The sequence below is a fragment of the Ovis aries genome, chromosome 9 (assembly GCF_016772045.2).
Source record: "Ovis aries strain OAR_USU_Benz2616 breed Rambouillet chromosome 9, ARS-UI_Ramb_v3.0, whole genome shotgun sequence".
Classification (NCBI taxonomy): Eukaryota; Metazoa; Chordata; class Mammalia; order Artiodactyla; family Bovidae; genus Ovis; species Ovis aries.
The window spans coordinates 29,550,032-29,769,707 of record NC_056062.1 but is presented as its reverse complement, the minus strand read 5'-3'; the positions used below and the strand labels follow the sequence as shown (position 1 = coordinate 29,769,707).

General features: G+C 43.0%; 5 protein-coding genes and 1 non-coding gene across 19 annotated transcripts; 2 read left to right on the top strand and 4 right to left on the bottom strand.

The window, feature by feature from the left end:
* Positions 1-459: 459 nt before the first annotated feature.
* DERL1 (derlin 1) lies at positions 460-25,970 on the bottom strand. Of its 2 annotated transcripts, none has more exons than XM_004011662.5 (8): positions 25,598-25,970; positions 15,957-16,068; positions 11,754-11,818; positions 10,708-10,734; positions 10,080-10,175; positions 8,290-8,342; positions 6,743-6,853; positions 460-2,763 (listed from the first exon to the last, which is right to left on the bottom strand). In XM_004011662.5, exons 1-8 carry the CDS (start codon positions 25,748-25,750, stop codon positions 2,625-2,627), a joined length of 756 nt encoding a protein of 251 aa, XP_004011711.1. In that variant the 5' UTR covers positions 25,751-25,970; the 3' UTR covers positions 460-2,624. The 2 variants fall into 2 exon arrangements, with proteins under 2 accessions (XP_004011711.1, XP_027828731.1); XM_027972930.3 differs by lacking the exon at positions 25,598-25,970 and adding an exon at positions 25,278-25,453.
* TBC1D31 (TBC1 domain family member 31) lies at positions 25,554-106,181 on the top strand. 10 transcript variants are annotated; one of them, XM_060393687.1, is made up of 24 exons: positions 25,554-26,181; positions 27,080-39,230; positions 48,300-48,446; positions 51,900-51,973; positions 52,154-52,269; positions 55,713-55,891; positions 64,346-64,497; positions 67,022-67,181; positions 69,593-69,793; positions 73,667-73,843; positions 78,729-78,808; positions 78,887-79,033; positions 79,380-79,513; positions 83,681-83,814; positions 84,130-84,309; positions 85,312-85,544; positions 85,798-85,950; positions 87,151-87,286; positions 91,498-91,590; positions 94,111-94,251; positions 95,318-95,512; positions 96,468-96,594; positions 103,811-103,903; positions 105,828-106,181. In XM_060393687.1, the coding sequence occupies exons 4-24, from the start codon at positions 51,957-51,959 to the stop codon at positions 105,959-105,961; spliced, it is 2,982 nt and encodes a 993-aa protein (XP_060249670.1). In that variant the 5' UTR covers positions 25,554-26,181; positions 27,080-39,230; positions 48,300-48,446; positions 51,900-51,956; the 3' UTR covers positions 105,962-106,181. The 10 variants fall into 10 exon arrangements, with proteins under 10 accessions (XP_060249670.1, XP_060249672.1, XP_060249674.1 ...); XM_042254166.1 differs by lacking the exons at positions 25,554-26,181; positions 27,080-39,230 and adding exons at positions 43,218-43,524; positions 46,291-46,374; XM_060393689.1 differs by lacking the exon at positions 103,811-103,903.
* An 8,440-nt stretch (positions 106,182-114,621) lies between these two features.
* On the bottom strand, positions 114,622-114,694 carry TRNAM-CAU (transfer RNA methionine (anticodon CAU)). Its single transcript has one exon. It is a non-coding gene; the product is annotated as a tRNA-Met (tRNA).
* Positions 114,695-126,454: 11,760 nt separating this feature from the next.
* Positions 126,455-147,309, top strand: FAM83A (family with sequence similarity 83 member A). Its single transcript, XM_004011661.5, has 4 exons — positions 126,455-127,150; positions 136,808-136,975; positions 137,782-137,906; positions 144,339-147,309. Exons 1-4 carry the CDS (start codon positions 126,671-126,673, stop codon positions 144,871-144,873), a joined length of 1,308 nt encoding a protein of 435 aa, XP_004011710.3. The 5' UTR covers positions 126,455-126,670; the 3' UTR covers positions 144,874-147,309.
* Positions 147,310-153,809: 6,500 nt separating this feature from the next.
* On the bottom strand, positions 153,810-168,916 carry C9H8orf76 (chromosome 9 C8orf76 homolog). Of its 3 annotated transcripts, XM_004011660.5 has the most exons (6): positions 168,777-168,916; positions 165,610-165,705; positions 164,741-164,884; positions 160,293-160,741; positions 158,187-158,319; positions 153,810-154,414 (listed from the first exon to the last, which is right to left on the bottom strand). In XM_004011660.5, exons 1-6 carry the CDS (start codon positions 168,891-168,893, stop codon positions 154,217-154,219), a joined length of 1,137 nt encoding a protein of 378 aa, XP_004011709.1. In that variant the 5' UTR covers positions 168,894-168,916; the 3' UTR covers positions 153,810-154,216. The 3 variants fall into 3 exon arrangements, with proteins under 3 accessions (XP_004011709.1, XP_027828726.1, XP_012039001.1); XM_027972925.2 differs by lacking the exon at positions 164,741-164,884; XM_012183611.4 differs by lacking the exons at positions 165,610-165,705; positions 168,777-168,916 and adding an exon at positions 162,075-162,132 and having other exon boundaries at positions 164,741-164,853.
* Positions 168,917-181,612: 12,696 nt separating this feature from the next.
* ZHX1 (zinc fingers and homeoboxes 1) lies at positions 181,613-204,673 on the bottom strand. Of its 2 annotated transcripts, none has more exons than XM_015097744.4 (4): positions 204,320-204,673; positions 197,520-197,636; positions 185,729-188,580; positions 181,613-183,216 (listed from the first exon to the last, which is right to left on the bottom strand). In XM_015097744.4, the coding sequence occupies exon 3, from the start codon at positions 188,351-188,353 to the stop codon at positions 185,732-185,734; it is 2,622 nt and encodes an 873-aa protein (XP_014953230.2). In that variant the 5' UTR covers positions 188,354-188,580; positions 197,520-197,636; positions 204,320-204,673; the 3' UTR covers positions 181,613-183,216; positions 185,729-185,731. The 2 variants fall into 2 exon arrangements, with proteins under 2 accessions (XP_014953230.2, XP_042110099.1); XM_042254165.2 differs by having other exon boundaries at positions 204,407-204,673.
* Between the last annotated feature and the right edge of the window lie 15,003 nt (positions 204,674-219,676).

Here is a 219,676-nt window from a genome sequence, read left to right as displayed (position 1 = left end):
ATCATGGTGGCTGCGCTTACTGTGGAGTACAGGCTCTAGAACACGCAGCTTTCCGTAGCTGCAGCACGTAGGTTCCATAGTTGTGGTTCCTGGGCTCTATGCAGCACTACAGAGCACAGGCTCAGCAATCGTGGTGGATGGGTTTAGCTGCTCTGTGGCATGTGGGATCTTCCCTGATCAGGGATGGAACCCGTCTTCTACACTGGCAGGCAGACTCTTTACCATGAGCCACCAGGGAAGCCCCATCCTGCTTCATTATAATGAAAACCTATAAACCCTGCTTCCAAGAATGAATCCTACAGGTATTTTCCAGCATGTGAACGAAAACAGCTACCAAAACGTTTGCTGTGTGGCTATCACAGCAACACACACTGGACACCGAGAGATGACTGGCTACATAAACAACATCCCATCTAAAGAGACAGCAGAGCAGCGATACAGAAACTTAAGACACGACCATCAAGTTGTATGTTTTAATTTATAGTTTTTACCAATAAAAAGATTAGTTACAAAAAAAGAATCTCTATACAAAATCAGGATTTCTTTTCCCTTTCACAGAGAGAATCCACTATCATGTCTTGCCTTGCCAAAGCAAATCTCAAATAGCTTGCATAGCAAAAATTATTCTGAGACAAAAATTCATAAGATTATCAGCTTCTTAAATTTGCTTGAAAGGAAAAATGTAGTGAACACTTGGCCTTGAAGAATTCTAAACAATACTTGGAACCTTCAGAAAGACTCTTGCTCTTGGGCATTTGAGCTGCTGAGAGGGCGTGCAGGAAACTAGCTCACTTACCATGAGATTCTTCTTACACAGAGACACACACACACACACACACACACACACACACACACACACACGAGTCTCCACTCCTGCTTGGTGGGTGCTAGGGCGACATAATAGGAAGAAGGGCTTTTAAAATTTCACAAGTAAATTTTATTGTGGCCACAGGTCAACAGCAGAACACGTGACAGCTGGGGTTCATATTCTCCCCGTCTCCTGGGTTATCATATAAATTAAATATGGAGAGGTACACGCAAACAAACCTCATGAAAACCGAGGAGCTGTTTTCAAATCGCCATTTCCTAGAATAACACACATCACTGCTTCAGAGTGGGGCAAAAAGCCAGCCTACTAGTGCACAGTGCTTCCTGTACAGAACCACAGGGCCAATGTTCAGAGCCTTTTTAGTTGGCTGGGAGTATGGCAGCCACTCAGCACTGCTCCTAGCAGTTCACTTTCAGAATAAAAATATAAAACAAGAAAACTGTGGGAAACATCATAGCCTTCAAAATAAAAAACTATTTGGTGACAAGCCTAGCTCTGATGGAAAAAGCCCACCTTGGCAGGGGGGCGGGAGGGAAGACTTGTGGGTATTGAAGTTGGTCTGATGTACCTTCATGACTCAAAATAAAAAAGCCCTTCAAATACAGATGAGTCTAAAGCCATTACAACCCAGAATTATGGGATTCACTTAGATGTGCTTATAACACCTCCTGAAATAAGATCTACATACAAGGAGCTGCACCCTCCTCACAACTAACTGAAGCATATGGCCATGGGGGTGTAGATGGGGGGCTGGTTTACACCCCCCCCGGGAAAAAAAGACAACTTAAATAGAGTTTAAAGTTCTCCCCTCCACTCTACTCAATAAACACATACCCAGAATGAGAACAAAGTAGGATCAATGACCAGGTGCCTTTCCACGAGGCCTCCCTGTGGCCAATATGAGCTGGAATTTTCTAGCACAATGCAAATTCACTACTCTGGGTACACACAGCGCCCTACACAGTTGCCTGCCCTGGGTTAAACCCAGACTCTATGAAAGGTGCAACTCCACTAGAGTTTTGATCACTTAACTTAGGATAAGTTAAGCAATGACTCTCATGCCTCATTAATACCGATCTGGAGTCCTCACTGACTCAGCAGTGCTTTTTTTTTTTTTAACCAAAATAGCTGGTGAGGTGGCAAACGGTGACAACTGACAGCAGGTCATGGCAATTCCAAAGGCCAAGGAAGCTCTTCGTCCACTGCTCTGGCTTCTGCCCTAGGGTTACAGTTCTGCCACTGTGAAACGTTGTCAACAGGTCTCTGTGGCCAAGCCGTGGCAAAGGTCAATAAATAAAGAGCTGGTCAGAGGCAGAACCATTTTCCGGGCAGACTCCTCTAGCTGGGAATAGGGGGTGACGGGGGGGAGGAAGGAGACATGTGTGCGAGGAAGAGGTAAGAGCCCCGTGGACGGGGTCTGGTGACCCAATGCCAGACACCCAGCTTGCTGCCGGCAGAGCCGGACCTGCCAAAACCCATCACTCAGATGGAAAAGGAAAAAAAGACATCAAAAAATAATACTACTAATAATGGTAATACGGCCAGTTCTGAAATTTGCACAGTTGATAATTTGTTCTTCTTAGCAGTAAGGACTTGAATGAGAATCATGAAACTCGAGGAACACTCTTTTTTTTTTTCCAGGATTTAAAAAACTGTTGTCTTGTTCTGAAAGACTACATTCAGTGTGGGTCAGATCCAACAGCATCAGCTAGAACTCAGTGGTGAAGGTCACCCCGAGCTGGGAGGAAACGTCATCTGAGTGGAAAGGCTGGTGGGCAGGCCAGAGGCCGCTCCTTCACTGATCCCCGAGCCGAAAGCCCTGGCCCCAGTTGTGCCGACCGCCTCCGCCGTTCTGATCGGCTGCTCGCCTCATGCTAGCTGGGGGCACACCAAACCCCGACACCCCTCCTCTTCTGCTGGGTAGCCAACGGTACCTGGAGCACAGTGGACGAGACACAAAATGAGAGAAAACCACAAAGTCATTTCCACGGAGTTGTCCATCCTTATCTCCCTGCCCGGGGCTCCCGTGGCATCTGTCTCATCGAATTACGTTTATCTGTGGCCACGGAGAGGCTGAGGACAATGTCTCATTTAACTCTGTCTGATGGCTCAGCAGGTAAGGAATTCACCTGCAATGCAGGAGCCACAGATTCGATCCCTGGGTTGGGAAGATCCCCTGGAGGAGGAAATGGCAACCCCCTCCAGTATTCTTGCCTGGAAAATCCCATGGACAGAGGTGGGCTACAATCCAAAGTCCTGGTGGACTCCATGCCCTGACCACAGAAGGCACTCGCTATTTATGATTTTTTTAACTAAGGTTTCACACTAACATCACACTCTAATTTTTTTTTCCTGATTACAAAAGCAATTTATGTGGGAACAGTTAAGTATGGAAACAAAAACATTAACACCCATAAGCCCAGCAACCAGAACCATCTATATAGCATTTTGGTTTATATAAACATGTAGCTAGCTTGCTCAAAGGACCCTAAGTAAATTCAGTTCCAAGGACAAATCCGCAACCACGGCATCTCCATGATGCAACTGGATTCTTCGCGTCCATCGAGGGACAGTGGAGAAGGCGGCTTTCTGTCTTGGAGTTTGGGCGTGTTTTCAAGTTCATTCACTGTGTGTCCTCCAACTGCATTCTTTCCATCTCATTGATGGTGGGAAAGCTGAGGCCCAAAAAGGTTAGCTGATTTCCCAACTTACAAATTAATAATTCAGAGTCACAGAACAGCTAAGAAAATGTAAACCCAGGACTCTATGTTCTCAGTAGTTTTTCCAACTGTTTCCCTTCCTTGATTATTAGTCAGCTGAGCATCTATTTTCACCTGCTCCACTTATCAGACCTGATGGCTTGATCTCTGCCTTGACGCACAGAGACTGTGACCTGATGTCCCGTTTTAAACCCCTCATGGCACCAAGGGCTTCCCTGGTGGCTCAGATGGCAAAGCGTCTGCCTGCAATGTGGGACCCAGGTTTAATCCCTGGGTGGGGAAGCTCCCCTGGAGAAGGGAATGGCAACCCACTCCAGTACTCTTGCCTGGAAAATTCCATGGACTGAGGAGACTGGTAGGCTACAATCCATGGGGTTGCAAAGAGTTGGACACAACTGAGTGACTTCACTTTCACTTGGCACCAAAAACAAACCACGAGGGGTGACTTGCCCACAGCAGGAAGCCTGAGGAGCTCAACTTTATCATAAGGCATTTCCCTCACACTGGGTACTGCTTGTTTAAAAATGCATCTCATCTTCACAACTGCCACAACAGGTACTATTATTACCCCATTTTATAGATGGGAAAACGGAGGCAGAATTGAGTCGAGCTCTTCTGAAGTGACAGGCAAGGATTCAAACCCAGGCAGCCTGACTCTGGAGCTCACACCCCACCCCACAGCATACAGAGTGCTTGATTCAGATGACAGCAGTTAGTGACCAAAGTCCTCATATCTTTACACATCAACCCTGTTAGCTGCATGCTCCCTCTCCAGAAAGACAATTAAACCCCTTGTAAAAACAAAAACAACAGAAGAGGCTCTACCTTTTTTTTTGGCCACATCTCTCAGCATGTGGGGTCTTAGTTCCCCAACCAGGGACCAAAGCTCTGCCGCCTGCAGCACCAGTGCGTTTTCTTAACCACTGGGCTGCTAGGGAGGCCCCGGTCTACTTTTCTAAGCAGAAGGCAAAAGACTGACACATCTTGCTGCTGCTGCTGCTGCTGCTGCTAAGTCGCTTCAGTCGTGTCCAACTCTGTGTGACCCCATAGACGGCAGCCCACCAGGCTCCACCGTCCCTGGGATTCTCCCGGCAAGAATTCTGGAGTGGGTTGCCATTTCCTTCTCCAATGCATGCAAATGGAAAGTGAAAGTGAAGTCACCGAGTCGTGTCCAACTCTCAGCGACCCCATGGACTGCCTTAGAATTCTGTAATTCACATCTTCCCTTTTCAGCAAATTCAGTTTGATCATTAAATCAACATGTATTTCCAAGCACTGGTTTCCCAACATTCATAATGTTCTGGCACAAATAACATTCCTCCAAAGTATATAATAAATTGGAAGACTTAAAAAAGGCAACACCAGGGCTGTCTTGCTTTGCTTCTGACTCTGAGACAATATGGAAGCCATCGCCACTGCTTAAACAGATAGTGAAATTAAATGCAAGTAATTAGTATAAAAAGATACCCAATTATACATAATCAACAAAGATTTATGATAATTTCAAAGCAGTTACTGCTTCTGTAAGGAGCTACATTTTGTCATCTGATCTTTATGCAAAATTTCACAGAAGGGCTTCCACCAACAGGGAAAGCTCATGAGGAAGGCAGGCTCCAGTGGGCTGTTGGTTTTGCCACTAGAATCTCATACATGTTGTTGCCCACAACTGAGAAATGTCTCCAAGCCATTAAATCAGAATATGGCCGTTTAAAGTAAAATAACTCTTGGCTGCCCCCTAAAGCAACAAGTTTTGTTTTGTTTTTTTAAAATGATGCATCTGCCATCAGACTTGATAAACCTAGATTAAAAATCCAAGCCTGCTGTAATTGTGTCCTTTGATAATTAGAAAACAGATTGGTCATCAGTTTTTTTTTTTAGCCTGAAGGCAACTCAAGACTCAGACGGTAAACAAGTTTCTTTTCATGCTCTTAATGAAGGGGGGAAGAAAAAAAACGAAGAAAAAGACACACATACACAACAATAGTGTACTTCTCTGTATATTTCACAATGAAGGACTTTCAAATACCTTCCTCTAGCCTATGAAAGTGAGGACAGGGGGAGGCACTCAAGTTTTACTGGCCTCATTGGCCCCTTGGAAGAATGGCAAACTGCAGAACATTAAAATGAGCAAGATGTGAAAAGGGGTTTTTTTGCTTTTTTTTTTTTAAGCTTTTAAGTGCAAGCTATCACCACATATGCTCAACCAGAGATCAGGAGTGACTGTCAGGCCGGCTGCGACACCAGATGGTGATTTTACTGGTCCCTTCTCCAACAGCCATTTGCTTCCCTGACAAGATGGTCACGCTGCTTACACACTTAAGTGTGTCAGCATCTCTGAGTGGGTGGGAGTGTGCATCAGAATCCCGCCCCCGCCTCCCCGCCCCAACTTCAGGCTGAGAGAGCTTATATTTACTGAGTACCTACTACTGTGCTGGTGAGGGTGAACCCCACTTCGGCCATCCTGTGAGACGGGGCCACCCCTCAACTCACAGACTCAAAAGAAAGTTGGGGGGAATTTACTCAGGCACTTTCCCAGTATCCAAACTGGTCGATGAGGGGAATGGGACTCCAACCCAAGTCTGCCTCCAAACCAAAGCTGGGCCCTCAGCCTTCTCCCTAAGCACACCCTGCAAACACAACAGGAAGCAAGACACAACCCTCCAGTCTTGTCGTTTTAACGCTGCAAAATCCTTTAAACATTCTAGTCTATGATACTAAATATAAAAGTGCTTTAAACTGCTAACCGATGAACCTACTTACCCTCTGACGCCTTCCTCAGCTGAAATCTTGGGTAAAACTGGCACCTCTGCCCCCCTGGCCCCCCGATGCTCACACTGGAGCCACTCAGGAGCGCCCCGCCCGCTCGACAGAGCCCACAGCTCCCTGTTCTTCTCCTGGAGCCTGGATTCAGGCTCTTGTGTCCTTGACTGTAAGACACCACAGAGGTTACTCTGGAAAGCTGACCTTCACCTTGCAATCCTAAAATAAACACAGCCCTTCTCGAGTTTTCCCATGGCTGACATACAGGCCATTTCGGGGTTTTATAGATAGAAGCCTCCAGGAGAAGAGCGGACCTCAGCTTAGAGTGACCAAGTCCATCAGACAAAGAGGGAACTCCTACCCCTCATGGAGTCTTTATTGGGAGGCAGACGACCATAGGGACTGTCAAACGAGAGGGGGTAGAAGCACTTACAAAAACTGAGGCGTGGATAGAAAATTCCTCCCTCCCAAGTCCATGGGGTATCTGAACATGAGGAAGAAATAAAGATGTCCGACAAGATTTCCAATTAGCTCGTTGATGACCCTGCAAACAGAGAGCCAGGTGAGTTTTAAGACATTCAAGCAGTAAAGTGAGCCGCAGCAAGTTTTAGCTAATAGCAGAGGGAAGAGATCCCTCGAGGCAGCTATTTCTGGTCCCTGGGAGTCTGCGACAGCTCAACAGTGAGCCCTTGTACAGTCTGAGGGGCGCGCACATTCTGAATGAGAAGAAAATCCAGTCCTCTTGAACCAATGGTGTCTGGGCTCTTCAAGGCCAGCTGCCTCTCTGACATCTCTTTCAAGCCCCAGCCCATTCTCAAAACATTGTTTTTGCTACTTTCCTGCGTCAGGAAGCGGTGGGGGTTAGTTGTAAGCTTCTGAACGCTTTCAGTCACAAACACCATATTTGCAAAACAGGGCTATATTTGAAGGCTGGCAAGAGAGAGTCACAGGAGCAAGGAAGAATGAAAAATGTCTGCTCCTCCTGTTCCTGGAGCCACAGATCACACCTCCCTCGCCTCTTGTGTCCTCAACTGCAGGACACCAGAGAGATCACTCTGGAAAGCTGACCTTCACCTTGTAAACCTAAAATAAACATGGCCCTTCTTCAGTTTTCCCATGGCTGACATACCGGCCACTTCAAGGTTTTACAGACCCACTCCCACGGTTACATATCCTTCTCTGTCTCCACCTGCAACATCATTCCTGTTAGGGACCGATCATGTCTACAGCTGCTCCCAGACCAAAGCCCAGGACTTGCTCTGCTCTAAACAGAGTCTGTTTACCCAACTCATTCCCTTCTGCCTAGGGCTACACAGCAGAAGTCAGAACCCCATAGGGCAAAGACATCATCAGGTTAAGAAGTAGTACTATCAAAATCTGTTTTAAAACATTAAAAATATTTTGAAGTGTAAGAAATAGGAGTTCTTAGAAGAGCTGCATCTTGAAATCCTCCTTCCGAAATTATGAATGGATCCTTTCAAGGTTTTCCTAAGCCTCGGGTCTAATTCCAGACTAGAAATTTGACCCCGTTTGGCCCAAACTTTCGTACTATCAAATCACTGACAAAACTTCCCATCTGAGAATCTGTGCATTCTTATCACTGGTGAACAGTTTCCAAGGCATTTTGGAAATGCCTTAAAAATAAAAACATGAATTTTATGCACAGAGGAGACAGCTCAGATAAAATTAGGTCTATACTTGCTCAATCTGGACAGTGAATCCAGAAATAAATATTTATTCGAAAACACATATATGGAAGCTATCCTATGACAACAAACTAACAGCAACAAAAAACCATTCAGTGTTAACTGTGCTTAAAGCCCTGCAATTTTAATCAATCACATCCAAATGAGATTATTTCAAAAGCGTCATCAATGCTGAGAATCTTCGAAGTATTATAAAGATTAGGGAAAGAACATAAAGAATAATGGAAGTCTTCCAAGGGTTAATTTGAAATTAAATAAATCTACTATCACTTACGAGCCTCCAATGATATAGTTGAATCCAAGGATAACCCAGGGTAAATAACAAGCCTAGGAGAGAATATACAGAAACATGAATAACTATACCTGCAGAGCATACAGTTGCCAGGGGGCTAAACTGGGGAAGGTTGTCCTGACAAGGGTTTTTATACATCCTTTGGAAAGTCACTGCAAAAATTCCTTAGCTCAATCTAGCATCACTCCTAGTATACTTGAAACTTTCCATCTAAAATTATACTTATTCATATGTTAGCAACTGGAGGGACAGTACTTTGCTCATGGTTTTCAGATGTAATACAGGACCTGTTGAATTATAACAAACAGCTTTAGAAAGTAGACAAATGGCCTGTGGATGCTAATAAAAAAAATGGTCCATAATAAGAAGGAAGGCTCCAGCCAGCAAATTGTCACCAATCAACTATAAAACAGCTCATTGTTTTGGGTTCTCCTTTTACATATTTCACGGTTACTTTGAATTCTTATCAAATTATACATCAGTATCTTGAACTAATACTCTCCCAAATAAGACAGCTCTCTAGATGCATTCAACATTTGAGCCCCTGTGAAAATTTTATAAACAGCAAACCTCAATGAAGTAGGGTTGGGAGACCAGAAGGGGGAGCTCTCACATCCTGTTTCATCAGCTGAGCCCAACAGGAAGAAAACAGACTTCTTTCCTTATAAGGATTCAGCCAATGAAAAGCTTTGTTTATCACAGCCCTGCTGACTTCCTTTTCCTCTCTATAGAAGCACTCTCCTACCACCGGGTGCAGGGACCAGGATGTGGCTTGCCATGGCTATAGAAGCTCTCTACCGGTCGCCAGTAAACTCGTCTGGGCTGGAGATATATCTGGCAGCCTATTTACTTGAGGTTAACACCCCTTAACAGAGTCAAGACATTATGCTGCTGCTGCTGCTGCTAAGTCACTTCAGTTGTGTCCAACTCTGTGCGACCCCATAGACGGTGGCCCACCAGGCTCCCCCATCCCTGGGATTCTCTAGGCAAGAATACTGGAGTGGGTTGCCATTTCCTTCTCCAATGCATGAAACTGAAAAGTGAAAGTGAAGTAGCTCAGTCGTGTCCGACTCTTAGCGACCCCATGGACTGCAGCCCACCAGGCTCCTCTGTCCATGGGATTTTCCAGGCAAGAGTACTGGAGTGGGGTGCCGTTAAGAGCTAAAGGAGTTACAAAAATATCACAAACTGGGAAAAAAAGGGTTACATATCAATAACTTGAAGGCAGAATGTGGTCAGGACTGTAAGAAGAACACAAAATATTTCAGAAGCCCAAAGGCAAGACCAATTCCAGGCAGGAGAGGAAGAAATATGTTCAGTCCCAACTCAGATTAAGAATGGGCAGGATTTACACAAGGAAGAAAATCAAAACGATGTTACAGGTGGAAAATTGTGAGGGGAGGCACAAAGGGAAGTGTTGGAGGGTGGGGGGCAAAAAACCAATCTGTTTCAGCTTAAGTGTAAAATACCTAACAGGGGAATGATAAGAAGAGATTTTTAAAGGGAGGGCTCCATCTGAGTATCCTTCCTTCCCTCCCTCTACCACACTCACATCCATGAGATCACTCAGGACACACGCCTGAGGGGCCTGAGGTCCAGCGGGAGTGAGGTCAGCAAAGGAGGTGGGATTGACTAAAGAAACCCAGGGGAGCTGAGGAGGGGAGAAGGGGCCTGCCAATGGTTTACTGCTCTGCAGCGACCTCTGCCGGACATGTCAGAAAGTACACCTCTGGGCGGAAGAGCAAGATTTTTTTCCAACTAGGTTAGAGTACCTTAAATCGTGTTCCAAACCAAAATGACACAATCATGTCTCGATTCAGCTGGGCCCAGACATAAAGCACTGACATGATCAGAGGAATCATCAGCAACTGCAACAAAAGAAGCAAACATGAAAAGATAAGGCTAAAAACAGAGGCTTAGCGTGAATCTATCTTTTTTTTGTTTTTAACTTCTCTCCTCCAAATAAATTCTCACATGGCTATTCAAAATGCAGAAAAGAAATTCAACTCACCACAATTATAAATTGGCCCTTTTACTTAAACATGCAATGCATGCTTTAAAATCCTCTAATAAAATACAATTACATTATTTGGGATAGATTCAGAAATACCAGGGTCAAGTTCTGTTAACTTGAAAAAAGTATGCAAAAAGCTTTACTTTTGGTGTATTCTCAATTTTAAAAAAATACACATCCATGTATATGCACATTTCTGGAAAGAAACCAGAAATGAGCAAGGAAAGTAATGATTTAAGTGACTCACGTTAGAATCTTCAAAATACCGTGTAATTAATGTAATGTAATGCAATTGAAACTTCTTTCAAAGTTTAAACTTCTGTCGAAGGCCATTAACAGTAAATCTGAAACATATGAAAGGGCAAACAGTTTCAAGGGACACTTACCTGCATATCCATTGCTAAGCCAGTAATCTTGGTTCGTCAAGTTAAAGATCAGACACAAATACATCATTCCACACCTAATAAAAGTTCATTTCATTCCAGTTTCCGGAAGAAAAAACACTTCTCTATAGTTCAGGTTGCTTAAAACACCCGAGAACACAAAGGTATCTAATCACCGTCACTGTGAGCACGTTATTAGACTTTCCAATGATGAAGAAACTAGAAATTAACTGCTTTGGCCCATGATTCAGTTTGGTCGCCTGTGTCCTCTGCGCTTTGCCACTGCAATTAGCAGATGGAGGGGCCTGTGCCCCCTGAAAGAGCTAATGCTTCTACAGTCATTCAGCGCTCCCCAGCACAGGTGAAGTCCAAAACAAGCTTTTTCTCTTCCCTTAAAGGAGGGGAAAGGGCGTGCAAAATGCCACACTTTTCGGGCTCTTGGTCAGGTTTCAGTGGACGCTGAGCCCCAGAGCCATTCTGAGCTCACCAACTCTGCACCGGGCTGGAGCTGACAAGCCCCTTCTGCCGCACTCACCACCTGGGAAGGTCCGCAAGCCGCAAGGCTGCTGACAACCGCGGCTGACACACAGAGAGCAGAGAGGCCCGCAGGGCCCTCACAGAGGGACTGAATTACCAGACGGCACTGAAGTCAGGAAAGGATGCTGGCTGCAAATTAGGTTTCTGATAAGGACCGCAGCTTTCAAAAGCTGTCTCACGGCACGGAATCTCTTTGTGCTGCAGTCAGCAAGCTGGCACACCCAAGAACACAGAGAACTGGGGACAAGAAGAGGGGACGGTAATAAAACTCAACCAAATGTGGAAAAGCCCCACAAAGACAACAGCGAGAGAAGGCATCGCTCTGGGGCTATGTGACTTACAACCGCTACTGGAAAGAACTTTAACGATTCTTAATTATTAACTACAGTAAATACAGATGCAAATGACTACCACTGGAAACGTTCTACAGATTACTGCCTGTTTCCCCAAACCTGAAAAAAAAGAAAACAAAACTGGTTATTTCTGGCCCCAAATAACAGATGAAAGGATACCACAATGCAAATCCAGTTGAAGAGGAGCATGAATAAATAGTCTGCTGGCCTCCCATCAAAAGCTCCTGGAAACAAAAATAAAGTCAAATGTCATGGTTCGGAATTTCAGAACAAAGAAACTTCAATGTTGAGAAATACTTCAAAAAACTATGGAGGAAGCAAAAACATGAGAATATTTTTAAATCACTCCTCGGAAGCAAAAGAACATTTTTTTAAAACCTAAAACCACGTCTGCAGTAAAGCCCTGAAGTAAAGTCACCGGGGTATTAAGGCTAATCTGTGCCCTCTTGACTGAATTCCAGTCCGTTACATGCTCTGCTTGACTGGCAGGGGCCAGGAGAGATCCAAAGGGAGGACAGTCAGGTCACGGCTACTGCGAAGCCCCTCACAGTCTGCTTGCTGGACTTTCCTTCTCAGCTCTCATCACGAGATGGAGGCGCATTTGTGATTGCCTGGTTCATCCCTTCTTCACGCATTTGCCCATAAGCTCTGTCAGGAGGAATCACGTCCATACTGCCTACAGCTGTGACTCCTCCCCACGAGGCTGTACTTACACACACACACGCTACCTCTCGGTCCGGCACTGGGCTTACTGAGACGACTCAGTCTCCATCTTCCAGGAGCTCACACTCTAGCAAAGGACAACGATGCTGGGGAGTGGGGAGTAGCGGAAAGTCACGCCTTTCCGCAGCCTTGATTCTTCCTCCTCCTCCCCCAAGTGAGGGAGGAGGAGAAGACCTATACCCCTTTTTATAGACGAGGAAGTACAGCTACCTGACCAAAGCCGCCTGGCTTTTAGAAGCAGAGTGAAGTCTAACCACTAGTTAAGGGTTCTTTCCACTACACCACGTCCTAGGCTCTGTCTTATTACTGGGCTGAAAAATGGACATTAGCCCGCTTTCCCTTCTGAGGATGGTCCTCGCACCTCCCGCTGGCAGACTAGGAGAGGGGCAGAGGAAAGAATCGAAAGAGGCCAAGGTCCCTCTATCTCGGCCACTTCCCCTCCCCTCCACACCCCATCACAATGACATGATACAGAGTCCATTTTTTAAAAATAACCCTAACAAGCTAAAAAAAATACAAGAAACTAGTGAACACAACAGAAGAGAAGCAGACTCGCCGAGGCAGAGGACAAACTGGCGGCCACTAGTTGTGGGGGCAACACGGAGCTGAGGGGCAGGAGGCACACACTTCTAGGTGCAAAACAGGCTCGAGGGGGCACTGCGCAACATGGGAAATGCAGCCAATACTTTCTAATAACTGTAAATGGAAACCAGCCGTTAAAACCTACAATTTTTTAATTAAACAATAAATTCGAGCTTCCCTTGTGATCCAACAGTAAGGAATCTGGCCTGCCACCGCAGGGGACACTGGTTAGATCCCTGGTCTGGGAAGATCCCACGTGCCGTGGGGCAACTAAGCCTGTGCCACAACCACTGAGCCCACATGCTCTAGGCCCGTGGACCGCCACAAGAGAAGCCACCGCAATGAGAAGTCCCTGCGCCACAACGATGTTGCCCCTGCTCGCCGCAACTAGAGGAAGCCCAAACGCAGTTACGAGTACTCACCGCAGCCAATAAACAGACAAAAATAAAGTAACAATAACAACCTAACAAGTATCAGAAAGGCAGAAAGAAAATCTACCTAAAAGAAACTTGATTTCAGGCAAAAGTCGCTTCTCTTTTCCTTATCCACCTCCCACCCCACCTCAAAGGCACACTCTAGCCACGGTTTGAAGGATGCTTAATGGGAGGGAATCAGGATGATGTATCAGAGCTGAAACTCTTCACAAAATCTCTAAATTCTAGAAACAGCTGTGCTTCTTTTGCTGTGGTTTTGGCTTTGTGATTTCTAAGGATTCTTTAGATTGAATATTTAAAATACTGTAATTACATAAACTACAGTACTGTATTATTTGGCAAGCTTGCAACTGGAAATTTACAAATTAACTGGTCCTCAAATTGCAGTCTTCTAGTTTCACATCAGAATCCTTATAAACCAGCCAACAACTGCTAGATACTTAAAATAGCCAAGCAGGAAAAGATGCAGGTGGCAAGCATTTTGTCACACTGTTATCCTGAAACCGTATGGTGGAAGGCAGACGGGGGTCAGTAAACTGGGTTCCAGTCCTAGCTGTGCTTCTCAAACGGCTCTGTACCACCTCTCCAGACCACTGTTTCCTTGTCTGTGAATCGAAAGGGTTAAATCGAAAGCTCTCAAAAGTTCCTCTCTACATGAATGCTTGTACAGCATTATTCATAACTGCAAAGAAGAGAAAACAAGTCAAATGTCCATCAACTTATGAATGGAACAACAAAATGCGGTAAATCCATACAACAGCATCGTAACTTGACAATAAGAAGAAATGAAGAGGGACTTCCCCTCGTGGTCTAGAGAAGACTGAACTCCCAATTAAGACTCTGCACTCCCAATGCAGGGAGCTCCAGTTCCATCCCTGGTTGGAGAACCAGATCCCACATGGCACAACTAAAGATCTCGAATGCTGCAACTAAGACCCAGTATAGCCAGGTAAATATTTTTTCTTAATAATTTTTTAAAATTAAAAAGAAGGAATGAAGTGCTAATCATAAATACTACATGGAAGAACCTTGAAAACACCATGTTAAGTGAAAGAAGCCAGTCGTACAAGAGACTGCAGATTATATGATTCCATTTACCAGAAAAGAGGCAGAACACAGGTGAGTGGTTGCCTGAGGGCTGCACCAAGGTCAGGGGAAATGAGACTGAATAGAAACGGGGACAGCTACAGTGATGAAATGTTCTAAAATGGATTACAGCAATGACTGCACAGCTCTGTGAATATCCACTGAGTTATACACCTTAAATGGGTGGAACCGTATGGTATACGAATTATAGACCCATAAAGTTGTTTTTAAAAATGCCTCTCAGGGGACCTCCCTGGTGGTCTAGTGGTTGAGAATTTGCCTTCCAATTCGAGGGACATGGGTTCGATTCCTGGTCAGGGAACTAAGATCTTACATGCTGTGGGGCAACTAAGTCCACGTTCCACAGCTCAGACCCAACACAGCCAAAATAAATAAGTATTTTTTTTTAATGCCTCTAAGGACTTCCCGGGCAATCCAGTGGTTAAGACTCCACACTTCCAATGCAGGGGACCCGGGTTCAGTCCCTGGTTGGGGGACTAAGATCCCACATGCCACGCAGTGTGGCAAAAAATAAATAAATCCTAGCTGTATATTTTTTAAAAGTTGAGTGTTTCCTCATGACTGATTTATGTCTGCTGCTACTGCTAAGTCGCTTCAGTCGTGTCCAACTCTGTACGAACCCATAGACGGCAGCCCACCAGGCTCCCCCGTCCCTGGGATTCCCCAGTCAAGAACACTGGAGTGGGTTGCCATTTCCTTCTCCAATGCGTGAAAGTGAAGTCGCTCAGTCGTGTCCGACTCTTAGCAACCCCATGGACTGCAGCCTACCAGGCTCCTCCGTCCATGGGATTTTCCAGGCAAGAGTACTGGAGTGGGTTTCCATTGCCTTCTCTGATTTATGTCAATGTATGGCAAAAATCACAATATTATAAAGTAATTAGCCTCCAATTAAAGTAAACAAATTAATTTTTTTTTTAAGTTGAGTGTTTCACTTACAGAGATGAAGTCTAGGCTTTTACTTGCAATAAAGCAGTGTTTTTCAAGACCAATTTAGGAGATGTATACACTTCAGCCCAACTGTGCCTTAAAAAACAGGGATTGCCATGTGACAGAAATGAAGGAGATGTCACGATAAGTGAGAGGTATACCACCTCACCACACAGGATATGAACAAAATGTGGAAACTTCTGCCCTCGTATCTCTGTCACCTATAAAATGGTGACGCTGCCGCTGACACCCCACGATGCTCCTGTGGGGATTAAAAATCAAACAATCTAAGTGCCTTGTAGAGTCCTGGCACAGTTAATACTTATTGAACGTTTACATCATTATGCCATTTCTTTTTTTTTTTTTTTTTGGCCATACTGTGTGGCTTGTGGGATCTTAGTTCCCTGATCAGGGATTGAACCTGGGCCCCTGGCAATGAAAGTGCTCACTCCTCACCACTGGATCACCAGGGAAGTCCTGAGTCATTTCTTTATACATGCTAACTGCCCTCAAAATTCCTCCACTACATGAATACACGGATTAGCAAAACAGACAAAAACAACACTTAAACAAACCAGGGATGACTTACCTGTTTCGAGTCGAGTAGAGTACTGATATAAGAAGTACAAATTGACCAAATAAAGAAATCCAGTGCCTGGGCCCACAGGGAAGTAAAAGGTGGCAGTGATTGGCCTCCAAATCTGTCCAGACCAAAACAAAACACAGCTGTTAGTTTCTCTATGCTGAGGTGTTTTTTTTTATCTTTTAACAAAATTAACCCTTGCAAAACATTCTCCTCAGTGATAAGAGCTATCACCAATATAATTTAAGAAAACAACTGAAGAAAAGTTTTATCAGCTACAGTCCCATCAACCTGCAAGTCCATGGAGTTAAGATGGCATCATTTAACAAACAATAAATACTTCTAGACAAACTGAAAACAGTCAATAAACACAAGTATATGGCTAATCCTTACTAGGATCAGGCTTACAGCTATGCCTATCACAAATGAATTACAGGGCACTTCCCTGGTGGTCCAGCAGTTAAGAATCTGCGCTTCCACTGAAGGGGGTGTGGATCCAATCCCTGGTTGGGGGAACTAAGATCCCAAATGTGAGCTGCATGCTAAGAGCTTCAGTCATGTCCGATAATTGTGACCCCCTGGACTGCAGCCCACCAGGCTCTTCTGTCCATGGGATTCTCCAGGCAAAAATACTGGAGTGGGGTGCCATGCCCTTCTCCAGGGGATCTACCCAACCCAGCGTCTCTCACATCTCCTGCATTAATTAGCAGGCGGGGTTCTTTACCACTCACGCCACCAGAAGCCCAAGATTCCGAATACTGGGCCAAAAATAAATAAATAAAAATTTTAAAACTGAATTACAGTGTCAGGACTTCCCTGGTGGCCCAGTGGGTAAGACCCCAAGCTCTCAATGCAGTCCAAGTACTCAACTCTGAGTGAGAGTTGCTCAGTCATGTCCAACTCTTTGCGACCCCATGGACTACACAGTCCATGGAATCCTCCAGGCCAGAATACTAGAGCAGATAGCCTTTCCCTTCTCCAGCCTTTCCCAGTTCTCCTGCATTGCAGGCAGATTCTTTACTAGCTGAGCCACAAGGAAAGCCCAAGAATACTGGAGTGGGTAGCCTACCCTTTCTCTAGCAGATCTTCCCAACCCAGGAATCAAACCAGGGTCTCTTGCATTGCAGGCAGATTCATTACCAACTGAGCTATCAGGGAAGCCTGTAAATAACATTTTGTATCTTATTCTTGTCTAATTTACTGGCTAACACCTCCAGAACATCAAACAGTAGTGGTTGAAGATGGCAGCCTTCCCAGATTTTTGGAAAAGCCATCATAACGCTGGCTTTTGGCCTGACAGCTGCGTGTCTTACTGCATGTGTATGAAAGCTGGGGTCCCTACATCAAGGAGGTCTCAATAATGGGGAACCTGTTCAAAGAAGCAAGAGTGGGCACAAGGAAGGGAACTTTGGTCTCAGAAAAATGAGTACAAACTCTCAAAGAACTGCGAGAGTACAATAAATGTATGGGTACGGCTAATAATCTGGGTGTGGCTAGAACAGAGGGCATTTGTCATGGGGCCTGCCCAGGCATGGCTGTCAGGTCACATTCTCCAAGTACAGGACTGTAACCCTCTGAGCTTCATTCCCAGTGGGGGAAAATGCACTTTTCATACCGTGAAAAGTCACTTTCCAGCAACCCTGTGCTTAAACCAGTAAAACAACACAGGTTAAAATTCATTTGGGTTTGTTCACAATTTTATCACAGAAACAGAACAGTCAGACGGAAAGAGCCCTGGAAATTATTTGAAAAGACAAGAGCTCTCAGCCACGGCTTACATGTTATCACTCTTCTGCCGCAGTTTCCATAAAGGAGGAATGACATCCTCACTGGTTTTATCCATTTTGGTGAATGGTTTAAAAAAAATAATAATGTGCTATTATGTTCATGCGCACTCAAGAGGTGGATTTTATAGATGAGGCAACAGGATGAAAAAAGGTTAAGCAATAGCTAATAATTGGTAGAGCTTAGAAAAGTTTGTCCCAGACAGCCAGACTCTGGAGTTTATGACACTAAGCCCCTATTTTTACAACGCCTCTCACAAGTGACATCATTATTATAAGGTCTAATTAAAACTGGTAAAAATTTTCAGTACTACTATACTGCTTGTAGAATCCTCAAATGAACTGAGAGCAAGCCCACAAATTCACACTCTCTGCTTCAGAAAAACACTGGGGGTAAAAGGCCAAAAGCAAGTGAGCTGTGGCCTTGGCTCTTAGGAACCCGTGGGGCCTTGGAAATGTCTCGACCTTTGAGTCTGCATCTTCATCTACCCTGTGACATTTGTCTTTGACTCTCTTCTTCCTTGACTCAGATTTTGTCAAAGCTTGCAATTAAGAAAGTAGATGAAAAAAGTGCTTTACCAACAACAAAAAAAAAGTGTGGGTGTACTATCATTACAATATCTTTTAAAAGACACGTGCTGACCTGGTTTTTACAAATTCCCATTTTAATCTACCCCCACATTCTTCTACGTTACTCGAGGCCTGATTTTGGAAAAGACACCTCCAGGTTTTCTTGACTACATTTTTCATTAACACTGACGACACGACACTATTTTTAGCCACTGTATGCACCTGTGCCTTGGAAATCAGCAACTGTCAAAATACTGCACTTTTTCCCCCAGTTCATTAAGCTTACCCTTGAGTTATACTTGCTCTCACTGACCTAAGGGACTTGGAATTATCTTTGTATTATTTTAAAATTATAATATGAAAACACCAGGAGATAGTTCATCATTTCAGGACACAATGTAATATATTTTTGAAATCCCCATTGAACAACGTAGCCAACTAAACGCTCTCCTCTCCTCTAATGGGTATGGAGACAGTCAGTATAAGGAAATGGCTTTATTTTCAGGGCTAGGAGTGGTAAAGGCACTTTTTCGACCCTAGAAAGCCTGCACTGATCCCCTGATCCCTAAGACGCAGCCAGAGGCAGTGCAAAGGGCATGGGATTTACAGGCAAGCATCTTATTTTAACTCCGTGGAAACCCCAAGGCAGGAAGCATCACCACTCACCTTTTCAAGAGGAAAGCTAGACCCCTCATTAGAGTTGAGGTATCATGCCCAGAGTTCCTCACTTAATGAAGGCAAGAAACCCACGTGTTCCCTGGCACAGAGGCCTTCAAAGAAACACCAGACACTGTTCATCAGCGTAAGCTACTGGTCCAGCGACTTCTGATGAGTGTTTAGTTCAACTACCCTTGAATGAAAATCTCCCAAACAATGTGCCAACATGCTACTGAAAACATTACAAATGCCATCCAGAGCCTAGGGTAGTTTTGTTTGTTTGTTTGCTTGTTTTTACTATCAGAAACAAAAAACTGTCTGCAACAGTAAGGACTGGTTGATTTGGAGTTAAAACAAAAATTCTACTTGGGTCATCAAGTAAGCAAGAAAGAAGAGCACCAAAGGGCCAAATGCTGGTATTAGCAAACTCCAGCGTTTCCTTTTTTTGGGCAGGGGGAGGCGGGGGAAAGGGGATGGGGAAGGGAACACTAGACAGGCAAGAAAAACAAATGAAAGGCGCTCAATTTCAATTGTGGACTTTAAACTAGCTATAGGGGTCATCAATTTTACTCCTAGGTATACACGAATACTTATGTTCACCAAGAAGTGCCCACTGTTCATCCTAGCCAAAGCCAGAAATCCCCCCAAAACCCTGTTACCAGAAGAAAGGGTAAATAAACGGTGGTGTGTTCACACAAGGGAACAATACAAGAATGAGCAGTCTGTAAGCACGCACAACAATGTGGGTGACTCTCAAACTGCTGAGAAGAGGCTAGACACACAAAAATAAATATTTATGTAATTTCATTTATGGACAAGTTAAGAAAAAACCATCTACAGTATCAAAAGTCAAGACAGTAGTTACCCCTGGAGATGAGAGAGACCAGAAGGGAGCAGTAGGAAGGTTTTGGGGGATGCTGGCAATATTCCGCGTCTTAATCTGGTTTCTAGCTGCAAGGCAATTATTTTACATATATATATATGAAAGGGAAAGTCGCTCAGTTGTGTCCGACTCTTTGCGACCCCATGGACTATACAGTCCATGGAATTCTCTCGGCCAGAATACTGGAGTGGGTAGCCTTTCCCTTCTCCAGGGAATCTTCCCAACCCAGGGAATGAATCCAGGTCTCCCACATTGCAGGCAGATTTTTTTTTACCAGCTGAGCCACCAGGGAAGCCCGTATATACACGTATATCCTGCCTGTATACTGTAACCCAACAAAAAGTTTTATAATGGAGCTGTGAGCTAATGGGTAACCTTAGGTACAGACCATGGCAGAACCGTGTAATGTGGAGAGCACTGCAAAGGAAAGATTTAAAAACTGTACATACCAGAACACTTGCCACTAAAGTTCTAAATCCAAACCCTGAAGCTACTTCTATGTTCAGCCCCCAGACCAAGTTCATTCCCCTCCCAGTTGTGTGTCTATATAATGCTTCCCCAACAAACTCAGGTGTCAATCTGCTAGGCTTGCTGTCATCAGGCGAAATGCAATATTGTGAGCAAAAGCCTGGCAAATATGCCACCAGGCCCGAACACCGACTTGGCTGGTGCCAGTTCTTATTATTCCTGGAAACAAATTAAGAAAAATTGAGAGTTGGTATCTTCTCATTTCCAGTCAGGATGCTTTTAACAGGACCAAAAGAACAGGAAAATAACTCAGCATTACACAGTTACATTTCAATTACAGATTAAAATTAGAATATTACTGCTCAAGGAGAGAAGGCAGCAAAGGCAGGAATTGGCTAATAAATAAAAATAGGCACTATTTTTTAATCGATTATCCACCAGAGTATTTACTGGGCACTTCACAAACATTTTTCCATGTTTTTATATAAGAGAGGCATGAAGTAGATAACATTTTTCCTCGAATTGAAGATAATCATTTTTGTTTCCAAAATTAGGATATGCCTTATAATCAATACATTTCATTTAGTGTAATTTGTACTTTCCTACTCTTCCAAAAAATATTAGAGGAGCATGTCATAATCATTGGAGTGACCACAGAGTTAACTTATAAATTATCCCCACTTTCAGTGAAGAGAGGGCTTCCCTGGTGGCTCAGACAGTAGAGAATCTGCGTGCAATGTGGGAGACCCAGGTTCGATTCCTGGGTCGGGAAGATCCCCTGGAGAAGGAAATGGCAATCTACTCCAGAATTCTTGCCTGGGGAATCCTGGCAAGGATATCCTGGCAATTCCCTTGCCACCAGGATTCCAGGATGCTGGTGGGCTATATAATCCATGGGGGGTCACAGAGTCAGACACAACTGAGACTAACACACTTTCAGTGAAGAAACCGATACTCAGAAAGGACAAACAGCTTTCCTGGGGGCATGCCACTAGCAAGGGGGCTGAGCCAGGCCTGGGGACCATGACTCAACTGCTGGAAATCCACAGTCTTTCTACCCTCACAGAGAAGGAACAATAATTTGCTATGCTTGGTTAGAAAGAAATCACACTCAAAAATGTTTTGTTAAACACTTCACTCTGTATTTTGGTAGATATGCAAAGGAGTTAAAAGAACTATCTGAAACTCACCAAAATAGAAACTGAAACGGCAGCTGTCTATCAACTGGGATAACACTGACCTCAGGATGACTGTGGGAGTTCAACGAGGTACACTATGAAGAAGCCAACACAGATGTAAGGAGGTGATGTTATTTTGCCCAAAGAAATGAAACATCCCCGTGCAGGGAGCCCTGAGAGACATTTCAGAAACCACAAGGGCAGGAGCAAATTGCCGTCTCTCTTCCAGTTAATCAGGGACCAATGTGGAGCCGTTTCATCCCTGTGGACTAGCTGATTGCTGGGTGTGAGACGTGAAGGATGAATAACTGTGGACAACAGTACAGTGAGCCTTAACACACACCTATGCCTTTCCACCCACCCAGACTGAGAAACCAACGTCACAAGTGCCAGAGCTCCAAACCAACAAGCTTCTCACAGGAAACCCATGGATAAGGAAGAGCAGCCTTTCTCACTTCCAACATGACTTCTCAATTTTAAATCGACCATCCCCAAGTTGTTCAAAGATGCAGCTTTTAAAGAAAAAAATGAGCCTCTTGCAGAAAGCACATCACACACTGTTTGCCTCCATCCATCAGTCTCTCAGATGTGGTTTTTCCTTCAACTGCTTCAGCTGAAATGAGCTCCACCAGGCGGGTCTGAAAGCTAAACTTGTTCAGAAAGAGCAGGTGTCAGAGCAGCAGAAAGAAAGGACAGATACTGGTCTCTCCACACCTGGGCAGTCAGCACACGGTCCTGCCTCCTGCCAACAGCTTCCCCCGCTTCTCAGGATAACAAGCGCACAAGAAATAACCCGAGGAAGGTGGGAAAACTATGCAAAGTGTGACATGAATGATGACCTTTCTGATCAGTTCACCGTTTTTAACATTATACACCTGGAATCTACTAGAGGGCTTCCCAGATGGCGCTAGTGGTAAAGAACCCATCTACCAACGCAGAAGAGGAGCCTGGTGGGCTACAGTCCATGCAAAGAGTCGGACACAACTGAAGGGACTTGGCACAGTCTGTTAGAAAGACTTGCTTTTCCTAAGCTGACTACAGAAGTAACCAAGGTTTTGCAAGGAGAGCCGAAGAGCCAGTTTTGACTAGGCCCTTCTCATTTATGCCCATTTACTATTTATGATCATTTATGACCGCTGCACATTACCTAACATGCCGCTGGGCACAAAGTGCACAGCATTCACCCAGGCAACAAACATTTCACCAAAACAAATAGAAAAGAATATGCAATTCTGGCTGCACACTCAGATCATCCTCTAATACCCAACTGCCTTACTGAACTTCACCCAGATGCCTACAGGATCTTTAGACTTACTATGGCCAGAATATAACTCTTTATCATACCCTCCTCCACCCCCAAAACTCGGCCTCCCTAAACATTCCCAATCTCAGAAAAGGGCTCCACCAGCGACTCAGTTGCTCCTGTGAAAACAGTGACCTCTTCGAGACCTGCTTCTTCACCCATTCACCCTTTGCATCCATGAGGCTGCAATCTTGCCCACTCCAACTCCAAACCTATCCACTTCTATCTCTGAGACACCCTGATCCAAATCACCATCTTTCTTGCATTCTAACTTGACTTACCTCGCTGGTCCCATTACCTAGCCCTCCCTTGCCACCATTCACAACACCAAGTCCATCCCACAGAGTTGTTTAGTCGCTAAGTTGTGTCTGACTCTCTTGTGACCCCAGGGACTATAGCCTGCGAGGCTCCTTTGTCCATGGGATTTTCCTGGCAAGAATACTGGAGTGGGATGCCACTTCCTTCTCCAGGCAATTTTCCTGATGCAGGGATCGAATCCTGCATTGCAGGCAGATTCTTTACTGTTGAGCCACCAGGGCCTCCCCTCACCCCATAAAGAGTAGCCAAGAGAATATTTCAGTCAAAAGGCTCTAAAGGCTCTGCCTTTCTAGTGCCTTCAAATTAAAGTTCAACCACAAAGCCCCAGCCTACTTTTCCATCTTTGCTTTATTGTACTTACCCCCGGCTATCTCTCTGTCCTCCCTACTAATCCTCATCCCTCCCACTGACTCTGCACTAACCATTCAGTCTTCTTCCTGATTCTAATTCCTGCCTCTAAGTCTTTCACTTATTCTTTCTTCTTCTTGCAAAGATTGTCTCCAGAGCCACATCTTCCCAAAACTGGCTCATCTTTCAGATTTCAGTTCAAATATACTCTCTGACGCCTTTCTAGAATACTCTATCAAAGTCACCATCGCATGCCTCTCTTATTTTCTTCCTGTTCACTGTTGTACCCCTAGTGCCCAGCACTGGTTCCATGCATTCAACCAATAAGTAAGCACTTGCTATGTGCCAAACACGGATCCAGGTAACAGACTGGTACACAAGACAAGCGGTGCTTGTGGAGTTTTATTCTCTGAAGGGAAGCAGGCTGACGGACACCAAGGGGTGATATGCAGCAAGAAAAACTATCAGGAAGGGAGACAGACTGAAGGAGAGGCACTGTTTTAGGGCAATCATAAATGCCAATAAGGTGGCATTTGGGCAGAGTTGAAGGAGGTAAAGAGGTAAACTATGTTTACCGTACTCAAGCAGAGAAACATCATGTGCAAATGTCCTGAGGAGGGATGGCGTTAGGTGCTGAAGAAACAGGAAAGATCCCACTGTGGAACCTAATGTACAAGGTGAAGAGTAGGAGGAGATGCGCTCAGAGAGGCAGTAGGAAGCCTTGCAGGCCAAAAGACTTGAACTTTACTCAATCAGTTGAGAAGACATTAAAAGGATCTGGGCAGAAGACTGACAGGACATGGATTTATGTTTTAAAAGGATCACTCTAACTGTCTGGAGTTAAGACTGAAAGGAACCAGGCTGGTATGAAAATGGCTTGCAACAGAGAATAAAAAGGGACTGCATTCTGGATATTTGTCTAAAGTAAACAGAATTTGCTAACAGACTGGGATGTGAGAGAAGTCAAAGATGACTCCATGACTATTAGCTTGAGCTCCTATAAAAATGGAGTTGCTATTTACTCCTAGGGGAAAGGGTACAGTGCTGGACACATTAAGTGTGTGATGTCTGTTAGTCATCTAAGTAGTCATTTCAAGTATATGGTTGGGCGTACAAGTCTGGAACTGAGACAGATCTGGACTGAAAGTAGGTATATTTGTATTTGAGAAACTTCAGCTTGTAGAAATGACTTAAAGCCATGAACTAAACGCGATCACCCGCAGCTAGGGAGAATACAGAAAAGAGGGCCTGGGGTACACCACAGTATTTAAAGATCAGGAAGATGAGGAACCAGCAAAGAAAACTAAGAAATAGCCAGCGAAGAGAGAGAAGACAAGACAGCGTTACCCACAGTCCAAAAAATGTGTTGAAATTAATGTCAGATCTTAGTATCCGACCTGCACTGATTAAAGATTTAAATCACAGAATCCGGTGAATAAAGATAAACCTCCAGAAAACTAATATTCGCTTACTAGGAATATTACCCTGGACTGTTTCCTTAATGCTTAAAAAAAAAAAATCCATTTCTGGAGCAATTTACTCTTTACTCGGTCCTTCATAAATTCAACTACGACCTGCCAGATACTAAGGACTTGGGAGACACACAAACAGACTCACTCTTTGCACCTCAGACTTTCAAATCACTCCTGCTGGGAAGAAACTTCATTAACATAAAAAGAACTCGGCTGGTGGTTGAGCAAGGCGACGTCCACATGCCACCCACGTGGATGGCAGAGCGAGGTCGGAGGGCAGGTGCTCCAGGTGGCCCCAGCCTGCCATTCACTGGCGTCCCACAGATCGACAACTTATCAGTCTTACCTTCCCAGTGGCGCCTTCTCGGAGCCCAGAGGGCGGGGAGCACAATCTTAACAGGACAAAATCAGTCCCTTCCCACCGGGCCAAACCCTGGAGCCTCCGTGTCTCCAGCAATCCAGGCCCACGCTCGGACGCTTTGGCAAAGCAGTCCACCCGTCAGTCCACCCGACTCCCGGACCAAAGGACCCCGCCCTAAACCGCGGGAGCCTCTGCACTACAAATCCCATCAGGCACCGCGCGTCCGCAACCGGCCAGTCTACGCTCCGCCGCGGCGGGGCCACTTGGGGTCTGTAGGCGCCACTTGCCCCGTCGTCGGTCAGTACCTGAAAGCGATAGAGGAAGGCTTCGGGCCAGAGGAAGAAATAGGCCGGGCTGATGAGACCGAGTTTGCCGACTAAGGGCACCGCGACGGTGGCGGCGAACCAATAGCGCGTGATGGTCGGGATGCTCCTAAACCAGTCCCCGATGTCCGACATCTTCGCCTCTTTGGTGGCCGGGATGCGCGCAGCCGCCCGACTCCCCGTCCCGGCCCCCTCACGACGCGGCCTACTCTGCGAGTGGAAAATGTCCAGGCGGAAGCCGCCCCAGCCCCCGGTGCAGAAGGCGGGGACCGGCGGACGTGGCGCCACCGAATTCGGACCAGCAAGGGAGAGCTCGGCGGCGAAACTTCCCCTTCCGGCGGCCGCCGACGAAGTTGACCAGAAGCCCCGCCGCTTAAAGGGCAAGCATACTTTTTCACCACTGGGTAGAAGCTTGGCGTCTCGGAGGCGGGGCGGAGAGGGGCGGGGCCGGGCCGGGCCGACAACACGACTGGTGGGGAACAGTGGTTGCCAGCAGCAACGACAAATATTCCGGCCAATGGCGAGACTGAACGCCCTCTACCTAGTCCTGCGGATTTATAATCCAGGTGGGTCTACTTGGCTAGTATTTAAAGGAGAAGGAGGAGATTAAACTACCACGTAGCTGCTCATTGGTTCATTGTTTGGGACAAAAGTTTGTTGAGGGCTTGCTAAGTGCCAAATAGGGTTCTAAACCCTGGAGGTGATGCAATAATCAGAGCTGTTGTACCTTCTCCCCTGGAGCTTACATACTAACCAAGATAGGGAGATAATGAGCAAATAATTGAATAAGATAATTGCAAGCGAGTGATAAGAAAAATAAGGAAAATAAATTAGGATATTGGGGGCTAGAGTGGCAGGGCCGGAGTGCAGAAGTGTGGGGAGAGATGGCCACTTTTAAAATATTTTTTTTCAGATTTTATTAAGTTTTGGTCGCACTCTGCAGCATATACGATCTTAGTTTCCCAACCAAGGACTGAACCTGAACCTCCTGAAATGAAAGACTGAGTCTTAACCACTGGACAACTGGAGAAGTTCCTGAGAGATGGCCACTCTAGATGAAAATAGTCAAAGAGAACTTGCAGGAGGTGACCCTTGAGCTGAGCCCCGCCCCCCCAAGCAAAACTCTGAGGAGTTTTCCAGGCAGAGAAAATAGCCAGTTTGCACACACATAAAAATGTTCCCTGCCATGTCAGTAAACAAAGAATGTTGACTTCCATTTCAGTAAACAGTGACTATTGCCTGCCATCAAGCCATCAGCCACTGCAGCACCCAGATAGTGGGCGCCCAGGAGGAAAGCAGGATACTGGCTCTAAATAGTTAAGATGCATACCTAAGGTATAATTTCAATGAGCCAGATTCTTGCATCTTCCCGTAAATCAGAAATCACTAAACCATTAACTTGAGATGTCTGGTTTTTGTGATTAGTACTAATCTTTTCATATTTGACTATGTGCTTTGTTTCAGCAAAACCTCCTATACATCCTGACTTCTCCCTTGCCTCTTCGGAGCAGTTCTTCAGAGCTATGTTGTTGTTTAGTCACTGAGTTGTGTCCAACTCTTCTGCGACCCCCACAGACTGTAGCCCCGCCAGGCTCCTCTGTCCATGGGGTTTCCCAGGCCAGAATACTGGAGTGGGTTGCCATTTCCTTCTCCAGGAGATCTTCCTGACCCAGGGATTGAACCTGTGTCTCTTGTGTCTTCTGCAGTGGCAAGCAGGTTCTTTACCACTCGCACTACCTGGGAAGTAAATTCCTCAAATAAAACCTAACTCATGACTTTTAGGTTATGCAGTTTTTCTTCAGTCAACAGCTCCAACTGGCTCGGATTGTTGAAGGAACTGAAAGCAGAAATGATCAAGACTCAATCTAGTTTGCTGGGTAGGACTTAAATTACAAGTAGATGAAAATCCATCAGGCTTTTAAAGGAATATATCAAAGGATGCAGAGTAGATGTTTTCTGGTTGTTTTCAGATGTAGGATTGCTGGGGTGCACCCTGCAGACCCTACAAGCCCCTTACATGCCCAGCTTCAAGACCAAAGAAATGATGATCTTTTACTTTTATCAGTTCATTTCACATTTTCTATTTCATATTTAGTGCTCCCATTTCACTTAGTTTATGTTTTCCAATTTTCCATCTCTTTTTGTTGTTAATCTTTCTCAAGACTTTATCAAGCACGGTAGAAAAGCTTTTGTATACATTTATACAAATAGTATGTATAATATATCTTTTAGGAAACGTGTGAATTTTTGTCTAACTGAAAAAAAGTATGATATTTTGATTCCACTTGTTTAACTTGGTATGAATAGAATGCTAGGCTTTTAATTAAAAACAAAAAGATATGCAACAAGCATCAGAGGTTTACTGTATAGCACAGGGAACTATAGTCTATATCTTGTAGTCACCTATAATGGAAAATAATCTGAAAAATAACATATGTCTATATGTATAACTGAATCACCTTGCTGTGCACCTGAAACATTGTAACTATTCTTCAATTATATGTATGTATGTATGTGTATATATATATATATATATATATATATATATAAAGAAAAAAAATTTTTTTAAAGGCCAAAGGAAGAGCCCAGACTCAACCATGGAGACATCAATGGTTTAATGGATAAAGGTAGTTTACACTTCTGAAGCAAGGTCCTGGAGCAACACCTCACCATATGTGGCAGACGGTGGTCAAGACATGGTAGCAATTTTTGCTACTTGGGAAAGGGGGAAGTTACCAGTTATGGGGAAATTGGCATCAGGTTGGGTCATTGGTTACCAGGGAAACTAGTGGAGGAGTGTGCCCTTCACTGCTCCTTTGATAAGCTATCCTGGGGAAGATGTTCGGATCTAAAGATTAGAGCAATCACTAGCTGGGTCAGGGGTAGGACGCCAGCCATGTGAGTCAGGTATAGGTGAAGCAGGCACTGTCCAGCAGGGGATGTGCAGTGAGCAAGAGAACAGCCATGTTGGTTGGCCAGATCATATCAGGACCTGCAGTTTAAGACTGATGCAGCCAGCCAATAGAAAAACCACTAGGAACACACTTGTAGTCCAGAGGGTTAGATTTCTTAATTTGCTGGTGGGGGAGAATGCACTCCAGAGGAAGCTGGACATCTTGCTAAACAAAAGAGACTAAGGTCTTTATTGGATTCTAAAGAAGGGCAGAATTCTGGCATAATTTCAATGAAGCAGCGTTTTGATAGGCTCAGAACAGAGAGGAGCTGTGTATAAAAGTGTTAACATCAGACCTAAGCCTAAGCTGAGAAGCTGATCCCAGGTCCTCTCCTTGGAAATCTCAAAATTAAGATAAATGTAGGATGTTTGGCCTGAAAACTCCTCATCGAAAGCTTTGAGCTTGGACTTAACAGCCTGTGTCACAATGACACATATTCTTCAGGTCCTTCAGCAAGAATGGGGTGTTCCATCCACCAGGATATAACTTCAGACTACAAAGTTTCAATCAGTCTATTATTTTTTGAGAACATTCCTCAGCACCACGTCCTCGATGTTAATTAACAAAAGCATTTTTTACATAACAAAAAGGCACAAAATATTCCATAGTCTAAGAAGCATATACAATATTTGGGGGCCTAATGGATATCAAACAGTAAATATTGGGTTGGCCAAAAAGTTGTTTGGGTCTTTCTAGAACATCTTACAGAAAAACCTGAATGAACTTTTTAGCCAACCCAATATGTGAAGCAACCGCTTACCTGTACAAAGCTGTTGGGAATGTATATTGGTACAAACTTTATGAGAAGATACTTTTGATATAAAATAAGAATGCTGTATAAATAACAACATTTGGAAAATTTGCCTGTGGCTCCTTCCCAAATCTCTCCTCATTTTCTTTTAGCCACTACCCATCATAACCCAGGTGGCGCTAGTAGTAAAGAACCTGCCTGCCAACGCAGGAGACGTAAGAGCCTAGAGTTCAATCCCTGGGTCTGCGAGATCCCTGGAGAAGGGCATGACAGTCCATTCCAGTATTCCTGCTCGGAGAATCCCATGGACAAAGGAGCCTGGTGGGCTACAGTCCATAGGGTCGCAAAAGAGTTGGATATGGCTGGAGCGATTTAGCACGCATGCACACATCATATCCAAGGTACAGTGAGAGAAAGTGGGTTATCTAGCTCAAGTGCAGGGCTAAATAAGGTTTCTCTGATTAAATTGTAAGTAAGGTGCATGAGAGGAGAAAAAAAGAACAAGACAACATTCACCCAGTGTTTGTCAGGATTTATTTCTGGGTCATGTTCTAGAATTGAGAGTGTTCACTCTGAAATTCAACTTCAGACTTTAGAAACACAAATTTGTGAAGTTCCCTGGTGGCCTAGTGGTTAGGATAACCTGAACTATGTCTCTCCTGCCCTGTCCAAAATATATTTTCTAATTTTTTTCTCTTTAAACAAAGAAAAAAGAACTTTAAAAATTGGAGGCAGAGACTTCCCTGGTGGTCCAGTGGCTGAGGCTCTTCACTCCCAATGCAGGGGGCCTGGGTTCAATCCCTGATCAGGAAACTAGATCCCACGTGCCACCACTGTGCATTCTTATGCCGCAGCTGAAAGGTCTCGTGTGCCTCGGCTACGACCCAGCACAGCCAAATAAATAAATACTTTTCTTTAATTGGAGGGACACTAACAATGGAGAACACAACACTGCCTAGTGCTGAAACTCAGCAGTGCGCTTTTGAGTGGCACTGACAGGGAACTGATGACTTAAATACCTTCTGTCACAACAGCTATATAGGAACACCATCCCAGTGGAATGACTGCCATCTGAGTGCCTTCTAGATTAAAGATATCCAAAGCACACTGCAAAGATGTAATTAATCTTTATGTTAACTAGTAGGAGGGGGGTTTTGTTAGCCCTGTCTTGTAGATGAAGAAGCTATGGCAAGAATAATAATTCATCTCTGATATACCTGGCAGAACCAGTCCTGTATTTGTAGTCATGTGCCAGGGATTTTTTAAAATTTGGCACACTGGACTGGGAGACAAGGGGATTACTAAATAGCATGTAAAGCATTTCCTATTTGTTATTCTGATGTCTGTGTGTGTGTGTGTGTACTAAATAAGCAGCCTTCTACACAGTGTAGAAGAATCAACCTGGATTCCAGTCCTATCTCTATCCTCTGCTGATTGTGTGACCACAGGCAAGTCACTAACCTCTTAGTTGACTCTTTCAAATGGGGAAACAGTATTACCTGCCACCTACATCGAGGTTGTGGTTTGTTTGTTGAGAGCCTGCTGTTTACCAAGCTCTGTGGTTGTGTTTTCTGGGCATTGGCTCCATTACTGTTCACACTGTTGTTGCCAAAACTCAGGCTCTGTTCACTGGTGCTGGGTAGAAGCTCAGAGACAGAGTTTGGGGTGAAATAAAGAAGAGTAGCTTTATTGCTTTGCCAGGCAAAGGGGGCCACAGTGGGCAATTGCCCTCAGAACTGTGTGGGAGTTTTATAGTGTTCAAGGAGCAGGGCATAGTCAGCTCGTGGACATTTTTTTGACTGATTTGTGGTGAGGTAATCAGGAGTTACCATCCTCAGGCTTTTGGTTCCACAGGTCTGGGGTCTATGTGCTTGCGGGCACCATACACTTAACTTCTTCCATCTGGTGGGGGTTTCAGTGTCTGCAAAACAACTCAAAAGACGTGGCTCCAAATATTATAGCACTTCTCTGGTGATACAGTAGTTAAGAATCCACCTGCCAATGCAGAGCACATGGGTTTGATCCTGGCCCAGGAAGATCCCACATACCTCAGGGCAACTAAGCCCATGCGCCACAACTACTGAGCCGGGGTGCCCAAGAGCCAGTGTTCCACAACTAAAGAGTAGCCCCTCCTTGCCACAGCTAGGGAAAGCCCACGCACAGCAGTGAAACCAAAACCCAGCGCAGCCAGAAATAAAGATAATGTTGAAAGAAAATAGTTTCAAGGTATACCCACAGATAAAAGATTAATATCCCCAAGGAAATAAAGAACTTGTAAAAACTGAGGGAAAAAAAGACCAAAAACTCAACAGAAACGTGGGCAAAATACACAGATACTTCACCAAGAATTATATTACCCTGAAATAGATGGGGAAACAGTGGAAACAGTGTCAAACTTTATTTTTGGGGGCTCCAAAGTCACTGCAGATGGTGACTGCAGCCATGAAATTAAAAGACACTTACTCCTTGGAAGAAAAGTTATGACCAACCTAGATAGCATATTCAAAAGCAGAGACATTACTTTGCCAGCAAAGGTCCATCTAGTCAAGGCTATGGTTTTTCCCTTAGCCATGTATGGATGTGAGAGTTGGAATGTGAAGAAAGCTGAGCACCGAAGAATTGATGCTTTTGAACTGTGGTGTTGGAGAAGACTCTTGAGAGTCCCTTGGACTGCAAGGAGATCAGCCCTGGGTGTTCATTGGAAGGACTGATGCTAAAGCTGAAACTCCAGTACTTTGGCCACCTCATGCAAAGAGGTGACTCATTGGAAAAGATTCTGATGCTGGGAGGGATTAGGGGCAGGAGGAGAAGGGGATGACAGAGGATGAGATGGCTGGATGGCATCACCGACTCAGTGGACGTGAGTTTGGGTAAACTCCGGGAGTTGGTGATGGACAGGGAGGCCTGGCGTGATGCGATTCATGGGATCACAAAGAGTCGGACACAACTAAAAGACTGAACTGAACTGAACTAAACTGAAAACATTTTGAAAGATATTCAACTTTTCTCATAATAAGAGAAATGCAACTTAAAACCATACTCGGATACTATTTCTCACCTATTAAACTGGCAAAAATCAGTACCCCTAGGGAGGGAATTTATCACAATAGAAACAGCTCAGTTCAATCGCTCAGTCGTGTCTGACTCTTTGCAACCCCGTGAATTGCAGCATGCCAGGCCTCCCTGTCCATCAACAACTCCCGGAGTTCACTCAAACTTATACATTTACCCTTTAATCTAACAATGTCAATTTTGGTAATTCAACCTGAAGATAAACCTATAACAGTACAAAAAATATATATATATTTTTAAAGTTACATGCAAGGTTATTTATTGTGTTATTTGTAACTGCAACATATTGGAAAGAACTTAAATTTCTATACCTAGAAAATAGTTTGAGTAAACTATAGTACATTCACACATTAGAATAACATGCAGCTATAAACAGAATAAGGAAGATCTCTACAAATACACATGGAGTGACATCCAGGATACTTTTGATGAGAGAAAAAGAGAAAGTGCAGAATAGTATGTGTATGTATACACATATATTGGAGAAGGGGATGGCAACCCACTCCAGTATTCTTACCTGGAGAATTCCATGGACAGAGGAACCTGGCCGGCTACAGTCCATGGGGTAGCAAAGAGTTGGACACGACTGAGCAACTAACACACACACATTTTATATATATATATATAAAATGCGATTTTTCATGTAATATAGGAGCAAAAATAAGAATACACCCACACATACATTAGAAAGAACAAGTATGCACACCTTAAACTTATACGGTTTTATATGTGAAATATATTTCAATTTTAAAAAAAGGAGAAAGAAAATAAGTACAATCTTGCCTCAATCCATATGGTAGTTGCACTCTAGGAAAATTTAGTGTATGTAAAATCCCTGTAAATATCCTTTATGTTTATATGTGAAACAGAATTTGGTTCTAGTTTAACTATCCCAAATACAGTTTTCATTTACAGGAATAGCTTGTAAACGTTCCAAGGGGTGTGGGATCAGTTTATACACTGCAGGATGTCAGCCAAGCATCCTTGCCCCTGACCTAAATGCCAGTGGTGCCCCCAGTCATTGTGATAATCCCAAAACAATCATGATATGGGTTGAATTATATTCCCCCAAAAGATATAGTAATGCCCTAACCCCCAGTACCCTGTGAATGTGACCTTATTTGAAAATAGAGTCTTTGCAGATGTAATCAAGTTAAAATGAAACTAGGCTGGATTAGGGTGAGCTAAACCACTGGATTAGCAATAACTTGGTGTCCTTATAAAAAGAGAAAACAGACACAGACACACAGAGGGGAGAAGGTCATGTGACGACAAGGGCAGAGATTCGAGTGATGCATCTGCAAGACGAAGGACATCAGGGCTTGCTGGCTGCCACCTGGAGCTATAAGGGGGGCAGAGAACAGACTCTCCTTAGAGCCTCTGGAAGACCCAACCCTGCCAGTACCTCAGTTTCAGATCTCTGGCTCCTGGAGATTTGAGAAGATACATTTGGGTTGTTTTAAGATGGCTCAGCGGGTAAAGAATCAGGAGACACAGGAGATGCAGTTTCAATCCCTGGGTCAGGAAGATTCCCCTGCAGGAGGAAATGGCAAACCACTCCAGTATTCTTGCCTGGAAAATTCCATGGACAGAGAAGCCTCACGGGCTACAGTCCGTGGGGTCACAAAGAGTCAGACACGATTGAGCAACTAAGCACGCAAGCACCCAAAGTCACCAACTTTGTGATAGTTGGTGACAGCCCTGGAAACCAAATACAAAGCTCCAACATGGGACTTCCCTGGAGGCACGGTGGATAAGAATCCGCCTTCCAGTGTAGGGGACATAGGTTCGATCCCTGGTCCAGGAAGATTCCACAAACCATGGAGCAACAACGCCAAAGCCTGTGCTCCTAGAAGCCTGTGCTCAGCAACAATGAAGCCACCACAATGAGAAACCCTTGCACCCCAACTAGAGAAAGTCCTTGTGCAACAATGAAGGCCCAGCACAGCCATAAATAAATAAGTAAAAGCTCTCAGGGTGCTGAACACATTACAGGAAACCCGTCTTTGTGTCTCCCTCCTGCTTAGTGTCCAGTCCTCTGCTCAGACATCACCCCTCAGGCGGTGTCTTCCCTAAACCCCTTAATCAAAGTATCACCCCACCCCATTGCTCTCGTCCCTTTACCCTACTTAAAATTTTCTTTGCTTTTCATTACCTAACATGATATCATTTCTTTCTTTAGTTGTTGTCTGTCTCCCCAGCTAGCATGCCAGCTCCACGCAAAGGCGACTGACTTTCTCTTCTTTCCTGTTACACACCAGCACCCACGACAGCCCTGGCCAGAAGTAGGCGCTTCATTGACATTTACTGAACCAATGAGTGAGTACGCCTTTGCAGAGAGAGGGCAAATGTAACTTTAACATAGTGAGGAAAAGAACAGACTAGCTTCCCTGGAGAAGAGACTAAAGAGAGATATCAAGAGATTCTGAGAGCTGGAAAACCTGGAGGAAAAGTCATGTGAGATATTTTATTGGGAGTTGGAGGTGTGTCCTCATTTAGTCATGGAATTTTAGTTGCAGATGTGATATACAAAACATGCATATGCTTGCCTGGCAAGGCGCTGGAGCCAGAAAGGCTACATCTGTCACATTCGTTTGAAGCCAATCCAAGTAGGCTAACGTGTGTTTGGAGAGCTCTGAGAGAATGTTATATCTTGTACATGCTGTCAGCAGCAGGAGGGGAAAACGTGTTGGGAAGAGAAAACAGATACTGAACAAGCCACATTCGTGCTGTGAGATCACACACAGGTATTCTCAGCCGCAGTGCTATTGACACTTTGGTGCTGTTTACAGTTGTTGGTTGGTGAGAGCCTTCCCCGTGCAAAGGATGACTGGCAGCAAATGACAATCTCACCGGTTAAGATAACCAAGAATGTCTGTAGACACGGCCAAACATCCTCTGGGGTTCAGGGAGCAAACTCACCCCGGTTGAGAACCATTGAGTTACATGTGGTGCTGGTCCACTCTCCCTCCTTCATTTGTAACTCCACACACCCTTCAATGGACAACCCTTCAATGCCCCTCAAAGATGATTTGTTCCTGTGTGGACTCCCTCTGAATGTGCCCTGATATTTTCTGAGGTCATCTGTGGTCAACCATTTTATTAGTAGCCTCCAACAAAACACATCTCTCTGAATTCCTGCCCAAGCATAGTTCCCATCTACACTGAGTCTAGACATGATCACGTGGCCTACTTCAGCCAATGGGACATTGGCAGGCATGGTGATAGAAACAGAAGCTTGTTAAACACTGACACCTTCAAGCTTGTCCTGTTGGAACATTCCTTTGTTGGGAGCCAGAACAAAGTTCAGGCTAGATTCCTGAAGGACCAGAGGCCACATGGAGAGAAGCACTGATAGATGAGACGTCATCCTGGATGTTCCAGGATTCAACTTCAACTGAATGCAAACATGAGTGACCTTGGCTACATCATATGAAGCAGAAGAACTGTTCAGCTGAGCCCAGTCAACTCACAGGATTGTGAAAAACAGGAAATCAGTTTTGTTTTAAGCCAATAAGTTTTGAGGTAGGGTATTACACAGCAATAGTCAACTGAAAATGATGCTGGGAAAGATTGAGGGCAACAGGAAAAGGGGGCAACAGAGGATGAGATGGTTGGATGGTATCACAGGCTCAATGGACATGAGTTTGAGCAGACTCAGAGATAGTGAAGGACAGGGAAGCCTGGCTGTAGTTCATGGGGTTGCAGACTTGGACATGACTTAGTGACTAAACAACAACAACAATAACAAGTTGATGAAAGTAAGAAACACTGAAGTGTTGGAGCAGGCTCATGTTAGCTTACAAGAGTGAACTGTGGAATTTTCAGAATCAATTATTAAATGTTAAATTATACTAACTTAGGTTGAAATGAATTACATTTTTAAAAAGATAATACATAATCAAAACATATCATTTCTTTTTTTAAATTAATTTTTATTGGAATATAGTTGATTTACACTGTTGTGTTAGTTTCTGTTATACAGCAAGGTGAATCAGAATATATATATATATATACACACATATCCACTCTTTTACATTCTTTTCCCATATAGGTCATTACAGAGTATTGAGTAAGGTTCCCTGTGCTATATAGTAGGTCCTTATTAGTTATTTATTTTATCACTTCTTAGTTATTATACTCCTTTTTACTATTATATATGGTCTTTTAAAAAATTTTTTATGTATGGTCTTGAGGTTATTTTTTTACGATTTTTTTTGATGTGGACCATTTTTAAAGCCTTTATTGAATTTGTTACAATATTGCTTCTGCTTTTTATGTTTTGTTTTTTTGGCTAGGAGGCATATGGGATATTAGCTCCCTGACCAGGGATCAAGTCCATACCCTCTGCATTGGAAGGCAAAGACTTAACCACTAGACTGCCAGGGAAGCCCCCTCTTGAGATTATTTGTATCTAAGCCCATGCACCACAGCTACTAAAGCCCGGGGGGCTAGAGCTTCTCTCCTGAAACAATAGAAGCCACTACAATGAGAAACCCACAGACAGCAATTAGAGAGTAGCCCCTGCTTGGCTGCAACTAGAGAAAGCCCGAGTACGTCAACAAAGACCAACCACAACCAAACTATTAAATAAATAAATATTTTTAAAAAAAAAAAAGGTGGGAAATTTGCAACCACTGCCCATTCTGCCATAGAAATGGGAGCTTCACCCTCTGGTCCCCTCCTGCCTTTAGTCAAGAGAAGGCCTTTTAGAAACCCTCGTCTATGTGAGTAGTTTCTCACAGTATGTGGGAATGATCTTGCTGCCTGTCAAGATCAACATCACACTTTCCCCTCTGCTTTGATACTGTACCATTTCAGCTGTAGATGCCAAATCCTTTTGATTCCACATGAAATGCTACCCTGGATTGCTTTCATGTATGTTTTATGAGTACCCCTAGGCGTGAATATTTATTTAAGCAACTCAGAGCATATCCCTTTGATTTTCTTTCTCTGTCCTCACTCATATTTAAAGGGTGGGGGAGGTGCACAATGTCACAGTTCACCTGTAATGGCTTTGGCCTCCTAACCCCTTTGCTTACAGGGCCAAATAGTCATCTAGGAAATGGAAAACATGGCCTGGCTTTGTATCAGTTAGCAGCATGACACACATTTCTGTTTTACTAATGAAACAGCTCTTTCCTGTGCAATGTCAGCTTTCCTACGCAATGTGTCAACGTACCCTTGTCATCCAACTGTTGCCTGTTTGGAGCCCTTCCACAGTGACTGACCTGGTCAACCCTTCATCCACATTAATATTTTCTATTCATTCAGAGACACTGTCAAGAGAATGAAAAAGCAAGACACGGGAGAAAATATTTGCGAAACTTAAATATGATAAAAGGCCTATATCCAGAACATATACAGAATCCTCAAAACTCAATAATAAGAGAATAAACAGCCTAATTATAAATCAGGCAAAAGATCTGAGCAGATATATGCAGAAGCAAATAATCACGGGAAGATACTGAACGTCATTTGTCATTCTAGAAATGGAAATTAAAATCACCATGAGGTACCATAATACCCTAGAATGGCTATAATTACACAGACTCCTCATAGAAGCAGAGTACCTGAAAATATCTTACACTACTCAGTATCGGTGGGGATGTAAAATGACAGCTACTTTGAAAATGCTTGATGCTTTCTTAAAAAGTTAAACCTACACTTACTATATGGTCCGGCCATTCCACAGCTAGGAGTTTACTCGCCAGAGATGGAAACATACAGAGACTTGCACAGAAATGTTCATAACAGCTTTCTTGGTAATGTTCCTCAATAGGTGAATATACTCACTAATTGTGGTATATAAATACCATAGAATACTACTCAGTGATAACAAAATATGAACCACTGATATACCCAACAACATAGTTGACTCTCAAAATAATTCTGCTGAATGAAAGAAGCCAGACCACCTTCCTCAAAAAAAACACAGTACCTAATTAACACTCCTTTGTATAAATTTCTACATTAACTAATCTAAGAAACAGAAAGCAGATCAGTGGCTGTCTGTGGATAGGGTGGGGTAGGAATAAAAAGAGACTGCAAAGAGTCAGGAAGAATATTTTGGAGGTGATGGATGTATTCATTATCTTGATTATGGTGATGGTTTCACAGGAATAAATTTATGTCAAAATTTATAAAATTACACACTTTAAATATGTGCAGTTTATTCAATGTCAATTACACATCAGTAAAGCTGAAAAAATATATATGTATATATGTATAGGATGCATCAGTTATTGACTAAGTAATGATTCAAGATGGAACTAGAAGGACTTCCCTGGTGCTTCAGTGGCTTAGACTGGGGGCTCAGGTCAGGGAACTAGATCCCACATGCCACAATGAAGAACCCTTGTGCTGCAAGTAAGACCCAGTGTAGCCAAATAAATAAATATTTTTTTAAATAAACATTTTAAAAATATTTATTTTAAAATAATACTAAAATTTTAAACATATTTGTTAATAAATATTTTTATTATTTATTTTAATAACCCAAGGGACAGGCTATCCACTCCAATATTCTTGGGCTTTCCTTGTGGCTCAGCTGTTAAAGAATCAGCCTGCAATGTGGGAGACCTGGGTTTGAACCCTGGGTTGGGAAGATCCCCTGGAAAAGTGAATGGCTACCCACTCCAGTACTCTGGCCTGTAGCATTCCATGCACCATATAGTCCATGGAGTCACAAAGAGTCTGACACGCCTGAACATCTTTCAACTTTCAAGCTGGTCTACCGACTTGGGTTATTAAAATTGGGAGATTATAATGACTGGAAGCATGCACATCTCTTCAATTATCAGCCTGACCTTCAGACCAGATCCAATTAAATCCGAAGGTAAGTGCAAAGTGGGTGTCCAGAACATCTGTAATATAGAAACCTCTTATTCGTATCTGAAATTGACTTGAATGGTCACATAGGCTGTGACAACCCATACAAGCTGAGCTGCAGGCAGGTTAAAGCAGAGTCATTCCCTAATGGGAAATCATTCAGCAGATTTGTCTCTGATACTGATGAAATGTTGTATGGTTTGCTGTGTGAGACACAAATGCGGGAATAACCTGTGTTTTGACTTATGCACCAACAGGGACTTCCCTGGAAATCCAGCGGTTTGGTCTAGGAACTAAGATCCCACCTGCCCCACTCATGGTGCAGCCTAAAAAAAAAAAAAAAAAATTAAAAGAAATCAAGTTAAAGACCATAAGCTTAACATCCTAAATTTCATGAATAATAATCCAAACATTCATACACAGTTTATTGCCATCTCAAAGCTAATAAAATAAGGAATGCAGTCATCTTCTCTGTGATGGGTTATTAAGAGTTGTCTGGTCTCTCAGGGCCATCCCTTGATACAATACAAAAAGTTTCTAAATCTGCATTGCTAAATTTTTGTGAGAGTTCTGCTTTTCTGATAGAGTTTGAGCTTTTAAAATACCATGGCCATGTAATTTTGAAAAAGTGATTTTTCTCCCTGTAGTGGGTTGAATAGTGGGCTCCCAAAGTACAAACCCATGGTCTAATCCCCAGAATGTATGGATGATACCTGATTTGGAAATAAGGTCTTTGCAGGTGTAAGTAAATTAAGGGTCTTGAGATTATCCTGTATTATCCAAGTGAGCCCTAAATCCAGTGACAGGTGTTCTTATAAGGGAAAAGTAAAGGCAGATTGGAGATAGAGATCAGAGGAAAAGAGAAGGTGTGGTGAAAATGAGGCAGAGAATGAAGTGACGTCTCAAACCAAGGAAGCCAGCGGCCACCAGAAGCTGGAAGAGAAAAAAAGGGGGGGGCGGAGTCTTCCCTAGAACCTCTGGAGGGAGCAGCCAGCCGACACTTGATTCAGACTCTGGCTTACAGAACGGTAGGAGAATAAATTTCTATTGTCTTAGCCGCAGCCTCAGGAAACCAACACTACCTCACAGAGCACTAAGGATGGGGACAATGGTACTATCAATATTGTAGGTTCACTGTGAGGATTAAATGAATTAAATGAATTGATACTCCTCAAGCACTATAGAAGAGTGATACCTGCTGTGCTTAGTTGCTCAGTCTGGTCCGACTCTTTGTGACCCCGTGGACTGTAACCCGCCAGGCTCCTCTGTCCATGGGGATTCTCCAGGCAGGAATACTGGAGTGGGTTGCCATGCCCTCCTCCAGGGGATCTTCCTAAGCCAGGGGCTGAACCCAGGGCTGCCGCATTGCAGGCCAATTCTTTACCATCTGAGTCACCAGGGAAGCATGTTTGATACCTAGTTCCCAGGTGGCGCTAGTGGTAAATAACTCCCCTGCCAATGCAGGAGACACAAAAAACTCTGGTTCAATCCCTGGGTTGGGAAGATCCCCTGGAGAAGGGAATGGCAACCCACTCCAGGATTCTTGCCTGCAGAATTCCAGGGACAGAGAAGCCTGCTGGGCTACCAGCCCATAGGGTCACAAAGAGCCCGACACAACTTAGCTACAAAACACCAGCCACAAAGCACTATGAAAGTTCTAAGCAAATAGTCTTCAGAAAGAATTTCTCTGGTGTCAACACAACCTACTGTTGATCACACTGCTTTATTGATGCCTGTCTGGTGAATTGGACACTATAATAGTGAGCCTCTTTCTGGTCAAGGCTATGGTTTTTCCAGTAGTCATGTATGGATGTGAGAGTTGGACTATAAAAAAATCTGAGCACTGAAGAATTGATGCTTTTGGACGGTGGTATTGGAGAAGACTTGACAGTCCCTTGGACTGCAAGGAGATCCAACCAGTCCATCCTAAAGGAGATCAGTCCTGAGTGTTCATTGGAAGGACTGATGTTGAAGCTGAAACTCCAATACTTTGGCCACCTGATACGAAAAGCTGACTCATTTGAAAAGACCCTGATACTGGGAAAGAGTGAAGGCAGGAGGAGAAGGGGACGACAGAGGATGAGATGGTTTAATGGCATCACCGACTCAATGGAGATGAGTTTGAGTAGACTCCAGGAGTTGGTGATGGACAGGGAGGCCTGGCATGCTGTGGTCCATGGGGTCACAAAGAGTCGGACACGACTGAGCGACTGAACTGAACTAGACTTGGAACTGAAACAACACTCATGATGATGGTGAAAAGGTCAACAAGAGCAGACTATCAAGATTCTTTCTGAACCGGAATACTCTATAAAAGGAACCCTTTAACTCTCCATGCCTTTGGGTCCTTTCTTCTCTATTAGTTGTCTGTACAACTTCTTAATCCCTAAACGCAATGTGAAACACAATCCGGGGCCACCAGGTAAAATTATTTTCTTTCCTTCCCTTGGGAGTCTAAAACCCACTGAGGCACCCAGAGATCAGAATTCCCAAGGCGATACCAAGCGCCCACGTTCAGTTCAGTTCAGTCGCTCAGTCGTGTCCGACTCTTTGTGACCCCATGAATCGCAGCACACCAGGCCTCCTTGTCCATCACCAACTCCCAGAGTTCACTCAGACTCAAGTCCATTGAGTCGGTGATGCCATCCAGCCATCTCATCCTCTGTCGTCCCCTTTTCCTCCTGCCCCCAATCCTCCCAGCATCAGAGTCTTTTCCAATGAGTCAACTCTGTGCATGAGGTGGCCGAAGTACTGGAGTTTCAGCTTTAGCATCATTCCTTCCAAAGAAATCCCAGGGTTGATGTCCTTCAGAATGGACTGGTTGGATCTCCTTGCAGTCCAAGGGACTCTCAAGAGTCTTCTCCAACACCACAGTTCGAAAGCATCAGTTCTTTGGTGCTCAGCCCTCTTCACAATCCAACTCTCACATCTATACATGACTACTGGAAAACCATAGCCTTGACTAGACGGACCTTACTCGGCAAAGTAATGTCTCTGCTTTTGAATATGCTGTCTAGGTTGGTGATAACTTTTCTTCCAAGGAGTAAGCGTCTTTTAATTTCATGGCTGCAGTCACCATCTGCAGTGATTTTGGAGCCCCAAAAAATAAAGTCTGACACTGTTTCCACTGTTTCCCCATCTATTTTCCATGAAGTGATGGGACCGGATGTCATGATCTTCGTTTTCTGAATGTTGAGCTTTAAGCCAACTTTTCCACTCTCCTCTTTCACTTTCATCAAGAGGCTTTTTAGTTCCTCTTCACTTTCTGCCATAAGGGTGGTGTCATCTGCATATCTGAGGTTATTGATATTTCTCCCGGCAATCTTGATTCCAGCTTATGTTTCTTCCAGCCCGTGCTTCTTCCAGCCCAGCATTTCTCATGATGTACTCTGCATATAAGTTAAATAAGCAGGGTGACAATATACAGCCTTGACATACTCCTTTTCCTATTTGGAACCAGTCTGTTGTTCCATGTCCAGTTCTAACTGTTGCTTCCTGACCTGCATACAGGTTTCTCAAGAGGCAGGTCAGGTGATCTGGAATTCCCATCTCTCTCAGAATTTTCCACAGTTTATTGTGATCCACACAGTCAAAGGCTTTGGCATAGTCAAGAAAGCAGAAATAGATGTTTTTCTGGAACTCTCTTGCTTTTCCATGATCCAGCGGATGTTGGCGATTTGATCTCTGGTTCCTCTGCCTTTTCTATAAAACCAGCTTGAACATCAGGAAGTTCATGGTTCACGTATTGCTGAAGCCTGGCTTGGAGAATTTTGAGCATTACTTTACTAGCATGTGAGATAAGTGCAATTGTGTGACAGTCTGAGCATTCTTTTGCATTGCCTTTCTTTGGAATTGGAATGAAAACTGACCTTTTCCAGTCCTGTGGCCACTGCTGAGCTTTCCAAATTTACACCTGCAGAAAACTACGACTCCCAGAAGGCTTTGGGAGGCGGACCGCGAAAGGGGCGGAGCCTAAGGGAGACGGTCGTTGGCCGATTCCATCGTCCAGAGCGGGAAGGGTCGGCTGAGCGGAGTTTGGGAGGGAAGGCCCGACTAGTTGTAAATAGAAATATCGGCGTCCTGCGCGCGTTTGGTACAATCCACGCGGGGGCTCCCTGCTTCCTCGGCCTGCGCTTGAAGTTTCCCGGGCCGGGAGCGCGGCGCCTGCTGGGAAAGCGCCGGGACCGTTGTCCGGGCCAGCGGCGCCCGCGCGGGAGCCGCGACATGCAGAGCACAGACCTGGGCAGCAAGGAGAGCGGCAAGATATGGCACCGCAAGCCATCCCCGGCCACTCGGGACGGGTACAGGCCGCGGCGGGAGGAGGCGCGCGCTGGAGGGGGATGGAGGCTGGCGAGGGGCGGGTCCGCGGCTTCGGGGAGGCGTTTGCGGGTTTGTTTGGGGAAGGTCTCGGGAGGGGGTGCGGGGAACCGGACGGAGGTTCTGGTTTTTTCCCTGCTCGTGATCGCCCGGTTGGGTGACCTCTGATAAACGCAGGTAGCTTGAGTTTCATGATCCTTCAGTTCAGTCGCTCAGTCGTGTCCGACTCCTTGCGACCCCATGAATCGCAGCACGCCAGGCCTCCCTGTCCATCACCAACTCCCGGAGTTCACTCAGACTCACGTCCATCGAGTCAGTAATGCCATCCAGCCATCTCATCCTCTGTCGTCCCCTTCTCCTCCTGCCCCCAATCCCTCCCAGCATTAGAGACCCCCTTTCCCTGTCTTGGGGACAGGAGTCTCAATTAGGATCAGCGTGGAGGGCCTGATTTATGCTGGGGAGTTTGCACTTCTGATGGGAGCCAGGACTGCCTCCTTTAATTAGCCCGGAATCCCTGTGGTATTCCTGGCACGCGGTAGATGCTCAGTAACTTATTTGTTAATTATAACATCTGGGAAAGAACTCAGGAGGAGGAACGGATGCCAGAGAAGAATGCACTTCTCTCTTTTCCAAATGCCGTCCTTGAATCTTTTATCCATTCTTGAATCATTGTTAGCAGTCAGGCATGCAAGCATTCTAGTCATCAGTTATTTGATGAGCACCTACTTCCTTGCCAAGCCTCTAAGCGCTGGGGGACAGTTGTGGAACGGAACAAACTTCTGGTTCTCTCGGAGTTTATGCATTAATGTGTATCCAGCGTAGGTCAGCCTTCTAGTAAGCTCAGTGTTGCTGCTGCTTTTTTAAAAAATAGACTTTGTTTCTTTAGGACAGGTTTAGGTTCGCAGCAAAATTGAGAAGAAGGTACAGAGATTTCCCATGCATCTCTTGCCTCCACAGACGCCTAGCCACACCTTTATTAATGTCCCCCACCAGAGCAGTAAGCTTGTTGCAGTTGCTCAGCCTGTGTTGACGCATGGTTACCAACCGAATTCCACTGTTTACCTTAAGATTCAGTCTTCGTGTTCTACATTCTGTAGGTTTGGACAAATGTATAATGACCCTTCCACCATTATGGTCTCATACAAAATATTTTCACTGCTCTAAGAATCCTCTTGCTCTGCCCATTCATCCCTTCCTCCCCAGCTCTTCCTTTCATTCTTTTCCCTCGTCTCTGTCCTGTTGATGCTCTTGTGTGACTTTAATGGGAGCCTTTGTCCCAAAGTGGTGCCATATTGGTGCCATCTTAGTCTTACTGCTTTTAATCCCTTAGGATTCCATTGACTTTACTGCCTCACTTGTGATCATATTTCATGTGTTTCTCATTCTAGTAATTTTTCTGTTGATTCTTTGGTTGCTTCTCAAAAAATCAGTAGACTTTGAGTGCCAACTGCAAAAGCACAGTGCTGCACATGATACCATCAGCTTATTTGGTTTCTGGTTGTTCTCAGTCCTCCAGGAATGTTGCTGTCCCATCGTCTCCATTGAATTAATATTTTGTCTGGAACAAGAATTCTTCCGTATAGATTTTTCACTCCCAAATTTGGAGTTTATGTAAATATCACCTCTACTTCTTTAAAAAAAATTTTGTTTGTTTGTTTTGGCTGTGCTGGGTGCTAGTTGTGGTGCGTGGAATCATAGTTCACCCGCCAGGGGTTGAGCCCACGTCACCTGCCTTAGAAGGTGGACTGTCAGCCCCTGAACCACCACGGAAGTCCCAACACCGCCTCTACTTCTGAGATTCTAAATGTTCTAAAAATTATGCCTACCCATAATAATTGTTTTTCTTACTATCTAGGTACACATACAAGATTCAGAAAATGACTCACATTTGTGTGAAAATGTCCTTATCTGTTTCTTCCACTAAAACATAGTTTCTTTTTGTTCATTAACACCCATTGTTATGATGTTGAGAAGGGCAGCGGAGTGGGGAGCGCTGACTGTGAAGTCAGAGGGACCGCAGTTGAAGTAGATGTCCGCCCACCAGCTCTGTGGCCTTGGGCAAGTTAATCTTAGGTAGTAAGTGAAGATAATCGCACTTAACAGCAAGATTGTCTTAGGGAATTAGTGTCTCATGTTTCTGGGTATTCAGTAAATATTTGATGTTTTTATTATGTTTAAGGACTGAGGAGCACCATCAGGCAAATTATGAGCCATTGAAAAACAGTTCTAAAATAAATACTTGTATGTGTGATTTATATGAAAAGTCAGAAGGACAGAATTTTGCTATTAAATGTGATTATGTCATGATGGTACGGTTATAATAAAATTATTAGTGTCTTTCTGTATTTTCCATATTTTGAACAATGATCTTGTAATTTTGTAATACACACACACATAGTAAACATTATAGAAAAAAGACTGGAGGGGAAAGTCCTTTGCTTGGTCGAAGTTTAATTGCCAGGGAACATCTTGATGTTACTTATTGTCTCAATACATTCTCCCCACTCCCCTTCGGGAATGTCAGAGAAAAATCAGAGCTGGACAGAAGTTAAAGTGGTGAAAAGGACATTATTCAGGACTGTTATTGCAAGAGAGGAAGCAAGACCTCAATGTAGAACTGGAGTTGATGGTTCTGGGCTCGGTTTGGAATACAGCCTGAGCAAGAGGGAAGTTATAAACAGAGAGCGAGGTAGGGGTCAGAGGATGGAAAATTACCAAGAGAAAACATCTGGGGTAAATCTACCTCACAGGATTCTTGCTGAAGATCAGACAGCAGTTGGGAGATGATGGAGAATGAGGAACCCCATCAGGTGTCAAGGATGACGATATTAAAGGTAGGGAGTTCTGATTAAACTGAGCATGCTTGCTAAAGTTAGATTTTTCAAGGGAATGTACAGATGAGCCTAGGAGAAGGTTCTGAAGCCTGACTAAAGTTTGGTCAAGCCAAGAATCTTTGTCAGGAACTGGATAGAAATAATTTTACTCTTTCATCCAATGAGTCTCAAAAGCCTTATTTTTAAATAAAGTAAAGAAAATGTTTGATATACTTAATTTGGTGGTTTTTAAATGAAGTGATAATGAGGCAATTGTTTCTAATATTAAAATTAAAATTCATTTAAAGTCAATTAAGAAATTTCATGATTTGAAAACTTGTTGCAGGAGAGAGTGGGCTTCCCAGGTGGCACTACTGGTAAAGAACCCACCTGCCCATGCAGGAGACATAGAGACGCGAGTTCAATCCCTGGGTGGGGAAGATCCCCTGTCAGAGGGCACAGCAACACACTTCAGTGTTCTTGCCTGGAGAACCCCATGGACAGAGGAGCCTGGCAGGCTACAGTCCATGGCGCCTCGAAAAGTCAGACATGACTGAAGCGCCTTAACATGCATGCATGCAGGAGAGAGTGGGGTTACTCTGGTCTTCATGACCCAGGTATACACACACGTGTTATTTTAAGGAGTTAATTGGTTCTGCAGATTTATAAGTTTTCTTTTCAGCAGATATATGGTACTTGATCTTCCTCTCAAAAAATAATACTTTTAGACAGATATAATCATACGTTTAGATTGAAGCTAAAGCTCCAATACTTTGGCCACCTGATGCGAAGAGCCGACTCATTGGAAAAGACCCTGATGCTGGGAAAGATTGAGGGCAGGAGGAGAAGGGGGCGACAGAGGATGAGATGGTTGGATGACATCACTGACTCAAGGGACACGAGTTTGAGCAAATTCCCGGAGGTTGTGAAGGACAGGGAAGCCTGGAGTGCTACAGTTCTTAGGGTCGTAAAAAGTCAGACATGACTGAGCGAGTGAACAACAACAACAGATACACTTGAAAATAAAATTCACGTACCCTTGGAACACCCTGAGTCACAAAAACAAAATCTCATCAGGGTGTCTTAAAATTAGGATATTGAATTGAAATTTTTCTTACCTATGGTAGTTTGTGATTTATATAAAACTACTTTTCGTTAATTACTTCATTGTTTATGTCTGTTGCTTGGGGTAACAATCCAACTACTTGGTCAAAAATACATTTTCTTATCATATCCTGTTGTCTGTCACTTAATCACAGCTTACAAATCTGCTCGTGAGTTTTTTTAAGTAATTTATTTATTGGCTGTGCTGGGTCTTCGTTGCCACCCAGGCTCTCCTCTAGTTGTGGCGAGCAGGGGCTGCTCTCCAGACACGGTGTGCAGGTTTCTGTTGTTGCGGAGCACGGGCTCTAGGGTGCACAGCCTTCAATAGTTGCAGTTCCTGGGCTCTAGAGCACAGGCTCAATAGCTCTGGTGCACAAGCCTAGTTGTTCTCCAGCGTGTTGTTCTGTGGACTCGTTTGGGACCAGGGATGGAACCAGTGTTCCCTGCATTGGCAGATGGAATCTTTACCACCGAACCACCAGGGAAACTATTTTTTTAGTGTCTGTCTTTACTGCTGTGCTGAAAGCTTCATAAGGGCAGGGCCTCTGTCTATCAACTACCCTTATCTCCTGGCTTATGCAGTGTTTGATGCTTTGTGAGTTTTTAGGTGTTTGATGAATAAACGCACAGTAGCAACTCTGATAATAACATCCTATACAGTTTTCAGAAGTCACTGTATGGTTGCTTCTAGGAAAGGAGGAGGAGCAGTAGAAGAGGGAAGAAGGGGCAGGCAAAAAACTTCAAAATTAGTGAGGTGTGCTACGCAATGCATGGGCTTCATAATAACAAGTGATGCATGGCATAGCGTCTAATGGGTTTTTGTTTTGTTTGTTTTTTGGCAGAATTATAGTGAACATCATTCACAACACTTCGGATTACCTTCCCAAAGTTTTAAGATTCTTGAACGCAGCTTTTGATAGCTCAGGTGATTGTTTAATTGCTGGGGACCATCACGGAAATATCTATGTTTTTGACTTGTGTGGAAACAGGTGAGCAAATACTTTGGCTATTTACCAAGTGATTACTTTCTTGACTATTTTAGTACCTACTATTGATTATTTATTTAGAAAGATTTATCAAGTACTTACTATATTTCAGATACTTTGTAAAATTCTCCCATTAGTGCTGGTGGAATAAAGTGAGAAAGAATAGACAAAATGGTTGGGGTTTTTTTTTTTTTTTTTTTTTTAAGAAAATTAAAGTTCTTGTATTAACGGCATCTCTAGTAGCTTGTTTTTTCTTAAATTTCAACCTTCATTACTTCTAGTTTATCAGCTAATATCTGGAACCTGTTTAGAGAAAGCACAGTGGCCTTTATATAATGCATTACTGTCAGTGAACTAGATCTAAGAATCTTTACAGATTTGGTCATCACTCTTCCTCCTCTTCTTTCCCTTTCCCAGACAATTTAGTGAGAACGCATTAGGTGGGAATTGATCGAGGCAGTCATCGCTGCAGTGGGGGTAGGTGGAAAGGGAGGGTCAGAAAGTGTCTGTGTGGGGATGGGAGCAGTCATGGGAAAGACGCGGGCTTTGGCCGAATGAGTGTATTGAGGCTAATGGGGGCCAGGTTCCTGACTACTGGAAAGCGGAGTTGCAAATATGGAAAAGGAGAAAACTACACTAAACCCTCTGGACCTGGATTGGATTTGGTTCTGTTTGTATGAATCCTTGGTTTTGAATATATAGAGACAGAGAAATAAACAGAGGTTTGTGTATGAGAAAGTGAATGAATTATATGGACATAAATTTCCTAGCTTTGTTCACTCATAGGGCCTGGAAGCAATAATACCCCAGTAGTAATGAATATACCCAGAGCCCAGTTCTTTTCTAATTATCAGTCTGCTTCAAGGAATTGGGGATCCTTGGAAAAACAGCCAGTTTTAGGATGGAGGCAGGGAAGATACAAGATAAGCCTGCAGCCAGAAAGAAGGACTCAGTCAAAGAAGGATGGGGATGTGTCCAAAGGACAGAAATGTCACCTTGAAGGTGCTCTCTCTGGGCAGATTAGAGACAGTGAGTTTCAAAATGAATGATAGTGGTGGCTCGTAACCCACTGAATAAAATGAAAATCTATGAATTCATGCTGTAGTCAACAGTTTAATGAGAATAGATGCTTGCAGTCACAGAGTACCTCCCCCCAAAATACTTACTAAAGAGGAAAAGCAGTAATTTTACAGTGAAAAAGCCTGGCAAACACCACCTTATCAAAGGATTAAAGTTGAAATAACCAGTAGTGGGGCAAATCAAAGTTTGTGTGCCACCTGATAGGGTGCAGTGGTAAGAACATAGTGTCACTTCTGTCATATTCCTGCCAAAGACAGGTGACCCGAGTCTAATCAGGAGAACCAGCTGGCAAAGCTAAATTAAGGTCTTTGGATAGCAAGACTGGCTTGTGACCTTCACAGGGGTCAGGGGCATGAAAGATGCGGAAAGCCTGAAGACTTGCAGACGGAGGGAGCCTAGACACATGACAAGTCAAGGCTTGGGTCTGGACTGATCTCTTTGCTGTAAAGGACGTTTTTAGGACATTGGACAAAACTGAGGTCTGGGGATTAGACAGTAGTAATATATAATGTAGTTTTCGGATTTTGATGATTTTATTGTGATTATATAGGAAAATTTCCTTGTTCATAGGAAACGTGATTTCAGTAACCTATTCTCAATAGTTCAGGGAAAGAAGAGCTCATAAATGATTTATCTGTCTGTAATTTACTGGGTAGAAATGTGTTAATCATTGTTTCCACTCCTTACCTAATGGTCTTAATTCTCCCACCCATTACTCTTGCATAACCGATGCAGCCAGTTCCCAATCTTAAATCAATATACCTGTCTCTCTGCTCCCACTAAACAAAATAAAAATCCCAAACTAAACAAAAAAAAATAATAATTGTTGATTGACTCCGTTATAGAGCAGTGAACTTCAACATCAGTGATGCTAGTACTTCCATTTGCTTATATCTGTTGTCATTTACTCTTTCACTCTTCTCTGAGTTTTCCAAACCGTAACCAATTTCTGTGGTTCCTTGTGTTCAGACTCTACTCTTATTCTGACTGCCTAGCCTCCTAATTCATGGAAAAATAGCTACCCTCAAGCTTCCTTTCCTTCTTCCCACCACAACCTCAGATATATCTGTAAGTCCAACCGTTTGTAAAACTAGACGATCCTCATTCGTAACACTGCTAATCTCTGTCTTCTATGGCTGCCCGTGGGACGTTGCACCCTGAATGTTCCTCTCTTTTATTCTGTCCACTGTTCCTTTTCTCTCCGTAAATATTCACATCCGAGTAGAGGTACATGTGGCGTAGCTGTGACATGAGATCAGGCCTGTCTAATCCTAAAGGCCACTGCAGTGGGCTCACTCATAATCTTCCTAGTCGCTTAATCCAATGGTCTCGTTTCAGTTCTCATCTTACTAAATACTCTTGTCTTCCATCCTTTATGAAATTTTTCTTTTGCTTCAAGGTACGACTCTTTCCTGACTTTTCCGCCTCTGAGGTCGGTTTTCCCCTTGCTTTGCTGACTTTTTCCACTGTCTTTGCCCTTACTGTCCTGCTACTGGGGCATTTGTCCCCAGCATGCTTCTTTCTGTATTCTCGGTATTCTTTTTTAATTGGCTAATTACCACCAAGCTTCAGGCTTCAGCTGCCATGGAGCATTGTTAACTCAGACCTGCTTCTCCCGCCCACTGGGGAGCTTCTAGATAGCACTGTCTAATGTGGTAGCCACTAACTGCCCTCAGCCCTTGAGAGGTGGCTTGGCCAAGTTGAGATACATTGATGGTATAAAATACACTGGGTTTTGAAGACTCACTGTGAGAAAAAAGAATGTACAATATCTCTGATAATTTTTTATTAAATGTTGAAATGATAATATTTTAGATACACAATGAATTAAGTTTAATATGTTAAGATTAATTTTTAACTTTTAATGTGGCTTCTAGAAAATTTTTAGTAACACACATGGCCTGTATTCCATTTCTTTGGGACAGCATAGCTCTAAATGCTTTTCAAAGGCCTTAATCAGTTCAGTTCAGTTCAGTCGCTCAGTTGTGCCAACTCTTTGCGACCCGGTGGACTGCAGCACGCCAGGCCTCCCTGTCCTTAATGCTACATGTTTAAAACCAGAATTACTATTTCCTACCACCACACTTATTCTTCTTTTGCCTAAGTTTGAAAACTTCATTTTTTTGGTTAATGAAACTCTAGCTAGGTGCCAAGTACTCTGCTAAGCACTGAAACACACATTATTTCACTTAATCATCATGTAGTCATTTAACCATCACAACAACATCGACAACCTTATGAGACATCTTTTATCTCCACTTCACATTTGAGGGATTCCTGATTCCTCCCTCTTCACCCCTGTTTGATGCATCACCAGACCTTTCTCCCCTTGACTTCTGACACCTCTTCTATTCTTCCTTTCCATTTTACACCCAGAATCCTCTTCCTAAAAGGCATGCCTGGCTGTGATTCTGGTCTGCTCAAAAATTCTCGATGGCTTCCCATCCCACGTAAGTAAGATCCAAACTCCTTTCCATGGAAGGTAGCACTCTTCGTCATCTGCTTTTGTTCTGCCAAAATGGGAGTTCATTTTCCTGGGTTTCATTTTCTTCTTCTCTAGGGACTCCGCTGACATGAAGTTTTACGATATTGGAAGAAATTCTGATACTAACACAGTAATCTCTTACTAGGTTTAATCTTGTTCAGCGAACAGCACAAGCTTGCACAGCTCTGGCCTTTAATCTTCATAGGAAGTCTGAATTCCTTGTGGCATTAGCTGATTATTCTGTTAAATGTTTCGATACAGGTAAGAAGTCCTATTTACTTTTTGAAGCAGAGTGACTTGTAGGTGGAAATGCTGCAGGGAGTTGGCCAGTCTATACAGTCTGAGGGGAGGGAGCAGACCCCACAAGACAGCTCTCACTTCAGACACTGGCCACAAGTTTGGGGGTCCCAAGGCCCTCCTCACATCAGATCAACAGGCTGCAAATTCAGGGTTCCCCACAGCTACCCCCAGGTTTGAGAATTCAGTAGAATGATGCACAGATTTCACTATGCTTATGATTATAGTTTTTAAAAAATAACTTATAGCAAAAGGATACAAATTAAAACCAGCCAAAGGAAGAGACGCATAGGGTAGATTCTGGGAGGCTCCCAAAAGAGATGCTTTCATCATCCCCAAGGACACATTACCCTCCCAGCATCCACATGTGGCCATCTGCACCAAGTCCTGCCTCACCAGGAAACTGACCCAAGCTCTTGAGTTTTTACTGGGACTCATCAGCGTTTGGTTGCCAACTTGGTTGAACTCCATTTCCAGCCTCCTTCTCTCTGGAGGTTGGGCTAATAGTATGAGACCCAAAGCCTCAGCCTTCTGATCACTCACATGGTTGGTTGTTATGGTGTGGCCAGTCCCCACTCCGAGGTTCTCTCCGTAGCACAAACCATCTGTTTTGTCCAGGGACCTACCACAGATAACAGAGACACTCCCACCACTGGGGAAATTCCAAGGGTGTAGAGGTTGCTGGACAAAGGCCATGCATACCTCTCTTTGAAGGCCAAATTCCTTACTGCACATGTACAAGAAAAAATACTTTTTAAATTTTGCATGTGTAGTGATATTTTTTGCCATATTACATTTTTTAATAGAGAACTAGAGTTCTATAAACTGAACTTATTATTAAGAAAAAAAATCTCAGCTGCGTTGTTTTTTCTTGTTATTAATGTATCAGATACAACATTTAGAAAGATTGTAAAGAATAGAATAGTAATAATAGTATTGGCTAACACTTATATAGTGTTTACTCCTTGCCAGGTATTGTTCTATGATTTTATACATATTATTAATTTTAATCATCATCGTAACCCACAGAGATGGTTACTGTTGTTATGCCCAGTTTTCAGATGAGGAAACTGAGGCACAGAAATAGATTAACCAGGTTTCCACAGCTTGGTAAACAGCGGAGCCAGGCTTTCTAATCTGGGAGTCTTGCTGCAGGGCCCTGCCCCTAGGCACTGCCACCCTCTCACAGCACTTGCAGGAAGGAAAGGCAGTCATGCCCAGAGACCGTCAGTGCTTTTATATCAGGGGCCCACCTGTCTAATCTGTTTTCTTTGCATATACCTTTTTTATATTTTAACAAATATATGATCATCCTATCTGTATCATTTGGTAGAATCACTTCCTTCCCTTGTGAAAAATTTATGTGTTTAAGATCAATACTTAATAATTCTACTCTGGAAATGTTTACAATACCACAATTACTACTATTGTTTGGCCTCACGCTGCAGGCTTGTGGGCTCTTAGTTCCCCAACCAAGAAATTGAACCCGTGCCCCCTGAAGTGGAAGCACAGACTCCTAACTGCTAGGCCACCAGGGAATTCCTAATACCATGACTATTAATGTTTAACCTATTACCTTTTGGTGGATTTGAAACTGTTTTCAGTTTTTGGTATTACAAACACTGCTGATACAGAAGTTCTGATATACTGTCTTTAAACTCACCTGTGGCTGCTTTCCTTGGATTCCATCAGTCTCTTCTCTCATCTTAGTTGTATCTTTCATACCTTCTCCTGTCTTATTGAAACCCCTTGTAACAAAGCCCTTTCCTTAGGTGTTGTCTCCACCTCCCCAGCCACCCCCCTTTCTTCACTGCCAAGCCCTGCTTCTCCACCGCGCCCATGCATGGATTCTGACTCTTGCCTCTTCCCCTGCAACCCCCCACTCCAGGCTTCTGAGCCTTCTGTCTCCAAGGTTTTTAGTGACCTCTGATCATATAAATCCTCTTCATACTTTTCATTTTGTTTCTCCATAGCTTTTAGCACTTTAGCTCACTTCAGGAGCCTTGGTTTTCTACTGTTAACCTCTCTTGGGTCTACTTTTCTGACTTCTTTTCTGGGTTCGTGATTCCTAGACTTTTGGATGGGGCTTCCCTGGTGGCTCAGACAGTAAGGAATCTGCCTGGAAGGCAGAAGACTCACGTTCAATCCCTGGGTTGAGAAGTTCCCCTGGAGAAGGAAATGGCAACCCACTCCAGCTGGGTATTTGACCCAATTAAAAAGAAAAAGTAGAGGAACCCACATAGGTTGTCAACTTTTAATTTTGTTAATTGACGTTGGAAAAAACAATATAACTTCATGAAATGGAGTTTTTTTTTTAACAAACTTAGAAGTATATAATAGATTTAAAGGTAGTATTTTAAATTTCGTTTTGTGAAAAACTCATCATGTTATACTTATTTTTCTCTTCTCACTGAAGGCCAATGAAAAATTGCCCATTAAGAGACGCCAGACTTCAGACTGGTGTTTGGAAGCCAGTCCTCCCTTCCCAAGAGTTTATCTGTTCCTCTGTCTTCAGTTTGACCTACTTTGTATCTTAATGTTTCCCAGATTTACATCTGGCTTTCTGGCTCTTCTCCCCTGGTGCATCTTTCTGGAGGAACAAACCAAGTCTGACCATAAAACTGTAACATGCCTGTCATAGGAAACTTGGAAACACAGAAAAATGCAAAGAGAAAATAAAAATCACTACAATTTTACTACCCATTGATAATTATCGTGGAGAGTTTTTGATGTTTTCAGACTTTTTTCCTCTGCCTGTGTGTCACACATGCAGACACACACACACCGAGTCAGTTTTTAGAAATCAAATCTGTCATCTCTTCTGACACTGCTAAGTCTGATCCCCCTCGTGTATTTATGTCACATAGCAGAGTCACCTCCTGTTTATATAACTAAACTGGAGCCACTGAATCACTGAGTCCTTTGATTTTTTCCTTTTGTAGCTCTTGAGTTGGTTCCTTTCCCCATGCCACATGCTTAGTAGAGACCCTTCTCATCTCCTGCCTGGATTATTACAGCAACAGATTAACTAGTCATTTTGTGACCTCTTCCTCCTCTCCAGTATATTCACCATGTCTTCAAAGTACTCTTTCTGAAACAGCCCAGATACGAAATTCTTACATATAAAACTATTTCAAGAGAAAGCCCAGGCTTCTGTCATGTCACGTTCAAGACTGTTCTTAAACCCCCCTTCAGCCTCATCTCCTCCTGCCCCCCTGATAATCCACGTGACTACCATGTACCCCCCCCCCACCCCCCCTCACTTCATCAGCCAGTCAGAGGCTTCCGTTCTTTTCAGATGTTAATGGAGCTGAAGGGACCTCATGTGATCCCTGGCCATCAGTTGAATCTGTTCTTGGATGAAATACCAGGTTTGACCTGTATGACTGTTTGCCTTTTTCCCTCAGTCACCAAGGAGCTGGTTAGCTGGATGAGAGGGCATGAATCATCGGTGTTTTCAATCTCTGTGCACGGATCGGGGAGATACGCCATCACCACCTCCTCTGATACAGCACAGCTCTGGGACTTGGATACCTTCCAGAGAAAAAGAAAGCTGAATATTCTCCAGTCTGTGGGAATACAGAAGGTCAGTGGACGGAGCACGTCTTGGTCTGTGGTGCTTCCCAAGCTAGTTTCTGGATCAGCTGGATACGGATGTTAAAAGTAATGTTTCACTTTGTCTCAGTTATGTCAGCAAAAGCAAAACTGTTTTATTATTTATACTATGTAACTTCAACTTTAGTTAGGTGATAGTTTTTACTTAGCTGATTGATTTTGTTTTATTTCTTAACCCAGTTATGAAAAAGTCTAAATGTATAGAAGATTTTTAAGAATTTCACAAGGAACACATGTACATCACCGCCTAGATCCTAATGTACCATACTGTATTTTGTTGCTGTTTGGTTGCTAAGTTGTGTCCAACTCTTTGTGACCATATGGACTGTAGCCCGCCAGGCTCCTCTGTCCATGGGATTCTCCAGGCAGGAATACTGGAATGGGTTGCCATTTCCTCCTCCAGGGGATCTTCCTGTGTCTCCTGCATTGGAAGGTGAATTCTTTACTGGTAAGCCACCTGGGAAGCCCATACCATACTTACTATATTATGGATCTATGCATCTGTCTGTCCCTTCGTTTATTAACTCACTTTTTTTTTTTTTAAGTAAATTTCAGACATCAGTACACTTGCTCATCAGTGCTTCAGCCTGCATTTAAATTGGGTTTAGTATTTGTTGATGTAAACTCTTGCTTTTAATGCATGTCTTAAGCATTCATTTGTTAAATTTTGATAAATGCATATACATTTGTAATGTGCAAACCTATTGTTACCACCGGAGAAGGCAATGGCACCCCACTCCAGTACCTTTGCTTAAAAAAATCCCATGGATGGAGAAGCCTGATAGGCTGCAGTCCATGGGGTTGCTAAGAGTCGGACACAACTGAGCGACTTCACTTTCACTTTTCACTTTCATGCATTGGAGAAGGAAATGGCAACCCACTCCAGTGTTCTTGCCTAGAGAATCCCAGGGCCAGAGGAACCTGGTGGGCTGCTGCCTATGGGGTCGCACAGAGTCGGACACAACTGAAGTGACTTAGCATAGCATTGTTACTACCATCCCAGAAAGTTCCATCATATCCCTTCCCAGATAAGCACTCCTCTGATGTTTTTCTACTGTGGGTTAGTTTTATCTGTTCTAAAATTTCACAGAAGTAGAGCTTTTCAGTAATAGTGTGTGTAAAGCCTTTTTTCATTCAGCATTATGTTTTTGAGATTCATCCTTGCTGTTTTATGTATCAGTAGTTTGTACCTTTCTATTGCTTATCAGTATTCCATTGTAGACATGTATCACTTTTTAAAAATCCATTTCTTGTGTTTTTAAGGTTTGTTTTTGTTTGCTACTTGATTAGCTAAATGCTGTTTTCAGGATTGCATGTCCCATTTAATCATTTTGCTTCAGGTTATATTATACCTGCAGTATTGCTTTTAATTTCTTGGTTATTAGCATGAACAACTAGCAGTTCATGTCAACCAAAATCTTATTTTGTAGTCTCCACGAAAATCCCAGGGTTCTTAATCATTTAAAAAAAGATATAAGTTATAGCCAGCTTACTCATCAGGAATTTAGGTCAAATGCCTTAGTAGGTTTTTTCTTTGATTGCTTTAATACTTAAATTATTTTAAAGTCTAAGAAAGAGAACACTGAGAGTTGAAGCCACAATGGAAACAGTCATGAAACAATGACACAAAAACCATCTGTTATTTTCACCATGAAACTAGAATAGTGCACACTGAATAGCTGCCATATTAAGCGTGGCTTGGTTGTTCAGACATTTTAGTTTAAAAAAATAGGATTCCAAATCTTAGTGATAGAATAAGTGTATTAAAGGTAAATACAGTATTGCAATAGACAGGTAAGTATATTGTTCTAAAATAATAGAATATCATAGTCTAAGTTACCAGCAAGTTCTTCCTCAAAAGACTAGATAGTAAACATCTTTGGCTTTGCTGGCAAAGAGCAAAATTGAGGATATGTGTGTACTTTCATAACCACCTGAAATGACAGAATTTTAAAACATAAAACTCATTCTCCTGGGCCGTACAAGAACTGGAGATGAGTCAGATGGTTGTCACTCCTGGCTTATTCTGTTGAAAACAGGAAGTAATTGTAAACTAAACTTAAAGCAAAACTTTAGTTCTTATCAAGTGTTTATTAAGCTTATATTTTTACTGTGGTTTTTACTTCTAAACTTTTATTGGGATATATTGATTTACCACGTTGTGTCACTTTCAGATGTATAGTAAAATCGATTAGTTACACATATACACGTGTCCACTCTTTAGATTCTTTTTTTTTTTTTTAAGTTATTTATGTATTTGTCTGCCTCATGTCTTAGTTGAGGTACACAGAATCTTCCTTGTGGCACACAGACTCTTGTTGTGCATGGGCTCAGTAATTGTGTGTGGGCTTAGTTTCCCCGAGGCAGGTGGGGTTTTAGTTCCTTGGCTAGGGATTGAACCTTCATCCCCTGTGTTGCAAGGCAGATTCTTAACCACTGGAAGACCACAGAAATCCCTTTTTAGGTCTTTTCCCATATAAGTAAGCCATTACAGAGTATTGAGTAGAATTCCCTGTGCTATGCAGTAGATTCTTTTTAGATCTGTTTCACCTACAGTAGTGTATAGATGCCAGTCTCAGTCTCTCGTTTATCCTTCCCCCTTTTATCCCCTGGTAACCATAACCATAAAGAAAGCTGAGCGCCGAAGAATTACGCTTTTGAACTGTGGTGTTGGAGAAGACTCTGGAGAGTCCCTCGGACTGCGAGGAGATCCAGTCAGAAAGGAGGTCAGTCCTTAGTGTTCATTGGAAGGACTGATGCTGAAGCTGAAACTCCAATACTTTGGCCACCTGATGCAAAGAACTGACTCACTGGAAAAGACCCTGATGCCAAGAAAGATTGAAGGCGGGAGGAGAAGGGGACGACAGAGGATGAGATGGTTGGATGGTATCACCGACTCAACGGACATGAGTTTGAGTAAACTCTGGGAGTTGGTGATGGGCAGGGAAGCCTGGTATTCTGCAGTCCATGGGGTCGCAAAGAGTCAGACACAACTGAGCGACTGAACCAAACTGAACTGAACCATAAGTTTGTTTTCTACATCTGTGACTCTACTTCTGTTTTATAACTAAGTTCATTTGTACCGTTTTTTTTTTAGATTCCACATTTAAGTGATGATATTTGTCTTTCTGTGTCTGACTTCACTCAGTATGACAATCTTTAGGTCCATCCACTTGCTGCGGATGGCATTGTTTTGTTCTTTTTTATGGCTGAGTCTGCTTTTATATTTTAAATACTAATTTTGTGGGGGTTTTTTCCCATTGATGACACGTGGTAACACATGATGATATGAGTTTCATTTATGATGGCTCTTTTGATCTAAAATGGTCTCCCACCTTTTCTCTCTTATTCCCATAACATTAATTTTTTTTTTTTTAAACCAGGCCAGTTAGTTGTGTTGGAAAATGCCACACATTCTGGATTTGTGTTACTGTCTCCTCATTGCATCATTTAACTTGTTTTCTCACCTGATATCTTGTACGTTCAGTTCAGTCACTCAGTTGTGTTTGACCCTTTGTGACCCCACGGACTGCAGGGCGCCAGGCTTCACTGTCCATCACCAACTCCGCCTGGAGCTTGCTCAGGCTCATGTCCATCAAGTTGGTGATGCCATCCAACCGTCTCATCCTCTGTCCTCCCCGTCTTCTCCCGCCTTCAATCTTTCTCAGCATCAGGATCTTTTCCAGTGAGTCAGTTCTTCGCATCAGTGGCCAAAGTATTGGAGTTTCAGCTTCAGCATCAGTCCTTCCAATGAATATGCAGGGCTGATTTCCTTTAGGATTGACTGGTTTGATATCCTTGCAATCCGAGGGACTCTCAAGAGTCTTCTCCAACACCACAATTGAAAAGCATCAATTCTTTGGTGCTTAGATTTCTTTATGGTCCAACTCTCACATCCATAGATGACTGCTGGAAAAACCGTAGCTTTGTCTAACAAACCTTTGTTGCAAAGTAACAGCCGATGCTACTGATTTCTTGTAAACTTGAATTTAAGCCTAAAGTCTTGAGTAGATTCACATGAATCATTTTTGACAAGCTATTCACCTTGTGTGTAAGATGGAAATAATAATAGTGCTCACCTCAGGGCTGGTTTCGGGACTGAGTATGATAATCTATGCAAAGCCCTTAGCACGAAGCTTGTGCATAGTAAGTGCTTAGTACAAGTTAGCTGCAGCTGCTGTTCTTTCTATATTGCTGTTATTTTTGTTATCTATTATCCAGCTTTATAGGATTATTTCAGTGTAATTAGATATCTTCTAAAAAGCTATAAGGTAACTGTATTAAATAGATGCATAATCCCTTATTAGCAACTCAAAAACTCAGATGTTTTTTAATAACTCATTTGGTGGCAGAATCTGATTGGAATTCATCTGGCAGCAAAATCTGAATTAAGTTGACATGACGCTGAAATATGAATATATTTGAGTATGGGGTGCTGCTCCAAGTCACTGAGAGTTCTACATAATATTATAGATTATGCATTGTATTGGGCTTCCCTGGTGGCTCAGATGGTAAAGAATCTGCTTGCAATGCGGGAGACCCAGGTTTGATCCCTTTCTCAGATCAGTTCTGAATTCTGGAACACATCTTCCCTAAAGGTTTCGGATTAGAAACTATCAGTCAGTAGTTTGACTTTGACTTCAAAATGTTTTTAAAGAATTTACTGCTCCATCTGCTTTCCACTGATTTTTCTACCTAGCAGTAGTGGTAATTGATAGTACTAGATAGCAATACCACAGGTGGCTCGGTGTTAAAGAATCAACCTGCAGTGCAGGAGACGCAAGGAGACTTGGGTTCAATCCCTGGATCAGGAAGATCCCCTGGAGGAGGAAATGGCAATCCACTCCAGTATTCTTGCCTGGAAAATTCCTTGGACAGAGGAGCCTGGCAGGCTACGGTCCATAGCATCACAAAGAGTCCAACACAACTAAACAGCAGCAGTAATAGATACCAATTGTTGAGTCCTTATTATATACTTGGGCTTCCCTGGTGGCTCAGAGGTTAAAGCATCTGCCTGCAATGCAGGAGACCTGGGTTCGATCCCTGGGTCGGGAAGATCCCCTGGAGAAGGAAATGGCAACCCACTCCAGTACTCTCGCCTGGAGAATCCCATGGACAGAGGAGCTTGGTGGGCTACAGTCCACGGGGTCGCAAAGAGTCGGACACGACTGAGCAACTTCACTTTACTGTTATATACTTAATACTTTGTTTTGTTATTTTTAAGCTTAAATAAAGGTGGATACAATTATCCCCATTTTACAGTTGGGGAAACTGCACTTCAGAAATATTGAGTAACTTGCCCAGTGTCATGTAGCTTATGAAAAAGGTACAGTTCTGAGCTGAAGCTTGGTTTACTCTGAGATGGCTCCATTATGCTCTCAGGTGAACCAATTACATTTCTTCGAATTAGAAAATTTTGATTCTTTTGTTGATACTAGGAGGTAGGACACTTAGCTCTGTTAGCTAGAGATTTTGGAATAAATCCTGAGATTTCTGTTTACTGTGGTTCAGTATGAATCAGACAAGGTTTTGTGATGATGGCATCAGAGAACACTTAATAAGTGTCATAAGCTTAGCCTGTATACGAATGGGCACTCACTAAATTTTTGCCAAATTGTACATTTCACTGTTAACTTTCTCTAACTACTATCCTGAACTCTTTCAACTTTGAAAAGAATTCATGTACCTCTCAAAAGTGAATTGGGAAGCCTAGGATTTTCATGTTTTGTAAGGAAAAGGTGCAGCCAACCTTCAAAAAGTATATTTTGTTAGTACTCTTGAAGTTTTTTCTAAGCATTTTGTGTTTGTCAGGAGATGACACTATCTAAGTAATGACATGATTCATTAGGAACAATTTTATAATCATTAAAATCTGGCAATTAAAATTACAAATCTAGTAATGAATAATCATGTAGGCAATAATCTATCACAGCTATTCCTCAAAATAGCAGCTGATGCTCATTAACTTTTAAGCTTTTGCTTCTCCCAGTAGGAATAAACTTTATTACTTTTCTAGAAAAATACTGCTAATTATAATAAAAATTTCAAGACACTTTCTCTGACATCGGATTGGAAACCGTTTTCATGCATCCATTATAGATTGTAATGTATTCACTGACAGTTCTTTCTGTACGACCTTCATATTACAAATCTTCTTAATATAATGGAACTGTTGGCAAAAGACCTACCAGATTGTCTTTGATAAAGTGAGCCTAGGACAAAAGTGAGGAGGAGCTGGATCAGGCAAGGGGCTCAGCATCTGATGTAGTTGAGCTAGCATCTTTTAGAGTCTTACAGCTGTAGTCCTTAGTAGATTGTTCTAACTAACCGGTATGTTCCATAGTACATTTTGTGTGCACATATGTATGTTTTCTAGCATTATTATCAAAAAAGAGATAATGTATTATATATAATATATATGTAAATGTGTATGTTTACAATGCTCTAAAATTTTTATAGTAATGTTTTTAACTATTGGAATCATTGCCTAACTGTATGTATACAATAGCTGCATGACAATAATACAGATTAGTTGCAAGGCTGCCATATTTCATGTGGATGCTTTACTGACCCATTGTTTTTGTAACACTGGGGAAAGCCATGGTAGATGCAGTGTTGATCCTGCTTTTTCTCTGGACATCTCTCTCACTACTGTGATGATGGTTACATCTAGATTCTGAATACTCAGAGACACTCTAGTCCAGTGTTAGAGATGCTGAACACTTCATCCCCAAAGAATGTATGGATAGCACTCCCTCTGACACCAGTAAAATTGTGAAGATGTCAGAATAAAAGGAAACAAATCCTTAAAGGTGCTCTGCCTCCTCTACGAGTCCCTGCCCCTCTCTTTCCAACACAAAAACAGTCATATGTTTTAAAAATAATAAAGCTTGTAAAGACACAGTAGTAGACACAAGAAGATGTGTTCAAATATAAAGTGTTATAGTCAGTTCTGATGTGTTTAAGAAGGCCGATCTGGATGGAACCGAAGAACAAATACCTAGAACTCGACATAAACTGTTAAAGGTGAAGATGCATATACTATACAACTTAGTAAGAAAAAGGTTTATTCATTCATTTATTCAACAAAAAACTGTTGCGCACCTTTACTAAGTTCTAGTCATTGCGCTGCCACTGACCACACAAGAATAAGCAGGATAGACAAGACTCGGTTCTGCCCGCTCAGAACCACCCAAGTATCTTCAGCTGTGAAGGATGTTGCGTCTCTTGCTCAGTTTTGTCCACAGTGTTTGGGGTTCTATGCATAGGGCGTCAGGGTAGATTTCCTGTGGGCAGACGACTGTATAAAGAAATTATAATTCTTCTGTGGTTCAGAGGAACAAAATAGAAGATCAAAGCTGTATTGAGGGAAGAATAAATAGCTAGAGCTGTAACTATTAGCTGTTTGCAGGAATTTATTTTGAGGAGATAGCTACGAATGCTTGTTCTTAGGGTATTGAATTTTTTTCATGTTCTTTGTTTCCTTTCCTACCTCCCTCTGCGTGTTTTACACAGATGGCACACAAAGTTCTGTTTGAGGCCATTGAAACTTATGAGAAAATATTGGTCAGTTTTAATAAAAATGTTATATTATTGAAGTAAGCATTGCTTACTGCTTATGTAAAAGAGAAATAGAAATTATGAGAATAAAATGATATTTTCAGCTTTTCCACCAATTTCAATCTCAATTGTGCATTAAATAAATTGAATCTCTAATAAAATATGAGAATCTCTAATAAAATATAAAATCTCTAACATGTATTTTCAAGTTTTTATTTTGCAAATAATGCTTAGCAAACATTTATAGACATTTATCTTAAAGCATTTTGCTGGTTTTTTTCTCAAAGAATTAACCCTTAGAAGCAGATTGGTTATTCAGAAGAAATTTAAGACTGTTGAGATAAATACAGTATCTTTAGTCAGCTTTTACTACCAGCAGGAGTGTATCACAGTTCCTTTTCTATAGTTTCACCAACATTTAATATTTTTAACACTTGATTGTTAGTATTTAATACTGTATATTAGTATATAACTTATAAATATACTATGTATATTTTGTGTGTATGTATGGTTTGTGTTTTGTATAGTTCGTGCATTATTTTAAAGTAAATTTGATACACATAAAATGGTGTCTTATTTTCATCTGAATCTTTTATAAGGTTAAATATTTTAAGAATTGTTATTATTTTATGGATAAACTTGTCATTATAGTCACCTATTTTTTGTTTAAAGGAGTTTACCTTTTCTTTTGATTTATAATAGTATATAAAATATCAGTTTTATCCCCTGGCACGTATTGTAAATGTATTTTCTCCAGTTTAAGAAAAAATAATTTTAAGAAAGAATTAACTACTTGTAAATTTTAAACTTAAAGAGGGTTAAATGATCCTTATATAAACAATAACTTTTTTTCCTCCCTTTTTAGGTTTTCTTTCTACCATTAAGTAATACTATCCTCAGCTGTTTTAAAGATAATTCCATCTTCGCCTGGGAATGTGATACTCTTGTTTGCAAATATCAATTGCCAGCTCCACCTGAAAGCTCTAATATATTATACAAAGTGTTCGCTGTGACCAGGTAATGTTCACTTTGAGACACTGAGGATTTTTATGAAATTTAATTTCCAGTGAAATTTTATAGATTTTCATTCAGTATTTTATTGTCATACGAGCAAAAGTTTCCTTTAAACTAAGATATGATCTGAGATATGGTATTAAATTATTTACTTGTTGTACACAAAAATATAAAAAGTATATGAAATCCTAAGGCTGGTATTCTCATTAGCTATAAAAAGCATCAACTAATAGCCACTCCTATCTTGTCTATAATTCTGCCTGTATTTAGTCACATACAATTCTTTGCGATCCCATAAACTGTCCTCCAGTCTCCTTTGTCCATGGGGTTTTCCTTGCAGGAACACTGGAGTAGATTGCCATTTCCCCCTCCAGGGGATCGTCCCAACCCAGGGATCAAGCCTGTGTCTCCTGCACTGGCAGGCAGATTCTTTACCACTGGTAACTGTCTACTACTTCCGTACTGTGTCGTTGTAAAGCAAAGCCCAAGCATATCATTTCATGCATAAATATTTCAGCGTGTATCCCTAAAGGATAGGAGCCTTTTTGAAACACAGCTGTGGTACTATCATTACACCTTTACACATTCATAATAATATATCTAATTATTATTCATAGTTCACAATTGGTCTAATAATCATTTTTGTGGTTGGTTCAAGTTAGGAACAAAATACGGTTCACACATGGCCTTGGTTGATACATCTCTATTTTCTTTGCAGTTAACTTGTTAAAGAACTGGTCATTTGTCCTGAAGTATTCTAGATTCTGCTTTTTGCATCCCTGTGATGCTATTTAATGTGATCTTCTCTCATCTGTGTTTACTATAAACTGGTTATGTCATTTCCTGTAAGTTGGAGGCTTGATCTGATCTGGTTTGATCTGAGAGCAAGAAGACATTGTAGGTGGTTGGTGTACTTTCATCTGCAGGAACACAGAACTCTTTCTTATGATGTTAATGGTCACTGGTGGTCATCACCTAGATATCCTGTGTTGCATTGGAGGTTAGCAAAATGGAACTAACTATTCTGTCTTTCCTTCTCCTTTATTAACCAGAACCTTCTAGAGAAAGAAACTTCGTCTCATCAACTCTTTGGTTACTTTGCTGTACAGTTAGTAAAGGAAAAGCAGGATAAAATGCTTGACTTCTTCATCTTAAAAACAGAAAACCTTTTTCCCCAAAATAATGGATTGTTTATTGGCACATTCAGAGGTGACCATTGAAGGTCTTTTGTCTTTAGTCTTTGTAAACTCATGGATTTAAGCATAGTTGACATAGTTTGACTCATTAAAATTATTATTCTTAGTGATGCTCTGGTTCTCTCATCTTTGACCAGTGAGATTATCTTCAGGTCGACTCTGAACCCTCTTGATACAACCCCTTGTCTATGATGTGTGTGTGTTGTCGCTCAGTCATGTCTGACTCTTTGCAATGCTGTGGACTGGAGCCCGCCAGGCTCCTCTACCCATGGAATTCTCCAGGCGAGAATATTGTAGTGGGTTGCCATTCCCTTCTCCAGGGGATCTTCCTGACCCAGGGATTGAACCCATGTCTCCTGTGTCTTTGCAGGCAGATTCTTGATCACTGAGCTACCAGGGAAGCCCTTTTTCAGGCTACTGCAATATAATAGCTTTCTTACTTTGTGTATTTTTAATCTCATTTCCTAAAGTCAGTCTCTGCAAAGCAGCTAGAGTGGTCTTCTTGAATCATTAAATCATTTCCCTATCCAACTCCCTTGAAAGGCTTTACATTGCTCTTAGGAAAATCCAGCTCCCTGCCATATCCCCTGAGGCCTTTTGTCCTCTGTTCTAGGCTTCCCTCCCTTTTGTCATCTTATTGCCTTCCCCATCTAATTTAAGTGTTCAGCCACACTTGAATATTGCTTCTCATTCTTCCTTATATATTGACCTTATTCCTGTCTCAACATTTTTGTATTGGCCAGTCAGCAATACTGACAAGCATGGAACTCTTCCTCCAGGTCACCCTGTGACTGGCCCATTCACATCATTCTTGCAGTAGATCTCCGTCCTTTCCCAGCTCTGTAACATCACCTGTTTAAATTGATAAACATTAAGAATTAATTTCCTCAGAGGTGCTAGCCACATTTTAGTTCTCAGCAACCACACGTGGCTAATAGTGACTCTCTTGGTTCTTGCTGTTTGGGTTTTTGTTTGTTTATTTTTGGCTGCATCTGGTCTTTTCTCTAGTTGTGGCGAGTGGGGGCTGCTCCTCTTGCAGTGCGCAAGCTTCTCATTCTGGTGGGTTCTCTTGTTGTGGCGTGTGCGCCAGCAGTTGTGGCTCTCAGGCTCTAGAGCGAGGGCTTAGTGGCCCACAGCATGTGGAATCTTCCCCAGTCAGGGATGGAACCTGTGGCCTTTGCATCAGATTCTTATCCACTGTACCACCAGGGAAGTCCAGTAGTGACTTTTGGACAGTGTAGGAGAGAACATTTCCATCATGATACTGAATCAAGTTGGACAGTGCTGCTATAAATAATTAATCCAGTCTTTTTTACCTGTCTGTTTTGCAGGGATGGCCGGATCCTGGCTGCAGGGGGCAAATCAAATCACATTCATTTGTGGTGCTTGGAAGCTAAACAGCTGTTTAGAATTATCCAGATGCCCACCAAAGTTCGTGCCATTCGCCATCTGGAATTTCTTCCTGATAGTTTTGATGCTGGTTCTAATCAGGTTAGTAACATAAAGGTTAGTAATGTGGTACTTTTTTGGGAAAAATTGTATCAATTTCTGCACTATATTCTCTCATTTAACTTATGGCAGCCTGATTGTTTCAAGGATTTGAAATTGCCAAAAACTTGTTAAGAGTCTAAAACTGAAAAAATGGAAACATCTTAGGTTCTATATATTCATGATAATTTACCCTTTTTCCTAAAATCGGTATACTTTCTGTCATACTCTGGCTTACAGGGTGATGAAGTGTGCTATTTTTTTATTTGACCCTTAAAGAATTCTTTGAGCATAGGCAGGGAATGTTTCGCAGACTGTGACATGAAACTAGGTGACTTGTCAGCACTGCTGTTGTAAGGATTAAAAGTAGGACTGGGTGGAAATTTTCTTGCTTTTTTGTTGTGCTGTGTTTTATCTACCGTTAGCAGGTTGCCTCAAGCCTATGAAACGTGTTTTCTTTCTATTTAGCCTTAGTTTACAAAGTGCTTCCCTTCCACATACCCTTTTTCTTTTTCATAGTTGGGCAATTGAACCTTAACTTCTTTATTTTAAATTATCTTGGGTCTTGCCATTAACAAATTTTATATGTGTGTGTGTTTTATGTATACATATATTTGTGTATTTATGTATATATGTATGATGTGTGTGTATCATATCTATTTTAAGTTTTCTGAGTAGATAATGCTTTCACATGGTTGAAAGCATTTTAAAAAAATAGGCATAAAGTGAACTCTTACTTTCTGTCTCATTTGCCCAGTTACTCACTCTCCAAAACCACTGCTGTTATGTAATCTTATGTTTTTCCCATTTTGTACTTTTTTCTTTACTTAGTTTACCTTGAAGATTATCCTATATCAGTACAAAACTTCATTCTTTTTTACAGCTGTATAAATTTTTTAACCAGTCCTTTATTATTGGGCACTCAACCTGTTTTTGGTTCTCTTCTAGCACAGATAATACTGCACTGCATCACTTTTGCACATGTCACTTCACACATCCTGTCTGCAGGGAAAGATAAAATCCCAGAGTTAAATAGTGGTACCAGCATTATGTGCATCTGTAGTTTTGATAGGTCTTGCCTTCCAGAGAAGTTGCATCAACTGAATGAGGGGGTTCCTACCATCTGGCCAACAGAAAAGCATGCTTTTTAGATTGTCACCTTCAAATTGCCTCCAGCTACCTCCAAACTGTAGGCTTTCACATAACAAGGGATGTCAGGGTTTCACAGAATCGCCTGGCGACACAGCCTGCCAGCCCCTGGCCCGGGAAAGAGCCTGTAGACGAAGCAGCAGAGGGCTTTATTGTTTTATGCATTTAAGCTTTTTTAGTACGTGTTTTTAATTTTTCAAGTTGTATGAGTTACAGCTGTTTTTTTCCCCCTTAAAAGACTAGCTTCCTTCAGACTTCCCCCCACCCCAACACTGTCCTTTGCAGCTCACAGACTTTCTCCCTCCACAACCCAAATGCTGGTTACAACAGCGAGGTCACAGGTTTGTGTGGGGCACCAGGACAGCTGTCAGCTCTGCTCAAGCTGAGGATGGAGAAGGGAAACAAGCCCTCCAGCCTCCCCGCTTCTGCCAGCCAGTATGGAGTCAAAGTGGAGAACTGTACGCCTCTCTCCTTCCCCTGGAGGGGTTGGTGGAGATAGGCCTGCCTGTGGGAAGGGAAGAGGCTGAGGTGACCTTTCTGTAGTCTCCCAGGATAGGCTCCTTACTGGTTCTGGTTAGGGCCAGGCTTATCTGGACCTGAACTGGGCAAATCTGCATGAGCTGTGAATAGGGATTTTAAAGAAACATCGTGGCTCTCTGCGAGTATGGTCTCCTCTGATTGTCCTCTACCCCACCACTGCACGCCCCCCAAGAGAGAACATAGGTAAATACACATGTGTGTACGTGTGTAGTTTAACTTTTTAAAATTGAGGTGTAATTGACAGAGAACATGTTAGTTTCAGGGCTTCCTTCATAGCTCAGTTGGTAAAGAATCTGCCTGCAATGCAGGAGGACCCTGGTTCAATTCCTGGGTTGGGAAGATCCACTGGAGAAGGGATAGGCTACCCACTCCAGTATTCTTGGACTTCCCTTGTGGCTCAGCTGGTGAAGAATCCGCCTGCAATGCAGGAGACTGGGTTTGATCCCTGGGTTGGGAAGATCCCCTGGAGAAGGGAAAGGCTACCCACTCCAGTATTCTGGCCTGGAGAATTCCATGGGCTATATAGTCCATGGGGTCACAAAGAGTCAGACAGGACCAACGATCTTCACTTTCACTTTCATGTTAGTTTCAGGTGTATAACAGGATGACTTAGTATTTGTATGTATATATTGTAAAATAGTCACCATAATAGGTCAAGTTAACATCTGAGACTTGAATTTTAAATGTGTTTTAGGAACTCACATGTTGTTTCTCTCTACTCTTAGGTTCTTGGAGTGCTAAGTCAGGATGGTATTATGAGATTTATTAATATACAGACTTGTAAACTTCTCTTTGAAATTGGGAGTCTTGATGATGGAATTAGCTCATCAGTAATTAGCCCACATGGACGGTACATTGCATCTATTATGGAAAATGGCAGTCTGAACATATACTCAGTTCAGACTTTAACGAAAGAAATAAATAAGGTATGTTATCAAGTAAACTTCCCTTTTTTCTTTTAAGATTTAAATGTTGTATCATCAAAAATAAAAGCTCTGTTACAATTTTTTAACTTTCTTGCACCATTATCCCTTTTTCTGGATATGTTTTCTCGCTCTTACTCCCAAAGCCACATCTCCAGACTTTGCTCACCTATGCTCCATTCTTAAACTGCTGCCTTTGTCAAAGGCCTCTGTTTGTTGTCCCTGTCCCATTCAAGGTACCCCCTGATCTGCTTCCTGAAAAAGGTCCGCAGTCCCAGTCTGTTCATTTTTTTCTCTTTCTTCCCCTCTTGCAGGCTAGACACCTTGGAGCACCTATGACTGTATCTATTCCTCTCTTTCCCGAATTGAGTCAATACTAAGTTATGTACTCCTTGAATCTGAAATGTCTGTACGTGGGCCACCTGTTCGCCATCTCGGCCATCCTTGTCTTGGTGCTCACTGACTGCTCTCGAATAATAGTAATCTCAATAAATACACCTAAACTCAGAGCCCTCGGTGCCTGCCCCTCCTCATCACTCATCTTCCACATACTATATTTCTAAAATAAGACTTTCATCATCTAAACTAACGCTGTTCTTGTGGCCTCCGTTCCTTTGCCTCTTGCATTAAGTCCAGACTCTTCTCCTGCCTCTCAAAATCTTCTCTATTCTTGTCTTCTCTACCTAGCGTGTTTCCCTGCGCTTTCTACTTCCTTACTATCCCTTGTAGACACCGTGTGCGTTTCTACATCTGTTGTTCCCCTACACATTTCATCTGAAATATACTTCCCCCTTCTCTTATGGTAATCTAGAATTTCTCCGGCTTGTTGCATCAAATAACAAAGCAAGTTGTACTTTAGATTGTTTCCTTCTCTTTTCTGGGGTGGGGAGGGGAATATTTTTAAGAAAGAAATTATTTATTTTTATTTGGAGGATAATTCCTCTGCAATGTTGTATGGGTTTCTGCCATATATCAACATGAAATCAGCTGTAGATACACCTGTGTCCCCTCCCTCTTGACCGTCCCTCCCACCTCCCACCCCGCCCCACCCCTCTGTGACGCCACAGAGCGTGTCCTGTAGTAAATTCGCACTGGCTGTTTTACATATGGTGATGCACAGGCTTCAGGCTGTTCTCTCAGTTTGTCCCACCCTCTCCTTTCCCCACTGTGTCCACAAGCCTGTTCTCTATGCCTGTGTCTCTGTTGCCCTACAAATGCGTGCATCAGTGAGAAGTTCTTATTACAGAGAAAAAGCAAAAGATACAGATAAGCAAATAATTGAGTAAGTCTAACCATTCTCAGATGATTTTGAAACATATGCCTACCGAGTATTTTTTTCTATGTGTATAAATGTATGCAGTCAACCTGCATATTCACAGATTCTATTTGTGAATCTGTCTGCTGGTGAAATTCAGTTTTCAGTAACTCAGCGTTGTGGCAACTCTGTAAAACATAACTACTGCGAATAATGAGAATTGTTTCTGTGGCAGGTGCACATGTGAATACATTTTCTTTAAACATGTAATTATACTCTACTATTCTTGGAGACTTAAAAAATTTTAATAACATTATTTGCACTTAATGAGAGTTGTTAGCCTAGCTGGATATATAAGAGTTAGGTAAATGTTATTAACAGAACAAGAGATCTGAGAAAAACCAAGATAAGCATGTCATTGGCTTCCTCTCTGTTATTTGTTAAGCAAATTGAGATCAGATTGATGAAAAGCTAGCTTATAACAGAAGTAGGATTCCAGTGTCTCTATGGCTATTCCAGGCTTACAGAATGGCCAGGTTTATACAAAACTTACTAACCGTGTCCCATTCCTTCAAGTCCTGTTTTCTTGCCATTGAAGAATTTCTGGTATTCTGCTGATAATAAGTAAGCTAATTCCTATTTCTGTGGTGAAGTTTCAACACTCCTGAGGTGTGGCAATTCAGGTCATATCTCAGGCTCCAACTTTTGGGAGACTCTTTGATGCAAGAACTATGAAAAATGCGGCACTAGAATTAGTGTTTTAATAATGATTTAGAAGAATGGACTGAGGTTAGAAGATAGTTCAAGGATGTTAAAGATGGGGAGTATTCAGAAGTCAGACCACTATTAATTGCATTTCATAGACAAAGAGTTGAATCATAGAGTAGGTAGTCACTGTACTTTTTCTTTGGTCAGAGCTATTGCTACTATATTTTGCATTATTCTTATATTCTTTCAGATGTGAATAAATAATAATGTATCCCAGAAAACCACTATTTTTAAAACCCCTTACTGATACAGTTAAAACTTTAAATACTTTTCATAATTTTAAAACAAAAGTACAGTAGCAGTGCCATATATATTATTGCATTACCTACTCTTATACACTTCACAATGTTACGTGTCGTACATACTGTAATTGACAATAGGGGATGTTTTCCTGGTCTCCTGTAATAGATGCAAATTTCAAAAGCAAGGGGCTTCCCAGGTGGCTCAGTGGTAAAGAATCCGCCTCCCAATGCAGGAGACACGGGTTTGATTCCTGATTCAGGAAGATCTCCTGGAGAAAGAAATGGCAACCCACTGCAATATTATTGCCAGGAAAGTCCCATGGACATAGGAGCCTGGTGGGCTACAGTCCATGGGCTCATAAAAAGAGTCAACACAACTTAGCAACTAAGTGAGCAACTGCTGCTCCTTCAAAAGCAGAAGTCCTGAACTTTTGAAGGCAACATGAGAAAAAGTTTTGTTTGAAACCTCAAAGTAGTCTTTTTATAGTCTGTTGTTTAAAAAGAGGCAGAATGTTTGCCTTGTTCTACTTATTTCTTTTGGGGGTGAGGGAGGAGGAGGTCAAAAAAGTTTGCTTTATGCGTCAAAGCTTTCCCAGAGTGGTGATTTATTTCCATTGTACGTCATCATGGAAGAACAGTGTTCTGGCTTTCATGACAGCTTGATTCAAGGTGATGCATATAATTTGTGTTTTTTGGAAATCTAATATGTTCATTTGGACTTCTGGGTTTTTCCTCGTGTTCTCATATAAGAGGCACTGCCACTTTGACTTCAAGACAAATTTATCTAAAAAACACAAATCCATCTGTCTTTGATCTGGGTCTGGGCTAATTACTAAGGAAACACTCGGCCATAATGGTCTCAAACATTTAAACACCCTGTGAAAGTCATTGTACTTTAATCATGTTTGGAACTCAGAAAACCAGAGGTACTTTACCTGCTCATTTCCTTTGAACAAGGATGATCGTTTTATTTCAAAGAAGGTGTTATTCATGAAGGAAATGTCTTAGTCAAGTAAGTTGAAGTTGTTGAAGGCTTATCTTCCTATTTGATAAGCCCCATCAAAATGAGGGTTTGGCGTCTAAGCCGTGCTGTCTGCACACGGGCTCTGAAGCTGTGGATGCAGTTGAGGGCCTGACAGCCATCTCTGTGTAAGTTAGAAAATGTAACCAAGGACAGAGGCAGGGGTGCTGTGCTGTCAGAGGAAAGTCACGTGACAGTTTCCCTCGAAAGAAATTTCACTGGAGCCCAAAGAATACTAGGCTGCTTCTGTCAGCCTTTTAGAGGGCCATGGGCTACAGATTACTCCAGTACTACGAACTTTTATTGTGCAGGTATAAAAGATGGATTGATACTGTATGACTTAAGGCCAGCTTTCAAGGAATCATTCAGTTCTATTTATCTTTGTTAATCAAGATCTTTATTGTGTTCCTCAAAGGAATTTGGCAGAAATTTGCTTTGACTCAGTCAACAAGGAAACATTCTTGGACACTTTATTTATACTTTTTGTATCAAGGCACAGTATTAAATTGACCAAAATAAAATTTTTAAATACTGTGTTTGCAGGTCTATTTTCTAAAGATAGCCACTGGATTTTTTTTCCTCCCTTTTAGCCACCTCCTCCTTTAGTGAAAGTGATTGAGGATTTGCCTAAGAAGAAAGGGAATTCTGGCGATCTTAAGGTGAAAGTGACATCAGGAAGGGTACAGCGGCCAGCGAAATCAAGGGAGAGCAAAACACAGACCAGAATATTGAAACAAGACCTGAGTGGCAGTCTTGAAAAGAAAGAGGTAAGAATGTATTACACTTTTCATTTGTCCTGACTCTGCTGGAAACAGGTCTCATGATTCCTAGTCCATTATCGTTCTTCCTTCTCTTAAGAATTAAAAGGAAAATTTTAGAAAAGCAGAAAGTTGTAACTGAAATTATAACATGCTTTGTAAAACTTTTTAATATAAAATTTAAAAGCCTTTTTAATATAAAATTAATGCATACTTTTTTTTAAGTCAAACAGTATAGAATTTCACTGTCCAATATGGTAGCCACTAGTCACAAGTGGCTGGACTGATTTGAAATGTGGTGTATGTGTGAAGTGCACATCAGATACTGAAATTTTATTATGAGCAAAAGAAAGTAAAATATTTAAAAAATTGAAGTATATCTCATTTACAGTTTTATATTAGTACAAAATAGTGATTCAGTATTTTTATAGATTATATTCCATTTAAAGCTATTGTAAAATATTAGCTATATTCTCTGTGCTGTATATCTTGTTACATATCTATACTATTATATATATGACAAGCTTATTATATATAGTAATTTGTACTTAATTTCCTACCCCTAAAGAAGGAAAAGCATCATGTTAATAATATTATGCTGATTGTATTTTCAAATGATAATATTTTTATTACATTGGGTTAAATTATTAAATTTAATTTTTACCTGCTGCTTGTGACTTTTTTTAACATGGTTCCTACAAAACTTAAAATTACACTTGTCTCTTGGATTAACAGTTATCTGTCATAGAAGGCTGTAAAGGGACAAAACCCAAAAGTATAAATTCATGGCACTCCCCAGAGGTGATCATCGTTAATAATTGTTCATCTTTCAGAAATTTTCTGTGTATAAATATATACATATATATCTGTGTCTGTTACCTTTAAATATTTTTAATAAATGGAGTCATCTATATTACTGTTTTATAACTTGCTCTTATCATTTAACAGATTGACTATTTATATTAGTGCAGGTAGTGCTACAGCAGTTGAAAATATTTGCGTAGTATTGCATTTATGGATACACATGAATTTATCTCACTAGAACTCTGCTCAGTGGCATTTAAGTTGTAATATTAGTCTTCTGTTGATACATTCTGTGATGCAGTGGCTATTCTTTGAACATTTGCACAAACATATCTGTGATGCAGTGGCTATTCTTTGAACATTTGCACAAACATATCTGTAGAAGAATTTTTAAGTAAGAGCATGTGCATAAAAATTTTCATAGTAGCCAAATTGTTCTTCAGAATTTGTGTGTGTGTGATTTATTCAAGAAAAACTTAGAAGCCACCAAAATGTCCACCATTAGGTAACTAATCAATATAAATTATGGTAGAGCTTTATAGTAGAAATCTAAGAATATTTAAGAGGAAAGGGAAATGATTGTAGTATGTTAAATATAAAAAGCAAGCTACAAGAACTATATGTTTGGTTATCTGTGTGCTCACTCACTCAGTTGTGTCCAACTCTGAGACCCCATGGACTGTAGCCTGCAGGCTCCTCTGTCCACGGGGATTCTCGAGGCCAGAATACTGGAGTGGGTTGCCATGCCCTCCCTCCAGGGAATCTTCCCAACCCAGGGACTGAACCCAGATCTCCCACATTGCAGGCCAATTCTTTACCATCTGAGCCACTTTTAAAAAGATAGGGGTACTTATGTATTATTTTTAAAACTCTATAGGAAAGACTGAGTTACTAATAGAATTACCTATTTCAGTCAGTTTTATTATCTTCTTTATAGGGTTTTTTTTTTTGTATATTCCTTATTTTCTGGAATTGAAAGAAAATTATAACAATAGAGAAACTGCTAGCATTTTCAGGAACTTTTAAAACTTTTTATTAACAGTAAATCAGTCAGTCACATACACACAAATGGAGAGCTCAGCACATTTTTACAGACTGAATACACCTGCACTCTCAGCACCCAGATCAAAAAAAGGACCTTTCCCAGCACCCTCGAAGGCCCTCCACTTCTCCCTTCCAGGCACTTCGCCCCAAGGATAACTATCTCCTGTCTTTTAACACCTTAGATTAGTTCTGCCCCTTTTGTGCTTATGGTCATTGGGTCATTTAGTTGGTACTCTTTTCTGTCTGGCTTCTTTCATCCATCATATCTGAGAGATCCATGTGGTCATAAACCATTCTGTGTCTGTATAGAATTCCCTGGTATGAATAAGCCATGACTGCTTTATCCATTCTGCTATTGGTAGGCATCTGAGTAGTTTTCTAGCTTTTTTTTTGCTACGAGAAACAGTGTTACTGTGAACATTTTAGTACATCTTTGGTGAACATAAGGATGTGTCTCTTGTTGGGTATAAACGTAGGAATGGAATTACTGGCTTATGGGCTATGCATATGTTCAGCTTTAGTAAATACTGTCAGAGTTTCCCAGGTGGTTGATTTAAACAATCCATATTCTCACCATGAGGTATTTGAGGGTTCTAGTCGCTTCGTGTTCTTACCAACTGTTGGTGTTTTTCACGTTAATTTTGACAGCCTCTTTTCTGCTATAAGCAGTTTTAGAAAGTGAAGCTTGTATCAAAAGGGGAATGTGTAAAGTGTTGTCTACCAGGGAAATTCAGTAGAAACTCAGTGCTCAGGGTTTTTACTGGAAGCTGGTTATAGGTACCCCCTGCGTAGTACATTACAAAACTCCACACAAGGACTCCACACGGAAAGCAGGGGATCAGCTTAAACCACACTGTACGGGTTAGGCACAATGAGCTGCTCCCACTGGTTCTGAGGAGGGTGGAAACTTCCTGAAAACCCAGGTATATGGACACCAGACAAGGGCCAACCTGTAGGCCTTTTCAAGGGTAGCAGTCCTGCCACATGAAATCTCTTCTGGACCTACTCATATCCACGTTAGGAAATAGAGTGTTATCAGTAGCTTTGGAGTCCCCTGTGTGGTTGTCCCCAATCACATTTTTCTCCCTGTCCCACAGATGTGACCATTGTCCCCACTTCTGCATTAATTATGTCCTTGGTTTTCTTTGTAGTTTTATCACTTCTACATTGTAGCCCGGCACCGAGCTAGCTGTGTAAAGAATGGGGAATATTGACCCTATGAGTTGAATGCGCTAGTGAGAAAAGGAGCTGAATGGCGTATCTGAGACATAGTCTGGCTTGAGCTTTCCTGAAAGTTTACAGGAGCCTTTCCTGGGAAAATGAGTGGGCAGTCATGACTGACTTGTGGGAAATAAAAGTGACACCACAATCAGGGCATCTGGCCACACTCGGTCTGCATTACAGGTGGAAGGCCCACAGACATGTGTCAGAGAGCAGGTGGCTTCTAAAAACCCGTGTGTGTGCGCTAAGTCACTTCAGTCGTGTCCGCCTCTGGACTGTAGCCCGCCAGGCTTCTTTGTCCATGGGATTCTCCAGACAAGATTACTGGAGTGAGTTGCTATGTTCTCCTCCAGGGGATCTTCCTGACCCAGAGACCGAACCCAGGTTTCTTATGTCTCCTGCATTAGCAGGCAGGCTCTTTACCACTAGCACCACCTTGGAATCCCTTAGCCAGCTCTAAATGGTGGGTCAAAGTAGGTCCCTTCTATGGGTGAAATGTGTGTGCTCAGCTAATCATGGCTTCAGGACACAGAAAGGAAGTAGGGACTTCATCTGCTCATGGTTGAGACGAGAGGATGAAACTCAGGCCAGTTCATCTGGGCATCTGTCCTTTGTTTAAAGAGGTGTCAGTGGCAGCAGGTGTCCTGGTGATGAGCAGTGAACATGTCTCTTTCATGGGTCGTGTTGCTCCAGTCTGGGCTACTTGCCCTCGACGTCTGGTCCATGGCGCTCAAATGGCAAATCTTCATTGACTGTCATCTCAGGCTTTCCCTCACCTCCCTCTTACACTGGATTACCTGTTTCTTATGGTAAAAAGTGCACTGAACTAAGTCAGAAGATCTGGCTTTGAGTCTTGAACTAACACTTAACAGACCTATGACCTTGAGCAAGTTGGGGAGCTTCTACTGACCTTTCCATTTCTTCAAAGAAAGGAAGCCAGAAGGTTTCCTGTGCTTTGTATGGTTAAGCTTAAATTAAATACTCTATACATATGGGTTTATGATTCTTAAATCTATAAAATATTTTCCCATTATGATAAAAATTGAATTAAAAATAAAAGTGAAAAAAGAGCAAGAGAAGGAGGAAGATATTAGAATGCATTGTTCTTGCTACAGGGATTAACAAATGGCAGCCCATGGGCTTAGGTTCTGGGAACCCTGGCTGCTCAAGCTAAGGATGAAGTGGAAGTTGCTCAGTCATGTCCGACTCTTTGCGACCCCATGAACTACACAGTCCATGAAATTCTCTAGGCTAGAATACTGGAGTGGGTAGCCTTTCCCTTCTCCAGGAGATCTTTCCAATCCAGGGATCGAACCCAGGTCTCCCGCATTGCAGGCTGATTGTTTACCAGCTGAGCCACAAGGGAAGCCCAAGAATACTGGAGTGGGTAGCCTATCCCTTCTCCAGCAGATCTTCTCAACCTAGGAATCGAACCAGAACCTCCTGCATTTCAGGTGGATTCTTTACCAGCTGAGCTATCAGGGAAGCCCAGCTAAGAATGATTTTTACATTATTAAATGGTTGCATTTTAAATGATTGTATAGGCATCTATATAAGTGTCTGTGTAATATCCTTAATCTTGCCTTTTGACCTGAAACCTAAAATATTTACTGTCTGATTGTTGACAGAAAAAGTTGGTCAGACCCTGTAATAGGGTAAATAATAGGTCATAAACTGTGTGCTGTGTATGTACACACTCAGGAGAGAGAAAGATTTTGTATGTATGGAGAGAGTCCCATGATATAAAATATTTTTTACTGTGATTATGTTCTGAAGTTGGAAAGTCACAGTGGACTTACTGATACTATTTTTTTTCTCTTTATAGAGTGAGTTGTCAGATGGATTAAACAAAAAGCGTTTACAAATCTTATTAAAAGGCTATGGTGAATTTCCAACGAAATACAGGTAAAATTTAAATTCTTACCTGTTAAATCAGTCTTATCCCTGCAGTTTTTCTTGGTTAAAACTATGTTTTAATTTCAGAATGTTCATTTGGCGCTCGCTGCTACAGCTGCCTGAAAATCATACAGCATTTAGTAACCTTATAGATAAAGGCATTCATGTCGCATTTCTCAACCTTCAAAAGAAATACCCTGTCAAAAGCAGGAAGCTACTCAGAGTATTACAGAGGTATGTTCAGTATTTTGCAGCAATGTGTATCTACCCCAAGGTACTTATTACTTACAAATGGGGAAAATAGTGATTTATAGTAGAGAAACTTAGCAGACACCTTCTTAACCAAGTAATCAAATTTAAAATGACCAGTAATAAAAATCTCACCTCTGTATTATTGCACATCACTTTTGTGGTATTCTTGCCAAAAGTTTATATCCTCAGTCTCATTGTGGGAAAACAGGCATATCCAAGTTTCACCAAATGTATCTTCTGTATCATTTTTTATAATCTGAATATATTATTTAGTGAATAATACACTTAACAAGCTTTTCTGGTCTTTATTTCCTTATTTTATTCACAGAACCCTCTCTGCATTAGCTCACTGGTCCACCATTTTTAGTGACACACCGTATCTTCCACTTCTGGCATTTCCATTTGTAAAATTGTTCCAGAACAACCAGCTCATCTGTTTTGAAGTTGTTGCTACGCTTATAAGTAAGTAAAAAACGAAACCAAGAGTAGATACTTGTACCTTTTCCTGATATTTTTTCATCTTTGCAATGTTTAACAGTTCTAGTGTGAGATAGACCTAGAGCATGGGCAGTTTGGACATTAACACAAAAATAAACCTTTTTAGTTAAATAAAATTTAGATGGTTGCATTTTAGATGATATTGTTACAGGCTAGATTTTGTTAGTAAGAAGGAAGCTGGTGCTTCACTAAAAGGAAGTCAGTTACTGCTCAGAAGAGTGCAGTAAGGATGTGAGGCATTCAGCATGCAATGCCAGACGTGGCACGTGCTGACCCTGAGCCCTGTTCTCATCATCCTTTGGTTGTTACCTTTACTGAGAACTTTGTGTGTGCCGGGTACCATTCTCAGGGTTTTGCCTTTCTTAACTCACTTAACTCTTACAGGACTCCTGTGAGGTAGGTGTTATTCATTATTATCCCCTTTTTGTAGATGAAGAGAGCTTGAGCTCCATGATTAGGTTAATGGTAGAATAAGAATTTGAACCCAGGCAGTCAGAACCTATAGCTTGTACTCCCATATGTTTACTGCTTCATCATTATCTACTAATACACTAAAAGGTGAGTCATTTTTTTATATAAATAAGATCAAGTCAACTAAATGGTTGATAAACTGGATCCAAGTTAAACCAAGCCTGGTTTAACAAAAATAACCAATTTTATATGTATTTTTATTGTACAAAGGAGATAAGCACTCAACTATAACAATAAAATTCTGAAAAGTAGAAATTAAAAGATCCCAGCATACATCTTGTGAGTATTTTAGTATATTTCTCTTGACAGTTTTTCATTTATTCTGTTGTATTTGCTTTAATAAATTTTTACCAATCATTGGAGAAAATCTAGGAAAATTTACAAAAGAAAAGTTATGAATATTCCTCTTCTTTAGAGAGTCTTGATAATATATTTGTGAATTTCTTATAAGAGCATTTCCCCCAAATCATTAAATATCTTCTAAAATATAATTTCTTGCCTATAGTATTTCCTCTTATAGGTATACCATAAAATGTATCCCCCAACTGTTAGACTTTTAGGGGGGTTATTTTTATAATTATACTACTTGTATTTAATGCATTATATACACTTCTCTTATTTGTGTAAGCTTCCTAGACATTTTATCCTGTATTATAATATTCCATAATGTACATGTTCTAGTTTAATCTTTTGTTGTTGGACATTCAGGTTGTTTCTAATTTTTATGTATTAAAAATAACAATTTTGTGACTAGCTTCAAGCTCATAAATTTATAATAATTTATTTTGGGTGGAGCCCCAGGATGGTATTATAAAATATGAATATTGCAATTGGTTCTACAAAGAGATTGTACTGGTTTGCCCTGTTAATAACACTGAGAGTTTTAAATGGAAAATAAACAATAACAAAAGACAGACAATCCAGTTTGAAAATGGACAAGGACTTGAACAGACGTTTCTCCATAGAAGATGTACAGTGGCTAGTGAGCCCATGAAAAGATGCTCAGGATCATTAGTCATTAGAAAATGCAAATCAAAACCACGCAAGACACCACTCCACACCTCCTAGGATGGCTGTAGTCTTGAAAAAGAAAATAACAAGTGTTGGGCATGGATGTGGAAAAACTGTAACCCTTCGTACTTTGCTGATAGAAATGTAAAATGGTGCAGTCACTGGAAAACAGCTTGGCGGTTCCTCAGAAAGTTACTTATAGAATTTCTGTATAACCCCGCAATAGTACACCTAGGGATATCCCCCCAAGAACTGAAAACAGAAACTCAAATATATACTTGTATATGAATGTTTGGCAGCATTAGTCTTAAATAGCCAAAAGATAGGTACAACCCACGTGTCTATTAATGAATGAATGGATAAACCGTATGTGTATATATGCGAGCTTCCCTGGTAGCTTAGCTGGTAAAGAATCCACCTGCGATGCAGGAGACCTGGGCTTGATCCCTAGGTTGGGAAGATTCCCCTGGAGAAGGGAATGGCTACCCACTCCAGTATTGGGCCTGGGAAATTCAAGGGACTGTATAGTCCATGGGATCGCAAGGACAGCGGGATATTATTCAAAAACAGTGACATTCTGACACATGCTATACAACGTGGATGAACCTTGAAAACATGCTTAGTGAAATAAGCTAGACACAGGATAGATTTATGTGGAATTTCAAAAGGCACAGAAAGTAGATTAGAAGTTACCAGGGGCTGGAGCGGAGTGGAAATGAGAAGTCAGCACTGAGTAGGTACAGAATTGCTCTTGGGAAAGGATTTTGGAAATAGTGATGGTTGCACAACATTGTGAATAAAATTAACATCACTGAACAGTGCGCTTAAAATAGTTAAAATGGCAAATTATATTTTACCATAAGAAAGATAGATTATATCTAATTTAGGTAGGCATGCACAACTATGTGTTTTTCTACTTCCAGTAAAATCTTGTTACGTAGCTAACACATGACTGTATAAATTGAGTTTTCTCTTCTAAACATGCAATCTAAATCTAGGAGATCCATGACAGCATGAGTAGCTAGGGATTTTCATCAAGGGTTTCAAACTAGTTCTATTCAGTAGACTGAGCTTCAACTAAATGTTAGCCCTGTTTGGGGATAAGCCATTGCTTTGACTTTCAGGTTACAGTCTAGTTGGGGCCAAGAAGGACTTGTGAAGGATATAGTTACTTCTGTGTATAATTTGGAGTATGTTGATCACTCAGTTTTAATCACTCTTTAGGGTTCCTCTTATAACCAGGAGGAAATGCTTCAGGTTTAGTGAAGGACCTCCATGCAGTGATGATGCCTCTGTTCTGCTCTCGGTCAGTGCTGTCTCTAGGTCTCCTGTGTGGTGGCACCCAGCAGAATAGAAGAGACAGTTACTGTATAAAACAGGAGTGCCCTCTTGCTTAATTGAAAACAGCTGTTCTGTTGATGACGATTAGATATAAGAGGGCTTTGGGTATGTGCGTGGTGTTTTAAAATTCCCGGAACAAGCAGTGTCTAGGACACTATAGGTGTTTACCTAAGGAGATGATGCTGAACTGGGTTTTTCTTTTAAAGTTAACTTATTAAGAGCAGCAGTTAAAATACAAGAAAAATACCCGCCCCCAAAAGCAGCAGTTAAAGAAGCTGAAATGCTTCTTATAAAGCTTAGTCTTTGCAAGATTTTATTTATGACAACTATTAACTCAAATCTAAGTCTTAACTAATAAATGAAATAATGGAATTCTAGAATTGGAAGGACCGTATAAACTATTAATCCGGATAAACCGTATAAACTATTAAGACCGTATTAACTATTATTCTGATCAGACCCTTCACTTGCTAATTTGAGAAAGATTTAGCAAAACATGAAGCCACAGCTCACTATTTAAAATAGAAAATCAGAATTTAATACTTACATAGAGCTGAGGTGGTTAGACATAGATTCACTGAGCAAAAATGATCATCTTATTGAGCTTTTTTTGGAAAAGACTGTTTTGGGGGTTGTGCTGGTTATTAAGTGAGAGTGAGTTAAAAAGTCAGCCTTAGAAGCCTCTTCAGCAGAATCAATTCTCCTTTCTCTTGGCTGACTTTCAGAGGATACTGCTGCTGCTGTCACTGATTGGTTGGTTTTCAAAGTCATGTTTACTGAAATAAGTTGTTGATTGATCAGTTAGATTTAAAACCAGACCTTGGTGGTTACCTGTTACCATGGCTACAGAACAGTCTTCTAGAAATGGAACTCTTAATTAGGTATGAATTTTAGTTGTTTGAGATTGCCATTTAACATTGATCACATGTATCAAAGACTTAAATAGGGACCTCTTTTAGGAGGGTCATTTTGTTAACCAGGGGAAATCTAAATACAGGTCTCACGCAGGTGAGCAGGAACCAGAGTCTTGTAGCTACCAAAAAAAAAAAAGAATACTTCGGGAAGGTTCATTTGTTTAATTGACACTTTCTCATTGACTGGCTCTGAAGAAACTGGAAAACTTCTGTAAACTTAAAATACCATGTTAACGTGATGTAGGTATAAAATCTATTGTTCTAGAACTTAAAGAGTCATGTTTTCTTTATTAATGGGCATATTGAGGACATAAAAGTGGATACATTTAAAAACTGCAAAACTCTGTAATGATATAGAAAGGTAAAGATAAATTTTCAATTTTTTTCTTCATAGTCAATTGGTGTCAACACTGGTTTGAATATTTTCCTAATCCTCCTATCAATATTCTTAGTATGATAGAAAATGTTTTGGCATTTCATGACAAGGAACTCCTGCAACACTTCATAAATCATGATGTAACTTCCCAGGTAAGAAGTGTAAGGTTTTTAGAATAACATCGCTTACTTTGGAAGTTAACATTGGTTCTGGTATAAATAAAACTATTTTCTTGAAAGTCTATAATAAAAAAATACTAGTTATATTTTTAACAATATTCCATTATTTTTCTTCATTAAACTGCTTTCCTGAAAGTCTATAAAGAAGAACCCAAATTAGGATAGTTCTTTTCATAATTATGTTCTTAATATAATGATTTTAGTATCTAAACCAAACGAGCACATTAGCAATGACTGTTACGACTTTTCTCTCAAGAACTATTACATTTTTTTTCTTATTTATTTTAGCTGTATGCATGGCCTCTTCTTGAAACTATGTTCTCAGAAGTACTGACAAGAGAGGAGTGGCTCAAATTATTTGATAATGTCTTTTCCAACCATCCTTCGTTCCTCCTGATGACTGTTGTGGCCTACAACATATGTTCTCGAGCACCTTTGCTCAACTGTAAGCGTAAAGATGATTTTGAGGTACATATCCTTGTTAAGTCATAGTTCTCAAATTTCATTTGTTTCAACTAAAAAACCCGTCTTATTTATTGAGTGCCTACTGTCCTGCACCAAGTCCTGGTGCCAGATGGTAGGAATAGAGTGGAGAACAAGTTATACCACTGCGTCCTTGCCCTTACATAGCTATAGTCAGTCACAGCTTGACTGCTCACCTAGAATCATAGCTTCATGATAATATTGGAGTTGCATGGTTTTTGCCTATTTAAAGGACGTTTAACAGTTGAGTAGTTGTTCATTCTGTGCGTGATCTTATCAGTAACCCAACTAGTCCGTGATCATCTGGTTGTTTATTACATATGCAGGATGGTAACTATGAGAATTTTGAGGCTTAGTGGGACAATGACTGAAAGAAAGCATTGGAGGAAGTTTTTAAGTGAAGAGGTTCTTTTGGTAGACAGGATGAAGTAAGTTAGTTTTGCTTGTTTGTTACTTATTTTGTGGTTCCTATCAAATTTTATTTTCACTTCACAAGCACAGGATGCATTCATATATGTATGTATGTGTGTATGTCTATTAGAACTTAGATCTGGCAGTGGAACAAGATAATGTGGAAACTATCAGATATTTTTTGAAAATCAAACTTGTTTTCAAAGGCTAATTTAGGTTGTATTTTGGATTTTGAAGAGAAATAAATTCTAGTAGAAGAATTTGTCTTGTTGAAACAGTCTGTTACTTTAAAGGAAGCCTTCATTTTTGAGAAGTGTTATTTCACAATTTCATAATATGGTTGTATAATTTTATTACATTTTTGAGAATATGAAACTGGACCTTCATTTTAAAACTTGGGTTAAGAAAAGCGTCAGTGAATTTGCAAAAAAAAAAAAAACCTCTTAAAGCTAAATGCACATTTACATGTTTAAATTTGTTTTATTCAATGAGTAAATTGTATAATTTTTTATATAACACATGACTATAATTGCCTTACTCTATAAATCTCCATTTAATCACAAAGTTTTCTTACAGTATTTTTTTCACCATCGGAATAACCTGGATATAAGTGCTGTAATTAGAGAGGTGTATCGTCTCCTGAATACCACACCAACTGACATCCATCCAGACAGCATGCTTGATGCTTTTGTTGCACTGACAAAAGGGCAATATCCAGTGTTTAATCAGTATCCCAAGTTCATTGTGGACTATCAGACACAAGAACGAGAAAGAATACGGAATGATGAATTGGATTACTTAAGAGAGAGGTAATACTGGTTGTTCTTTGATAAAAACAAAATCTTTTATAAATATAAAGGTTTTATGAAAAATACATGTAGATTATTAAGCAGTTGCATAAAATCAGAGTTTGAAGGAAATATCTTTAAAGATATTTTTGCATATAGAAGTAAAACAATTACATGTTAATCAGGTGTGCGTTTTGTGTTGCGGTTGTTCTTGGACTTAAATTACTGTTTCCTTGTTTGCTTTTTGTTACAATAATAAACATTATCAACTTAGGCAGGCAGTTGAAGACATGCAAGCTGAAGTAGACCAGCAAAGAGCTGAAGATGAAGCTTGGTGCCAAAAACAGGAACTGCTTCGTAGAGCTGAGGAAGCAAGGAGAGAAATACTCTTACAAGAGGAGGAAAAGATGATACAGCAAAGACAGAGGTGTGTTTAGCACTTTGAAAAAAGCTGGACATCTGAGTTATTTTAATAATTTGTATTACTTTCATTTTTCACTTGAGAAATTATATATAGCTTCACTATATATGTCATTACCCAACTCTGCTATTTCCATTAAGCATATATTTAAGTTAATAAAAAGAAACTGTAATACACTTTTCCAAAAAATGGCCTATAATAAAATGTAATTCTAAAACTATACTGAGTATGATATAACTTGCTCTGATTATTCAGAAGTAAATACATGATCTAAGGTACCTTGAAGGATATTGTTATTTAGAAATGTTATTTTACAGTGGACAGAAATGCCTTATACCACAGTGCTGGGTAAATATGTTTCAAGTTTTAAGTCACATAGATTAACAGACAATTTTTAAGTCTCACAGGTATGTTTAAAACACAATTTTTAAGACTTACAGAAAATTTTAAAATTAAAAGAGGAGCGTGATTTTTTTTCCATAATTTTTAAAAATTGTGTTTTAAACATACCTATGAGACTTAAAAATTGAAACACAGAATGCTATTCTCGTGTGCATTTCATACTTTGGAGGATGGGGAAAGAAATACTAAATGCTTATTCAGAAGTATGCTATTCAAAAGTAAGTATTGCCTTAAACATAAGGCAAAATGTTTAAGTTGATTAAGATTGTGGGATAAGCGTTAACACTAACCCTAATTATTGGTAAAATCACTTTTGTAAGTGTTTATTGATTATTTTTGGATAGGACTTTATGAAACAGATTTCTGGTGTGGGTTAAAAAAAAATTACTGAACTGAGCCATTAGCCTTCTGCAAAAATTCTAAAAGAATAATCATAGTCTTTGGTAACACTGGAGTATTTTTTTGGCATTCTTTTCTCAGGTAAAAGATATCAATTGTACTGAAGTGGTCTGAGTAGTAGACCTATTAAGAGAACATTTAAGAATGAAGAAATAGCCAGTTTAGCTGTAATTTGGCTATAGTCATGTACACTTATCATTTTCATGAATGCAGATTTGTTTTCTAATTGAGCACTTTTCATCGTATTATCAAAATAGCCATGTTATGATGGCACCAGTTAAATTGGGAAAGCAGGCTAAAATAAGTTTCAGGCCTTTCATTGTTGTGGAACATAGTATTTTTCCATTTAAATACATATTTGGAAATGATTTTATTTTTTTCCTCTTGATGTATTGTGTGTTTAAGACTAGCTGCTGTGAGAAGAGAGTTGAAAGTAAAGGAAATGCACTTACAAGATGCTGCAAGAAGACGTCTCCTGCAGCTTCAACAAGATCAGCGTGAAATGGAGCTAAGAAGACTGGATGATGAAATTGAGAGAAAGGTTTATTATTAACTCTCATACATTATCTCCATTTACTCTCAATTAAATGTAACAAATACCTTCAAGTTAAATATTGTTCCTAGAATTCACAATGTGTACTAAATAGCTCCTTTAGTTTTATATAGTTTCTCCCATCCCCCAGCTATTCTTACTCTCTTTTGTGTTTTATTAATGGTTACATATTTTAGAAATTTCAGGAAAATGAGTCAAGTTGACAAGGGTCTTTGATGACTGGTTCTCTTAAAATGGAAATAATCAGTTAACCATGAAGTTAATTGTGAAGTAAGGGAAATATTTTTTTAATATAAAAATTTACACATAGCCTAGAGTTACAAATGGACCTTCTCCACTTTTCTCATTTCATCCCCAGAGAAAAAAATTTTTTTATGGTTGCATGGTATTCCATTTTATGGCCATGTCATTGCTTATGTAATCCTCTGCTGTTGGATATTTAGGTTGTTTGCAGTATTTTGCTGTACAAAACAGTGCCAGACTGTACATTCTCAATACAAATCTTTGAGTACTTCCACACATTTTTGTTGAGTAAATTCCAGGGAATGTCAAATTGTCCTCCAAAGATGAAACCACGTAAGCTATTTTAAGAGTATAAGACTACTCATGCCCTAGTCAATTTGGAGTGTATCAGTCTTACTATTTGCCAGTCTGATAGGTGAAAAATGGTTTTTGGTTTTGGGGTAGGTGTTTTTTTCTTTTTTGCTACTGATATTAGTTATCTTTTCATTTACCATTTGTAGATTTGTAAATTGCATAACTAAATCATTTGTCCATCTTTCTACCAAGTTACTCCTTTTCCTATCAGTTTACACAGGCTCTTTTATCATTTGGGGCAGCAGTGTCCAACAGAAATATGTGAGCCATGTGGGTAATTTAAATTTTCTAATGGCCACATTAAAAAGTAAGAAGAAATAGGTGAAATTTATTTTATTTTATTTATTTATTTTTTTTAGAAATAGGTGAAATTAATTTTAATAACATTTAACTCGGTTTATTTAAAACTATCTTTGCAATATGTAATTAGTATACAGACATCTTTGAGCTATTTTACCTTTTCTTTGTACTAAGTCTTTGAAATCTAGCAGTCAGTTTATACTCGCTGCACACCTCAGTTAGGCTGGTCACATCTGGGTGTTCGGCAGCCACCCCGCAGGTCGGGGCATTCATCCTCCGTCTGTTGTGAATGTTCTTGTGTTGTGTTCTCCTCTGTGTTGCGTGTCTCTAAGAATGTTTACAGTGTCTTTTTTTCGTCATGTAAAATATGTTAATTTTCAGATAACCAACTTGATTAGTTTTTTATGACGCCTAGGTTCTGTGTCATGTTTATTAACCTTCCCATTTAAGGCTGTATTACCATGGCTGCAGTGGTGAAGAGCCTGCCTGCCAAAGCAGGAGGCATAAGAGGCGCAGGTTTAATCCCTGGATCAGGGAGATCCCCTGGAGAAGGAAATTGCCACCCTCTCCGGTTATTTTTGTCTGGGAAGGTCCATGGACAAAGGAGCCTGGTGGGCTACAATCCATAGGGTTACAAAGAGTTGGGCCCACCTGAAGAGACTTATGGAGAAGGCAATGGCACCCCACTCGAGTACTCTTGCCTGGAAAACCCCATGGACGGAGGAGCCTGGTGGGCTGCAGTCGATGGGGTCACTAAGAGTCTGACACGACAGAGCGACTTCACTTTCACTTTTCACTTTCGTGCACTGGAGAAGGAAATGGCAACCCACTCCAGTGTTCTTGCCTGGAGAATCCCAGGGAAGGCGGAGCCTGGTGGGCTGCCGTCTATGGGGTCACACAGAGTTGGACACGACTGAAGTGACTTAGCAGCAGTAGCAGAAGAGACTTAGCACATTAGTGTTACCACTTAGGCAGTTTTTTTCTAGTTCTGTGTTTTTCTGTTGTTTTTTTAATCTCTGTCTTAAGGATCAGTGGATTATTGTGCAGCAGCGCATCTGACTCTTACAAGACCACCTGTTTTGTAAGGCTCATCATAAGTTAGAATTGTTTTAACATTTTTCAGTGCTTAAGAAAATCAAAGAATATTTCATGGCATGAAAATCATATTAGATTTTTCTAAACATATGAAATTCAAATATCAGTGGCCATAAACACAGTGTTATTGGACCACAGTCACACTTGTTTACATGTTCCTTTAGCTGCTTTTGTGCTACAATGGCAGAGGTGGACAGCTGAAACAAACTACGTGCCACAAAACCGCAAGTATTTAACTCTGTGACCCTTTCCAGAAGAAGTTTGCCAGCCCCTGATGTCTGAAAATTATTGATAAGTGTGAGAAATGAGTTAGGGACCAAGCTTACTTCTTTCCAAAGGCACATCGATTTTCCCAACAGCATTTGTTGAATATTAGCAAAAGTCATTTGTCAGCTGATGGTTATTACATGTTCAGTTCCCTTATAAATTGGATCTCCTCCTAAGCCAGGACCACACTGTTGGAATAACACCTGTATACTGTTTTACTAATTAGTAGGCCTCATTACTTTTCAGTTTTCCTCAGTATTCTCAAATGTTTATCATTTCAAATAGACTGAAAATTTTCTCTCTCCCTCCTTCTCTCCCTGAATCCTCCCATCCTATTGGAATTTTCATTAGGATTGCATTGAATTTATAAACTAATTTAGAGTTTAAAACTTGCTTTTGATCACATATGAAATTTTTTAATATATTAATAATCTTATTTCTTTTTATAGCATGAGATAATGCTTTGTTTAAAGACAACGAATTTTAAATTGTCTTTAAAATCTAATGATTCCTTTTAATAATCTCATCTAGTAAATGAGGTTGATTATTCTAGAAAAGTCTGTTCTTCGCCAAAAGTAATTTCGGGCTTAGAACTCTGTGATCTCTTTATCCCTTTGAGATAGTTAAGGCAGTGTTTTGGTGAAAGCATCCTGTCAAGTCCTTTCAGTGGCGAGATCGGCCTCTTGCCCCCCCTTCCCGCCTCTTGCCCTTCCCACTCCCTGTCCTGACAGTGAGCTCTGAGACTGCCAAACTGCAGGAGCATCTCTGCTCACGATCCAGGGGCCAGCAGGAGAGACTTCTTGAGTCCAGAGTGGCACATCTGTCAGTAGCAAGCAGAGCTGGTCTGCTTTCCTGTGGTACAAAGCGCTTTGTACCTCTGAAAATTCATGAGCTAGAGAGTTCCTGTAATTGAAATTCCTAAAAAGCATTCTTTGCTTTGCCAAACTTCTCCTCTGCCTCTTAGCATTGTAACTACTCTTGCTCCATCAACTCAAGTATCCCAATTAACTCAGTTGAGCTAACTGCTATCTCAGGAGCCTCTTTAAGTTGAACTGGTTTTCAGTCTGTGGTTTTTTTAACTCCTTGGATGTGTGTCCTTGCACATCCCACCATATTCTCATCTCTACTGTTTCTCTGTTATATTTGATAGTGTGCCTACAGCATCTAACACTGTGCCTTGTGCACAGAAATAGTAGCGCAGTCATTAACTGTTTATTGGTTAGGCGATATGTTTAGATTAGATGCTAATGGGTTTTACTTTTTGTTCTGAAACACATATTGTGTTATTCTCACCCCCCCAAAAATGAGGACTTTAGGCAGCCAAGTATTTAAGACACTTCCGAAGATTCTCTATGTAAAGAGTCCTTTATCCAAACCCTCTAGGGTATAGGCATGAAATGCTTCCAAGTAAACAAATTTTGGAGAAAGGTGAACTTTAAATTGGCTGAATCCAAGCAGGGCACACACAGGTTGAATAGACCACAGTACACTTTGACTTGGAGTTACTCGTTGCCAAACTGAATTTAGAAAAGTACAGTTTAATCAAAAAGAACATTAAATAAATGTTATATGAAATAAGATTAAACATTTTATATTTTCATCCACTGTGAATTTAAATTGCTCAAGTTTTTCTAACTCATAATATGGCTAATGTAATATGGAAAGAACTGCCATCTGTTCTCCCAGCCTGGGCAAATGAGCATATGGTAATTGTGCTTTCTTTTTTAGAAAATTACACTTAACTTTAACTCAAGACATTATTTCTGGATTCCACAGTGAATGTTAATATATTGTGAATTACTCTGGCTTGAAAAACCCAATATCTATTATTTTAAAATGCTTTCAGTGGTTTGTTCATATTACAAGATTATTAAATCTATTAAACAAAAATTATTTTTGTTACTTATTTTTGATATTCACAGTTTGTTATTTGGCCATAGGTACACATGAGAGATCGAGAAATTGCTGCCACAGCCAAAGACCTGGAAATGAGACGTCTGGAACTCGAATCACAAAAAAGACTTTATGAGAAGGTATAAATCAACAATTTCCAGTGTTTGGAAAAGCAGAGTTTGTACAGACTCTTTTTAGGCTGTATTTATTCAAGGTGTTTTAAATGTTCATTTTGTTTGTGTTTTTTCAAAAAGAGTATAGTGTCATCCAGGATTGTAAGGTAGCCAGAATGCACAGAGTTTGTTGTAATTCTTTAATTCATGTTTCTCTTAACAACTTACTCTAGTGTCTGAAGCACCAGATGTAAGCCCCAGATTTTGCCTCAGGATCTTTTACTAAGTTACTACGTTTTCTTATATCTGTGATAGTGACTGCAAAATTAACCCAGTCCTTCACAAGGATCCTATAAGGTAAATCAGACAAGAGCTATAAAGCACACTTTAAATTTGAACCTTCTGGAATCAAATCATCAGGTACCTACCTTAGCACATATAATTCAGTTTCCATGACACTGGAAAAGGGAACTTTGGTACAGATATAAATATTTATTATTGAGGAAAAGCATTACGTTACTCACTTATTTGATATTGAAACCATAAGTTTTCACTTCTCCCAACCCTCTTAAAGTCAGACTGAGTTTGAAATCAGTGATAACTACAAATATGTAACAGGTATTTGCATATGATACGCAAACATGCATGTGATTATTTGTTGCTCACATTAAATAAGACTTAAAACATAGCATCCATTCTTAACTAAATCACTTCTTAAAGTTTCTGCACTGAACTTTTTCTAAATCTGAGCCCCAGAGATTGACACTTTCACTGAGTTTATCATTTTGAATTAGAATTAATTCACTTGAACTAAGCTTATTTTTTTTAACTGTCATTTGTGGGAGGTGGGGTGGTGGCACCAGAAGCATGATTTCAGAATTAACAGAACATTTGCAAGAAAAATACAAAGAATTTCAAAAATTTTTCTCTTAGATTCTCAGATATTAACATTTTGCTAAATTTGCATTATCATTCTCTTTCAATCTACATATATGCACATTTTTATTTTCCGAACTGTTTAAGAGTAAGTTGCAGACTTGATGCTTTTTTTGCCCTAAAAAATTCAGTTTATATTTTCTAAAACCAAGGATTATTACACATAGTACAATGATCAAAATCAGGAAATTAACATTATTTATTATAAAAACCTTATTCACAAGTTATCAATTGTCCTAAAAATGTCCTTTAGAGCAAAACGAAATCTAAGATGATCTATTTTTTCAGTTGTATGTCTCTTTATTCTAAGTTGGAACCATTCTTGAGTCTTTATATTTTATGACATTTATATTTTTGAAGCATACAGGCCAGATATATTGTAGAATGTTCCTCAGTTAGACTTGTTTACCTGATGACTAATGATGTCAAGCATCTTCTCATGTGTTAATTGTCCATTTTTCTGTCTTCCTTGGAGATCATGTAATTAATGTCTATTCAGAGTATGTAGGACCATACCTTCTCAGTTTTTATTATATCATGTAATTTTTTGTTGAAAACGAGATATTTTAAATAATAGGACAAATCTGGAAATCAGATTCTCTTATTTCCCTAGGGTTTCTTGTTGTTTCTTTACTTAGTGACTTTTCTAAATTCTTTAAAGTATTTTCTGTCATGCATAGTCACTGAAATCTCTACTCAGGTAACCTGGTGACTGGACAAAGATTTCCTTAGGTCCCTTGAACCAGTAAGCCTCCAGCCTTTGCCAAGGGGCTGTGTGTACATCACCTGGTGACACACCTTCCACACTCAGCTAGGCAGTTGACAGCATTCATTTCCTGATTTTATAAAACCTCAATTCACCAGAGTTGAAAGCTGAGGACCTTCTCAGGTCTGAGCATTCACACAGCCCTTGGCATGTGCACATTTTGACACACGCACATAGCCTTCTAAAGCCCTAGAAATCCACGGGAGCATTTCAGGGCCCCGTGTAGACATCTAATTCCCCAGCTTTTCCTACCAAGCTTTTTGATTAGCCTGTTGTTTGCTCTGTGATCCACTGCCTCAGACAGCCACGATGTTCAACAGTTTCCCCTGTTTGTTTCAGCAAACATCCCCAGGGAAAGGCTGTACATGAGTTCTGAGTCAGGACAAATAAAAACAGCTTTGGTCAAGTGATGACAGTTCTCTGGGAATGGGAGTTTGAAGGACCTCCATTTTGCCCCCTCCATTGACTGTCAGGCTACCAGTTTTCAAGGCCAATGGCAGAACTTAGGTGTGGTGTGGAATAGGAGTAACACAAGTTTAAAATGCCATAAAGTGCATCTAAGACTCAGCCATTTTCTATGAATAAATGCTCCCCAGATTGCTGCAAGCCTTCAGTTAGTTTCCAGAGTTCTGAAAAAGCTTGTTTTGCCAGTGATCTCGGTGCTTTAGAGATGAGAGAATTTTCAGATGTCGTTACTCTTATTTCCACTGATGTCACTCACCACTGTTTGCTCTTTACTTTGAAAATTAGATGATTATAGTTTAGGTATTCTAAAAAAAACAGAAAAATCATTTTTGTGTTCTAGCATTATTACTATATCGATTGGTGATTTTTTTTTTAAACAGAATCTCTCTAGAAATCAAGAAGCTGTTGCAAAAGAAATGAAGGAAAATGCAGATGCCTATAGACAGAAAGTGGATCTTGAAGAACACATGTTTCATAGACTGATAGAAACCGATCAAACTCAGAACCAAAAAATTCATAAGGTAAATATGGTAAATTTAGTATCTCTATAGAGGGGAGAAGTTCCATCTACTGTTCTTTTTAAAGAAGTAATTCAATATTGAACCCTATAAAGTTAGTTTCTTTGCTTCAGTCATCATAATTCCTAGAAACTCAACATTATTTTATTTGCAGGTTTCACTGACAGCATATCCATGTGTCTTTTATACTCCTTGAGAATTTCAAGACTTGCAAGAAAATACAAGGGAAATAACTTTGTGAATGATACCATCCTACATTGTTAAGTCTTAGAAATTACACCTGAGTAGATTAGTTGCAAAACATCAGGTCTCTGCCTGGTATATAAGCCAGCGTTTTACAAGTATATTCTGTAAAATATCAGTAACTTAGTGTTAAATAAAATGGGGATGACAAGTATTGAAAAAGCTGTCTTAAAAGTTAGGCTTTTCAATGCCAGATTTGAAGATACATGGTACATTGTGAATCTTTGAGAAATTTTTTTAAACTTACAGAATTTCAGAGGGAGGGGTATCTTTCAGAAATGCTGACTTAAATGAATTGAAATGGAATTTGAGGCCTTCAGGGAAGAACTTTGTTATCCCTTTAGCAAAATGGTAAACAGGTCTGTGGCAGGGCCAGGCCTTGTCCCAAAAGCCAGGGATGAGTGTAAGACTTCCCTACCTCTGTTCTGTGCCTTGACTGTTTCCCCAAGAATAACGCCCCCTACCTTTTTTCCTTACAGGCTTTTGTCCAGTCTGTAAGATAAGTTCTTCTGACTCCTTTTCAAAGGATTAAAACATGGAAATTGTTTAATTCTCTCCGCCCCTTAGCCTAGAAGTTCTCAACCTTGGCTGTACGTTAGAACCGCCTGGCGAGTGCTCTGGAAGTACCAGTATCCAACTGCTCCAGAGATCAATTTAGTTGGTTTGTGCTGGAGCCTGGTCATCGGTTTATTTTAAACACTGAGGTGATGCTAATATGCAGCCAAGATTGTGAACATCTGTACTGGACACTTGGAGACACTGAATGGACCTACCGTATTTTATGTATTCAAGTCTGATCTTGTTTCTGAAATTTACGAATTCTTAGTTAATTGAAGAAAATTTGGCAAAAGCGGAACAAGCATGTCTAAATACTGACTGGCGAATTCAAGCTTTACATAAACAAAGGTGCAGTGATGTACACCGAAATGAATGTTACCAGGAAATAGCTAAACTCCTTCGGAAAAACAGGAAGAAAGAAATAGAAGTATTAAATGCCATGATGGACGGGGAAGCTAAAAAGGTAAGAATGATGTTATAAACTTCTTGTTAATTATTTAAATCTTGAAATAGTATATAATCAAGTGGCAAAAGCATCAAACCAAATAATTTTTGTTTGAAAACATCTTAAAGATGATCTAATTTTAACAGGTATTGCTCAGAAAAGTCCAATATTGATGCCACCTAAGAATGACTAACCCACTCCAGTATTCTTGCTTAGAGAATCCCATGGACAGAGGAGCCTGGCAGGCTGCAATCCATAGGATCGCAAAGAATCAGACAGGACTGAAGCAGCTTGGCATGCGCACATGCAAAAATGACGTGACAAAAATGAGTGTCTTTCTAAGTTACATTAGTGTCCCAACTTTCCAGCTTTCTGTATTTGTTCTGGCTCATTGTATACCAGCACTTTAATTCACTGAATTTTTTATACTAATAACAGAAAAGACTTTGAACAGTTAGGAAATGTATAGAGAGCTACTAGTAACAAAACCCAAAATAACTGTAACTACAAGCAAAGATAGAAATATTTTTCTTTTTCACATGAAGAAGTCTGGAGTAGGCAGTCCAGAGTTGGTATCCTGTCTCCAAGATCATCAGGAAAACTGCGTCCTTGAACTTTTCTGCACAGCTTCCTGGAGTATGTCTTTCATTCGCAAAAACACCTTTCCACCCATTAATTTTAAAAACTCAAAAACAAAACAAAACACCTCAAGCCCTTAATAGTTGAGATCTGAAATGTACTGAAATGAATTATTTCAGTGACAGCTGGGACCTACATGTTTACGTGGCACTGAGGCTTTGAGTGGTAGGGACGTCAGAAGTGCCTCTGCTTTCAAGGCTCTTCAATAGCCTTGAGCCAGGATAGGGACCCAGACTACCTAATAGCAAGGAGAGGAAACAAACAGGCTTATTTCACTGTAGGAACTTGCATTTAGCACAATCGTTATGTCATTTTTTTTTTTAATTGTATCTAGTGGGAGGAAGCTGAAGAAAAAGACTTCCATTTGAAATCAGAAAAGAAAACTGCTGCTCTTTCAGATACATCTAGAAGATGGTTCCTAGAGAAAGAGATACATGATGCTCAGCATCCGTGTGATAAAGGTGAGCATTCCTTCTCAGTGTTATACATTCATTCACTTCGTATGGTCTCTTATCATGGATAAATCCTTACATGTGTTTTGGCATGTCTAGTCAAATTATTGCTCAGCTGAAAGATAATCACTAGTTACTATTTTTTGGTTGGGAAGACTGGGCTGAGGAGGTGGGGCTGTTTAAAAAAAGCTCCAAGAAAAATTTCTCAACCATTCTATAAAATTCTGTTTTATTCCATGGTTTCATGGTCCTGGGCATCCCCTTAATATACAAGAATATAATTTGTTCCCAAAGTGCTATATCTAGTTAATTTTAGTTTAAAAAAAAAAAAAAGTGTGCTTTGCCCGTAACGGGTCCTCAGAACAGTAGTTCATGAAAATAGCATGAGGAAGCTTCTCATAGGGTCTAATCAAACATTAGGTTTCGGTGCAAGGCTTCCCTTGTGGCAGCTGGTGAAGAATCCACCTGCAGTGTGGGAGACCTGGGTTCGATCCCTGGGTTGGGAAGATCCCCTGGAGAAGGGAAAGGCTACCCACTCCAGTATTCTGGCCTGGAGAAGTCCATGGATTGTATAGTCCATGGGGTTGCAAAGAGTTGGATATGACTGAGTGACTTTCACTTTTCACTTACAGTGGCATTCAATGAAAAATCAAAATTGTAACTTAAAATTCTAAAACAGTACAGATACAGGGAACTTTTATTTTACTATACCTTATATTGTTTCAGTCTTTTAAAAATGTGTATGTACTACTTTTTAAAATAACAGCGTTATTGCTATATAATTCACATGCCATACCATTCACCTATACAAAGTATATAATTCAGTGGTATTGTATTACCATATATTAAATATATTCAGAGTGGTGCACCCATCACCTCAATCAACTCTAGAACATTTTCAGCACCCCCGATAACCCCATACCCATTTGCAGTCATACTTCATTTCCTGTCACGCCCCCCAGCCCCTGGCAACCACTGATCTACTCCTGTCTCTATAGACTTGCCTGTTCAGGAGATTTCATGTAAATAGAATATGTAGTCCTTTGTATCTGACTTCTTTCACCTGGATTATGTTTTGAGGTTCAACCATGTTGTAGCAGGCATCAGTACTTCATTCCTTTTTAATGCTAAGTAATATTCCACTGTATGGGTATTCCATGCTTTATTTATCCATTCATTAACTGGTGGACATTGGGTTATGTCTGCTGCTGCTGCTGCTAAGTCGCTTCAGTCGTGTCCAACTCTGTGCGACCCCCATAGACGGCAGCCCACCAGGCTCCCCCGTCCCTGGGATTCTCCAGGCAAGAACACTGGAGTGGGTTGCCATTTCCTTCTCCAATGCATGAAGGTGAAAAGTGAAAGTGAAGTCGCTCAGTTGTGTCCAACTCTTAGCGACCCCATGGACTGCAGCCTACCAGACTCCTCCGTCCATGGGATTTTCCAGGCAATAGTACTGGAGTGGGGTGCCATTGCCTTCTCCAGGGTTATGTCTAGTTCGGGGCTTTTATGACTAATGTAGCTGTGTATTACCTTAATTACTTTTATAGTACACAAATTTGAAAAGTAAAAATAGAGATTAGATGCTATCATGCTCATTTAACTAGGCTGCTTTTGAAACCCCTCATTACCTCTCATGCTTTTGAGTTTAGGTCTCAAATAGTACTGAGAGCCCTTAGGCAAGCTATGTTTAAAACCTGCTTGTAGAAGATACCAACCACTGGCTGGCGCTGCCTTACTCCCTCATCTCACCCTGTCACACTGACCCCCACATTAGAAGAAAACCGTTGACACTTTTCAGGAACCTCTGAATTTAGAGATAGCCAAAGGGAAGGAACCGCAGAAGACTGCCTGCAAGCATCGCCTTCCTACATTTGGGTCTGCCACCTCCACGGTGCCTTCCTGTTCTGTCACCTACGTTTGTCAACATCCCTGGGTTTCACCAGTCAGAGGGAGTTTGGTTGATAGTCATCCATCTTCAATAGGCATATGTATACGGATTTGATCATTGCCTTAATCAGGGTATAGAAATTAAGTCCATGTCATTTAATCCCAAAACCGAGGGATAATCGGCTATAATTGGGAAAATGGCATTTTCCCAAGGCAACAGGTGGTTGCCCTGGTTTGTCACTCAGAGCTGGAAAGGAGGCACAGGAAGTGGAAACAGGCAAGTGTGCCAACAACAGACTGGTTATTTAAATGGTCCCTAGTGCCAGTCTCTCTTAGCAATGGGGAGGATATTCTTACCATTTCCCAGAAAACGGAACCTTCTGGACAATATGAGTGGCCCTCACTGACCCTAAAATCCCAGGCCTGTAAACTTAAATTGAAGCTGAATAGCAATGTCTTATAAAATTAGTCCAGATTTGTAATGGGCAAAAGATTTGAACAGTTCTCCAAAGAAGATACTCAGATGGCCAACACACATATGAAGAGCTATTCAGCTTAAATTAGTCATTGTGTTCGCATGCTAAGTTGCTTCAGTTGTGTCCGACTCTTTGCGACACCGTGGACTGTAGCCCGCCAGGCTCCTCCATCCACGGGGATCAGTTAGCATCGATGTAATCCATTAACAGTATGGGCAAGGACCAGCCAAGCCAGAGCAGTGCTGGTGGGAATGCGGTGTGGCACAGCCGCTGCGGGAAACAGTCCAGCAGTTCCTCAGAAGGTTAAACACAGAGAGGCTGCATGTGACCCAGCAGTTCTGCTCCTAGACACACACCCAGAGAACTGAAAATAGATCCCTGCAAAAACTTATATACTGAATTGCCCACAGTATCAGTATTCATAATAGCCAAAAAAAAAGAGAAACAACCCAAATACCCATCAAACGAGGAATGGATAAAATAAATTGGGATACCCATACAATGGAATTTTACTTAGCCATAAAAAGGAATTAAATGATTCATGCTACAAAATGGATGGACCTTGAGAATCTTATGCTAAGTTAAAGAAGCTAGACCAGAAGGCTGCATGTTATATGATTCTCTTCATGAAACGTCCAGAATAGGCAAATCTCTAGAGGCAGAAGTGGGTTAGTGATTTGCAGGTGGGCGAGGTAGGGGAGTGGGCTACCAGTGCGTACAGGGTTTATTTTGGGGATGGTGAAAATGTTCTAGAATTAGTGGTGATGATTACACAACCCTCAGTGTACTAAAAACACTAATTTTACCCTTCAAAGGGGTGAATTTTGTGGTAAGTGGATTATCTTGACAAAATGTATTGTTTTAATGACATTAGTAAATGCTGGTGGCCAGGCGGAGCCATTGGACCAGGTTTTTAAAATGACAGGGCCTTGAAGAAAGGGAGGAGCCTGGAGCAGTGGAAGGACCGTTCAGGGAGGCAGGATCTCATGATGAGGTGACAGGAAGACCTAGTCCCAGCTTCATGGCAAAGGAAGACACGGCTCAAATAAACTTAGCCAGAGTCACCAAGCTGTGTCCTGGTTAGTTTATTTACTCGTGTTTAATCTGTGTTTATTAGGAAGTGTTTCCTGGTGGTGTTTCCTCATTTGTAAAATGAGAAGAGTATAGACTAGGTGATCTGTAATTTTGTTACAGTTCTAACATTGATTTACACCATTTTCTAACCCCTCAGGGTGTGCAGGCTTCCCCAAGGATCTCTCTCAGGAACACACACACCCCCACCCACACCCACCCCCCCACCCACACCTACCCAACACACACACACACACACCCACACACCCACCCACACCCACCCACACACCCACACCCACACCTACCCAACACACACACACACACACACCCCATTTCCTTACCATTTTTGTGGATTGACCAATTAAGGCCTCCATGAGCTACCCTCGTATAAGAGTCGCTTCAGTCATGTCTGACTCTTTGCGACCCCATGGACGGTAGCCCACCAGACTCCTTTGTCCTTGGGATTCTCCAGGCAAGAATACTGGAGAGGGTCGCCATGCCCTCCTCCAGGGGATCTTCTCAACCCAGGGTTCAAGCCCACATCTCTTATGTTTCCTGCATTGGTAGACAGATTCTTTACCACTAGTACCACCTTGTCCGAGACAGAACTTGTTAAAAATAATTAATCAGTGGCAGAAACTTGCCTGTCATGGTGATTCAGGTTAGGCTAACTGGTGCAGAGGGCTTCCATACAAGGATGGTTCGAGAGAGTGACAGGGACCTTCAGTGCCAGGCTGAGCAGTTGGGCTTCATCCTGTTTACCAGCCTGGCAGACAGCAGAGTGACCTGTGGAAGACCGAGAACAGGGCTTCCCTCCCAGCCAAGGAATGCGGTTAGGGAAAGGAAGGAAATTTAGTTTGCTCCTTTTGAATTTTGTGTGGTACATGTAGTACCACTTCAGAAAAAGATAATTTTAAATAATAAGAGTCACCTTTGGGGCTTTAAAATAAATACTTTAATTAAATGAAGGAAATAAGCAAGCTACAGTACAAGAAGTATACAAAAAAGAACTTTCACCTTTTACCTTTCTGTGATAATCAGCAAGTGACCAGCAATTTTTTAGGTGCATTACAAATTGTTTTGTTTTGTTTTTAATACATATTCAGGGACTTCCCTGGTGGCTCAGTGGTAAAGAATCCGCCTGCCAATGCAGGAGATGCAGGTTTGATCCCTGGTCCAGAAAGATCCCACCTGCCATGGAGCAACTAAACCCGTGAGCCGCTACTACTGAGTCTGTGCTCTAGAGCCCGGGAGCCCCAACTCCTGAGCCCACCTGCCCCAACGACTGAAGCCCAGACGCCCTAAGAGCCCGTGCTCGGCAACGAGAGGCCGAGCACTGGGCGTTGCAACTAGAGAAGAGCCCACGCAGCAACTAAAACCCAGCACAGCCAAAAACAAATAAAATTATTAAAAAATATATATATTCAGGGCCTGACCAATGGTGATTTAATTTCATAGATCTAAGATAGAAACTGGAAAGCTAGATTTTTGTTTTAAAGTTTTACAGGTGAATCTGCTCCGCAGTGTTTGAAACGTTGCTATAAGCAAAGGAGGGAACCATTGGCCCCTCCATGTTTATAACCCAGCCCTTTGGAAGGATGAATTAAGCAGCTGTGGGCAGGATGGATTTGGGAGGACACATGAGACTTGGCAGGATCTGATATGTGAGTCACCTCTGCAGTGGTTGTTGCCCAGCCTATGCCAGAGCACTAACAGAGCTGTGAGCACAGTGCCTTATCCCATCTTCTACCACTATTTTATTTAAAAATTGTTCCTTCCTTATATATAGTTGAATCTACTCTTCTTTTTGTAAATCTTCGGATTAAAAACTGTTCACTGGTCAGTGAAGTGAAAGTTGCTCAGTTGTGTCTGACTCTTTTTGACCCCATGGACCATAGAGTTGATGGAATTCTCCAGGCCAAAATACTGGAGTGGGTAGCCTTTCCCTTCTCGAGGGGATCTTCCTAACCCAGGGATTGAACCCAGGTGTCCTGCATTGCAGGCAGATTCTTTACCAGCTGAGCCACAAGGGAAGCCCATTCTCTGGTCAGAATGGCCATCAGAAAAGTTTCTAAAAATATACTGGAGAGGGTGTGGAGAAAAGGGAACCTTTTTACACAACTGATGGGAAGGAAGGTAAATTGGTGCAGCTACTATGGAGAACAGTGTGGAGGTACCTTTAAAACAACTAAAGATAGAATTACCATATGGTCTGGGAATTCCACTCATGGGCATGTATCCAGAAAAGACAGAAATACAAATTCAGAAAGATAGATGCGCCCCGTTGTTCACTGCAGCACTATTCACGATAGCCAAGACACAGAAGCAAACTCAGATGTCCGCTGACAGATGCTAGATAAGAAGATGTGGTACATGCACACAGTGGAATGCTACTCAGCCTGGAAGAGTAACACCATTTGCTGCGATATGGATGGACACAGAGATTACCATACCATGTGAAGTGTGCCAGACAGTCAAATAGTGTATCACTTACACATGGACTCTAAAGAAATGATACAAATGAACTTATTGACAGACAGACTCACAGACAGAAAATAAACCTATAGTTACCAAAGGGGGAAGCAGGGGGAGAAGGATAAATTAGTATGGGATTAACAGAGACATACTGTATGACACAGGGAACTGTATTCAGTATCTTGTAATAACCCAGAATATAGAAGAATATGAAAAAGAATACATAACTGAATCACTTTGCTGTACACTGGAGACTAATACAACATTGTAAATAAACTACAGTTAAACTTTTCTGGAGAATGCACTTACTACCTCTGCCACATGACAGCCCTTCAGTTACTTGAAGATGACTCATATTCTATTCCCTGACACCAGTTCAAATTAGTCATTTGGTAATCCATTTCCTTGGGCTTCCCAGGTGGCTCAGGGGTGAAGAATTTGCCTGCAATGCAGGAGAAAGGAGTTTGATCCCTGGGTCAGGAAGATCCCTTAGAGAAGGGAATGGCAACCTGCTCCAGTTGGGGTTGCAAAGAGTCGACACGACTTAGCATGCACACACATTATCACAAAGACTGATTGAGCTAAAACTATGAGTTGAAACCATTAGCTGAAGTTCTTGAGCCCAGGTAAAAGCAGGCATCACCTTGCTGAGTCTGTGTGACCCAAGCAGTCTGGGTCCGACTCGTGGAGGCTTGGGGTCCTAGTGACAGGAGTACAAAGGAAGGGGCATCCTAAGCGACGTTAGGATCAAAAAAATAAAGACTCTAGTACCTTATTGGATGTAAACCTGTAGGAGTTAGGAGACAGCAAAAACAAAGCTAAAGGATGGGGATTAAAAATATAGGAGGCACTGGCGAGGTGTGGAACGCTGCCATGCTTCCCAGTCTTAAGAAGCACGGGTAAAACCTGCCCATCGCTGCGTCTGGTGTGCTATGTCCTGTGATCAGGTCCCGCTTGGGTAAAGCCAATAGTGATGAGCTCCCAGTTGTTCTCAAGAAAGGCTTGCTAACCACATTGCATAGTCTCTCCCAGCAATCGTTTGGGATCTCTGTCCTAGCACCTGTATTTTTCACTTGTCTGTTGGTTTTTTGTTTTTGCTAAAGGTGTTTTTAAAGTACTTTACTTTCAGCTCAGCTTATAATTCTCAGTAATGGCAATTTGTTTGCCTTCTGAATTGTGACCACATTCTTCCCAGAGTAGAAAAGTAAGGGGCTTTTTATCCTTGGCAATTTTAATTTACTAGGGACCATTTGGAATTAATCAAGGCTTTCTATACACTCTACTCTTTGATTTTTTTTCCACTTTTATAACTGTAGTGCCCAAGTGCCGAGATGAACAGGTCGCCTCAGGCTGTCTGCCTAGAACCTCACAATTAAATGACATTTCTGAAATGGAGTCCTTGACACAGAGTAAGTCAATGAACAAGAAAGATGTCTCCTATCATGTTAGATTTAGCAATGTTTAAGCAAGAGTGGGGGTGTCCCAGGTGGCTTAGTGGTAAAGAATCCTCCTGCCAACCCAGGAGACACGGGTTCAGTCCCTGGGTCAGGAAGATCCCCTGGAGAAGGAAATGGCAACCCACTCCAGTATTGCTGCCTGGAGAATCCCATGGACAGAGGAGCCTAGCAGGTTACAGTCCACTGGGGTCCCAAAGAGTCAGACACAACTCAGCGACTAAACAATAACAAGGCAAGATTGTGGCTTAAATTATCCTTACAGCACACTGAGACCATTTTCCCAGGGCACTGATTATGGAAATCCTAAAGTGGAAGCAGCAAGATTCTCAAGTTTCCAGCTGGGGGAAAACTGGGTCAGACCAAACCCCAAGTAAGGAAGGTTTGCCAGGCGTCATTAATGTGACTGTTTCCTCAGCACAGCACTGCTGCCCGAAGCGCAGCTGGAGGCGCTGGCGGAAGTCTGTCCCTGACTGAATGATATTCGTAACTGCTGTTTCACATCCTTGTGAAAAGAAAATCTCAGGATTAGTTTTCAGAGCTATTCCATATTTGCCTTTGCTTGCCTCTTTTGGGCTGAGCTGCCTCCAGCAACCATTGGAAACATGAGTCTGCTCTGGACTCCAAGATGCACTGCGGGGCCAGCTCGCCCAGAATTGCTAAGGGCAAAGGGCTCCGTGCTGATCAGTTGCCTTTTGATCCCTTGACTTGATTCACTGGAGGTTTCTGTTTATTTCTGGAAGGGATGGGCTAGAATGGAAACATCTTCCAGAAATGCAGTCACAGCGTTAGCCCATAAAGGAGCTAACAGTTTCCCCTGTAAAGGACTTGATTTGTTTTTAAAAGGAGGGGAGAGGACAGGAAACTCAGACTCTTCAACCACTTCTTCAATAAAACTGTCATATAAATGAAGCAGAACTTCACAAGGTCCTTTGAGTTCTTTTAGAAGAACAGATTTTTATAGAATGTCCCCAAAAGACCAGCTTTATAAAAATACACCTAACAACAAGTCATGAGTTCCAGTATGGTATAAAATACATTCACTAACATACATACTCTTACGTGCATCTCTAAACACTGTGTCAGGATATGAAATTAACCAAAGGTCATGCATAAGTCAGATGAAAGTACAGAAGATTCTCAACTGTTCTCTACTCCAACACATCAGAATTTTTAACTAGATATTCTAAACTTCAAAATCGAGTTGACATTTGGCAAGTTTCTTACTTGGCAACAAAATGAAAAAGCATAAATGTTTTATTCCTTGGGGGAAAATAGTTTTCACAAATTGGAGCTCTTTGGGTATGTAAGTTTCAGAGAAGTATGTTTTTAAGATGCTTCTTTATTGAATTCCAGTATTTACTACCCCTCTAAATCAAAATGAAATGGCTGTTACACTTAGACACATTGTAATGTTCTAAGCTTGATTCTGGACTTTCCTTGTGTTGGTCATTGTAGAAAGTACTTCATTTATGTATTGAATCATTAGAAAGTGGTCATGGTGTATATTTCACTATTAATTTTGGCACCTTGGAATTTTCTCATTACAATAAACACCATGGTGAAAAAACTTACTATTGTAAAAAACTCAGATTCTCTCTTAGACAAGCTTTCTTCCTGATTTAAAAGTTAATCTATATCCCCCCCCCAAAAAAAAAAAAGATAACCAAAAGCAAATAAGTTCTCTAATAGCATTCGCTCAATCCACCAAATATTTGACTTGCAAATGGAACCTCACAGGACCAGGTAATACGTTAGGCTTTTCCGTGTAAGAAATTTGGTTTAGAATATTCATTATTGGTCTTTGCAACGTATTTATCTTTAAACGCTATACCATTGCTCAAACTAACTACTGTTAATTTTAAATTTTGTTTCCAAGTTTCATTAAACCAGAGAAAAATGCACTGGGACGCCATGGAACAGGATCTCATGGAGAGAGTGAGAAACCTCCGCCAGAGACTTGCCACCCAGGCTCAGAACAGATGTCAAACACCTCACCTTTTGGCTACATAGGAGGCTGGTCACCTTGAGACAGTCAGAGAACAAGATACTTATTTTGCAATCAGTGCTGCTGATTTTCAGATTATTTATTTCATATGCCTATAAAGATCAACCTTTTGTATGAAAAATGTGTGTATAAAAATTATGTGTTCTTAATTCTGGTGCTTTGGGACTTGTAAATGGCTTATTATTGTTATACTTTTAACAATAAAAAAATATTGAAGCTTTTAAAGCTTTGTATGAGGCCCTTTCAGGTTTCAGGGACCGGCATGAACCTCAGGGACTTAAGTTGATGAGGTTTTATTTTAAGGATAAATGGAGAACTAAAGAACAGGACAGCATCTCAACAGCTGTGCACCCAGGACCTGAACTCAGCAGGAGCAGTGAGGAGAGGCCCACCCCACGGCCCCTCCGTCCCTGGGAAGCCGGGCCTCCCCTCACCAGCGACCCCACTGCACTCACCGCACCCAGCCGCTGTCTCTGCTTCTCCGCACGGCACTGACCGACAGCTCCACAGCACAGCTGCTCCCGGCTTCATCATCTTGGCTGGCAGATCACTTCCCTGAACCCATTTCTAAAAGGAGCGTAGAAATAGCACACGGTCAGGTTCCTGGTATAGTGCTTAACGCACAGTGCACTGTACAGAAGAGTACTTTTTTTGGCACAAAGTATAACCTTATGGTAAACGAAATGCTCTTTTGTCCAAAGTCCCCAGATAATATCCCATCACTGTGCAAGGCATTGGATTCCCAGGAGCACCTTGTCAGCCTCATTATCTTTCTGTCTGTTTTCAGTTAGGTGCAAACATGCCTTCATAATCCAAACTGGCGTGTGCCACAACAAAATAACAGGATATAAAATATTTTGGGTGTGATGGGAACTTTAGGTGAGTAATCTCTAGCTCACCAACAGCATTCGACTTCTAAAATACTGTGATTCTGCCAACTAGAATTAGCTGGTTATCGCATTTCTGACCTCTACTTCAAGTCCTCTTTTACTAGAATTTATATCCACTCATACTGATTTTGCAAACTACACAGAGTCCTCTTTTATAATATTTTAAACTTCTTCAAAAAGTTTCTGTTCATCCAGTGAAAGTGAGTTATACATTCAGTCACATAAAGTTCTTTATTACATTCCTCCTTCCGGTTTTCTCTAAGCCTACGATTCTCCCAATAACCTTGATAAAGTCGCTGGCTTAGCAGAGTTCAGATACTTGGCTGAGTCTCTTCAGTCACGTGGGTTTGGTTGTCACTTCAAAGGTTATCACATTTAATGAAGTAAATTTTTGATTATCTCTTCCTGCCTCTTGACAGTCTATCCTCAACCTGACCCCAGTTCCTTCATAATATAAATTCTTGGGGAATTGAATGAAGATTGAGCTTGGCTAAAATTCTTCCCACACTGGCTACATTCACAGAGCTTTTCTCCAGTCCTCCTCCTGAGCTAGCTGGAGAAGAGCAGTTCCTAAAGGCCTTTTTACATCGCGTTCACAGGGTTTCTTTCTGGTTGGAGAAATGCAGGCCTTCAGCTAAATTCCTCTCCACGTCGACTCCACTTAAAGAGTCCAGTATGGGTCCAGCGGTGACGAATACGTTACTGACTTGGTTAAATAGCTTTTCACATCTATTGCATTCACATGGCTTCTCTCTGGTCTGAATTCTCTGATGCTGAGCAAGATTTGAACATGTGCCAAGGCTTTCCACAGTGCCTCCACTTTGACCATTACAGTGGTAATGACTTCGAGGACTGGCAAAGGCTTAACTTACTAATGTGCGTGCTCTTAGCATTCTTAATGATTCATCTCAGATCAGTGCTAAGTTCAATCAGGAGACAAACCAGATCATTTGAACAGAAGTTAGAGTTATTAAACTATGATACTATATAAATGCTAAAGGAGGGACTTCCCTGGTAGTCCAGTGGCTAAGACTGAGCGTCTAACACAAGGGGCCCCGGTTTGATCCCTGGTAGGGGAATTAGATTCCATGTGCTACAACTAAGAATTTGCATGCCCCAACTAAAAGATAGCACACGTGGTAACAAAGATCCTGAGTATGGCAACTATTAATAAGAGCCAGCGCAGCCAAATATTTAAGGGTACCTAGGGCTGAGAAAGCACCCAAAGAAGGACAAGCTCAGAAAGAAACCCCTCTCTCCCCAAGGCTCAGGTTCAGACACACTGGACAGCAGAGGGGTTGATGGGCTGCCCGGGCCAGAGCTGGCCCACGTGCCCACCCAGCAGCAGAAAGTAAGTCCCTAGGGTGCAGGCACTCCGAGGCTGCTGAGCGAAAGCTCATGGGGAATCAGGACCCTGAGTGCTGTCAGAGCGGTGTGTGGCCTGGTGTGTGTCCTGGCCAGCAACGGCCATGTTGTAAAGGGGAGAGTCCAGTAAGACAGGCTGGGACCCGGGCCCTGTGCTGCATTGCTTGCACCTGGACAAATGTTTCCATCAGCAGAATACAAAGGAACTGTAAGGGACTCAAAATGACTGTGTGCAAGCACATTTGGGGGCTTCCCAGGTGGCATTAGTGGTAAAGAACCCGTCTGCCAATGCAGGAGACTAAGAGATGCGGGTTCGATCCCTGGGTTGGGAAGACCCCCTGGAGGAGGGCATGGCAACCCCCTCCAGTATTCCTGCCTGGAGAATCCCATGGACAGAGGAGCTCAGGGGGCCTACAGGCCATAGGGTCGCACAGAGTCAGACACGACCGAAGTGACAGCACAACCTCCCTTTACGCTTCTGGCAATGTAGGAAGTGGTTCACGCCTCAGAGTTTTAATACTGTTGACTCAGTGCATTCTTTCTGACATTTATTCAGGATTTTCAGAATGTATGGGAAGGAAAGCAAAGAGCTGGACATGACTGAAGCAACTTGGCACGCATGCACAGCTGGGACAAATTATGGACAAGATACAAAAAGACCAAAAAAACCCAACTGCCACTTCTGAGAGCTGAGAGCAAAAACTGGGTATCAGGAGAAAAAGCAGGGCACTGCACAGGTCCCCTAAGCACAGCGCCACCAGAGGGGCAGGCAAACCACCTAACACATCCTTCCAGCCTGACCCGGGCCCCGCCCCTGCCCTCACCCCGTGAGGGGAACAAGCTCGCCGCCCACCTCAGGGAGCGTGCAAGGGTCCCTGTTGGGAACAATGGGGAACCACCCCCCAGGGCACCCACAAACCAAGGCTGGAGACCAGGCCCTAAGGGCAGGCCAGGGTGCTGCTTCTGGCACAGGAACGGAACATGCCAAGGGAGACTGCAGCAAAGCAGTCATCAGGCTGGGCTGTGGGCTCCGGGCACACGGCTGGACAGGGCACCCTGGGTGTCCCCACACACTCCAGCCTCCGAGGGACCACAAAGCAGTAAACCAGAATAAAGAAAACCACCTCTTGGGCTTGACGGAGAAGCCCCACTCCTTCTGCAGTGGCCTCTAGCGCCCTCCACTGGCAGCCGACCACCGTGCACACTGGGGAGACGCGCATAAAGGGTCCCACCCATGGTTGCAGGGAGGGCCCTGAAGAGCGCATTTGGAGCTCACAGACCGTGAATGGATCGCCGGCACTCTCATGCAATTGAAAGTATCTCTTACAGTTTACTTGGTTGCTTGACAGAATAATGGCTTCAGTGCTGGCCTCCTTAACCACTCGGAGATGCCAGAATTTCCCTCGCGTGATGTAGATGAAGCTACAGAAAGGCACCAACAAAGGAACAGATGCAGCACATACGAACTTCACTCTCTTCCCAGCTTCATGCTCAGCCCTAAAGACACTCCCTTCTTAAGACACTGAGTGAAGGGAGTACCTGAAAAGTTGGAAACCTCTGTGACAAGAGGTGCCTGTTGGACTTTCCTAGTGGTCCTGTGGTTAAGAATCTACCTGTCAATGCAAGGAACACAGGCTTGATCCCTGGTCCAGGAAGGTCCCACACACCTCAGGGCAACTCAGCCCCATACCACAACTACTGAAGCCGCCACAATAAGAAGCCAGAACCCACGGCAACGATGAGTAGCCCCCACTAGCTGCAACTAGAAAACGCCCATGCACAGCAACGAAGACCCAGCGAGCCAAAAATAATATTAATTTTCTTAAAAAGATGCCTATTGATATGCTTCCTAATTTCAGTGGGGATGATGGGATGGATTCATGAAGCAGAGGCCAAGTGATAGTGGCTTAACTGCCAAGTGCTAGTCGCTCAGTTGCGTCTAACTCTCTGGGACCCCATGGAGGAGGGGTCCCACCAGGCTCCTCTGTCCCTAGAGTTCTCCAGGCCAGAATACTGGAGTGGGTAGCCATTCCCTTTTCCAGGGCATCCTCCCAACCCAGGGATCAAACCCAGGTCTCCCACACTGCAGACAGATTCTTTGCTGTCTGAGCCACCAAGATCACCATTTACAGCTGCAGGCAGCAGAGAAGTATTAAGAGATTCTTAGCTATCAAAGATTATGTTTTCCCCAAGAATGAAACAGATAAGCAGCCTATTAAACATTGCTTGATATATCTAACAGGAAATCTTAACATCTGGTGGCCCAAAACCAGATCTGAGTCATTGTTACTGAACCAAAATCGGGTCCACCACTCGCCTGCATGCAGTCAATCTATCCACACTGGGACAGTACAGTGTTTATTGCAAGGCACCAGGCAAGGAGTCTAGGCAGCTAATGTTCTAAAGGCCTGAGCTCCCCCAGTAGCTTTCAGGGAATGGTTTTTAAAGACAGGGTGAGGGAGAGGGTTGTGGGATATATGATCAGCTTACCCCACAACCCTCTTATCAATCAGGGCATTATTCTGATTGGTTGGTGGTGAGGTAATCAGGAGTAACATCAACCTTCTAGTTCCAACTTGTCTGGGGTTTATGTGCTTGTGGGCAGCATACAGTTAACTCTTCTACTTGCTGGGGCTTTCAGTATCTGCTAAACAGCTCAAAAACTTTGACTCATTGTTATCTATGGCCTCTGATGGGGAGCTAAAGGTCGTACATTTGATAATGGATCCATGATTTGTCTTGCTTGACCGTTTTCCTTTAATTCTGCGTTTTCTCCAATTAAATGTACTCTTTGGAACTGGGGGAGGTCTAGGAAGCTAAAGTTTTTCTACAAATAAGAAGAAAGCAGAGAAAATGATTCTTTCAAAATGACAAAAAAAAAAAAAAAAAAAAAGGCAGCAAGCAGAGGACATGGAAAGGTCTATCCCAGGAAGGCCCCATGGAGTCTTGCTATTACATCACCACAATGGAGAGCCTTGCCTGTCGCCCATTTTCCAAACCTGAACTCATTGCTGGACTTCCCCAGTGGTTCAGATGATAAAGAATGTGCCTGCAATGCAGGTTCTATACCTGGGTTGGGAAGATCCCCTGGAGAAGGGAATGGTAACCCACTGCAGTATTCTTGCCTATCAATTCTTATCCATTGACAGAGGAGCCTGGTGGACTACACAGTCCACAGGATCGCACAAAGTCAGATATGACTGAATGACTAATACACACAGATTCATCACTAGATTCAAAGTCTCTTGTTTTTCTGTTTTTTAAAGTGAAGTATAGTTGATTTACAGAATCATGTTAGTTTCGAGCATACTGTAGCTTCAAGTGTAGGGAATCCTCTCTATAAAGAAGGATCGTGATCTTTCCAACTAAACAAATCTGACAAACGCAGCTGGTGAGTCATCTGTATTTGGCTCCCTATATGAGATACCGGCAATGGAAATTGCCCTGCCCAGGGAACGGCTCTTGGCCTAAATTGGATGCCCTGCTGGGTCTTAGATGATGACATCAGACCAAGTTCCTGCCCCAGACACTAACATAGGCTTTTCTAATTGATCCCTGGAAGGGGAAGTCCTGAGCCCCAGAGCCCTAGGGTCAGGAATTGAGTCTGGACAGGCACGGAAGGTGATGGAAGGGTTAGATTGCTGTTGTTTAGTCATTAAATCATATCTGACTCTTTGTGATCCCAGGGACTGTAGCCCACCAGGCTCCTCTGTCCATGGATTTTCCAGGCAAGAATACTAGAGTGGGTTGTCATTTCCTTCTCCAGGGTTTCTTCCTGACTCAGGGACCGAACCCGTGGCTCCTGCATTGGCAGGTGGGTTCTTTACCGCTGAGCCACCAGAAGGGGTAGATATATTGGCATAATGGCCAGAGTGGCTGGGACAGCTAGCTCACCTGGAGGAGTTAAAGTCTGAAGCAACGTATCCTCACTCTCTTTTTCATTCCCTTCCTTTATCTTACTTCCCCTGATGTAATAGCACAAATGCTTGCACATAAAAGATTTCATCATTCTTCCCTGCTTCTTCACAAAATAGCTATAGAGTCCTTCAAAAGCCACCACAGAACCATAAATAGCAATTGCTCACCTAAGGGATGCCGTTTTGTTTTGGCATCAACCAAATTAAAATGCAATTGAAAAGAAACATGGTTACTGCTGTGATATACTGTGCAAGATAATTACTAAAATTATGCCTGATATAATTTACTAGTATACACCAGAACTATAGGAGTTCCATATAATTTCTAAGATGTGTATATTATTAAATAATAATTGTTTACCTGTACAGTACAAAGTAAGTTTTACCACCACTTATCTGACAATGCTTCCCATGTGATTTAACACACCAAATAAGCCTACTTAGTTTAATATTCCTCTCTATGAGATGGAGAGACACATAATTTTAGGAGTTCCAGGGATCCTTCGGAAAACCTCAAAGTCAGATAGTGGCTAAACCAACTTCATTTAGAATTTGATCTTTTTTGGAAAGTCTGTCCAAATACCAAAAGCATTCCATGCTCCCAAAGCATGGGGCCTGGGTTCAATCCCTGGTCAGGGAACTAGATCCCGCTTGTTGCAACTAAGAGTTTGAATGCTACAACTAAGGATCCCACATGCTGCAAGAGTAAAGATCCTGAGTGAAGCAACCTGGCCCAGCCAAACAAACACATTAAAGAATCCAAGACAGGTACTTCCCCTGGTGATCCACTAGCTAAGACTCTGAGCTCCCAATGCAGGGGCCTGGGGTTCGATCCCTGGTCAGCACTACAGATCCCGAGTGCCCCAACTAAGACTCCTGCTCAGCAAAATTAAATTAAAAAAAAAAATCAAAGACAAGCAAAACACAAACTGCATACATAAAGGCTAGCATCCAAAGAAACAAATAAACTGGTTCACAAATTAGGCAGAAGTCCAACTCTTTTCTCTCTCCAACAGGGTATCCCACTCAAAGACAAAACAAATTGGTTTATTCCAGAGAAAAAGCCCCAAAAGAAGAAATAAAGTTCCCAAGTGTACACACCCTCAGAGAGACTTACGGTTACTGTTTGGAGCCTGTCTGCACCCAAATATTGATTCCTTGCTCCAACTGCCCAGGGCTGGAACAACCAGTGCGGCTTCGGGGAGTTTTGAAGGAAGAGCCTCAGGACAAATGGTCTTGCCAGCTGCTAGGGCCTTACCCCCAAATTCCCCAACTGTCAGCTCGCCATGAATGGCAAGGCAAGCCAGGCCAATAAATGGAGAGAGGAGTTGCTAGGACTAGGAACAGCGACTTTATTCAGAAAGCCACCAAGCCAAGAAGATGGTGGACTCCAAAGATCCATCTTACCTGAGCTAGAATTCAGACTTCTTTTATACTAAAAGGGGAGGGCGTGTAGCCAAACATTTCCGGTTCCGGTTAGCATTCAGAAGGGGCTGTGAAGCCCCTTCTTCTGCCTACACTCCTGCACTGCTGGGCCTGGTCAGGAGACTTCTTGGGAGCTAACCAAAGGTATTTCAGCTTAATGCTCATTACCTGGGAGGCAGGGTTCCCAGAGATGGGCCATGGTATATAATTTAAGCTTATAGGCAACATCCTTGAGGTGATTAACTTGCAATAGGGTACATAGGTTCTGCCCTATTACATCAGATCTTAATTTAATTTGCTATTTGACCTGTTCAGAATGACTGAATTATCAGAAACTTCATGGATGAACATTAGGACGTAGCAGCTGTTGGAAAGGCAGCGTCAGCACAGTCCCTGTCAGGTTATGCCCTGCTGCCTGAACAACCTCCCTAACACCGCGCTCCCCCAGACCCCATCACAGCCGGCCACTTCCCAGCTCTGCAGCCCGACCTGCTCACATGGTGCTCAGCGCCCGTGTGCGGTCTGGCATCTCAACACAGTGCCACCCACTTCCCCACAGTCTCCTAGACCCACCCTTCCTCGCGGCCAAGTGTCAATAACCAGGACCCTCGCCGGGAAACCCTGGGTTCCAGCTACTCCCCCAGAGCACCCCAGGGCTCCCTCACCCTGGGCTGTACACATCCCCGCCACCAACAGGGCTCAAAGCCAGGGCAGGATCCCTGGTGCAGGGCGGGTGGCGGGGTGAGTGCACCTCCTGGGTACCCGGACTCGTAGCGCTAGAGGTGAGAGTGGTTATCTTCTCGAGGGGCTCATCCGGTACCCAGCCCATGGCGTGCTAGTCTGCCTCACGTGGATACCCGCCCCCCAACCGTTTATCTTCATGCCCTGGCCTCCCTTTCAGTCCTCCACCCGGGCCCAGTACGCTGGAGCCCGCAGGGCAACACTCGGTACTTCGGGGAGGCTAGGCCAGCACGCCGGTGGCACGGACGTCCGGGGCTTGCGGGTCTACTCAAGCAAGATCCATCTTTCTAGCAGGAGTGAAAAAAACCGGAGCGAGCAAAAGTATTGTGCCCCGTGTGAGGATCGAACTCACGACCTTCAGATTATGAGACTGACGCGCTACCTACTGCGCTAACGAGGCACCTACGAACAACTTCCGGGAGTAGGATAATGAGGCTGTTGCGGTGGCCCAGTGCGCATGCTCAGAAAATCAACGCTTCATTTTTCTCCGCAGGGTTTCTGACCCAGGACACCGAAGTTCCTGCCCGGGAGTCTGACTTACTTGAACCACCCACGCCTCTCTGGTCTACTTCCACTGAGGGTCTGGTTATCAATCAACAAACACTGCGGCTTATTGGACCTCCGGCGCTGAGTAGGGGAGACCCTGGGCCGCGAGATTCTTCCTACTCTTGTAAACTCTTCTTTTTGTTGCGTGCTTACAAAGCGTTTGCACAGTCGTGATCTCGTGAAACACTTCTTGGTGTTCCTGGCCCGGTGCTGCGTGCTGTGATCACAGAGATATCCCCAGCCTCAATCAGTTGGAGTGGGGGCCCACAAGCATAATGATTTGAAAACACAACACACGTACACTATTCCGGCCTCACCACAAACCCCCGATCTAGCCTGGTGCCCAGTCCCTTTTGACGCCCCAAGTTTCCACCGCTGCTCGGAGCTCGGCGGCTGAAACCACCCTTCTTAGAAGCGCCCACAGCACTGGAAACGACACCTCGAGCCGCAGCCTCGGCATCTTGGAAGCCCTCTCCTCTCCTTTACCCCAAGCCCTTTATGTTAATTATCAGCTTATTTAAATACATTCATTGTTAAAGGCCGCTTTCTGTCACTGTTATAAATGGGAAACGGGGGCTTATTTTTCTCCTAATACACAATAAAATAAATATTAAAATAAAAAACTCTTCCATGTACTGTCCAAAACCATCTAGAGGGAAGCACACTTCAGATCTATTTCCCTGTGTGTAAATTTTACCTTTAAAAATGTATTCTAAGACTGAACTGCAGCCAACGACAGGCTAACAGAAGGGCTTTGCAGGAGTGATTACTTAAGATTCCAAGTTTGAAGTGTTTCAAAAGATAAGACCATTTGATGGACCGACGAGCCTAAGGACAGAGGTGGAGAAAGCGAAAGGCCGCAAGAGTCGTAAGCTGTTAACGTAGATCTGGGTGATGGGTATATGAATATTCACTGGATAATTCTTTCAATGTTTCTGTTTATCTGAAAATTTTTCATTATGAAGTGTTGGAGAAGAAGTTTTAAATCCCCCAGAACTGGGGAATGTTAAGGGGAAAACTGGTAATATGAGTGTAAGGAGGTGGCAAAAAATAATATTAAGAGTAGGCATCCGAATTCCCGGAAGCTGGGGAAGAGAACACTGGGGGCGGAGGGCTGCGGCGGGGGGCGGAGGGTGCGGCGGGGGATGGATCTCGCTACATTTGAAGAAGCGACCCCTGGGAGTATGGTCAGCGCCACGAAGGGTGGGCTTCTTAGAGCCTTATCTTGTCTCCACAGGGGGAGCTGCGCATGGAGTAGGTTGTCTGGATCCCAGACCTCGTGGGCTGGATGTACCTTGGATAACTTGTAACTTGGATACCCAGTCCTGGCGATGCTTTCCCCACATCACGGTCCCCGTTGGGAAACTCACAATCTCCCAATCCTGGAGGAGGCTCTTCCCCCCCGCCCCCCGCGAGAACCCGACAGAGCGGAGGGTGCTCGCCCTGGGTTTGGAGAACAGAGAACCAGGCAGAAGGCCAAATGAGAGACCCCGCCCCCAACACACACACACACACACACACACACACACACACACACCGCCCCCAACACACACACACTTGCCTAGTGACCCTGGGGGAGGATGGGGGGGTGGGGTGAGAAAGAGGGGAGGCATGAACCCGGGGGTGGGGTCCGGGGCTCTCGGAGCGAGCCCTTCCCACCTCGAGGCCTTTACTAGGACTGCTCCCTCCGCCTGACACGGCTTTCCCCTCACCAGGCCCTTTTTCTGTGCGGACATCTCCTCTCCCTTCTTCAGCCAGGTGAATAGTCACCTACTGTGAGCAACCTGATCCCCATTTTCCTCCCAGGATCGCTTCTTTTTCCCCTACCTCCCCCCACTAAACTCGGCGGAGTCGAGGTTCCCTCCTCTGCTAGAAGCTTTCCCGAGGGCGGCTCTTTAACTCTGGGAACAACCTGGAGGGGTCAGTATCGTTATTGCCCTACGCGTACTGATGCGCAAACTCACAAACAGGTCAACTCGGACCTGCCGCTTGTAGCTAAGGGAGGCAGAATTTCATCTCACAGCTCTCACCAGCGCTTCCCCCGCCCATAGCAGCAGTTTTCAGAAGTGTTTCCTCGCGTGCACCTTCTAAAATAATCTTGAAAAGCATCTACATACTTCCTCTATTAATGCTAAATTGATATCTAAACGTTGTTGTTGTAAATTCAGTTTCAAAGGATGTAACTTCCACTAAATGGTATATGCCGATTTTCTAAAAATGTAACTGCGTGTCAGATTTTTTGTTTTTAAACAGGCGTCCAATGAAATTGAAATACCTTAGGGATCCCATACAAACCATAATCTATTTTAAATACACGTGAATAAGCTCTTCTTTAATATTTGTTGTTTACATTTATTCCAGTAGTCAAAACTGTGGTTTTTCCAGTAGTCTTTTATGGATGTGAGAGTTGGACTATAAAGAAAGCTGAGCACCAAAGAATTGATGCTTTTGAACTGTGGTGTTGGAGAAGATTCTTAAGAGTCCCTTGGACTTCAAGATCAAACCAGTCAATCCTAAAGGAAATAATCCTGAATATTCATTGGAAGGACTGATGCTGAAGCTAAAGCTCCAATACTTTGGCCACCTATGCAAAGAACTGATTCACTGGAAAAGCCCCTGATGCTGGGAAAGATTGAAGGCAGGAGAGCGGGATGACACAGGATGAGACGGTTGAATGGCATCTCCAACCTGATGGACATGAGTTTGAGCAAGCTCTGGGAGTTGGTGACAGACAGGGAAGCCTGGCATGCTGCAGTCCATGGGGTCGCAAAGAGTCAGACAGGACTGAACTGAACTTACATTTATTTTCACCCCAGAACTCATATTTCCATTCTACTCCTACCCCTAGAATGGTATTTTCATATAATACATAGTTTATGTTAGAACGTCTGTTATTGAGAACACTAACATGCCTCTTAACAACAAAAATAGGTACATACATTGAAAATTTTGTTTCCTTTGTGGCTCTAAGTCTCTGTGTCATATTTTTTCTTAATTGGCATCATTAATATTACTACACAATCAAAAATCATAAATATTTATGGATTTGAAAAATAAGTATTAAATGGAAAATCTGAAACAAATATCCATGAGATGGATGCAGCTTTTTAATCTCATTTAATTCATGTCTGTTTGGATGGCCGTTTCCTTTTTCTAGAATGAGAAAATGAGCATTAATTCTCTTCCTATTTTTTATATTTACAGGTATAAATGTTGAGACACTGTTAACATGAAGACATGAAAAATGATGGGAAGACTTTTGTGTTGACACTAAAATTCAATTCCTTAAACAGCTTCAAGTTATATTCTGAACAATCACCTCTCCTGAATCTATCGTCTTGGTTATGTATGTCCTCTCAAGTTTTGATGTAGAAGCTGAAGTGGTCAGTCATTAGAGTCCACGTATTCCACTTTTAAACCTATGTTTTGAATTGAACATTCCTTTTATTTGCAGCCCTGGAGTTTTCTCACCTCCAATAAAATCCTGAAGGTGGAGGAAGACCAGATGTGGAGGAGAGACAGGAAGGAAGCCTTAGCCTGACCACTGACAGCAGCTCTTTACCCAGCTGATCAGTTTTTGAACATCATCACATCGTACTCCTGAGGTACGCGTCCAGGCATTTGATGAGGCTTAGATTTGATCTGACAGGCAGCAGAGGCTGTTTAAACCTATTTTACAGGTATGTGTGTGTGTGTCGGCTGAGAGGCAAGCTCAGGGCTGGCTAAGCAGAATAACTGACTGGAAACATGTTACAAATTATTCTTTCCCTATGACCTGGATAGATCCGGGCAGGGCAACCACCTGGAAAGCCAGGAGACAATCCAGGCCTGGGGAAATAGAAACACATCCAGGGAACGGCTGCAGAGACCTCAGGGAGGGAGCCAAGTGGAGACACAGCCCACAGGATCTTCCAGGACTTGTCTCTGGTTTACTACCAGGAATAGAGAAGGTAAATGTCACTCCAGATTCAGAGAAGCCATGCCCAGAAATATCCTGGTGCCACCACTGGGCAGGAAAACAGGAAAGATGGGCCTGTTTGTGGGGAACCAAATAAATTCTGATTTTGCATAATTTTCATTACATAAATACCCCATGCTCATTATAAATCACACTCACACATAGTGTATCAGTCAGCTATTGCTGCGCTAGTGCTGCTTAACAAACTATCCAAAACTTAATGACTTAAACGATGTGGTTTTCTTTTTAAATAGCTTTAATGAAATATAATTCATCTACCATACAATTTGGGACTTCCCACATGGAGCTAGTTGTAAAGAACCCCCTGCCAGTGTGGGAGGGGGGATAAGAGACGTGGGATTGATCCCTAGGTCAGGAAAATCCCCTGGAGGAGGAAAAGGCAGCCCACTCCAGTATTGCCTGGAGAATTACATGGACAGAGGAGCCTGGTGGGTTACAGTCCAAAGGGTGGCAAAGAGTCAGACTAGACTGAATGACTGCACGACAAGAGGCTGGGTGAGGAGAAGGATTACTGGGGAAGGAAGGAGGCCGGAGAGAAGGGGCCGGTTTGGGGTGGAGGTTCTCTGGGAGGAGGCAGAGGTTTCCCAGGCCTGGCCCCTTCCCAGCCAGGGCTCCATGACGCGGCAGGACTTGGCTGCGGGCCCACAGGTCTCATCTGGTTATTCCGGCTCTGATAAGCCAGAAGCCAGGGTGCAGCTAGCTGGGCAAGGGCAGGGAGGCTGAGAGAGGCTGAGTGCAGGGCGGGAGGAGGAAGTTTTCCTCAGACACGCCCTGCAGGGCGCAGCCAGCTCGTCTCTGTCGTCTGGTCCGGGCAGCACAGGGCCATGGCCCTTCCAGCTCCAGCTTTGACTGGACGCGTGGACAGCGCTGTGTGAGTCAGCCTGTTGCTGGAAGCATCTGAGAGTCATTGCTCTGAGCCACGCTGACACAGCAGCCAGGAGGAGGAAGGCCTCGCCCCTGACAACTGGGTGTTCCCCGAGGGCCTCTGTTCTTTCCACACTGAGGCCAGTGGCCGCAGTTTTCTCTGTGTCCTGCTTAACAGCTTCTATGGATCCCACTGTCCAAGGGATAAAGGAGGAGGTCCTCTTGTCCCTTCCCCCATCCCTTCTTCCCCACCCCTCGCAGGTCTGACCTCTGGAGCTCAAGTCTTACCCACCCCCTGCCCCCCCACCACCCCGCCTCCCTCAACCCCCAGCACACACTCAGTGTCTGTACCCCCAGGGCACCCATTCCCTCCCACCTCCCCCAGCTAATTCCACCAACCTGTGGTGACCTCAGAAAGGCTTCCTGACCCCAGGCTAGGTCAGCCTCCCTGCTCTGTATTCGCTAGCTCCCGTGACCTTAACATTCATCCCAATTCAATGTCCTGACTCTCCTTTGCTGTCCTTCCCTCTGGACTGTAGGCAAGGCCATAGCAGAGGTCATGCTCTAAGCTGTGCTGAGCCCAGAATGGGCCCCTGAGCATTTGATGACGACATAAAAGGCTTCTCACATTCTACTGTACCGGCTTCTCTCTCCTTGAGGGCAGACGCCTCCGTGGATTCGTTTCTAGATCTCCAAATTTTAGTCCGATCAAAGACCTAGTTCCTAGTTCCAAAGACGTGCAGGTTCTGATTTCAGTAACTGAGCAGGCCTTTCCATGACCTGGCTGGAAACACATTCAGAGCCGTCTCCCATGCCGCATATCCAGGGTGGGGAGGACAGCAAGGTCCCCTAGCCAGAGGACAGGAGAGGGTTACAGCATTCACCTCTCAGGGCCCTCCACTCCGCATTCTGACAGGTGAGGTGTGGTGCTAGGTGTGGTCCCAGCAGCCCTGGGGCCACAAGGAGCTAAGCCTACCGCTTCCAGGTTCAGCCCTGGAACAGGGCAGTGGTTTTGCCCACAGTTCCAACAGGTGTAATGGCAATGGCAGAGGTCATGGTGTATGTCTTGGCACCCCCAGTTATGTCAGGGTGCAGAGCCATGGGGCCACCTTCATCACAGTGCTAATGGGTGTCATGAGTCTGACCTGAAGTAGTCAGGCATCCAGGACCTAGGCTTCTTACACTTTAATCCTTTCAAATCATATCTCTAACATTGCTTCCTGCACCTGTATTTCAAACATAGTATTTGTGCCTGAAATTGCACAACCACATTGTGGCAAAATTACGGTATTTGGCTCATAATTTAAAGCTTAGAGACTTCGACTAATTTAGGTGACAATCTGATGGCCAAAGGGTGAAAGTCTGATTACAAGGGGGCATTTTCTGAGAGTGCAGCTTTTATTGCAGGGCCCCAAGCAAGGAGCCCAGATAGCTAGTGGTTGTAAGACCCAAACTCCGCAGTGACTTTCAGGAAAAGGTTTTAAAAAACAGAATAGGGGAGAAGGGTTGTGGGGTGTGTGATCAGCTTGCAGAGATTTTTCTGATTGGTTGGTGGTGAGGTAATCTGGAGTCAACATCATCAACTTTCTGTTTCCAGCTGGTCTGGGGTCTACGTGCGTGTGGGCATCATACAGTTAACTCTTCTACCTGATGGGGCTTTCAGTATCTGCTAAAGGGCTCCAAGGACATGGCGCATAATATTATCTATAGCCCTTGAGGAGGCGTTAGATGTCCTTGACTTTGTTCAATGGCTAAACTGTGATTTTGTCTTGCTTCACTGTTTTCCTTTGCTTTGCCTTTTATCACTTTCCAGGTTAAATTTATTCTTTGGAACTTGAGGAAGGCCTAGGAAGCTACAGATTTTCCGTAAACAAGAGGCAGGTGGAGGACATGGGGAGGTCTGTCTCAGGAAGGCCACACAGGGTCCTGCTTGGCTACAGTTGTACAACTATATGTTGTTGTTTAGTTGCCAAGTTGTGTCTCATTCCTCTGCAACTCCAAGGACTGTGGTCCACCAGGCTTCTCTGTCCATGAGATTCTCTCAGCAAGAATACTGGAGAAGGTTGCCATTTTCTTCTCCAGGGGATTTTCTCGACCATTTCCTTTGACCAGGGATCGAACCCAGGTCTCCTGCATTGGCAGGCAGATTCTTTACCACTGAGCCACCAGGGAAGTCCAAAACACTGGACACATTCCTCAAAACTCATAAAGCTGTGTAGTAACAAGGGTATATTTTATTGCATCTAAGGTATACCTTAATTTTTTAAAAAGCTTCTGCAAATGTATTAGCCAAAAAACAATGGGCGCTCTTGTGGTTCTTATGCATGTCTGAATTCTTGGGCCAGGGGTCGGGAACTCAAAAGTAGGAGATGTGAGGGAACGAAGGGCTTCGCTGCCGTGTTGCTGCTGTTCAGTCTGTAACTCCTGTCCAACTCTTTGTGACCCCATGAACTGTGGGCCCCTGGGAATTAAATTGTGGCTTTGCTGGGCACCAAGGATGGGAGACTGATGGGAGGCTGTTGGGAGGCTAATCCCGTGAAAGGCAGTGGTGGAAGGACCTGGAGAGGGGTGGGGTTTACGGGAACTGTCTGGACACCCTGTCCCATTTCTGCTCCCACCCTAGGCCCTGGCCTGCCACAGAAGCAGCAGCTGCTCGAGCTCCTTGCCTGCCTGGGCTGAGCTGATGATATGCAGCATGGACTGATTGGTGTTGACAGGGAGCTATTTACCCGTCTAATTAATTATGCCAACTAATTTTCAACTTAATTGCACTTCTTGGGTCACTGGGTAATGAGACTGTACAAATTTCATGCTGATGCAGGCCTTGATGGGAAGGTGGCAGGGGGAGGGTGGCGGCTGCCCCTCAAGTCAAACAGATACCCTGTCCCTCCAGGTTCCTGGGCCCAGAGCCCAGGCCCTCAGCCCCTGAGCCACCCCACAGAAAGCTCTGGATTCCTGCTTGAGTAGCTTCGGCCTGTGTAAGCTGGCCTCTGCCCTGGGAGCCCTGAGCCATTTATTCACCCAACAAGCATTGATTAAATGCCTACTCCGTGCCAGCCCCAAAGTGGGAGAGGTGCTGGGGTGCCAGGAAGCTAAGTCATGTCTTGCTGGTCCCCCATCCCCCTCCTCAAATTGCTCACAGTAGGAAGGAGGAGATTTTCATTTACACCCACAGTTACCAGAATTTGGGTGCCGATAAAAGAAAGGTCTTCGGAGACAAACCCAATCCAGGCTTTGCCGCTGGGCCCTTGAGGAATTTCCTTAACCTTCCTAAGAGGAAACAGCAACCCACTCCGATATCCTTGCCTGGAGAATCCCATGGACAGAGGAACCTGGCGGGCTACTGTCCACGGGGTTGCGAAGAGTTGGACACTACTGAATGACTAACAACCACCCAATGCCTCAGTTTTACAAACACATTGCAGGGCTGCGGCAGGATGCAGTATGTCATACAATATCAACCATATCCTAGAGAATAGACGCGCTATCTTAGGCTGAAGAATGGAGCAGAAACTGGGCAAGGCTGGACCACTCATATCACACATGTCTTCTCTCTTAGATCTCACACCTTCTGAGGTTCATCCCTTGAAAAAGGCAGAGGGTGCTGTGGTTGCCACGGGGACCAGACCACCCACCTGTGGCTCCTGGCACTGCCGCCTTCCAGTCAGATGACCTTGTTAGTCAGGTAACTTCTGTGCTTCAGTTTCCTTCATCCATGAAACAGAAATGGTCACAGCACTTACTCACAGGGCTGCTGTGACGACCGAATGAGTTAACACACGCAAAGCACGTAGAATAGCACCTAGTACTTAGGACATGTTCCCTGAGTGTTCTGTGATTACATGGACAGAAAAGTCAAGTCCAGGGGGCCCTCTGAGTTACCTCCCCAGGGTCACATATGGTCACAGGCATAGTCTGAACCCAGCTGGGCCTGATTCCTAAGGCATGGAAGATTTTTGCCTTTGCACCACTCAAGGAATTAAGCGTCATGGGAAGATGAAGCAGTGTACCTATCATTAGTACAAGAGGCAAGTTCTGGAAGCACCCTGCTGGCTCAGAGGAGAAGCAGTTAAGAACTGTCAGCAAAGGCTCCCTCCCATGGATGGGACTTTGGAAGACCTTGAACACTGAGAAGGATTTGAATCAACCATGATGGTGGAAGCAAGGACTTCCCGCTGAGGGAGTGGGCTGAGCAAAGTGGCAGGGGATGGATCTCCCACATGGGTGAGGGCTCTAGACCAGGGTTCCTCAGCCTTAGCAGTATTTTTTTTTTTTAGACTTCTTTCAGGTGGATCATTTTTAAAGTCTTTATTGAATTTGTCACAATATTGCTTTTATGTTTTGTTTTATTGGCCATGCTTTGGTTTTATGTTTTGTTTTTTGGCCATGAGGCAGGTGGGATCTTAGCGCCCAGACCAGGGATTGAACCCACGGCCCCTGCATTGGAAGGCGAAGTCTTAATCACTGGACTGGCAGGGAAGTCCCTGGCCTTCTCCCTTATACACTTTCTGGAACTGAAAAGAAGATTTGGATTGTTCTGAGTGGAAAAGGGCAGGGGAAGGGGAGGGAGGGTGAAGCTTGGCAGAAAGCACACGGACTTTGGAGGGACTGTGCCAGGGACTCACTAGCTGGGGAAGTCACTCCGCTTCTCTGAACCTTGCCTTTCATGTCTGTGAAGTGAGGCCTGATCCTCTGAGTGTCCCTTAGCATCGACAGCCAGTGGGCAGGGAGGACTCGACGACAGCCAAGTGAAGGATGTCCACACCCATCACAGACATGCAGGGTCTCCAGCACCAGGCTCAGGACTCAGTACTTGGTGCTCGGTAATTGAGAGCTTCTGAGCCTCGCAGTGAATCAGCTCAAATCCCGTGGATTATCATCCCCTCACCGGACTGGGGACTGGACTCAGTGACACAGACTGGAGAATAGGCTGAGGACCCAGAGGAGATGGGGAGGAGGGGAGGTTTGAGGAGAACATGAGCAAGAGGTGAAGTCCACTTGCACGAGCAGGATCTGGAGGAAGGGCGAAAGTGTGGAGTCCAGGTGTTCCCACGTGTGTGCTAAATCAATTCAGTCGTGTCCGACTCTTTGTGACCCCATGGACTGTAGCCCTCCAGGCTCCTTTGTCCATGAGGATTCTCCAGGCAAGAATACTGCAGCGCGTTTCCATGCCCTCCTCCAGGGGATCTCCCCAACCTGGGGATCAAACCATGTCTCCCACGATCCTAGCACTGACAGGTGGGTTCTCTGTCACTAGCGCCACCTGGGAAGCCCAGTTGTTCCCACAGATGTTCATAAACCCCAGATGGCCATGAAGGTGACCTGCTCCTTAACACACCTGCAGCAGCCCTCCTCCCCTTGCTGTCTCACTCCTCTGCCCCCCATCAGTGCCTCTTGGGATCACTTGTACTGGAATCCTAGCCTCAGAGCCTGTTTCTGAAAGAACCCATTCAAAAACAGTCATGTAAACAGCTTTTGGCAGGAAAGAGCTCTCTGCAGGAGGTGCCCCTTTGTCTTGCCACTAATCTTAAAGAGGCATCTCCGTGCTCTATTCATCTCCTGGCCCTAGCGCACCTTTCAGACCTTTTGATCACAGAATACCTTGCCTAATCTGTTGGTTATTTCCATAGATCAAAGAAGTAGAAATTAAATAAGAATAAGTAATTAACAGATAATCAGATTTCTTCCCCAATTTCCCCTTCAGTCATCTCATGAACAAGCTGTGTGAACAAGATTGTATCTTAAGAAAGATCACAAGAGGTCAACAAGCCTGCATGCAGTGGGGGACAGTGATGACCCTGAGTCCTTACCTCAAAGAGTAACTAAGGCTACTTCCCTTTTTCTCTTTAAAAATCTCATGGCTGAGCAGAATCTCAAGAGGTGGTTTTAGGGGGATACTGCATCCACCATCTCCCCAAATTGCCAGAATTCTGATTAAAGGCAAATTTTCCTTTTTACCAACATTTGTCTCTATCTGGAGTACTGATTTTTGAGGGTCGATCAGCAAGACCTGATTTGGTAACACCAGGACTCTAGGTTTTGCAGTCCATTGACATGGAATTGATGATGCCCTCATCTGGAAAGAAAATGTGGCTTCCCCCTTTAAAGTAGCGGTTCATCTGCTTTAAGCATACCTGTGGCCACCTACCCCTCCAGCACTGAGAATGACCAATCCCATCGGTCCATGGGTCTGACATGACTGAAGATTCTCAAGACGGTATTCCAAGCAGACACTTCCAACAGCCCAGTGCTGGCCCCAGGACTGGTACTTCTCTGGCGGTTCTGCTCAAGCACCACTATGGCAAACACAAGAAGGGAACAGCGATGGGAGAGAAGGCTTTTCCTGGGGATGGGGAGGTCGGGGACCTTGAGGAGTCACTGAGAGAAAAGAGGAGCACCAGGTAGACAGTTCTGCCTGGCAGGCACCCAGTTCCCTCCTCACACGGGGACTGGATGGACACAGGATCTCAGGGACTTGGCAGGAAAACTGTTGTCTTTGAACCAATCAGCATCTGCACTGAAGAGCTCAGGAGGGGGACCCAAGGTACCAGGTGACGCCTGAGCTGGGAGAGCCTGCTGGCTTCCTAAGTGGGGCCTGGGGAGCTCAGGGAGAATTGCACAACAAGCTGGAAAGCTGGCTCAGCGCGGCTGCTGGGAGGAGAGGAAGTCTCCCAGGGCTGAGTGTGCCCAGGCATGAAGGAGCCGGCCCTCCTGGCCGGCGGGCAGGGCGGGCGTTGCTCAGAGATAAGCCAACCCCTGGCAGTGGGTGATGAGCCCTGTGAAGGTTGCTCCGGACAGCAGTAAACCACCTCCTCGGAGCAGCTACTCCTGGCTGCGGGCCTCACAGCAGTGCCAGGAACGGGTGCTTTCCAGAGGTGCCAGGAGCCCCGCTCCTCCTGGGCGGCGTGGCCCTGGCATCAGGAAGGGCTCGGGTGCCAGCCGCTCCCCGCCCCCCCCCTCCCCCGCACGACTCAGGATCAGGGCAGCATGAGCCGGGCCAGACACTTGGGCAAGCTCCAGAAACGCCTAGAAGATGTCAAGAGCCAGTGGGTCCGGCCAGCCAGGGCGGACTTCAGCGACAATGAGAGTGCCCGGCTGGCCACAGACGCCCTCTTGGATGGGGGTCCCGAGGCCTACTGGCAGGCGCTCAGCCAGGAAGGCGAGGTGGACTTCCTGTCCTCAGTGGAGGCCCAATACATCCAGGCCCAGGCGAAGGAGCCCCCCTGTGCCCTGGAGCCCCCAGGGGCGGCTGAGGCAGGCTCCAAGGGGCTCGACTCCTGCTCCCTGCAATCAGGTACCTACTTCCCCGTGGCCTCAGAGGGCAGTGAGCCGGCCCTGCTGCACACCTGGGCCTCCGCTGAGAAGCCCTACCTGAAGGAGAAGTCCAGCGCCACCGTATACTTCCAGACAGACAAGCACAGCAACATCAGGGACCTCATCCGCCGCTGTATCACCCGGACCAGCCAGGTAGCAATGGCCGAGCCCGCGCCTCCTTGGCCACAGGGGTGGGGGGCATGCAGTCCAGATGACTGGAGCATAGGGTGGGACCAGGGATGTTTCTCTCTGCCTGGCCCTGGATCACTGACTTCCAGATTCCCCCTTGCCACCATCTGGCTTTCCTGGCCACCCATCGCTGGAACTCCTACTATAGCTTCTCTTCTGACCCTCCTCTCCCATCTTGACCCCGACCACCTGGTCTCCGAGCTGCTGTAAACACTTTTTATGTTTCGGCCATGCCACACGGCCTGTGGGATCCTAGTTCTCCAACCAGGGCTTGAAGCCAAGCTGCCTGTGGCGGAAGCGCAGTCTTAACCATCGGACAGCCAAGGAAGTCCCTGTAGACGATTTTTCTATACTTGAAATTGAACTTGTCCCCTTTACTGCTTAGAGTCTTCAGTGGCTCCCACTTGCCCCCACTGGGAAGAGCTGACTCCGCAGCGCAGCTCACAACCCCTCCAGTCCCTCTCCCCTGTTTCGCCACTCAATCCCGAGTGACCTGGAGATTTTCAAACCCACCAGGCTCTGTCTTGAGGCCTCTGCATATGCCGTTCCTTCTGCCAGGAGCCCCCTCACCTTCCTGGCGTCTCCTCCAACACCTACTCCTTCTCAAGACCAAAGGGGACCGAAGTCCCCTTCTCAGGCAGGCTTTCCTGAGTCCCCCAGGCTAGGCAAGGCGCCTCGCATCTGTGCTTCTGAATGAAGGGGCTGCTCCACTGGGACGCAGACCTGTCCCATTTCCTCTCAGACTCGTCTGGCCCTGTCTGCCCACAAGTCCAGCACAGCGCTTGAATCCAGCCGGTGGTTGGCAGAGGACAGAGGAAGCAGCAGAAAAGATTTCTCCCTCCCCAGAGTGTTTACCTATTAATAGGTGACTTTAGAGGAAGAAAAATCCTTCAAGACCAGAGCTTAGCTGGCAGAATTTAAGGCACTGAGACTGGCACTTGGTCAGGAGTTCCCCTGCTGCTCCTGGACTGTGGATCCACAGGGGCTGCACACTGTCTGCCCGGGAGAGGGGATCATCCTCCCCACATGCACAAAATGACTCCTTAGCATAGGGGTATGGGTGGCCCCTCTCCTCCCAAAACTGCAGGGAGCCAGAGGTGAGAATGGCCTCCCAGGAGAAGACTTTGTTATCTGTAAAGGGTCTCCCTGTCTCATCACTCAAATTATTTATTTTACATTTATGTGTGTGCGTGTTAGTCGCTCAGTCATGTCCAATTCTTTTGTGACCCCATGGACTGTAACCCGCCAGGCTCCTTTGTCCATGGGGATTCTCCAGGCAAGAATACTGGAGTGGGTAGACATTTCCTTTTCCAGGGAATCTTCCCAACCAGGGTCTCCTGCCTTGCAGGCGGATTTTTTACCATCTGAGCCACCAAAGCATTAATTCTGTTACATCTAAAAGAACTTGAAAAAGAACAAATTGATATTTAAGCTCCTTTTCTGCTGAGATCCCACTCTCATGATGGACTCCCCTCCCAAGTTCAATACTGTGTGAAATCCCCTTTTTTAATTTTTTTAATATTTATGTGTTTGGCTGTGCCAGGTCTTAGTTGTACCACATGGGGTCTTTGATCTTAGTTGCAGCATGTGGGATCTAGTTCCCAAACCAGGGATTGAAACTGAGGCCCCTGCACTGGGCGTGCAGAGTCTTAGCCACTGGACCAAAATCCCTGTGTGAAATCTCCTGGCTCCAGAAGAAGCCACCAGCAGTGGGGAAGCTGTGCTTAAAAGAAGAGAGGGAGCAGAGTTCTGAAGAACAAAATAGAAGATAACAGGGGGTAGAGCATTGACTTTCACGTTGCTAGGCTACTTCAGAGCAATAATTCACATTTTGCTGACGTTTTGCTGATGGGCTCAGGCGGGCAGTCAGGAGTGCCCACACTGCCTGGGGTGGGCTGCACGACCCAGGGCAAGTCCCTGGGCCTCCCCAGGCCCCAGATTCCACACTGGACTAAGGTCCTTTCCAGGTCCCGGGGCCTGTTCCTAAGCGTGCTACCTCTGGCCTCTCTGTGCTGAAGTTCAGTGCTCTCCGCGGGGCGGGAACCAGTGGTGGTGGCGAAATTCTCAACCTCAGCTGCAGCTTGAAGGGGGAGCGAGGCTCCTGGAAAGCAGCCAGGTGAGGGCTTGTGAAACATCGTCCCCCTGCCAAATCCTTCTCCTGCCCCAACCCCACCCAGGGAGGCATCTCTCTACCTCTGTGAACTCGAGGCCTGCTGCTGACCTTTGCTCTATCCACACAGCATGTTACAAACTTAGGACAACACTTAAAAATCAGAAGATTCCTCTCAACAGTAAGAATTTCCAGCTCCCCTTAGCAAGCCGGAAGAGTGGCTCTGTGGGTGCTGAGTCGAGGCCACCCCTTTGGGTGGGTTGCCTTCACTGCTGTCTTCATCAGTCCCGCTCGTCCCAGGCCCTGATGTTGAGGTTGTTTAGTCGCTCAGTCATGTCCGACTCTTTGTGACCCCACGGACTGCAGCACGCCAGGCTCCTCTGTCCTCCACTATCTTCCAGACTTTGCTCAAAATCATGTCCCATGGGCAGAGAAGCCTGGCAGGCTATACAGTCCATGGGGTTGCAAAAAAGTCAGACACAACTTAGCAGCTAAACTACAACAAAGTCAAGGAAGGCCCTGATGACCTTCATTTTGTTAGCTGTCAGGCTCCTGCAGGCAGTTTGTGATATCACTCCCATACACAGCACACGCACGCCTCAGGAGTGACCACAGAGATGCCAGGGAGGCTGGATCCCCAGTCACGGGCGGTCCTTGGGAAGTAGCGTCCACACAGAGGGGGAGGGCGGGAGCAGGTTTGTGCTCTCCCTCTCCTATGGCTTCAGCCCCCGCAGAAGAGAACAGAGAGGAATGAACAGAGCCAGCGGTTTATGTTCCCTATGGAGCAGGAGTTCGCCCTGTTTCCCGTTATGCTGTCATCCCTTTATTCCACAAGGCCTACACTGGCCAGGCCCTGCACCCAGGATGGCAGAGCAGAACAAGAGGCATCCCTCCTCCCAGCCACCTGCCCTTAGGGGAATCGAGGGGACACTGGACTTGAACAACCCACTGTGCCTGGGAGCAGAGGGGAGCACGACTAAGGCAGGCTTCACAGAAAAGGTGACCTGTGAGTTGAGCCTCAGAGGCTGAGTAAGAGTTTGCGGAGCATAGAAGGGAGGGAAAGGAACTCCAGGCCTAGGGCGGGTCAAGAGCAGAGGTCAGGAGGAGGGAGAGGGCTGGATGCCCTGGAGGCAGGGAGACCGGGAAAGGACTATCAGGAAGGAACTTGCAGTTCCCTACAGTACGCGTTGGCACTTTAAGGATACAAGAAAACAGATAATACCCATGGTCCCTTACAGATTTATATATAGGATAGATCAGGAAATGGCACCCCACTCCAGTACTCTTGCCTGGAAAGTCCCATGGGTGGAGGAGCCTGGTGGGCTGCAGTCCATGGGAGTCAGTCACTGGGAGTCCGACACGACTGAGGGACTTCACTTTCACTTTTCACTTTCATGCATTGGAGAAGGCAATGGCAATCCACTCCAGCGTTCTTGCCTGGAGAATCCCAGGGACGGGGAGCCTGGTGGGCTGCCGTCTATGGGGTCGCACAGAGTTGGACATGACTGAAGCGACTTAGCAGCAGCAGCAGCAGATCAGGAAATAAGTGCCAGAACCTATTTCAGCAGTAGAACATGTTCATATAGGTGAGTCTTTATTCATGATAGTACCTAAGTGCTAGTGATCTCAAAGCAGCTTAGAGTGGCTTTTCTCCTTCTCTCCTTGTTTTGTTTTGTTTTTGTTTTTTTTCTCTCCTTGTTTTAAATTTTGTCTTTTAATTTAAAATTTCCAAAGAGGAGCTGGTTGGACCCTTGGACCAAGTCAACTCTGATCTCTGCAAACCTTTATGGCTGGTCTAAAGATAGCTGGCTTTTGGGTCAAGTACCAAGTTCTTCCTGGTGGCTCAGACGGTAAAGTGTCTGCCTGCAATTCGGGAAACCTGGGTTCAATCCCTGAGTCAGGAAAATCCCCTGGAGAAGGAAATGGCAACCCACTCTAGTACTCTTGCCTGGCAAATCCCACGGACGGAGGAGCCTGGCAGTCTACAGTCCATGGGGTCGCAAAGAGTCAGATACGACAGAGCAACTTCACTTTCACCAAGAAGCAGGAGGCACCGCACACCACGCAGGGCCACATGGGGAGCACCAGGGTCCATCGCGGGCTGAGGGGGTGGGAGGAGCCAGGGAATGCATGGGCATAAGTCTTTATTGTGATTTTGCAGGAAAGGCAAGGCAGGGCGAGGTAAACTGTTGAGAATTAGTTCGTTTGAATAATTCCAAAGGCTCAGAGCCACAGGTGGTCCCCGGTTGTCCTGTTCTTGGCACTGGGGTGATTTAGGGTGGGAAAAGAAATATTGTCAGGATGCTGGAGAGTTAGATAACGGAGGCTTGGGACATGGGTCTGTATTGTTTGGTTAGCATCTCAGAGGCTGCTCCTAGGCAAGGTGTTTGACACCTCTAATAACAACCTGGGATGTCAAAGCATCACAAATTACAGAAAACAAAAAACATGAATAACCCATCCTCCAAGTGTGGTCCAGGATCCCCGAAGGTTCCCAGACCCCTCCAGTGAGTCTGTGAGGTACTGCCCTTTCTAACCACTCATTTGTGTGAGATTGGACTATCTTTATATGCTTCCCTGTAAACAACACATCACAGCAGATTGCTACAGGAGCCATATGAGAACCAGCTGTCTCCTGTTAAGCCAGACACCACAGAGATCTGCAAAACTGAAAAATAATGCCATTCTGTTCACTCCATTGTTGCTTTGGAAAGTATAGTTATTTTTGCCTTAAAATTGTTATTCATGTTAGCATGTGATGAATTTAATCTTGCTTCAAGTAACAAATATTAGTTGTTTTAAAATAATGTTTAAGAAACATTAAACATTTTCTCAATTTGTTTTTAATATGATAAATATCAATAGTTATAATCCACATAAACAAAGCTCTTTGGTAGCCTCAGTAATTTTTAAGAGTGTAAAGGGGTCCTGAGGCCAAAATGTTGGAGACCCTGAGCAGACAAGCCCCCCAGCCCTGCTGGGTTCCTCTTCCTCTCCCTTTAAGTGCAGAAAGAACTCTACCCAGCTCCCTGGGGAGGTGGGGGTGGGGGAGTGGGGCAATGCAGAGGAGCAAAGGGGCAGCTGTAAGCCGGTTCCCAAGAAGCTCCATGCCCCCACCCCTAGATGTCAAGGACCACCTTCCCTGCCCTGGGAGCAGCTGAGTGGAGAACAAGGCTCAGGGATGGGACCCAGCAGGAAGCCTGCCCCCACCGCGCCATGCACTGAGGAAGCTGATGAGCGTGCCCCCAGCCCCGCACCTGGTAGCTGGGACTCCAGGGCCTTGAGTACCACCAGGGGCCCCATGGCGAGCTCTCTGGCTGTTCCTCTGACATGGGCTGCCGAGGGAGGGCAGACCGGGGAGAGAGGGGTCCAGCGCCCCCACCCCCCCACCATCCTCCTGGGATCTGTGATTGGCCGGTCTCCCGTCCCACGGGGGGTTCCCCAGAGTAAGCCCCTCTTCCCCTCTGAGTGCTGGAGCTCCATGCTGGTGTATTGTCAGTGCTCCAGGTGGGCATTGAGGGCAAGAAGCACCTGGCACAGACAGGGGTGACGCTAAAGGGGGGGGCATATGATTGGAGGGGATGGGCCTCTCACAGCTGCCTTTCTAAGGGGTCTTGGCCCCCTCACCCTGTGGTCAGCAGATAGGTGATGGTGGAGGGTCCACCTGGGCCCTTTCTGCCCACGTTCTCTTTGAGCTCTGCTCTCTGGGGTCCCCCAGCCCTCCCAGGCTTGGCTCTCCTTCCCTACCCATCCCTAACCCACAAGCAGAGAAGAGACAGACTACACCTGATGTAAACAGAGATGAGTCCTTCTCTTAGCCCACGGCAGACTGGTTGGGAGTGTGGCTCTGGGCACAAGTGTGGGATCAAGGGCATCTCCAGCCTTCCAGCCCTGCAGCTTTTGGCAAGTTACTTAACATCTCTACACCCCTGTTCTTCACCAGGGAAGTCAGGGTCATGGTGGTGTGAAGGTCACAGGAAACAAACGTGCGGCTGAGAGTAGGTGCTCAGGAAATCAGGTGCTCAGGTACTGTGGTTATTACGCATCAACCAAACTCAAAAAGGGAGCATCAGGGACTCCAGGACTCCACGCTTCCACAGCGGGGCTGCGAGTTCAAGCCCTGGTCAGGGAACTAAGATCCTGCATGCTGTGAGGCATAAATAAATAAAGAGTGAAAATTATGTGTTTTTTTGTGTTTTTTTTTTTTTTTTTTAAGGGAGCATCAGCACATATGAGAGAAAGGGAAGAGTAGCAATCAAAGGACAAAGTGGGGCTTGGGGTGCTAAGTGCCTCCAACAACTGGCCCCTGCATGGTTGGTGGCCCCACCAGGACCCAAATTGCCTCTCCCCTCCCGCCTCTTGCCTTCCCCAAAGCAGCAGGATTTCCAGCCCGTGAGAAACTCACGTCTGCCTGGCTGGTAGTGGAGGGTTCTCAGCCACGATTCAAGGTCTCCACAGGATGAATGTTGCTTTTGGGCACTGCCCCAGCAGACCTGCAGACCCCTGACCGGGTCCCTCCATCTCTCTGAGGCTCCAGATTCCCAGCGCTGCCCTGCCAGGCTATGCTCCCAGGCCGACTTCCTTCCTTAGCACAGGAAGTACCTCCCTCTCCTTCTCAGCCAACCCCATGCCTCCATGCTGCTGCTGCTGCTAAGTCACTTCAGTCGTGTCCAACTCTGTGCGACCCCATAGACGACAGCCCACCAGGCTCCCCCGTCCCTGGGATTCTCTAGGCAAGAACACTGGAGTGGGTTGCAGTTTCCTTCTCCAATGCATGAAAGTGAAAAGTGAAAGTGAAGTCCCTCAGTCGCGTCTGACCCTCAGCGACTGCAGCCTACCAGGCTCCTTCGTCCATGGGATTTTCTAGGCAGGAGTACTGGAGTGGGGTGCCATCACCTTCTCCAGTGCCTTCATGCTAATCCGTCTGATTGGCCCTAAGAAGATTCCCAGATGGTACAGTGGTGAAGAACCCACCTGCCAATGCAGAAGACGTAAGAGATGTGGGTTCTATCTCTGGGTCAGCAAGATCCCTGGAGAAGGAAATGGTAACCATTCCAATATTCTTGCCCGGAGAATCCCATGGATAGAAGAGCCTGGTGGGCCACAGGTCATAGGGTCTCAAGGAGTCAAACATGACTGAAGCAGCTTAGCACATGTGCACAAAACGTCCAGGATGATCTCAGCTTGAGAGTCTTAATTGCATCTGCAAAGACTCTTTTTCCCAAATGAGGTCACAGCCACAGTTCTGGCGGTTGAAAGGTAGGCGTATCTTTTGGGATTTCATCATTCAGCTCGCTAGGCCCTGTGAGGTGGGACTCCCACACAGGGGATGGAAGAAGTTGTATACGTGCGTGCTCAGTCACTAAAGTTGCGTCCTACTCTTTGCCCCCCATGGCCTGTAGCCCGTCAGGCTCCTCTGTCCCTGAGGATTCTCCAGGCAAGAACACTGGAGCAGACTGCCATGCCCCTCCAGAGCATCTTCCTGAACCAGAGGCTGAGGCCGCGTCTCTTGTGTCTCCCACACTGGCAGGTTCTTCACCACTAGTGTCACCTGGCGAGCCCCGGGAAGAAGTTACTGACCTTGAACTGATCCAGCTGGGAGACAGTGCCAACAGGAGGCAAACAAGATGAACCTGGATGCCATGAGCCTGTCTTTCCAGGCATCCCTTACATTAGGGTGCCGGGCTTTTTGTAAACCCAGCCAAAACATTCTGTCCATTAGTCACCCGCTTACCAGCCCCGGCTCTGGGAAACAGAGACTCACTGGGACACAACTGGGAGGATTTACTGACTTCCTAAGGGGAGAGAACTGTCTCTTTCGCCAATACCTTGGAGGAGGAGGCATTTATCTTTCAGGAGAGAGGTCCTCAGAGTTATTGGCACCATAAGCTTTAATGTGTACAAGTACTTAACCGTGGGCTTCCCTGGCGGCTCAGATGGTAGAGACTCTGCCTGCAATACAGGGACACCCAGGTTCGATCCCTGGCTTGGGAAGATCCCCTGGAGGAGGGCATGGCAACCCATGCCAGTATTCTTGCCTGGAGAATCCCATGGACAGAGGAGCCTGGTGGGTACCATCCAAGGGGTCACAAAGAGTTGGACATGATTGAGCTACTAACACACACACATGTAGTTAACTGTGTGTTAACAGAGCCACGGTTCTAAACATCTCTAGTGACCTATAGCCCAGAGTGAGCAATTTCTCAGTGGTCCCCTCCACTGTCCAGACACCCAGAGCAACTGAGCAGCAAGTCAGCTCCATGTAGGTGCCAGCCAACTCCTTCACCTCTCTCTTTGACCCTCTTCTTGTTCTCGCTACTTCCAGATGTTTATGGTCCAAAATAATGTATTGTAACTATTAGAAAAGTGGCAGAACATTACTGTTACAGGTGACACTGAAGAAAAAATCACCATAGTCTCCCAGCCAAATATGACTGCCAATTTTGGCTTTGCACTTGTCTACCTATATACCGCCTTCCCTCACTGGCAATTGTAGTAGACATGCTGTCATTTTGTCCTTTGTTTTCTTTCTTCACTTGGTTAATTGTTAATACACATTTGGTGAGCATTATACTAAACAGCAAGATTTGCTTAAACATTTCACTGTTCCTTATAGCTTCTATGTAACCATTATAATGATCATTTTAATGGCTGCTGAATAATCTACCTGTCAATGCCTGGTTGGGGAACTAAAATCTCATAAGCCATGCTGTGTGGTCAAAAATAAGATAAATTGGGGTGCTGTTGGCACAAGAAGGATGAATAGGTGCCTGGCAGGAACACATATTTCTCTCCCTGTGACTGGATATCTAGACCCCCTCACTCCCTGAGTTTCTGCTCTGCCGGACAACGCAATACCTGCTGGTTGAGTAGGACTCCCTTCTCCACCGACTGGGGCAGCTCAGTATCTAGTCTAGTTTATACTTTCTGGGGTCTCCACAAGGGTCTGGTTTGAGACTTAAAAACATTTGAAAGCCAGTGGCCATAGAGTGCCTTCGAGCTCCAAACAGCTGCTGCTGCTGCTGCTAAGTCTCGTCAGTCGTGTCTGACTCTGTGCGACCCCATAGACGGCAGCCCACCAGGCTCCGCCGTCCATGGGATTTTCCAGGCAAGAGTACTGGAGTGGGGTGCCATTGCCTCCTCTGTCCAAATAGCTAAGAACCCATAACTGTAAATCTGTCCCTCTCCTGTGATTCTGCCCAACCACCTCCCCTGGCCTCATCTCCGCCTCTCTGTCTCCTCTTTTTTTGCTTTTCTCTCCTTTCTCCTCTGCACTTTCCACTCCAACAGTGGGAGGAGAGGCCAGAGGATATGAGGAGGGGCTGGAGACGGGTAGGGCCTGGCTGCCGCCCTATGTGCTTCCACAGTCCTGCCCTGTCAACCCCCACCACCCCTGGTGCAGCACTCACGGGACCAGCTCTCCCAGGCCCACTGGGACTGAGGAGTTAGGCCAAAACCAGCTAGCACCTGGCCCTGACCTTCTGGTGTCCGACCCCTCTGCCCTGGCCCAGGTCCTGGCCATCCTGATGGACGTGTTCACGGACGTGGAGATCTTCTGTGACATCCTAGAGGCGGCCAACAAGCGCGGGGTGTTCGTCTGTGTGCTCCTGGACCAGGGAGGCGTGAAGCTCTTCCAGGAGATGTGTGACAAAGCCCAGATCTCTGACACTCACCTCAAGGTAGGGCCCCGTGATGGTGCAAAAAGCACTTTGTGTGAGGATAGGATAGGCTACGCTGTGGCGACACATGCCCACATCTCACTATAATAAACATTCACTTCCTGTTCAAAGTCCAGGTCAGATGGCCCTTCCTCACGGTGTGAAAGTGAGGCCCAGTCATGTCTGACTCTTTGTAACCCCTTGGGCTATACAGTCCATGGAATTCTCTAGGCCAGGATACTGGAGTGGGTAGCCTGTCCCTTCTCCAAGGGATCTTCCCAACCCAGGAATTAAACTGGAGCCTCCTGCTTTGCAGGCAGATTCTTTACCAACTGAGCTATCAGGGGAGCCCTAGACACTAATGAAGGGTACCGTAAACCCGTGATGTGAGTGCTTTCCCCATCAGAAGCAGCTGAGCTCACACCCCTGGACTTGGATTCAGAGGACCTCAACCCCATCCTGCCCGAAAGCTGTGTAGCTGTGCCATAAGGAACACACGGCCCCAAGAAACAGGGACGGGGGAGAGAGGGCAGGAGGATTCTGAGGGATGTGCTTAGGGCCTGAAATGGAAGAGCATCCTATCACTCCTGTTTTCTGCTTTGTTTGAATTCTACCATCTCCCCTTTCTTTTCTTCTTCATTACTCAAATAATGTCAGGATATGGAAGAAAATTTAGAAGATTCAGCCAAGGAGAGCTTAAAAATGGCCCATAATCCCACCAACTAGTGATAACCCTTTTGCTCTTGCTGAGCATCCTTCCAGACATTTCTAGACAGGTGTGTGACCGTAAATATATAGTGAGGACACCTTGACTTCCCTTCCAACAGAACATCTCCATCCGGAGCGTGGAAGGAGAGGTGTACTGTGCCAAGTCAGGCAGGAAGTTCTCCGGCCAAATCTGGGAGAAGTTCATCATCTCGGACTGGAGATACGTCCTGTGTGGATCGTACAGGTGAGTGCTGGGTTCCACCTTCTGCTGGGGCTTCGAGGAGGCCAAGGCTGAGCTCGGTGCAGACCAGCCCCAACCGCTCAAGCCCACACAGCCACCAGCAGCTCCTGGGGGAACTGGGGACTCATCACCTACACGAGGCTGGAGACAGAACCTGCCTGGGAGAAAGGGGGAAATCTGGGTCCTTCCTGGGAGGAATCTCGGGTAGGGAGACACTTCCAAGTGCCTTGGTTTCCCTTTGCGTTGCAATAGGATGTTTCCTCGCTTCCTTTCTCAGAGCTCTCAGGTGTGATTCTAAAGCCATGCAATTTGCTGTGTTGTCTCTGGGGGCCCTATTTTACTTCCAAAAGGTTTCATTATTTTAATATAGACAGTGTACAGAGACATTAGCACATGCCAGATAAGGCATCCATTTAAAGTGTGACTAGCTTCAGGGACAAGCGGGAGTCAGAAAGTTCTTCCTGCACCTGCTTCTCAAATTCCTTTGGCCTAAAGCACGTCCATCTTCTGTCACAGCAGCATCCATAGGTGTGGCGAGGGTATGTCTGCGGCCCTTCCCTTTGGATGCACACAAAGGACTAACCAGAGAGCTCTCTCTCTCTCTAGCTGAGCCTTGAGGGTAGGGCTGGGGAGGGTCTGCGTCCCAACAGCTAAGCTCTTGTTGAGGGTCTCACTCAGCCCAGGTGATGTACCACGTGCTAGGAACGCCTCCCTCTCATCAAGAAACATAGATAAATGGCCAGAGTGTAGTATGGTATGTGCTCTAAGGTCAGTATGTGCTAAGAAATGACCCCTCCTGGGGTCTTGGCTGGCAGGTCCTGGAGGTTGGATTGACACTTGGGGGATGAAAAAGGTTGGAACAGAGGGACGGGGTGCAAGAGCAGGGAGCTGAGACAGCTCGAGGAACAACATGATAAGGGCATGGCCTTCTAGCCGGCCCGATTCCCGCTCTTGCCCTGACCCTTTACCTCGGTGTGCTCTGATTATTTTCATTCCATCTTAAGTCATTTTTGAAAAATTCTGGGCTGCTGCTGCTGCTGCTAAGTCACTTCAGTCGTGTCTGACTCTGTGCGACCCCATAGACGGCAACCCACTAGGCTCCTCTGTTCCTGGGATTCTTCAGGCAAGAATACTGGAGTGGGTTGCCATTTCCTTCTCCAATGCATGAAAGTGAAAAGTGAAAGTAAAGTCACTCAGTCATGCCCGACTCTTAGCGACCCCATGGACTGCAGCCTACCAGGCTCCTCCATCCATGGAATTTTCCAGGCAAGAGTACTGGAGTGGGTTGCCATTGCCTTCTCTGAAATTCTGGGCATCATCCTCTAAATCAGTTTCATAGATGGTGATGCACCAGGTTGAAAAATTGTGCTCCTTTAGCCGCACTGGGGACTTCCCTGGTAGCTCAGCTGGTAAAGAATCTGCCTGCAATGGGGGAGACCTGGGTTTGATCCCTGGGTTGGGAAGATCCCTGGAGGAGGGCAGGGCAACCTTAACCTGACCCTCATGGCCAGTCCAGGGCTTTCTCTACCAGGAACAGAAAGATTTTTAAATGCTAACCAGATCAAATCACTTCCATCCTTAAAATCTTTCAATGCATGTCACTGTCCTAGGGGGAAAGAAATCCACCTTCTTACATGGCCTCTGTCTCAGCAGGACTCTTCTTCCCGTCCACCCTGCTGCAGCCACACTGGCCTCCTCCCAGGCCCTTCACGCCTCTGAGTCTTTGCACTTGCTGTGTATTCCCTTTGCTGGAGAGCTCATTCTTGCTGTCTTTATCCTGCTAACTCATCTTGCTGGTGGCAGCTTCCACATGATTCCCCAGAGAGCTTATCTATGAACTTGGTTAGCCAAGATCGTAAAAAACATGGTGTCAGGACCTAGACTGGGTCTGTTTTCTTTTCTATTGCTTCCTGAAAGGAAGTACAGATAAGACAGTGCCTGTATGTTTATCTATGACCATAAATATCTGAGGAATGAATGAATGTTCATGTTAAGTCCTGGCCATCCAACGTGGCTACGTACACGTGTGCTAAGTTGCTTCAGTTGTATCTGACTTTTTGTGACCCCATGGACTGTAGCCCACCAGGCTCCTCTGTCCATGGGATTCTCCAGGCAAGAATACTGGAGTGGGTTTCCATGGCCTCCTCCAGGGGATCTTCCCAGCCCAGGTCTCCACATTGCAGGCAGATTCTTTACCAGCTGAGCTACCAGGGAAGCCCCCAGTGTGGCTAAAGGAACACTATTTTTCAACCTGGTACATCACCATCTATGAAACTGACTTAGTGGATGATGCCCAGAATTCTTAAAATATGAAATGACATGGAATAAAAATAATCAGAGCACACTGAGGTAAAGGATGTTCAGGAAATTGTTGTGGGGTTATGCATGTATTTTCGTATGGAAACAGTTCAGGATGTAAAATGTGTTTCTCTAAGAACAGCCGAGATAAGTCTGAAGAAGAACAGGTGGGGAGGACTTGCCTGTCCAGAGATCAGGACTAGCCGTGGAGCTGTGGGCAATGTGGCCCTGTGGGAGAGACAGACAGAGTGACAGAGGGACAGAACAGAAAGCCTAGACCCAGACCTGAACCTCACAGGGCATGTCAGAGGAGCGGGGAAAGGTGAGACCGGGAGAAAAATTCTCCATATGAAAAACTGGATTCTACTTCACACATACACACATACGCACGCACACACACACAATCACCTCCCAATAAATTAAAAGAAATTAAATGTCAAAACAACTTTAATACTTTTAGTAAAATATAGAGATGGATGTCTTTTAGATCTTAGGATAAGGATTAGGTGTCTTAACACGGACACTCCTCTGTGTTAACACAAAAAAGCACTGACCGAAAAGATTGCTAAATCTGACTACACTACAGTTAAGAACTTTGGTTCACTGAGAGACAGCTCAAAGTAAGTGAAATGTCAGATTACACACTGGGAACAGGTTTTCATGATGCCCTGACAAGATCAGCATTGAGAATCACAGTGAACTCCCACAAACCACACACAAAAAACAGCACAATGGAAGTGTGGGCGAGAGGCGAGAGCAGGCGTTTCATGCAGGAGGAAACACCCGAAAAGATGTTCAGCATCATCAGTGATCAGGAAAATGCAAATCAAAGCTAGAATGAGTTACCATTTTATACCTATTCAACAACAACAAAAAAGACTGACAATACAAAAGTGGACTTACAAATTTCTACATCGCTGGTGGGTTTTCAAATCAGCACAGTGACTTTGCAAAGAGTTAGGCATTTCCTCTAAAGCTGAATATTCACCTGGTTTTACCCAGCAATTCCACTCCTAGATAGAAAAACTGGTCCGTGAGACATTAGGAGACAAGTATAAGTACTGGTGCGAGAGGGTGCTCCTCCCTCAGTCAACAGGAAAATCATCGAAGCAACTCAAATGCCTATCAGTGATAGGATGGATGACAGAGTCTCCAGTGGAATATCATACAACAAGGACAAGTGAAATACAGCAATAAAAAATAACATGGATAACCAGCAATATTTAAGAGAAAAAAAATCCCCAAAGATGACATGTATGTTAAAAACAAGTAAAATAAAGATATTTACCATTGTTCCTCATCATCTGCAGAGGACTGGTTCTAGCATCCTCACAGATACCGAAATTCAAGGATACCCAAGTGCCTCATATCGAGTGGTGTACAATTTGCATATAACTTACACACATCTTCCTGCATACTTTGTGTCTTGATTACTTAAAATACTGAATACAGTGTAAACTGTATGTAAATGGTTGCCAACTGGCAAATTCTAGTCTTGGTTTCTGAAACTTTCTGGAAGACCTTTTTTTCCTGAATATTTTTCATCCTTGAGTATATGGAAGGCGGACAGTACTTTTGAGAAGACATAAAACTTTTTCTTATTATAGAAAAAGGAAAGTATAGGAACTATGACACAGGATTCTGGGTGATGATTTCTTCTATTTTGGGGAAACTGGAAAAATGTGTTCCGGAACCATGTGGTTAAATGCAGGTCATTGTCAAGATGCTAGCCTTTTATTTCGGATGGTAGGTTCATAGATGCTGCTGTGTGTTGTTCAGTTGCTAAGTTGTGACCTCGTGGACTGCAGCATGGCAGGCTTCCCTGTTCATAGGCTTCCATGTCCCCCTGTTTATAGGTGCTTAGGTTATTTAAAATTACCAAATAAAGCTACGTAAGTGTAAATGGGCCACTAATAGATGTTTGGCATGGGTCTTGAGCCAAAGATTATGATCAAATCAATTTCATGTACTTGTGAAAGTGAAAGTCGCTCAGTTGTGATCGACTCTTTGCTAGTCCATGGACTATACAGTCCACGGAATTCTCCAGGCCAGAATACTGAAGTGGGTAGCTGTTCCCTTCTCCAGAGGATCTTCCCAACCAAGGGATCAAACCCAGGTATCCCGAATTGCAGGTGGATTCTTTACCAACTGAGCCACCAGGGAAGCCCAAGACTACCAGAGTGGCAAGCCTATCTCTTCTCCAGGAGATCTTCCCAACCCAGGAACTGAACCAAGGTCTCCTGCACTGCAGGCAGATTCTTTACCAATTGAGCTATCAGGAAAGCCCCTATGTACTTAAGGGTCAGAAAAGAAAAACCCAATAAAAATAAAATTCTTACCGTGGATGGTGATAAAAGAAAGTGTAAAAGCTAGAGTACAGGATGAATGGACTTTCGGGGTGTAAGGGAGGAGCACCCTCACACGGTGAGTGTGGCGAGGAGGCAGCACTCAGGTGCTGTAGGGACACGGGGGTGCTGGTGGGCACAGGGCACACAGTGTGTGGGGCCTGAAAAGTTGCCTGGGCACCTTTGGACCTTCTTGGTGGAGAAAGCACACAGTTGCTTGGTCTAATCTAGCCTGATTCCAAACAACACAGGGGGATTTCTTCTTCTTCTTTTTTTTTTTTTTGGCCGCTCTGTGCAGCTTGCAGGATCCTAATTCCCAGGCCAGGGATTGAACCCCGCAGTAGAAGCGCAGTCTTAACCACTGGACCACCAGGGAAGTTCCACAATTGACTTCCTAGTGTAGCCAACAGTGCTGCTGTCCCAGGGCTTGCTGCCTCCCTGTCAGCTGGCTGCCCACAGTCAGCATTAGCTGCCCACCTCTCTGGGTTGTGTGGGTGGCTCCTGGGCGGCAGGTGAGGTTTGGACAAAGCCTCATTGTTCTTCCCGATTTCCCCAGCTTTGCATGGGCCCTGCCCTGCCTCACAGAGCAGGGGACTCCAGAAGCTGGACCTGCCTTTTGGTGGAAAGACAAGTTGGGGCCTGGAGGCTGAGACCCTTGGTGAGGCTGTTTGCATCCCACACAGAGACCCTGTCTCCCTCTGACCATTCTGTATCCACTGCTCCAGGCCTGGGCCCACATTACTGATTCTCTTGATAGACTGTCAAGACTAACCTGATAGTCTTTTGTGCTATCACCTGGCTCTTTAGGGGTGACTGGAGCGAAAAGAGTTTTCAATCAGAGATAGAAAGGAATCTGTTTAAATTAGGGAATCATATAAGTAAGACGTAAATGCCTTAAGCATTTTGTTTTCAATAAAATGTGTAAATGAGGGGGAGGGTCAGGGCCTCTTCTTGAGGGTGTCCTTCCGCAGTGTCCAGGCAGACCCTCCATGCAGACCCTCCATGCAGACCCTCCATGTCCTGTCCCCACCCCCACCCACACAGTATTCTCCTTCCCATCCCTCCCAAAGCATAGGACTCTCCCTCCCCTTCCCACCTCTAAAAACCTGGCCACACCCTTTAGAGTTTCATGAGCCCACAGCCCTGCCATCCAAGGAGCAGCCCAGACCCTCATTTGTTTGGAAGAGGCAGATGTCATGCATGTCACAGGTGGGCCAGCAGCACAGTGGGGGACACTGGCGCTCGGCCAGCACGTGGCCCCTCTGTTCCTCCATGGGGACTTCTGAGGGGCTCTCATCTGAGCACCAGTGGGGAGCCCTGACCCGAGGCCAGGATTTCCTCTGCATCTTAATTACTTCTGTGCGAACATTCGCTGGGGCTTCCCAGGCGGTGCTAGTGGTAAAGAATCCGCCTGCCACTGCAGGAGACGCAGGTTTGATCGCTGGGTTGGGAAGCTCCCCTGGAGGAGGGCATGGGAACCCACTCCAGTGTTTTTGCCTGGAGAATTCCATGGACAGAGGAACCTGGCAGGCTACAGTCCACAGGGTTGCAAAGACCTATGACACGACTGAAGTGACTTCACACACACACACACACACACACACACACACACACACACACTTGCTGTCTCTGGGCTTCAGCTTGGTTATCCATGGGAGGGGTGACTGCGGGTCCAATCAGGGTGGAAGGAGCCGGCGTGGAGGCTCACCTACCGTGCTCCTGGTCCTCCTCCAGAGCAGGGTGCCGGCGGCCCCCCCATCCCCAGCCCTCACTCTCTCTCCTCTCCCTCCAGCTTCACCTGGCTCTGTGGGCACGTGCACCGGAACATCCTCTCCAAGTTCACGGGCCAGCCAGTGGAGCTGTTCGATGAGGAGTTCCGCCACCTCTACGCCTCCTCCAAGCCCGTCATGGGCCTCAAGTCGCCCAGGCTGGCCACACCCCTGCAGCCCGCATCAGCCCCCGGGCCCCCGCCTGGCAGCCTCAGTGACAGCAGCGGCTCCGCCAGTGACCGCACGTCCTCCAACCCCTTCAACAGCCCATCCACAGGCAGCAACCCCCAGACCCAGAGTCTGTCCACGTCCTCGGGGCCCGGCAGCCCCCTGGCCCCAAACCCACTGCTTGCCTCCAGGTTCCAGCCCCACCACAGCCCTTGGGGGAACCTGACCCCACAGAGCCACTTCTCCTCGAGGCCCTGTGATGGCCCGCCGGCCCTCTACAGCAACCTCAATGCCTACAGGCCCACTCGGCTACAGCTCGAGCACCTGGGCCTGGTGCCCAGGGTGGCCCACACCTGGAGGCCCTTTCTACAGGCCTCCCCACATTTCTGAAGAGTGCCTTCTGCCAGCTGACCTCCCTGGGGACAAGGCTGGGCATTCTCGGATTTTTCTGGCTCAAGGACCCCACTTCAACACTGAGTGGCTTGAACCTGCTTCCCTTTGAACTAAAGGCGCTTGGACGAAACCATTGCCCATATTTGAATGTGCCCAGGCCTGAGATGATTTGCTTCCTGACCCCCTGGTATGGCCCAGGCAGCACATTCCAAAAGGTTCCAGGGAGGTGGTGGGCAGGGAGCTAGAGGACAAAATCATGAAAATAGAGCATCTTTCTTCCAAAGAGCCACCAGGACTTTAATATCAACATTTCCCAAACCTGCAATGCGACAAGGGGCTGATGCAACCCAGGTTTTACTTATGGGTAAACTGAGGCACTGAGGCAGAGGGTAGGTGTGACCAAGGTCCTCCTCTGTCCCAGGGCCCAGGAATGGCCCACTCCCCAGAGATTCAGGAGGGAGAGGTGCAGGAGGGAGAGGTGCAGGAGGGAGAGGTGCAGGAGATAGTCTGGGGACATACTGGATGTTTCTGGGAGGGGATGGAAATGCCTCCTCCCTGGAAGAGCCTAATACTAGAGAGTCCCTGAGGCGGTGAGTTAGGGATGGGGCCCAGAGCCTACCACTGGAAATTATGTGAGGTGGTTCAAAGTATGGCCACCTGGGGTGGGGCAAACCAAGGCATCTAGGGGATGGAGCTGGACAAGGCCCTGTGGCAGCTCAGCTCTTTGCTTTGAAGAGCCTTGGGCTGACCTGGAGGTTCCTGGAGTCTGGGCTGGATCCTGGGGGGCTTGAGTTGTCAGATCTGAGGATGGCCCTGCAGTTGCGGTTTAGGCAACCTTGAGCAAGAGAGAGGACCCCACATTGACCTTGCAGCCACCAGGTGCATCAGCTACCTCCAGTTCCATCCCCTCCACCTGGCTTGCTGACATCCTGAAGCAGGAATGCTGCGCCCTCACCAGCCCCATCGCTCTTCCATTCTGGGAGTCATGCCACATCCGGTTTGTTCCTGGGGTGGCAACAGATCCTGAGTGTAATAGACCCTCCTAACCTTAGGCCTGCTTGGGTAGAAACAAGAACACAGGATGTTTAGGGAGCACAGAGGAGGGTCAGCCAGCCCAGTCTGGGGGCGAGGGGGTTGGGGACACTTCCCAGAGACATGACAGTTAACCTGAGACCTAAGGAACAAGGCTGTTACGGCGGAGGGGAGGGGTGTGATGAGCTGTTTCGGTCCAGGAGAAGCAGGTGTAGAAGCCCCGCAGGCATCCTCTGGTTTCCATGCCCCGCCCCCACCAGCTCATCTCAGCAAACGGCATCCTGCTGCCCTTCTCCGGCTCAGAGGCTCTGCCTTTGCTGCAGAGGCCGGGGCGGGGGTTGGGGGTGGGGGTGTGGCATTGAGGGGGTGGCACAGTCCTTCCTCCTGGTGGCCTCTGGATCCTCATGCACCTGGCCTCCTGAGTTGCACTCTGCAGGGGGCATCTCCCTGCATCCTAGCCCTGTTTATATTTGTCCAAAGACACTCCTGACGGGCTTCCCTGGTGGCTCAGATGGTAAAGAACCTGCCTGCTTATGAAGGAGACATAAGTTCAGTTCATGGTTTGGGAAGCATCCCCAGAGGAGGCCATGGAAACCCACTCCAGTATTCTTTGCCTGGGAAATCCCATGGACAGAGAAGCCGGGCGGGCTACAGTCCATGGGGTTGCAAGAGTCAGACACCACCAAGCGACTAAACAACAAAAGCAGCACAGCGCTCCTGACAGAGGCAGAGGTGTCTGCTTCGTCTTAAAAGTGTTTCTGTCCTCACTTCACCTTTTCCTCCCTAGTTCCTGAAAACTCAACAACAACAAAGCCCTTTGGTTCCTGAAGGTTCTTTAAGCCCCGGTCCTGATGCTCTTTTTCCTGCTGACTGCCGTGATGAGGTTAGAATGACCAGGGCTGTGCAGAGTCCTAAGCTGAATTTGACAGCCTGATGAGAAAGCTTCAGGAAGGGAAAGCTTGCCAGGGTGCCAAGAGGTCCAGAGGTGGGCTCTGTCCCTGCATCTGGCTCGGTCTGGGTGGAGAGGGGGCCTGCAGCTGGAACAAGCCCTCCTCCTCCCAATTCCTTTCCACCAGCCAGTTTCCCCTGTGGTTGGTTATCTTAGGGGTTCTTGAGTATTGTTTTCCTCCCTCTGGGTACCTTGTCATTTCACCATGATACCTGCCCGCTGAGAAATCAGGTGTGGTTTCCTTTGGCCATTGGGATGTGAGTGGAAGTGTTGAGGATCACTTCCAGGTTTCTAAGCTCCTAGGTGCAGATTTTCTTACCTCAGGATGGAGCCCCCTTCAAGCAGCCCAGGTTCCTAAGTGTCTACAAAGAGCAAGATATGCTTTCCCCACTGACCTGCAATGGATAAGTAGTTGTGAACAAGAAATAAACCTTTGCTATTTAAGCCTCTGAGACTTGGGGCAGTTTCTTTCTGTACCATGATCCAGCCTAGCCTGACTGATACAATCTCGGGACATGCTGATGTGAGGCTGGGCCATCCCTTTTTGTGGGACTGGACCCTCCAGGACCTCCAGCCTTGGATTCTTATTCCAAGATGCCATTTCCACTAGGGGACTAGGTGGGCTTTACACACCTGGCAAGGGAATGGCTGAAAGCCAAAGCAAGTCCTTATCTAAGTTTCCAACCCTCCTAAACTCAGGCTTGCCCCAGCTTTAATTCTGCTCCAGGCAGGACTCACACCTACACCTGCCTTGGCAGGCCGTCTTGCTGGGGGCCATCCTGAGACGTGCGGAGTCTCTCCTACGGTGTGGAATTCAGCGACAGCAGTGGCACACCCACCGTGTGTCAGACACCTTACAGCAACAGGCATAGAGTCCCAGACTCACACTGGTCCTGGAGAGCTCCAGAGTCAGCTGAGAGCAGCACGGGCGTGAGCCACCATGGTGAAGAGCCTGAGAGCATGGGAATTCCCTGGTGGTCCAGTGGTTAGGACTCTAAGTTCTCACTGCCAAGGGCCTGGGGGTGATCTCTGGTTGAGGAACTAAAATCCCACAAGTTGTATGACACAACCAGAAAAATAAACCAATAAAAATAAAATAAAAAGAACATGCAGCCTTCCTTGGTGGTCCAGGGGTTAAGCAGCTGCCTGCCAATGCAATGCACGGGACACAGGTTTGATCCCTGGTCCAGGAAGATTCCATATGCTGCAAGGCAGCAACTACTGAGCCTGTATGCCCCAGAGCCGGGCTCCACAACAAGAGAAACCACCGCAATGAGAAAGCTGTGCACAGCGACAAAGACCAACTGCAGCCAAAAATAAATTTAGGAAAAACACGAGGGAGTGAAATTGTATGATGCTCATGCTCATGTTGGGGGACAGAGTGAAAATGCGGTCCCCAAACCAGGGATCATATTACCCACCTGTAGGGTTATCAGCCAGGACTGACTGGGGTGTTGATTGGAACGATCACCCTACCCCCCCAGCCTCCTCCTTCTGGAAATGATCTGTGGTGTTCATTTGGTCCTCACTATATATTGATCTTTTACCTCCCTATTTGTCCTGTTAGAGGTCAGGGTATCTTTACAAGCCTCCCTGGGATGGTGCCAGATGCAACAGATGGTGACTGGTCAAGGAAATTCGGCGGTCCCGAGAGGGCTGAACATTCAGACACCCTAGGACAGCTGTCACTACCCCTCACTTTGACCCCGGCTCCCTGTGTCCACTCTGCTGGCCCGGCCCAGAAATGCCAGAGTCACATCTTCCCGTGCTATATTTTCTGGACTAAGTCCAAGAAGCTGTTGGACACGGACAGACTATCACTCACTTTCTCAGCTTCCTCCTGAAGAGCGTATGTGTGTCAGAAAAACTGTTATCAGAGAATGTAAATATTGCAGGCATGTGCACTGGCATAAATGGCCTCCTTTTCCTGGTTGTTCACTGTCTTCCCACTGAGACACACAAGCTGCCTCCCCAGGCACAATTAGATCACACCCAGACGTACCATCCTTCACGCCTCTGCAGGGTGCGGTGAGCTAGGGTGTCCTCACAAGAGCGCCCCAAGCTGAGTGCACAGAGAAGCCTCAGAGGGGGCGGCTGCAGTGCGAGGCTTCAGTGTATGCACAAGGCCAAGGGCGAGCGCAGCCTGGAATCCAGGGCTCTCAGCGTGTTTGCCAAGCCCGCCTTCTTCCACGGCCCGCTCCCCGTGCCAGGCAAATTCACACAGACACTTTCTAGGCTGGTGGGCTGGTGCGAGCATTTGGCTTTTTCTACATGTAATGGGAGGCCTCTCAGGGTAACCAACTCTGCAACAGTGTGGATTCCCCAGGCCGCTGGGACATCTCAGTGTCTTGAGCCCACTTCCACCCTCGATGTCCGTGCTTGTATCTCCTAGACCCAGAAAACACATACTGCGTGAATCACAGATTGTTTGACATGCGGAAAGTGAGGCCAGATCTGTCCGCCTAAAGCACAACCCTGAACCAGCCATTCTCCTGCTCAGAGATCTTCCATAGCGCAGTGATCCCCACAAGTCAAGCTCCCATCAGGACCTTACGATTATCCATAATCAGACGCCGATTAACCCGCCCAGCCTCGTCTCTCCCACATTCCAATGGACCCACTAACCTGGACGACCAGGCTTCACGTTCTCTCACCCCTCGACTGAGAAACCATGCAGGCCTGGTACAAACCACCCCCTCACCAGGCCCAACTCAGATATGACCTCCTTCATGAAACCTGATACCCTGCCCTCTGCACCGTCCACTGCTCCTTCCAGACCCTTATTTGTAACTTATGTGGATGTCCTATTATGTCTACTGGAAATGGAAGCTCTTCGAAAGAGATGGAATCATCTTGTCTTTGATATCTTTTACAATGATGCTCTCTCAAGGTTTCATAAAGGAGTGTCACTTAGAAATAGCATTCTGAGATACGACGTCTTTTTCTAAAACCAAGATTGAAAGGACCCAAGTGGTGCACACCAGGATTTGTTGGTTGGCTGCGTGCTCAGTTGCGTCAGACTCTCAGTGACCTCCATGGACTTGGGCCCGCCAGGCTCCTCTATCTACGGGATTCTCCAGGCAAGAAAACTGGAGCGGGTGGCCATTTCCTTCTCCAGGGGATCTTCCCAACCCAGGGATCAAACTCAAGTCTCATCAAAGCTTTCAGTGACCAAGTCACCCTGTGCCAAGGAGAGAGAAAGGACAAAAAGGACAGTGAACCCCAAGCAGATAAAGGCCTTTCCTGCTTGTCTGACCTTGTTAGCAATGTCACCTGGTAGACACACTTTGATTGGGCCAAGTCTGGAGCAGCCCCAGGCTGTCCCTCTTCAGAACCCTTATTTCTGGAGCTTTGGATTCTTTCGTATAATCCTCTCTGGTTTTTGTTTGCTTGTTTTTATATGAAGACCTTGGAAAGTAGTGTATAAACTACTTTTATAGACTACATTTCAAAAGCACTAAAGAGCTGCTATTTAAAATGACTGCTTTTGTAAATAGCGGCCTTGGATTTGTTCCATAGATTTCTACCCCAGGTCTTCCTAAAATGAAGGACGTCTTTGTGGGAATGTGGTACCCCACAGGTAGGCGGGGCATCTGCAGTGGAGCTCTGGGGGAATGGGCTGTTGGCTCCCTAGGCTTCAGGCTATCTCTGCCAGGACCTAGGGTGCAGGAAGGCAGCACTGGGTAGAAAGTCAAGGCGTGTCCGGGAAGCTGAGCTCCACCATGAAGCGGCAAACCAGAGACAGTCCCGGAGCCTATGCTTTGCAAGGAGGATTCACACAATGACTATTCAATGTCAGTTCCATTAGATGGTTACATAGCATTACCAACTCAATGGACAGGAACTTGAGCAAACTCTGGAAGATAGGGAAGGACAGGGAAGCCTGGTGTGCTGTCATCCATGGGATCGCAAAGAGTTGGACATGACTTAGTGACTGAACAAGCACTTTCGGGGAATTAAAAAAAGCGGTCGCTCTGACATTTAAAGGGGGAAACTGAGGAAGTCTGGACTCAGAACCATCTTGTCTGAGAGTGACCTTTGAGCTGGGATCTGTAGGAAAGGCAAGTGTATGGCAGGGTTGGAGGGTTGCAGATGGAGTGTTCCGACTAGAGGGAACTGGATGGGCATAGGGCTTGGGTGGGAGGCCACTTGCGGATTTCATAGGCACGAGAACAAATCAGAGTGAGCTGGGGTGATATGGGCCGGGGCCAGACCACATAGGGCCTCCTGGGCCTCAGGATTTGGGAAACGACTGAAGGATTCAGAGAGGAGTATTTTTACTAGATCCCTTTGGCTACAGTATAAGGTTACAAGGGTGTAGGAGTATAAAAGACAAAGGACTCTCACCAGCTCAAGTTTGGGGCATGTGCCCCCCCATCCACCTTGGGAGAAAACACTGAAGACAGGCCTTTGGAGAGTCACGAGAGGAAGAACTGCCCTGGGTCCCAGCCCAGCCGAGGATGCAGACAGACGCCTCAGTGCTTCGCGTCTGCTCACCTTCTGAGTGACTCACTCATTAACAAGAGGGTGGGGGTAGCACGCAGGCCTGAGATTTTTCTCTAGCATAATCATTGCTCAATTAATTACCTTCACCGTCTGTGCTGGAAATAATCAAGATGACTTGTATGTGATGACACCCAGTCTTCCTGGTTGCCCTTTCCTGCCCTGTGTTACAGCTGGGGCATCAGGGTACAGGAGACTGGATTCTCACGTGTATGGACACGCTGCTGCCAGGGAAGGGAGGTGGGGCGGGAGTGAGGGTGTGGGCAGACCACTCAGCTGTCCAGGACTGCGTCAACAGTGGGCCTGGGAGGACAGCCAGAGGGCTGCAAGCTAACAGTCTGGGCAAAGTCAGAAGGGGACCAGGATGAGACAGGAAGCCCAGAGAAGCGAGGGGAGAAATGGGGATTTCCAGGAGGCCCCATATGAGCAGGAGGAAGGAGTTTTGGCTACAGACAGAAATGGACTGCGTTTCCAAGCAGATTGCCGCAACACTGTCAGACCTTTGGGGTATTAACCTTTTGTGCAAACAAAGCAAGATGCTGGCCAATTAATTCAGTGATTCTCTTCCACAAACATTTGGCGAGAGGCCAGGTGTTCTGCCCTGGGGATACAAATATGAACAAGACAGCGTGAGTCCACAATTTTACAATGCTTAAGTGTCTCACGGAAAACAGGCGATGACAAGATAGCATCGTGAGGGCCAAAATAGGGGCGAAAGAGCAGGGAAGGAGCACAGTGTGAAACTGACCACCTGGGAATCAAGACTTCTGGAAGCTGAAACCAGGTGGAGACCTGTGAGCCCAACACAAACTAGCCACACGAAGGGGTGGGTGTTCCGGGCTGAGTTGCCAGCTTGCGAGACTTAACAGTGACAAACAGGGCACATTTGAAGTTGGACAGTGGGGACACACGAGAAGCCCCTGGGAGCCCAAGGCTGTGTCATGAAGGGCTTGGCAACTATTTTCCCTTTGGGTTCTATCCTGCAGGCCACCCACAACTAGGCTGTAAACTCCACAGTGACCAGTGTCTCCACGCAACTACCTAGTGCCTGTCCTATACAGGACCTCAGTAAGCGGCTGCTGACGACTCAAGGGAGGGGTAGAGGGGCAATGGGGAGGATTTTGCTGGGGGGTGGTTCATTCTTTTTAATACTTTCTAAAAATTGAAATGTCCGTTAATTAAACAGTCTTTTGTTTCACATTAGAGGTAAATGACTAAACCGGCAATCGCTAGTCATGTTCTCAGTCACTCATAGTAAGAGTTTCAAACTATAAACAAAACCAGGCCTTTGTCTGTTTTGGGAAGGGGCCTGGGAAAGGGAGAAATGAACAGTGAAGTACATGGGAGATACTGATGACTTCACCATTTTGCCCAGGGCTGGAATTCTCTTCCTTCTGCTGAGAAAAATAAAATCAAAAGCTGTGAGGGGGCAATATCTGATGAAGTTTTGGTCCATTATTAAAATTTATCTCTCATAAGGGAGCACTTCCATTCCAGATAATTCAAGCAAGCCTTTTCTATTTGAAGATGATGTTATGGACCAAGTATAATTTGTGTGGCTGAACAGAGAGGATAATCACCTGGGACAGAGCTCCACGGGTCTCATGTTTCAATACAGCTTGTGAACAAGGCACTTCATTCCAGACTATCTTCTCAGAGATGCATGTAAAGCAAACCACCTTTAAAAGGACTTGTCCTACCTTGGAGCACAGGGAAGGCCTGCTTACTGCTCGTTATAAAGGAGCTGATTCTCCTAAGCTCAGGGTTCCGCTAATACACCTCACTGCTCATGCACTCATTCGTCTGGGCCCCGTATCTGTCACCTGCCTTGAGACCTGGAGGCAAAGGAATGGACACAAATAGGCTGAAGCTTATCCTGAGTCCCTCCAACTGCAAGGAAATCAATCCTGAATACTCATTGGAAGGACTGATGCAGAAGCTCCAATACTTTGGCCACCTGATGCAAAGAACCGACTCAATGCAAAGACCCTGATGCTGGGAAAGAATGAAGGCAGGAGGAGAAGGGGCCAACAGAGGATGAGATGGTTGGATGATATCATCGACTCAATGGACACGAGTTTGAGCAAACTCTGGGACACGGTGATGGACTGGGAAGCATGGCAGGCTGCAATCCATGGAGTCGCAGAGTCGGACCCAACTGAGCAATGGAACAATAAATCCTGTTCCCTGGGCCACGAGTAATCAAGTCTTCTGCAGTCTCCATGACACTGGCAGGTTAATGTGCAGGTTTAGAGGTGTGGTAAATCTCAGCCTTCAACATACCCTTTCTAGAAATGGTTTCCTATCACATTTCAGCATTCTTGGTCCCTCATGATGAATTTACCAAAACATGGATACTTACACTGCTAATACAGTAACTGTTTTTAAAAGATTATAAAATCTAAAAGTCTGTTTTATTTAAAAAAATTCATTTAAATTGAAGCATAGCTGATTTATAACGTTGTATTTATTTTTAATTTTGGCCACACCTATGACATGTGGGACCCTAGCTGCACCATCAGGGACTGAACCTGCACCGCCTGCATTGGAAGGCAGAGTCTTAACCACCAGACTGCCAGGCAAGGTCCTAAAAGTCCCTTTAAACACTTTTCCAACAGATATCTTCTAAAGGAGCAGTAGGCCTCACACAAGTGAATGACAGAAATCTAAAAAGAAAACAAAAAATCAAGAAACTGAATACAGTAGAAATTATCTGGGAGAGAAGCCATTTTTATAAAACACAGATGATTATTTTTAATTCAGTATATTCCATGATTAGCAGAGGATTCTGTCTGAAGTAAACCAGAACACTTAATACAGTACAAGATGTTTTTTGTTTTGTTTTTATAGGGACCACTAAAGCAAGATCTGTATCTCTGTGTGGAACTGATTTTCAAAGGGACAGAAGTGGTCTTTGATCTTTCTGAACCACTTGTCTTCAAACTCTTTCGAAGACCCGATCACCAAGGTAGTCAGGGCCGCGGGGCCAACACACTTGACCTCTGTGTGAACCTCGTCTCTGATTTTTTCTGGGACAATATCTTCGCCCATAACCTGCAATAGGAGGGGGGAAGAAAAATAAAACTCTTTCCCAATAACAGGTGCATCAGACACCGAATGGAAGACCATGCTAGTCATCAAGCGCAAAGGATTTCACACAAAAGCAGAACTTCTTCAGCAGCCAGGGGACAACTCTGACAATTCAACATATTGAAAAGATGTTTATGAAGTAGTGATCCAAGACCACCTGCGTAAATACCCTATTGCTACTCTCATGCTTCCCGGAGTCAGCACATCAGGGAGGCACAACCGTGGCAGGGGTACCACTCAGGCCACAGGGAGTGCTGAGTCGACCTTCATAGATCACAGAGCATCTTCAGAGGGCAAGAACGCAACCGTGAGGGGTTCTTCTTCTCATAAACGACAGAAGAGCAGGCTTGGGAGGAACATAACTGCTACTTTGCAGAGAGCACAGACCCCTTCTTATGAAGTTCTCCAGAGACGTCAAAGGCAGCAAACAGCTGAGCAGCGAGTAGCTGAGTCTGCCCTTTCCTGACCCAGAGACTCCAACCCTCCAGGATGGTCACCACAGCAACCCCAGAGACCTGCAAGCATGCCAGCTCTCTGAAGGCGCAACACTGCCCTCTACTGGTGAGAACCAGGTCCAGATTCTGTGTGAGATTCTCTTTGACAAGACACCCACAAAACTACGTTTGCAGGAAGTGATCGGACCACTTTTGGTAAGGACAGTGAACATTTCCCACCCCAAACATTTCCCACCAATTATCATGAAAAGTCAGGGAGCCACTTGGCAGGGATATGGTAGAGGGAACTGGTCACTTGGATTTGGACTAGATGATCTCTAGGTTTCCTACAAACCCTGAGGTCCTCTGTTTGTAAATACTCAAATCATAATGGATTAGAAACCCACTCAAAGAACAGGTTCCACTGGCTTTAAATCTTCAAAGACTACTTACTGTTTGAGGCAAAGGCTGACAGGATGAGTAGAAACTGTCAGGATTTATTAAAGCATGGTAATTTTTATCAATTGGAAGACAATTTCTGTTTTTCTATCTTGACATTTCTAAAACCCAAGTTGTATCTTATAACCACTGCTGTGTCACAGTATAAAAAGCATCTTACTTTTCTTTTAGTGGCACTTCAGCTAATGATGTGTCTTAACAACTGATGACTGCTTGGACTCAATGAAATGTAGTATTTTAAAATCTGAGATATAACACCAAAAGTGTATTTTTTTAATTAAAAAAAATAGAATGGAATGATAGCAATATTCAAACAATGCAATATTTCAAAAAGAGGGCTCAGCAGATGCATAATTCACAGACAGAGAACTATTATCTGTCACACATGGTGAAGAATATGAAGATGTTTAAGACATCTCCTAAAGGATGTCTTACAGGGCTTCCTGGGTGGCTCGGTGGTAAAGAATCTGCCTGCCAAGCAGGAGACTTGGGTTTGATTCCTGGGTTGGGAAGATCCCCTGGAGAAGGAAATAGCAACCCACTCCAGTATTCCTGCCTGGGAAATCCCATAGACCAAAGAGCCTGGTGGGCTACAGTCCATGGGATTGCAAGAGGTTAACAACAACAAAGAATGTCTTACAAGGAACTTAAAATCTAGCTGAAAAGATAAGACATTCTTATATTTTCAGGGGCCCAAAGAGCTACCTATTTCAGCAATCACTCTATCGAGCTCAGAGGGAGAAATTGCCACAGACCAGGATGTTCAGGAAAAGGTTCCTGGAGGATGTGCGACCCAGGCTGGGTCTCAGGGTGAGAATAGTAAGTAGATGGAGATAGGAAAACCCATGACAGGTGTGCTAGATGTGGGAGATTAGTCCAGTGGAAGCAAAAGGTTTGTGGAAGGAATGACCAGGCCCTAAGTCTGAGATTACTCTCGGGAAGGCCTCAGACATCCTATCAAGGCACCAGAATTAGACCCAACCTCTAAGGTAATGGTGACACGTTGAATTTTAGTTTTTAAAGCAAGCAGGTAACATGGTCAAAGCCATGTTTTAAGATGAGCCCAGCAGCACAGGTGAAGACAGATCTGCAGGGAGAGAGTGAGGAGCCAAGGCAGGAGGTCACTATGAGAGTCAGATGTGAGGCAACGGGACTAGGGTGTTGGCCGTGGGCCCTGCAGGAGGTGAGACTTGAGAGGAGAGCCCCACAGTGAGGGATGGTCAGTCTGGGTGAAAGGAGAAAGATAGGTAGGATCGATGAAAGAAACTAAGTCTAGAACAAAGACAGCGCTCTCTAGCTCCCCTCTGCCTCCTCTCAGCAGGTACTTACTGATGGCCAGTCCACGCTGGGCGCTGACCAGAGGCTGACTGAAGGTGGTTTTGCCAAGTAGCCTCGTTTTACATTTGTACTTGAAGCGACAGCAGATCAACAATCACCTTGGATTAATGACTCCATAAGTCACTGATCTGAGATGGGAGACAAGTGTTCCAAGATGGGACACAGACTAGAGGGTCCATGAACCCAGAGGTGACAACGGGAACTACAGCATGGTTACGGTTTGTGTGGGAGAAAGAGACAGGACAGAGAGCCTGAGCGAAAGCTCAGGGAATGTCACTACTTAGGGCACAGGGGCAACTAGCAGAGTCCCAAACAGCAGAGAAATTTTAAGAAATAAAGGAGAAAAAGAGATGAGTATTTTTAGCAGTTCAGCTGCTCAGAAGCAAGGAAGAGGGAACTAAACGTGAGTGGCCAATGGCGCTGAATGCTAAGAAAGACAGGAAGCAAAGAGGAAGGAAAAGCAGCCGTAAACTCAGGAGAGATGGTCTATCTGTATGTGTCTGAGGGTCCAAGGGAATGAGCCCATGGAAGGGGAAGGCAGAAAAAAGGCTCAAAGAGAACAGATGGGAGTGAAGACCCCAGAAGAGGGAAAAAGGGTCCAGCTGAGAGCTTAGCCTGGGGGAGGAAGACAGGATAGACAGACCATCAGTTCTTGAAAGAACCACATTAGGAGGTATATGGATAAAGAGCTATTCTCCTGGGAAAAGTGCTTGAGCCGTCAAGTTTCAATTACATATTAAAAGGAATTAGCATGAATAACATAAACTTATAGATAATCTCCAAACACCATGTTAAGCAATTTCAAGAGCATTTTTTCTTTTTACATTTTTGACCAAGCAAGACATACAGCATCTCAGTTTCCCCAGCAGGGATCAAATCCGGGTCCCTTGCAGTGTGGAAGCTTGGAGTCTTAACCACTGGACCACCAGAGAAAGCCTTATCAATTAGCATATTTTTTTAAAAGCTAATACCAGTTAAACAAAATTGACATTTAAGTTTCTAAGCAACTGTCAAAATAATAACAAGGTGGAGCAGAAAGAAAATGGACTTGAAGCTGGAGGGGTTCTCATTTACTTCTGCCACTTAAAATCTGACCTTAAGCAAGTCACAGCCTCTGTGAGCCTCACCCCAGCTCTGTCCCTCCCACAGGCTGTTATGAGGACAAATGGGGGGAAAGACAGGCAAAAGAGCTGCCCAGATGTCAACATTCATTCATTCAGCACTCACGAAACAATTATGGGGCATTTCTGGGGCATTTCTGATGTTCAAGTAGACAGGTGCTAACAAGCACCGACAAGTAGATGAACTTGCTGCGGGACAGAGAGGAGGAAGAGGCCACTTGCGGCAGTTAAGTGATCAAAAGGCATTCGAAGAAGGGAGACAGAAGTCCTCTAGAAGATGCAATTTAGCCCTGTGTCTTTTTGTTTTTTTTTTTAAATGGTCTCGGAGCCAGGAAAAATATCTGTGATGCTTCATTTCACATAAACCCTGGGGGACACACTCACCTCTGCTATCAACAGCAAAGTGTCTTCTTTGAAGCTGAACCTTTTCATTTTATCTTCAATTTCCTGCTGAGTCCTTAAGTTCCTCTCCAAAGCAAACGATGTTTGCTGAGATTGGGCAAGCTGAAGCAAAAGCCTGAAAAACAGCAGGTCCCAGTCTGGAGGCACCCGAGAAGGACAAAGACACGTTCACACACAGCACTGGCACTGGGCTGGAAGCGAGTCCTCTAGGCTAAGGAGAAGGTCCTCACCTTCATCTGAATCCCTAAAGCTCTTTACTCTCAACAAATTGCACAACATTACACTGGAGAACCATCTTTTCTAAAATTCATAGACCAAGCTTCCAAAGGAGCCTTCAGAGAGCAAGACCTCGAAAGAGCTTCCTGTCGAAGTCGGGCGACTGAAAGCACAAACGATTTCGAGTGAAGAGAACAAGGCTCCCCATCAGAGGCTCCTCCCCAGAGGTGCCAGGAGGAGTCCCTTTGAAGCTGGTGCTCTGTGACCCTTCGGTCTCCCTGAAGCCACAGCAACCCGATCTCAAGGACTAAGGAGTTTCTCCAGCATGCTTCAATTACTTGAAGCAGGGCCAAACCTTCAGAGACCCTCTGATATCCACTTTACAATCAGTTCACCCCTGACCTCCCCATCATGGCCGTGCCCTGGTCCCCTCTCTTCTCCTTCCTCCTGCTCTCCTCCCACAGCTCTTTCCTGTCACTGTTTTCTAAAACACTGAGTGTGCAGATTGTTCCAATTTCCCTCCGGCCTTGCTGCTACACCCAGAAGCAGAGCTCTCCTGTTCACTCACTTCCTGCCTCCAGAAATGCACATACTACTCCAGGCCCTGAGGGATACCGGTGAGCAAAACAGACAGGTTTCTGCCTCAAGTTGCGGAAGGAGAATGATCATAGGTAAATAAGCTAGTCTCAGGCAGTGATGAAGGCCATGAAACAAACACTCCAGACAGGATGGACGTCGCGTCTACCTCAGACAGGGCCGTGACGGAAGGATTTTCTGAGCCACCATTCACGCTAAGGTTCAGATGGTGAGGAAGCAGCCACAGGAACATCTGGGAGAAGGGGCTTAGCCAAGGGAAGGGGGCTCGGCCACGAGAACTAGCTTCAAGTGTTAGAAAATCAGGAGGATCTCTGTGACCAAAATACAGCCAGGAAGAAAACAAACTAGAGTGAAAGAGACGGGCAGGGGCAACTCATGTTAAGTCCTCATGGACCATGGAAAGAAGCATGGAATTTATGTCAGTGCAATGGGAAGCTGCTGGAGTTTTACAAAATAACACACGACCTGACTGGCCTTCACTCTGACTGTTCCCATCATCTACTGGCCTCTGGAGACATTCACACACATGACCCCCCTTTTAGGTCCCTGCTTTCTCTCTTGTGCTCTTGAGATTACTGGACGATACCGCTTACCCTTGGTCTTGAGATTACTGGACGATACCGCTTACCCTTGGCTCCCTCCATTTCATGTCCATTTACCCCTCCATCCTCTGCCATCTGCCTGTCCCCACCGCGACTGAAACTGCTTTCTCAGAGGCCACACATGAGCTCTTGCCTTCAAAGCCTTTTCTCACTGCGTCTGATTGCTGATCCTTTCTGGAGCTCCTCTAGCTCCACCTCCCACTTCCTCACGGAAGGCTCCAGCTGGACTCCCACCCTCCACTGGTTCTGCTGTCCTGTCTCAGGGAAGGCACCACCATCCACCCTCACCCACAAGGCAGATTCTTCAGGGTTGTCTGATTTTCTTCTTTGGTAGCTTTCTGTGGAACTTGAGTGAAAAATCCCTTGTTTAAAATATTGTTTCCTCCTTCGTCAATGTTTTATATATTTAACTCCCCCTACCCCCTAATTTTAACATCTGCCAACCTTAACATCTTGAGTGATGATATGAGCTATATTCCTGAGCAAGCACAGTTGTTTTTAAATCTTACATACTGAAAGGGCACATTCAAAAGATCCCGTCAAGACCATAGGAAGAATCTCAAAAACATATATCAGGTGTCTAGCCTAGAATTTTTAGAAGCTTAAAATCAGAAGAAATAGAACCTTTATTTCACCCTTAGCACCCTGTGTGTTTCATCCACTCTAAGCTTACCTGGTTCGTATAAAAGAGGCACAGGCTTTCATCTCAGTTTCTAGCAACACTGCTGCTCTCTCTTCTGTCACACGGTTTTGAATATTTTTAAGAGCTTTCTCACTCTTTTGCTTGTTACCACTGCTTATTTCCACAGAGCTCTCAGGCAAAGTTTCAGGGAAACACAAAAGACAGTCTTTTCCTGAGTGGGGAAAGGAGGATTTGATAGCTGTGTCACTTGAGGTGAAACTGTTCTCTTTCTGAGATGACGCAAGCGATGCTGACAGCGCTGGCCCCAGGTTCAGGTAAGCCTCTCCCAATTTGCCCCAGTTCCAAGGATTAAAGGGATGCAAAGAAATCAGTTTCTGTAGGCAGAAAATGGTTTTCTCCAAGTTCTGCAAACTGGAACAAATAGTAAACTGGAGGTACAGTACAGTGGTTAAATGATCTGTGTTAGTTGCTTTATTTTCCTGAAGAGAAAAAACAAAGGTTAAAATGTTTAAACTACAGGATGTTTCCCATATAAAAATGAAGATGCCTAAAAATCTAAGTTGTGCATGTCCTAAATCACAAGTATCTTTCATTAGCCACATAAGTAGAGCAAACTAAATGTTTCTCAATAGATCTCATTTTGAAACCATAAACCAAGAGAAATATATGTGTATGTTCAGTCGCCTCCGACTCTCTGTGACCCCCTGATCGCTTCAGGCTCCTCACTATACACTACCCAACAAAATATTACCAGTCATTCCCAAACACCCTAATGTCACAGCAGTAACATAATCCAGGTGATAGTGGCTTGGCAAAGCTCAGTACCAAAAACCTCTGTGTCCGTTTATTTTCAATTGTGCATTATAATCTTAACTGTCTTCAGCCAGACATCTGAAAGGACCAAGCCAACTTTTTTATACTCTGGGCTAATGGTTCCATTTTAATATTCCAGGCTTTCTAAAAATCCAAATGGCAATTTCCTTGAGGATTCAAATGGACTCTATTTCCAAATTCTACTTGGCTTAGACATCTTAAACAGGATGGCCCTGAAGCTCTCAGTGTTTCATGATGCATTATAATTGAATCCAAATGCCTTCTCTGGTAACCATTACCAAGACCAGTTATTCTTGGCCAGAGGGGGTTGCTTGGTTTCCTTCTGATCAGAAAATCCTTTTCAAGTCTACTTAACCAGAGGCACCACCTCTTGCCTAACTTGCCATATGGCAAAAGCCCTGTGGGTGAGGGTTTCTTTTTCTAAGTCAAAGTCTGCAGAGATTCAGTTGATTTTAAGTCTAAGGAAAATCTGGCCTACTAGTATCTGGATCAAGCTCCTGCACAGAACCGAGCGAGAAAAAAGAGTAAAACTACCCAGCATGCAGCTGGAAGAAACTGGCACGTCAGTGAGTGAAACCTTGGGGAGGACTCTAAATATCCATACGCTGAGTGAAAAGAAAAGAAATCAAGCCCCATGTAACCTACTAGGTCATACTGTACCTTCCCAAGACAGAACTGATCTGGTTCTACTATTACTATCATTCAGTATTCTTTCTTTCCCCACAGACTACTAAGTTCCAAAAGAGTTTTTGTTCAATGCTGAATTCCCAGTACAGAGCACAGCATCTCAGACATAGCAGATGTCTAATAACTGTTGAGAAATACATCTTCATGTTTCTTATTTATAGTAAGAAAAGCAACATGTACAGACTGTCTACAGGAAATGCAACCTTTCCTCTACAACCAGTCCATAGTGCTCTATACTGTTTAAAGACATTTCCAGGGACTTCTCCGGTGCTCTAGGGGATAAGACTTCACCTTCCAATGCAGGAGGCAGAGGTTCAATCCCTGGTCAGGGAACCAAGATCCTCCATCCCTTGTGGCCAAAAAAACCAAAACAGAAAACAGAAGTAATACTGTAATAAATTCAATAAAGACTTTAAAATAAATAAATACGAATAAAAACATGTTCACACTGAGAAAGCAAGTGTGTGTTGGGGTCTGTAGCATACAAACCATGATTCTGATGCACCAATTCTGGGTGGCCTAACCAGTGAAGAGAAGGAAATGGCAACCCACTCCAGTCTTTTTGCCTGGAAAATCCCATGAACAGAGGAGCCTGGCAGGCTACAATCCACAGGGTCACAAAGAGTAGGCATGACTGAGCACAACTAATAAGGAAGTCTCTGGAAATTAAATTCCATTTAAATGAGTTTGTGTGCTTTTTCCCAGAATATTGCAAGTCCTGTAATGCAATGATGGTGATGATTGCTAACATTTACAGAATGCTCACCATATGCCAAACACTACTCTTCCTGCTTCACTCATGTGATCCCCATGACAATCCTTTAAAATAGACTGTCGCTATCCCCATTTTAGAGATAAGGCAACCGAGTCATAACAGAGAAGTTAGGCAGGCTGCCTGCCGTCACACAGCTAGTAAGCAGCAGAGCTACAGCAGATCCTGCTAGAAGCCACAGAATAAAGGAACTTCAGAAGAGCTGACGCGTGTTAGTGGGCTTAGGAGCCTCCCGTTAGTTACTAGGTGAGTGATGTAAACGCAGGGTATGGACAGGGCTCTCTCTCCTTGGCATCGAACCCATTAGAACTGGGCACATGGTAGGACTGAAATGTTTGTGAAGTGACAAATGGGGGAAAAAAGTCATTAACTGTCAAAAAGCAGTTTCCCTACCACAGTTTATCACATGAGCCTACCAGCGACTATAAGATATTTAAATTAAGAAATAAGTTTTGTTACCAATTTTGTTAAAAAATCATTAAGAAGAGAGACGAATAAACTTCAGTAGAAGTTGTGAGCATAAAATGTTTATGTCATGCTGGGCGCTCTAAGGACTTGCTGTCTGTTTTGTTCAATGCTGACCTATTCCCTACAGAGTATGAGGTGACAGTAACCGCTGGAACAAAACCCAGAAACGAGACAGAGCAAATTTAAAAAAAGAGGGTCTAGAAGAAGGGAGAAACTTTTAAAATGAAAACAAAACACAGGGTATCAGGAAATGAGAAAGCCATGCAAATAGGCAGGGTTCACTGAGATCATGTGAAGAGATCTCACCCTTCAAAGCAAGGGGTGAGACCCACTAGCCTCTGGTGCCATTTCCTCCCTAATATTCCTGCCTGTCAGGGTGCCCAGGAGCCCAAGCAGCAGTCCTCCAAGGCCGGACAGAGCAGCTGAAGGGCTTCTGAGTGGTCCCTCCTCCTGCCTGGATCTCGCGCTCCGGATGGCATCTGCTGATTGGCAACACATTTTTCTCTGAGCCACAGAACAGACTCACTAAGCTAGAAGGAACCAGAGACAGTCCAGCCTTGACATTACTCTAGCTGCCTTCAGGGGTACTCAGGGGAAGACAAAGCACAACAGTGACATCAGGAGATGCGAGGGAGAGGTAGGTAATGGTAGAGCTGAGCCGTAATGAAGGACGGGTGACGGATATCTAGAAAAATCAACCGAAAGAACCCAGGTTGCTGCTAATTTGCAGAACAGGGAGGCTGAACACTGTTAAAACCCACCAAGTTCACTGTGTTCATGCCATGTGCTTCCTTAACAGAGTAATCTTCTGGTTTTAAGAATTAACCCATAATTAGTAGAAAAGGAAAGAACAAAACACAGTTGTTTTCCATGTTCTGAAGAACATTACCACCAAGGTTTCCTCTCATGGCAAGAGGCTGAGGTCCTATGCAATAAAGCCCACGCAAGTAAATTTAAGGATTTCTCTTAGTCAATGAGATAGAGGAGGACAATCCAATTGCATGCATACTTTAGGCTGACCTCTGGCCAACAAGATTTGAAGGATTCAAGATCAGTGCCTTGGTGCTTCATTACGTCCCTCTAAGGAAGAAAACTGGTCATCTATAAACTAGGATTGGTGGACTCAAACTCACTCCCATATAAAATTTACACAAAAAACCTACAGGGGCTTTAATCTGAAAACAAAAATAAGCAGAATCCAGCAGTGCTCTTTTTTATTGCTTAAAAAAAATTCTGCAGACTCCATCAAGAATAAAAAGGATTAAGCCTGGCTTAGTATGATATTTATTTAATTTTTGGCAGCATTTTTTTTCCTGTTTATAAAAGTAATATATATTCATTGTAGAAACTTTGGAAAATAAAAATCTAAACAACAACGAAACACCTAAGAAGAAAAAAGATCACTAGTAATTTACTGAGTATTTATTTAGTCTTAACAAGAGTAAAACCTTTGCAAGTGAGGTTTTCAGGCAATGAAGAATTTTGAGCATAAAACAGGAAAAAATATTACAAGGAAATGATTATGTCTGGAGCTCCAAACTGTTCATCATAATAAAGTTCTTCCACCACTGACAATTTCCTTCTGCTTATCCAAACCCACAGATTTTGCTGCCAGCAAGAGATTGTTTTTTGTTTTGTCTTTTTTTTTTTTTTTTAGAAAATAAACTATTCAGTCATCCTAGGAAAGCAAATGGAAACAGGCACAGAAACCACTCACCAAGTTTGTGGCAATCTCCAGGGCTTCCTTGTGCCTTCCCAGGTGAACAAGGCATCGAGCCTGGCCTTCCTGGACATCCCTTTTCATGGCAAAATTTGTAGATGGCAGTTTTTCTGAGATATTGGAATACTCCTGCAGTGCTTTCTGGCAAATAATTGTTAAATGAAGGCAAATGAAGGGAAGGGATGAAGAGAAAGGCAGAAAACACAATATGAAAAAAGAATTCAGTCATGGGGGTGATGTGTTTCCTAGGCAGTAGATAATGTTATAACTGACCCTGCAATGAACTAAAGACTTGAGCATTTCAATCGGTACTAGTTTTCTAAGAGGTAGAGAAGAAATGGCTGGAAAATATAACTAAAGCATTCTGGAGCCCAAAAGACCAGGATTTGACTCCCGGTTTTGCCACTAAACTTGCTGTAGAACCTTTTCACATGAGCAAAACAACAACAGGATCCTCGTGAAGATGACATGAAGTCAATATAAAAAGCAAGCTGATAGCTAGTTGTTAGTTCTTTCCCCCACTTCTTTTTTAAAACACATTTTGGGGTGCCTTGTTCCTGTGGCCCCATGAGGTATCCAAGCTAGAGGCTTCTGTATACTGAGGAGATAAGGAATCTACAAGGATCCAAACAAGCTCTCTATACTGGAGTGACAGGAAACAAAACAAAGCATACAGAGCCGTGTGGAGAAGGCCAGAAGCTTGGGATTCTAAGAGTACAAACACATCTCACGAAAGATTAAAATCATCTTCAAAAGCAACACACTCATAATTTATTACAGTACATTGTTATGTATTTAAATATGCTGCAGTGGACAGAACAAGAGAATATTTCAAGCGGCACAATCTTCTGTATGTTAAATTCTACCTGATACTCTTGCCGTCTGTAGGCCAGGTCCCCTTTGAATTTCTGGACAGTCAGAGCTTCAACATCATCGCTGCTCCCTGTTTCTTCATAAAACCACTAGAAATTGTGAAAACAGCATATTATAGAGAAGGAGGTTATGCTTTTCCACCCCATGTGCAGGAGTGCTAAGTCACTTTACTCGTGTCCACCTTTGTGCAACCCCAAAGGGGTTGGAAAACTACAGTCCTCCAGGCTCCTCTGTCCATGGGATTCTCCGGGCAAGAATACGGGAGTGGGTTGTCACGCCCTCCTCCAGGGGATTGTCCCGACCCAAGGACTGAACCCACATCTCTCGTGTCTCCTGTATTGGGAGTTGGGTTCTTTACCACTAATGCCACCTGGGAAGTCCTTTCCACTCCAGACTCAGGGGCAATTTCCCATATATAACTGATTAAACCTCAGAAAAGACATACTTCTCCAGGATAAGACTCAGGAAAACATCTGACAAAGAATGACAAGTTTTTTTTGTTTTTGTTTTTTTGCTGTGCTGGGTCTTCATTGCAGCATGCGGGCTCAGCAGTTGCAGCCAGCAGGCTTGGTTGCCCTGCAGCATGTGGGATCTTAGTTTCCAGACCAGGGCTCGAACTCACATCCTTTGCATTGCAAGGCAGATTCTTAACCACTGGGCCACCAGGGAAGTCCCAAGAATGACAATATTAATGGTGACTCAGTTTTTAATGAAAATTATCACCATTAATAAATATACCAATAATATGATACCTCAACTAAAGAAGCGTGAAAATATTTAGTTTCCATAGCATTTCCAATTTGGGGTTTAGGGCCTGGGAACCTACATTTAACTAGCACAGTTTACAGTGGTTCTTTAGACTGAGATATGTTTTCCTGCAGAGAAATTCTTAGGGTGGATGGAACTGGGATTGACAACTCTTTACAGAGATAACATAGGAAAGAACTGCTATTATAGTGCTATTATGAAAGTGTAAAAGCCAAAAGTAGAATCCAAGCAAAGACAGGAGGCTGACAGGAGGCTTCCATGCAATCAAATGCCAACGTACTGTAGGAGAAAAGTTTCAGGAAAAGTCCATCTGGAATATTTTATTCACTTTTCTACTACTTTACACCCTATGGATAGAAAGAAAAGTGAAACAGATTTTTTTAATTATTGCATTAAGAACGTTAAGATGAGAAAACAGGGATGATGAAAAGCACACCATGTGCCAGTTTTCCAGCTCCCAAGAAGTATCTCGTCCTCTCTTTTACTCACAGTAAAACACACTGAAGTCAAATGAACTCTGTCCCCAGTTAAATGTTATTATTAACTCAAAAGTAACTGCATTTGTGATGGTTCCACCATGGTGTCAAACCTTCTCGGTTCCATTTCTAAGAGAGATGCCCGGGTATCATACCCACCCTGTTGTCTTAGTTATATAGTTCCCTCCTTAGCCTGATCCCCTACAGTGGAGAAAGCTAGCAACCACTGCTTTTCTGTTCTCCCTGAAGCAGTGTGTAACCTAATAACAGTCTATATCCTGAACTCATAATTTTCTTTTGCACTTTACTACTCCCCAGTTCCCAACTTCTTGAACAACAGCTCCATTACTGCAAACCTCCACCCAACAGTCAAAATTCTACTGGGAAACGATCAGGCGAAATTGGCTTTCAAATGCAAGAACTCAGACAAGAAAGCCTTCAAATACTCCATTCTGGTAAGAAAAGGAGGGAAAAGCTGTGAACAAAGGTGAAAACTAAGACGTGAAGTGCTGGTAAGACAAACACCTGGTTCCAAACCGAGCAGTAAGGAAAAACAAATCTAACTCAAACTCCTAGTTTTATACTTGCGAGAATCAACAGGACTTGAATGAAGCCTGAATTCATTTCTTGAATGAGGCCTGAATAGTAACTCTCTGAATTTATGAGAGTTACCATTTGCCAAATAAATAAATCCTAAAGACAAGTGATTTGGGGGATTTTACTTTATAAGTAAACAGCACATCACATTATCTCATTCCACTCTCACAATAATCCTGTGAGCCAACAAACATTATTTTATTTTTTTCTCAAATGACGAATAAGGAACTGACACTCTGAAAGTCAATTTACTGACTCTTAAAGTCAATGCTGGAATCCAGGTGTCCTATCTCACAACTGTGGCTTTCTAATGTGGTACCACAGGACTTCAAAAGTCCATTTCCCAGTTTTAGTCTACAGGATCAAGTAGGCCACTCTGAAAGACTGCACGTGGCCAGGAGAAAACGTAAATGAAATAAAACAAAAATCCAACCCAATCCAGTTATTTCAGAGTGCCTGACATCTGTAGGTACAGGGATTTTAAGGAAAAATGAGACAATATATGGCCAGTGCCTGGAATACTATTTGATAAAAAGGAACTATTATTGGTAGGATGACATTTACAGACTAGAAAAAATCCAAGGTAATACTCTACTTACGCAAAGTATTCAGAGTTCCTACTATGAACAAAAACTGGTAGGCAGTGTGGAGGACATAAGGTGAAGCACGCACCGTCCTGTGATCATTCAGCATTCTGGGTCTAAGAGCTTTAGAGACACTGACAACTGCGTTAATATGTAAAAGACGGGAAAGGAGTCAAAGACAAAGATAATGTGGTTGGAAGGGGGAGTTAGAAAAGACTTTCTGGAGGAGGCGGCATTTAAGGTGCACCTTGAGAAATGGATATAATTGAACGATTTTGACCACCTGAGCGGGGTTAACGTGGGCAAGGGGAACTCAGTGAACAAGGACAGGCCGGGTTCGGAGAGCAGACAACACTGAAGTCTGAAAAGTGGGCGGTGGCTGAATTTTTGCGGGCCCTGACTGTACGGCTGCAGAAGCAGCGAAAGTCCATGGTAGCTAATACAGACTACAGAGTAGGCCCGTGAGGCCAGCGAGGCGCGGTGAGACCGGCGGAACGCCAGGTGTGACCTGATGGCCGGCTGCGCGGGGATTCCCTCGGGGGCAGAGGATGTCGGACTCAGCCGGTGCGGCTCGTAGGTGGAGGGATGGCAGGGAGGCCCAGGTGAGCGTAGGGCGGCCAGAGGGTCTGGGTTCGGCGGACAGGCTACGCGGGCGTTAGGACGTCTGAAGCGCTGTCAGGCCGAGACCACCAGGCCCGGAGGCTGCGGCGAGGCCGACAGGCCCCGCTCTCTCACCTGCGGCTCGCAGCGTTTGGCGCGGTACGACTCGGGTGGTCCAGGCCGCCGCTCCCGCCTCTCCTCGAACACCGAGTCCTCGAATTCGCCGCCGAGCAGCCAGCATCCCGTTTCCATTGCGCGCCCCACACCGGCGCATCGAGAGGAGGCGGTACCTAGAGCGGAAGGGGCCGGCAAGATCCGGCGCGCGGCATGCTGGGACTTGTAGTCTTAGGTCAGAGGCCAGACCGGGACTTGCCCCATGGTAAGTTTCAAGTTGTTGAGCTGAGATTTTTATCTAATTCACAAGGCGAGGACAGAACCTGACTTCTCCGTTTCTGGAGATGGGCAGAACGATACTTACATGCACTCATCAAAAAGCACTGGCCTCAGGGTAGCTGTTCAAAACCAGTTTTTCACTGTTGACAGTATTCTTGGCACTGCGCTAAGCCTTTTTTTTTTTTTTTTTCCATTTTACTGTAACTTTTCTAACAACTTTTGAAAGACACAGTGATTCTCATTTTTCAAATGAAAAATTGTGGCCTTAGAAAGGTTAAGTAATTTTCTCAGGATAAACTATTATGCTGCTGCTGCTGCTAAGTCGCTTCAGTCGTGTCCAACTCTGTGCGACCCCATAGACGGCAGCCCACCAGGCTCCCCCGTCCCTGGGATTCTCCAGGCAAGAACACTGGAGTGGGTTGCCGTTTCCTTCTCCAGTGCATGAAAGTGAAAGTGAAGTCGCTCAGTCGTGTCTGACTCTTAGCGACCCCATGGACTGCAGCCTACCCGGCTCCTCCGTCCATGGGATTTTCCAGGCAAGAGTGCTGGAGTGGGGTGCCATTATGTGGCTAAGAGTTGGGAAATAAAGAATTGAGTCAATAATCTCTGTGTGTCTTCATGAAGAGCCACACCAATTATAAAGATTGGGGTATCGTAATTCAGAAAAGCTATGACAAACCTAGAGAGTGTATTAAAAAGCAGAGACATTACTTTGCCAAGAAAGGTCTGTATAGTTAAAGCTATGATGTTTCCAGTAGTCATGTATGAATGTGAGAGTTGGACCATAAAAAGGCTGAGCGTCAAAGAACTGATGCTTTTGAATTGTGGTGTTGGAGAAGACTCTTGAGAAGCCCTTGGACTGCAAGGAGATCAAACCAGTCAATCCTAAAAATCAATCCTAAATATTCACTGGAAGGACTGATGCTGAAGCTGAAACTCCAATACTTTGGTCACCTGATGTAAAGAGCTGACTCATTAGAAAAGACCCTGATGCTGGGTAAAATTGAATGCAGGAGGAGAAGGGGATGACAGAGGATGAGATGGTTAGATGGCATCATCTACTCAAATGGACATGAGTTTGAGCAAGCTTCGGGAGATGGTGATGGACAGAGACGCCTGGGTGTTGCAGTCCATGGGGGTGGCAAAGAGTCAGACATGACTGAGCAACTGAACAGTAACACAGTAATTGAAGGCCTTGTAAAACAGGGGACATGGAGATTTATTCTGGGGACTCAATCAGGGAGCATTAATTCTGCCCAGAAAAATACTAGATCCCAGAACTCTAAACACAATATTTACTAGAATTCTTACTCTTTCAAGATGTTCATTGAGACAAAAAAGTAAAAATTGTTGACAAAATATGGGGCCAGTATTTCACAGCATAGTATTATGGCACCATATTACATAGCAGGTCATAGACATGGAGGTTTTCTCTTCAAGGGTTCTTTTCTCAACCCAAATTTCTACTCCATACATTAACTCTAGGAGAACCGAATCTACTCCCCAGTTTTTCAAAATCCATCTCTCTGTTGATGATTCCCCAAATCTAGAACCAGCTCCTGTATCCTTGGTGGAAATCTCCACCAGAACAGCCTACAGATATTAACCACTGATGAGTTCATTCATGTAAGGACCCTTAGGGAAAAGTCCTAGTTAGGAAAAATTTAGAAATTATAGAAAAGTGAAGGAAAAAAGGTATCCATAATATTATCACCCAGAAGCAATGGAGTCTAAAGAAGGAAGAGCTAGTTGCCCTAATTCTAAAATGCTCTGTCTTAACAAAGACAGTACAACATATTGTCAAAGGGCCTCAAGCACCAGATTTGTCTGGATTCACAATCCTGGTTCAGTTATTCACTGGCTGTGTAACCTGATCTGTGAAGTAGGCGTTGATTAAAATAGTGCATGTAAGGTGCCTGTTGGATAGCAACTGAATAATGCATGTTTATTCAAAATTCCTGTCCCAGGTGCAAAGAGTGAAGTAGGCAGGGAGGTGTTTTGTTTTTTGTTGTTTTTTTTTTTTCTCCAGCTTTCCCTTTTTTAGGGCTGCTTGGTTTTTGGAACTTCTACTCTCCCCTGTTCTGAGATGCCTCCAGTCTAGTCTCTTCCTGGCCCTACAACTAACTGAGGTAGATATTTTGCTGAAATGATTAGGAAGTCATGGAAGGGGAGTTTACGGGTAAAAGAGAGTTCTTTGCCTTTTGAACTCAGGATCCCTGAGCTAAGGGGTTTCCAGCCTTTTTAGCACTAAGAATCCTCTTAGTTATTTTCCTCCAAAGTAGTGGAGGATTTACACATGCAGTAAAACTGCATATGCTAACTAATGATTGCTTCATTTTTCTTTTGAATCCAAGTCCTCTGTAACAGCCAATTCGAGCTCTGCCCAGCCTGAGCCTACTAGCATTGCCTCACTGTGTGTTAGGATTCTATGAAAGCAAAGAAGTAACTGCCAAGGACCCTGGGAAGCTTGAGGAAAGACTAAACGTGATTGATGTTAGGTCATTGACAATATTGAAAACAGCTCAAAGATTGCTATCGATTGAGGACCCAGGGTCTGTACCCCAAGCTGTAAACCACCACCTCAAATGATAGACCCTGGAATAATATTTTAAAAGAGGAGAGTAAGGCTCTCCTGGTGGTCGAGTGGTTAAGAATCTGCCTGCCAACACAGGGGACACAGGTTCGATCCCTGGTCTCGGAAGATCCCACATGCCAAAGAGCAACTAAGCCTGTGCGTCACAACTACGGAAGCCCATTCGCTAGAGCCTGTGCTCCACAAGAAGAGAAGCCACTGCAATGAGAAGCCCATGCACTGCCACAAAGAGTAGCCTCTGCTCACAACTAGAGAAAGGCCCAGTGCAGCAGCGAAGACCCAGTGCAGTCAAAAATAAATTTAAAATAAATCTTTTTTAAAAAGAGAGAGGAGAGCAAACCAGTAGAAGAGTGCTCTGTAACTGTTAAACACACCTCATACACCTAGGAAGTATCAGATGTTAGGGAGTGCCTATGACAGACACTCTGATGGCAGGAGAGGGGACAACGTGACTTTGTTTGCACTTATCTAGCACCCAGGAAATAACATTTGTACCAGCCTTTGCCAAAGTTAGTCTTCTTTTTTCTTTCATTGGCCATGCCAAGTGGCATGCAGGATCTTAGTTCCCCAGCCAGGGATAGAACCCATGCCCCCTGCAGTGGAAGCACAGAGTCTTACCCACTGGACAGTCAGGAAAGTCTCTGTAAGTTTTTATAGGAGGTACAGTCACTGATTCAACTAAAATTTATTGAGTACCTACTATAAGCAAGAGGAGATACCCCTCGTCCAAGGTAAGGAGCAGCGGCTGTACTTTGCTGGAGCAGCCATGAAGAGATACCCCACGTCCAAGGTAAGAGAAACCCAAGTAAGATGCTAGGTGTTGCAAGAGGGCATCAGGGGGCAAACACACTGAAACCATACTCACAGAAAACTAGCCAATCTAATCACACTAGGACCACAGCCTTGTCTAACTCAATGAAACTAAGCCATGCCCATGGGGCAACCCAAGATGGGCAAGTCATGGTGGAGAGGTCTGACAGAATGTGGTCCACTGGAGAAGGGAATGGCAAACCACTTCAGTATTCTTGCCTTGAGAACCCCATGAACAGTATGAAAAGGCAAAATGATAGGATACGGAAAGAGGAACTCCCCAGGTCAGTAGGTGCTCAATATGCTACTGGAGATCAGTGGAGAAATAACTCCAGAAAGAATGAAGGGATGGAGCCAAAGCAAAAACAATACCCAATTGTGGATGTGACTGGTGATAGAAGCAAGATCTGATGCTGTAAAGAGCAATATTGCATAGGAACCTGGAATGTCAGGTCCATGAATCAAGGCAAATTGGAAGTAGTCAAACAAGAGATGGCAAGAGTGAACGTCGACATTCTAGGAATCAGCGAACTAAAATGGACTGGAATGGGTGAATTTAACTCAGATGACCATTATATCTACTACTGTGGGCAGGAATCCCTCAGAAGAAATGGAGTAGCCATCATGGTCAACAAAAGAGTCCGAAATGCAGTACTTGGATGCAATCTCAAAATGACAGAATGATCTCTGTTCATTTCCAAGGGAAACCATTCAGTATCACAGTAACCCAAGTCTATGCCCCAACCAGTAACGCTGAAGAAGCTGAAGTTGAACAGTTCTATGAAGACCTACAAGACCTTTCAGAACTAACACCCCCAAAATATGTCCTTTTCATTATAGGGGACTGGAATGCAACAGTAGGAAGTCAAGAAACACCTAGAGTAACAGGCAAATTTGGCCTTGGAATGCAGAATGAAGCTGCGCAAAGACTAATAGAGTTTTGCCAAGAAAATGCACTGGTCATACCAAACACCCTCTTCCAACAACACAAGGGAAGACTCTACACATGGACATCACCAGATGGTCGACACTGAAATCAGACTGATTATATTCTTTGCAGCCAAAGGTGGAGAAGCTCTATACAGTCAACAAAAACAAGACCCAGGAGCTGACTGTGGCTCAGATCATGAACTCCTTATTGCCAAATTCAGTCTTAAATTGAAGAAAGAAGGGAAAACCGCTAGACCATTCAGGTATGGCCTAAATCAGATTCCTTATGATTATACAGTGGAAGTGAGAAATAGACTTAAGGGCCTAGATCTGATAGACACAGTGCCTGATGAACTATGGACAGAGGTTCATGACATTGTACAGGAGACAGGGATCAAGACCATCCCCATGGAAAAGAAATGCAAAAAAGCAAAATGGCTGTCTGGGGAGGCCTTACAAATAGCTGTGAAAAGAAGAGAAGTGAAAAGCAAAGGAGAAAACGAAAGATATAACCATCTGAATGCAGGATTCCAAAGAATAGCAAGAAGAGATAAGAAAGCCTTCCTCAGCGATCAATGCAAAGAAATAGAGGAAAACAACAGAATGGGAAAGACCAGAGATCTCTTCAAGAAAATTAGAGACACCAAGGGAACATTTCACACAAAGATGGGCTCAATAAAGGACAGAAATGGTATGGATCTAACAGAAGCAGAAGATATTAAGAAGAGGTGGCAAGAATACACAGAAGAACTGTAAAAAAAAGATCTTCAAGACCCAGATAATCACGATGGTGTGATCACTCATCTAGAGCCAGACATCCTGGAATGTGAAGTCAAGTGGGCCTTAGAAAGCATCACTATGAAAAAAAAAAAAAAAAGCATCACTATGAACAAAGCTAGTGGAGGTGATGGCATTCCAGTTGAGCTATTTCAAATCCTGAAAAATGATGCTGTGAAAGTGCTGCACTCAATATGCCAGCAAATTTGGAAAACTCAGCAGTGGCCACAGGACTGGAAAAGGTCAGTTTTCATTCCAATCCTAAAGAAAGGCAATGCCAAAGAATGCTCAAACTACCACATAGTTGCACTCATCTCACATGCTAGTAAAGTAATGCTCAAAATTCTCCAAGCCAGGCTTCAGCAATACATGAACTGTGAACTTGCTGATGTTCAAGCTGGTTTTAGAAAAGGCAGAGGAACCAGAGATCAAATTGCCAACATCTGCTGGATCATGGAAAAGCAAGAGTTCCAGAAAAACATCTATTTCTGCTTTATTGACTATGCCAAAGCCTTTGACCGCATGGATCACAATAAACTGTGGAAAATTCTTCAAGAGATAGGAATACCAGACCACCTGACCTGCCTCTTGAGAACCCTATATGCAGGTCAGGAAGCAACAGTTAGAACTGGACATGGAACAAGACTGGTTCCAAATAGGAAAAGGAGTCCATCAAGGCTGTATATTGTCATCATGGTTATTTAACTTAAATGCAGAGTACATCATGAGAAACGCTGGGCTGGAAGAAGCATAAGCTGGAATCAAGATTGCCGGGAGAAATATCAATAACCTCAAATATGCAGATGACACCACCCTTATGGCAGAAAGTGAAGAGAAACTCAAAAGCCTCTTGATGAAAGTCAAAGAGGAGAGTGAAAAAGCTGGCTTAAAGCTCAACATTCAGAAAATGAAGATCATGGCATCTGGTCCCATCACTTTATGGGAAATAGATGGGGAAACAGTGGAAACAGTGTCAGACTTTATTTTTTGGGGCTCCAAAATCATTGCAGATGGTGATTGCAGCCATGAAATTAAAAGACACTTACTCCTTGGAAGGAAAGTTATGACCAACCTAGATAGCATGTTGAAAAGCAGAAACATTACTTTTCCAACAAATGTCCGTCTAATCAAGGCTATGGTGTTTCCAGTGGTCATATATGGATGTGAGAGTTGGACTGTGAAGAAAGCTGAGCGCTGAAGAATTGATGCTTTTGAACTGTGATGTTGGAGAAGACTTCTTGAGAGTCCCTTGGACTGCAAGGAGATCCAACCAGTCCATTCTGAAGGAGATCAGCCCTGCGATTTCTTTGGAGGGAATGATGCTAAAGCTGAAACTCCAGTACTTTGGCCACCTCATGCGAAGACCTGACTCATTGGAAAAGACTCTGATGCTGGGAGGGATTGGGGGCAGGAGGAAAAGGGGATGAGAGAGGATGAGATGGGTGGATGGCATCACTGACTCGATGGATGTGAGTCTGAGTGAACTCTGGGAGTTGGTGATGGACAGGGAGGCCTGGCGTGCTGCGATTTATGGGGTCACAAAGAGTCGGACATGACTGAGCGACTGAACTGAACTGAACTATAAGCAAGGACTGTTTTGAGTGGAGGATAGTGATAAATAAGACAGGTGAAATTCTTGCTCTCATGGAACTTCAGTTCTAGTGAGTAGATAGATAATGAACAAGTAAGTAAATGAAAGAGGTAGCTTTAGACCATGGTAAGTACTACAAAGAAAATTTGGGGGATGATATATAAGGGACTCCTTCAGGTAACCGGGTAGTCAGAGAAGGTGCCTCTGAAGAGCTGAGCCAGGAATGAAGAGAAGGAGCTGGCCAAGAAGACATCTGGAGCAAGAGCATCTGAAAAACTGCAAGGAAAGAATGAGGCGCGGAAAGTGAGCCACAGTCCTGAGGTCAAGTGAGCTCACAAGAGAGCTTGGTGTGTGGCCTGAGACAGGAGAGTGAAGCAGGTAGCAAATCGGATGCTCCTTACACATTTACTGAACGAACGAATGATCTAACGACCCCAGATTTCAAGTGCTGTATCTTACTAGCTTCTTGGCTGTATTTCTTGTGTTTGCTGTGTCTGGTGGCCCATGATGTCACATTATTTTCCCATCACCCCCATGGCTGTCATATGATCTAACTCTGTAGCTGAGTCTTGGCCTCTTTTCTCTTTTCCTCTACAAAACTCAATTTCATGCCCTTTTATTCAGGTCAGCAACTCTTGAGCCAAATGAAATTTTCTCAGGGCTTGTGGAGTGTACCGTCTCTTGCTGAGATCATTTCATTCCAGTGTCACAGGCTGTTGTCCCAAAGACAAACACTGCCTGCCAACACTAGCTATGTGCACAGCTAGCCGGCATTGCTTTTTTCTCTCCTGGCTCCCAGACTCGCAGTCTTCAGTTCAATTTGATGAACATTCACTGAACAACAATTTTGTGCGGACACTGGTTAGGTCCTAGAGGCAGTGGTTAAGGGTGAGAGCTCTGGAGACGGTTTGGCATCTCTAACACTTACTAGGTGTGTAAATTTGAACCTGTCTGAGGCTCACGTTCCTTATCTGTACTGTGGGGGTAATAATAGTGTTGACTTCATGCATCAGAATATGAGAAGGTGGGATGGCATCACCGACTCGATGGACATGAGTTTGAGCAAACTGCAGGAGATAGTAAACGACAGAGAAGGCTGGTGTGCTGCAGTCTATGGGGTCACAAAGAGTCAGACACGACTTAGCTGCTGAACAACTTCATGCATGATCCATGGGGATTCAGATAGATCATGTAACTCTCTCACTCTAGTGCTTGACATATTGTTCAGCACATGTTAGCTTCAAAAAAAAAATTTTTTTTTTATGTTTTCTGCCTTCAAAGTGCTGTAAGCTAATGAAATAGATGTACATACAGAGTCAACCAAGACCTGTTAGGTGGACATAGGGGAAGCAGTTAGTACTGACTGGAGCAGGAAAGGAATGAGGGAGGCCTTTGAGGGGAAGCAACAACTGTGGTAGTGACATCAGAAGGAGAAATCAGAGAAAAGGAATAACATTCATATAAGCCTGCCAATGCAGGAGATACAAGTTCAATCCCTGGGTCAGGAAGATACCCTGGAGAAGGAAATGGCAATCCACTCCAGTACTCTTGCCTGGGAAATCCCATGGACAGAAGAGCCTGGTGGGCTACAGTCCATGGGGTCGCAAAGTGTTGAAAATGACTTAGTGACTAAATAACATTATTTCAGTCAAAGCAGCTGTGCACCTACTGTGTAAAAAATGCAATTAATGAACAAAAGACTGAATATAAGATTGAAAGTAATGAACCCCTTAAGAGAAATATAAAGTGCAAAGGAAGTCTGAAAGAAAGTGAGCTTAATTCCATTAAGGTACTTTGTATTTAAAGATCATCTTTTCATGGTGCTGGATTAACTGGACAGCCACATGTTAAAAAAAAAGAAAAAGAATCTAGACACAGACCTTATGCCCTTCACAAAAAGTAACTCAAAGTGGACCATAAATGCAAAATGTAAAATGCATTTTATAAAACTCCCAGAAAATAACCTTGGGAAAACTGAGATGATCTTCAGTATGACAATGACTTTTTAGATAAAACACCAAAGGCACTATCCATGAAAGAAATAATTGGTAAACTAGATTTCATTAAATTTAAAAACTTCTGCTCTGCAAAAGAGTTTCAAAAGAATGAGAAGAGAAGACAAGCCATGGCTCAGCTGAAAATATTTACAAAAGGCAAATCTGATTAAAGGACTGTTATCTAACATATAGAAAGAACTCTTAAAACTCAGTAAGAAAACAAACAACCTGATTTTAAAAATAGGTCAAAGACCCTTGGTAACAACCTAGAGAGGTGGAATGGGGAGGGAGGTGGGTGGGATGTTCAAGTGGGAGGGGACATGGGTAAATCTATGGCTGATTCAACCTGATGTTTGGTAGAAACCAATGCAATACTGTAAAGCAATTAACCTCCAATTAAAAATAAATAAATTTTAAAAATAGGTCAAAGACCTTAACAGAAACTTCACCAGAGAAGATATACAGATGGCAAAAAAGCATATGAAAAGATGTTCAACACTAGTATGTAGTCAAGGAAATGTAAATTAAAACAACAGTGAGATCCCACTACACACCCATTAGAATGGCCCAAATCTAGAATACTGACAATAGCAAATGCTTGTAAGAATATGGAGCAACTGGAAATCTCATTCACTGCTGGTAGGAATGTAAAATGGTGTAACCACTTTGGAGGATAGTTTGGCAGTATCTTCCAAAACTAAACATACTTTTATCATATGGCATAAAGAAATCACAAGAAGAGATACATCAAGACCAATATCTTTTATGAATATAAATGTAAAAACCCTCAACAAAATACTAGCAAATGGGAGACAATAGGATATTAAAAGTATAGCACACCATAACCAAGTGGGATTTATCCTAGAAATGTAAGAGTGGCTCAACAAAAGAAAATTAAACAATGTAATACATCATGTTAATGGAATGGAGGGTAAAAATAAGATCATTTCAACTGATGGAGAGAAGGCATTTGGCAAAAGCCAAAACTATTTCATGATAAAACCACTTAGAAAACTTGGAATAGAACTTCCTTAACATGATAAAGGGCATTTAGTAAAAGCCCACAGAAACATCATATTTGATGTGAGACTGAAAGCTTTCTCTTATGATCAAGAACAAGACGAGCCTCTGTCACCACTGCTATTCAACCCAGTACTAGAAGTTCTAACCAGAACCATTAGACAAGAAAAAGAGTAATAGGCATTCAAATTGGAAAGGAGTAGAACTAACATGATGCTACATATAGAAAATTCTAAAGAATTCACGTGAAAGTTACCAGGGCTAGGAAACAAATTCAGCAAAGTTGCAAGTTAAAAGATCAACAAACAAAAATTTTGTGTGCTTCTATACAGCAGCAATGAACAATCTAAAAAAGAAATTAAGAAAGCAATTCCAGTAACAGTAACAGCTTGAAAGAATAAAATACCTATAAATAAAAGCAACCAAGGAGGTGAAAGTAAGACTTGGTTGCATTTATTTATAGGCATTTTACTCTTTTATAAAATAAAAACTACAAAACATTGCTTAGAATGAGCAAAAAAAAAAAAAAAAAGAGAGAGAGAAAAATAAACTAGACTTCACCAAAATTAAAATTGTGTGTGCATCTTTTCTGTGTGCATCATAAATAAAGTGAAAAGACAACACACAGAAGGGAATACAGTCAATTCTCATTACTCACAGTTGTTGTGTTCTATAAAGTCACCAGAGATACTGGACAAACACTTCTAGGGTTAAGATCCTGGGATCTTCTGGTCATAAGTTTCATCAATTAATCAATACCTATACCTTGTCTTATGTGTGTTTGCCTGCGTGTATGCGTGCGTGCTCAGTTGTGTCATCTCTCTGTGGGCCCCATGGACTGTAGGTCACCAGGCTCCTCTGCCCCGGGATTTTCCAGGCAAGAATACTGGAGTAGGCTGCCATTTCCTACTCTAGGGGATCTTCCCAACCCAGGGATTGAACTCACTCCTCTTCTGTCTCTTGCATTGGCAAGCGGATCCTTTACCACTGGTGCCACCTGAGAAACCTGTTTTTGCTTAAAGAACCTTATTTAATATATATTGATATATATTGGTTATTCATTAATGTGAAAGACACCTTATTTAATATATATCCTTATTTAATATATATTCATATATATTGGTTATTCATTGTGAAAGACACTTTATTTAATATATTGATATATATATATTGGTTATTAATTAAAGTTCAACAGCATATTCCTTGTGTCTGGATGAGGCTTGTCTAACACACATTTTTCTCCACAATGCATGTCACAACTTTTCTTGCATTCGGTGATGCTGGAAAACACTTTGGCAATACACTTGGGGGTCATTTTAAACAGTGAAATTACCAACAAAGAAACACGAAATATCTTAAAAGTGGCACTAAACAGATTACAAAAAGGATGGTTTTTTACAGTCTGAGAGCTAAAATAAGAGGCAAAGCATTCCCTTTTTTGACCTCAGCTGGGAACATACACAGGGAACAACTCAAATTCTTTGCTACTGTGGACAAGCACATGAATGGGCACAAACCTGCCATGAATAGATTCAGGGGTCACAATTACATTTTAATGAGTAGTCAAACTTGCACATACAGAATCTGTGAGTGAGGACTGGCTGTATTCACGAATCGTGTATCTGATAAGAGTGTGACATCGAGAATATATGAAAAACTTCTAAAACTCAACAACAAAAAGGTAGCCCAATTAAAAACTTAGCCGAGGACTCAAATAGACATTTTTCCAAAGAAGATATACAAATGATCAATGACCACATAAAAGGGGCTCAGTATCATTAGTCATTAGAGAGATGCAGATCAAAACCACAGTGAGGTATCACTTCATACCTACTAAGATGGTGCTAACGATAATGTTAAACACTGAAAATAAAAGGTGTTGGTGAGGATACTGAGAAATCAGAACCCTGCACACTGCTGGTAGGATATAAAATGGCTACAAACAACTGTACAAAATACTTTGATGGCTTCTCAAAAAGTTAAACGTGAATTACTATATGATTCAGCAATTCTACTCCTAGATATGCCCCCAAAAGAACTAAAAAGAGGGACTTGTCTTCTGAGTTGCATGCGGATGTTCACTGCAGCAACTTTCTAGCTAAAAATGGAAACAACCCAAGCTGAATACACACACACACACACACACACACTTGCGGGCATATTCAGCCATTAAAAAGGAACGAAATTCCGATATATGCTACAATACAAATGAACTTAGAAAACACTATGCTAAATGAAATAATTCAGACACAAAAGGACAAGGATTGTATGACTTCACTTATCTGAAATATCAAGAATAGGCAAATTCATAGATAATCTAGAAAGTAGATTAAAGGTTACCGGGGGTTATGGGGAGGGGGGCAATGGACAGTTATTGCTTAACAGTTACAGAGTTCTGTTTGGGATGATGAAAAGTTCTGGAAATAGTAGCAATGGTTGCCCAACACTATGTAGATAATTGATGCCACTGAACTGTACACTTAAAAATGGATATAATGGCAAATTTTACTATATTTTACCATGTTAAAAAATTCAGTTAATAAAATGAAAAAAATCACTGAAAACTACTAATCACTGCTAATTTTTTATTTTGTATTCAAGGACACAGTCAACCAGGAGAGAAAAGTTCTTTGCTCTGTCAAATAAATATATTTAAAAGCTAGCAAACATCAGAGCAAAGTGCCAAGTCTATAAAAGAGACGGGGAAAATTACTAATAGCTATTTACAGCTATAAAAATTAACATATTGCAAGGGAAACATAATATAAATATATTCAAAGGTTTCATTTCCAATACCTGACATTTCAAATTTTGAAAACATTAAAATTATTGTCAAACAAAACTCAGACCACATTGGCAATGGTTTAAAAAAGGGAGCAATTTAATCTTTATAATACAGAGTGCTTTAAGAAGTTTTTAAACATGTAAAAGAAAGAACAGTTTAGTGCATTAAATTGTTACAGTCTTTACATTGCTTCTCTTTAAAAAGTTAACAGTAGTATGAAAAAGCCACCCACAAAGCCAGCTGTCTGAGTGAAGAAATCAGCTAAATTGCAGCATTTTGGAATTACTAATAAAGCTATAGTTAAAAATGAAAAGTTTATAAAAATGAAAGCAGCATGCATAGTCAAGGCTTTTTCATAACATTTTCATTAGCTGACAAAACATTAAGGTAAAAACAAGAGCTTAATATTTATTATTCATTAAATTAGATAAAATAAACTGGCCAAGCCCACTACATCTGGTCATTCAGAAAAACATCTTAAAATCCAAAGCTAATGAAACTGAACATTTCTTCTATGAAGAAAGCACATTTTGAAAAATGGTCCTATAGTCACAAAGAAAAGGATCCTTCTCAACACGAATGAACAGCACCGGTCTTTACAAAGTTTATGAGTTAGGAGGAACTTTCAGTCTCTTGAAATGGCAAGAGTTAACAGTTAACACTCCCATAACTCTTAAGTGAAGAGCTAAGTTTTAACTCATTCTGATCAGTTCAGAATTTTTTTTCTTTATTCACTGAAACTGTTACACAAAGTAGAATTTCACCGAAAGATAATTTTTGAAAGCTCTGATCTGACACCTGTACAAACATTTCTGATTTCTCTATGATTGTAAGAAAAGAGTAAGTTAATATTTACTACATGATTCCTTTTCACATTTTTGGTACAATGTTTATTTCAGAGTTTCACCCTCTTGAAATTCCTATGCCAGTTTCTTTCCCTTCTTCAGTACTGATTATGTTCGGTTTTAAAAAAAGCTAATTCAGTTTCTAATGAAAAACAGTAATGGAGTATTACAAATAGTAATAGTGGAACCCATGAATGTATTCAATGAAAGGTCAAATCATTAAGCGCCAATGATACCACAAAACCTCTTTGCTATTGAACATGTGTCAATAGTTTTTTACTTACATTGAAATTATATAAACCCATGCACAACTCTTAATCTTAGTGCAGGGCCGGATAAATGAGACATAGAAATAAATCAGATTTTTCTTTTTCCTGCTTCTAACAATTTCTACTCTGTAGAATGTTTGGTCACTGAAAGCTATAGGCTTAATCACATATCAAAGAATACAGGCAATAAGGCCCATCTTATGAGACATACAGTATTAAGCTGAAAAAAATATGAGGACAAGCTCTAGTGGTCATTAAACTCCCTCAGAAAGTCTAAGAATCAGAATGTCTCCATCATATCAGAATAAAAATGTACTGTATTAAAATCTGAATTTGTACAGGTTGTTTTTTTAATTAGTGTTCTATGTACATTGCAGGACTTCTGCCATTTGCAGTAGTTTAACTTTGGCACAACACTGAATTCCATTTCTTTTGGGTATTGGATCCTAGTTTTTGAGACGGTATATGCCCCCAAACGTTTTCAATGTCATCAAAGATTGGGCCATTCACAGTAAATCAGACATCTGGAGTTGAAGAATTGATTCTCCTCCAACGTTTTAGGCAGCTATAAAAGAAAAACATAATAAAAAACTAAACTTTTTAAGATAACCATATTTTAACATTTTCTACTTTTAGGAACAAAAATGACATAAATTAGCCATTAAAATGCATCCTCTGTATTCGATTATCGATCCTGAGATCACTTGCCACATGTATTATTAACATATAATGCAGTAGATTTTCTGTGCAACTCCAGTGTATATGTTTTGCATATACCCGATTTGCTTATAGACATTTTTCACCTACATGTAATAATTTATTTTAAAAATTCATAGGATTATAATATATGTGATATAATATATAGTAAATCCTATTTACTATAGGGTTAGTAAAATAAGTACTATATTTATAATAAACAGACTATGAAATCTAAAGACTCTTACATTCTTCTCTATTTATATACAGGGCTAGCTTGTGCAAAAGAGATATATTTTTACCACTTTTTCCTGTAACTATTTTGGAAAGGTTTTGGTTACCTTTATTTGTAAATAAACCATACTTAAATGAAGAAGTATTTAAATGAAATTTATGGTGTATCATTTCATAAGATGAAAAATTATTTAGTTAAGCCAATGATAACTTGCTGATTAATGGGTTTTATAGTTTTAGACTTCTGCATATTTTAAAAGCAGGGCATGCCAATGTATGAACCACAAAAGTCAGGCAAATGTACATTATACAACTTTTTTGAAAACCATGGCTTTGTGTGAATCTTCTGATCATAGTGTTCATTAGCATATTCATATATAATTTAAGAACCATCCACAAACTTAAAAGTAAGGTCAAACTACGCTGTAGAAAAAAGTTCACATTATTTTTAGAATAAGATTCTAACTCCCTCCAAAATCACCGCAGAGGTTACTACAACACAACAACAACAATTCACTGCAGCAACAAATCTGTTGATATAATCTTGGCTGAGTGTACATTCTTATGTTTAGCAATAAAAAAAGCCTGTTAAAAATATTTTCTGCATCTACGTTAGAAGCAAGCCTGTCCTGAAGGTTTCTGACGTAAGGAAATGGAGGTCGGTGTATCAGGATATAGCCATACAAGACTGCTTAACTTCTTGTGACTCATAAGGATACATTTATGCTCTAAAACTTGGAATGAGATTCATTCTAAAATATATGCATTTTTCTGTCTGAAAAAAAAACTATTAATGAAAGAAAATACGGAAAAAGACTGCTAAGCAATAAGAATAGTGCCTGGTACTTTTTAAGCTCTCTATAAATAACTGTTAAAATAAATAAAACCATGAAGGAAGGTGTGGGGAAATTAAGGAAATTCTGTGCAGAACAGAGCATAAAAGTAGAGGATGGGGTAGAGATGCAAAAGGCTATGGAAATAAGTAAATATGTTCATATGAGGAGGGTCTTTTTTCCCTCCCCTGCTATTTGAAAATACTGCAATGATTTCTGTCAACAAGATGCTTTTGGACTACTGATGGACAGATCAAAATACTTCATGACAACTACACTATTTTTTAAGAAGTATAGACTTATCCTAGAACACGTCAAACCAGAAAGCAGAAAAGAAACAAACTATGCTACTGAATTCTGAAAGTATTCAGAATTGACATTCTAATTCCAAATCAGGTATCTCATTTGCAGCTACAGTGAAATTTTAATTAATCCAATCTATAATAGAATTAAAATTCAAGGAAATTTAAATTTAAAGCACATTTTCTTGCACTTTGATGCCTACAGAGAGATATTTTTAACTTACTGATGTGCTTTTGCTGGTGGCAGGTTTGTTTTACATTAAGTAATGAAAAGACATTTTAGGCAACTGAGTTAGTATCAAATCTGTTATTTACCACTGATCTCTAAAACAATTTATATCACGGTTTTCAAAGACAGATGCCACCTAAGTGAACATGAAATTATATATTGCTTAAAACAGATCTTTGGCTTTTAATAGAAAAATATTGAGTAATTTTAACACATAAAGCATTTTAAACTCTAGTTAAAAATCTGATAGTTTGGGGGCAATAAAACATTAAAAAAGATACTCATTTTCACCTAGTTCCCTAAAACTGAGCAATTCTCACCCCTGTGATAAGTCTTTCCTTCAGTATACTTCCCCCCTCTTTTTAGTTTTCATTTTTTAATTCTTTCCTTAAATAAGCAAAAAGTGAAGCTTTAGTGAAGGAGGCTTGCAAGAAATATATACATTTTAGTTATCTTTAGTATGTGCTAATCTCCAACCCGCCACCAATCTTCCTTCTTGGAGAATGGATAACTTTCCCTTAGAACAAAGCAAAAAAATATTTCACATAAAAAAAAAATAATTCAGGCAACATTAAACTCTATATAATAAACATAATCAACATAAAATCAGGCTACACATGATAATCATGTATCCCTTGGGCTACACTCATGGCACCTAGCCCTCTTATTGGGCATCAGAGAAACTATTTTAGAAAAACACTGTCAAAGGGAAAGATGACAGATATAAGGTGGCTGTTCTAAATGTATGTGGTCGGTGAATATACACTCAGATTAAAAACTTACATTTCAGTCATCTGATTTAGAAAGCTTCCGCTTCACATGTCGTGGGGGTTCCCAGGTGTCACTGTCATCTGTTTCTTCTTCCTCCTCTTCCTGATCATCAATAACTTCATCTTCCTCCTCGTTTTCCTCAAATAATTCTATACCTAACTCCGATCTTCTCTGTCTTTCGGCAAACCATTCTCTGACCTGCTCGTAACCCATATGTGATCTGTTAACAAGTTCATCGAGGTCTTGCTCATTAAGAAATTTGTGCTTCAGGTAATAATCCTTAAGTATTGCAGTTCCAGTTTTAAATTTGATGAGGGACGGCCCCCGGTCCCAGTTGTTCATTCTCTTGCCTCCTCTGGGCCGCCCACGAGGTCTTCCTCTCCCCCTGCCTTTTGGTCTCCCTCTCCCCCTTTTCCTAAGAGAAGACAGACCATTCATGCTACTTGAATTGGCGCTTTGATAGTAGTAGTACCATTTTAAGTTTCCATTTTTCCAAGCATAACGGGTGTCCCCAAACCAACTAACTATGTCTGTTCTAGCAAGTCCGCTTTCTTCAGCCAGCTTGTCATACTCTTCTGGCGACGGCCACTGTGTTCGGACAAACGCACTCTTAAGCATGTGCAGCTGCTCGGGTGTTTTCTTACACATCTTGCCAGCACTCCCTGACTTAGGTGCACTAGATTCATCTCCGGGAGAAGTTTCTCCAGCTTCTTCTTTGGAACTACCTGCATTGCTTTCCTCTGCTTCCACTTTCTCTTCCTTTAAAGCTTTTGACTTCTTCTTCTCTGTAAACCAAGCATCAATTTCCCTTCTGGTGAGTTTGGTTTGCGCTCTTAACCTATTTAGTTCTTCTTCTGTAAGTACGGAGCTGTTGAGAAAACTTGCCTGCAGGGCACGAAGCTGCTCTGCTGTCTTCTCTTTAAACTTCTGGGGAGTAAAGTCGGGAAAAGGATTCCAGGACTGTTTCTGCTGTGAAGTCACAACAGCTGGGGATTCTGTGGTTTCATCGCTAGAGTCTATGATGATAGTGGCAGAGGAGTCATTGTTGAGATGTAAGCACTGATTACTCTTTGAATTTCTCTGGTTGTACCTTGTGTCACTAAACCATTTTTTAATCTCTCCTTTGGTCAGTCCTGTGATTTTCATCAGTCTGATAATTTCAGCATCATGGGGAAACTGATTCTTCAGGTAGCTGACTTTTAATTCTGCCAGCTGCTCTTTAGTCTTTTTAGCCCGAATGCCAAATGAATCAGGGTTTGCCAACGTGGCTTCGTGTTTGACCAGCTGAGAGGATGGGACTGCTGCTGTTGCTGGCTTGGTTTCTGCGGTTGGCTGAGTAGCGGGGACCTGACTTTTCTGTACATTCGTTTGATTTGGAACCCCTGCCACTGTCAAGGCTATAGGTGCTGTTACTGGCAAGGTGTTCGTGCCACCTACTTGTGTGAGGACCAGACCTGGCTGGCCAACTATTTGGCATGTCTGTAAGATGGATGGTAAACCATTACTCCCCGCAGAGATGTGGGTAGGAATGACAGTTATGGTCTGAGGTACAGTGTGTACTGTTCCGTTGAATTGTTTCCTTCTTGCCTCCTCTACTTCCTCGGGAGTCCAGCTAACACCGTGTTTTAGACGTTGGGCTGAAAACCATATCTTGATCTGTTCCTCTGTATATTTTGCTTGAGCAGAAAGAACAGTTATCTCTGACATTGTTGGATAAGGGAATTTGTTGTAGGTGTTAAGCAAAAGGGGGTTGTTATCCAATGCAGCATTGTAGGTAGGAATGCTATTAACAGGGATTAGGACTTTGGGAATCAGACTGGAATTCTGCTGAGCTGATACTGCCGTGATCACCTGTGCTAACCCAGGAAGAACTGCTGCCGGGGCCACAACCGTGCTGGCTGCATGTGGGTGGATTCTGTTTACAACAGAAGTACTTGCATTTGATTCAGAAGCTGAAGAGCTTGGATTTTCCACAGTTTCTTCACGGTCTGGTTTGATTTCATTCTCTTTCTCTTCCGGAACATCCTCAGTTGAATTACGATGAACTGTAATCCGTTTGTTCTCCACTTTATTTTTCATCATTTTCATGATAGGAGTTTTACTGATAGATATTCCTGAAGAAGAAACTTCTGTAGACTCAGCTTGCTCTGAATTCTCCTCCTTAACAAAACTACCATCAAAAGTCAGATCATTTATTGTTTGTTCAAAGATTGTCTGGTTATTTCGTTTTACCATAGTCAACTTAAAATTCTCTTCTCCTGGGTGATATTTCAGATTATGCTCAGAAAGTGCATCATACCTTTTGGTAAGAAAATTGCATTCAACACAAACATAGGATGAATTTAGCACTACATTGGGATGTTCTGAATCCACATGAAAAGTAAACATATTTAGATCTGGAGTTTGGAAAGTACAGTATTTACATTCATAGCCACCTTCAACTTTTTTATTTTGCTGATTGTCAGAATCCACGGACTCATGAACTTCTTCATCACTTGAGACACTCTCTGTTCTGGTGTTTTCTATAGGTGTAAGTACGGGCGGACCTTCGTCCAAATCTGATACCAACTCGAGGTCTGGATCCTGTTCACTGGCAAGGACCATGCAGGGTGTTGTAGATTTTCGCCTGCTTGCCATTCTGATGTTATGGGGGGAAAATCTCAGTGGTGATTAAAAAGCATTGGGGTTTAAAACTGTTCAGTATCCTTCATTTGAAAACAATGGCTTTTGGTTCTTCAAGTCTGTCTTTGTGCTCAACGAGTCTCATTAGCAGCTTTTTCATGGTGCAATCAAGTAAAGAGCTTATGGTTGGCAAATAAAATACTGCAGAACTGCTGAAATTTTTGAAGCACAACTCCAATCACCTATATTAAGATAAATTAAAAAATGTTTTTAAATGAGTGGTTATGATCTTTTCAACAAATTATAGCTCTATTTCACTTACATGAAGTTGTTGGAGAGCTCAGCTGTAAAGATGTAGAATAAAACTAGAACCAGAAAAAAATTTCTCAGAGGATCAAAACAGATGTCTCCAAGCCAGCTCACTGATGGTCATATACTGTACCTGATGGGTCAACCCGCAGGCTTGTGTGTATTTGGATTTTTCAGCCAGCCGGCTATATATCGGAAGGGAAGGGGAAGAAAGTGTCTCCTTTGGCAGGCACCCTCAATGTGAAATGATAATCTGTTAACAGGGGAGGAACTTTAAAACTATAAGAAGCAGCCACAGATACTCAAAACTATGACCACTAAGTGTATAAGGAGTTCAGTCCATCAGTTATGCCCTGTTCTTCGTCCTGGTCTGTCTTACCATTCCAAAAGCATGCCCAAGTATGGCAAAAGCAGCAAAGGTAGAATATTAATGATCAAGGTTTCAGAAATATTATCTTCATCATTCTCCACAATGCTATCAGAATTTGTAAAACATGTCTAATCATATCAGCTTCCTGACTCAAAGCTTCTAATGGGTCCCTAATGCTGAAAGAATGAAGTTCAGACTTCTAAGGCCCCATGTAGCTCCCTCCATGCTTGGCTGCAACCTCAATTTTCTACCATCTCTCTCCTGACTCCTATTTCCTTATGTCTTAGGCACAGAGCAGAAATGATTGCTGTTCCAGGGACTCCATGCAGGCCATTCCTTGTGTATGGACACTTGTTTGTGCACACACTGGGTATGACGACCTCTCAGATCTGTCCTATAGATCAGCCTTAGCTTGGGCCAACCTCCTTCCCGGTTTATTTTCTAGGCTATCACTTACTGTATTGTACCAGAGGAATGTTACATTTCTGTCGTGAAACCTCCAGTCTCTTTATTTTTTTCTTTTTTAAAGGAATAGCTTTACTGAGACATAACAAAGCTCTTGAAACTCTGGATGGAGCCAGTTTCCTTTATACCTTCAATCTAGGTCTCTCAGCTGAGTTGTCTTGACTGACTTCTCATTCATTTCTGTATCTTTGGTATACAGAAGCCTGGAAGGGGGTTTCCCTCGTGGTTTAGTGGTAAAGAACCTGCCTACCAATGCAGGGGACACAGGTTCAATCTCTGGTCCTGGAAGATCCCACATACCACAGGACAACTAAGCCTGAGAACCACAACTACTGAGCCTGTGCTCTAGAGCCCAGGACCCACAACTACTGAAGCCCTTGCGCCTAGAGCCTATGCTCCACACCAGGAGAAGCTACTGCAATGAAAAGCCCATACACTGCAACTGGAGAAAGCCTGCATGCAGCAACAAAGACCCAGTGCAGCCATAGACAAACAATAAATCTTTGATTAAAATAAAAGAAAAAAGAAGCCTGGCAGTAAGGACTCACTAAAAGCTTATTAACCTGAAACAGGGTTCCCTAGTGGTCTAGTGGTTAGGATTCAGTGCTTTCACTGTCATGGCTTAGGTTCAACCCCTGGTTGGGGAACTAAGATCCTGCAAGCCGAGTGGCATGCCCCCCCCCCGCCCCCAAAATGCTACCTCCAACCTGAACTAGAATGAACAGAAAAAGAGTCCTATAAAACTCAAAATGCCCTAAAGCCATCGCTATAGAGAACAAAGCTAAAATTCACAAGAAAAATGTTGAATCATCAAGAAAAAGAGAAATTTTTTCATACAAATACATTTTAATACTTTTGCACCCAAAATAGTTAAAATTTTGATGCTAAATCGGTTAAAGTTGGTGTGCTTCTAAAGTTTAAAACAAATGAAAATGAATACAATAAACAGTATCACGTATTTTCTACCACAAAGGAACTATTTTCATTTACTAACATAGTCCTTGTCCTAGCTGAACTGAGGAGAAAAAGTTTATGTCAATGATTATAAAGCAAAACTAGGTCTCCATGACTCAGTAAAAGGAGAAACATTTTTAGGAAACAGAGCTGTCCAAAGAGAGAATATCCTGCACCTTTGAAGGTGCTAAGATCCTTTTTACTAGGATTATTCAAATCATACTACATTTCCATTTGACACATCCAAGCAACAGACAGAAAGTTGGACTAATTGTCTCTTGTTCTCTGATTTCCTGTATTACAAAATAAACAGCATCAGTTTAGTAATAATAGTAATATCAACAGTCCAAAACCCACTCTCAAAACTGTCATTGTTGTCAGGGGTAGGATGGATTGGGAAATTGGGCTTGACAAATATACACTATTGATATTATGTATAAAATATATAGCTAATGAGAGCATACTATACAGCACAGAGAACTCCACTCAGTACTCTGTGGTGACCTAGATGGGAAAGAAATCCAAAAAAGAGGGATGTATGTGTATGTATGGCTGATACACTTTGCTGTACCACAGAAACTAACACAACATTGTGAAGAAACTATTGTTTAGTTGCTAAGTGGTATCCGACTCTCCTACAACCCCATGGACTGTAGCCTGCCAGGCTCCTCTGTCCATGGGATTTCCCAGGCAAGAATATTGGAGTGGATTGCCATATCCTCCTCCAGGGGATCTTTCCAACCCAGGGACTGAACCCCTGTCTCCTGCACTGCAGGTGGATTCTTCACCACTGAGACACCAGAGAAGCCTTATACTCCAAAATAAAATTAATTTTTTAAAGTGTTGTTGTTTTTTCTATACAAAAATCTTTGATTTCTAAGGGAACATAAATATATCACTGAGATTTAAATGATTTCTTGACTAACTGCTATAAACTAAGATAATTCCATCTTTCCTATTCAATTTAATAGGGAACACTACTATTTTTGATCATTTTTTTTCTCATTAGAAACATGGATTTCTTCAAATAGCTTTAAGTAAGTGGAAGAATAACAAATGAGCATCACCCACATTTCTGACAGTTAAGGAGAACTACTGAAAGGCAGGGGAGTAAGCTGTTTTCTGACTTATTCTCCCAGAACCTTAGATGATATTTAGATGGGGCATATTAAGAGCTAAAAGTCTTAATGCAGGAGTTTTTCTCGAAACTGTATTTCTTGAAGTGGTGGTTTTGAAACTTTTTGTTATAAGCAAGAAAGCCCTTTCTTCAAACAAAATTCTATGAGGAGCCCAAGTATAAAACTGATCAAAGAATATAGCTATCTGATTGGAGAAGTAGAGGAGCTAAACTAACTCCTGACCCCATCCCACGGACCCCACAGTCCCTGCTTTCACCTCTGATGGGTTCTGAGATGTGTTTGAAGCCTTTGCTTTAAAAACATAAATAGTTTCATCATAAACCCTCAGCTTGCCAGTGCTAAGCCATGAAATGTGATACCTCAAGTGAATTTAATGCGTCCTTTTAGGCTGTTTCACTGTAAAAGACAGGCTTGGAGCACCCTGGGATAGAATAGAGTAGCCCCTACTAATAAGAGATACAGAAGAGAAACTTGAGGAGCTAAGATACTTTTATTATTCTGGTTTTGTAGTTCTTGGGTTAAACTTACTTTTCATCCTATCTAGTATAAATATAGGAATATGCTACCAAGTTGTTACTTTTATTTCTTTTCCTTATAGCTCACTAGCTCAGAAAGGTCAGTTTGTAAGAACTGAAACAGATATACAATTTTCAGAGTATTTTTTCTAAAGTCATGAAAATAATAAAATATGCATATATTATAACCTAATGATATACACATACAGCTGTGCTTTTTCCCTTTGAAAGCATTGGTTTTTGAGGAATTTGAAAATTTTAAATTACAAATTAAATTTACTTTAAAATTTTACATTAAATGTATAATTTTAAAACTATAAATAAGTTACTTAAAAGAAAGGCTTTAAAAAAATCCTCAGTAATGTAAAAGACTAAAAATCTGATTATCTTGGGTGTCCTAAGTTGTCTCAACCTGGGTTACTTCTATACGCAACTACATAGACGTGGGAAATACTCTTTCCTCCTAAACTGCCCATCTTTTGCTAACAAAACCATAATCAATACATTATTTAACATATTTCTAAAGGGAGACTGAGAATTTCCAAAAGTGCCTCAAGATTTGGCCCCATGGCTCAATTCTATTATTATGTATACAACCTAAAAATAAATCAAAGCACAAATAAAGGCAGCCTCATGGTCCTTATTTTATAGTCATAATTTGAGGGGAAGCAGGGACCTCAGTACAATCTTCCCATTCTTCATGGAAGAAGAAACCCACCCAAGGGAATAAATTCACAGAGGCTTTGTGGTAAAGGCTAGAACCACAGGTTTTAGAGTCTCCTCTGTACTCAGTAGTTAGGTGACTGGAAAAGCTGCCCAATATCAACCTCAGCTTTCTCATCTATAAAACCAAGATTCTTCAGTTCAACAAATCCACTGAGCAACTACTTGTTGAAGGTCAACCATGTGCCAGGCGCTGTGTTGGGCACTAGGTTACAGCAGCCACCAGGACAGATAGTCTCTGGTCTGCCAGGTTCTAGCTGTTAACAAGGAAAACAGGCTGAAGCAATTACTTAGAATGACTATGATCAATGCAATGAGAAGAGGGACTGGGAACTATATAAGCACATTACAGGAGGCTTCTAGAAACGAAGCAGAGAAGGCTGCCCTGGAGAAAATAAACAGAGGTATCCCACCTCAGATACTGATCAAATAAAAACACTTCACACACACTAGTATACAGTAGGTGCCTAATTAACGCTATGTTCCAGTCCCTGAAAAATTATCTGGGGAATGAATAAATACCATTTATATACTATTATTCTCTTTCTTTCTATCTCTCACGCAGCTTAATCAGATGACAAAGCACACAAATTGAATGTAAAGGCAAAAGGGGTAAAAATGCAGAGTAAGAACTGCCATGATGCGGTTTCAATACATCTCATTACGGTGTAATGGGGCTGGGACAGGAAAACTGCTGTATAGAAATCACTATTAGCTGATAGGCATCCTCTCTTTGAAGGTCAACTCAAAACTGCTTAAAATCAATTTGGGAAACCTTGCACTATTTACCTGTAAAAGAGGGTTAGAGTCCAGTTGCACAACTGAGGACCTAGGTGGCTCTGCAGCTAAAACATAATTAAAGTGAAATCTGCCCATAAAAGAAAAAAATTATGCACTATATGCATATAGCACTGTAAATATAATTATGTTTGAACACCATTTTCAGTTAACCTTTCAGGAGAGAAAGATGTTAAAAAACAATCAAATTAATTATACTGCCATTAAAAATGATATTCAAAAAAGTAAAGAATACAGCAAAGTATCCATTTACTATTAAATTTTTAATAATCAGAACAAAATCTGCATACTGACTATAAAATAACTATGGGAGAATATATATGCATGGTGGACAAAGACTAGATGAAAACATTAAAAAATGAAAATTTCACATGAGATTATGGGTGAAATTTTTATGGTGTGTGTGGTATTTACGTTTTCTTTAATAGTGTTATGACATTGCTTGATTAGAAAATACAACAAACAGGGACTTCCTTGGTGGTCCAGTGGCTAAGACTCCATGTTCCCAACACAGGGGGCCCAGGTTTGATCCCTAGTCAGGGAAATAGATCCCACATGCCACAATTAAAGATCCTGCAAGACTGGGAGCAGCCAAATAAATGAGTAAATATTCTAAAAACAAAACAATAGCTTCAAGGCCTTAAAATTGCAAATAGGCTAAACTATTTTTGTGGTCATTTGTCTCAAGCTGGAAACAAAATTTACTTTCTGTTTTCAAAGCAAAAACACGTGCTACCTAAATGTTTTTTCAGAGGGAGGAGGAATCTCTGAGTATGTATAGCATGCAGGTGTATTCTAGACATTGTGGAGGGCTGCTGTCCCATGGTAGAGAAATCAGACTGGTTCTAAGAGTCCGCAAGAGCACCCCTAGTCTCCAGAGAATAGATTTAGGCCAACCAATTTCCATGGTTCTGTATACTGGCTCATCTCCTGAAGGTCAGATGCCCCTTAATCAATTCATGATTCTTAATTCATGAATTACATCCAATTTTCCCTGCAGAAAAGCATTTAATGGAAACAAAATTTATTTCATCACAGTATAAAACTCTGGGGCAGTGCTAAAAGCAGTTCTTCTTACAGGATCGGTAAGAATGTCTGTTTAGCTCTTCACTATACCCCCAGGGCCAAATACAGTGCCTATTAATATTTGTTGGGGGAAAAAAGCTTTAAAATATATCTATATTTTGTATTATAGCACACAATTTTCCTTCATTAAGCACTCATTTACTGAGGAGCTACACAAAACAACTGAGCTCGTTTTCACTGGTAAAATCCTTACTAACAAAATTACTTTAGTCATTAAAATATTAAAACATGCTCAAAAACATTCTCATATAATACACTCTGTTTATTAAAATATAGCAATGGATGTTCAATGAATATTTACCAATTTATCTGTAATTCTATTGTAACAAATCAGTTTTATGTATGAATAGTATACATCTAAATTTGTAGACTATATAGAAACAAAACAAGGGTGATAGATTCATTCCAAAGAATTAGTTCTGTGGTGGAATTCAGGAGAAAATGGCATACTTCTTATAAAGATAGACAAGTGCAAATCTGAACTTAGAACCATTATTTCTCTATAAGAGAAAACTATATTTTAATGATGTTCTATATTTTAAAAGAGACTTAAAAATAGGTTCTCAATGTAATACACTCTAAAAAGTTAATGGATTGTTTTGAACTGTATGCTTAGCACAAAAAAAGTCATTAAAAATTTTATAATTATACAGGGCCATAGCTACACTGAATTTCTAGGCCTCTATATTTTGGCTGTCTTGTACTTTAAATTAAATGATTAACAGTTTATTGGCCTAGTTAGCCACAAAAGCATGTTATTTTGGTAAGATTTTATGTTTAGAAAAACAGACTTTGTTTTTTATGCCAATTCTGGGTCAAATAAGAACATTTGGAAGATTTTAGAAGATAACTATAATTTTTAAGTATCATGTTAGTTTTGACCTACTACCAACTAAATAAACCGTTTTTAAGGCCGATAAAATACACAAACTGAGAATCCTTTGAAATCTGTATTCGTACATACACTGAGAACTCTTAGGACTCTGTATTCAATTTAGTTTCACTTCTCCCTCTGTGAGTCAGAGTTCTGTTTAGCCAGCTGAAAATACTTACTTCTACGTGTTTGTATTCAAACTAAAAGTTACAAATCTACCAAAATCACAGAATGCCTGAAATAATGGTAGGAACAAAGAATAATGAATCCAAATGAAAACAAGGATATCTACCACTTTTTTTTAAAGAGGTATCCAAGAGGATACTTTTCTTAATTACAATTTTTTTTGGTCTTTACATAGTAGAGGTATTTTTCAAAGCGTTAATGTTAAAATATTTAGAAATAACAGTCAAGTTCTTAGAAAAAATTAAGTGAGAAATCTGACAACCCAAATTTGTACCCACAACAAGAGTTTGTAAATTACTGTAAGCTGGAATCATTACCTGAGAGACAAGTTTCAATAAAATTGCCAAAAATGGTCTCAAGATAATACAAATTCAAGTACTGAGGTGAATACAGACAGGAGTGAATGTGATCCAAGTAACAACATCTAAGAAACTGTGGCCAAAGATAATCTAATTTCAGAAGATCCCTTTGCTAATACTAATTGAAGCTTAGAGGCTTAGAAACTCTATCCTCTCTACCTGTTTTTTCTACCTGAGAAAGCTGACTTTAATGCCGCTAAAGATTAAAAGCCTTTAAGTTGGACAGACTTCTCCAGGCAAGCTCTGACCCCAGATTTGAGGAGTGAAATGCTTTTTTGAAAGATCTTTAGGCCACTAACATCCTGGTGGTGTACCTTCTGCTGGCATGTAGGTTAAGCATGTAACATAATTTGATGGTGAAACACAAACTAGTCATATAATGAAATATCTTATCTTTATTACTAAAGTTTGCGGATATGATCCAAAAGTTATTTTAGGCTGAAAGTAATTTCCCCCTACTTTTCTCAAGGTAGTGTATTAAATCCTTCACAGAAGTCTAACACAGGAATGCTATTCTTGATTCCAAGTGACATTATCACTGAAAGGCTGAAAAGTCATTCATCTGTCCATTATCTTTCCCATTTGCAAAATAAAGTAACTGCTACCTATTTCACTCCGGATACAATAATTCAATTTGAAGGATAATAGTAATTCGTACTGGTAATATCAACTTATAAAAAAACACAAAAATGAAAGTGAACCACCGCATTAATAGTTATGGAATCTTTCCTAGTACTTTCTGGAATCATCTGCAATAACTGGACTAAAGTATAAGTATTTCAATAGCATAGTATGAAATCTAATTCTTCTCAAAAAGCCAATTTATATCAAGTAAGTAAAATATAAAAGTAATTATGTACAAATATATTTAAATAGTGGTATGCTTAACCTAAATCAAAGTATTTAATTATTAATATCTTAAATTTTATCATTGTAATTAACTATTATTAGAGATCTGTATACTGCAAATGTGTTTTCAGGAACTGTTCTTGAAGTCTTGAAGCATTTTTCTGGATATAGAAAAAGAACAGTAAAATTTCTAGATAAATCTCCCCACACAAAAGGTCTCTACCCTCCTGACCTTCATTTGTCTGGTTTACCACTGTGATTACCACAGGTCCAGTGCCTGGTACACAATGGATTTCAGCAAATGTTAATTGAAAAATCACTTCTAAATATACCACAAAGATTTATTAAGAAGTGTGATGCTGTTTCCTTTCAAATTAAACCAGCCAATACTCCTCCTACATTTTTGAAAGTACATTTCTTAAAAAAGAGTTAAGAATATATCTGCTGCTTTTTAAAGGAAATCTTTTAAGACTTTAGCCAAATATAGTATCACTATATTAGCTGAGCACATTCTGTCTCCAAGTTTTACCACAACAGAAGGATGGAACACATACCTGCCACAGTCTCCTCCCCATTCTGTTCTTTGACACGGAAGGGTGTCCCTTCAAATTAGGAGGTGTTTAGCTCAGGCCATCATTACCAACAGGTCCAAAGTACCTATCTGCCATCACCTACAAAAAAAGTAGTATCACTTTACTATTCTAGACATGATTCAGTCTTATTAGGAAACTTTAATCCTATGCCTTGGTTTTTAAAAAGTAAATATAACTTTAAAAAATTAGTTTCCTCATAGAAATTTTAAAAGAATCATCAAAATGCCAAACTCAGTAAGATATGTGAAACTGAAAACTTAAAAATATCTTTCAGTTCAGTTCAGTCGCTCAGTTGTGTTCAACTCTGTGACCCCATGAATTGCAGCACGCCAGGCCTCCCTGTCCATCACCAACTCCCAGAGTTCACTCAAACTCACGTCCATCGAGTCGGTGATGCCATCCAGCCATCTCATCCTCTGTCGTCCCCTTCTCCTCCTGCCCCCAATCCCTCCCAGCATCAGAGTCTTTTCCAATGAGTCAACTCTTCGCATGAGGTGGCCAAAGTACTGGAGTTTCAGCTTTAGCATCATTCCTTCCAAAGAACACCCAGGACTAATCTCCTTTAGAATGGACTAGTTTATAAAACAACCAAGTCACAATTTCAATATAGATTTTCAAAATGTGAAAAAAAACATTCAAAATGTGACTATATGCAGGGTATAATATGAAAGCTGAGATGAAGAAATTGAGAATTGTAAAAAATTAACCACACAAGTTATGAAAGACAACTTAGTTAAACTAAGAGGTAGGAGAAGTTGTGTGTTTATATGTTTATGTATAAGCCTCACTAGGCTTTTATTTGTATCCTAATTTACTATGTAATAAGTGGAATGGATCATTAATGCTGGGAACAAGCCAATACTACTTAAATAAACTAGTGGTACCCCACTCCTAAACATATGGTATATCTGATACAATGACTGGTGTTTGTTTTTGCAAGAAAGTTACTGCTAAATGGTTTTTCAATCAGCGCATTATGAAACTTTAGATGGTACAAACTGAAAATCATTCTCAGAAAACTCAGATTTGTGTCTAAAAATGCTGTGGTAATACTCAGAGTAGGTAAACCAATCAGGAGAATTAAATAAAAACTATCATTGTTTGTCATATTAAATAACAGTAAATCATGCTTTTGAAGAGCTGAAGGATTTTTGTTATTGTTCTTTAAGCCCTGAAGTTCTGTAAACCACAGTGGATGAATATTAGGTAGGGTGATTTCCCTCAGCACTTTTTCTTTTTGATTCCTGCTATTATGACACACAACTTTATGAAGAGCCCTTTTAAGATAAGAAATTATGTAAACACACCAGTCCTTTAGTAAAATACTCGTAGGGTAAGTTAAAGCTTAGGCTGAACAGTTACACTGTTTTCAATGAAAAGCAAAAGAGCATTTTCTTGGTGGGCCCAGTGGAGCAATCCTGTGCTGTTGGTAGCCTAGGATCTACAATGTCATTTCCTGGTGTCTCCTTGTTCAGACACTCCTTAGCCAGCCATCTACAGGATGTGGACTAGAAGAAAGGGTAGGAAACAGCTGCCAAAAGGAGGTAGGTTACTGTCCAAAATGAATTATTAATCATATTATAGGAAATTGATAACCTATTTGAACCCGTTCTTAAATCACACAGTAATGGCAAGATGTTTTACCGAACGAGAGTCTACTGAGAAGAGCTGCCAATGCACACTGCAAGCAGAGAATCAACAAACGAGTTCCTCAGTATTTCTGGATGAAAAGCATACTTACCTGATGTTTTTTCAGTTTCTGATACTGGGATTACTTTAGGACACCTCTCTAATTCAAAGTATCTTTTTAAAATTTGGGATTAAACTTCAAAAATTAAAGAAGTCATCTTGACCATACACATTATGTAATAAAACAGATTGGTTATTTTGGCAGGAGAGGATGGACAGGAAATAAATGTGAAGGATTTGGGCTTTGGAATCAGAGTGCATGGATTCAAATCCCAGTTCTGTCACTTAACAGCTGTGTGATCTTAGATAAGCCACTTAGCCCCTCTGTGGCATAGCCCGCTTATCTGTAAAATGGGAGTAATGATATTATCTACTTAATAGGGGTGCTGTAGGCATTGAAAGGAATAATACATGTAAAGTGCTTGGAATATTTGCTGGCACATGGTATACATACAAATTAGACTTTTTATGACTCTTATTTAGGGTAATAACTTTTGAGTTATATAACAAAGAAAGTCTTTGTTTCAATTTTGCTAAATTTGGAGATTGGCATAGTGTTCTGGGTCAGTTATACTTCAAAAAACAAACAAACCCATAGAAAAAAAGATCAGATTTGTGGTTGTTGAGTCAGGGTAGGGAACTCAGGGAGGGGAATTGGATGAAGGTGGTCAAAATCTACAATCTTGCAGTTTTAAAATGTGCCATGTACTCAGTGGCGTCTTACTCTTTTTGATTCCATGGACTGTGGCCGGTCAGGCTCTTCTGTCCATGGAATTCTCCAGCAAAGAGTACTGGAGTGGGTTGCCATTTCCTTCTCCAGGGGATCTTCCTGACTCAGGGATCGAACCCCCGTCTTCTGTGCTCCTGCATTACGGGTGTATTCTCTACCTGCTGAGCCATTAAGTAAGTACTAAGGATATACTGTATAACATGATAGATATAATTAACACTGTTGTATGTATATGAAAGTTGTCAAAAGACTGAATCCTAAGAGTTCTCATCACACATACACACAATTTCCTAAATGCTGAAACAAAGTCCACAAAACAATTTTATTTTCCATTTCATAGCTTTGGGCATATTAAGCAGTGTTAGAATAAGCTGGCTTTAACAGGTAGACATTGATCAATCATAATTTATGCCTTCAACCCCAACATACACATATTTTCTCTAATCTAAGCCTCAAGATGAATCATTAATATATGACTCATTTAAGGGGTGTTTCATAGAACGAACAAGCTTTTGATATAAATAATCTTAACATAGTAAAAAGAGAAATTGTTCTTTTTTCACCACCCCCCCAAGTATAGCACAAGTCCAGCCAAGTTTTAACAAACTTTTTTTTTTACAATATTCAAAGGTAAAGGGAATAAACTTAATAAAGGAGAAAAACATAATTATTAGTGAAGTGCTTAGAAATATCAGAATACTCCTATGTCCTTGCATTCTTCACAACAACAAAAAAAGAAAGACCTTTAGGAAGGGGAAAAAGGAAGCCAGAAATACTAAGAGAAATATTAAATCATTAAAATTTAATGACAAAGTTATTTTATTTTAAATGATAAATATGTATATGATATATCTACTTTAATGTTTTAATTTTTTAGATAAGGTTTGATAATATGATTTTTAAATCTAAATTTCAAAGCTGAAAACAAAAATCCTGCATAAAAAATGATTTATTCAATTTTGACTCCCTTGAATAAATGTCATTCTTAATTTGCTCACACATACTTCTTTTTCCAAAGTATATCACTTATTTGTTTAGACCAAAGGTACATAAGACCATGTTTATAACTTTTAAATACATTACAGGATACTGATTATATAAACTGCAAAGATCAAGTACCCTTTAAGACCAAAACCTGGCAACCTACATAAAAACTTACCTAACTATTTGCTTTAAAAATAAATTAACTGTATAAAATACAAAACTCCAAAATATAAATGCAAATGTGTATATCCTGATTGGTAATCTAAATCAGCAGCTTCAGTCATACAAATCTTGTTACTTATCACTATGACTATATTTGAGCAATAGGATACAATAATATTAAGGATTAAAGGCTAGTACCATAGTTTTCTCCCTTCAAATAAATGTAATTCAAGTTACTTTTGAAATTACACAGAATGATTTAAGAGGATTTTAAGTCAGAAAAAATTTAAACATACAAATTAATGTGCCATACTGACTATTACTACAAACAGTGCAATAGATATTTCTGGACATCTCCCTGAATTGATTGAATATGATTAGATTAAAAACTAGCTTAGGCACTGAAATTTCTACACTGTTAATATTCAAATAAGAAGTCTTTTGAGTCCAAATCCATAATGCTGTAATGTACATAAAAAGGTTATTTCCTAAGCTACACTTGAAATCATTTTAGTAATTTTAGGAGTACTTCTATTTAAGTATAAAGCAATAACTGAAAGCAAACTAGGTCCCAAATATCACATTTTTTTGCCAATTTAACATTACAAGAAAGAAAATGTATAGTATGTCACAATATCTCCTTTCAGTCTCAATGTAAAATATAATAGGGAAAAAAGCTCCAAAGTGAGCCACCTCACCTACTAACAAAAGAACTGTAAACCCCCCAAAAAACAATAACAACAAAACAACATAAAGAACTGCAAAACTTAATTCACATTTATTGAAAAAAAGAACTTAGAAGTATCATTAAAGGTGAAATAGTTGGACATCATTCATGAACTGTCCTCCAGTCCAGTGAGATAATCAACTCACTTGATTGGAGTGACGACGACTAAGGAGAGCTCACCAGCACAGGAACATTTATGTTTTCAGCCTTACCATATTTTGAAACCATCTGGCAGCAATGCCTTTCTGGTTCACCCAGCCTAATCTGTTCAGAACTGAATATAAAACTAGACCTACATGCACCTTGGGGAAACCAAAGAACAGCACATATGAATAATAATGTTCCAAATGAGCAGCTCTAAACTAGTTTATACTTGAAAGGTGTTTTTAAAAACATTTCTATTGAAGATGTTAAAGCTCTTTTAAAAATACTAGAATGGTTCAAGAAATCTTAAAATTCTTTTTTCTGATTTTAATCCTATCACTAAAGAAACCATCTGAAGAGATTCCTCTACAAAGAGAGTTACTGATAAATGAAACACTATCAATTCTATAATGAAAGGACCCAAGGTTTTTTACAACTTACTTTGCACAAAATTAGTCTGCTTAGCCCTAAAATGCTTAGAGGAAGGGGGGGAAAACTGAGAGAAAAAAATACTCATGAAAGCCCTTTTTTCTTTTACATCCTGTTACGACAGCACTACATTACTGTTTCTGGCAGCACTTACATTTCTTTTGCTTAAAATCAAGAGTCAGAACTGCTACTCAAGACTTTTTTTTTTTTTTTAAATCTAAGAATGTGCTAGGGTCAATATCCCTGTTAAAACCAAATTCCGTCACCCTCACCAACTGGCATAAAAACAAACGACTTTTTCAGGATAATTCTTCAGAAGCAAGGCACAGAAGCAAGGCACAGCTTTTTCGCACAGCACCATATAAGTTAAAGCTTTCAGACAAAGACTGAGAAACAATGATCAATACCAGCGAATCTTAAGGTGCGTGCCTGCAGGTTAGGCACACACAAACACTCCAACCCAACAAAACAGTCACTGTTCCTGGGATGAAGCTGCTTCTCCCTCCCTCACTGGGAACCACTCTGTTTCTCAATCCTGGTTTTCCCTTTTCAGATAAACACTCACTCTCCAAAAGAACTGCCTCTTCCTTTCACGTTACATGGAATCCCAACTTAAACATGTTACATACAAATTCTCTATCAGTAGTGTTCCAGACATGTTTTCTCCCAGCAAAGATGAGCCCCTTCTCATGTTTTTCTTTACAGCTGGAGTGAGACGACAGAAAAGCGCAGTGGCATTCCCGCTCTGCCCAATCTCTTCCCCACATCCCTCCTCTATCCATCCCCTTTCCCGCTTCTTAATCCTCCTATCCCGAATCTCTCACTGAAGCCCTGCCAGAGAGTTTGATCCTTCCCTAATCTAAACTAAGGATATGCAATGGAACCTTTTTCTTCTCGGGGTTCTGCTTTTCCCTGTTACCCACAGAGAGATGGGGAGGGATGTATTGGAACAAAGAATTTTAAGTCCCTTTCTCTAGAACTTTGGTGTAAATACACAGGGAAAGGGCATCCACCAGGGCTCTTCTTTCCTGCCATTTGACCCCCTTCCTCTCGGAGCTCTTTCCTAGCCTCTCATTCGCCGCAAAGGTCAGGAGCTTGTTCCCTTCAGGCCCTAAGGCTCGCAGCAGTCCCTGGTCAGCTTCCCAGTCTCCCTCCTGAAAGGGACGGATAACATTTCCATTCTCTTTCATCAACTTCTCCTTAAGTCCCAGGGCTTCTTCAAAACATAATATAGCTAAGGACTCAACTCTGAGTCTTGCCCTGAAATGGATGCCCAGCCTTCCCTGAAGTGGGGTACAGTCTCTCCCCGAAGGGTTTTTTTTTGCTCCAACCCCAATGCCAGTGCGCTCAGCTCCAGCAAGAGAATCTCTTCTCTCAGGGAGAATGAGTCCCTACGAGGCCACATGCCCCAGCAGGTCAGGACTCCCGATCTCCCTCCCCTAGGATCCTCAACACTGCTGGCGTGGTCCATTCCTGCGGCGCCTGCCCCTCTTCTAAGGAGACCCCGTTCTCACTCAATCCCAAGTTGCTCAGTCCTCTCGTAGGCAGGCGGGCTGAGATTTTTCCTTACAGAGCCCACCCCCAGCTCCTTCCACGGCCGCAAAGACCCCGAGAACGCAAAGGAAGCTCGGGGTCTGTCCCCCGACGGCGATCCCGGCCCAGGCAGGCCCGGTCCTTGCCCCTCGGACGCCCCGCGCTGGTCCGTCCTGCCATCCGCCGCGCTGAGCGCGCTCAGCCCCCCGGGGGCTCTGCCCCGGGGCCGCCCTCCTCCGTCCTGCCCGCGTGCCGCTCGCCTTCCCGGCCCGCCTCGCCGGCCGCGAGCTCTTCGCTGCTGGTTCCCACCCGTAGCCCCGGACTCCCTGGGCCGCTCGTCGCGGAGCCCGCTCGGGCCGCTACCTGCAGGAGCCGCCGCGCCTCTCAGAGCCCCGCCGCCGCCATCTTGCATTTCAAACCGGCTGCACTTTTCAGGGAGTCAACTCTGACCTGTGAACCCTATACCCGGAACCGCTCGGTGGGCCGGCTCACGGCTTCGGCAGCGCGGCGGACCCGGCGGAGCGCAGAGAGTCGGGGGTGGGGGTGCGAGGCGAGGCGCGCGCCCCAGCAGCCGACCGGGGGCGGGAGGGGGAGGGGAAGAGCCGGCCGAGGCGGGGCCCTCCCGCGCGCGCACCCTCCGCGCGCCCCCACCCCGCTCCGCGCCTGGGTCCCTACCCTGGGACCCTGCTGCTCCCCTGGGGTTCTACCCGGGTCTCTGCCCCCAGGATTGGCGCACGGCTGGAGGTAGGGAGCCGCCCCGCCCCTCTGTCAACAGAAGCCCCGCCCCCGTCTACGGAAGCTCCACCCTCTGTCAACAGAAGCCCCGCCTTCCCCAGGTCTTGAAGCGGCCCCGCCCCCTTGCCGGTGATAGCTCCGCCTGCTATTGGCAGAAGCCTGGTCTTCATTCAGGTCAATCCAGAAGGCACCTCGCCTTCTGCCAGTTGTGGCCCCGCCCCCTGGGCGCTCCGCCTTCCTAGTGTCACCGCTGGATCGCGAGAAACGCCCCTTGTCATCAAGAGCTCCATTTGGTGGCAATATTACCCCAAGCCCCGCCCCTTTCAGCGGGAGCCCCACCCACTGTCAATAGAAGCCCCGCCTTCCTGAGACCTTTCTTGGTTCTAGCCCGAAGCCCCACCTCCTGTCAATTGCCGCCCCGCCTCCACTTGCCTCCAATTCGGCCAAAAGCCGCCCCTCCGCCGTCGGACACCGAAAGTTCGGTTCAACCTCACTTGGAACTGCCGTTCAAGACCAAGCCACCCTCTGCTCTCGAAAGCCCTCCTTTGCCTTCTCACGAGTCACTCTTCTGAAGGGCTTTCTTTTCAAGCTGTGGTCGTCAAATCCCGACAGCTTCAATGGGAACCAGCCCCGCAGCGAGGGACCCAGGCTTTGGGGAAAATGGCCCCTCCCCACCTCCTTCCTTCCCTCCGCCCCCCACATCGTTTTTAAAATGGAGAAAAGTACAGACCAAAGCAAAGAGAAACGGCTCACCCTCAAGCTAGTCGGCTCAGATTCACGGACCAGGACGTGTGAGAATTCTCTGGTAGCTTAGTGTTCATTCCCCGCCGCCACCCAAGTCCTGGACCCTCTGTGCTTTGACAGCAGCGCTCCGCTGAGCCACATTAATCCCAAAACATGCAGTTGCTTAAAGCGAAAGCTTGATGGTTGAAATCAATGTACACCAGCTTCTTTTTACTTATACGGTTCGTCTTAGAACCCCAGAACTTGTGGAAGCAGAAGCAAGCAAAGATTAATCTTGTAAAAGTAGGCATTCAATTCTGCCATAGTCCACACCATGTATGCAACAAAACAAAAATTTAACATTACTCTCCTGGAATTCAATTTATTGACATGTATACTACGTACAAGAAACCACTGTAATTGTCTAATAATATAAAGGTGAAATAAGCAAAAGTAATGTATTTTTAAATGTTATACTAGTTTCAATAAAAATCAGAAAATATTTTTCACTGTGGGAAAACCTGGCACCAGTATGAGAACTGCAATACAAAACATGCCCCCACAAAATTTCAATATGCCCCCTAGGGGGCAGTACTGTGCCCCCGAGACCTGCTTAGGATTTATCTGAGGAAATGAAATGCTTCGGATAGGGAAATTCATCTTTTGTTGAGCATTTAACAACTAGGTTTTTGAGTACCAGTGTATGCCAGGCACTGTGGAAGCTGAAAAGCTGAATCAGGCAACGTTCTGTCTTCAAGGAGATTACAGTTTAGTAACCAAGCAAAAAACGTTGAGCATAAAAACATCAAGCCAGGTGAGCAGTCAGAAAGATCAAGGAGAAATACATCAAGAGACCCCCTTTAAGGGTATGAATTAATGAATATAAATCTTACCTTTCTCTCTCTCTTCCCCTCTCTCTCTCCCCCTCCCTTTTCCCCCCTTCTCTCTTTTCTCCCACTCCTCCTCCCCCTCCCCCTCTTCTTTAGTATCAATTTATAGTCACCTTCTCTCTATAAGCTGTCTGCCTGGTTCACTGCCTAGTGCCAGCAGCCCAGAGTTCTCCCAATTTAGGACCATGCCCAGAGGGCAGTTCTGTCCAGGAAAACAATTTCAATAGCTCAGTGCTGAGAACAGTGTCCTTAGCTGAATTGCTGCCAATTATTTGGTATCCTTGTACAAAGCAAGACTGTTATCATCACTCAAAAAAGAAAAAACTGGTTGCAGACCTAAGCAATATGAATATATGTTTAGCATAGCAGATTGTGCCAACCCACATAAATCTGTTTAGAGATCATGTTCACAGAGTACCTTGTTTTTATTAAAATAAACTCATTTGTAAAAATTGTAAATATGACTGATTTCAACAGCTGTGTGGCTCCAGAAGTAAGCTTTTTACCCATGGATTGGCACAATTAGAAGAGTCTAGATTTCTTTATGCATATGTTTTGTGATTTGTTATACACAGTCTGGTATGACAAAACTTCAGTACTCTTAGAGATGAGAAGTTATCCGGCAGGTTTTTAAAAAGCACAGAATTTTTGCCATTCAGAGCTTCTTCTACCTTTGGAACAGTGGAAAAAAAGTATTTGTAGGAAATGAAGAGCTTTGAGTCAAAAGTTCTAAGCACTGGTGTCATCTGAAGAGGAATAGACTTCCAACACTACTTTTTGAAGTAGTTTCCTTCTGTTATTATTTTCCTTTTTCTACTTTTGGCGAGAAAGTCTTCTAAAAAAACATGATACCATGAAACAGATCGGCCAAAAAGACATCAAACCAAGACACTTCAAACTTTTAACTAGAGCTAGGTGAACCTGAGAATTTAGTTTAGCCCTAGTAAAATACTCCCACTATTCCCTCTAAGGGCTACTTCAGAAGGTGAACAAAAACATTTCTACTTGAAGGTAGTTCAGACTGAACAAACTTTCAAAGTCCATTTAGGGTCAAGTCACCTCCTATTCCTATTAGAGAATGCTTTGTGAAAATAATAATGTTATTGATAACAACAGTAAAAATAAGTTAGTATATTTGTAAATGCCCTCTCCACTATTCTGCTCCCCTATTTCTGTATCTGGTGTAAGTCCATATATAAAATTATAAATGCAAAGCAAAAAAAAAAAAAAACAAAATGAAAAACAGAAAAAACTGATTTCCCAGTATTTTTTCAAAGAGTGAAATGTTGATACACTTAGAAAAAGCATGGTGTCATCTGGGTTGGTTCATTCATTGGTGTGTACTCTATTTCCACCACAAAGTTAGTGCTCATGTCAACACTACTTCTGAAAAATGTGCTAGTGTATCTTTTTTGACCTAAAATCTTAGGACACAAATGACCCCAGGGGAACACCCAGAAACCAATACTACAGTGAGAAAATGCAATGCATCCTGTTTTTAAAGTCATAGCAGAGGAAATTTAATATGCATTGAAATTATTGGGGAATTTGATTAAAATGTAGATTCTAGACCCTGCTCCCAGTAATGTCTCATTCTGTAGGTCTGGAATGAGGCCATGAATCTTCATTTGACAGGCAGCTGGTGACTCTTATATAAATGACCTATAGACTTTACTTTGAGAAATACTGATCTAGAAAAAAGCTTAAATTGGGAAAAAAACGTTCTGCATTCTTGTAGAACTAAGAGTTACAAGTATATAAAAAGTCAGTATCTCTAAGAAGAGATAACCATTCCTAAAAATGTCAATTGGTTGAATATCAACACTGAAAAGTAAAACTCTATTTGTTATCAAGAAATTTTGGACCCATTGGAAACTTCCATCTTCCAGGAAACTTTAGGGCCTGCTGAACTCTAGACACTGTTTTATTTTTCCTCTTTTCTTTTTCTATTTATGTATTTAATTTTGGTTGCACCAGGTCTTCATTGCTATCCATAGGTGTTCTCTAGTTGTAGCGAGTGGGGGCTACTCTGTAGTTGGGATGCAAGGGCTTCTTATTGCGGTGGCTTCTCTTGTTGTGGAGCTTGGGCTCTACGCTCATGGGCTTCAGTAGTTGCAGCACGTGGGCTCAGTAACTGTGGCTCGAGGGCTCTAGAGTCAGGCTCAGCAGTTGTGGCACATAGGCTTAACTGCCCTGTGGCATGCAGAATCTCACCGGACCAGGGATTGAATCCGTGTGCCCTGTACTGCCAGGCAGATTCTCAACCACTGGACCACCAGGGAAGTCCAACTGTGGACGCTTTAGATGTACTATTTCATTTTACCTTCCTGGTGTCTCTGTGAGGCAGTTGGTATTGTTTGCAGTTAACATAATGCCCAGTAACCTGCAAAGGAAAGTGGGTTTTGAACCCAGACCAATCCCACAATCTAATGAAGATGCTACATATGGGGCTTTTCAGCAGGAAGGTATTGCATTGGCCAGGCTACAGTATACTCAGGATATGAGAGAATTCACTGGGGTGGAAGTCAGATGCTCTTCTGTTCAGATCCCAGAGAGGGTTGTTGCTGCATAACAAATCCACTGAAACATAGAGGCTTAAAAGCCTAAGTAATTATTTAGTTCATAACTCTGTGGGTTGGCTGGATGGTTTGGCTGATCTTGGCTGGACTCACTCATGCATCTGTAGTCAGCAGGTAGGTTGACTGGGTGCTGCCTAGTCCAGGATGGACTCATTCATACACCTGGCAGTTGGCTGAGTGTCAGAGCAACATCTAGGATGGCCTCAGTCACACCACAGTGTTTGGCTGTTGATCACAGTCGTTACTGGACCACATATGTCTCAGCTTTCATTACAGTAGCCTGGACTCCTTTACATGCTCAGAGTTCTTAAAAAATCAAGAAGCACCACTGAAGACCTCTAAAGCCTAGCCTCAGAACTGACAATGTCATTTATGCCACATTAATGCCAAAACAAGTTGCAGGGCCAGCTCAGATTCCACCTCTTGTTGGGAGCAGCTGTAAAGTCACAGTGCAAAGAAGGAGGATACAAGAAGGGCAAATAATTTACCACAATAACTATATGACTAAGGCAGGTTTCTTAACCTCCATTTTCACTCATCTGTTGTTGTGCCTTATCTCAAAACCTTGACAGTTCATGCAAAGGGCCTGGCTTATCTTTTCTCTTTTAAAAAACATTTATTTTTATTTACTTGGTTACACTAGGTCTTATTTGCAGCACATGGGATCTTTAGTTGCTGAGTGTGGGATACAGTCCCCTGCATTGGGAGTGTAGAGTCTTAGCCACTGGACCACCAGCAAAGTCCCCTGGCTTAATTTCTTAGAAAATATTAGCCATGCTGCTGCTGAGGCTGTCCTCTAGGGTTTTCCAGCCTAGAAGTCTTCTGGGTCTTCATGGAAGAGAGGTTAGACTGATTTTTTGGTGGCCCCTCAGGGCAGAACTTTGGCCTCAAGGTCCTCACTTTTTATTTCATGATGTTCCAGTTTATACCCTTCGGGTTGTGATACAGAAACCCACTCAAGCTGGCTCCAGTGAAGAAGTCAAACCTACTGTTAGTCCCTGAGGGTCTACTTTTCCCTCTCATCCCTCGACTCACTTTTTAAGACTCCTCTAGATCATGGTCCAGCCAAGTAGCCAGAGCCAAGGAGTCCAATGTGACTGTTCAGCTCTGTTCATTAGAGCTAAATGGTCTGGTTCTCAGTGTCCCAATTCCAAAATCTCAAGAGAGAATCTGACTGGCCCAGCACATCTTTGCTTGAAGGTCTGCTTAGCCCAATCTGCCATGGCAGAAGGGGTGGGCAGTCTAGGGAGAGAAAAGGCAACTGTCTGTGGGCAAGAGTGGCCCCCTCAGAAGGCAGCTGTGAGCCGGAAGACACAGTGATCCGCACTTCCTGGACACAGACAGCCTGGTCTATTATTTTACATTACCCAGCTTCCCTGGTGGCTCAACTAAGCAAAGAATCCACCTGCAAAGCAGGAGACACAGGAGACAGGGGTTTAATCCCTGGGTCGGGAAGATCCCCTGGAGGAGGAAATGGCAACCCACTCGTTTTCTTGCCTGGAGGATTCCATGGACAGAGGAGCCTGACAAGCTACAGTCCATGGGGTCTCAAGGACTCAGACATGACTGAGCGTGACTAACATAAATATAACATCAAATAGTCAAAGTACTCAAGTTCAAGGGCTTACAAAAACCCATCTTCTCTCTGAACATCTCATTAAAACAGAGGCAGTGCGGCTATTTCTCCCACCCACTCACCAAAAACCTACCACACACTTTAACTGTAACACAGGTACATTAGTTTGGTAGGGCTGCTGTAATAAAGTAGGACAGACTGGGTGGCTTAAACAACAGAGATTTCTTTTTCTCACAGTTCCAGAGGCTGTAAGTTCAAGATCAAGATCACAGGTGCCTTGTCCCAGTGAATTTATGTTATCTTCCATCTGTACAAATCTGTGTTCAGATCCCTCTTACAGGACTTCCCTGGCATTGGTTAAGACTCTGTGCTTCCAGTGAGCGGGGCACAGATTCGATCCCTGGTTGGGGAGCTAAGACCTGGAATGCCATGCCATGTAGCCAAAGTAAAAAAAAAAAAAAAACCAAAAAAACAAAAATCCCCAAAAAACTGCACCATCTCTAATATGGATATCAATGATATAGGATTAGGGCCCACTCTAAAAACTTCATTTTAATTCTCTCTTCAAAGACTCTGTCTCCAGATACAAATTCAGAGGTACTGGGGTTAGGACCTCAACATATGAATTCAGAGAGACACACAGTTCAGCCGTAACAACAGAAAAAGTCATCACTATAACAGAAATGGTATCTGAGCCCATTCTTTCCATTGCAACATCACTGGGCTTATCAGAATGCCCTCAGACCCTGAGAGCATCTAGCAACGACTTACTGACTCTTTGTGTCTGTCATTTATAAATAAGCCTTTTTTAAAGCTCCGAGTCTGTGAAGAAGTAGTCATTCTGGTATTGTTTGAAGGTTTTTGTTGTTGTTTTTTAATTATTAAGGCTTTATTTTAAATTATGTGTAACCAAATAGTTTGTTTACACATTGCCTAAGGCAATCATTCTCAACTCTGGCTCAACAACACAATCACCTGGTGTTTCTTTTTTAAATATTTATTTGGCTGCACTGGGTCTTAGTTGTGGCATGCAGGATCTTTAGTTTCGGCATGTGAGATCTAGTTCCCTGACCAGGGACTGAACTCAGGCCTCCTGCCTTGGGACTGTTGTCTTTGCCACTGGACCACCAGGGAAATCCCTCACCTGGTGCTTTCTAAAAATGTCTATGTCCCAGCCTCACCTCTACAGATTCTGATTATTTGGTTTAGGGTGGGATACAAGTTGGTTTTTTTTCTTAAAGCTTCCCAAATGATTTTAAAATCCAGTCAGTGTGGAGAGGTACTGGCCTCAGATAAAGGACAGGGGAGGGAAATAACTCTTGTGAAGCACCTCTACCTGCCAGGCCCTGAGCTAAGTGCTTTGCAATACAATTTACTTTCAGAAAAATCTTATGAGTACAGTATGATATGACCCATTTTATAGACAAGGAGACTGAGGCTCAAGATTATTTTGATCAAGTCCTACAAGTTGCAGAGACAAAAGTTTATTCTGGCTTAAATATTGGGTAAGACTTATCTGATATTCCAGTGGTTAGGAATCTGCCTGCCAATGCAGGGGACACAGGTTTGATCCCTGATCCAGGAAGATTCCACTTGCCACAACAGAGCCTGCCAGCGGCAGCTAGTAAAGCCCGTGCTCCAGAACCTGAGCTCTGAAACATGAAAATCCACTGCAATGAGAAGCCTGTGCACTGCAACAAATAGCAGCCTCTTGCTATAACTAGAGAAACCCCACGTGCAATAATGAAGACCCAGCACAGCCAAAAATAAATAAATAAATGCTGGGTAACAGGGACTGGCTAGGCTAGGTCTAGAGGTTGGTCAGGTCTTTCCCACTGTTTGTGAAGTGAAAGACTTCAGAAAGACACATCCATTTTGGCTTTCTTTTGGCCATGCCATGAGGTATGCAGGATCCTAGTTCCCTGACCAGGAATCAAACCTGTGCTCCTCAAATTGGAAGTGAGGAGCACTAGGTGGCCACTAGATGGCCAGGGAAGTCCCAATTTTGGGCTACTTTTAAAAAGTGTATCTCATAGTCTTGCCTTCAAACTGATTCTTCCATCATGGGCTTAAGAACCCATCAACTGAATCTTTTACCTCTATTTGTCAGAACAGACTAGGTTTTGCTGCTGTTAAATACCTCTGTTTAACATATAATGACTGGGACATCTCTGGTGGTCCAGTGGCTAAGATGCTGAGCTCCCAATGCTCAGAGTTTAAGGATCGGGACCAAGAGTTCAAGCAGGGGGCTAGGGTTCAATCCCTGGTTGGGGAACTAGATCCCACATGCCACAACTAAAGATTCTGCATGCCATATCCAAGACCCGGCACAGCCAAACAACTAAATAAACATAAATACTTCAAAAATATATATAATGACATTGATCATTCTTCAAGGTTTCTTGTAGTTTTTAGTGACTCTCTGGGGCAACTCCCACCAAATGGTGACTCAGGGATCCACGCTGCTTCCTCTCTTTGGCTCATGTATCATTTGGAATATACATCTTCTAAGGTGCTGAGGCAGAGGGAAGAGAGATACCCACCAGTTATTAAAAACTTTGGTTTAGAAGCGACACATGGCCCTTCTGCTTATGGTTCTTTGATCAGCCCTAGCACATGAAATGTGGGGGAGCACAAGGACACTTTGGTGAGCAGCAAACTCCCTGCCATGTTACTTGAACATGTTCAAGAGGACTGAAGCTCATGTTTGACTCCACAGGCTCTGCTTCTCCACTGCACAGTGAAGTCTGTAGACTGTCTTTCTATACCATGAATGATAAAGGCAAACTCATATTCTTTACTGAGGCATAAGGCAACTGAGGTGAGTTAACATGTAACTTTACCACTTTGCCCATTCTTTAGGGAGCAGGACATATCTCATTCTTGTTTGTTTTTAATCTATCCTAGTGCCTTTATAGGTTTTAGGACACATAAATATATAAATTCAACAAATATTAACTGGACAAGACATATGGTCCCTGCCCTCATGACTACAATTAAAATATCCTAATAAGGACTTCCCTGGTGGTCAAGCGATTAAGAATCCGCCTGCCAATGCAGGGAGCATGGGTTCAATTCCTGATCCTGGAAGATCCCACATGCCACAGAGCAACTAAGCCCTTGCACCACAACCACTGAGCCCACGTGCCGCAACTACTGAAGCCCTCATGTCCTGGAGTCTGTGCCCTGCAAGTAGAGAAGCCACCGCAATGAGAAGCCTGTCTACCGCAACTAGAGTAGCCTCCGCTCGCTGCACTAGAGCAAGCCCACACGCAGCAACAAAGACCCAGTGCGGCCAAAAATAACTACAATGTTAAAAATCTTAATAATAACATCTTCAAGTTGTGTCTGGTCATTTGTAATGTAGTTTAACTATCACTATCTCATCTCAAGGATGAATGATATAAATTGAAAATGTGATCAATTAGCTTGAACTTTACGTTGTCAATTTTTCAGTTATTTTGTAGCTAGCTCAGATATTTTGCAACTTACTTCCTGCTTACATATTTCTTTTGCCTCCTGTTTCATAACTGGATGAGGTATACAGTTTACAGTCAGCAAAGTGATAAACTGCTAGGCTTATATAATGCATGTACCCAAAGGTTAAATAGATTAAGTACTTTCTTTCTGATTGCACAGATGGAATTTGCAGACTTTTAACAACTTTTTTGAGAAATATTTGCCCAAAGACAGTAGTGGGACAATATAACAATATATAAAATATGTGATTTTTCAGTTTAAGATACACAGGTTTTATTTTCTCATCTTGTTTTGCCTTTCATTAGATATTAACTTTCACAACTAGAATAAGAATTATAGCTTAAAAGCAACTTTTACATTTTTATAAATATTTTTGCTGCCAAAGAAATATAATCATTTTACAGAAACTTTGAAAAAAAATAGAGGTAAGAATTCATTCATGTTTCTGCCTTCCTAACCACTATTAGCATCTGGTGTAATTCCAGATGAACTATTTTCAGATGGAAAAAAAAAATGTGTTTAATCATGTTTATTCTCCTGCAAAATTATTTGTTATAAGAATATTAGAAAACTGCCATTTTAGATAGACATTTTTATTTAGCTAATACTCTAGTGACTGTATTTCATGCAACAGCTGTGAGGTGAAGGTTCAGAAGAAACTAGGGAATTCATCTGAGTGATGGTGGTAATTTACATTTTCTCCTTGGTGGGGTGGGCAAGGACTCTTAAGAAAAATTTAAGGAAGAAACAGAAAAGAGACATATGCTGTGGTCCTAAATACAATATGTAAACTGAATGTAAGAAATAATTACAGTATATAAGATTGGGGTAACTTTTCTTCCTAAATAATTAAAGCACGAGCTAGAGTCTTTTTTTGAGACCTTGATTTTCCTAAATATTCGCCACAGTAAATAGCTATAATTAGGATTCATCACACGTAATCAGTTTCCAAATTATTTCATGAATACATTATCTATTGCAATGAGCACACCCCCTCCCCTTCTCCTCAAGTCTATCTTTAAGCCAGCTGAAGTTTCACAATAGGCCTTTAAACCAATGCTTGTAGCTCACAATGTCTGCATGTCCAGGGTACCCATGTTTGGCACTGTTTGATCCATTAAATGTTTTAGTCCCGTATTTTTTGGATGTTTAAATCATTTTGATTTGGCGTGTGCTCTGAAGGTAGTAGTATTCCAAGAGCCCTCTCACTGCATGTTAAGTGCTATTCTCTGACTCCCAGCCAGAGCTCAGATGTTGGCAGGGCTAACTGCTCAAATATAGTGATTTCAATTCCAACCTTTGCATACTAAAATTACATAGCCTAAACACGAAGCTTCCAGATTTTTTCTCTTAAAAACAGAGTAAAAACATAATTTAACATTGCTATAAGATAATTAAGACAATCTTTAAAATGGGAAAGAAACTGAAAAGGAAATGGTTAGGCTTTCACAAAAATATTGAGGAAATTAATGTTGGCTTGTGAGTTTGATAATTGTTGGGAAAACTAAAAAAATTTATAGCTATTGTTTGGGCATTTCTCATTTTTCTACTTTTATTTTGTAAAGGGAGCAAGTGTCTTAGGTTGTGTTCTTCCCAAAGCAGAGGTGGAATAAAGGTGAGGAAGTGATCATTTGGGAGGTAATGCCAAAAAGTACAGGCAGGGGAGCAAAGCGAAACAGAGAAAGAAAGGGAGTTCATAGTCAGTTTCAAGCACGTTACTGCACTGAGACCTAGGGCTCAACCCTCATGGAGAACCAAAAGGGTAGAACACACCTGAGTTATGAGGGTGCTGGGGTATTATTCACTGACTCCTGCCTACCTTTGTCTGAAAATGTTAGTTGCTCAGTCCACTCTTTGTGACCGCGTGGACTGTAGCCTGTCAGGCTCCTCTGTCCACGGAATTCTTCAGGCAAGAATACTGGAGTGGGGTTGCAGTTTCCTTGTCCAGGGGATCTTCCAGACCCAGGGATTGAACCCAGGTCTCCTGCATTGCTGGCAGACTCTTTACCATCTGAACCACCAGGGAAGCCCCTGCCTTTGTTTGGTTGGCAACTATTCCCAGGGATGTTAATATCCTATTGTTTTCAGTCCACACCCAGCATGGATCATGAGAACATCCTCAGGTGGGGCTACAGGTATTTGCAGACTGCCAACAATGGCACAAACCAGAATGCTGAATGCCAAGAGCCTACAAGTAGGGCACCTACAGTGTGTGTTCAGGGGAGGTGATTAAGAACATGGATTTCAATCACACAGACCTAGTGGAGTCCTGCTTCTGCCACTTATCTGTGAAGCTGAGTAAATTAGCTAATCGAAGCCTCAATTTCTTTTTCTGACTGTGCAAAGCTAAGACTGTACAATCATTAACTGGATGGGTTTCAGTCTCATGAGGATGCCCAATATGTGGACAACTATTAGCAAACTGCAGTGAAAAACTATTCTTTTTATAACCTTGAAATGGGATAAATCTAATAGAAGCAGCTTCTAAAATTATGACTTTGTATTAAAAAAAAAATTAGATGCTATTAGCTAGATTCCACTCTGCTTTTCTGAAGTACAGGTTTTCACTCACAATAACCCCCCGAGGTCTCTACTTCTAGTAACTTAATATCTTCCTGTCCTGCTCCTTACTGTCCTCTGCTCTCTTCAACCACGATGTAATCATTAAGTCAAGTGATATTTATTTAGTGTCAACTATGAACCTATTATGTAAGTGTTAGATCTATAATCATAAAAATGAAACAAACTTAGCTCCTAACTTTAAAAAGCCTATGATCTTGTGGTGAGGTAAATATTAAATAAACATTAGAGAATACATAGTAAAAAATTATGAATAGTGTCATGTAAAGACTATTAGGGATTAAATGAGATGAATATAAGTAACTGGATTTAGATTGGGAGGGGGTAACTTCTCTTAATTGGTTACTTTTATGCTGAAAATAAAGGATAGGAGTAGGAGTTTGATATGCACTGGGGAGAGGAAGGGCATTCTAGACAAGGAAAAAAAAACATGAAAAAGCCCAGAGGTAGAAAAAAAGAACTGGAAAAAGTCTAAGTGTGGCTAGAGTGTCATGAACCAGAAGAGTGGGGAGAGAAAGCTGAGATGCAGGAGCCATAACAAGGGTCTGTAATGCGAAACAGTGAGTATGAGAAAACGATGCTATCAGACCTGAGTTCCTTCAAAGAATATTTTGGCTACTGAGTGGAGAATGGATGGCAGAGGGCAGAGTAGAAAATGAACCAGTCAGGAGCTCTTGTTGCACTCCTCCTCCAGAGGATCTCCCCAACCTAGGGACTGAAGCCACATCTCTTCATGTCTCCTGCACTGGCTGGCAGGTTCTTTACCACTAGCGCCACCGGGGAAGCCACAGTGGAATTCTCTTACTTAATATGCACTGTGTTACTAAGCAAGGTCTTACCAAGTCTTCACAAAAATGCCTCATAGGCCTTTCTTTTGACTCCTCTGTCTCTAGCCAGTCATTTCTCTAGACCATCTAAGAGAAGCTTTTAAGTCCATTTGGCCATGCCACCTGTGTGTTCAAGGACTCAGTGGTTCCTTACTTTTTCAGCTTTTACTTCCTATAAGCAACAAGTCCTAAAGAAGACCCTAAGCATTTAAAACATTATTGTCCCTGAATCTTCCCATCATTAAGGTCACCTCACAGCCCCAAGACAGTTTATGGAATTCCAGCTATTTCCTCTCTCTTTCTCTATTTCATTGCAACAAAATGTGGCAATGTGACTTAAGTTCTAGCCAATGAGATAAAAAAAAGGAAGCGTGAACAATATCTGGGAAAGGTCTTTGGAAGGGAAGGGCTGAGAGCACTTCTGCCCCTCTCTGCTTATATATATATTTGACAAATATATTTTTTGGCTGCATCACGTGGCATGTGGGATCTTAGTTCCTCCACCAGGGACTGAACTCATGCCCTCTGCACTGGAAGTCTTCACCACTAGGAATCTTAACCACTGGACCACCACAGAAGTCCCTAGAAATATATGTTTAAAAAAATACAAATATATATTTTCCAGGCAGCAGATAAAAAGGAAAACACTGATGCACAGATACAGATATATATATATACAACTGAATCACTTTGCTGTATACATGAAACTAACACATTACAAATCAACTATAGGTCAATTAAAAATGGAGTTTTTTCCCCTCATATAATATCCATCAGTAAATAGTTACTGTATGCTCAAGTTCTAGTAAAGGCCCTTTCATTACAGAATCTTAGTAAGATTCTATAGGTATTATAGAATTATGTAATCTCTCAATTGCATTATTTTGAGCAAAAATGTATTCTGTGTGTTACATGGCAGGGGGTTGATACTGAAGAGAAGATAATGAGACAAATAATCTCAGTATGGAACATAACTTCTCATTCCTAAGACTGAGCTACACAGTGACCTTCCAGAGCATAGTACCCAAAGAGTAATTTCATAATGGAGAGAAACACTACTTCTGCCAAGTGGTCAAGGCCAATTAAGTCATAACTCACACTGAGAGTATGTAACCTTGGTATGATCACTTTAGCTCTGTGATCTTCCTCCTCCATAATCCCCACCTAATCATGAGAAAAACAGACTAATTCCCAAAGAGGGGGATCTTCCAAAATATCTGACCAGTACTCCTCAAAACTGTTAAGTCATCATAAACAGCCATTACTGGATTGTCTTTTTCTTGTTGAGTTTTAAGATAGTATTATATTAAATTACATAATTATATAATAATTGTAACATAGATACTGTATGTAGAACCATGAACATTTTTAATTTTGATGAATTTGATTTTCCTTCAGCTGCTATTTTTTGAGCCACATTTAAGAAATCATCATCAAATTTGAGGTCTTGTTTTCATCTAAAGAATTTTATAGTTTTAGCTCTTAATTTAGGTCTTCTATCCATTTTGTGTTAAGTTTTATATATGGTGTAGGGTAGAAGTCCAACTTCATCCCTTGGCATGTGAATATTGCTTCCCCAGTACCATCTGCTGAAAACACTATTCTCTCCCCATTGAATGGTCTGGGGCACCATTGTTAGAATCAACTGACCCTGACAGATACAGACTTCTTTCTGAACTCTCAGCTCTATTCCATTGATCTGTATGTCCATCCTTTATGCCAATATCACACTGTCTTATTAATGTAACTTTGTGTAAGGTTTGGAATAAAGAAGTACGAGACTTCCAACTTCCTCTTCTTTTTTCAAGATCGTTTTGGCTATTCAGGGTCCCCTGCAGTTTCATTATGAATTTTGGATTGACTTTACCATTTCTGCAAAAAGGCCATTGGGATTTTGAAAGGTACTGCATGAAATCTGCACTGTTTTGGGAAATACCGTCATTTTAACATCAAGTCTTCTAATACAGGAGTACAGGATCTCTTTCCATTTACTTAGGCCTTATTTAATTTCTTTCAGCAACATTTTGTAGTTATCAGTGTACAAGTCTGAACCTCTTTAGTTAAATTTATTCCTAGGTGTCTTACTGACTTAGATGCTATTATAAATAGAATTTATTTCTTAGTTTCCTTTTTTGCATCATTTGTTGCTAGTACACAGAAATACAACAGATTTCTATATTGATCTTCTATCCTGCAACTTTGTCAAATTTATTACTTCTAACCAATATTTTGTGGATACTTTAGGGTTTTCCACATGTAAGATAACCTGTGAATATAGTTTTACTTCTTCCTTTTAAATTTGGATGCTTTCTATTTCTTTTCCTGTCTAA

What these genes read in the sequence shown, in the direction of transcription:
- ZHX1 (XM_015097744.4), bottom strand. Translation starts at nt 188,353, where the DNA reads ATGGCAAGCAGGCGAAAATCTACAACACCCTGCATGGTCCTTGCCAGT.
- TBC1D31 (XM_027972927.2), top strand. Translation starts at nt 43,448, where the DNA reads ATGCAGAGCACAGACCTGGGCAGCAAGGAGAGCGGCAAGATATGGCAC. An exon ending in GAATTTCCAACGAAATACAG is followed by an intron (nt 78,809 to 78,886) that starts GTAAAATTTAAA and finishes TTTTAATTTCAG; the next exon opens with AATGTTCATTTGGCGCTCGC. An exon ending in AGAACCAAAAAATTCATAAG is followed by an intron (nt 94,252 to 95,317) that starts GTAAATATGGTA and finishes ACGAATTCTTAG; the next exon opens with TTAATTGAAGAAAATTTGGC.
- C9H8orf76 (XM_004011660.5), bottom strand. Translation starts at nt 168,893, where the DNA reads ATGGAAACGGGATGCTGGCTGCTCGGCGGCGAATTCGAGGACTCGGTG. An exon ending in CCAAACGCTGCGAGCCGCAG is followed by an intron (nt 165,706 to 168,776) that starts GTGAGAGAGCGG and finishes CACAATTTCTAG; the next exon opens with TGGTTTTATGAAGAAACAGG. An exon ending in GCCTCTTTTATACGAACCAG is followed by an intron (nt 158,320 to 160,292) that starts GTAAGCTTAGAG and finishes GCTGTTTTTCAG; the next exon opens with GCTTTTGCTTCAGCTTGCCC.
- DERL1 (XM_004011662.5), bottom strand. Translation starts at nt 25,750, where the DNA reads ATGTCGGACATCGGGGACTGGTTTAGGAGCATCCCGACCATCACGCGC. An exon ending in CCTTCCTCTATCGCTTTCAG is followed by an intron (nt 16,069 to 25,597) that starts GTACTGACCGAC and finishes TGGTCTGGACAG; the next exon opens with ATTTGGAGGCCAATCACTGC. An exon ending in CTCTACTCGACTCGAAACAG is followed by an intron (nt 11,819 to 15,956) that starts GTAAGTCATCCC and finishes TTTTGTTTCCAG; the next exon opens with GAGCTTTTGATGGGAGGCCA.
- FAM83A (XM_004011661.5), top strand. Translation starts at nt 126,671, where the DNA reads ATGAGCCGGGCCAGACACTTGGGCAAGCTCCAGAAACGCCTAGAAGAT. An exon ending in TCTCTGACACTCACCTCAAG is followed by an intron (nt 136,976 to 137,781) that starts GTAGGGCCCCGT and finishes CCCTTCCAACAG; the next exon opens with AACATCTCCATCCGGAGCGT. An exon ending in GTCCTGTGTGGATCGTACAG is followed by an intron (nt 137,907 to 144,338) that starts GTGAGTGCTGGG and finishes CTCTCCCTCCAG; the next exon opens with CTTCACCTGGCTCTGTGGGC.